Below are 219,438 nucleotides of genomic sequence, written 5' to 3' on the forward strand. Positions count from 1 at the left end.
GCAGAGGCGGAGTTAGACATTCCCACAAATAGGTATAAACAAGTACTGAAGGGATGCGGAGAGAAAACACAGTTCTTTCCTCACACCAGGTATTCAGTCTTGGAAACATTCTGGGACTAGTCCCGATATATCATGTAAAGTTTGTTGATTTCCAAATTACTCATGGTAGAAGGTATGGGAAAACAAAACAAAACAAAAAAACTGAGCAACAGCTGACAACCCAAAAGAAAAAAAAAACACATTTTCAAGTCAAACAAAATATGAAGAATCCAGACATTTTACAGTCACGTAGAGGGCCTATTATGGCTTTCCAATGTCATCCACGCTTGTGGTGACCCCACAAAATACTAAACATGTAATGGCTGCGTGGTGGTCTAATACTTTTTTCAGGACAATTCAGCAAAGCAGTGGTTAAGGCAGATAAAATCATAATCATCAAGCATATTAGGAGCCATTACCAAAACATTCATAGGTCAAATGGTTGGTATCTCATTCGTCATTTGATAAACAACATGTTCAATAATCAGCTAGAAAGGGCTTTATATCTTACCTCAATCCATTCTCCCCTGTTGTGTGTCTGACTTCACCTCCTCCTCCCTAGCCTCCACCTGTTTTCTGGCTTCCTCTAAGGGGGAGGGCAGCTATCCTGCCCCCCTGCCCATGGCTTCCCTGCAGCCAGACTCTCCACTATCAGCAAACTAAATTATGGACAGGGGTACTTCAAAGGGCTAGGTCAAAGGCCAAATCTATAATGAAAATATGTATAACGTAGTATTGTCTTGTCTAAGCATTAATAAATATTGTTCTTTCTATCGCATGTTTTCCTGAGTGAACTGTATCTATGGTCTACTCTAACATGAATACTGACAGGTATGCTGTCTGTCTGGGTTTTGAGAATAAAGCAACAATCCACCAGGGACTACATAAGGGACAACAACTTCACGTTTATCGTGAACCATTGGCACAAAGGCAGTCATATCAGCACAAATCCCAGGGTTCAGAAGCCACATATTATCAGCTGAACAGGCACAGGGCAACTGAAACCCTGAGCAGTAAAGCAGCTGTGAAGAACACCCTCTAGTTTCACTAGTAGACTTTGTGAAGGCAGTAATAGTATGACTGTGTCATGCTAGATGTGCCAACTTATAATAAAAAAGCTGATAATAGCGTGTAAGAAAAAACGGTGATCTAATTTCTGAGATGAATTACTTTGTGTCACAAAACCACTTACCGGTTTCAGGTGGAGCATTTTCAATTGGTCAAGAAAGCTTTAGAGTTTGCATTTTACAATATTCTCCATTAGCACAACACCACAGTCAATATTTTCTATTGGTTATTGGGCATTTCCTTCTTATTTTACAAAGATTGGCAAAACATTTGTATATGTCTGTGTTATATATGAATATAAAGAAGAAATTGATCTTTTTTTGTTGTTGGCACGCTGAGCTCACAACCAGAGCAGCCATTGCAGCTATTATAAGATGTATTACTTTAGTCTAAGTCAAGGTCTGCTAGACAAATTATTTCATTACCCAAGGTCAAATACTCCATCCCCACAGAGTCCAAATACCTGAACTTAAACTTATGGCACACATGCACAGTTTTAGACCAATTCTCAGACCTCTTAATAAAATTGAAAACAGTGGTATTTGCCAAAGATAGCAAAACACTAGGAGGCTAAGAGACGATTATGTTAGTTAAAGTCATGACACAAGCAAAGAATGCAACAGCAACAACGATGGACATTTTCTCTAGCCACTGCTCACCCTTTGAACACAACAGCACCAGTATCATTGTTACATTATATTAATAACAATTCCCAGACAAGAAAGACATACATCCCAAATATCGCACAGAACAAAAAACAATTCTGACCAGCAGCAACTGTTGCTAGTAAATACCAAATTGGGTATTGAAAACAGTTTGTTTGTTAAAAGTCCTAGTTCATAAATTACAATATCCTTTGCAGTTTATGTATGTGGTTTACTGGTTTAACGTCCCTTGACATTGGGAGGCCTGGCTGCCAGACTTGCATAGTAAGCACACTGAGAGGGGTCACACTGTCCAGTGGGCCCTGGAGGTCCAACTGGGCCGGGAGAGCCAGGGTTTCCTGGCTCTCCCTGGACCCCCGCTGTTCCAGGCATTCCATCCTTTCCATAGCCAGGGGTGCCTGGGATACCTATTGAGAGAAGGAAATGAAAGAGTCACGCTTCTCTCCTGGGGCAATTCAATCATAACTAGGAGCGAGCTGAATTGTGCCCTTCACTTGGACTCGTTTATAGTGACATGGATGGAGCACAAGTGTGTTTGCAAACTCGTCTGAGAACAATAAAAAAAGACAAAACTAATGAAAGTATTACACTGTAAACCGTGAGGACATACCCGCAGCCCCAGTGGGACCGATTTCTCCTCTTTGTCCAATTCCAGGTTCTCCCCTCTCACCCTTAGCTCCTCTTTCGCCTGCAAATGTAGAGAAATGTGTAAAAGCATGACATGCTAAATAAATGAGTTGTATTGAATGTCAAGTGTCCTTTCATTACTGTATTTTCTAATAAAGAATTTTCTGATGCACTTCCTATATCAACATAGAAAAAAAGATGCCTGATGTAATCTACCGTGAATATCCGGATCACATTGGAAAGCTTTGTGCATGTGCTACCCTACTGCAGTGGAATTGCATGTACAGTTACCCTGTAAATATAGAGTGAGGTATAGACTTACCCTTTGGACCCATTGGTCCTTGGGGACCCTCTCCCCCGTTCAGCCCCGGGCTTCCAGGCTCTCCTGGGGGACCTGGTCTTCCTGGACGCCCCTCTTTGCCTTCAGGCCCAGGAGGACCGGGCCGGCCCGGAGAAGATTTCACATGTTCTGGCTGCATCTGAGCCATGAGGTAGGCCACTTTAGCTGGAGAGCAAAAATAAATCCATTTCTGAGGTGAACCTCCATTTTAAACTTTATTTTTAGTCTTCTCCTTATACTTAAGCTTGTTTCATCCTATAGTTTCAGTAATCTTTATCAATCTGCTTCATAATTTGGCTAAGTGCTGACTACAGTGGGTCTCTGAAAAGTCTCTTTTTGCCCCCAGTGACAAGTGAAAATTGGATGGTATTCTTGTAAAGGGAATTGTGTTGTTCCTATGATATGGTGAACTAGGTGAGGACTAACTAGCGCCTTATATACAGTACATTACAAGCATTGTATATTTAACCTCTCCAGCAATGCTGCACCTCTGTCCTATTATGAACAGTTACTTACCATCCAGCTGCTTTGCAAGCTCCTCCTGAATAAGTCTGCGCAGTTCTTCCATCGCTACGGATTCCCCCTATAGTCAGCATACAGCACAACATAAAAAAATGTAAAGGTATACAACACAGGAAAGCTGTCAGGGTAGACCTATCTTACCATCTACTAAAATGATAATACTTTGTTACAATGCAGTAATAGCACTGTAACTACATAATGGAATGTACTACTGTCATAACAAATGTCATATGTCTAACTACATAGTTATTTTCAAATTACACATGTGTGCAATACAACAGTAACTACTATGTAACCACAATGTAAGTCATTGTGGTTACATAGTAAGTCATGTAAGTCATTGTACATTATTCATTGAAATTGCAATGTTCCTGAAGTTAGGTTTCTAGGACATACATATAGAGGTGCTGAAGTGGTATTCTTTTCAAGTCACAAAGTTCTTATCAAGCCTTAGGAACGGAGGGTTTATAAGTAACTTTGTTTTTCGTTGCTTCATTATATCTCATGAGTCAGACAGTGTCACATTCAAAAGCTTGAGACCCCCTCTGATAACAGGCAGTTTAATAAGCAATTTCTCCAAGAATTTACAATAATAATAATACAATAAAAATAGTAGAACAAATACTGTAGCCTGTAACAGTAATGCAAGGTCCCCAGAAGTGACTTGTTCCTGGTCTGCTGCTTTTTAAAAATGATTTCCTGTCACGTCCTTATCTGACCGTGGCTGTAGAACACTAGCTGCTCAAGAGAAGCTGCTTTACTCACCCGAGGCCCAGGGAAGCCAGGCTGACCAGGAGTACCTGGAAGCCCAGGGGGGCCATGTTCTCCAGCAGGCCCCGTCATTCCCATCATCCCTGTGTGTCCTTTGTGACCCTTCATTCCAGGAGCTCCGTCTAGCCCTTTATCTCCGTGCGGCCCTTTGTCTCCTTTCACACCAGAATCCCCCTGCACAATACAACAAAACCAGCAAGCTGTTAGACATCAGAATACTGACTAACATAGAAAAACAAGGGTATATTTAAACTGATGGGCAGAGGTGTACGGCCAGCAAAACATTGTGATTAATACTTCTGAAGCACTATTTAGATGAAGTAAAACTAAACAGTCTAGTTTAAGATGACTGCCTTTCTACCTGCACTCAGTTGAGCTCCTCAGCTTTGCATGAATTGTTGTTTTTTGTTGCAAAGCTCATTTGTAGGAGAGTGTCATAGTTTTACTGCTGTGAAAGCTCAGTGGCTGAAGCTGTTGATATACTCGCTAACCAAACGGTTATGTTTTATAATATTGAGCCTGTTAGCTGATGAATTAAGTCCATTATACATTGGGCATCCTTTTTTGAACTGCAGGTCTCAAGTCAGGAGGCTATCCTGACATCAATGGGCCTGGTTTCTTTGTTTTTTACTTCAACGTACCCTTTCTCCTTTGGATCCATGCTCTCCTTGTTTGCCTGGCAGCCCCTACAAAAGAATACAGTTGTACAGTAATTAGATGCAAGAGTAAGCATGAGCAAAATAAACTAGAAAGTTAGTAAGAAACGCCCCCTGTATGTTCAGTATCACGCACAACTGGACCCCCAAGAACTTCATCCAAAGTGTCTACTTTACTGTACATGTAAATATGCAAGTGTGACATACAGGTGGTCCAACTGGTTCCCCATACATTTCCAGATTCTGTTGAAAGGACTTAGAGTATGTTGTCTTAAAAGCTATTATATTTTCAATTTGTATGTTGATCCAACAAAAGGAATCAACTACGCTTCGTTCTTTCTTTTACATCTCTGGACCAATATGGGTAACATAGCAAATGTTTCATTCTATATACAGTATACGTAAAACATGTGACATTAGATTGACGTACACAAGGATGCACCCCATTACATTGATTTAAATAATGAAATACTCATGACTTACATCTTTTCCTTGAGGCCCAAACTCTCCAGGTGGTCCCTGGATAATTAATAGAAATAAACAGAATTATTATGATCTGTATAACTATACAGGTACCATATCGAAAAGTCCTGGAAGTGAGAATTGTATTTGTTAAATGAATGTCTACTGAATACATTGATCACAACTAAACCTGCACAACAGTTTGTCCTACTGACCATTGTAAGTTTATAGTACAAGTATAGAGAGAAAAGCAAGCTGTGGGGCTACTGGCATTCATGTTCCTTCATGAGTGTGCTCCATAGATTGCAAAAAAAGGATAATTGCATTGATTTTATTATTTTAAAACTCCATACAAATCTAAATATCTTCATATAAATAAAATATACTCACCGGGGGTCCTTTTGGTCCTGAAAAGCCTGGTAATCCTGGGATCCCCGAATCTCCTTTGTCTCCCTTAGGACCCTAAAAAAATAATAATAATAATAATAATAATAATAATAATAATTATAATAATAATAATAATAATAATAATAATAATAATAATAATAATAATAATAATAATAAATGCTCATATACAGTATTGGTAATAACAGTGGTTTTAGATAGCGGATAGAACTGCTGAATATAAGTAAAGTAGGAACAAGTGAAAGTCTTGCTTGGAGGAAAAGCAAGACAAACAGTAGTCTATCTCAATTGTTCTCTTTTGTCAAACCTTGTTAACAAAACAAAAACAAAAAAACAAAATACCTTCAAAACTTCAACAGGGGAGGGGCTTCAGCAACATATGATACTCTTCACTCAAATGGGGTTTGATTAACAATGCAAAAGGAAATGACTTTAAATCCAAATACACATTTTTTAAAATAGACCTGAATAAAGTAATGCAAAAAAGAAAATGCAGACATTTCCAGTCTGTTCCTTACCAGAGCACCTGCAATGCCTGCTTTTCCTTGAGCACCAGGAGGTCCAGCTCTACCCTGCAGAGACACATGGTCATTGTCAATGTGTGGAGTGACTAAGCTACTGCTTCACTGTATCACCATCTCCTGTGTGCTATAACATTAGCACACTGTAACATGACCTGGTGTGGCGTTATAGTGTGTGGAGTGACTTAGCTACTGCTTCACTGTATCACCACCTACTGTGTGTTATAACATTATCACACTGTAACATGACCTTGTTATAGTATGTGGTAGAACACTGACATGCTGAGCACTGCAGAATGTCACCTGCTGTGTGGTATGATATTGATGTGCAATATAAGGTAATACGCATCAGTGTGGTTTAATCTTTTGCTATTGTATGTGACAGCTTTGACTTGCTCTGTGATTTAACCAGCTCAGTTGTGCATTATATACATTTTTATTAGGCTCCTTGGTACTCAAACGATTTTCGTCCCAGAATACCGGAATTCTAATGAAAGTCAAAACAAGAAATAAAGCTGACCCAGCCTAAAGCAGGTTGAAATTCAGTGAACCTGAGGTCTCTCACCTGCTCCCCTCTTGGCCCTTGGAGACCATGTGGACCTGGTGGACCAGGGTCACCCTAAAAAACAGAATTTGCATAATTAAAAAAATATATAATAATCATATTCAGCATGCTATGAGTTGTCATATACCATAATTATGAGACTGACTGACTGAGTTGCTGTGGCAATGCGCCCCGCCCCTGTGTGCATTTATGAGTTATGTGTTGTATGTTGCGTGTGTTAAATGTTGGTGTATAGTCATTGGTACATGGGATATAAACGGGTCTGTGTTTCACGTGTATTTAAAAAGTGTAGATTTATATTTAGGCACGAGGAGGGCACAAATCACTTCACGTGCTGGTTAAATGTAATATGTGAGCACGGGGTTGCACAGAATTAATTCACGTGCTGGGATTCAAGTGAATAATTAATTAGTAATTGAATCCCAGCACAACAGTATATATAGACGCACATTTCATTCAGTCAGGGTTAGGTGTTCAGAGAGTGGAGAACGGGTGAGAGAGAAGGAGTAAAAGCGTAATTATAAATATAATAAGTGTATTCTCACCGTGTTTGTTCGTCTCCGTTTCACCTGTGTGTTAGTGTCTAGTCGTTTTGTTTGTCTTTTTATTTTGGCGTGTAGTGCCGTGTCCCGTGTTTTTGTCTGTTCAAACCTTTTATTTTCTGTTTAATTATTAAATGCTGAGCGCAATCACGCGCTCAGCTTTACCAAAACCCCAAATCTCTGTGTGTTACTTCCTGATTCTGGTCTGACGCCACCCACTCCGGCTGTCTTTGTGACACGTGGTGTCATCGTGGGATAATAGCGCCTCCAAGCGTCAGACCAGGAGAGGGGGTTTTGTGAAAAAAATAAAAAATAAAATAGTAAAGCGAGGATGGGAAGAAAGAGCTGCAGGAAGAAGCAGCAGCAGCAACAACAACAGCTGCAGCCCTCATCCTGCATGCCGAGCTGGGAGGAGGACAGCCACAACGGGGCAGTAGCCACCCCTCTACCCCCACTGCCACCGGGTTCCCCACCGTCCCGGGAAATATGGGACTGGCTGGTGCACCCCGAGGGGAACTTCGCCAGTGACCTCCCCTGGGTTATTCACGCGCTGCAGATGCGAGATGGGAAACGATGGGAGGACTGGGAGCAACAGCACAACCCGGCATCCGTTCGTGACCTCACCATGGTGGTGCTGGGTTACCTAGCTGCAGACATGGGAGGGATGCCTTCCAGTGAGCAAGAGGGAGAGGAGCAGTCGCTGCCCTCTCCAGTACCTGAGTGGGAGGAGCCTGAGCGTCCACAGCCTGAGTGGGAGGAGCCTGAGCGTCCACAGCCTGAGTGGGAGGAGCCTGAGCGTCCACAGCCTGAGTGGGAGGAGCCTGAGTGTCCACAGCCCGAGTGGGAGGAGCCTGAGCGTCTACAGCCCGAGTGGGAGGAGCCTGAGCGTCCACAGCCCGAGTGGGAGGAGCCTGAGCGTCCACAGCCCGAATGGGAGGAGCCCGAGCGTCCACAGCCCGAGTGGGAGGAGCCCGAGCGTCCACAGCCCGAGTGGGAGGAGCCCGAGCGTCCACAGCCCGAGTGGGAGGAGCCCGAGCGTCCACAGCCCGAGTGGGAGGAGCCCGAACGTCCTACGCCTGAGTGGGGGGAACCCGAGTGTCCACAGCCCAAAAGGGAGGAGTCGGGGCGTCCACAGCCCAAAAGGGAGGAGGTCGGGGATGATGGCTGGGAGGTTTTTTTAAAGAACCTCGCAGCAGAGTTATGCCCTGGCTGTGGGGCTTATGGGCACACGTTAGCCATATGCCCCACCCAGTATGAAGAGGAGGAACTAGCGCCCAGACGGGGGGACTGCGAGCGTCCAGCGCCCAGACGGGGGGACTGCGAGCGTCCAGCGCCCAGACGGGGCGACCGCGGGAATCCGAAGCCTGAGAGGCAGCTGTTCCCACCTTCACCAGCAGAGGAAGAATGCCTGCTGGTTTCCCCAGCACAACCAGCAGAGGAAGAATGCCTGCTGGTTTCCCCAGCACAACCAGCAGAGGAAGAATGCCTGTTGGTTTCCCCAGCACAACCAGCAGGGGAAGAATGCCTGTTGGTTTCCCCAGCACAACCAGCAGGGGAAGAATGCCTGCTGGTTTCCCCAGCACAACCAGCAGAGGAAGAATGCCTGTTGGTTTCCCCAGCACAACCAGCAGAGGAAGAATGCCTGCTGGTTTCCCCAGCACAACCAGCAGAGGAAGAATGCCTGCTGGTTTCCCCTTCAGAGGCAGAGCCGCACCAGTCCCCTGCAAGAGAGGCAGAGCCGCACCAGTCCGCTGCAAGAGAGGCAGAGCAGCACCAGTCCCCTGAAAAAGGGGGAGACTACACGCTGCTCCCACCTCAGTCGCCAGGAGACTACACGCTGCTCCCACCTCAGTCGCCAGGAGACTAGACGCTGCTCCCACCTTCACCGGCAGGAGCAGAGCAGCCGGAGCTGCCTCTGCCTCCGCCACCTACACCGAAAGGAGCAGAGCAGCAGGAGCTGCCTCTGCCTTCGCCACCACCACCGCCAGGAGCAGAGGAGCAGGAGCTGCCTCTGCCACTTCCAGGAGCAGAGGAGCAGGAGCTGCCTCCGCCACTGCCAGAAGCAGAACAGCAGGAGCTGTCTCTGCTTCCCGTACCTCCACCACGGGGAGTACGGTGGCCGGAGCCCCAGAAAGGGGAGCTGTCGGCCACGAAGAAGGGGGAGGAGGTCTGGAGACCACCAACCCCAGCAGCAGTTTCGCTGCCGGAGATCGTGGGGGAGGTCAGGAGACCTGCTCCCACTGCAGCAGTTTCGCTGCCGGAGATCGTGGGGGAGGTCTGGAGACCTGCTCCCACTGCAGCAGTTTCGCTGCCGGAGATCGTGGGGGAGGTCCGGAGACCTGCTCCCACTGCAGCTTCTTCGCTGCCGGCAGTACTGTGGTCGGAGCCCCACCAAAGGGAGCTACCGGCTACAAAGACAGGGGGAGAGGTCAGGAGACCACTTTCCCCAGCAGCAGTTTCGCTGCAGGAGTGGACCAACAGGCTGTCAGCCGTGCCACTACTGGCAGGGGTGATGACAGCATGGCCAGCCATGGGCCCACTGAAGCCTCCCTTCCCAGCCCGAGACTTTGTCCTGGACTGCTGGATTTTTAAGGGGGGAGGTGGCCGTTGAGGCCATGTGTGCTGCGCACAAGGGGGGGTATATGTGGCAATGCGCCCCACCCCTGTGTGCATTTATGAGTTATGTGTTGTATGTTGCGTGTGTTAAATGTTGGTGTATAGTCATTGGTACACGGGATATAAACGGGTCTGTGTTTCACGTGTATTTAAAAAGTGTAGATTTATATTTAGGCACGAGGAGGGCACAAATCACTTCACATGCTGGTTAAATGTAATATGTGAGCACGGGGTTGCACAGAATTAATTCACGTGCTGGGATTCAAGTGAATAATTAATTAGTAATTGAATCCCAGCACAACAGTATATATAGACGCACATTTCATTCAGTCAGGGTTAGGTGTTCAGAGAGTGGAGAATGGGTGAGAGAGAAGGAGTAAAAGCGTAATTATAAATATAATAAGTGTATTCTCACCGTGTTTGTTCGTCTCCGTTTCACCTGTGTGTTAGTGTCTAGTCGTTTTGTTTGTCTTTTTATTTTGGCGTGTAGTGCCGTGTCCCGTGTTTTTGTCTGTTCAAACCTTTTATTTTCTGTTTAATTATTAAATGCTGAGCGCATCAAGTTGCTAAATTATTGGAAAATAAATCCTTTCCTTGTTTACCAGTGCAATAGATAAGAGCTGTGTCCTGCATCAAGTTAAAAGGATTAACGTGCTTTGTGGTCAGGTTAGCATTCTGTGTGTTCTGTGTCATGTCTTTTGTTCCCTCTGAAGAGAAGCTGGTGTAAAATAGAGGACTTCCACTCACATCTTTCCCTGGAGGCCCTTCTCGTCCTACTGCTCCCATCATGCCTGCTTCCCCCTGATCGGAAACATGGGAGCAAAAGAAAATAGGCGTTGCTTCAAGTGCTGATCATGGAATTCCATTAGAGCTACAGGCAAAAAATACCTGTGAACATTTTTTTCTAGGCACTATAGAGAATTACAGAGCAAAGAAAGACAAAAGCATGTGTTTATGCTGCTGTTTTTTTTTTTTTTTTAACGGAACCTTGTGAATTTCTTTGTTTCAATTTACTGGCCGTTTTCCTTGAAGAAGACCAATCTTGATTACAGAACACAACCTTTCTTTGAAGTTTTAACTTATATCATATCTGTATATACGAGTACGGCCAGGACTTCAGTGTAACAATTATAGCCTTGGTAAATATTTGCTTCAAGGTTAGTCCTGTGCAGATTCCCAAACCCAGCTGTACTGCTGACATGTCTGTGAATGAAATAGAAATAACAAGGACTCACTCTGGAACCTGGGGGACCCGGCTCCCCTCTGTGTCCCTTAAAACCCTGCAGGAAAAGAACACAACACTTAGTACAATCAGCCGGTAAACACATGTTTCAAATCAATAACACCTAAGCATCAATTACAGTGGCTCTTAAAAGTATTCACCCCCCTTGGACTTTTCCACATTTTATTGTGTTACAACATGGAATCAAAATGGATTTAATTAGGAGTTTTTGCCACTGATCAACACAAAAAAAGTCCATAATGTCAAAGTGAAAAATATGCATGCAATCCAGTTCATTCTGAATGGTTTTCGATGTATTTTTAGACAGCGTTGCATTTGCAAGGTGTTCAGCGAACTGACTGTCTAATACAGAGAACTGATCAACTAAATCCAGAAATACTCCCCAATTCAATGAAGACCTCTAAGTGGTAAATCATGACTTCCACAAAACTTGATGCAATCAGTTATCCAAGACAAAACATGCCTGTTCTTAAACACAAGCTCATTATGCCTAAGAATTGAAATACGGTAACCTTCATCAACCTGAGTGGCTGTATTAACGCTTCCCATCATTTTTAGTTTAACACAATTCCCCATGTGTACAGCACAGCACTCGTGTTTCTTAGCCCTCTCTGACAGGTGTTTTAAATCTTTGATTCCGTTTTTAGTCCATGCTGCATCCTCTCCAAATAAAACGCATGGGAAACAGAACAAAGTTCATTTCTCTTCACTCACAGTAAGCCAGCCCTTCGTGTCCATGAAGTACAGAAGCTTTGGTTTTGTTTCAAGTCACTTTGCTTGATTTTAGTCTCCAACTTCTCTTCAATTGACATAGAAACAAAATATTTCTTGAGCAAATTGTCAATGTGATTCATTGTGGTCTTTCCATGTATGAAGTTTGAAATCTCTCTTTCCTTCGCTCTTTATTATGGCGGACTCTAGTGCATGTCAGCAATTTCCGTAACTAGTCAGATAAACTGGGGCTGCCGAAGATCAGCCCCACCTGAGAACCATCAAGCTTCGCAAACTGTATGAAATCTCCACGGCCCAAGTGCATACTGACAATAGGAATACATAGAAACCCGAACAAAGCCGAGGGGCTGCCGAAGATCAGCCCCACCTGAGAACCGTCAAGCTTTGCGAACTGTATGAAATCTCTGCGGCCCAAGTGCATACTGACAATCAGTGCTTAATTTGAGCTGGATCCTGCCGGAACAGGATCCGGCACCTCTCAGATGTGACTTTTTTCGTTCCAGCGCCTAATTTGCCCGGATCCGGTACCTCTTGCGACATGATTTATTATTTTTTCCACTGTTTGCACTGTAAACATTCTAATAAAAGCAATCAGTTAAAGTTGCCCCGCCCCCCGTAAAAGCGCATCCTATCCTGCCACACCGATTCCAGACCTGCTCTCTTATTTGTACATAAACAATGTCTCCTTCTTGCTGCAGACAAGTCTCCCACATCACCTTGCCTTTTATACAACCTACTGTCTGACTGCGGCAAATAAACGCCTGCTTTTCAGGTTTCTTAAAATAATCAAGCAAATATGAAGACCGCAATTACCGGCAGCCTTAATAAATTAGATGGAATATTTAATATTGCAATATCCACTCCCAATTTTAGCAGTTTCATTCAGAAACTCCAGAATTGCATATGCATATACAGAATTACATATGCATCAAGGGCTAAAGCGCATAGAGACATTGACCCGGCAAATCACATCTTAATTGCGTATTTATGCCATTGCGTGTGTTTTATAATTGCCATCCAAGAATTCAGAACCCTCAGCGCCCATTTTATGGTCATAAAACATGCGCAATCCTTTTATAAATCTGGGCCTCAGCGTGGATGTTAAACATAGGATTCAATAAACCAAGGTAAGGAACTGACAGTAAATTACGTGTTAGAAATATATAACAGGTGGAGCTGAGCCCTGTTAGCCCCTAATGACCTAATACCTTTTAAATAATGTTTCTTAAAGCAAACGACTTTCCCTTGGTTATTTAAGAATGTTCAATATTGTAATGTTTTTTTTTTAAAAAAGGACTGAGCAATACCAGACAAGTAGTAAAACGTTTACCCATTTTCTAAGCATTTACAGCATAAGCAAAATATTAGCTTTAGAAAAATGACCAGATTTTAATAATGCAAGTTTCAACTAGCAATGAAATGACAGTATGGTATAGTAGTACGCACGTTTATAATGCCTGAAAAAAATCAGACACTTTTCGTTGTTTAAGATAAGAGGCTCTCTTTGCCATTGCAGGATCACGTAGCCACTTCATCAACAGCAGCTCATTGGGTCCTGTATCAGACTGCTGCATAGGCACTTCATCAACAGCAGCTCATTGGGGTCTGTATTGGACTGCTGCATAGGCACTTCATCAACAGCAGCTCGTTGGGTTCTGTATCAGACTGCTGCGTAGCCACTTCATCAACAGCAGCTCGTTGTTGTCTGTATCAGACTGCTGCATAGCCACTTCATCAACAGCAGCTTGTTGGGGTCTGTATCAGACTGCTGTGTAGCCACTTCATCAACAGCAGCTCGTTGGGGTCTGTATCAGACTGCTGTGTAGCCACTTCATCAACAGCAGCTTGTTGGGGTCTGTATCAGTAACTGATGTCCAGGGTACACTGCATTGTTTCATTTTTTAGCCAATTTGCATCATCTTCATCAACTTCTGTGCAGCCAGGGATCTTGTGGAGATCAACAAATGAACATGCCTCTTCTTCAGCTGCCAATGCTGTTGTGGCAGCTGCAACTTTACTCTCCCAAGTCTAATAGATAATTTCTGGCCATGGATTTGTCCGTGATCTTCTCAGATGCTTTATCTGACATCAGTAGGCAATTAAGAAGATGTCATTTATAGTGTCATTTTAGACTCTCCAGCACTCCTTGGTCCATAGGCTGCACAAGGGACGTTACATTTGAGGCAGAAATAAACCAAAGATCATACCTTCTTGTGATGTAAGCGATCTGTCATCAGTAAGATAGCTTTTGCTGGGATGTTGTTTTAATTTAGATGACTCCTACATTCGGTATAAACGTATTAAAAAACATTTGGTTAAACGCACGTGGATTCTTTGCTTTGCCAATGACTGTTAAAGGGAGCTTGTGTGTGCCACTGGCACTGGCACATGCCAAGACAGTCAAACATTCTTTGCTGTGTTTGTAGCCATGTGCTGACCTCTCCATTCCCGCAACAAGTGACTTAGACGACAACATCTTCCAGTACAAACCTGTCTCATCACAATTATAAACTTGTTTCAGTGACAAGTTGTGCTCATCTATAATATGTTTTTTTAAATATTTTTTTTATAGGTCAGCAATAACCCCCAAATCGGCAGACAGCTTTTCCCCGGTGATTGTAAGCTGTCGAATGTTGTGATGTTTTTTAAAACGGTCTAGCAGTGCCCTCCCAAAGCTTGATTAGCCTTCTCACAGAGCAAAGGGCCGCTGATTGCTATACCTTCCCCTCTCGCCTGGGTGGTTCAGTTAATAGGGCGACCTGGATAATGGGGGTTCGGATAATGGGGGTTCAACTGTATATGTAATTATTAAAATAGTGAGTTTTTTTAGTTTATCAATTACTTTTCTTCTTCATTTTGTTAAGTAGCTATTTAAATCTGGCACTTACAGGAACTCCTCTGAATCCGTCTCTGCCTGGTAGCCCTGGCTCACCCTGTTTACCCTGGAAATAACAATAAAAAAAAAAAAAAAAAAAAAAAGATTACCTTCCAAGGAACGCAAACATGTCATCTGAATTTAAATATATGTGCTATCAACCACAGTTTTTGTTATATAGTAAACATAGTATTTTACACCAAGTGTCACATAAAGACTTACGCCCTAAAAACCTTGGTAACTGCATTACTGCCAAACCCCAACAAACTGTTAGTACAATGTAAAAACAAGACAGCCGAGATACACTGTATTTAATCAGGCAGATTCCTACCGATTCCCCAGTCTCCCCTGGTTTCCCATCCTTTCCATTCTTTCCTGTCATTCCCTTAAAAAAAAAAACAACATAAAACAAAACTTTTGGTTGCTTGTATATATTTATAGTTATTTACAATGAAAAATACAGCCTGAATGCAACGTCACTCCATTGTCAAAAAAAGCTACTGTGACTACTTCTAAATATCTGCTTTGCACAGTAGCTCCCCAACAATTGTATAATAACTAATGTGAATGGCATCTCTTAATAGTTCAGGTATGAAACTAACACATCAAGATAGACCACAATTAATCTGCTAATACATATTGGCTGTATACCGCATGGTGGGTGACTTAATTTACTGCAAGTGGTCCTTTCCATAAAAAGGAGCACCTCTGTTTCAATTAAACCGAAGTCTTACAAAGCATGGATTTTCTCTACCTACCATCAGCCCGGGTAGTCCTGGCGGACCCTGTGTTCCTCGTAAACCCTCTTTACCCTGTCAAACAGAACCATTAGTTATTCCATTGTTTGTTTTTTAATTGTTTAGCAAAGCATTAATGCAAACTACTCAACAGCTTCTTTGATCTTATTGACCTCTGAGTACGTAATGAACAACAACACCAATCTACATCAGCAGAGCAGAGATACTGCTGGACAAGACAACCACTAGGCTATCGTCTGACCCACTCAGGATTGTTTGTCATGGGGACAGATTGAGAAAACAGCTCCTTCACTTGTACCTTTTCAGAAGGTAGGCGACAGATGCATCCAAGCCATCTGAAACAATAGGTATAAAGATGATACCTGACATCTTCTAGACAAATGTACAGAAATCTATTCGCCCTACCTTCTCTCCTGGGGCTCCGGGTGGACCTACAGCCCCTGGGATTCCATCTAACCCCTAAAGGAAAAAAAGTGACAGTCACATTTCATTGTTTTATTTTAAAATACTCATCTTAAGACGGACACATCTTGAATTGACTCATTCGACAGGGGTCGTTGGAGATACAGAAAGACAATAAATCTCAGAATTCAATGGTTCTGAGTTTAGGTTAATTCAGACTATCAGGGTTATAAGAACATAAGAACATAAGAAAGTTTACAAATGAGAGGAGGCCATTCGGCCCATCTTGCTCGTTTGGTTGTTAGTAGCTTATTGATCCCAGGATCTCATCAAGCAGCTTCTTGAAGGATCCCAGGGTGTCAGCTTCAACAACATATGATACGTGAGTGTTAAAAGTACATTCATCTGTACTTGCTCCAGTACTTACTGCCATCACTGTATTAAACTGTGCTGTCAATCTATGCATGCAATGTATCTAATATCAACTACAAAGCTCCTTCAGCCTCACTTGAAATAAGATTTGATACTCGACTCTTATTGTATGTACTGTTAAGCAAGCACATAAGAAATGCTTGTAACAAGAAGAGGCAGCATGGCTCATTGAGTTTGTGTCACTTGCCAGCACGCTGTGAGCCTCAGGGCAGTACTTACTGTAATAACAAAAGCAGAATAACAAAATGGAACAGAACTGAAGTCTGCACTAAATGTCTAAAAAAACAGAAACAAAGCTTATGTACCTTGTTTCATGTATTCCTTTTCAATCTAGTGAACAAACGCCATATCAGCATCTTAACCATCTCACACTGCTTTATTTCTTGTCCTATTATTGCCGTGATCCACATGAACTGAACGTTCATTTACTCATTCAACACTTTAAGTGTGGAATGAATGAATTATATTTGTGATTCAATTGTTATTAATAAAGCTTCAGATTATTACCTGGTGGTTTAAAGATGTCAGGGCAATAGTTCAATCCACTTTTTCTCCAATGATGAGGTCTTAACCAATCAGGCCAGGACTCCCAACTACCGATTCATATATGGCTCCCAATTGCCCCATAATGCCATTACATTAACAGTAGTATTCTCGTTATAGGCGGAAAACAAATACCACTCTCTCTCTCTCTCTCTCACTCTCTATATACACTTATATAGTGGCAGACCAGAGCCCTGCCTGTAAATAAAGTATTGGTGTTATGTGTTTTGCTGGTGGTTGGCAGGGATGGGGTTAACACCTATCCCTGCAAAATACATGTGAGAATGTGGCTGTTCCCAAACTGGATAATTGGTGTTAATAGGGAACAGCCACAGGAAATAAAAGGAGATCTTGAAGCTCCATTAGGGGGAGACTAGCAGGGAGCAGGGAGCAGGGAGCAGGGAGCAGGGAGCAGGGAGCAGGGAGCAGGGAGCAGGGAGCAGAGAGCAGAGAACAGAGAACAGAGAACAGAGAACAGAGAACAGAGAACATGTTTTGGTGACGGGTAAACAGCTTAGCTGCCAGTGATAGTTAAAACTTGCAAAGTTTAGTTAGAGCTCCTGGAAGAGTTAGGTTTTCTTTGATTTACTTTGTGTAAATAAATAAATGCACAGGCACTGTTTTTCCTGTGTCAATACTTACAGGCTGCCCTGCTAAGCCGGCTGCTCCAGGATAGCCAGGTGCTCCTGGGATTCCCTAAAAAATAATTAAAATAAAACGTCAACAACAAAAATAAAGCATCTTAGATTTAGAAAAAAATCACAAGACTTTACCTTTTGAAACACAATTTTATTGGTAGATAAAAGTATAAAACTTCCAACTATTGTATTGATCTCAACAAATATTGTATATAAGTGTACAGTATATCACATAACTTTAGCTACTGAAACACATTTGCTTGGTAGATGAACATGTCCAACTCTAAACTACCAATCTTAACATGGATTGTACATATATAAATGTACAGTATTAGTGTAAAATGCTGTGTAAACAAGCATAGTGCCTTGTGGAATTAAACGATACACCTTGTGAAATGAAATGGCATACATTTGCATTTACATGGACACATCCAGAATAGCAAGGCTTATTCACTTTACTGTACATGATTGCAGTAACCTGTTTATATCCTGCAGTAGCAATTGGTGCTCTGGGAACAAATAAAGCAATGTGTACAAAAGCTGAGTGTTCAGCAGGAACCCAGTCCAGGCATGTGTGTGCATCTACCATTCCTCAACTTAATAATAATAATAATAATAATAATAATAATAATAATAATAATAATATATTTGTTATTATTGTGTTCTGTTTACCTTCTCGCCTTTTTCTCCAGTTTCACCTGCAGCCCCTCGGTCTCCTCTGCTTCCCTGTTGAGAAACACATTGTAAAATTCTTCCATCCTCTCGTGTGTGCTGCTTACATTGAACCAGCATGCAGACATTACAGTGTACAACTAGAATGGATACACAACCGTCATAACTGAATGAGCGGTGGAGTGAAGATGTGTTGATGTAGGACTGGGAACTCGTACATGCCGGAGGGGATGAATGAATTGGGTTCTGGAGGTCTTAGACCATTTCATACTGAAGTAAAACTGCCATTAAACTGGATTGAATACAACTGCAACTGTTTGTAAATTACAGTCCCTGCACCTATACTTTAACGTTCTGATGCATTTAGAAGTGATGTGATACACGTCAATGGAAAGTTATTATAAAATTAGAATTATCATTAGTATGATATACTGTATAGAGATCCTGGTTTCTTATTTCAATGCCTTATGTTGTTATTGTTTCCTGAGTTCTTGCTTTCTTCTGTCCTCTGGCACACAAAATGGTTCTCATTACCTCACTAACTGCCATAGTTAAAACAATATGCGATTGCAAAGTCACAACCCTCTCAGTATGTGTCATTAATAGGCTTGTATGAACCTATAAACGATCTACTGCAGAAGCGTGCATGACCTCTCTGACACTGCTCCCTGTTTAATTTGTATGTGAAGTTCATGATCACAACACCTAACTTTGTATCTATTGTATTGTAGATATAAAGACTTACCTTCATCCCGTCCATCCCAGGTGGGCCTATAGGACCAGGAGGCCCAGATGGCCCCTGCAATTAGAAGACAATAAATATGTTAAAGCATTGAGAAGAAAGCGTTTGTACACTAGCTTGTTGTGAGTACGGCACATGCTTTATAGAACTGTAAAGAGCACAGAATGTGTAGTAACATTCCATTTTTCTTTCCTGTGTATATTGAACAAGCTTGAAATAAAGCACAGATCAATAAGGGAAAAGCATGGAGGCTCTTGAATTGTACAGTATAACTTGTTTTAATGGATGGCAAATATATAGCCACCGACATGGTATAAAAGCCAACAGACCAAGCAGTACAGAAAAACTGAAAGATGCTAAGAATATGAAACACAGCTTAAACAACAATGTAATTATGATTAGAGGGGCCTGGTGTTGATACACAGTTACAGGCCTTGACATAAAACAAACAATAATACATAAAGGTAATGGCAGACAGTTGGAATACTGCAGCAATAGAGAGTTATTATACAAAATACAAAATATACTTTATTGCATGACATGAAACTCTCCACTAGCAGTGTAATCCTGATCAGTCATTGATTGTGTCGATTGAAAGTCGTTAGAGCAAACATGCATGTGTCATTCATACCTGGTTCCCATTATTCCCATCTTTTCCGGGTGGACCTGTCAATCCTTTATCACCTTTGAACCCTGGGAGACCTGGCATCCCGGAAGGACCAGGTGGGCAATCAGTGCACACATCCTGGAAGAGAGGAGCAACATCACTGCAGGAAGCAGAACACATGGCACTGCATCACACAGTGCATACTAGCTATACAGTGCATGTGTTTTTTGAGAATTCATTTGTTGATTATTATGCCAAATAATCACTGAAATAAAGAACATTTTGTGTTTTTCTAATTCACTACTCCTAACACCCAATACAAACAACCAAGCATTAAATAAACCCCTACAGAAAAAGCCATTTATTATTATTATTTATTTCTTAGCAGACGCCCTTATCCAGGGCGACTTACAATTGTTACAAGATATCACATTATTTTTACATACAATTACCCCTTTATACTGTGTTGGGTTTTTACTGGAGCAATCTAGGTAAAGTACCTTGCTAAAGGGTACAGCAGCAGTGTCCCCCACCTGGGATTGAACCCACAACCCTCCGGTCAAGAGCCCAGAGCCCTAACCACTACTCCACACTGCTGCCCTATCATTCTACTGATAGACTGTAGTGGTAAGCACTAATATAAAACACAGTCAAAATACTAAAAAACAAAATCAAAAGCATAATTGATACAAGAATACATTACTTATAATTGATCAACTGGCTCACAAACATAATTGAATTGGGCTACTCAAAAGGTAAACATACATTCAATGGTAAGAAAAAAAAACTGCAGCAACAAATATTAAATGTAATAAAAACTTCAACAAAAACAAACATGTTACAAAACAGCATTAGCTGCACTATAGTAATTATCTGTGTATATATATACTAACTTCATACTGTATGTTCCTTACCTTAAGAAGGCTTTTAAGTTCCTTTTGAGAGATCTGAGCTGTTGAACCCTGTGATAAAAGAACACTAGAAGTTATCACTGTGCTCCACTAGACACAGATTCAAGAACACTAGAAGTTATCACTGTGCTCCACTAGACACAGATTCAAGAACACTAGAAGTTATCACTCTGTTCCACTAGACACCACTAGGCACATATTTCCATAAGGTTTTGGGTTTATCAAAGTCCCACACTGAATATTGGGACATGGTGCTAAAATATATAATGAACTGATGTTAAATCATTCAAAGTGACACATACCGGCTCCCCAGGAACTCCTCTGTCACCTGGCCTTCCAGGTAAACCCTGTTACACAAAAGAGAAGTTCTTTAAACAGGGGTTTGCACCGACATACAGGACATACTGTGTCCTTGCCTTGCCCACTCCATCTTGTTGCAAGGTGAGGTATTGTTTCTGTATAGTGTTTCTATTTGTTATGTTGTATTTTCTAACTCAATGTAAAGGCAAGCTTGTGGAAAGTTACCGATAAGGTGCGTGTGTGCGTGTGCATGTGCATGCGTGCGCATGCATGCGTGTGTGTCAAATGCATGGATTGTGAGTATCTTTATCTTAGAATAGTAGAAGTGACCAAGAGAGAGAAGATACAAACAGAAGGAAATGTTGAAGAATGATGTAACCACAGGTTAGGTATAAAAAGGCTTATTTAGAGCTCTTTTGTTAGACCAGAGTATAAAGAGATGACTGCTGCACTTGTATTGCATGCTGTTCTGTAAGTCTAATAAAGTATCAGTATTAAACTGATTGTCGTATTGTGTGAATCAATCTGGGTTAATCCACACAATAAGACACACCAGCGAGCTTGTTAACAGCCTCAAGGCATTTGACTAGGATAAATAAAGGAATACTGCACTGAAATGCTCCCGTATATGTTAATTGCTTCATAGTTTGTACTTACATTATGCCCAGGCGGACCTTGGGGACCAGCTACGCCAGGTACACCTCTTGGGCCCTGAAAGGCACAATCACAGTATATCAGCACACACACCGAGGTGTGTTACATAATAGGAAGGGACTGTAAACAATAATAAAAAAGAATTGTGTGAAGAGAAGAGTCTGTACAGATAGTGTTAAAATCCTTGCACAGAGAAGAGTCTGAAACACATAAAAACGAATATATTAATACATAATCAAATATTTACTTTTTTTTTTTTTTTTAATTAAATTAAATAACCAACAACAGCAATTTACAAATAAATAATTAAAATCCCACCATCTGTCTCACATAGTGCACCAGCAATACACCAATTCGATGAAAACATTTCCAAATCATTTACCATTCTGTAATATTTAAAATCCAGTTTAATCCTACTGATAACCAGCATTCTAAAAACAATAACTGCATTGGTTTCACCAACACCAGCAATATGAGCTTTTCTAGTTTTTAAAATAGAGAGCTTGGCTTGTCCTAGCAGGAAATTTGCTAGCTGACACACATATTTTTCCTTTTTTGTGTAAGCTACATCAAAGATAAAAACACACTCAGAAAAATCCAAGCCCAGGTCAATAAACAGGCGCCTTATGAGAACAAACAAAGGGGCTAAACGGTTACAGAAAACAAAACCATGAAAAACAGTCTCTCTTTCTATACAAAAGGGACATTTATCTGTTATTCCTGGGTCTATGATGCACAGGTAAGCATTGACAGCGAGGATGGGGTGCAGGAGTCGCCACTGCAAGTCCCCTGATCTCTTGGGTAGAGGAGGTTTATACAGGCTCCTCCAGGCCGGTCTGGCCTGCTCTCCCACCTCCAACCGCTCCCTCCAATGTGTGTCTGGAAGTTCTTTTAACTGTCTTTCATGACACAATTTAACACACAATTCATATAATTTTTTTCCTTCTGTATTTGCCAGGGGGAGATCTGTCAACTTTTTCAGTTTTAGCAGGCGACCTTCATCTTCCCCACTCAAGAGCCCAATGGGGAAATCAATAAGGAGGGAAAAGGGGTCTCAAGTAAGGCCTGGTTCTTTGCTGAGAACCCATTTTTCATCCTGCTCTAGACAGGGCTGTTTGAATCTGACAAAGTAACCTGCCACCTACTCTCGCAGAGTGTAAACCCAGAGCTAAGGACAACTGTAATGGACTTTTCCATTTTGCTCTATTCACATCCACAACATGTCGAAGCTTTATAACCCCAGCTTTCATCATTGACTTTGTAAACGACTGAGACTCTGTTAATTTTATTCTAAACCCAGGATTAAAAATGACAGGTTCTTCTAGCAGCCAATAGAAGTCAAGAGTTCCCTCACCTCTTTGAATCCTCAGACTGCCAAGCCCTAAGCAAACTCTGGTAAAACGGTGGCAGATTGGGCGAGTTGAACAGGGCACTATCTAGGAGGAAAAGCTGTTTGTCCAGCCCCAGCCCTCCAGCTTGATGCAGTAAAAACTGAGCTACATCAGTCCAGGGAAGTTTCTCGCTGCTATACAGCAGTTTTTTTAAACTGTTTGCAGCCTGAAAGCTCTGAGTCTACTAGACAAGTCCATCAAACCTTGCCCTCCTTCTTCCAGAGGCAAAAACAACACACACTGCCTCAACCAATGTAACCCGTCCCAGAAGAAACTCAAAAACTCTCTCTGAATTTCTTTAAAAGATCTTTCGGAGGTTCCATACATATAAGCCTATGCCAGAGCATAGAAGCAGCTAAATTATTTACAATTAAGACCCTTCCCCGGTAAGAGATCTTTTGCAAAATCCAATGCCATTTCTGCAGGCGCCCTTTTACTTTCTCCAAACACCCCTCCCAGTTCTTCCTGACTGCCCTCTCATTCCCTAAGTATACTCCCAAATACTTTATCTCCTCTTGACTCCACTGCAAGCCACCTGGCAGAACTGGGATCCCACATCCCTTCCAATCCCCTATTAACAACCCTTCACTTTTTTGCCAGTTTATTTTGGCTGAAGAAATTGCTTCAAAACATTTCTGACTTTCATACAATTTGTCAACATCTGCTTGACTCTGAATAAAAACAGAAACATCATCTGCATAAGCGGAGACCTTAATTGGTTGAGCTGGGCTACCTGGGATAGTGAGTCCTGTTAAAACCTGTCTAAGTCTATAGATAAGCGGCTCAATAGAAAGAGAATACAGCATTCCTGAGAGAGGACAACCTTGTCTTATACCCCGGTGGACTGGGAAAGGTGCACTTAGCTCCCCATTGATCTTCAGCAAACTAAAAATGTCACAGTATAGGGACTGTATTTGAGATATAAATCTCGGGCCAAATCCGAAGGCTTCAAATACCTTCCATAAATAACTGTGGTCGACTCTGTCAAAGGCTTTTTCTTGATCAAGACAGCCCACCAGGGAAACTAAAGAGCTTAGAGGCAGCCAGTATGTCTCGAATTAAAAAAATGTTGTCAAAGATGCATCGGTTGGGCACCCAGTATGTTTGGTCAGGGTGTATAACAAGACCCAAAACAGTGCTTAGTCTTCTGGCCAGGGCTTTGGACATTATTTTGTAATCTGTGCATAAAAAGGACACAAGTTTCCAGTTCTTTATACTACACAAATCCCCTTTCTTGGGTAATAGTGTTATCACTGCCCTCCTGCAGCTCATAGGCAGCACTCCTTTCTCCGTGCATTCATTTAGAACTGTGTACAGGTCATCCTTCAATAATGTCCAAAAAGTTTTAAAAAATTCAACAGGCAGCCCATCCATTCCTGGAGTCTTTCCCCCTTTTAGCCCCTGGAGGGCATCAGAGAGCTCTTGCAACGTTAGGGGAAACTCAAGTGCTTTCTTTTCCTCTTCAGCGAGCCTTGGCAGAGCCTCCAGGAACCACTGTGTTGCTTCAGCCTGTTCCCCAACCTCCATTGTGAACAGTTCCGAATAGAATTTCACAGCGTGTCGCCGAATCTCCCCAGGCTCCCTCAGCTCTTCCCCTTTCAAAGTTTTTAAACAGTGAATGACTTTCCGGTCTGCTCTCTTTTTTTCCAATCCAAAAAAAAAACTGTGTGGGTGCATCGATCTCAGCTATATGCTGCATTCGGGACCTCACCAGCGCCCCCTGCATTTTGACATTCAACAGTTCAGCCATCTGCTGTTTTTTGTTCTTGAGGTCTTGAATCGACCTACTATTGGGATTGGACTGTAGAGCTCCCTGAAGCTCTAACATATCCCTCTCCAGCTCTTCCAGAGCCGCAGTCATCCTCTTTGTGACATTAATAGTGTACTGCTGAGAGAACAATCTGATCTGCACCTTCCCCACATCCCACCACTCAGCCAGGGAAGTAAAAGCAGTCTTCTGCTCTCTCCACCTTTCCCATAGAAAACTCATGCATTCTTTAAAATGGGTATCTTTTAAAAGCTGAGTGTTAAAATGCCAGTAAGACTTTCCTGGCTTTTGAAAGGGAACCATTACACTTAAAGTTAAAAGAGAATGATCGGATAACCCAGTTGGAGAAATAAAACACTTGGTGACCAGATTAAAATGCTGTTTAAAAATATAAAAGCGATCTAACCTGGCCAAGGAAACATTATTATTGCAGTATTTGACCCATGTATACTGTCTCATTGAATTGTTAAATTGTTTCCACACATCAGTCAAATCATGCTTTTTTAAAATCAAATTAAGTTCTGAAGCTGACTGAAGGTGTGGCTCAGGATGATTACGGTCCTCCATGTGGTTAACTGTGCAATTAAAATCACCAGCTAAAACAACCCTATCTCTGCCACTGCAGCCATTTAAAACTTGATCTAACGTCTTAAAAAGCCGGACCCGCTCTCGTCCATCATTCGGGGCATATATGTTTATAAAAACAAACATGTTTTCCCCTATCTTTATGTCAACTTTTAACAATCTCCCTTTCACCACTTCAGTAACAACAGGGGGAGACTGAATAAAACCTTTTGAAAACAGCACGGCCACCCCAGCGCTTACATTGGAGCCGTGACTAAGAAACACGTCCCCCTTCCAGTCACCAACCCAGTCGACTTGGTTATTAAAATCAGTGTGTGTTTCTTGTAAAAAAACAACATTACATTTTTTCTGATCAAGGTATTCAAATAAAGCAGCTCTCTTCAGCTCATCTCTGCACCCATTAATATTTAAAGACCCAATTGTGAACGAATTCATTTTAGTATGAAAAGGAAGGAAGGAAACTGGAAAAAGAAGAACCAGACACACTGACAAGAAGGTAAAGAAGAAAAAAAATCCAATTCATTTAATCACTAGGGTTTTTTTTTAACTGTTTACTGACTCTAGAGATCAGGTTTTTCAAACGCCAACGATCTTGCTCAGTGAGGTCGGAGCCTGACGCTTTCTGTGAGGTAAAACGTGCCGCTAATAAAAACAGAGAGATATTTGGGAAATGGTTCTCAATATTGATCCCTCTTCTACCCTTTGTGATTTCCAAAAAATCTTTTATGTTACTGACACTGTAGCCAGTTCCAGAGAGAACCGAGTCTGATGTTTGGGAACAGTCAGTCAGACTTGCCTCCTCTTCACTGTCTATCTCTGGGCTCTCTTCGGGAGTTTTGCTGGCAACTCTAACACTCCACGGCACTGTTGTTTTACTCTTCCCAGGCTCCGCTTCACTTTCCTCAATAACATTAGCTCTTTTCTTTGCAGTTTCATCATCTTCCCGTTTCCTCTGTCTTTTCTTTTTCGGAGTTTTGAACTTAAACTTTTCCCCTACCGTTTCTACATCCATTTTTTCTAATACTGAATTTATTTTACTTTCTTCACCTGCTGTTGGATTTAACTCTACTGCCTCAACCACACTCTCTGTTTGTTTGACCTCTACATTTAACAATATTCTCAGTTTGTTTGAGCTCTACAGACTCAGACGTATTCTGTATTTTTTTTACTGCAACCTGCTTCCACAGTGCTGTCTACATCAAGAGCTGACGGTTTTTCAACGCTATTTGTTGCTTCCACAGCGCTGCCTGCAGCAAGAGCTGACGGTTTTTCAGCGCTAGTTGTTGCCTTCTCTCTGCTCTGTTTTCCATTCACTGCCAGCTCTCCTACGTTCACCTCAGTACTAGCTTCTTGTTCCAGTCTCTCATCCCCCTGAGTTTCTGTCTGTCGGCTACTTTCATTACCTGCACCCGCAGAATTATTAGAGCCGTTCCCAATTTCTTTCCCCTTCTCTCTCCTCTGTTTCTTTATACTCACTCTTTTTCCCCCTGTCCTGTTCTGCCGTGCTAGCCTCATTTTCGGGACAGTTTTTAACAACATGCCCCTCTTTCCCACAACCAAAACACCTCATGACATCTGTAGTCGCAAAGATAATATAACTATTCTCCTCTATTTTAAATTTGAGGGCTACGTTTAACTCCTGACTCATGTCATTTAGAATCATGTTAACTTGCCTGCGGAAAGAAACGATGTGTTTCAGCTTCGGAGATTTACACCCCAGGGGGATTCTCTTCGGACTCGAAACAATTTTCCCGTGTCTAGAAAGTGCATTCTCTAACACGTCATTCTTTAGAAAAGGGGGAACATTTGAAAGGATTACTTTTCTGGATGGTAAAACCAGAGGTAACACGGTAATAAATGTCTCATTTACCACAATTCCCTTCTCAACAGCTTTGGTAACGAGATTGATTTCATTCAGAAAAGCAACAATTAAACCATTCATTCGAGATGCAGATTTTATATTCTCACCTTCACCTAACGCCAAAACACATTGCTCCAATGACACAAACCCCTCCGTTACGATTTTTACTCCATGACGACGGCTTAACTTTTCAAAAGAAAAGTTTGTGGGAGCTCCCCTCCCCCCGGAACTGGCCATACTGGCCTATTCAAGCTGACAAAGTCAGCTAAATTTTTGAAAACACCCAAATAAATGAACCTAAATAACACTTATATCCCCCCCCCCCCAAAAAAAGAAAGAAAAAACACATAGTACAAAAGGCAAGCACTCACCTACTCTTTCCACAACCCCTCCTGCAGCAGCACACACCCCTCACACTCCCAGCATGCACCAACAGACAGAAATAGTAGATAGATAGATAGATAGATATAGATAGATAGATAGATAGATAGATAGATAGATAGACTGTATATATAGGCTCAGAAAGAGTAATTGTATAAAACAAGTAAAAATTGTGAACTCCCAGAAGCAACTCAATTATTTCCAATGTCACCTACGTTTTCTGATGGCAAGTGCAGTGTTGAAAAGACTGCGCTGAAAAGATGGTCACCATTTTTTTTTATTTATTAAAAAAACATCTTTTTGAAAGAAAAATATGAGATCTACTAGACGATAGTAATGCATGTTAGGTGAGAGTTACTGGAATTGTTCTGTTTTCTGTACTATAATCTTATTATCTAAATATGAATGTTATTTCACACATTCTGATGAACAAAAGATTGATACCAGAATGTGATGCATTTTTATAATAGTCTTATAACAAGCAGGTGTTGGTTTGCATATTTATTAAGATATAATTCAGGTTGGAGCTGTGATTAATCGAGGCTGGGTATACAGTATATATTATTATTATTATTATTATTTATTTCTTAGCAGACACTCTTATCCAGGGCGACTTACAATCGTAAGCAAATACATTTCAAGTGTTACAATACAAGTAATACAATAAGAGCAAGAAATACAATAACTTTTGTTCAAGCAAAGTACAAGTGTGACAAACCACAATTCAATAATACAGCAGATAATAGTGATAGTTACATCAGGATGTGATTAAATAGCGATAGTTACATATTTATTCATATTTCATAAACTAACTTGACATCAGATTTCTTACCTGGGGTCCTTTTTCTCCTGCAGCTCCTGGTGTTCCCTAAAGCAGTAGAATGTTTATTTATTATTATTATTATTATTATTATTATTATTATTATTATTATTATTATTATTATTATTATTATTATTATTATTACATATTAAATGCAAATATTAAATATAAAAAAACATACTAGGTCATATAACCTAATCTATCTTGTTCTGGTTGAATTGAAAGAGAAATCAAAAGTGTTTGCTTCAGCGCTTATCAAAATAAAGAGGTGCCATCACTAATATACTTTAAAAAAACACTTGAACATCCAAATAAGAGGTCCCAACACTGTTCATGAGGAATTCTTGTTAAGTGTGAAGGCCATCAGAAATGATTATTTCCTTCACATGACTTCAATATAATTACAAAGTATCTCCAAAGTAATTACATTGCAATTAATGAAATGTGAAATAAAGTGCTACCAAATTTGTATATTTTACTACAATGTCAATTGCATGATCACATATTGCATTGCAGTTATACCTGAGGTTGAAGTTGAGGGTATACGTTTATGTTTTGTGCGTTTGGTTTCAATGTGCCGTTAAAACTTACGTATCTGTTTGCAATTTGACTGAAAGTTGTCAGTCTGTTAAAACTTGGTGACTTGGATAAAGGATGCATTGCTAACTGATTACATTTCATTGGTGTTGCCAGAGGCAACAGGAAATCAATACATTGTATAAACTACAGGAATCATCCCTGGTGTGGCAGAATTGTAGTGTGTCATGACATTTAGCTAAACATTGAAATCCAATCAAACTTGTGCTCTGTTTAAAATCTTCAAAACAATCATCTGTACAATTGTGACTTATTCTATCATAACATTATGTAAAGAGCAATGTTGTGTGATGCACTGCCCCCTGTCAGTGAAATAAGATGAGGGTAAAAGCTCTAAAACCATGAATGCCGAGCCTGGCTCTTTTGCATAGTGCTTAAGTTTGAGGTGTGCAGGGTTGCCAGTTCGCACCCAGCATCCGCCCTGTTACAAGTACAATACCTGGCTTCCCCTCTCCAGTACATTCACTGCAGGTGTTCTAGGTAATAGAACCCCACCTGACTCAAAATACTTTTCTGAATGAAACATAGAGCACAGACAGTTTTAATGCAAGAATATGTTTTTTGACAAATTCACACCTTCAAATTGACAAGCCACTGAAGTCTCAAGCAGATTATAATATTTGTTTATTTAGCAGACACCTTTATCCAAGGTGACTTACAGAGACTAGGGTGTGTGAACTATGCATCAGCTGCAGAGTCACTTACAACAACGTCTCACCCAAAAGATAATAGAGTTCTTACCTGTTGCCCAGGTAACCCAGTCCCAGGTGGACCTCTATCTCCAGGAAGTCCACGCATCCCATGGGATCCGGAATCCCCCTAAAGGACAGTTAGACTTAACTCTATTGAAATGGCAAGATTTGTATCCTGTGGTTGCCCTGGTGATACACACTCAAACATTCCAAACAGGTGTGTATGTTTTACACCACCTCATTTTCTAAAAGGTTCATTGTTTTAACCACTACATCTGAGTTGCTACGAAAAATTACCATAAAAAACACTTAATCTAGTATAAGTACAAAAGACCACTGTCAAAAGCTAAATATAGATGCCTTCCAGCCAGTAATAATTTAGGAGTATGTCTGCTTCTGCAGGTTTTAATGGTCTTACCTTCGGCCCCTGGGGTCCAGGCAATCCAGGTGTTCCAGGCTTTCCCTGTTATTCCAAAAAGTATACAATAATGAATACCGTTTCTGCAGACACAGCATACACCCTCCTAATAAAATGAGACTTTAAAGATTCTCTGCACCAAAAAAACAAATAACCTGTGCGTTACTGCAGTGGAAAATATTTCCGAGTGAAAATTGAATGCAGAAGTTTGGCAAGAAACTCAAACTGATGCCGTGTGCAGACACATGAAAGCCAGACATTGAACATGCAAGCCCCTTCACAGTACATTGTACCTGGTAAATATACAGTACAAGCATGTAGTCTTTGAGGGAAGTGCTATAGTGATGTCTTACTGGCTTTTCCTTCAATGGAAGCGAACATTATCAATTTGATCTGACCTGGCCCTCGGAATGCCACAGAAATCTTTACTGGTACTGCACAGTAGTTAAGGTTGTGTATTTTAAATGATTTGAAATGGAAATAAACAAAGAACAGAGAGCTCTCTTGGGCCCTTTAACATGGTATGCTTTGAGTGGATGGCATTTTGCTGCAGACAGAAGCAAACAGAGAACTCGTTTCAAGCTGAAAAGTTACTATGCCAAGGTTATTTTTCACAGCTAGATTACTATGGGTGTTTAACTTATTTTTCTATGTGCCCTTGTGCTTTTGGGGCATTCCTACGCAACATTCATTATAATACAGTAGCTCCAATACTGTACCCTGACATACTGTGCACTTAAGCTGAGGGATCACTAAGGCACTTTGTGGCTTGGAACTTGATTTCAGGAGACTAGGTTTCAGGCCACTGCAAGGCACACCAGGAGAGACTTGGGGTTTGATACAGCAAAGTTGACTCAAACTAGGTCTCTCGGTCTCCTGGAACCAGGTTTCAAGCCACTGTTCCTGAAAAAAGTGGCTTTGTGTTCCCTCAGCTTTATAATCCACAGGGTTGAATAAAGCAGCTTGTGCACCAGTAATAACTAAGTGATGACTCACCGGCTCCCCATCCTTCCCCTTGCCTGGTAAACCTGGGATTCCAGCAGGTCCGGGCTCCCCTGGAGCTCCTGCTGAGCCTTGCCTGCCTTCCTTACCAGCCTCTCCCTGCAGAAGCACACCACAGATTAACCCTATTATCAGAGTTTCATCTTACAGTAATACTTGAAATGTATTTGCTTACGATTGTAAGTCGCCCTGGATAAGGGTGTCTGCTAAGAAATAAATAATAATAATAATAATAATAATAATAATAATAATAAGGGCTGGAAGAAAAGCAACTTCATCAGAATTAGGAATAATGACGAATTATGATGATAATCACACTTACTGTCGCTTATTTTAAAGTATCACTAAGTTAAGGTTGTGATAAACCACAAACATATCTTTATTCTTGTAAGACTAACAGGAGGAAAGGTCTTTTTTTGCCTCAGCCTATGTATACAACAGGTTTGTAGGCTAAATGTCTGAACATTTGAGGCCTGTATGTAATTGCTGATTGTGTGTTTTCTTTTATGAAATGTATACATTGTATAGTGTGCTGCCTTTGTGTTTTATACAGGACACTTTTACAATGACAGGTTACTGTGCATCTCAATTGTATGTTCCTGATTAAATACCTTTAAATAAATATGTACATTCCATACATACACAGGTAAATACGTACATTCTTTAGAAGTGAGGAAAACACAGACCACCGAGTGAAACACATTTGAGTATTTCTTACCTTTTCCCCTTTTTGTCCATTTACTCCAGATTGACCATCTTTCCCTGGTACACCCTAAAGAACAGAACATATGGGAAACTATAACAGTAATTTATTGAATGGGCATTAGATCTTGTGACTTGGGGGCTGGCAGTATAAGCCCACCAGTAAAAAAGCTCATGGATTAAGAACATAGGAACATAAGAAAGTTTACAAACGGGAGGAGGCCATTAGGCCCTTCTTGCTCGTTTGGTTGTTAGTAGCTTATTGATCCCAGAATCTCATCAAACAGCTTCTTGAAGGATCCCAGGGTGCCGGCTTCAACAACATTACTGGGGAGCTGGTTCCAGACTGTAATCCACAATTCTCTATGTAAAAAAGTGCCTCCTATTTTCTGTTCTGAATGCCCCTTTATCTAATCTCCATTTGTGACCCCTTGGTCAACATTGTCAATACCTTTAATGATTTTGAATGCTTGAATCAGGTTGCCGGATAGTCTTTGTTGTTCAAGACTGAATAGATTCAATTTTTTTAGCCTGTCTGCATATGACATGCCTTTTAAACCAGGAATAATTCTGGTCGTTCTTCTTTGCACTCTTTCTAGAGCAGCATATCCTTTTTGTAGCGAGGTGACCAGAACTGAACACAATATTCTAGGTGAGGTCTTACTAATGCATTGTAAAGTTTTAACATTACTTCCCTTGATTTAAATTCAACACTTTTCACTATATATCCGAGCATCTTGTTGGCCTTTTTTATAGCTTCCCCACATGAAGATATGTCTGAGTCAACATAAACTCCTAGATCTTATTCATAGATTCCTTCTTTAATTTCAGTATCTCGCATATGGTATTTATAATGGACATTTTTATTGCCTTTGTCAGTACCTTACACTTTTCTCTATTAAATGTAATTTGCCATGTGTCTGCCCAGTTCTTAATGCTGTCTAGATCATTTTGAATGACCTTTGCTGCTGCAACGGTGTTTGCCACTTCTCCTATTTTTGTCTGCAAATTTAACACATTTGTATACTATACTAGAATAAGTCATTAATGTAGATTAGGAAGAGCAGAGGACCTAATACTGTTCCCTGTGGTACACCACATCGCTCCATTTTGAGAAGTCCTTTGATTGATTTTTGATGGTGTTTATGAATCAACTTGTTCATAAAGGGTACTGGAGAGGGTCTAATGATTTTAACTGTTTATTTTTTTTAAAGAAAAACTGTCATTGATCCTCTGACATCGATTATTTTTTACCTGGGCACATTTGTTAACAGACAGTACTCCATTTTACAAAGAATGGATCCACATTTTACCCTAACAACATTTATTTATCATTTCCAACTGGAGACAATAGTGATTTTTAGAAGTGTCATTCAAATTTCCCTTTTCATTTTTTTAAGGGATTTCCTTCTTAAACTCCCAGTTAAAACATTTATTTTACAACAACATAACAGCAAAGAGACATCTGACACCAGCCTTGTGTATTTATTTCATCACCTTACAAGCTGTAATATTATTAGACGTCCAACAGCATGCACACTATCAACAGAACATGTCAATGAGCTACAGTATGCACCTACCGCATTGCCTGGTAAACCACGTGGACCTTGTGGACCTGTTTGGCCAGGTGGTCCCTATTGTGGAAAAGACATCACAGAGCACATTAAAACATTAAATAATGCTGGAACAAAAACAAATTCAGTCCATCCATTTTCTATACAGACAATACTCTCAAATGCATAACTTTTTTTGTATCCATCCATACTGTAACTACTCAAAAAGAGCTTTTGGTTGACACCTTAGTGGTTAATGGAACCGCATTCAAATTGAAGATGAGAATGAGGATTCTATAGTTGAGTTTCCTGCTGTTTTAAAGCATGTCTGCTCCTGTGATTTTAACTTCAGTGTGGAGTAGTGGTTAGGGCACTGGACTCTTGACCGGAGGGTTGTGAGTTCAATCCCCAGTGGGGGACACTGCTGTTGTACCCTTGAGCAAGGTACTTTACCTAGATTGCTCCAGTAAAAACCCAACTGCATAAATGGGTAATTGTATGTAAAATAATGTGATATCTGTATAATGTGAAATAATGTATAATGTGATATCTTGTAACAATTGTAAGTCGCCCTGGATAAGGGCGTCTGCTAAGAAATAAATAATAATAATAATAATAATAACTTACTGCATCTCCGTTCACTCCACGCTCTCCTCTGAGTCCTGCATCCCCTTTTGGACCCTGTTTTGAGGAACAAAACACGAATCACTGAATGTGGGCCATGTGCCTATAATATGCATCATACCATACCAATTACATCTAGGGGTGATTAACAAATGATTTCTTACAGTGCTTGGTAAATAAAAAGATTGACTGAAAAGATATATTTTAGCCCAGTCTTGAATTGCAAAAGAACTGGATTTATACGATAAGTAGATTTGTGAAGTACTGTAAAAGGAGTATTTTCTATCAGCTGAAATCTGTATCGTAAAGCGTCTGGATGGACAGGATTAATTAACCCATGAGGTAACAAATGCATGAATTAAAATCCTGGTGTCATCTTGCAACAGCATTGCCTTTAATCTTAGAGAGTTGTGAGATTAAGCAAAAGTGGCCATGAAATGATAACAAGATATGCTGACAGTGGGGACAAGAAAAGACTGCACCGTGGGTGATTTATTGCTATACTATAGATGGTCAACTGGTAGGAATGCAGTGTCAGCTTGGAGCCAGTTTCCATGCAGTCTAAGGGGGGGGGGACTTTAAACACAGATTTATTTTTTAATAGACAGCAAATCACATCTTTCATAAGGCTTTATCAAAATGTGTGCATAATGTTATTACATTTTCAGTCCTTGCCTATGCACCTAATGTTGTGTGCAGTAACAAGCCATACACTGACAACTACAGTTGTATCCATTATATCCTGGTTATTTATCTAGCCCCCTGCCCCCCATCCGAAATGAGATGACCGCTAAGTAGATTAGAAGTCTTTACTTATCTTCACAGTACAACAGAAAGCGTGGCAGAGAACTTAAAAAATGTAGAGAAAGTACAGAAAGTACTGCATTAAACAACTGTGTTTCACACCCACACCCTGTCATCTAAAGACCCACACATTCTCCCAGCAGATGTGATGACAGGGTTTCCATACCATGCCCATCAAACTGCTGGACGCCTTCAACAAAGGGCTCAATTAATGACAAATGCGTCAGCAAATTTAGAATATGGATACCTGCCGACTATAAATTGGACTGAGACTTCAAGGAACTCTACTTTCATTCTCTACTGGTCATGTTAAGCTGTTTTTTCATCTTGTGTAGATGTTTTGCTCCGTTGTAAACTACAGGGAGAAGGCAAACAGCATGCAGCATGTCTAATAGTGTTGGAGTGGTATCACAGTTGTACAGTAGGTCATTTGTGCACTTGGACTTTTGAAATGTGAATTGTGCTTACCGGGTGTCCTGGTGGCCCCTTCAGTCCTTCTTCACCTGGGACTCCCCTCGGACCCTGTAAAATAGATAGAAAGCAAAAAAGCTCTGAATTCATGCTTACGCATAAACTTGGAGTTTCGAGTTAGGATTTTCTCTCTCTTGAGAAGAATATTCTTAATACCTAGCAGCCAGTCTACAGTATGAACTGCAAAACACACAAAAAAATCAGAGAGCAAAACCAACCCAGAAGTGCTGACTAGTAAAATTAGTTGCACCCACTTTTAACGATAGATTTTATTAATGAATAGCATTTCCGCAGCTTCATATGTTCTCTAATATAACTGAAACTGTATTGAGACATTTATGCTGTATGTCTGATAAGTTTTTTTAGTAAGATTGTGATTTTGGGATGAATACTTCTACAGCAGATAGTGTGTACTGTATCTGTTTTCACAAGAGAAGAAGCCAGTAACAGAGGAACGGTAATACATTTATTTCTTCTTCTGGATCGGTTAACTGGAGACCCATGTTTTTGGAAAAAGGGAACATTTTCTAATCTCAAAAACTGTTTTCCATGAATCTTAGATTTATTTATCTATACCATGCTGTAGTAAAGATCTTATGGAATATATTATTTTAATTTCATGTTTTATACTTTGTTCGCACTCATAAATCACTCACCACCCTGTTAACTAAATAAGAGACAAGTGTTTTACTTTACACTCGACACTTAAATAACAGCCAGTGCTCCAGTCATTCGCACTGTTGGAGACTATTAAAAAGGTGTTGTGGGAGTAATGCTATTATAGGTCATGTATTACACTGAAAAAGCTAAAGAAGAAGAGGCTGTTTTTTAGGAAATCCATCCCTGTCCAACAAATAGCTGTAAGTTTGTTGCTCAGTTTCCAAAACAAGTTTTGGGTTTTCTAAAAGCTTCCATTTACATGAGCATTGGGCATTTTCTTCACTGTGCTATAATGACACAGTAAGGAGTGACTTCGGTCACAGTAAGGAGTAAAATTTTGGTTTAAATTGCACTTTCTATAATTACATCTGTATGTTCTCACATGGCATATCTCTTAAATCTATCTATCTATATATATATATATATATATATATATATATATATATATATATATATATATATATATATATATATAAGGGCAAGAGGTAAAGATACTCAAAACACAAAGAGCTGCATAACAGTTGCATGAGTTTGCTTTGAATACCCATCATTCTATTTGAATAAAGAGGTTTAAGTTTTGTTACATAAAGGATGCCAGAGTTACACATAAGAGTGAGTATCCAATCAGAACAGCCCAGTAGTTGAGTGCAAATAATTGATCTTTGCTGCCACCTCTCGGGCATTTCCCTGAATTGCCTATTTTAAAGTAGGAAAACTATGTAGCGTACTAACTACTTAATGTAGTTTTATTTCATTATGCCTCAGTTCTTTTCCTAAAGACCAACATTACGTACTGGATCTCCTGGTGGTCCTTGATCTCCTTTATCTCCTTGCTGCCCAGGTTCTCCCTGAGATGAAGAAACAACAACAACATGGATATTGTGTAATGTAACTACGAGGTTACCCACAAAACAATCACCTGGAAATACACCAGCATCCTTAACATAATAAGTGTTTGTGATGGAGTGAAGACTGACTCTCTCGTTGGTAACAACAAGCTGTCTACTGTGCTAAGCCAGGCTCTGTCAGCAGAATGTACATATACGTCTCTATGCAGCTTCGGAAGAGAGGTACATTCTTCTAGCTGTTTAATCAATCTAATATTATAAAATGATGCGGGAAAGACATGACAAACATTCTGTACATGAGTAAGAATCAGAGATGCTTTAGTTCAATCCTAGCTGGGTATTTAACTCTGTGGAATCTTTCTCAACAGCAAAAGGGAAGATTATCTTTTGGCACCAAAATATATTCTTCAATCATTAAGAGTTTAATGAAATGACTTCTTACTGGATTTCCAGGCTGTGGAATCACTGTTGCAACCTAAAGAAAGACAGACAAAAATGTATATTTTTCAATCAGCATTACAACATAGCATTCAGGTAAATGCCTACATATAAATTTACTGGATTTGATTGAAGGCTCAAAGAGATGCATTGCTTAAGATGCCTACTCCAAGCAAGTGCATTGATTGCTATAAGCAGATTCTAGGATTTTAAACCCCTTTACTGTCTAAACGCACAGCAGCAAATAACGTGCTACCTTTGGTTAGCTCCATCAGTTTTTGAGATTTGGATCATTTTTCAGCTAACAGTTAAATGGCAGTTAACTGTCCTGTTCAGTTAAGTGTCTACTGTAGTTAGTAGGTTTCTGTTAATAGCTATTTATAAACAAATTGAACGGGCTAGCAGTGTGGTGTTATACACATAAACATTCGTTGACCGTGTAACCTTCTTTTCTTAGTTGTGCATTTTAACTGTATGTTTAAACTGACAAACCAACAGATACATACCATGGCATCCAGTCTGAATGTATAGCTGATAGCATCGAGAGTGTAGGACAGGACTGGGTATCAATTATTAATTGCAGCTAGCTCACTTCACAATCCAGTACTTGTTAAAACTAGATCTCCGAAGTCAATTTGCATGGATTTTTTTATTAACTATAATTAACAGGTATACTTTATTTCTAACTGAAAACTACATTTTCCACAGCTCTTTAGTGCAAAATGCTAAAAATATTGCCATGGTTACAAAAGTTCCTTTGGTTGTGCAATAATAAAGTACCTCAGTCTAAGGCCTATTTTCTAACCTCAACCATAAGTTGCTGCCCAATGTTTTTCACCAAATGTATGCAATACACTATTTTCAAAACAAACTCAGACCGTTGCAAAAAGGTGATAAGCAAGTCATGCTGCCAAATTGACCTTTATGGAGTTTTTATGTTGACTGTGGTAGCCTTGGTAACCCAGCTTCGCTCCTTAGCGACTCGTTATATACAACTCTTTTATGGTTCATTAATTGGTTGTTATTTAGATTTTGCTCAACCAGCTATTCCTTGTGAGCAATAAGAGCTATGTGATGCTAAGTCTTCGGTTATGTGTGTGTGTGAAGTAAAACTTGTTTTACTTACATTTCCTGGGGCCCCAGGAGGACCAGCCTCTCCGACGTCACCCTAAAGAAACCCAGGATGTTAACAGTCTCTACTTCATGGATACTTTATTAAATACAATGTGTTTTATATCATATTTATTTTCTATCTTGCTTAACATCAGTATGTGCGTTATCTGTCATCCTCTGTTGTTTCTGATTAGATCTAGCAGCCTGCTACTGTTTCAGTGTACTGTCGTGTTCCCCCTTACCTTGTCTCCTCTGTCACCTTTTGGACCCAGGGGTCCAACTCGTCCACGGTCACCCTGTTGAAACAGAGATGGGTTAGTTTTAATTTAACACTGCAAAAACTCACACATGCCTGAATCATTAGACTGTTTAGAATTCACCATAATCTGCCATTCACATCAATGGCTAGAATCATTTTTTCAACAGGGATATTTTTCAGTTGAACTGAATGCCTTCTACAGTATGCCATAGTGTACTGTAGGCCTTATGTACAGTGCTTATGTTAATGGTGGTGGGTACTTTCTTCTTTTTTGTTCTTCTTGCAAATAGACGAACGCTATACAGTAAATACAAGCTGGTGAATAGTAAAGCGTTTACTGGTTCTCCTTTCTCTCCTCTCAGCCCTGTTAATCCTGGAACACCTGGAGGACCAGCCTCTCCCTGAAAAGAAGACAGAACGGTCATCTCTAAGACAAGACTCCTACATGCATAAGTAATGTTGCAAGCCATTGGGAATGGCAGTGATGAAGTGTCACAAGTGAACCCACCTTCAATCCCAGGGGACCCTCGGGGCCACCAGAGCCTCTGTCACCCTGCACATGGAGAGACACAAGATCAGAGAAAGAGAAAGAGCTTGGAAAAGCTGCTTACAATTCCCCGACATATTCTTATCCCTGGCTTTGGATTTATTATGCTGAATTTATCAATTTACGAGGACAAGACATTGTTGTTGTTTTCTTTGCTTTTATTTAACAACAGAAAAACAAACAAACTCCTATATAAAGATTAAAAACAAAAATGGGTATTTGTATAGTTGCTGTTAGAACCAACCTGAGGACCAGGCTTTCCAGGCAAACCATCCAGCCCTCTTTCTCCTTGTGAACCCTGCAAAAAAAAACATGTATACAGTATAAAAACATGTTAATAAATACTATACCAATACATATACAATATGTAAGCTTATAACAATAGTCGTGTGCACATTTATTAGAACACCGCTAAATGTGTCATTTATATCCTCTATATACCTACCTGCAACCTCTGGGTGTGAGAATTTACATTTTAAGTAATCAGTGCTATAGAAACAACAGGAGCTCCTGTGTTAAAATGTTAGACCATACTGTGCTTTAATCAGACATTAATCAGACACTTAAACAACTTCTATTTTACCATTTGTGGCTCTATGTTCCTTTTCTTTTACTATTTTAAATAAATTGCATGTGTGGCCTGTTAAATTAGACAATCACTAATTTGCTTATTTTGATGAATTTTCCTGGATTTTCAGTTCCAGTGGTTTGATTTCATACGCACAACAAATCAAAACAACAGAAGCAATGGGGTGCTCTAATAAATGTGCACCCTAGTGTAATATTACGCATCTATTGATTCCAGCACTAACACTGCAAGCTGAAATTAAAAAAGAATGTTTCCTGATTTTGGTTGATTGTCCCCTTGTGCTTTACTAGGCTTTAGCCCTGCTTTCTCACACCTCTCAGTGATTCACTGTGCTTCAGCCCTGCTTTCTCACACCTCTCAGTGATTCACTGTGCTTCAGCCCTGCTTTCTCACACCTCTCAGTGATTAACCGTGCTTCAGCCCTGCTTTCTCACACCTCTCAGTGATTCACCATGCTTCAGCTCTGCTTTCTCACACCTCTCAGTGATTAACCGTGCTTCAGCCCTGCTTTCTCACACCTCTCAGTGATTCACTGTGCTTCAGCCCTGCTTTCTCACACCTCTCAGTGATTAACCGTGCTTCAGCCCTGCTTTCTCACACCTCTCAGTGATTCACCATGCTTCAGCCCTGCTTTCTCACACCTCTCAGTGATTCACTGTGCTTCAGCCCTGCTTTCTCACACCTCTCAGTGATTAACTGTGCTTCAGCCCTCTGCTTTCTCACACCTCTCAGTGATTCACTGTGCTTCAGCCCTGCTTTCTCACACCTCTCAGTGATTCACCATGCTTCAGCTCTGCTTTCTCACACCTCTCAGTGATTAACCGTGCTTCAGCCCTGCTTTCTCACACCTCTCAGTGATTCACCATGCTTCAGCTCTGCTTTCTCACACCTCTCAGTGATTAACCGTGCTTCAGCCCTGCTTTCTCACACCTCTCAGTGATTCACTGTGCTTCAGCCCTGCTTTCTCACACCTCTCAGTGATTAACCGTGCTTCAGCCCTGCTTTCTCACACCTCTCAGTGATTCACCATGCTTCAGCCCTGCTTTCTCACACCTCTCAGTGATTCACTGTGCTTCAGCCCTGCTTTCTCACACCTCTCAGTGATTAACTGTGCTTCAGCCCTCTGCTTTCTCACACCTCTCAGTGATTCACTGTGCTTCAGCCCTCTGCTTTCTCACACCTCTCAGTGATTCACTGTGCTTCAGCCCTGCTTTCTCACACCTCTCAGTGATTAACTGTGCTTCAGCCCTCTGCTTTCTCACACCTCTCAGTGATTCACTGTGCTTCAGCCCTCTGCTTTCTCACACCTCTCAGTGATTCACTGTGCTTCAGCCCTGCTTTCTCACACCTCTCAGTGATTCACTGTGCTTCAGCCCTCTGCTTTCTCACACCTCTCAGTGATTCACTGTGCTTCAGCCCTGCTTTCTCACACCTCTCAGTGATTCACTGTGCTTCAGCCCTGCTTTCTCACACCTCTCAGTGATTCACCATGCTTCAGCCCTGCTTTCTCACACCTCTCAGTGATTCACCATGCTTCAGCCCTGCTTTCTCACACCTCTCAGTGATTCACCATGCTTCAGCCCTGCTTTCTCACACCTCTCAGTGATTAACTGTGCTTCAGCCCTGCTTTCTCACACCTCTCAGTGATTCACCATGCTTCAGCCCTGCTTTCTCACACCTCTCAGTGATTCACTGTGCTTCAGCCCTGCTTTCTCACACCTCTCAGTGATTCACCATGCTTCAGCCCTGCTTTCTCACACCTCTCAGTGATTCACTGTGCTTCAGTCCTGCTTTCTCACACCTCTCAGTGATTAACCGTGCTTCAGCCCTGCTTTCTCACACCTCTCAGTGATTCACTGTGCTTCAGCCCTGCTTTCTCACACCTCTCAGTGATTAACTGTGCTTCAGCCCTGCTTTCTCACACCTCTCAGTGATTCACCATGCTTCTTCAGCCCTGCTTTCTCACACCTCTCAGTGATTCACCATGCTTCAGCCCTGCTTTCTCACACCTCTCAGTGATTCACTGTGCTTCGGTCCTGCTTTCTCACACCTCTCAGTGATTCACTGTGCTTCAGCCCTGCTTTCTCACACCTCTCAGTGATTAACCATGCTTCAGCCCTGCTTTCTCACACCTCTCAGTGATTCACCATGCTTCAGCCCTGCTTTCTCACACCTCTCAGTGATTCACCATGCTTCAGCCCTGCTTTCTCACAGCTCTCAGTGATTAACTGTGCTTCAGCCCTGCTTTCTCACACCTCTCAGTGATTCACCATGCTTCAGTCCTGCTTTCTCACACCTCTCAGTGATTCACCATGCTTCAGCCCTGCTTTCTCACACCTCTCAGTGATTAACTGTGCTTCAGTCCTGCTTTCTCACACCTCTCAGTGATTCACCATGCTTCAGCCCTGCTTTCTCACACCTCTCAGTGATTCACCATGCTTCAGCCCTGCTTTTTCACACCTCTCAGTGATTCACCATGCTTCAGCCCTGCTTTCTCACACCTCTCAGTGATTCACTGTGCTTCAGCCCTGCTTTCTCACACCTCTCAGTGATTAACTGTGCTTCAGCCCTGCTTTCTCACACCTCTCAGTGATTAACCGTGCTTCAGCCCTGCTTTCTCACACCTCTCAGTGATTAACCGTGCTTCAGCCCTGCTTTCTCACACCTCTCAGTGATTCACTGTGCTTCAGCCCTGCTTTCTCACACCTCTCAGTGATTCACTGTGCTTCAGCCCTGCTTTCTCACACCTCTCAGTGATTCACTGTGCTTCAGTCCTGCTTTCTCACACCTCTCAGTGATTCACCATGCTTCAGTCCTGCTTTCTCACACCTCTCAGTGATTCACTGTGCTTCAGCCCTGCTTTCTCACACCTCTCAGTGATTAACCGTGTTTCAGCCCTGCTTTCTCACACCTCTCAGTGATTAACTGTGCTTCAGCCCTCTGCTTTCTCACACCTCTCAGTGATTAACCGTGCTTCAGCCCTACTTTCTCACACCTCTCAGTGATTAACCGTGCTTCAGCCCTGCTTTCTCACACCTCTCAGTGATTAACCGTGCTTCAGCCCTGCTTTCTCACACCTCTCAGTGATTCACCATGCTTCAGCCCTGCTTTCTCACACCTCTCAGTGATTCACCATGCTTCAGCCCTGCTTTCTCACACCTCTCAGTGATTCACCATGCTTCAGCCCTGCTTTCTCACACCTCTCAGTGATTAACTGTGCTTCAGCCCTGCTTTCTCACACCTCTCAGTGATTCACTGTGCTTCAGCCCTGCTTTCTCACACCTCTCAGTGATTAACTGTGCTTCAGCCCTCTGCTTTCTCACACCTCTCAGTGATTCACCATGCTTCAGCCCTGCTTTCTCACACCTCTCAGTGATTCACTGTGCTTCAGCCCTGCTTTCTCACACCTCTCAGTGATTCACCATGCTTCAGCCCTGCTTTCTCACACCTCTCAGTGATTCACTGTGCTTCAGCCCTGCTTTCTCACACCTCTCAGTGATTCACTGTGCTTCAGCCCTGCTTTCTCACACCTCTCAGTGATTCACCATGCTTCAGCCCTGCTTTCTCACACCTCTCAGTGATTCACCATGCTTCAGCCCTGCTTTCTCACACCTCTCAGTGATTCACTGTGCTTCAGCCCTGCTTTCTCACACCTCTCAGTGATTAACTGTGCTTCAGCCCTGCTTTCCACACCTCTCAGTGATTCACCATGCTTCAGCCCTGCTTTCTCACACCTCTCAGTGATTAACCGTGCTTCAGCCCTGCTTTCTCACACCTCTCAGTGATTCACCGTGCTTCAGCCCTGCTTTCTTACACCTCTCAGTGATTAACTGTGCTTCAGCCCTGCTTTCTCACACCTCTCAGTGATTCACTGTGCTTCAGCCCTGTTTTCTCACACCTCTCAGTGATTCACTGTGCTTCAGCCCTGCTTTCTCACACCTCTCAGTGATTAACCGTGCTTCAGCTCTGCTTTCTCACACCTCTCAGTGATTAACTGTGCTTCAGCCCTGCTTTCTCACACCTCTCAGTGATTCACCATGCTTCAGCCCTGCTTTCTCACACCTCTCAGTGATTAACTGTGCTTCAGCCCTGCTTTCTCACACCTCTCAGTGATTCACCATGCTTCAGCCCTGCTTTCTCACACCTCTCAGTGATTAACTGTGCTTCAGCCCTCTGCTTTCTCACACCTCTCAGTGATTAACTGTGCTTCAGCCCTGCTTTCTCACACCTCTCAGTGATTCACTGTGCTTCAGCCCTGCTTTCTCACACCTCTCAGTGATTCACCATGCTTCAGCCCTGCTTTCTCACACCTCTCAGTGATTCACCATGCTTCAGCCCTGCTTTCTCACACCTCTCAGTGATTAACTGTGCTTCAGTCCTGCTTTCTCACACCTCTCAGTGATTAACCATGCTTCAGCCCTGCTTTCTCACACCTCTCAGTGATTAACTGTGCTTCAGCCCTGCTTTCTCACACCTCTCAGTGATTCACTGTGCTTCAGTCCTGCTTTTTCACACCTCTCAGTGATTAACTGTGCTTCAGCCCTGCTTTCTCACACCTCTCAGTGATTAACCGTGCTTCAGCCCTGCTTTCTCACAGCTCTCAGTGATTCACTGTGCTTCAGCCCTACTTTCTCACACCTCTCAGTGATTAACCGTGCTTCAGCCCTGCTTTCTCACAGCTCTCAGTGATTCACTGTGCTTCAGCCCTACTTTCTCAGACCTCTCAGTGATTCACCATGCTTCAGCCCTGCTTTCTCACACCTCTCAGTGATTCACTGTGCTTCAGCCCTGTTTTCTCACACCTCTCAGTGATTAACTGTGCTTCAGCCCTGCTTTCTCACACCTCTCAGTGATTCACCATGCTTCAGCCCTGCTTTCTCACACCTCTCAGTGATTCACTGTGCTTCAGCCCTGCTTTCTCACACCTCTCAGTGATTCACCATGCTTCAGCCCTGCTTTCTCACACCTCTCAGTGATTAACTGTGCTTCAGCCCTCTGCTTTCTCACACCTCTCAGTGATTCACCATGCTTCAGCCCTGCTTTCTCACACCTCTCAGTGATTAACTGTGCTTCAGCCCTGCTTTCTCACACCTCTCAGTGATTCACCATGCTTCAGCCCTGCTTTCTCACACCTCTCAGTGATTCACTGTGCTTCAGCCCTGCTTTCTCACACCTCTCAGTGATTCACCATGCTTCAGCCCTGCTTTCTCACACCTCTCAGTGATTCACTGTGCTTCAGTCCTGCTTTCTCACACCTCTCAGTGATTAACCGTGCTTCAGCCCTGCTTTCTCACACCTCTCAGTGATTCACTGTGCTTCAGCCCTGCTTTCTCACACCTCTCAGTGATTAACTGTGCTTCAGCCCTGCTTTCTCACACCTCTCAGTGATTCACCATGCTTCTTCAGCCCTGCTTTCTCACACCTCTCAGTGATTCACCATGCTTCAGCCCTGCTTTCTCACACCTCTCAGTGATTCACTGTGCTTCAGTCCTGCTTTCTCACACCTCTCAGTGATTCACTGTGCTTCAGCCCTGCTTTCTCACACCTCTCAGTGATTAACCATGCTTCAGCCCTGCTTTCTCACACCTCTCAGTGATTCACCATGCTTCAGCCCTGCTTTCTCACACCTCTCAGTGATTCACCATGCTTCAGCCCTGCTTTCTCACAGCTCTCAGTGATTAACTGTGCTTCAGCCCTGCTTTCTCACACCTCTCAGTGATTCACCATGCTTCAGTCCTGCTTTCTCACACCTCTCAGTGATTCACCATGCTTCAGCCCTGCTTTCTCACACCTCTCAGTGATTAACTGTGCTTCAGTCCTGCTTTCTCACACCTCTCAGTGATTCACCATGCTTCAGCCCTGCTTTCTCACACCTCTCAGTGATTCACCATGCTTCAGCCCTGCTTTTTCACACCTCTCAGTGATTCACCATGCTTCAGCCCTGCTTTCTCACACCTCTCAGTGATTCACTGTGCTTCAGCCCTGCTTTCTCACACCTCTCAGTGATTAACTGTGCTTCAGCCCTGCTTTCTCACACCTCTCAGTGATTAACCGTGCTTCAGCCCTGCTTTCTCACACCTCTCAGTGATTAACCGTGCTTCAGCCCTGCTTTCTCACACCTCTCAGTGATTCACTGTGCTTCAGCCCTGCTTTCTCACACCTCTCAGTGATTCACTGTGCTTCAGCCCTGCTTTCTCACACCTCTCAGTGATTCACTGTGCTTCAGTCCTGCTTTCTCACACCTCTCAGTGATTCACCATGCTTCAGTCCTGCTTTCTCACACCTCTCAGTGATTCACTGTGCTTCAGCCCTGCTTTCTCACACCTCTCAGTGATTAACCGTGTTTCAGCCCTGCTTTCTCACACCTCTCAGTGATTAACTGTGCTTCAGCCCTCTGCTTTCTCACACCTCTCAGTGATTAACCGTGCTTCAGCCCTACTTTCTCACACCTCTCAGTGATTAACCGTGCTTCAGCCCTGCTTTCTCACACCTCTCAGTGATTAACCGTGCTTCAGCCCTGCTTTCTCACACCTCTCAGTGATTCACCATGCTTCAGCCCTGCTTTCTCACACCTCTCAGTGATTCACCATGCTTCAGCCCTGCTTTCTCACACCTCTCAGTGATTCACCATGCTTCAGCCCTGCTTTCTCACACCTCTCAGTGATTCACTGTGCTTCAGCCCTGCTTTCTCACACCTCTCAGTGATTCACTGTGCTTCAGCCCTGCTTTCTCACACCTCTCAGTGATTAACTGTGCTTCAGCCCTCTGCTTTCTCACACCTCTCAGTGATTCACCATGCTTCAGCCCTGCTTTCTCACACCTCTCAGTGATTCACCGTGCTTCAGCCCTGCTTTCTTACACCTCTCAGTGATTAACTGTGCTTCAGCCCTGCTTTCTCACACCTCTCAGTGATTCACTGTGCTTCAGCCCTGTTTTCTCACACCTCTCAGTGATTCACTGTGCTTCAGCCCTGCTTTCTCACACCTCTCAGTGATTAACCGTGCTTCAGCTCTGCTTTCTCACACCTCTCAGTGATTAACTGTGCTTCAGCCCTGCTTTCTCACACCTCTCAGTGATTCACCATGCTTCAGCCCTGCTTTCTCACACCTCTCAGTGATTAACTGTGCTTCAGCCCTGCTTTCTCACACCTCTCAGTGATTCACCATGCTTCAGCCCTGCTTTCTCACACCTCTCAGTGATTAACTGTGCTTCAGCCCTCTGCTTTCTCACACCTCTCAGTGATTAACTGTGCTTCAGCCCTGCTTTCTCACACCTCTCAGTGATTCACTGTGCTTCAGCCCTGCTTTCTCACACCTCTCAGTGATTCACCATGCTTCAGCCCTGCTTTCTCACACCTCTCAGTGATTCACTGTGCTTCAGCCCTGCTTTCTCACACCTCTCAGTGATTAACTGTGCTTCATTCCTGCTTTCTCACACCTCTCAGTGATTAACCATGCTTCAGCCCTGCTTTCTCACACCTCTCAGTGATTAACTGTGCTTCAGCCCTGCTTTCTCACACCTCTCAGTGATTCACTGTGCTTCAGTCCTGCTTTTTCACACCTCTCAGTGATTAACTGTGCTTCAGCCCTGCTTTCTCACACCTCTCAGTGATTAACCGTGCTTCAGCCCTGCTTTCTCACAGCTCTCAGTGATTCACTGTGCTTCAGCCCTACTTTCTCACACCTCTCAGTGATTAACCGTGCTTCAGCCCTGCTTTCTCACAGCTCTCAGTGATTCACTGTGCTTCAGCCCTACTTTCTCACACCTCTCAGTGATTCACCATGCTTCAGCCCTGCTTTCTCACACCTCTCAGTGATTCACTGTGCTTCAGCCCTGTTTTCTCACACCTCTCAGTGATTAACTGTGCTTCAGCCCTGCTTTCTCACACCTCTCAGTGATTCACCATGCTTCAGCCCTGCTTTCTCACACCTCTCAGTGATTCACTGTGCTTCAGCCCTGCTTTCTCACACCTCTCAGTGATTCACCATGCTTCAGCCCTGCTTTCTCACACCTCTCAGTGATTAACTGTGCTTCAGCCCTGCTTTCTCACACCTCTCAGTGATTAACCATGCTTCAGCCCTGCTTTTTCACACCTCTCAGTGACTAACCATGCTTCTTCAACCCATCTTTTCCACATCGCTCATTGACCGTGCTTGTCTATTCTTTACATTAGGTTTGCTCTTAGAGAGGTGTTGATTCATGTCCTCATGCAGAACTTGTTATAATGTGCGGCTTACTCTTAACTTTACTTCTGACTTTGTGACATAATTATATACTTTCTTCTGCTAGTCTGTGTTTGCTGGGAAAAACAATTCCAGACTACAAATCATGCTGACAGCAAAGAGACTAAACTTACCTTTTCTCCATCCTTTCCTGGAAGGCCATCCAACCCATCTTTTCCAGGTATACCCTTAAATGAAGAAATACAAAAATATATATTTCTTTGTTTGTCAAGAAAATAGGGAGAATAACCATCTTCTCACACCAACTAATCAGTAACTACATTATATGCAATTTAACACTGATAATCTGTAGGGAGATTTACTATGACATGCTAATCCCTTTTGTTTCTTGTATCATACAGTTTATACCACAAGTGTGGGTATATCTAGCATGGGATACATTTTTGTTATTCCATTTCAGTGGGTTAACATGTGTGGATAACATGAGTGGAATGACATGAGTGGATAACATGAGTGGAATAACATGAGTGGATCACATGAGTGGGATAACATGACTACCTTACATTCCTGTCCAGTGCTGTGCTGCTGAAATTTAGGATGGGGCTGTGCTTCGGCAGTTCAAACTGTATCGCCACTGATATACGTGTTTTATAACAACTTTAAAATTAACACTGGGAAAGGTAGGAGACAACAGAAACCAGCCTCAAGGTTCTATCTAAACGTTGGCGAAGAGGCCATAAACAGGGATTCGAAATGAATCCACGTCGAAGCATAGTCCGTTGAAAATGTAAGTAAAGATCCCACCTGTCAGGACTCGTGATTTACTGGGACATGCTCCTGTATACCACAAACGATCATTCCACATCCTCTATGTATCACACTCTCCACTTATTGTTATATAAACCAAAGCCAGATATGACTTACATGTTTGCCTGGCTCTCCTGGTTTCCCAGAAAATCCGATTTCACCTGGTAACCCCTAAAGTGAAAAAAAAGCATCAGTGTGAAAGAGATCCGAGGGACATTTACAAAAGGCTGGTGTACAATTATTTCAGGTCAAAAGAATGTCCCACACTATGGTAACAGTCATGATAACATATTTAATGGAACTGTCAGCATATTTAACTGCACAACAGGACAAGACGCTTAGCAAAGTCTGACAGTTGAATTGTACAAGTACAAATAATCACTATAATATGTTTTAAGAGCTGCTGCTTTCTCTTCCTATTGGGAGACAGAAGACAGGGAGACATAGAAATAAGAAGGAATAGACAGACAGACCATCCCATAGCTTCCATATCTACTGTGCAACTAGTTAGCTTTGTTTTTTTTATCTTACTGGAGGTCCAGTTTTTCCAGGTGGCCCAGGGTTTCCAGAAGGTCCTTGGGGACCCTAAAAGAGAAAATAAAAAGCATAAATGTTATTATCATTTGCTGTCAATGGTAAAAGAAAATCCTAATGTCCACCAGAGGGAGCCTGTCTGCAATACAGCAGCCATGAAACAAGTTACGTAATACCGTGGTGTCTGCTCCTGGTCTTTGCTCCAACCCTGCTCTAAATGGTTTAATTGAACCAATTAAACCTCCATCCAGACCCTGAAATACAGTAGTTTATTATTTCATTTTACCTGTTAAACCTGGAGTAGAATAGCCCTCCAGGACTGGGATCGGACACCCCTGGCGTATTAAAAAGTGCTACTGTATAAAGGTGAGTTGGCATTTAAAGGATTTAATAGACACTATATAGTAGTTCTCTTCAAATGTTGATGTGTTACGTTCAGTAAAGTGTTCTTTTTTAATGTTTTATTAATAATCCACTTGTATGGTATAAGAGAGTTCTAGCTTCAAATTGGAATCAGTTTAATAAGAAGAGCATGACCTGGGATGGCAGCCAAAGAAGAGTGGGATGTATAGGCAAACTGTCTCTCCTGGAGTTCACTGCATACCTTCCAAGGGTGTTCTGCTTATATCATAGAACTGTTTCATTTCCCTTACAGGGCTGCATACCACATTTCATTCTGGACAGATTACAATTGGGGTCTGACAATACATCCATATAACAGATGCTAAACTTATAACATTATTTCATTATATGTAATTTTTTTAGAACTGTAATTGATGTGTTTTCCCTTTCAGTATTAAATCATGCTAGTAACAATTTGAATTATTGTCTAGGCACCCGGGTATATTGTGGTTTGCGGAATGTAAGTCAGGAATTAAAAACAAAAAAAATTATAACAAAATTGTACCCCTTCAGTCCTAAATTATTTTTAACCCTAACCCTAACATCTGTCATTGTACCCTTTCTTAGAGCAGGAAGACACTATAAAATCCTCAGCAAGAGAAATATATTATTCTTACAGGGGGTCCAGGCAATCCATCGACTCCAGGCAGGCCATCTTCTCCTTTCTTGCCCTAAAAAAGAAAATCAAAGATACTCAGATATCCAGATACTGTGTTTGTTTGTAAAACAAGAAATATTTCAGTGACAGTCAGTGTAAACAACTTAGGAACAGCTAGTTCCTGAGGAAGAAAAACAAGCCCATCCCATCACACAACCTTCACCATGTTAAACAATGGGCATGATTAACTTTTCTTTAAATTCTTCTCCTCTCTTCCGCCAAACATATTGCTGCTTTCTTTGTGAAAAAAGTTATATTTTGGATTCATCTGACCATCCAATTTGGTTGAAGAAATTGCTTTCTTTGATAATGTTCTTAACCAACGTTTCCATATCGGACATTCGTCTTGTTAAGGTATCGTTGAATTGTTAGCTCATGAATTTCTTGACCATCTTCTCTCAATTCTGGAGTCAAATCTTTTGCAGTAATCCGAGGATTTTGCTGGGCTGCTCGAATGATTCTTCTTCCAGATTTTGCAGAAATCTTTCTTGGTTTTCCACACCTGGAGCTAGTTGCAGTAGTTCCTGTTTGCCTGTGTTTGTCAATAATAGCCCATACAGTTTCTGCTATTTTTCTGGTAGATTCTCCTTTTTCGTTTAGTTGTATCACTGCCATTTTGAGATCTTTGCTGTAGTCTTTAGTTTTAACCATTTTGTTGCTTTTTTGAATCACAAATTTCCAATTTATTTTTCAGCACTTGATGATTATGTGTTTATTTATTCTATAATTATCATCAGGTGTTGGTTTTCATGATAGTTGTCAATAATGCGCAACAAATGGGTTTCATACGAAATATGTTGATTGCCCAAATACTTTTCTCAAAGTATGAAATTAGTTTTTGCATGTTATTTTTCATTTTATGTTGTTTTATAATGAAGCTGAATTTCTACTTTAATTTATATCTTTCAATAGAACAATTGGAAATGATAGAAATCACATATTTTAATGCAGCTTGAAGTAAAAATATTGGTCTTCTATAGCTCATTATATAATCATCATCATCGTCATCATCTTTAGCCTTTTTCAGTCCACTGCTCTTCTTGTTATTCCCAGCATGCATCTTTCCATACTCCGTTGAGTCATTTGTAAATTTTGAGTTTTGCATTGAGGGTCCAGGTTTCGCATCCATAAGTTAGCACTGGCAGCACGTATTGGTTGATGACTTTCCTCTTGCGGCTTAAGGGTAGTTTCCCTTTCAGGACCATGCTTAATCTTCCAAAGGCACTCCAGACCATTTTTGCTCTTCTGTTGATTTCGCATATTTGTTTCTCCATTGCAGAAACTAACTGTCCTAAGTATGCGTAGTTATTGACTTCTACAAGCTTGATCCCATTGACTTCAATTTGCCTGTGGAGTGTTGAATTTAAATCAAGGGAAGTAATGTTAAAACTTTACAATACATTATTAAGACATGATCTAGAATATTGTGTTCAGTTCTGGTCACCTCATTACAAAATGATATTGCTGCTCTAGAAAGAGTGCAAAGAAGAGCAACCAGAATTATCCCGGGTTTAAAAGGCATGTCGTATGCAGACAGGCTAAAATAATTGAATCTATTCAGTCTTGAACAAAGAAGACTACGCGGTGATCTGATTGAAACATTCAAAATTCTAAAAGGTATAGACAATGTCGACCCAAGGGACTTTTTCAACCTGAAAAAAGAAACAAGGACCAGGGGTCACAAATGGAGATTAGATAAAGGGGCATTCAGAACGTTGTTGAAGCTGACACCCTGGGATCCGTCAAGAAGCTGCTTGATGAGATTCTGGGATCAATAACCTACTAACAACCAAACGAGCAAGATGGGCTGAATGGCCTCCTCTTGTTTGTAAACTTTCTTATGTTCTTATGTTCTTATATTTATTGAACATGACTTGAGTCAAGTTCATTTTTATGCTAGCCTCGTGTAATTCTTGTATTCTTGTTTGTAATTCTTCTGGGCACATTGTAAATATGAAGATGTCGTCAGCAAATCAAAGGTGATTCAAGTTGGCTCCATTGATCTTCAGCCCCTTATTTTCCCAATCCAGTGTTTTGAAAATGTATTCTAGAGAGGCCATGAAGAACTTTGGGGAAATTGTATCTTCTTGACTAATCTTGATTTTGTTGCTGTTTTTATGGAGTTTTACTGTGGATGTTGCATTCTAGTATATGGTGCTGAACAAGTCTCTGTATGTTTTCTCAATTCCTTGTTTTTTCAGAGAGCTTAATACAGATTTTGTGTACACAGAGTTAAGGATTTTTCATAGTCAATGAATCCCAAGCAAAGTGGTAGTTTGTACTCGTTGCTGGTTTGAATGACTTGGTGTACAACTTGAAGATGAGCCATTGTGCTAAATCCACTCCTGAATCCTGCTTGCTCATTTGAGTCAAATTTATCTTGAAGTCTGTTGGTGAGTATCTTGGTAAAAATGTTGTAGATTATAGAAAGTAAGATAATAGGTCTGTAGTTCTTCTTTATCTCCAGTCGTTTGGTAATTTATTTTGCTTAATACAATCTGTAAAAGTACCTGACAGTATTTTGGTCAGTTCTTCACCTCCTTCTTTCATGATGTTAATCGTTATGCCATCTTCTCCGGGTGCCTTTCCTGTCTTCATGTGTTTGATAGCATGTTTCACTTCCTCCGGTACAATGTCTGGAACGTCTTCCTCGGGTTGTGTTTTTACCATCTCGTCTTCGTCATCTGCTACATTGCTCTTTTCATCTTGATATCATTTTCTGTAAAAGTCTTCAGCTCTCTTGAAAATAAATTTGCGGTTCTTGATGACAATCCTGTCCTCTTGTTTGACTTCTAAAATCTGTTTTTTCTAATTTGATTAGTCTTTGTTTTGCTTTCTTCATTCTTCAGTTGTTTTCAATAGTTTTCTCTACCAACCTACAGTTGAACGACCGTATATCCTCAGTAATGTGCTTTCTTACTGTCTTGCAGAGCTCAATGTATCCAATCTTTGACTTCAGAGCTGCTGTTTGTTTCATTTCCCTTATTTTCTTCATGAGGTCTTTTGTCTCTTGCATTGCTTGTTCCAACGATGTTTTTTGCTGTTTCTGCAATTACTTGAGTCACTTCCTCATAGATTTTGTTTACCTCGATTGCTTCATCATTTTGCAGATCTTGAAGAGCACTGAATCTATTCTTCAGTTACAGCTGAAACACCAGGCTTTGCTTCTGGAGCATTTCTACGTTGATTGTGTTGGATTTCGTCATCACGAGTTTCGCTCTCTCCTGTGCTGTGTTTAGGTGTATTTTGCATCTTACAAGTCTGTGGTCACTTCCTGTGTTCAAATTGTTTAGTACTGAGACATCTTGTACAGTGAGCTTCTTGTTGGTGAGTATGTAGTCAATCTCATTCTTCACTCCGTTGGGCCCTCTCCATGTCCATTTCCTGATGGGTTTCTCCTGGAAGAAGGTGTTCATGATGAATAAGTTCTTGTTCTTTGCCTATTCGACTAGTCTGTCACCCCTCTCATTCCTGTCGCTATGTCCAAATTTGCTGGGCTCCTATCTTGGCGTTGAAGTCACCGATGATGACTCTTCACATTTTCATATAGTTCTTGTACTTCTTCATAAAAATCTTCTACTTCTTCATCCGAATAGCTTGTTGTTGGTGCATATACTTGGATGACCTGAAGTTCATACTTTCTTGATACTTTCACTATCAGTCTTGCAGACCTCTCTTTCAATCTCTACTATGTTATTCTTGATTCTCTTGTGGACAATTAATCCAACGCCTCCTGTTTGTACAACTGTAGTGCCTCGGTAGAAGAGAAGATGTCCACTCTTGAGTTCTAGTAGTCCTTCATCTTTTCGCCGTACTTCGCTTAGTCCTATGAAGTCCCACTTGATTCTTTCAAGTTTTTCTTCCGACTCTTGAAGTTTGCAGTTGTACGTGGCCAGGGTCAGTGTTCTGTGGCAGCCTAAAATCGTAACGCTGTGATTCTTAGCACCCTCTGCCTTCATGCCTAACCAACCATATTGGAACTACGGCACTAAAGTAAAGGACCTCTGAGACACAGTTCAAACAGGTGCGCCAGGCATCACTTTTTACAATTGTATGTAAAGTTGTGTGGATACATGAATTTGGATACTTTAAGTTATTTAGTAATACTTGACCATATACAATTAACTGCACAAGAAGGCAAACATTATATGAATTACTTCATATATTACTTGATTGTGTGTTAATTTGGCATTTAAAATACGACTTGTGGCAATGTTTGGGAGGTTTATGTACACTAGTACAGTATGTAGAGGAGAGTGGCGTTTGATTCAAGTATTTGTCTCGAGCAACAATAGATCTCAAAAATCCCACCCCTACTATCAAAGACTGCAAACTTTTAAATCTCTGAGGCAAACTTTTTAATATCAGTCACAGTGCTCTTTACAATTCCAAAATATTGTGCTCTTTTATCCCTGGTAATTACATTTTCCAGAATTGAAAGTATTTCCAACTTTTTTTCAATTGTAAGCCCAACTCGCTTTTGTACTGTACAGTGGGTGATGTTCGTCTCTTTTTTAATTTTTTAAATTTTTTTTTTTAATCATATAATTTTGGGCAAAGTTACTTATAACAAAAAAACCCTACAAAACAATGTAATATGTTCCTGTTTTTTTGTTGTTAAATAAACCTTTAACAAAAACACTATTCTAAAAACATTATACTATCGGAAAATGTTTTCAATATGTATATACTATAGTATATAGTATATAGTTACTATCTTCACTAGCAACTAATTACAACCATAAATATAAACATTTCAATATATTATTATTATTAGTTTATTTAGCAGATGCCTTTATCCAAGGCGACTTACAGAGACTAGGGTGTGTGAACTATGCATCAATCACACAATGAGTCAGTGGCTGAGGTGGGATTTGAACTGGAGATCTCCTGGTTACAAACCCTTTTCTTTAACCACTGGACCATACTGCCTCCCATATATAATAGCTACAGTATGTGGTGGGATTTGGGAGAAGCAATATTTCCTGTTAATAAATAAGGACAGAGGTCTTTGTCCACAGGATCCAGCAGAGATTTGCTGTCTATGTGAATCACTGAACTATTGTTTTATACAGCATGTCACCCAAACACCAGCTGTAGATGTACTCTGCTCTAGACTTAGTAAAAGTGTTTTTAAGTGAACATTTGAGTTGGGGCTATGCTAGTTTCAAACTCCTCCCATGACTATGTCTAGCTACAAGTATATACTCTCCAGCTAATACATTGAAAATATCAGGTCGAATGTCCAGCGAGTTTCTGAGGATACACAACTCATACATAAAAAGGACTGTTTATTGTGTTTGGATTTTATTGCTACAAATTTAACAGCTTAGCACTGAAACTACAGAATGTGAAAAATAATTCTTAGTGGTGAGTATTCAACTCCAGACAGGATACAGTAGCCATGGCAGACCAGACTGCTTGGCCTGCTTGTCTGGTGGCATGCATCCAGTAACAAAATATACCCAGTGGACCAAGGGCCATAATCCTGACTCAAAAGTATTTCCACTCACTCTGCTTCCTCACACAGAAACTGTCCCCCTGGAACAGCATGGAAATCTCACAAGTCCAAGTCTTCTGCATTATAGATCATCTCACAAAGACTGTGTAGAGGTTTGTTCAGTAAACTAAAGTCATTAGCGCAGAAGAGTTCATTCATTGTGAAACTCAAGATTACAAGTGCAGAGATTAAAGACTAAAGCATAGGGAAAGAGGGATTTATTACAAGCAACTAATAGTGAGATTCTTAGTTGCATCCAACCATGTATTATGTATGTCTTTATAAGTATACTAACTGAGGCAAGAGTGACAAGGATGGTTAGTGTGTGTTCTTGATAACAGTGATTAGCTTAAGAAATAATAAATCTCACAAAATTACAGAGTTTTTAACTATAAACTAACTGTAGTTTGTTTTCAGCAATCTTCCTCTGGTGAGCTGGAAGCTAAGCTCTGAAACCTGGTGAAGTCTTAAGGTACTGTATGCACCTTGATTAACCTAGAGAAGCTGCTTTCCACTCTCACCCACATTACAAGCACTGCTGTTTCACTTACCCTCTGACCTTGTAACCCAGGCTCTCCTACTGCTCCATCAGCACCTGGAGGACCCTAAAGACAAACAATGACAACTTAAAGAAATGAAGGAGACTGTTGTAGACTTTTAGAGTAATAGCAATAAGTATGCAGCAAGTCGCATCTAGTGTACAGAGAGACAACGGCCATACAAGTGCAGTTAACTGGATGAGGTTTTCAATATCTACAGAATAATAGATAGATAGATAGATAGATAGATAGATAGATAGATAGATAGATAGAGAAAGATTGATTTTTTATTTTTTGAAAAACTTTATTTAACAATGAAATATAATACACAAAATCAGTATTTAAAAATCAGATATTGTCATAAAATCATAGTTCAGATCCACCCCAAGTGAACAAAAAATACATAAAATGCTGTCGACACTGCAGTACATAAAAGTCACATTACAGGTACTCCTCCAGTTCACCATCCTTAACAGCACACAATACACTGTTTCTTCAAACATTTCTATATTATGCATTGCTTTATAGAAATTAAAATCCATTCTAACCCGTGTTAACACAAGCATTCTAAAAATGACGAAAGTATCAGAATTTAAAACATCATTCGTTTTGTTTTTTCTGCTCTATAAAATTGCTAGTTTGGCCTGTCCAATAATAAAATTCACCAGCTGGATTGAGTACTTTTTTTGCAATACTTAAAACCAAAAATAAAAAAACACCTCAGAGAACACAAAACCCAATCCAACAACAAGCAATTCCTTCAGAGCAGCAAACAAAGGTTTTAATGTTGTGCAGAACACAAAACAATGGTAAACAGTCTCCCTCTGTGAGCAAAAGAGACAGGAGTCTTTCACCTCAGGGTTTATGATGCTCAGAAAGGCAATGGTGGTGTGTAAGATCCTCCACTGCAGATCCCCCGATCTTTTTGGCAGTGGTGGCTTATACAGGGTTCTCCAAGCTGGCAGTATCTGTTCCGCCGCCCCCAGCTTCTCTCTCCAGTGTGTGTCTGGTAGTGGCTGTGTGGTCCAGTGGTTAAAGAAAAGGGCTTGTAACCAGGAGGTCCCCGGTTCAAATCCCACCTCAGCCACTGACTCATTGTGTGACCCTGAGCAAGTCACTTAACCTCCTTGTGCTCCGTCTTTCGGTTGGGACGTAGTTGTAAGTGACTCTGCAGCTGATGCATAATTCACACACCCTAGTCTCTTTAAGTCGCCTTGGATAAAGGCGTCTGCTAAATAAACAAATAATAATAGTGCTCTGAGTTGCTGCTGGTAATTGGCCCTTTACACACACCCTATACATCTGTTTCCCCTCTACTGTGCACAGAGGGAGGTCTCTCAGACCCTCTACAGTCAGTAAGTGACCCTGCTCATCAGAATCCTTACTGACCGCTAGGGACACTAAGAGTGATAAAAAAGGGGGAATAAGTGTGCAGAACTCTCTGTTCCCTGAACAGCTGTCTCAAGAACTCCAGCCCCTCGCTGGGCAGCGCAGCACGCACCTGGGTAAGGAAACGCTCAGCAGTGCGGACAGACCGCATCCCCAGAGCAGACGTTAACCACTGAGGAGTCACCCACCTGTAAGTGTTGAAATCTAAAACGGCTTTAAGCTTTACAATACCTGCATGAACTAAAAGACGTGTAAAGGCAGCAGAACAATAGAAGCCAATCAAGGCTAATGTTTGCAATGTCCCTCTCCTCAATATGCACCCACTGCCATCAGCAGGCTCTTATAGTAGTCTGGCAGTCGGGCCATCTCCAGTTTACCCATTTCCAGCAAAAAAAGACCCCTGTCCAGACCCAGCCGCCCTACCTGCTGCAGGAAGGCACAGGCAAGCTGCCTCCACCTGCTAGAAAGGTCTATGAGTCCCTGGCCCCCCTCAGCCAGCAGCAGGTACAGCAAACTCTGTCTGATCCAATGCACTCCATCACTAATGATGCATCACAGCCTGAACCTGTTTCACTAATGATGCATTACAGCCTGAACCTGTTCACTAATGACGCATCACAGCCTGAACCTGTTTCACTAATGACACATCACAGCCTGAACCTGTTTCACTAATGACGCATCACAGCCTGAACCTGTTTCACTAATGGCTGTGGGGACTCCAGGCAGATGAATCTGTGACAAAAGCTAGATGCCACCAAGTTATTAACAATGAGTACCCTACCTCTATAGGAGATCTGCGGGAGCAGCCATTTCCACCGCTGCAACCTGCCTTTCACTTTTTCCACCACCCCCTCCCAATTCCTCTGCACTGTGCTGTCATCCCCGAGATAGACACACAGATAAAGGAGCCCAGCCATGCTCCACTGCAGTCCAGCAGGTAAAACTGAAGGATGACAACCCTTCCAGTCACCCAGGAGCACTGCTTTTAGCCCAGTTTACTTTAGCAGATGACAGCTTCTCAAACAGTCTGTGACAGGTGCCTACACTGTCACTATCAGTTTGGTTAGTAATAAATACAGCAATGTCATCTGCATAGGCTGTTATCTTCACTGGTTTACCAGGACACTGAGGAATGGACAGTCCAGTCAAGACCCTCCTCAGCTCATTTATAAGAGGCTCTATGGCTATAGCATAGAGCATACCAGACATGGAACACCCCTGACTAATACCTCTCTGAACGGGGAAAGGGGCGCTTGATTTTCAATAAAACATAAATGTCACCATAGAGTAGCTGAACCTTCTCTAAGAATGCGGTCCCAAACCCAAAAGCTTTTAGTGACCGCCACAGGTAGAAGTGATCTACCCGGTCGAAAGCCTTTTTCTTGATCTAACGACACTACACCTACACCTGCATTGAAACCAAAAAGCCTGGAAGCTGCCAGTATGTCTCGAACTAAAACGATATTATCAAAAATGGATCTGTCTGGAACATAATACATTTGGTCTCCTTGCACCACCTGCCCTATCACAGTCCTGAGGCGGTTTGCGAGGGCTCTGGAAAGGATTTTATAGTCGGCACAGAGCAACGACACAGGTCTCCAGTTGTTCATATTACACAAATCTCACTTTTTAGGGAGGAGAGTGATAACAGCTCTTCTGCAACTCTCTCAAAACTTTCTCCTGCACACTCTCCCTCAAAACCCCAATAAGTCCTCTCCCAGCAGAGACCAGAACTTTTTATAAAACTCCACTGGGAGGCCATCAAGTCCAGGTGTCTTTTTGTTGTTCAGCCCCTGGAGAGTGTCAGAGAGTTCAGTCAGTGTCAGAGGGCTTTCCAGCCCCTTGGCTTCCTCTTCAGGCAGCTGAGGGAGGCCCTGCAGGAAACGCTGTGATTCTACTGTCTCCTCCACCACTTCTGCTGTAAACAGGTCCTTATAAAAACCCACTGCCAGCTTCCGGATATCTGCATGCTCCCTCAGCTCCTGCCCAGCCGCTGTCCTCAGGCAATGAATAACTTTGCTCTGTGCACTCTTTCTCTCCAGCCCAAAGAAATACTGAGTGGGTGCATCCATTTCCACTAAGCTCTGGAAACGCGATCTCACCAGAGCCCCCTGCACCTTTATGTCCAGCAGATCCGCTAACCCCCTTTTTTTTACATTTTAGGCCCTCAATCAGCCTTTCGTTTGGACTGGACTCCGGAGCTCTCTAGAGCTGTAGGATGTCCACCTCCAGCTCTCTCATGGTTTTATTTAAGCTCTTTGTGATGTTTATATTGCTCATGCCTTCCCTACATCCCAACATTGCCACAATGAGGAGGTCTCTTTTTTTCATCTCCATCTCTCCCAAAAAAAAATTAAAAACTTTCCTGCTTGTCATTAATTAAAGCAGTATTAAAATGCCAGTATGCACTTTGTAGTCTCAGAGAGGGGAGCAACACACTAACAGAAACTAAACTGTGATCTGACAGGCTTGTGAGGGTGATAAAACAAGATTTAAAAATATTTAAATAATCTTTAACAGTATAAGAACGATCCAGTCTGGCCATCGAAACATCAGTGCCATGTGTTTTGACCCATGTATATTGCCTATCCTTTGCATTAAGGTTTCTTCACACATCAACTAGTTCAATATATTTTTCAATCCTAACCAGTTCCTTGGCAGACTGGGGATGTGGCTCAATGTGATTCCAATCTAATCTGCTAATAGCTGTGCAATTAAAATCCCCATCTAAAACTAACACCTCTTCCATTTTACATTCTGCCAAAATGTCTTCAAGCCTCTGGAGGAAGCTTACTGTCTCCCTGCCGTCAGTGGGTGCATAGACATTAATAAAAACAAACACTCTGCCTTCAATAACCACCTGGACTCTGAGTAGGCGTCCTTGTATGATGTCACAGACAATTACAGAACTCGGTTTAAACCCCTCAAAAAACAAAATGCCAACCCCATCACTCACATTGGTTCCATTACTGAAAAAAAAACATCTCCTTTCCAATCCTTTTCCCAATCAACCCGATTTCCTCCATCTATGTGAGTCTCCTGCAAAAACGTAACATGCATATTTTTCTGCGAGATATATTCGAACAATGTGGCTCTTTTAATAGCATTTCTACAGCCATTAATAGTAAGGCACCCAATTTTAAAGTTAGTCGTTGAAGAGTTTGAAAAGGAAACACACAGATATTCAGAAAAGAAAAACAAGCAGACAGTAAAGTGAAAGAGAATTAGGAGTGTACTGGCCATCAGGACTGACTGTGTTTAACACTGCCACAGTTTGCTCGATATGTATTTCAGGCGCAATAGTTCCTGAGTATTAAACGTTTCCTGAGCAGAAACGTTTTGTTTTAAACCTTGCACTGAGCTCAGAAACAAATCAATATTGGGACAAAAAAATCCTCCACATCAATTCCCCTTCGCCGTTCTGTCTGCTCCAGGAAATCTTTAATGCTGTGAACACTATACCCTCCCCGGGGTTTATACACACCAGCGATTGTGATGCTTGAGAGGAATCAGTAAGACTGCCTTCATCGTCACTGTCTACAGCGGGATTGTCTGTCACTGTTCTGACAGCCTGCGCGCTGCACAGCTCCGCAGAGCTCTCAGGCTTCCTATTGACACTGCTGCCATCTGAAGAACCGCTGTGTATTTTAGTGACAGCACTGTCCTCTGTTTTATTAGCCATTTTTTTCCCCGGCAATCTAAAAAACTCACTGTCCTCTGCAAACTTTAACCCTTCTACCTGTATCTGCACATCGCCCCATACACTAGCCACCGTCTCTGTTTCTATTTGCTCCCTCTCTCCCTCCGTTCCTTGACTGTCTGCGCTCTCATTGTCAGTAGTTTTATTGTTTATACCATTCTTTGCTTCCCCTACACCACTCCCAGAATTAATTTGCTTTTGCTGTACCTTTGCTGTTTTGGTTTGGCTTTCCGCCCCCCAACACAGAGTCACTGCCTGTCTCCTGGAGCTCAGCTGCCCCACCGTCACAAGCCTGCTCTCCCTCCCTGCTGCCCGCAGGTACTGACCGCCAGTGAGCCCAGCACCGGCCGGTCCTGGCTTCTACTTATCAGCAGTCTCGTCTCCCTTACTCCCATCACGCTCCCTACTCTCTTTCTCGGGACAGTTTTTCACAATGTGACCTTCAGTCCCACATCTATAACACTTCATCGAGTCAAAGGTTGCATAAATGACATAATCACTGCCATCCACCTTAAACTTAAGCACAATGTTAAGATCTTCATCTATGTTTTTTAAAATCATAAACAACTGCCTTCTGAATGAAATGCATGTTTCAGATGTGGTGACTTGCAGCCTAAAGGGATTCTCTTCAGCCCGGACATGAGCTGCCCATATCTAGCCAGCTCCCTCTCTAGCACCTCATTTTTCTGGAAAGGGGGAACATTAGAGAGGGTGATTTTCCTAGCGCGACAGCTAAAGGAATTACTGGGATTGTTGTTATTCACAACAATCCCCTTTTCTACAACCATAGATACGAGTTCGACTGTACCTAAAAAAAACTACAATCGACCCGCTCATGCGAGAAGCTGATTTTATGTTGTCACAGCCGACTACCTCCCCAATAGTGAGCACACATTCCTCCAAAGGGATAAAACCCTCGGTGGAAACTTTAACTCCGTGTCGGGAGGTTAACCTTTCAAAAGAAAAGTTTGGAGGCTCAACACAGTAGAACTGTTTAACAGTACATTTTAAAACAATAAATGCAAAACAGTATAAAGACAAAAAAAGAGCAAAAGACCTGCCAGCAGCGCTTACACACACACATCACCACTCCACACACACTCACTCCGCCAGGCAAAACAAGTCAATAGATAGATAGATAGATAGATAGATAGATAGATAGAGGATATGCCATAGCCCAAGTGGAAATATCAAATGTTTATGAGTTAGCCTTGGAGGAGTGAAGCAGAGCCACGACTGATGTCAAAGAGGTCAGGCTAATGAGTATCTATCTATCTATCTATCTATCTATCTATCTATCTATCTATCTATCTATCTATCTATCTATCTATCTATCTACTTTTTCTGTCTGTTGGTGCATGCTGGGTGTGTGAGGGGTGTGTGATGCTGTTTTTTTTGTTGTATGTGGTTTTCTTTTTTTAATTATTTTTATTTGGGATATAAGTGTTATTTAGTGTTTGTTTTATTTGGGTGTTTTCAAAGATGTTACCTGACTTTGTCAGTATGGCCAGTTCTGGGGGAGGGGAGCTCCCTCAAACTTTTCTTTTGAAAAGTTAAGCCGTCGTCATGGGGTGAAAATCATGTTGGAGGGTTTTGTTTCTTTGGAACAATGTGTTTTAGAGTTAGGTGAAGATGTGGGGTGCGAAAATGTTAAATTTGCATCTCGAGTGAGTGGGTCAGTTGTTTCTAAACAAAATTAATCTCATTGCTAAAGCTGTTGCAAAGGGAATTGTGATAAATGAGACATTTATTACTGTTTTACCATCCAGAAAGGTTATCCTCTCAAATGTTCCTCCATTTTTAAAGAATGATGTGATAGAGAATGCACTTTCCCGACACAGACAAATTGTTTCAAGCCCGACGAGAATCCCACTGGGATGTAAATCTTCTAAACTGAAACATATAATTTCTTTCTGTAGGCAAGAAAATATGATTCTGAATGACATGAAGAAAGAGTTAAATGTAACCCTCAAATTTAAAGAGGAAAATAAATTATATTATATGGATGTCATGAAATGTTTTGGTTGTGGGAAAGAGGGGCATGTTGTTAAAAACTGTCCTGAAAAAGAGGTTAGTGAGGGGCAACAGGAGAAGGGAAAAAAGAGTGTGTGTAAAGAAATGGAGAGACGAGAGACTGGGCAGGAAGCCAGGACCGGCTTCAATGACCCTGCAAATGGCAATAACCAACAGATAGAGACTCAGGGGGCTGAGAGACTGGATCAAGAGATCAGTACTGAGGCGAGCATGAGTGAGCTGACAGTGACTGAAAAATGGGGCAGTGAGGAGACAGTAAATAGCACTGAAGAACTGTCAGCTTTTGCTATGGGCAGCACTGTGGAAGCAGTGACTGATGGTGAGAAATCGAGTTGCAGCAAATAAACAGAGAGTGTGTTTGGGTCTGTAGGGCTCAATCAAACAGTCAGAAGAGAAAGTAATGTAAATCCAGCAATGGAGAAAATGGAAGAGGAGACAGCAGTGGAGGAGTTTGAGTTTAAAACTGAAAAAGAAAAGGCAGAGGAAAAGGGCAGACGATAGTACTGCAAAGAAAAAAGCCAATGTTACAGATGAAAGTGTAGCGGAGCCTGAGCAGAGTGGAGCATTAGGGTCACCATCAAAGCTCCTGAAGAGAGCTCAGAGATAGACAGCGAAGAAGAGGCGAGTCTAACTGACTGCTCTCAAGCATCAGACTCGGCTACCTCTGGAGCTGGCTACAGTGACAGCAACATAAAGGATTTTTTTAGAACTCATGAAAGGTAGAAGAGGGGTCAGTGTTGAGGATCACTTTCCAAACATTGCTTTGTTTTTATTAGCGGCACGATTCACGTCACAGAAAGCGTTGGAAAAATCTGATCAGTAAAGTCAGTAAACAGGTTAAAAAATTAATGATTTTAAATGGATTGGAAAATGGTGTTTTTTCTTTTTTACGTCAGTGTGTTTTTTTTTGGATTTTAGATTAAATTTTAGACCTGACCTGACTCATGTATGGAAAAATGTTAACATTTCAAATAGACAGTAGACATAGGTCAAATACAGCAATAATAATGTGTCCACTTGGCCAGGTTAGATCGCTTTTATGTTTTTAAACAGCATTTTAATTTGGTCACCAAGTGTTTTAATTCTCCAACTGGGTTTTTTGATCATTCAAAATGGTACCCTCCCTAAAGCTAGGAAAATCCTACTGGCATTTTAATATTCAGCTTTTAAAAGATACCCATTTTAAAAAATGCATGAGTTTTTTTCTGGGAAAGGTGGATAGAGCAGAAGACTGCTTTTACTTCCCTGGCTGAGTGGTGGGATGTGGGGAAGGTGCAGATCAGATTGTTCTCTCAGCAGTGCACTACTAATGTCACAAAGAGGATGACTGAGGCTCTGGGACAGCTGGAGAGGGACATGTTAGAGCTTCAGGGAGCTCTACAGTCCAATCCCAAAAGCAGGTCGATTCAAGACCTCAAGAACAAAAAAACAGCAGCTGGCTGAGCTGCTGAATGTCAAAGTGCTTTCGTGACACTATTAAAGGATGACCTGTACGCAGTCCACAATGAAAGCGTGGAGAAAGGAGCGCTGCCTCTGACCTGCAGGAGGGCACTATTATCAAAGAAAGGGGATCTGTGTAATAGCGACAAAGTCAAGCAGAGGTTGACAATTTATATGAAAGTCAAAAATATTTTGAAACAATTTCATCGGCCAAAATAAACTGGCAAAAAAGTTAAGGTTTTTTGGTAGGGGATTGGAAGGGATATGTCACCCCAGTTCTGCCGGGTGGCTTGCAGTGGAGCCAGGAGGAGATAAGTATCTGGGAGTGTACTTGGGGAATGAGAGGGCAGTTAGGAAAAACTGGGAGGGGTTGTGATAGAAAGTAAAAGGGCACCTGCAGAAATGGCATTGGATTTTACCAAAGATCTCTTACCAGGGAAGAGTTTTAATTATAAATAATCTGGCAGCCTCTATTCTTTTTGACTTAGGTGTGTGGAGCCTCAAAAAGACCTTTTAAAAGAAATTCAGACAGTTTTTGAGTTTTTTTTTTTCTGGGACAAATTACTTTGGCTAAGGCAGTGTGTGTTGCTTTTGCCTCTTGAAGAAGGGGGACAAGGTTTGATGGACCTGTCCAATAGACACAGAGCATTCAGTCTGCAAACAGTGAAGAAACTGCTGTATAGCAGTGAGAAACTTCACTTGACATATGTGGCTCTGCTTTTACTGCGTCAGGTTGGAGGGCTGGAGTTGGATAAACAGCTTTTCCTCCTAGATAGTGCCCAGGTCAACTCTCCCAACCTGCCACCGTTTTACCAAAGTGTGCTCAGGGAGTGGCAGAGTCTGAGGGTTCAAAGAGGCGAGGGAACTCTTGATTTTTATTGGCTGCTAGAGGAACCTGTCATTTGAATTAACGGTATCTCACTTTCACAAAGTCAGTGGTAAAAGCTGGGATGACAAAGCTACAACATGTTGTGGATGTGGAAAACTCAAAATGGAAAAGTCCACAACAGTTGTCATCATCTCTGGGGTTACGCTCCATGAGAATAGCTGGAAGGCTACTGTATCAGCTTCAAACAGCCTTGTCCAGAGAGCAGCAGGAAATTCTGAAAAAAGGTTTCTCAGAAATGAACCAGGCCTTAATTGGGACCCCTTTCCCCTCTTTATTGATTTCCCCATCTGCCCATCTGAAAATCTGACAGATCTCCCCCTGGCAGATATAGAGGGCAAAAAAGTATATGCAATGTGAATTAAAATACATCATAAAAGACAATTACAAGAACTTCCAGACACACACACATTGGAGGGAGCAACTGGAGGTGAGAGAGCAGGCCGCACCGGCCTGGAGGAGTCTCTATAAACCTCCTTACCCAAGAGATCAGGGGACCTGCATTGGAGACTCCTGCACACCATCGTCACTGTAAACTCATAAGAGATCAGGGGACCTGCAGTGGAGACTCCTGCATACCATCGTCGCTGTCAACTCATAAGAGATCAGGGAACCTGCAGTGGAGACTCCTGCATACCATCATCGCTGTCAACTCATAAGAGATCAGGGGATCTGCAGTGGAGACTCCTGCATACCATCGTCACTGTTAACTCATAAGAGATCAGGGGACCTGCAGTGGAGACTCCTGCATACCATCATCGCTGTCAACTCATAAGAGATCAGGGGATCTGCAGTGGAGACTCCTGCACACCATCATCGCTGTCAACTCATAAGAGATCAGGGGATCTGCAGTGGAGACTCCTGCACACCATCATTGCTGTCAACTCATAAGAGATCAGGGGATCTGCAGTGGAGACTCCTGCATACCATCATCGCTGTTAACTCATAAGAGATCAGGGGATCTGCAGTGGAGACTCCTGCACACCATCATCGCTGTTAACTCATAAGAGATCAGGGGACCTGCAGTGGAGACTCCTGCACACCATCATCGCTGTCAACTCATAAGAGATCAGGGGATCTGCAGTGGAGACTCCTGCATCATCGCTGTCAACTCATAAGAGATCAGGGGATCTGCAGTGGAGACTCCTGCATACCATCATCGCTGTCAACTCTTAAGAGATCAGGGGACCTGCAGTGGAGACTCCTGCATACCATCATTGCTGTCAACTCATAAGAGATCAGGGGATCTGCAGTGGAGACTCCTGCATCATCGCTGTCAACTCATAAGAGATCAGGGGACCTGCAGTGGAGACTCCTGCACACCATCATCGCTGTTAACTCATAAGAGATCAGGGGATCTGCAGTGGAGACTCCTGCATCATCGCTGTCAACTCATAAGAGATCAGGGGACCTGCAGTGGAGACTCCTGCACACCATCATCTCTGTCAACTCATAAGAGATCAGGGGACCTGCAGTGGAGACTCCTGCACACCATCATCGCTGTCAACTCATAAGAGATCAGGGGATCTGCAGTGGAGACTCCTGCATCATCACTGTCAACTCATAAGAGATCAGGGGACCTGCGGTGGAGACTCCTGCACACCATCATCGCTGTTAACTCATAAGAGATCAGGGGATCTGCAGTGGAGACTCCTGCATACCATCATCGCTGTCAACTCATAAGAGATCAGGGGATCTGCAGTGGAGACTCCTGCACACCATCATCGCTGTCAACTCATAAGAGATCAGGGGATCTGCAGTGGAGACTCCTGCATACCATCATCGCTGTCAACTCATAAGAGATCAGGGGATCTGCAGTGGAGACTCCTGCATACCATCGTCACTGTTAACTCTTAAGAGATCAGGGGACCTGCAGTGGAGACTCCTGCACACCATCGTCGCTTTCAACTCATAAGAGATCAGGGGACCTGCAGTGGAGACTCCTGCACACCATCGTCGCTTTCAACTCATAAGAATAACAGACAAATGCCCCTCTTTTGCACAGAAAGAGAGACTGTTTTTCATGGTTTTGTTTTCTGTTTCCCTTTGTGTTTTTATAAAGCACCTGTTTGTTAACTTTGCTTTGGATTTTTCTGAGTGTGCTTTTAACTTTGGTGTACCTTACACAAAAAGGAAAAAATATTTGTGTCAGTTGACAAATTTCCTTTTAGGAAAAGCCAAGCTCTCCATTTTAAAAAGCAGGAAGGCTCACATTGCTGGTGTTGGTGAAACCAACAAAGTTACTGTTTTTAGAATACTGGTTATCAACAGGATTAAACTAGATTTTAAATATTACAGTATGGTAAATGATCTGGAAACATTTCTTTGAATTGGTGTATTGCTGGTGCACTTTGTGAGACTGATGGAGGGATTTTAAATATTTATTTGTAATTTTCTGTTTTTGCTATTCATTTAAATATTGAAATACTTGATTATGTAATACTGTAATTTGTGTTGTGTTATCTTGTAATTTCAAAGATTTGTTTCTTTAAAGTGGAAAATACTGTTTTTTTAAAAAGGTAAAAAAAGTATCTATCTATCTATCTATCTATCTATCTATCTATCTATCTATCTATCTCTATTACTTACTGGTGGCCCAGCAGGTCCAGATAGCCCTGGAGGTCCCCGGGGCCCAGGGGGTCCCTGAAAAAACATTAAATATATATATCATTTAAATATGTTCCACTTTTAGGTTTACATGCAGTCTTGGCAACATTCCATTCCCATTTTTTTTACAACATTGCTCCAAGCTCATTCTATCTGTTTTTTTTTTCAGTATACCACTGGAAATGCCAATCATAGAAACTCCATTTGCAACAATTTCTGCTACATTTGTATCACAAACTTGGCCTGATTCCTGGTCATTAAACATACAAATGAGAATGGTCCGATTCTTAACTATACAAGTTATTACTAGCAACCAAGTAAATGAAAACATGTACTAAAGGCCCATAGTATCGTAATGATATTACTAGCATATTTCAAAAGAATCAACAGAATAAATAACTGGGCAAATAACAATACAAAAAATCAATAATGGTAAGTACTCTACTTACTGCTTCTCCCTTCACGCCTTCAATCTAGAAAGAAAAGTATATACATATATCAGAAACATAAATATAAATTAAACATGTGTTTACAGCAATTGCTTTAATATCAATACTGAATCTGGTGTTGGCAATAGACCGATAACATTTAGGCTAGGTTAGGTTATATTTAAATTATTTCCTTAATTTTTATTGTTGAATATATATTTTTTATTTTTTTTAATACAGTCACTGATTCTAAAGCCACTTTCACACTGGCATGCTCTACACGGGTCGAAACCTACCCAGGTCGGGACCTGGTGTCATGCAGGTTGGCCACGCGATTTCACATTGCTTTTGAGAAAGCTGTGTTAACCTGGGTGACAGACGCAAGTAAAGAATGCGCGTATCAATGCCCCGGAAGCAGCTTGTTAGACGCTTCCATCAAAGCTTCTCTGGATTGAACCGTCAGCCCAAACGTTGATTAGAGCAAATGTTTCTTCTTCCCTGCTGCAATCTGGCTCATGGTGTGTCTCAAGCAACAGAAATATGGCTAAACAGAATAAACAAAAACGTTCCTTCCGGAAGTGAAACCTTCAGGTAGGTGTGGCTGTTTGTTATTTTGTCAGCTTAAGAACAGCCATCATGCATTTTGTCTCGGTCAACCCAGGTCAAAGCGTGTCAACCCACATCCTGAGGTGGATCGCTGTGACTCGGGTAAACAGGATTGTGACCCGGCTAGCCAGAACTCAGGTCGGCAACCACTACCACCACAAGCCAGCATCTTAAACACAATGCGAAAGAGGCAGGCACATTTCGCTTTGACAGGTAATAAGGGCCATAATGGTTTATGCTGACACTGAGTTAAAGGAAGGGCACTATTGCTTACAACTAGTATCACTTTTGTTTAACAGTAAGTTTACTTGATAGAAAAGCTAATAATACATTAATAAACTAAAAAGGGTTGTTAACAGAGAGCTCTATAGTTTGAAATGGACTCCCACTGAGAGCAAACAGATAAGCCATATGGGTAGATATAAGAGCTAAAGCTTACAGATTTTGTGTCAATTTAGTCCTGTTGCGAAGATAATCAGCCAGTTTGGTAACAAGCCTAATGCATTGCAGTTCTGTGAATCCAGACTTGAGGCAACAGGTGTTGCAATGTTTGATTCAATTTAAAAAAAAAAAAATCCTTACCGCATCTCCTGAAATTCCAGGAGGGCCCATTCCACCCTGCCAAGAGAATACAAAAAAAAACACCAGAGTGGGAATGAAAAAGTGGGACTACTGCATATTTCATTGTTCTCCATAAGAACGACAAAGTTCAATGGAAAAGTAAAACATCCTCTGCAAACTCACGCCAATACTGATGCAAAGAGTAAGCTGTATACAGATTTCAAGGGGTAATGCATGTGATATACGATTGGCCAAGGAAAGAAAATAATCATGAGTGTGTGATCTAAATGTGGTCAAAATAGTATAGTAATATGTATATTATACACCTATAAAGTGTTAATAAAGTGTGTGTGTGTGTGTGTGTGTGTGTTTCAGGGGTTCTGAGTTCTGTCTGTATTTTGTATTTTTTTTAATTTTTTTTTACAAAACATATCATTAAATATAACTTGCAATTCAGTGCCACATACCATAACATAATTAAAATCCATAATAACACTAGTGCTACTACGACTGTTCTTTGTAACATAAACACACATTAATTAAAGGCGGATGTATTTCCAATCAGAGCCAGATAATCACATGCATGTTGAAATGTCCTGCATCAAAACAGGGTTCAGTGTCACATACTATAAAGCAATCAATAATAACACTATTCTTCAAAAACATTCCAAGTACATTTTAACATGAACACAGTGCAAATCAGACGTGGATATCAATTCAAAGAGGAATCAGGTTAGCATGTGCATTCACATGGCTGTCAGTGGGATGCATCGCATCCACAGAGATGCTATTAATAAGCTTTCCATCTATTTCAGTTTGGATTTTGGAAATATTAAGAGTTCAACATGTAATCTTAAAGGGCACTCCTCATTCCCCTTTAGAGCAGAGATATTTCGGCAGCTTTCACCTTAACAACTGCATTTCATGCATGCATTCGTAGTGTCTTATTCGTGTTTGTTTTTGCATGAGCTACTAAACTGTGAGGTTGTTATTTACTCTCAGTTTCTCAATGTAAAATCTCTATATTCTGAAGTACAATATGAATTTATAAACCGCTCCCTTTCTGCCACTAGACGGAGACATTGTGTCCTCTGGCGAAATGGCGAGTACATGTAATATTCTCCTCCGCCAGGTATTTTTAAAATACCAGTTGAAAGCTTGATGCAAGAAATTATGTCAAACATCTCTGCTTTGAAACAATCCATACCTTTTCACCTTTGGGTCCAATAACACCAGGTAATCCATTGCTTCCTTTTAATCCCTGTTTGAAAAACAAAAACTAAATATACAGTATATTGCACGAGACAAACAATAATGAAAAGTATAATAATAATTAGCAGTGCATGATACCTTTCTCAATAATATCATGTGAGAGAGGCTAAACTGAGTCAAGCACCAATCTAAATGACCCATTCCAGTTGTGTATTAAACTAGCCTTTAAACAATTTAAAATATATTTAAGTAAACTTACATCTTTTCCTGCGGGACCCATTTTCCCAGGAAATCCATCTAGGCCATTTTCTCCCTTGTATAAAAAAAATATATATTTCTGTCATTCAGGTTAATCTTATTTTATATGCATGTAGCAGAGGACTATGGACAAAAGTTTTGCATCACTATAAAATTAACTAATTTTGCTTCATGAAGTCGAATGAAACCTGCAAAATAATGTTACGTTAACATATTGAATTAACATATTGTAGTTTTCCATATACTTAACGAAAAACTGACAACGATTGAAAAATGTGACATTTCGAAATCTAACATGAAATAGTGTACTGCTATTCTGGCTTGCGGTTGACGTTTGAGATATCATTTTGTAGTTTATTTGATTATATAACGTTAAATAAAATATCTAAATTATGTTGATCAAGTTTTTTTTTTTTTTAATTATTATTATGTCTCAATCCTAAAATTCTAGGTGATGCAAAACTTTTGGCCATACAGTAGCTGTACAGTCTCTGATTTTTGTTTTGTTTTCCATCTATAATTAACAGTGTTTTACTGAAAGCCATGTCGGGATTAAAGCAACTTTAGCAAATCTAGATTTTTTTCCCCCTACATTGCTACAAATAACATTCCAAGATTTCCCTATACATCTCCAATTGAACCCTGCATTTGCAGTTCAGCTCTCCCAAGCGGATACAGTGCATCCTCTTCACTGTGCATTGATGTTAAACATTTGAACAGACATGCACTGTAGGTAGAGCAGGAAACAGACAGAGAAGCTAGACAGATTTACTGTTGATGTACGTGATTGCTTTAACAGCCCAGCAACAGAAACCAAGAGGATAAGATGTCAGAATGCTTTTTTTCTTGGTGAATTTGATTCAAATACACTGGCCAAAGTGCTCCCAAATGTGCACCCTGTTAAGCTTTTTGGGCAGGAACTGATTTTTTGCTTTTGCCCAGCGGAGCAAAAATATGTAAAAGCCATCCCTAACTAAAATGGATATAGCTGTGAATGTAGGTGACTTAGTGAAACATGGGCTACAGTACCAGAAGTAATGAAGTTGATATCATATTAATGAATTCCCATTTCCCATTTCCCATCATTTTATTTCCTTTCCATACTGTAGGGTTCCTCACATGCCACTGGCTTGTAATAACAACAGCTGGGCAGGAGATGTACCTGAGGCGGATGGGTTACTGATTATGAATGCCTAGTCTTGGATCAATGCGGCACGCTGGCTTAACTAGTCTAGTCTACCTTACAACAAAAATGGCATCCTGGAGATTGAAAACTGAAGAATTCTCACAGCTCCATTCTCAATAATGATTCGAGACATGAACCTTGCTTTTAAACTTGATGTCAAAGTTACACTGCTTAATGAGAACCTTGCATAGTCATGTGCTGTAATTGCTGTGGACAAAATGTCATAACAGTGGTTATCCAACCTTGTTCTTGAGTGGCACTCAGTGTACATCTGCTTTATTTGACAGCAAGTGCTTAAGCATTCCCATGGCACAACCAGGCGACCAAGGGTTAATGGTCACGGTGCAGATTCTTGAGAACATCTCTGTATGTGCAGGAGTTGGGGCTGACCATTATGTTAAACTCAAGCCTCCGTCAATGAGATGCTCTTGATGTGATTTCAATAGGCAGAACATCATGTCTCTTTACATTATATGTTTTAATTAAAGCAACCCTACAATCATCTTCATTAAGAGGTAAGTAGATACCAGTTTAGAAAATGTTCTGTTGTACAACGATACACAAGCTATGTGTTAAACACCCCCCCCCCCCCCCCTGATTGAGTTGCTTGGTGTTTGAGATATTTAGGAAGAAGAATGAACAGTGACAGCCATATGTACACAGACTGTATAAACAGGTGTAGAATGAACAGTGACAGTCATACGTACACAGACTGTATAAACAGGGGTGAAAAATGAACAGTGACAGTCATACGTACACAGACTGTATAAACAGGGGTGAAGAATGAACAGTGACAGTCATGCGTACACAGACTGTATAAACAGGTGTAGAATGAACAGTGACAGTCATGCGTACACAGACTGTATAAACAGGGGTGGCCAAAGCTGGCCCTTCCGCTCCTACTCTTTGTTCCAACCCTGTTCTAAATTGTTTAATTGAACTAATTAACCCTAACCAGTCCAGACCCTGCAGTAGATAATTATACATGTATAATTGTACCTGTTCAGCCTGGAGTGAAATGGCACTCCAGGCCCATGATTGGGCACCCCTGGTATAAACACACGCAGTTAGGGTGTCCTCCTTTTTTTCTCATTTTATGAGATTGTCAGCAGAGGGTGCTAACAGCATGCTTTTACAATCTTACCAACCTTAAGAAATGATGAGGTATTCTAAAGCCAGGCAACAGCAGTCTTGAATATGCCAGTGAAAATATAACACAAAAAAAAATGCTATTCACAAATGAACAAAAAAAATGAAAATGTAGAAGTATGTATTTTCTTTTTTTTTCAGACAGTACAGTAAATGCAAGGCTTGGGGTGTGAGTAGAGATTTGGGCAGATCATATAATCTGCATACGAATCTAGGGTGCCTATCCTGGCTATTCTTCGCAGTGTTCCTTCAAAAACATTTGACACATTGAAATCGGATTTGTTAAAATGCACTTAAGGGTATAGAGCTTACCTTCTCTCCCCTAATCCCTCTTTCACCTTTAACTCCTCTTTCACCCTGCATAGAAAGAAAGAAAACAAGCACGGGTTAATCTCATAACAAAGATATCTATCTAAAAAGAAAGATAACTGGTGACATTTATCCTTTACTTAACTAAAGCTGAGGGAACACAAAGCCACTTTTTCAGGAACAGCAGGCTAAAACCTGGTTCCAGGGGAGCGGACGACCAAGTTTGGGGCAACTTTGCTATATCAAACCCCAAGTCTCCCCTGGTGTGTCATGCAGTGGCCTGAAACCTGAAACTAGGAGCCAAATTCAAGACAGAGGATCTAAATTACATGCAACCAGTTTGAACTTGGTTTCAGCCCCCCACCAGTCTGTAAGATGTGAAAGTATTGTCTCGCCACATCTGGGTATAATGTAGTTCATTTGAAGTTGTAACTGGACTAGTTGTACACTTATGATTTAAAATATGGAGCTGTGCTTTCCTGACATTTCCTAAATATATGTACTAATTACCCTGACAGAGACTAAAATACTGACATGCCTATTCTGACCAGGAGCGGTCAAATTGACTGATACACGTAAAACATATTATTATTTGTATTTATCAGCAGGGACTTGCGGCCATGTATTGAAATTTGATTATATCAGTCTGCATTCCTCAGGAGAGCGGTCTTCTGACATTTCTATTGTTTCAATCAGCCTTGACAGCTCACATCGCCAGGCTGTCTGTCTGCACTGGTTACTATAAGTCACTTGTTTATTCTAAGAAATTCATTGTTACCCCAATACACATTGCAAATGGATCGCTAAGACGCAGGACAGCAGAGCAGTGTTTGGAATTACTGCACATTTTACCAAATGGCAGCAAAGACGGACAATGACAATCTGGCTCTGAAGCAGACGGGACACCAACATGATCCGTGGTCAATGCCCTTGGAGGAATTAGAAGCTTTCATTGCATTACTATATGCCCGTGGAACATTTGGTGCCAGAAGCCTGGGTTACTGTTGATAGCTGTGCCAAATGCCCAAACACTCAGACTTTGTAAACAATTGTAAATGAAGCCCATTCTGTTCAAATATTTATTTATTCATATCATTTCTATTATAGTATGTCTGTGTATAAACACATAGCTTTGGTTGAGTACAGTATATGCGCTTTATGTAGGCAATATAAACGCATTTATTAAAAAAAAGATACTTATTTACATCGTTTCAGTTGTACAGTTTCGTATGTATATGAGATACCTGTATATACACACATTCATTTTCAAATATTTGTTCATTTCATTTTTTACAGTTTTTTGAGGTTGCGTGTTATGTAATATGTCTGTATATAAACACATTTCTGTTCAAATGTCTGTTTATTTATGATGTTTCGGTTGTGTAGATGCTTTATATGATGCTCCTGAATAAAACTACGACTAATACTCAATTGTTTGTCCTTTCATTATAATATGTATGTTGTTTTTAATATGTCAAATTGACAGGTCATGGTTGTTCTAGGTATGCCTATAAATGCGGTCGTTCTAGTGTAAAGTAAATTGTTACAAGTTAAGTTTCACTTACAGGCACTCCTCTGAGCCCAGGTATCCCGGAGGATCCAGCTTGTCCTTCTGATCCCTGTGTGGATTCACAGAAAATAAGAACACGTTAGAAATCTGCATGGGAATATGTCCCTGTGTAATTGTATTGGAATATGTCCTTGTGTAATTGTATTGGAATATATCTCTGTGTAATTGTATTGGAATATATCTCTGTATAATTGTATTGGAATATGTCTCTGTGTAATTGTATTGGAATATGTCTCTGTGTAATTGTATTGGAATATGTCTCTGTGTAATTGTATTGGAATATATCTCTGTATAATTGTATTGGAATATGTCCTTGTGTAATTGTATTGGAATATATCTCTGTGTAATTGTATTGGAATATGTCCCTGTGTAATTGTATTGGAATATGTCTCTGTGTAATTGTATTGGAATATGTCTCTGTGTAATTGTATTGGAATATATCCCTGTGTAATTGTATTGGAATATATCTCTGTATAATTGTATTGGAATATGTCTCTGTGTAATTGTATTGGAATATGTCTCTGTGTAATTGTATTGGAATATGTCTCTGTGTAATTGTATTGGAATATGTCTCTGTGTAATTGTATTGGAATATATCTCTGTGTAATTGTATTGGAATATATCTCTGTATAATTGTATTGGAATATATCTCTGTATAATTGTATTGGAATATGTCCTTGTGTAATTGTATTGGAATATATCTCTGTGTAATTGTATTGGAATATGTCCTTGTGTAATTGTATTGGAATATGTCTCTGTGTAATTGTATTGGAATATGTCTCTGTGTAATTGTATTGGAATATGTCTCTGTATAATTGTATTGGAATATGTCCTTGTGTAATTGTATTGGAATATGTCTCTGTGTAATTGTATTGGAATATGTCTCTGTGTAATTGTATTGGAATATATCTCTGTATAATTGTATTGGAATATGTCCTTGTGTAATTGTATTGGAATATGTCTCTGTGTAATTGTATTGGAATATATCCCTGTGTAATTGTATTGGAATATGTCTCTGTGTAATTGTATTGGAATATGTCTCTGTGTAATTGTATTGGAATATATCTCTGTATAATTGTATTGGAATATGTCCTTGTGTAATTGTATTGGAATATGTCTCTGTGTAATTGTATTGGAATATGTCTCTGTGTAATTGTATTGGAATATGTCCCTGTGTAATTGTATTGGAATATGTCCTTGTGTAATTGTATTGGAATATGTCTCTGTGTAATTGTATTGGAATATATCTCTGTATAATTGTATTGGAATATGTCCTTGTGTAATTGTATTGGAATATGTCTCTGTGTAATTGTATTGGAATATGTCCTTGTGTAATTGTATTGGAATATGTCTCTGTGTAATTGTATTGGAATATGTCTCTGTGTAATTGTATTGGAATATATATCTGTATAATTGTATTGGAATATGTCCCTGTGTAATTGTATTGGAATATGTCCCTGTGTAATTGTATTGGAATATATCTCTGTGTAATTGTATTGGAATATGTCCCTGTGTAATTGTATTGGAATATGTCCCTGTGTAATTGTATTGGAATATGTCTCTGTGTAATTGTATTGGAATATGTCTCTGTGTAATTGTATTGGAATATATCTCTGTATAATTGTATTGGAATATATCTCTGTGTAATTCACAAGAGTGTATTTGCTTGAATAGGTTGGCATCATAATTAATGTCCTATTCTCTCTTCAGATTTGAGATGTATCTTGTAGTCTTAACCTTGCACTCACTTCAGGCCTGCACTGTGCAGACTGCCAGGTGGAAGTGGAACTGCAAGACCTGCAGTACTTGGGATCCCTACTGAGTAAATCCTGGGATCTGTAAGGTCTGCTGCTCTTCAAGGTGCAAATGTAGGCATTGACTAAACAGCAATTCCCATTACAAACACTCTGCAAACCTTATCCAATAAAGCAGTGTGGAGTAGTGGTTAGGGCTCTGGACTCTGAACCGGAGGGTTGTGGGTTCAATCCCCGGTGGGGGGACACTGCTGCTGTACCCTTGAGCAAGGTACTTTACCTAGATTGCTCCAGTAAAAACCCAACTGTATAAATGGGTAATTGTATGTAAAAATAATGTGATATCTTGTAACAATTGTAAGTCGCCCTGGATAAGGGCGTCTGCTAAGAAATAAATAATAAAAGTGTATCAGGATTGCATTTCCATGCATAAATACTAACCTAGCCAAGTTTTTAGAATATTATTGGCCATGCCAATTTTGAAGCCAGTATTTATTTGTTCTTGTTAAATTCCAGTGTTGTTGCAGTTTTCTGTGGCATACTGTGAGGTTTTGTGTCTTGGCAGCATAGCTGGGGTTCCCCAGCCAACTGGCTGCCTGACCCCACATACAGGACTTAAACCGAATCCTTGGCTGCCAGCTGACCAGCTGATTACTACATACTTGTCACTGCATACATGTCAGTGGTAATGTAATGTGGTGTTCCCCATCAGCGAACGCTCCAGAGATACTCCGAACCACATTGCTCAGGTATAGGATTTTTATTGCCCTTAACTTTTACAATGTATTGGCCCACTCTAGCAGCATACCGGAAAGCTTTTAAACTAGCTCGGCTCAGCCAGGGCTAACCCAGAGCACCCCTATATAATCATTCCCTTATCCCGCCCACTCTGGAGTTAACCTCCTATTATAACCCCAAATTAAACCATTGAAAAGCACCAATAGGACTCCCACTTGTCAATCACGACCCCCGTAATGTGCTATAGGCATTTCCCAACCCAATCACTGCCCCAGACACACACATTGGTGTGTGTCAATGTAGAACCACCCTGGGAACAGACAGGTCCCTAATCCTATTTACCCTTTTACCCCAATGGGGGTGACAGCATGTTACAGTAACATTAACGACATCATAGTGTTACCATTAACCTTTCCCTCTGCAACACTCAACAATTAACATGTCCCCATATCCTTAGTACTATCTGGTGTAGCTGAATTAAACATGATTCTAAAAGCTCATTTTTTAAAAGGCACCGGGACTTGCTGACTGAAAAAGAGAAAACGATACGAAATAAATCTAAATAAAAAGAACAAATACAATTGTTGTATTATATTCTATATTCTATACCCTTACTAAGTCACATTTTATAAATGTGATGCAATACAATACATTCAATGTAGTTCTAGGGTAATAATACCAGGTATTTCATCCAAACTGCTTGGTTCTTAAAGTAATTGAAGCTTACATACACTTTCTCCACCTTGCACAGCCATTCATTAAATAGCTCTCAAAAATACAACTTTGAAAGAAACGTGTGCATTTTCATTTTAAAATGATATCTGGTATTATACTAGGTTAAATAAATCTGTGTTTGCAAACTCTGCTTTTAGGCTGTCTTGCACTTCCTGGGTCATTTCACCTAGAGAGTGAAATTGTCCCAACCCCTTCAATGGCTTCTTTCCTATCAATAACCAAACAGCTGCTTCCCCAACTGACTGACATTCTTTCACTGCTGAGGTAAAATGACCAAGGAAGTAAAGCAGTAACAGACTGAGAGCTTTTTTAATTTAGTGTATTACCAGGTGTCTGTTTTAAAATCAAATACATGGTTGCTATAACTATGTTTCTTTAAAAACTGCACATTACACAGCTACTTTAAGTGTTCCCATATAATCTTTAATTGAGTGTTTTTGAGGTTATGAGTGGATAATGCCAGACACCTTCACTATATTAATTTCAGAAGCTCAAGTGATCCATCTCGGTATAGAAAATAGTATAAATACACAAGTACTGGTGATTAAAGCTTGAGCCTCCTCCTCCATCCCAAAGTATGGTAAGCTCAGGGCTTCTATATTACACTCTGCAAAGTAAGTCAAGGCAGGGAAGTCATTTGTCTGAAACTAAACTTCAATTGCCTTCAGCTGCTTATGTTGGCAGCCCAATAGATTGTAAAAAAATGTAGCAGGAATGCCACCAAAAAAGTCTCTGTTTACATCCAGATTTACAGAATAGAGATGCCATCCCACAACTGTGGCCCAAAGTGGATCAGAGGCCTAGCCCCCAGCCTCCACCTCTCTGCCCCAGTGCCAAGTTCATTGAGTGGACTTGTTGTCAATGTGTTTCATTTCTTCAAACTAATACACTGCAAATGTTCACGCTATTAAAATGTCAAATTCAGAAACGTACTGTAGGCTGGAACATTAAAAGGGACTGAGCTATAAAGCCAAAATGTCTGCAGTGCTGCTCCTGAAAACATGACTTTCTTTCTATCGCGGTACAAATTAATCAGCAAAGGTATTTGAGCCACACAGTACTTCAGGGGTGCACAATTCCGGTCTGGAGCCCTCTGATATTTGTTCCAGCTGTACCCCACCTAATTGGCCCAAATTAACCTCCTCCCAGATCTTAATCATCACATTATTTAATGATACCTGGAGAACTGGAGGACTCTGACCTGGGGGAACGGATTTTTGCTTTCCTGCTGGGCATGTGTGATTATGTTTCTCTTGTGTGGGTGTTCACACAGTTTGCTTTTTCTCTGGGATTATGATAAATGATACTGGGACAAGCTTAATTCAAATCATGATCTTTTCAGCCCACACTCACTCAGATGTCTAAAGCAGACAAACACTATATTGGATCATGGACAATCTAAGAAGGCCATGCAGAATATTGTGCAATTGTTATTCTTACTTTTGGGCCCAAAGGTCCAGGCAGTCCAATATCACCAGGTTCTCCTGGAGTCCCCTGTAATTGAAGAGAATGTAATTATTGACATGAGTTCTGTTACAAAGACAGACCCATTGGCATAGTCCCTACACTTTTAAGAGACAGGAATATGCTATGATGGCACCATCTGTTTATTTCAGATATGTGACACAATATTTTATTGAAGGACTTATCAAAATGTAAACCCATAACAACTCTATTTTACACGAGTCCAGATAATGAATCCATATACAATATCTTCCAATGGACAGAAATAAGTTTTCTAAATGTTTATTATACTTACCATTTCACCTTGATCTCCCTTTCTACCAGCAGGGCCAGGTGGACCAAATTCACCCTGGTTTTAAGAAAAGAAAAGAAAACATTTTGGTCAGGTAGCTAGACTATAATTGTGTTTAATCCTAGACTAGTGTAGTAAACCTAGCCATGCCCAGGAATCACACTGCTCATGGAATGAACACTGACTGTAAATACATCAGTATCAGTTAATACACTGGGCAGGCATAGTCTTTGCTTGTCCCCTAGATTGTTCAGTGCTTAACCATAAAATAAAACCCAGTAATCACACTGCTCATGGGATGAATGCGGGCTGTAAATGCATCAGTTAATACACTTGCTTGTCCCCTAGATTGTCCAGTGCTTAACCATACAATGAAATACATCCTGGTTCTAATAGGCACCTACCTTCTCCCCCTTTTCTCCTCTTGATCCAACTTCACCTTTTTCACCACCCTTACCCTGAGGAAAAACATTGAAATGGTTATCTTTTCTACCCTGAGGAAAAACACTGAAATGGTTATCTTTTCTACCCTGAGGAAAAACATTGAAATGGTTATCTTTTCTACCCTGAGGAAAAACATTGAAATGGTTATCTTTTTTTCCCCCCAAGCAGTGCACAAATGTTGATAGCCTGTACTCCCAAATGTACACCCATGAATATACTTTGGATGTCCAATAGGCCCATATTGTCTACTATCATAAGCAATAAAGGGTACAATAAAACAGTGTATATGTTTGTAAAAAGCAGCGAGTAACTGTGTGTCCAAAGCTAGTAGATTTGCAGATTGTACCACTTCCACTGGGGTTGAGTTCAAACTTATTCTTTTATTCATTTATGTAAACAATGTGCTACTGTACTGCAGATGTAGCAAAAATCATTGCCTTAAAACAAAAAATGCTGTGTCATACTGTTTCAGTATTGTTGAAAGAAAAAAGGGTGGTTTTGTAATATTCTTCTATTGTCTGTGTATTGTCTTAAACTCAGTGTAAAGACAAGCTTGTGGAAAGTTACTGCCAAAGACACATTCCTTATTTGGGTATGATATGTGGAGGTTGACAGTGTCTTGTACTCTTCCTGTGTCTTGTAATGTCATGTAGTAATATATCTTATTAACAAGGTGTGTGTGTCAGATGCATGAGTTGTGAGTGTATTCATTAGACGGACCAAGATGATACCAAAGCTGTAATTGAGAAAAGTTTCAACAAAAACAGTTGTTGAAGAATGATGTAACCACAGGTTAGGTAGGAAAAGGCTTGTTTAGAGATATTTTGTTAGTCCAGAGGAAAGAATGAAGACTACTCACTCTGTCGTCCCTGCAATTAGTAATTATGTGCTTAAAATGCCTTTTTCGTACTGCACGTTGAATTTGTAATAACGTATTAGAATTAAACTGACTAATTGTTGTATTGAGCAAATCTTTCTAAGTTAATTCACAAAAGAAGATTCTCACCAGGTAACAGTATCCCTTCAGGGAACAACAGTGCTTACATTCCATTTCATTTCAAAGAGGGGATGTATCTCTAAAGCGGTACAGCTGTTACGTCTGCTTGTCTGACATTGTTTAGCATTCAGCTCCTGTTTCAAGCCTGACTTGAAGATGATATGAATAGGACATGTCATGGAAAAAGTAGGGTCTGGAAAGTGTTTTAAGAAGATATTATTTTGATTCCCAACAGGAAAGACTGAGCCTCTTACAGCACTTATGGAAATCTAGGCATATGACGGTATCCAGCGGTTTGATGACATCTTCCCATGTGTTGCAGGAACCACCCCACTTACCCAAGAATGCTGCAGTAAACCCCACTGCTAGGAGAGCTCGTCCCGCCCAGACCTCGGTTAAGATCTTTTGAACAGGGAGTTGAAGAGCAGCATATGTCCGTGAAGGGACATTTTAATAACTTGGGACATGAGGGGGGTGGTGCTAGATGGGAAATTACCCGTGATTATAGTACATACACATAGCCTGATTCGAAAGATAAGATAGCGTTTTCAAGACCTAGTGGTTTGTTCCAATATAAAGTTATGCCATTTGGATTATATGGAGCTCCGGCATCAGAGGTTAATAGATATAGTGTTGTGACCACATGCCGAGTATGCTTCTGTATACATCAATGACATAGTAATTTTTGCAGATGATTGGACAAATTATCTAAAAATGGTTGAAGCTGTCTTACATAGTTTAAGGGAGGCGTCTTTAATAGCGAACCCAGAAAAGTGTTTTGTGGGACTAAGGGAGGCCAAATATTTGGGATATGTGGTTGGGGGTGGAGTAGTGAAACCCCAGATAAGTAAAATTGTTGTGATAAAGAAATGGCCAGTACCTAGAAATAAGAAACAGATTAGGGCTTTCTTAGGGTTAACCGGACATCATAGGAGCTTTGTTCTGGAGTTTTCATCCACTGCAGCTCTGTTAACGGATTTAATAAAGAAAAAGGTCCGAACCCAGTAAAGTGGAGTGTGGAGGCAGGGAAAGTGATTGGAAAGATTAAGGGAGTATTGTGTAGTGATCCAATCCTAAGGGTGCTGGATTCTTCTAAGCCTTTTACAGTTCAGACAGACGCATCAGATGTGGGAGTAGGAGCAGTGTTGTCACAGGTGGTTAACAATGAGGTACACCCTGTAATGTACCTGAGTAGGAAGCGGCTACCAAGAGAGGTACGACATGCAGTGGCTGAAAAGGAGTGTCTGGCGGTCCGGTCGGTCATGGAAACTCTAAAATATGACCTGTTAGGGAGGGAATTCACTGTAGTTACCGATCATTCACCGTTAAAGTGGATGAAAAAAAATAAAGAGAAACGCAAAGGTAACTAGGTGGTTCTTGGCACTTCAACCATATAAGTTTAAAACAGAACACCGTAGTGGGCTGAAAAACTCGAAGTCTGATGGTCTGTCAAGAGTAAGGCCACTCTAACCTATAGGTTCGAGCTGGGAAAGAGGATATATTGGACAGATAAGGTAGGTTTTCAGGAATAAATACATTAAAATAGCGGGGTTTTAATGATTTAGTCCTGTTACGCTTAAAAAGGAATAATTGTCACAGTTGTATTACAATGTCTGTATGTTATTATTATTATTATTTGTTTATTTAGCAGACGCCTTTATCCAAGGCGACTTACAGAGACTAGGGTGTGTGAACTATGCATCAGCTGCAGAGTCACTTACAAATACGTCTCACCCGAAAGACGGAGCACAAGGAAGTTAAGTGACTTGCTCAGGGTCACACAATGAGTCAGTGGCTGAGGTAGGATTTGAACCGGGGACCTCCTGTTTATAAGCCCTTTTCTTTAACCACTCGACCACATAGCCTCCTATAATGTATGGGATTGGGTGAGATTTTGTAGGCTAATAGAAAAAACTACAAAACCCAGAACTCCCAGTGTCACCTGACAGGAACGGCGGCAATTCTGGAATATTGTGACAGAAATATAATGAGTTCTGGTTGTAAATCTCCCTCCCGACCTGTGAGGGCGGTAAGCAGCGTCAGGGAAAGGCTTTGGACTGGTTGGCCCGACAGTTCATTTCCTGGGTCGGGAAGTCGGTCAGCCTGGAAAAAGACGAGACTCAGTTGCAGGAACGTATTGACCCGGAAGGTAAACGAGGTAGCAGCTGCAGGCAATAGAGTCAGCTGCAATCGTTTACCAAGGGGTCATGCATGATCGCATAAAGGGGCTGGAGAATTGTAAATCTTTTCCTTCGCTTGGGTTTAAGAGATCCGAGAAACTGGAAGGACCGGGAGATTTCCCGAAGTAAAAAGAAAAGAGTTTGTGAGTGTTTTGTTTGTTTTGTCTGTTTAGTAACTGTCTGTGTTTTTGTTATATAGCACTAGATGGCTAAACACGAATCTGGAGCTGTCGCCAAGGGCCAGCACAAAACCGGATCAACAGTGCACTACAGTCACGATTAACATTGTTATCAGCACTTGTTTTACCACTATAGCACGTATTATATTGTACTTCACCACAAGCACTGAGAGCACTCACTTTGGAGCTGTCATCATGTATGTCTAATTGTCTGTGAAAATACACATTGTTGGCTGGTCATCAGACCATTGGATTAACAATCATTAAACCAACCATTTCACCCATACTTTGTTGTCTGTTTGTTCTTGGGATTACTGCATCCGCACCGCACCTGCTATACACCTGCTACTAATTACCACTTTGCCACAAATATATATACCAGGAAGTGATACTGCACCAGAGAGCGGTGCAGCCCTGGGGGCTGGTAATAAGAAAAACGGTCCTTGTGACTGGTACCTGAGAACAAGAAGTAAAGTGTTGTTTAGCCTGACATCTGGAAAAGAGAAGAGTAAACAAGTGAGTAAAAGAAGAGTCCGGTTTCACTGTGGATGTTTCTTCCAACAAGTACTTTTCCCAGGGAGCAAAAGGACTTGTGGGGGATCGCTAGAAGATGGCAAGGAGGTGAACTGGGAGTGCAAACCTCAGGAAGACCCGGTATCGAATACAGTGTTCGAAGAGAACTACAGGTGATCCAAAGGAGTCACAGAAGGAGTTTGTTTACAACGAGCAGAACCAAAATGCTCAGGTCTACGAAACGGGACTGTGAGTACACACAAATTGTATTTATTCCATGTGGGGATTTTTTTTACATATTTTTAATGTCTTACCAAAAGTACGGGGATGGTTGAGGAAGAGTTGTAAAGGGTGTGGTCCTGTTTTAAGAAGAGACATGTGATAGCAGTTTTGGACAAGACTGTAAATAAACCAACCAGAAGAGTACAGTATAGGAGAGAGTGACTATATTGATTATTGGGTAAAGAATATTTAACCGACAAAGGATAGTGTAATAAAGAAACAAACTACAACATTGTAGGGTAGTTTGGGATGATTTTTATTTAACACTGCAATCCAAGAAGTGCCATTCCAGGTTTTGCAAGTAGAGGTCCTCAGAGGGTGTCGCCAAAGGGACAGAAAAAGGACCTGTGGGAAACCAAAGAAGAAACTATTTCAACAACAAGGCTAATCAAGAAAGAGCAATAAATAGGACAAGAAATGGACTTTTAAACCAAAACTTACCTTGGAGAGTGATCCGGAAAATAATACAAACCCGAGTGACAAAGTGAAGAGTCCAACATGGTGTTGTTTTGACTTTTGTTTTATTGTTTGGAGCAGCCAAACAAGAAGTATAGGGAGGGTTCAAGAAGTGAGCTAGTGATATGTATATTATATAGTTAAATAGAGACGGTATACTTACATTCTAGAACAGTGATCCATATTCATTCTAGAATAATGAGTCATATTAATTCTAGAAAAGCAATCCATATTCATTCTAGAATAATGATTCATATTCATTCTAGAACAGTGATCCATCTTCATTCTAGATTCATTATCTGACATATCCAAACACTCTTTTGTGACCACACATGGGTGTTTGTGGTTAAATTTATATTTTTAAAAAGTATGTAGTCTTTATTAAGTGTTAAGTGTTGTAATGTTTGATATATAAGATGCACAAGGTATATGATGCATGCCTTGAGTGTAATGCATATTACTGAGCAGTCTTGTATCATACGCACCCTTTGTATAACATGCAATGTGTATATAACATGCAGGCATTCCCCCAATATTTGTGAAAGGGTGCAAGTTATATTTATACCACATCCTAACCACATGTATAAACATCTTATATTGTTCAGAAATGGCTTGTAATGTATAAAGACGTGTCATTATTATTATTATTATTTGTTTATTTAGCAGACGCCTTTATCCAAGGCGACTTACAGAGACTCAGGTGTGTGAACTGTGCATCAGCTGCAGAGTCACTTACAATTACGTCTCACCCGAAAGACGGAGCACAAGGAGGTTAAGTGACTTACTCAGGGTCACACAATGAGTCAGTGGCTGAGCCGGGATTTGAACCGGGGACCTTCTGGTTACAAGCCCTTTTCTTTAACCACTGGACCACACAGCCTCGTGTCATGCAAATCTACCAACTAGACAGTGTGTTTGCTATCTTCTCTCCCACACAGCATGGTAATACTCAGCATTTTAACATTTGTCATCATTTTATAGACACAGACCGGACCGTTGGACATGCAACCAAATATTTAAGTAGCGTTTGTGTCAAGCTGTGTCTTGCCAGTACAGTCTAAACATGGCTGCAACATTTATAGTTCTATCCTTGTGCCGGAGATCATTTCCTGTACTGGAGTAAAAGTGCAATCAAAAACAACCAGGCCAGAAATCTGACCATTTGATAGTGCCTGCTTTGGGAAGTGGCATACAACTGCATTGTTTTTAAGAGTTATGGGACAGATAATCAAAGATCTGTGCAACTCTGCTGGAATTGTGAATATTGCAAGTCTGTGAAATTCAATGCTGTTGCAGGGAAATCGCTATAGCAAAAGGCTGCGGAAATGAATACATTTAAATGAAGCTAAACATGAAATGAATCACAATTCAGACTTTACCCAACTAATATAGATGAGATAATGAGTCAGACTAAAACAAAAGCAATGAAAGGGCCAGCTGTGCTGAAGAGGAGATTATAATAACAGCTGACAATGAAAATTAAGACAAATTGTTTGGAAAGGGGGAAAAAAAAATCCTAGAGTGGCACTAAGACATTGTGAAATGTATTAAAAACAATACCATGTGATCACTCTGTCACAAATATTATCATTATCATTATAGGAGTTTTCATATTTTTTAATACCTTAAAATGTTTCCAGATCAATAAAAAAACTGCCAGGAACAGGATATTAAACAATGCTATACCATATGATTACTCAGTCACTATAGTCTATACAGTATATTAAAAATAATTATATTTTCATATTTTTTTTAACCAATCAAAATGCTCCCAGACCAAGACAAGCCTGCCCAGATAAGGCACTAAATCAATGAGGACTGTCTAATTATAATACACAATTCATCATATGACTTTGCTCATAAATGTCTGCTGTGAGCTGTCAAAGAGCCTTAATACTGCATGTTAATCACACTATCTCATTCATAACCTCATTTCTGCAAGGAGTAGCAGAAGCTTACCTCTTTGGCTGACTCAGTGATCTGCTGGCAGTAATATACTATGGTTTCAAAAGGGCGAGAACGCTTGTGTCCCTGTAGCCAAAACTTCTTTGAGAAAATACAAATGAAACGCTGTGCACAGAAGCAAGTGTCAAATCTTTTAGTTTAGAATTGAACGCGATGGTGGGTTGTGGTGTTTTTGTTTCCAACATTGTTTTCAATTTAAGCTTGTGGATGAAGGACCCTTGTATATATACACATGTGTCTGTGAATCCGACCCCTGTGTAATGTGTAAGTGTTGGGAAAACAGTGAACAAGTGAAAATGCAATTTCAAAGACCTGGGGTTTTTCATGAATGAATGAATGAATGTGCAGCTAAACGGAATGCCATCTGTAGCACCCGGCCTGGGAGTACACTGAGTGAAGGAGGGACATGTTTGTGAACCAAGCTGGCACTTTCCCTGCAGCAGAATCATTTCAGTTTTAAGGATTCAGAGGGTGGAGCTGTGTGGGCAGAGACTCTGTTATTACAGATTGTTTTGTGGGCATGGAAGCTGCAATTTCAATAGTGTTATCCAAGCAGTTTGTTACTCCTTATTAATGATATTTTATTTATTTTTTGTCTCTTAGCTTTAGTGCTACCTACTAGCCGTGATGGTAAGCGTTATTTGTTACTGTTACTTTAAGTTGCTGGCAAAGTAAGGGTTTACACATGAAGATCCTTACAATGTGTTATACAATTGATCTCCAGAAACAGTATGTATGTTATGCAGTTCTGGGTTACAAATACACTGTAGATTTGCTCTGCTTATACAGAGATGCTATGCGACCTGGCCTATCTCCTACCAGACCATTGTTACACAGACCATTTGCAGATTATTGTCATCTGACAATTTTCTTGTGCGTACTAGACTGCAGACATGGAGTAATTGGCGAGATAATTCTGAAACATTGCCGCAGTCCACTAAAAGGCAGGGCTGATATGTGGAATCTGTTTAAACCTGCCTTTTATAACAACTCAGTACAGTAAATCAGTGTGAACTCTTTAATGGGGGTCAGGCTCACTATATGTCAAATCCATTAGTAAACTGTACCAGGCCCAACCAGCACTAATTCCAAAACATAAAAAAATGCTTCCAACATCAACATGGTATACATGGTAAACACCATATACTGTATATGCTTAAGCATCGGGCTAGAAATCATGTCCTTAAAGCTTTAATGGCATATCTGTCAGCTTTGTTTTTTTTTTTTTTGTTTGTTTTTAACTGTCCCATAAGAAAATGATGAACCTGTTTATTTTGCCTGTGTTATTAGCAGGTATGTTATTTTGCCTGTGTTATTAGCAGGTATGTTATTTTGCCTGTGTTATTAGTAGGTATGTTATTTTGCCTGTGTTATTAGCAGGTATGTTATTTTGCCTGTGTTATTAGCAGGTATGTTATTTTGCCTGTGTTATTAGCAGGTATGTTATTTTGCCTGTGTTATTAGCAGGCATGTTATTTTGCCTGTGTTATTAGCAGGTATGTTATTTTGCCTGTGTTATTAGCAGGTATGTTCAAATCATTTGCTTACCTTTTCCCCTTTTACTCCACTGACTGATGTTGTTCTGCCCTGTAACCATAAAGCAAATCATAAAACAGTGTTTACTGGCAAGGATGTATTTACAAAACAAATCATAAAACAGTGTTTACTGGTAAGGATGTATTTACAAAACAAATCATAAAACAGTGTTTACTGGCAAGGGTGTATTTACAAAACAAATCATAAAACAGTGTTTACCGGTAAGGGTGTATTTACAAAACAAATCATAAAACAGTGTTTACTGGCAAGGGTGTATTTACAAAACAAATCATAAAACAGTGTTTACTGGCAAGGGTGTATTTACAAAACAAATCATAAAACAGTGTTTACTGGTAAGGGTGTATTTACAAAACAAATCATAAAACAGTGTTTACTGGCAAGGGTGTATTTACAAAACAAATCATAAAACAGTGTTTACCGGTAAGGGTGTATTTACAAAACAAATCATAAAACAGTGTTTACTGGCAAGGGTGTATTTACAAAACAAATCATAAAACAGTGTTTACTGGTAAGGGTGTATTTACAAAAAAAAATGAACAGTTTATACTCTTAGAGCAGAGGTGCACAACTCTAATCCTCAAGCCACGTCAAATTTCAGAGGTTATCAAATAATTAATGGATTATCTTACCTGAAGAGGTTCAGTTGGTTCAATTAAATAATAAAGGGTATGGTTGTATAAATAAAGTCCCAGAGGCTTTGATTTTACAATATAATCCTTAATACAGGTATCACAGGAAGCACAGAAGGTCTTGATTTGACATGAATTGCAATTATTATTTATTTCTTAGCAGATGCCCTTATCCAGGGCGACTTACAATTGTTACAAGATATCACATTATTTTTACATACAATTACCCATTAATACATTTGGGTTTTTACTGCAGCAATCTAGGTAAAGTACCTTGCTCAAGGGTACAGCAGCTGTGTCCCCCACCTGGGATTGAACCCACAACCCTCTGATCAAGAGTCCAAAGCCTTAACCACTACTCCACACTGCTGCCCCCCACCCTGCAAATCTAACATGAAACACATCAGTACGACAGGACGTAGTAGTAACCCAATACAATTGTGATTCTGTATACTGAAATGGCCTGGAAAGGACCTTTAGGGTTAGATTGGGCACCGCTGATCTACGTAATGTAGCAAATCCCCAACAAGGATAATAAAAGTACACTATAAACACTGAATTGTTGATCTAATTACTCTCTTTCATAGTTATTTAACTCTGTGTTTTATCAAGCTGAAAAACAAACAACAGTATGCATACTATGCACTGTGTGTGTGCTTGCAAAGTGTTTGTTTTAATGTTAGGAATTCCTTACCGGATCTCCTTTTTCTCCTTTGAACCCTGCAGGCCCAATTGCACCACTGCTGCCACTTTCACCCTGCAGAACAAAAGACACCCCAATCACGCATTCAAAATACATGAATAAATACACAACACAAATAAATATATACATTAGCAATACAGCATATATACATGCTGTGCAAAAATCTTAGACATGTTGCATTTTTCTACTCTGATGCATTATGAGCATCAACAATTTACTCAAAGCCTACACTAGTGTTTTCTACTATTATAACAACCTTGACTTGCTTAAAGAAGGAAAAACATTGAGTGAAATAGCTCACATCACTTGATTTAAGGTGTGGTATCTGAAGCATAAACAATAAGTACAGAGAAACATCATCTGTAATTGACAAACCTAGGACTGCAAGACCCAAAAAGCTGTCTAAGATGGATGAGCAATACTTGAAGATAATATCCTTAAGGAATAGAAAGAAGGCAAGCATTAAATTGACAACAGAACTGGCAGAAGGCACAGGTGGCGTTGTCCATCCATCAACGTCCAAACCATTGTTCCAAAGTCCTGTGTTCTTTCTGTGTTCTTGTGCATATTTTAGCCTTTTAGTCTTGTTCCCCTTTCTTAACAGAGGTATTCTTACTGCAACACATCCTTTAAGTCCTGATTTCAAGAGGGACCTTCGTATTGTTGATGGATGGACAACGACACCTGTACCGTCTGCCAGTTCTGTTGTTAATTCAACACTTGTCTTCTTTCTATTCCTTAAGGATATTATCTTCAAGTATTGCTCATCCTTGTTAGATAGCTTTTTGGGTCTTCCAGTCCTGGGTTTGTCAATTACAGATGTAATGTGTACTTCTTGATTATGCTTCGGATAATACACCTTGAAATTCGAGTGATGCGAGCTATTTCACTCAATGTTGTTCCTTCTTTATGCAAGTCAAGGTTGTTATAATAGTAGAAAACATTAGTGGAGTTTTTGAGTAAATAGTTGATGCTCATAATGCATCAGAGTAGAAAAATGCAACATGTCTAAGACTTTTGCACAGCAGTGTACATTCCAACACCTGAAGTTCATACAGTCAGTCTAGCCATGCAGGTAACTTTGATGTCATGCCTCATTTGAAAGGAAGCATTTCTAAAAGCACAGCACGCAGGCACTGCTTGTAACATGAATGAACAACTAACAGAATCTGTTAAGCTGCGATCTACTCACCTCAGCTGTAGTATTGATTTCCTTTAATTGAAGGTGCTAGTTCATCTACCTGTGTTTGTTTTTTGACAGTGAACGAAACAATGATAGAAAAAAGCAAATGGAAATGACTCTGACCTTTTCACCTTTTGTGCCAGCTAGACCAGGTGGGCCAACCTCCCCCTGCAGCAAACACACAAACAAAATATTTTTTTCTGTCAGCAAATATTCTAAACATTTCAAATCTGGATGGAAGGGTTTCAAATAAAGTTGTATCCTTCGTGTTAATTTGTACGTCATCTGCATTCAAGCGAATGAACAGATTCCCACCAGGGACACAAGCTTTAATTGATTGCAGTGTTTTGTGTAGGAAACTGGGAGCTAAGCATTATGCAGGTAAGAAATGCAAAACCCTTCCTCTGAAAATGTTTTTCATCAAGCAACCACAATAAAAATATCATCAATCTGAAAACCTCCTGCATAAATGAAGGGTACTCCTTGAATGCGCAAAGAACCAACAAGCCCCAGAAAGGAGAAAGTGGATTGTTTACGGCCATTGTCATGAGTGAAATAACCACAGCACTCCATAGAATATTCTGTTTATGTAGCATGTACAATGTATAGAAAAGGAAAGTATGAAATTAAACAGCTGAATTCACCAGTCATTCTGGTGCTGGTTTTGAATGAATGCAAGATACATGTAGATCCAATCAGTCATTCAGCTGCCGTTGGTTTGCTATGAATTGACTCTTTTTGACATCTGTTTATCCAAAGTGCATCATGCCATCTTTTTTGGAATCCCAATGAAAGTCAATGGCACAAGATTCTACTTGAATATAAATACAGGTCCTTACTGTACCTTCTCTCCAGTGGGATGATTCTACTTGAATATATACACAGGTAGATCACTTCCCTTTACTGTACCTTCTCTCCAGTGGGATGATTCTACTTGAATATATACACAGGTAGATCACTTCCCTTTACTGTACCTTCTCTCCAGTGGGATGATTCTACTTGAATATATATACAGGTAGATCACTACCCTTTACTGTACCTTCTCTCCAGCGGGACAGGTGCAGTTGAGTGTCTTGTTTCCACGTTGCTGCTCTCCATTTACTGTTGGAGTGATTTCGATGACAGGAGCCTCTGTCACAAACTTGACTTGGCACTGGAAAAAAAAAAATCTGATACTTAAATTCTTTAGAGCGTAAGTGAAAATTGAATCAAAGAAGATAACCAGTACTACCAATAAAGTAAATATATACAGAAAAGACCACCAAGCATGTTATTATAGGAAAAGCATTTGGAAAATATTCTTTATCTATAAAGACTTTTTGTCAAAATGAATTGTACTGGTTTCTATTAGTATCACATGTCATGTTTTTCTGTTTACACCCTGAAGTTGAGATGTTATTGCAGAAGACAATAGTAACTCTGGACTCATCTGTTATACTTACTGGACCAGAGGGGATGTCACAGCAGGTCTCAAGCTCTGCATGCCTGGAGTCACAGTAAATCACCATCCTTTGCAGGTCAAACTGAAACACATGTGAGCAAATGGATGACTTGACATTCCACTGGATATCGACAGGAGCCTTGCATCATCTCTGCCTGGCCACATTGCAGCGCACTGAAGTGCATGTCTAGTGCACCCAATGATGGACACACAAGTCTATCATGCTGTCTTCTATGTTGGTTATTTATCGAATGTTAAATCATCAGAACTTTCTGCCGGGCTAAGATGGATTTACACTTGGATGTGACATGTGGAGTTTATTTTATGTCCTGTGGGATAGGCTGGAATTTGTGTTACTGACACTCTGTTAGGTGGCTTTCACACTCAGTGGCCTTTATCCCGAGAGGAGAGTTAACTAATTTATTTAAAAAACACACTTACAATTAGGGGTGTAATATCTTACGGTAGGAAAGTGAGGGATAGATTAAGACTAGGTGAAACTGCTTTACCCATGTGGATGACCTGGGGGAGACTTCAAGGCTAGACTACATAAGAACATGATAACTTAAGAAAAGTTTGGGAATGAAACAAGCCAATCTATAGGACACTCACAAAAGCATAGAAATCACATAGCAGATAACAGTGCAATTGCAGTGATCGTATGATTTATGATTGATAATATATACTGCAGTGGCAGCAGATTACATGGGTCTGAATCAAGCAAGCTATTCTTTACAGCATCTACAATACCAGAAGTACTGTGTTAGGAAGTGGAACATCACAATGCCAGTGATTCTTTCACTCACATCAACAGGAACGCTGTCATAGAGTCTCTTTCCAATGACCGTCTTTCCCTGGATGTCAATGTTCTCCCTCTCCTCGATAGGCAGCGTCTCTACAAGTTTGCAGTCGAGGTAGAGGGACACTGCCTTAGCCTCCACACTCAGAGCGATCTTGTGCCAGTTGCGATCAAACAGGTCACTAACAGCAGGACTCTTGAAGACGGTTCTCACAGCATCCTTTGTCACTCCGACAGCATTGTATTCCACTGCCTTGTTCGGGCCGTCCAACCGGATGGACACCTGCAGAGAAACCAGCATTGCTTCGGTCAATGTGTCCTCTTCGTTGTGCTATATGAAAGCAAACTTTATAGACTAATTAGCTGAGGGTGCGATTGTCTCAACATGATTTACTGCTGGCAGTGGTCCAGAAAACTGACAGAAGTTCAGCAGTTAACTGATGAGTTACAGATTATGTAGGACAGGATCTTATGAAAAATAAAACCCTTTACATCATTGACCTGTTCATAAAGCTTATTCATGGAATGTGCTGAGTGTTAATGTCATTGAGACACCAGGAACCAGTGAACATCAGAATTATGTAACAACTTACTTGAAAGCCCCTTGGTTTCTGATATTTATACTCAAACTCGGTCAAACACAGTAATCAGTGTGCAAGCAGATTATTTTTTATTGCACAGCTAGTTCTGGACTAGATCCCTATTGTGACGACAACAAGGAGTGACGCCATGACAGCGGGTGGAGAAGTACTTGCACAAAGTGTGTGAAAGCACTAGATACGAACGCAGTAGGAATTCCATCTACATTGCATGTGTATCCAGGATAAACAGTTAACACACTTGAACATTTGGATCAGAAGATTAAAGATATCTTTCTTAGTATGCATGCAGCACACCAGCACTGGCAGACTGGGTTTGTAGACATTCACATCATGAATATTTTAAACCAATGCAAATGGCTAACAAACCTGTGGTATCCCATACTTGTCAAAGATCTGCCAGATATACCAGTCTTCTTTTCTTGAGGTTTTTCTGAACTTAAATGTGGTGACAAAAGCATATTCATCGGGCAGACCTTGAGGGAACACGTCTCTGTTAAATAAGAAAAGAAAACAGACAAACATGGCATGTTTTATAGTGTAAAGGACACACTCTTGAAAATAAAGACACAGGTGGCATGTTTTATCCTGTTTTCTACAGTATCCAGGGATTAATATGGATTAATCTATGGAAATGTAAATGTTAAATTGATTTCTGAGGTAGTTCAGCAGCTAATGCATGGCTGCTGTTGGAAGAAGTCACATTGTTTTCTCATCTTCTCTTCCCTCTCTTTTGTGTTCTTACAATGTACTTCATGTCCTGTGTCCCTTTTTCTGCTTGTGCTTATTTTTCCCCACAAACCTCACACATCTGTTGCCTGTTCTTTGTGGAATACTGCTCTCAGCATTTCCATTCAATATAGCTTATGTGTTTCAATGTACAACCAAGCAATGAGTAAGGAATGAATGACAGTCCATTTACCAAGCAAGCCACAGACCATGCACTTCCTGGACGTCAATCCCAAACTCTGCCTCGACCCCGTGTGCATTCTGTGCCATTAAGGGCTTTTTTGTTTTGTTTTTGTTCAGACATGCCATTCGATTTTTACCCACGTGACAGATAATTGTAAATCAGCATTGTCTATTTGAAGTTATCTAAATAAATTTACATTCTGCATGACAAAAAGCACAATTTTAAATTAAGTTTATAAAATAGATATTCCCATTATTTTTTATTTCCATTTGGCTGCTGCTCGCTGGTGAGTGAGCCGTCTCCCTGTATGCTAGTAGTTTCCATAACAGCGAATTCTGCTTCCATTCATTCTTCTTGATCTCGTTAACATGCATTTTGATTAACGAGTTCCCCTTATTTAGTCTTTGAGACAGGAAGTGATGTACGTGACCTGCAACATTTAAGCTTTTTAACAAGAAATGCGTTCATTAACGACCTCATCGACTCAATTTGAAAACATTAACGGATTGATTTAATTAACACATTTAGTTTGAAAATCACTTGCTACCAAAGTTCTCGATACTATACCATGAGTTCGATACAATACTGTTTTTTGAAAATCCTGCTTGTGGTGACTTGTTACATACAGATGTAATGAGGTTTGTAATAGTTTTTTACTCTGACACCATCATTGGAGTATAATAAAATGCCTTTATTTTTCTAGCATTGCATAATGAAGGTACATGTCAAAATAACATTTAGAATTCCAAGGTGTTGACAGGACATTGACTCTCAACATGGACCTCATTGTCTAATTGGCCCCAAGGGACTGGAAACAGAGACACTATTCAGTTTGATGTTCCTCTGAGATCATAAGCCGTTTATTCTACATTCATCTGTGCAATCTGGAAGGATAACACTTATAGGCCGATAAATATGATAGCATGAATAATGAGACACAGGTTGGGTACCCGTGCTGACCTCTAGTATTTACTACCTACATGGTATGGCTCCCGATCACCGCTCGCATCCAGTTCAAGACTCTTGTACCCGCCTACCAATGCCTTGACCAGACTGCACCCAGCTACCTCCAGACCCTCATCTCTCCCTACACCCCCACCCGACCTCTCCGCTCCACCTGCTGTACCTCCGCTATGCTCCCCTGCCTCTAGTGTCCGCTCCTTCTCCACCTTCGCCCTGCAGTGGTGGAACGACCTTTCTACGGATGTCAGGACTGCCCAGTCTCTGACCACCTTCCGGCGCCTCCTTAAGACACACCTCTTCAGACAACACCTGTAAAACTCAACTCTTCCCTTCTGGACAATATAGCACTCTGCCTTTAATGCACTTTAACTTGCACTTATCTGCTCCCTATTTTACTGTATTTAACCCTGCACTTAGCCCAATCTGTAGTATCTTGTATTTCACTTGCACTCGTATTTAACCCTGATGTAACTATCAACACTTATCCGCTCTTGAACTGCCCCAATATCAAATCATACGGTGTTTTGTATTTGTTCTTATTAGGACTAAATTAATTGTATTTTGTATCTTGCTCTTAATTGTACTGTAATTCTTGATATGTATTTTTTGTATACAACTAAGTCGCCCCGGGAAAGGGTGTCTGCTAGGAAATAATAATAATAATAATAATAATAATAATAATAATAATAATAATAATATGGCAAATTGGCAATGGCTTTTGGCACCCAGAGTGGAATGTTCTTTTTCTAGATTTTTGATGTAATCATATGGTAGGCCAGTGCCAATTTGGTTCAATTGACATCATTCCATGTGTCAAAATGTGTCAAATTCTAGGGAATTATCATCTTTCTGAGACATGAATACACTTCCTTATCTCCTGTAATCCCATTGCAAAAGTGCCAATAAAACTTGGTAACTGTTTCCTTGTGATTGTTAAAAGCATATTCTCAAGAGTTTCACAATAGGCTTGCCTGAGTAATCTCAAAACAACTTAATCTATTTATATATTTATTTATAAATAAAAATAAAATAAATCTGAAATCTCAGCTGTAAGCCAGACTCTCGTTGGACCTCAATCAATGAAACCTTTGCTTGCAGTTTCTGAGATTGTAACCGATAGAAAGTATTTTAATACAAAGTACTTCTCTTATAATAATTAGATTAGTTATAGCCTGAATTGATTTGGTGTTGATAATCGTACATGTTTCACCAGACCCATTTTGTTACATGCAGTTCACGCATTGCTGAGCAAGGAGGGGTAACCATAATAGAAAACACATCAATAGTATGTAGTTAAAATACAAATAAAACATCAATGGAATTAGTAGTCGCAGTAGCCTATTGGCACAACTTTAGCACAGCACATCACGTTTGTGCTATGAGGTAATCTTAAGGGAGACATTTAACACACAATTACAGTACATTTAATCAACCTCAAAGATAAAAAAAGAAGAAAAAAGCAAGGATGAGACGTAGAATACTCCAGTTACATCTGCTGTAAACATGATGGCAACGATTAGCTAAGTATAATTGGAATGTTCCTCTAATATCATTCGAAAATCTTACAAACTTGTTGTAAACAGCTATTATATGACAATGCGTGTTTGATTCAATGTACAGTTCTTATGATGCGTGACATCTGAAATGTTAGAATAACCCCTCATTACTTACCATAAAATGACACCCACTTAGAAGTTTGTTGTAAATCCATGTTAAAATAAAAAAGGACAGGGTCAAGTGTTTGATTTTCAGGAATAATAGCGCTACTATCATAGTGTGCTACCTGTAAACATAGCCATAGTAAGAATGTGCACAAAACCACACCTATATGTAAACATAACAAACTATGAATTTGAACCAATCCCAAAATAAACCCAGTATCTCACTTACTCAGTCCGCTCAACGATGGGCATAGTCCCAAGTCGTACATAAGAACTCTGCTCATCATCCTCCTTCATACCAAAATGATCTTTCACGTTGAAAAAATCCATTAGGTCAAAACCTGCCAGAAGAAAGACATACTCTTAAAAAATACTTAAGTGGAAAACAATTACGTATTTAAGTTGTTACCACCACCTGTCATATAAAATACATGCTTTTAGTGTTACATATTGAGTGTATTAACATCATGGTTTTCACTAATGAAAAGTATATAATTAATATATATATATATATATATATATATATATATATATATATATATATATATATATATATATATATATACATATATGACATTGTCCAAATTCCAAATGTGGCAACCTAGGTTAAAATGTGAAGGTGATATACATATTGAAATGAAAAATATTGGAATAAAATAAAGAAATCTGACAAGAAAACACTGTGCTGAAGAACCGAGGCGAGCGCATGGGGCAAGGAGTGGAAAGCGTTTGTAAACTGCTCTGCAAATTATTATAATTTTTCTTACAAGCAACCCAGTTTTTACAAAACTGTACCGCGACTTTCCGACTAACTGACCTTCAGTATACAGACCTGGCTTACTTAAAGTATGTCCAAGAGTAGAGGGAAATGTAATCCGACAGAATCAACCCCCGAGTTTGACAGGGCCCTATCAGCTACTGACAACATGGCGACCGCGGATGATGAGTCGGATCCGGCTTTGATCAGAGAGCCATTCGAGCCAAGGTGTCAGCGCTCTGGAATGAGTTCCTCGCAGAGCTTGGGTCTTCAGTATCTGCAGTACAAACCAGTTTCAACTCAGGGGCAAAACCTTAAGAATATGGCGCCCTTGTTAATGGATGTTGACGATCGGCTCACATCTGTTGAGTCACTGTGCTCTTCCCTGTCTGCTGAAAATACAAAAATGAAGCTGAAACTGGATGTGGAAAGTTGGTCATGCAGGCAGAACGTCACAGGGGGCTGAGGTGTCTATCTTTATAGCGTCTTTCTTCACAGAGGTAGTTGGTGAGGGAAGCTTTTATAAGCCACCAGTGATTGATCGAGCACACTGCTCCTTGGCCCCAAAGCTGCGGCACGGTGATCCCCCATGATCATACGATTGCATCCTTATCAAACCAAAGAGCAGATCCTCCGTCTCTCAAGTGGGCAGCTTTATTTTCAGGAGTCCCAGGTTTTTGTGTTCCCTGATCTTAGTGCTGAGCTGGCACAGCGTTGGGAAAACTTCATTGAAGTCAAATCACAGTTATGTGCTGCTGGAATCAAAGTATGGATTATAGCATCCTGCCCGTCTTTGCAGTACATTCAATGGAGCTAGCCAAGTGTTTGAATCGTCACAAGACGCTCCTACTTTCTACAAGGACCAGATTCTTCGCTCCTTGCTGTCAGTACCAACCACTGAACGAGTCACCATCGACTCCACTGAGGGCTCCTCATTTTTTATTTGTTTAGTTAGCAGATGCCTTTATGCAAGGTGACTTACAGAGACTAGGGTGTGTGAACTATGCATCAGCTGCATATAGTGTCCACTGTAATTTTGGGTTTCTAGTTTATTAATTCGCATATGTTTTTGTAGTGGACAAGTACACCTCAGGTTTATAACATGACAGGTGCATACAGAATAGAAACTGCAGGTGAAATGTCACTCCGTTTGGTGAGTCACATGAAATGGTATAGTCAGTGGTGGAGGATGATGTTTCACATCTGTTTTGGCATGGTCTGGGCAGTGCTCATTGGTTGTGTATTGTCTCTACATTCCTTCTATTATGATAGCACACTCAGCTGGGATGTGCAGGGTGTGGTCAGGGGGGCAGGAGCAGAAGATTTCTCTCTATGCAGATGATATTCTTTTGTACATTGCTGACCCTGCATCCTCTCTGCCCCACGTTCTTTCTATATTAGGTCAATTTGGCAAATTCTCTGGATATAAACTGAATCTCCATAAGAGTGAATTGTTCCCCATCAACTCGGCTGCCATAAATTATCCTCTCTCCACCTTTCCTTTAAATTCACATATTTTTGTATCACAATAATGTTAGGTTATTATCATAACCCTGGTTCCCTGAAATAGAAATGCAACCATTACCTAATGGGTATTTATCCTTTAATACCATCTCACCCGAATAGATATATAAAAGCTGCACATAGTGCCTGCGACGTAGTCGTGCCCGCCCCCAAGAACATAAACGACCACTGACACAAGTATCGTCATTTTTCCTTCAAGACTGCTGCAATCATGGATGCAGTGACCTTGAAGGTTAATGGTTACATTTCTATTTCAGGGAACCAGGGTTATGATAAAAACCTAACATTCCCTATCAAGTACGAAATGTAACCATTACCCCATGGGTAGAACTACCAAAGCTGTCGCAAGGCAATATTGCAGACCAACTGGAATGCTACAAGGCTCGGCCAAGGCCACCTTGTGCGTTACCATGAGGAACCCCAGTACAATAGATAGGGCTAAAAAATTGGTCGAGCTCGAGGCCGCCCTTAGCACTTGTTCCAAAACCAGGATTTTGTGGATCCATGACATTCAGCTGATAGAACCGCATAAAAGTATGGGGAGTAGCCCACACCTCTGCATCGCAAATGTCTCTGACAGATGAACCCTGAAATAAAGCCCACGAAGTTGCCATGCCCCTGGTCGAATGGGCAGTGAGCTTCTCTGGAGGGGGCAAGTTGGCTCGCTCATATGCAGTCTTAACTGTGTCTGTAATCCATCTTGGTAACCTTTGTTTAGACAGAGCTTTCCCATGGGACTTAGCCCCATAACAAATTGCTCAGACTGCCTCCAACTTTGAGTAGCTGGACACACCCCAAACAGACTAGCAAGTAAAATTACCCCAAACTATTACCACTTAATAGTCATTAAAAACACTCAGAACGTTCATCCACACATCAGAAAGCTCCATTGCAGGGTAGTAACACACATGGATGCCATGGAACATTAGGGTAGAATGCAAGACATTGAAAAGGTAAGAACTTCTGTAAAGCAGAGATTGAACATGTTTACAATAACAGAAGAGGCACCATTTACCAGTTTGTGCTCAGAACTAAATCCGGATTATCAGGCATTAACTTGGTAGTTGACCTTGTTTGTATTGCCTCTTACCTTCCCAACACAGTCAAACACCAGACCGTAATACCTTCTCAGTTCTATTTCTTACATATGTTATAAAAAAAAAAAAAAACAAACATCATGAATGATGCTGTAGGGTGTGAATCTGGCCCATGAAATGTTGAAAATATATTTCAAAGAAGAACACACAAACGCAATTGACTTGTTTTTCCCATTGTGCTTTTTCTGGAGCCAAGCTATAATGGTAATGTACATCAATTGGGATACTTGAAACTCATGCAGTGTAACAGTGAGAGTTTGGTGATTCTACGCATGGTGTGGTAGTGTCTTTTGCACTTAAAAGCTGATTGGCTGAATCTGTGAGGCTTATAATTAAGGTTGATTGAAGTGTAAATCAGTAAATATTTTGTAGGATTACGGAAATCAAATTTAGAAAAGTAAGATCATTGGTGTCGTTTACATGCACAAGTCATGACAGTTTTCTTCAGGACGTGTTTACCATACTTTTCAGGAAATACGTTGATATGCAGTTCTGATTTAGGAAAAAAATTGTCCGTACCAATGCAGATTGCTCAATTCATAGTCATTTAGGGGAGGGGGTATTTAAATGTATGTGTCTTCTTACTAAGTAGAAAAAGAACGACTCTGAATATCGTGAGGAGAGTTTCATGGGTTGCCATGAAGATAAAAACATTCAACAAGAGAAATGAATTCACGCGTTGTCCCACACATTCTGAATTACGCTGCACATTAGCTACTTGTTTGTCTGGTTACCTTTCCAACACACCTTTCTAACACTAGAACCGCCTTTTACAATACATGTTTTTATTTTGAATATAACCTACAATATTCTTTGTGCATATATATATATATATATATATATATATATATATATATATATATATATATATATTAGCCTGTCAGTTCCTTCGTTTTGTATAAGAATGCGCCAGGGAAAATATCAGTAGGAGAGATTTCATCTTGAAGCTAGCCACAGCACTTCAGCAAAAACATTTCGATCATTTCAATCAGAAAACTGCAAAGCTGCAATCTGCAGCAGCTCAACCTGGATTCTGTGCTGCGAGTGACACACACACAAGAGAAATCATATGGTACTTTTGTTTTAGATTAAAAACTACTTTTGTTTTTACAGTTTTGTATGTACATAAACCTGTTTACACACTAGTTTGTTTTGAAATGTTTATTTTATTATAGTGCCTTATATGTGGTAAGTTAGGAAATAAATCCTTTCATGTTTAATTGTTCATTTAAATATGGCATTTCAGCTGTGCAGATGTTTGATATGATGTGCTTGAATAAAACTATTGAGTTCTATCTGATAGTTTGTCTTTTATTGGTGATGTTTAAAATGTACCGTGATAATGACTGCCGTCGAAGGTTGTAGGTAAGAGTATAACCACGGCGGTTCTTTAAAGTAGTCCATAAATGTACAGTGTGTGTGTGTGTGTGTGTGTGTGTGTGTGTGTGTGTGTGTTTTATACGGCCTTTCTGCTGGAGATTACATGATACTAAGTCAGAAGAACTGGATCTTGACTGCTGAAACCTTGTGAGTCACAAGCACGATTCCTGCTCCGGTTTACATGGGTTTTACAGATATTTTTATCATGAGAAAGTGATTGACCCTGCTGTTAAAGTCATGCTGACAAAAGGACGTCCTTTTGCTGTTTCACGATGTATTCGCGTGACGTCACACAGTCATGACTGTAGAGTTGATTTTCATGTGCACGTAAACCAAGCCATTGTGTATCCTGTCCTGTGTGGCTACCATTCACAGGGGATTAGTCTGCTGTTTGCCTTTTCACTTTTACCCAGAGATTAACAAGCAGAAGCCACTGATATTGTGAGTACTTCCTTTCTAAGGGGAAGAACATACAAAATAACACTATACTTGTATACTATACTTTCTAAATAGATAAACATTTTACTATAAAGAGTATGAATCCCATTGACAAAGCAGTATGCTAAACTGTCATTTGCGCTTAATATTTAATTCAGGTGCTTCTTGTTCATGGCTTACAGGTTTTGTCCATGTAATGAAAGATCAGCATTCAATTTGCAATAACATTCATAGAGTTTATACTACAATTTAAGTTACAGTAATGCAAAACAACATTCACAGTACCGTTCTGTACTGTGCTGTATTTAAATGGTGTTTCAAACAGTGAACAACACATTAAAAAAAACAGCAAACCTACAGCTTGCAACACTGAAACCTACAGTAATGAAAAAAAAGAAAAAGACTGCATCATAAATACAATATAAATACAATATACAAGATAAATGCAACATAAAGGGTGAGTGCACTTGTGATATGAGCAGAACTATCGGCTAGCATATTTAAGGGTTAAAAGCACTTGAAGGTCTTTTTTTCCTTTAAAATAAGTTTGGCAGCAGCATGTGCTTGATGGAGCTTTTCCAAACAAATCCCTTTTCACTTTCCAGAAGAGCAATCCAGATGTCATTTTAAGTTCGATTTCCTTTAACAGATGTGTTACAGAGAGTGTTAACAGCTCTCCATTTCTATCAGAAAGCCAAAATAGTATACGCATGCATTTCCAGGGATATTCTTTAAATATAATATTGTAAGAAGATAAAAACATAAAAAGGTCAATTGGTTTTAGTCTGTAAAAATGAAATGAAATGAAATTTCCTGCATATTTTGAGTTACTATACTGGAAAACAAACACATTGCATGTGCTTGAATTACAAAATAATGTATTCTTTAGTTCTAATTTTGTAAAATTAGCAGGTGTTTTTTCTCTTTTGAAAAAAAAAAAAGGTGTACATTACAAACTGGATTAAGCACTATGGTGCAAAATCCTGACTCAACCGTCTCTTTCAATGAACAGATCTTTTTGACCAGTGGTGTACCACAGGGATCAGTATTATTATTATTTTATTATTATTATTATTTATTTCTTAGCAGACGCCCTTATCCAGGGCGACTTACAATTGTTACAAGATAGCACATTCTTTTTACATACAATTACATTATATACTTTTTACACAATTTTTTTACATAAATCTGCTATTCCTAATCTACATGATTTAGATTTTGGTATAGTAAGCAAACTTGTTAAATTTGCAGACGACATAAAAACAGGAGGAGTGACAAACACTGTTGCAGCAGCAAAGGTCATTCAAAATGATCTAGACAGCATTCAGAACTGGGCAGACATATGGCAAATGACATTTAATAGAGAAAAGTGTAAGGTACTGCATGCAGCCAATAAAAATGTGTATTATAAATATCATATGGGAGATGCTGAAATTGAAGAAGGAATCTATGAAAAAGACCTAGTATATGTTGACTCAGAAATGCCTTCATCTAGACAATGTGGGGAAGCTATAAAAAAGGCCTTCAAGATGCTCGGACTGTGTGTCTTCCAGTTAAGAGAAACTAAGTCTACACTGTAATGCTTAAACTGAAGTGATTCTCAGCATGTAATTTGGATTGGCATCAAGCAGCATGTACTCAACACAGAACACTATTTTGAACTGGTATAGAAACCCCTAGCTCGAATGGGTGAAGTCTGCAGAAAGAAAGCTAAAAGAATTGCCCTGGAACTGAAACCAAAGAGCCAGTGAACTCCTTTGATCCTGTAAGCTTGTAACAGCTGTACACGCTGCTCACTTGAGTAATCTCTGATTATACCTCTTCACAGAATCATTAGGCTGATGCAGTAATCCATTGTCTCTTCTAAGCAGAAGGGCTCTTCATAGGGTTGACTTTATTCCAGTCAGTGTACTGCTGTGTATTACTGAAGCCAGCCTTTATGTGCTTCTGTTTCATAAAGGGATTGCAGAGTTTTAAAACAGCTGTTGGGATTAAATTGTGAGGTACTTTGACATAAAAATCACATAGTATACCTTTACTAACTTTGCAATATTTGCGCCATTTTAAAAAAGAAAAATGTTAATGTTGCATGACGACCTATATGAATCGATCATGAAAGGCAATGCAGTGGTGGGTACTGAGTGTCTTTGGTTACACTAAGTATGGTCAACATACTGACTTTAGTAAAATATTAGGGATAACTTTCAGTATCAAGTAAAGGGATATGGCTGTTAATGCCTGTACTGTTTGTTACAGAAACACCCAAACAGGAAAGCAGACCAGTGGCATATAATCCCAGACCAGAAATTCATTCAGTGCATACCAGTGGTTAATGTGTGGTTAATGTCCCAGTGCTATATTTGACCCTTCTGTTTAAAAAGGCACTTCTGGTTATTTAAAACAATAAACTACAGGGCCAGATTAGGACTATATTATGAACTAGTGCTGGTGCCGTAGTAGTGCGTGGCAGGTATACCATACCATCATACCATGATATCCGATATACTAAAATAATATCATGGTAATGTTCAAATATAAACAGTAATATACTTTTGAGCTCTGCATAGTGAAAGTAATAAACCTACTTATTTAACTTATTTAAAGAAAGCTTTTTCATTTTCTAAAACGGTTTCAAGAACATAAAACATTACTGTATTTATAAAAACTGACTTTAAATGACCCATGAGTTAACACTTTGCAGTTACAGCCTTTATTTGCCTGAATAAAGGTCTCCACATTTAAATTGGCTACTGAAAATCTGTTTGTGATTTAAATGTGTATTTTCTCTGTTTATCTGTTTATTTAGGTTTATTTTTGTCTGTTTGATGACTCCGTTATTCATTTTTTAATATATATTTTTGCATAGGAATTATAGATCATAACAACATTGATTATGATTTAGTTTTGGTCTAGTGGGCATAAGTTATCTTTTATTGTTTCAAGCACCCAATAAAGTTTCTTAAATTCTTTATTTCATTAAAATACCACAACTTGTAGGACCGCATGAAGGATGTCTGTGGTCACCATTGTATGGAAGAAATAGTTCACCAAACTCCTACATGTCATGTTTAGTCATTCAGACTAACTGATTTCATTCTTCATTGTGGCAGGCTGGCTGGTGGATGACGTCACATACCCAGTAAGAACACACAGACAGGCAGTACTGGGGTTGAAACTGAGACGCAATGGCTGTGCTCAGTGTTTCATTAAACAAATAAATAAAAGATTTAAACAAAACACACGGCACTTTGGACCAAAATAAATAGATAAACAAAACAGTGGATGAACAAACAAACACACATCATGCTGGCTCTCCAGCACAACGTAGCAATTGTTAGGTTTTAGTTTTGGTTTTAGTTTTAGTTTTAGTTTTAGTTTTGGTTTTAGTTTTCGTTTTTCGTTGTTTACCTCCTGACTCTCCACTACAGTTCTCCACGCTGAACACTTCTCTGTGCAGCCATTCTGCAGGTCTTTTATATTCTGACCGAGGGGTTAACTAGCTAGTAATTATCTTATTACCCCTCGGCCAGAGTCTGCACGAGTTTAATAATGATGTGCAACTGTCAGCTAGTTAAATACTCAGTAGCTGATCAGTCATGCATCCTCACAAGGTTCTAAAAACAAACAAAACAATAACACATAATAAAATATATAGCAAATCATAATAATAACAGAAAGCGGCGGGACACTTCATCTGTACTGTATGGCAGGTCCCTCAAGTAAAAATAACATTTTAGTCTTTAAGAAATGTCCACCAGCTTTCTTAACTAGCTTCCTGTGAGCAACAATGTTGTTGGCTGCTTCTTCACTTTGTACCAGTTTTCATTAGCCGCCAGATCCCATCTAAGAGCCACCAAGTCAGTCAATTTCAAGGCTATCCACCATATTTCCAAGAACAGCCTGTGGGGTAAGCATTGCAAGCTTTTCTTTGGCTACTTGGTTTCAGCACAGTATTGTTAATTGGCTTCTTCTTTTGATACTTTTTACTACCATCAAGATGTAGGTATGTGTCATTCGAGCTGATTGCGAAATCCGCAAAGCACTAACAAATATACCATCTTTTATTTTGATCCAAAATCACTGAAATCTTTTGTTATTTACAGGTTTAGAGACTTTTTTTTTTTAATGACTGACCATAACTTTATGGACGGTTGGCAATCTTGCTTCACAGGCAAATTACTTTTAAAAGAATGTGCAATAAGCAATGCAGTGGCTAAAATGTTCTTAGGCTATCTTTTGTAGATATCATTACAGATATCAGTTTTGTGCTAAACAATAAAATAAAATTTATTGGGAATGGATCTTTGTCAAGTCAAAGTTTTCTGTTGGTCACCATAAACAAGGGCAATATTGTGATTGGTTGTATGAAATCTGTTTAGTTTGTATAGCACAACTGAACTTATGTGAGGGGTGTAATTAAACTAAACATGCATATTAGCAGTAGGTCTAAAATTGGGCAGTATTCATAAATCAAATACAAACCTGCATATAACAATTTGATTACGCTTTCCTCTATTCCAAATTGATTAATTCAGAATAATCAAGTACTGTTTTTTTGTTTGGAAGTTTTCTTAGTTCCAGGTTAGAATAATATTTTTTTCAAAGTAATAGATGCAAAACACATAGCTTTGTTGTATTTAATTAAAAGGTGCATACTATATATGATGAGCATCATGTAACGAGCAAAGGAAACACAACACATAAATAATGCACTGCTGTAGTAATAAACCAACATGCTTTCTTTACCTGGGATTTCATCTGCATTTCCTCCACTGGTAGTTTTAAACCGGTCACCTTCCACTCTAACATTGGGGCACAGCGCATCTGAGAAAAGTAAATAAAAAGTCTAAAACATTATACCAGAAATAACCACTAAAAGCACATAACAATGGAATTTCCAAACAACATTACATTTACAATAACATGCATACAGCTTGTGACACTGAAGGAGGCTGTGTGGTCCAGTGGTTAAAGAAAAGGGCTTGTAACCAGGATGTCCCCGGTTCAAATCCCACCTCAGCCACTGACTCGCTGTGTGACCCTGAGCAAGTCACTTAACCTCCTTGTGCTCCGTCTTTCGGGTGAGACGTAGTTATAAGTGACTCTGCAGCTGGTGCATAGTTCACACACCCTAGTCTCTGTAAGTCGCCTTGGATAAAGGTGTCTGCTAAATAAACAAATAACTGAAACCTACAGTAATGACAGAAACCATAAAATAGATTATACAGAGGATGAGGGCACTTATGATATCAGCAGTACTGTCAGCTAACACTGGTTTTTACTTCATCAAATACAGTATCAGCAAAGATCAACACAAATATTTTGAATGGCTTTTCAACTCATATAGTAAAGTCGCAAACAAAAATATCAGAAGGCTACTTATGTTCTCCTCATCATGTACCTGTGATAATGATGACTGAATATCAGGTGCTTGTTTTAGTGGAAACAGTATCCTCTCCATACCATCTGCTTTTATTTACAGTAGACATTTGAAGCGTTGCTATCCTGGACAGGTTTTTTTGGGCACTCTTCCTCATGGTCCCCGACTGTCATTTCCAGACGTGTCTCCAAATGTGTGAGAGCTGGAAGAGTTGGTTTACACCGATGACAGTCACAGATTTGTGCCCCTGTATTTTAACTAGCTTTGCTTTTACAGTGGATACCGTTCAGACATGCCCGGCAGTGACGGGCAGGCACCCTACACCTGTGGTATTAGTCGATATTGGCAGCCTGGGACAGCTTTCTGCATGTGGTCTCTGCATCCAATGGGCTCTCTTAGCTGTACTGATGTGATGAAAAGAGGAGAGCATTCCACCGAGGCATCCCAAAGATTCCTGTCTGAGCTGGAGGAGACACCCTCCAATTACAAAGTATGAGCCAAAGTCTGGACCTTGTTAGCAACATGGCGTTTTTAAATAGTTTTATTTCCTTTTTTTCAATAATGTTTTATAACAGTTGCAGATTTCCTTGTAAAATACTTCTTTTAAAATAATAATAAAATGCAAAGCACTTTATTGCAGTTGAAATGTCTGATAGTTTCCTAAGATTTACATGGGGATGGACTCTTCATGTTATCTTTTGAACTGCTTGTTTGCAGTTTTTAACACTGTGAATGATTTTGTTTCATATTGTGATAAATCAGTTGTCATGATAACAGCTGTATGCATTTGATACAGGGCACAGTAAAAAGATATTCTGACTTCCTGGTAAATGCCGCTGGGGTGCCAGTTTGGCTGTACATCTGTCACTGTTGGCTGGTCCATATATGTGATGCTATCTGTGGAGATCAGCTGTAAACAGAAAGCAGCTGTAAACAGAAGGGTTTGGCAATAGCCCCAGGATAAGGCTTTTAACACTTGCCATTTGTAATGACTTACAGTATTAGGATAAATAGAAAATGTTTCTGGTAATGCAGATGCAATGCCACTGACATTTATATTGTACTGCAAAGGCAGGAAGGTCTATCGGTTTTGTACAAACATAGGGCCCTATTCATAAAAGCAGTTGCCGACTGCCGTCATAAAAGGAATTTAGTTTAAAATGAACAAAAGTCGTCCATATTGTTATTCATAAACTGATCTGAGAAAACGGGCGACTGTCGCAAAGCACTTTATGAATGGGTATACAGTCGTTCAAGAACTAAAATCCGCCTCTTTTTGATGACATCATCAGCATTATTAATGTTCTTTGGGTGGCGTCAGTAGCTAATGCAAAAAGAAAAACGGAATCCACCGACAGTAGCCTCCTACCGAAACCCGAGTCTGCAGCTGCCAGTCACAGGCAGCTTGCAAAACCTGATTCTGATGCCCGTATCACGTCTGTCAAAAAAACAGGACATGTCATCATTTAGAATAAAAAGTGTTTTTAAATTAAATACTTTGTATCTTCGTTTTGTTCGGCAACGCTGTATTTCCATACATATGATTTCCATTCTTAACTGCAAAAAAACCAAAAAAACTAAACAAAAAGCACTGTAGGAGGATATTTGAATAATACTGTAATTCTAGTAATAATAATAATAATAATAATAATAATAATAATAATAATAATAATAATAATTTTGAAAACTTTAAATGTTAATCTTACAAATTATCAGGCACAGGTTGAAGGGAGCCCCCCAAAGATACAATGCAACGGTGGGGTTAATATACATCTCTTATGACATCACTGCTTTTACCTTTTTATCACCTTAAAGGTATGTAACATCAAACCTGTTTGATGTTTTACTCAGTAACCATAAAAGGAAGGAAGGAAAGAGATTGTTTTTATCCCCAGAATCTTATTTCTGAGAAAACACAGGGTCCCCTTTAAATTGCCATATGTTGCACTTCAAAGGGAGGGTTAGGTCAGCCAGGGGGTCCTCGGCTCACCGCGCAGCAGCGACCCCTCCCGAGTCAGCGCAAGGGTGGTAGTGGTGAGCTGAGCCTAAAAAATAATTGGGCATTTCAAATTGGGGAGAAAATAATAAAAACTAATTGGCAACGACTAAATTTTGAAAGAAAAAAGAAAAAAGATAAATAAATAATGTGCATGTCTTGTGCATTTTTTTTATTGTGTGTAGGGGTGGGTGTGTCAGTTTAGTTTGACAGTTAGTTTATTAATGTTAGTTTGTCTGTTACTTTATTATTATAGTTTATTTACATAAACATGCTTATTCAGTTAATTTCATATTTTGAAGCATGTGCATCATGACAAGTAATACATATTTCTTTATTGATTCATATTGTGTCTGGTGGTTCTCTTATTAGCCGGAGGCTACTGAAATACAGTTGCAAGCAGTAGTAATGCAGAAAAACGCCAATGAAAAATACGTTCTTAGAATTCTGAATGGGAGATGAAGTACCGGTGGCTTGTTTATCGAGATGGCAAGATGTACTGTATTGTGTGTGAAAAAGCTGCTGGGCAAAAAAATGCATATACACGCAGATGTACAGATTTTCAAGAATCTTTGCTTAAAAAACGCAGACACGGCGACGCTGTTGATGTTATTGGAATGCAGAAAAAGACAAGTAGATGAAGGCAGCAAAAAAATCCTGTTTTGTTGTCATGGGAACGGTCTACTGTTTGTATATTGTAACAATCTCGAGAGATGGCGGGCCCCTTTAAGATTCTCTGAGGACCTCCGTGATGGACAGGTGGCGAGAGTGATGATTGGATGGGAGGCAGAGGCTACCGAGAGGTCTCCTCCAAACAGATTCTCAGAAGCAAGAGGGGGCGGAGCAGTATAAAAGGGCTGCAGGCTGGATATGAGGGGAAGAAGGAATTGACAGCTGAACGGACAAGCAGTAATAGTGACATAGAGAAAGGACATACAGTTGGCCGCGACACAGGCCTCTTATCCGCCGTGGTGCAAATTCCCCCTGGGACCTTGCTGAGGGAAGAGAGAGAGAGAGAGAGAGAGAGAGAGAGGGGGGAGAGACGGAAGGCTATTTGGCTGAGGGAGTAACTGAGAGAGAGAAGGGAAACCAGACAGAAGTCCGAGGGACAGGCCCTGAGGAGCTGCGGCTGCAATTCAGTGTGTGTGTGTCTCGATCCCTCCCCCCATCTTTCTACCTACCCTGTGCTCTCACCCCTCCCTATTTTTATTCTAATTAATCACAGGCTGTCACCCCAGCTTTCTACCACAACACCATTACTTATGCCTGATTCCATAAGGGCACTACCCGAAAATGCTACAATATACTAGCATAAAGAAAAGTGTGTCTGTATTCATATGTATATTGTGGAGGACGACCGGTGGTGCAGTGTGAATAACTAGATTGGAGACTTGGTTTTATAGTTAAACACCGCAGTGTATGTTTATTTCTTTAACCCACAGAGGGTATACAACAAAAGTCAAAACGAAATCAAAAGTAAATGTACAAAATAAGTCTCTTTTTATTCTCCGGCTGACATACTTATTTTCAATCACTTCCCCACAATATCTGTACACAGCCAGAGATTGTTTAAACTATGATATAGCATAAAGTTTAAAAGTTCATAAAAATGTACCAAAATGAACATCCCTGGAGTTTATTAGCCTTTGTGTTAACAATTGATTGTTTAGTATCTGATGGATGGGACGCAACATTTTGGGCATGTGTGTTTCAGGAACTCATGAACAGAAAAGCTAGCGTGACCTCTGACTTAAGTAGTCATGCAGTAGAGTTTGGGTGACCTGTAGAGTGGTATTGTGAAAAGCCAGATTTCATGGATGCAATATTCAAACTGAAACGGGTGAGGGTCCAATAGATATCCTTAGTCAAATAGATGAGGAAGCGAGCAATATATGTAACTGGAAAAAAAAAAAAAGTTGATTTAGCTTCCAAAAAAAAAAAAGTTCCAGGAAAACTTCCAGTACTGTTCTACAGGGAGCGGCCACTCACGAGGCATTAGGGGCACACTTCACTGTTTAGCATACCATTAAAGAATAAGGTCAGCTGATGTAATTGGCAAGCTTCCTGTCTGTCGAGTGCTGACTCCTGATGTGATCAGCCAATTATGCTGGCTTGAATTACTCTTTGATTGGTGCCAGTGTAGACGGACACCATTTGCAATTTAAGAATGTCACGAGACACACAAAGCAGACTGTCTCGTATTCTTTTGTGTTCTTGAACTGAGGAAATTATTCTTCGAAGTGATCAAAGGAACAAAGAAACAAAACTCAGGTCTGCACCATCTCATCATCACTTAGGAGATATACAGTATGTATTCATAAGCTTTGTTTGTGGTGTGCCTCTGCAACACTTGCTGCCTTTGTATCAGAGGTACTTTGCTGCTTGTCTGGCTTTTTTTAAACAAACAAAGAATCTTCTCATTAAACTGTCTCCATAGTGTACACCTAAGTGTAAGTAAGTACATGTTGGCATTCTGCAAGCTTCTTGGCATTGCCCCACCCATGCCATGTACAGCTTTGACCAAAAGATTTGCATCAGCCTATAGAATTAGCTAGTTTTGCTTCATAAAGTCGAATAATGTTGCATTAACATATTGAATTACACACTGCTTTGTAGTTTTCCATATATACTTAACGAATATACATAACGAAAAACTGACAACAATTGAAAAATGTGACATTTTGAAATCCAACATGAAATACTGTACTACTATTACAGCTTCCGGTAGACTTTTGTGATATCATTTTGTAGTTTCTTTGATTACCTAATTCTTTGATTACCTTTTTTTAATTATGTCTCAATTGTAAAATTCTAGGTGATGCAAAACTTTTGGGCATAGGTGTAGCGTACGTCACGTCACGTCTACAGCACTGGGACCTCCCTTCAGCACGAGAGGGCAGGTCGCTCTCTGTGCTTTTTGGAAAATGATGGTGCTGCAAACTACAAAAATGAGTTGCTGGCAGGCACCCAGACCTCACTTCTCTCAGCTTTTATGTACAAACAGGGTCTGTAATTTTCCTTAATCACAGCTATAATAAGGGAGTTTGTGTGCTTCTGTTGGGAGGGGAAGGTTCCCTGCCCTTTTCTTTATTTATTCACTCTTATTTACATTACAGAATGTTTTGGCCTTAAGCTTATAGACTGGGGTATGTAAGTGAATGGGTTTAAGATGCTAAGGTGAGAGCCATCACAGAACTCGGATTAGACAGGAATATGCTCATGCATGTCTATAGTAAAAGCAATTGACTGTTGTGCAATAAGGGTTTGTAACCAATGTAATAAGTGATGAACTAACACGCACATTTATAGATTTTAATACTAAGGAGGCAGTGCAGCTCTAGTGGGGGCTGGAGTCGGATTAGAGGTGAGTGAGGATAAAATTGAACTTGGCTGTTTTCTGTTTTGCAGTGTTGGAGCCCAGTAGCTCAGCAATCTGCTTTCAGATCAATGTCCGGTTACAGACATTATTTCCCTTGATGCCAGCCCGGTTTCTGAAAGTGGGTGCACCGCTGTATTTCTCAAGCAGTGGTTTGCATAGCGTTGTGAGAGACTGGCTTTGTTGCTTAGTTTAGGCATCATTTCGCAGTGGAAATGTATTCCCATCGGTTCACGGGAGTACCAGTAGGTCTAGTGTTCAGGATTTGCTCTGAGTGGGTGCAGGTAAAAGGCTGTTACATCGTGAGGGCATTTTGACAAATATTTTTTAAACCTCTGCACTGGACAACTGGGGGAGACTGAATACAGGTCGCTAATTGAACTTCTTGCACTAGCATAAAATTCCCTCAGAATGTTGTTGGGGTTTAAAGTTAATATCTATATTTTTTTTCTTTAAGTCTTTAAATAAAGTAACAGCCCATGTACGACATTTTTACATATCCGCCCTTATGCTGCCGCGACAGACTACTGTGTGTGTATATATGTATATATATATATATATATATATATATATATATATATATATATATATACACACACACACCTGTCAACTCTCCCTTATTTGTTGGGACTCTCCTGTTTATTAGACATCTACGGTCATCTACGGTCTGCGGTTACTGCAATCCCTGTCTATAACCAGCAGGGTTTAGGACCCAGGGGAGTCGGGTGGCAGGGATGCATTCGGTGCAGGAGCAAGCTCACATACTTGACCATCTATGATGGCTTTGTGTGCAATAAGCCCTCTTGGTAAAATATATATATATATTGATGCAAATTTCGATTTTATTAGACCACATATTCTCACATAATCCTAAACAACGTTAATGGTGGTAAGCACGAGAGATCACAAAAACACCAAAAAGCCAGTGATGCTCAGAAAACCAGCGCTTCAGTAATATCTTTCATTGCCAAAGGAAAAAACGGAGATCAAGAAATGACATATGCAGAGACCTTTACATGTTTTGACTAGTTCAACAAATCTGTAGTGGACAGGAAAGTCTAAAAAGTCACACTAAAGCAGTCAAAGGTGTTTACGTCGTATTTATTTACATCACTGAGTTGGATTTGTTTGAATTTTAGGAAGTTAGAAACCACTGTAGGTTTTTATGACAATTGTAGTGTTTGCAGCATCTTTGCTTTGTAGTATATTTTGTAATTCATTTTCTGGTGTCTGTCATTTTGCTTTGTTGTGTGAAGAGATGAAGGAGGCTCAGGATGATGATGTTATTTGAGGGAGTTTGTAAAAAAAAAAAAAAAAAACATTGACCGTAAACAGTGTCACGGTTGGATCTATTTTTGGCTGTGTTATGAGGTTTTAACCAAGCACATGCCTGAATTTCTAAGAACTGATATAAATTCATTTTTTGATTTTGTTGCTTGTAGGCAATAAATATTGGCAGGTTTATATATTTTAATTGTATGTGTGTGAGTTTAGAAAATATTCTTGCTGTAACATTTGACAATTCTCATCCAATTAATTCTTCATTTTCATTCCAGCAAAAAATAAAAAGTACATTAAACTCAATTTCTGGTACAAACCCAGCAGCATTAAAACATTGTTTAAAGTGAGATAATTTGTTTGACCTGCAGGGAACCACCAAAATACTGAACTACTGGGCATTTCTCTTTTTATTCATTTTTACTGTACTGTTCTTGACTACAGTAGTTACCTATTGTGAAGGCAACGAGGACTGATTGCACATTAACTAAATGAAAGTGAATAGTGAATTACAGTTGTGGGAGTAAAAAATATTGAAATATACAGAAGGCTTTCTTTTTGTACAATAATGATAGATTTCCCTTCCTAATCATTTAAGAGGTAATTTTCCATTAAAGGCACTCAGTCGTCTGTCCCATCTGCCACACCAGCAACCACTGTGGGGGGACCACTCTTCAGAATAGATATGAGACAAATGTGTGAACAAGGAATAATAACAAGGGTGTATTCCTGACCCAAACATATTTCTAAGAAACTTTCCCTTCAAAGTCAGGGCAGGGCCCTTTTCCTGCCTAGATTACAGCTAAAAGGATGACCCTACATTAATTTAATTTTTTTTTAAATGGCACTATGGTTTGCTTTGTTTTGTTTTTTTCCTAGTCCCTTCTGAACAGTGTAGTCCCTGTCATTGTGGCTGAGGAGTATCATTTTCCAAACGTTTAAATATAAATTGCATTGGAAGACTGTACTGGAGAAGAAGTATAAATGTCCCACTCAGGTTCAAGCATATTTGAAATGTGACTCTGTAATATCAAACCATCTACAGATTGCTGGGTATTTGACAGACGTCTCTGTTGCAGAATACAGCTGCAATAGTCTGTTACTATGACAATTCGCAAATCAATTGTTTTGTTACATTTGCAGTAAGGGCAAGATGTTTCTAACTACATGTTACCTTGTGATAGCAGCTTGAGATAGTACCTGGCAAGAACTCTGCATGACAAGCACTGCACCTAGAATGTATTACACTGTAGGTTTAGTTAACGCCCAGAAAAAATGGTTATGGGTCAGTACCAATGTGTGTTTATAACCAGCATGTGCTCTTATGAAAGGAGCTTATGAATGTGATTGATATGTGATCTAGAGAAGTGTGTAAACAGGACAATGAGAAATGTCCATTTCATTACTAATCAGAAAGAGATTAGCAAACCAGTAATTCAGCAGCAAAAAATAAACACCTCAGAATGTGTAAACTCCAATACAGTTATGAACGTATTTCTGATAGATTACTGTCGATACCACATTCATTATGAGAAAGGGTGTGGATTGTATTAAAAATATACTGAAGCATCCAATTTACCTATTATTTATTTGAGCTTATATTATCTAATATTTGATATTGTAACAACCATCCTTTGAATTGGACAACTAAAATTGAATTGAAATCTGGCCATAGGGTGCATGTGTAATGGGATTATAGTGTTGTATGATATAGATTTTTTCCTGCCCCCTGTTGGTGAGATGAGATGATGTTATAAGCTCTAAAACCACTGATGCAAACGAGCCAGGCTCTTTTGTATCATGGTTAAAATGCTCACTTGCAGTGTGCAGGGCTGCCAGTCCTACCTATAAATACTGGTAGCCCTAGCCCTCTGCTCCTGTTACGCATGAATTAAAATTATAAATCTTAGTTTATTATCTTGGTACATATACAATATTTCTTGGTACATACCTTATAGAAAGTATTCACAATAATTATGCTGAAATTACTCTCAAATGATTTTAATAATTCAGATATATGTTCTAACAAGTACAGTACAACAAGGACTGAATAGTAAATTACACGCCACTGAGTGGTCAAGGGACGCTACTAGTAGATTGTATTTGCATCACTTACTAGGAACTCCAAGTGAGAGGAGATATTTTGTCAACTTCCATAAGGAGCTGGTTTAACCAGCGGAGTCTTAACCACTGTGCAAAAGAGCTGGGCTCGTGTACACTGTCGCTTCTAGAGTTATAACCTCATTTCATCTCTCATCTCACCGAAATGGTACAGAATGCGTAACGGCAGTGCATCACAGTGCATCACAAAGCATCACAGTGCATCACACAACACTACCCGTTACACCGGGTTATTTAAAAACACTTTCCTTGGTTATATATATACATATGCATATATATGTTATATATATAATTAAATCTATTTTTGCTCCTATGATGAGATTTTAACCAATCACAGACCACAATTTCCAACCACTGATTCATATATATATATATATATATATATATATATATATATATATATATATATATATATATATATATTCAACTCAATATTTGAGCAAAAGCATTGCAAAGATCAACTAGAGAGCTCAGTGTCAGATTGTTGTGTGATAAAGCTTACCTCTCTAATGCTGTGTACAGATAAGGCAATGGTTTGTGGGAATGATTTGTGGTTTTCAGCTACTTTCAAAGATGTATTTTTAAAACAAGTCATTACTATGAGAAGAAGACTATATGTGAAAGCTGAAGGGTATAGTACTGGAAACCTTAGAACTATAATTTTCAGGATCAAAAATAACCCAGCCTTTTTAACCAAGCTTTTTTTTTTTCTGCTGCTGAAATTCTTAGCTGTATAGTGCAAAGTACAAAAAAAGATGCAATGTGTGCCTACATGTGGATCAGGAGACATACTATCTGACAATGCTGTGTATTCAGATCTTCAGAGCTTTTTTTTGGTCAAATGATACAAAATAGTTTGGAAGACTTTTCTGTTGCCACCAGTACATTCTATACTAATTTTAAAACAGGTATCTTTGAACGTCCTGGTGTACTACTTTCCCCCTGACTGTAAATCAGGCAGAAACCCTATTTTTAAAGTTGTAATAGAAGCCTCTGGAGCCAGCCCCAAGAGATATTTCATAAGCACTGTATTTACTATTTCTACCGGGGGTTCAGGCATCCTCAGCTACATCTAACTATAGCCAAGAATGTAAACTGGATCATTTGGTCTACTCAACTGTCATCAGTTGTTGATCCATCGGCAGTAAAGGAATACTGTACAACGTTTAAAGTTCAATTTGCCTCTTTTACCTTGGCTGTTATTATTTAGGGAGAAATCAAGTTATTTAACTCTCTCCTCCCACAAACCTTAAATAAACGTACTGCAAAAACTGTTTTACCATACAAAATCAGGGATATAATGAGGCTGGTGAACAACAGAAAACAAAGCACCAAACACCAAACTCCTCAGGATGACTTGTCAGTATGAACCTAATGTTAAACGATCTCCCTCAAAGCCTAACATGTGTTCCGGTGCCATGTAGGGTATTGATTTTATCCACGAAGGTTAATAGGGATCGTGTTACACCTTCCTTCTCTTCTGAAGGGGATGGAACAAAGATCTAGAATGGGATCAGGGTAATAGTTTCCCAGCACACATTGAACATTTATGATGGCTGAAATTTACATACAAGAACACAATATAATTTTAAGAAAGTGGACCCAGAAAAAAAGCAGTGCATACTCACTCTCACACAGCCTTCTCCTCAGCTTCCCTCTTATCTTGTCAATGGCATTGAAGTCTGACACGTAGAAAACATGAGCAGACTTGGGCTCGGATGCAATCTCCTCCAGTTCCTCCTTGAGTGCTTCTCCGATGCCAACTGCAAACAGCCTTATCCCAGCCTGATGGGCTGCCTTAGATGGCTCCAGAACAAAATCCTGACTCCTGCCATCTGTCATCAAGATGGCAACTTTCTTGATGCCCAGTTCACTGGACCTGGCGCCCGCAGCCTCTGTGAAGCTTCGAGTGGTTAAATAACTGATTGCATCTCCTGTGAAGGTGTTTCCTCCTACGTATCTAATGTTGCTGGCTGCTCTTTTGATGTCCCCTACAGTCTTGTACCTGCCAAGGTCAAACTCAGTGGTGGGCCTGTCACTGTAGCGAACCACACCAACTCTGGTCTTTTCCGGCCCAATGTCAAAGGTTTCCACAAGGTTGGCCACCCATTGACGCACCTTTTCGAAGTTCTCTTTGCCCACGCTGGACGAGGTGTCCAGGATGAAGACCAAGTCATAATGGACATTTTTACAACCTGGACAAAAATTGGGATAATATGTGTCACAACTACAGCATCATTTACAGATCAAACCATTGTATCCATTCTATATAATAACCAGAAGGAGGTGTTTAGAAAATGTAATGTAAAAATATAAGCTCACAAGTTTGTGCATTTGGAATGGCTGAACATACATACATGATATCAATACTGTATATAATAGTGCACAAAATGCTTTACTGTATCTAATACATGATGCTATGAGAAATACAATATTGAATTAATTAAAAAAAAAATCATATCTACCTCTTAAAGCCACCTTAGACCATATAGTTCATTGGCTCATTGAGAACACTGAAACAATATATAATGAGTTATGTTGAGATTACAAGATCATTTATCCTGTGATCTCGACGCAGCAAATATACATGTCGAGATCCTGAGTATCTTGTTATCTCAACACAACACATTTTAATTTAATTTTCTCCCCTGGTCTGCAGAGTAACCGTACCAAAGTGTCCCATTCTTAGTGTTATTCTGGCAGTCTTTTCAGAAGTGAACATTTTAGATGCTGTCTTAAAGATTTTATGATGCCATCGAGTCTACCAGATTTTGTTGCGATTTAACACAATATGTGCTCTTTCACTTTCTTTTGTGTTTGAAAAGACATGCATGGTACATTTAAATACAATTCAGCGCTCCCCTCATCTGCATTTTGGTTGCCACTACCCTGCTGAATGCTTATTGCCTGCATGTATTACAGGGTCTCACCCTGACCCTGTTCTTTTCACACACTTTGACAGGGCTTGCATGAGGAGACTCTTGCCTTGACCTCCTTAGAAACTGCCTTGACCTGAGATGTCAGTTATTGGGCTTTAGAATTCACAAGCCCATTGGAGCAACACAGGTTTTAATTTACTTAGAGTTTTCTTCGTTCAATATTGCGAGTTTTTATTAGTGCACGAGAATGTGTGTTACTCTAGGGTAGGGGTGCCCAATTTAAAGTCACTGGAAATTCAATCATTTTTTTTCACTATTAACTGGAATATATATTCCTGTGTTGATGTGAGCTAAGCCTGCTTATAGCCCTCTGAAGTGTTATTTTGTAATTTTATTATATTGTAATTTTCTCCAGTGCATGTTTTCTGTGCTTTTACAAACTTGATAAACATCAGATCTGTTGCCTCTCCATCTATTATTACCCACCATGCCTCTCCCTAATTAAAAGACAGAGTGGGGTAGCAATTGGCTATAAATTGACTGCGCATTTGTTGAGTTGCACATGCCCTTTAGTAGTGAATAGTTGCTACACCTGTTCTACAGAAAGGCTCTGTTTTCTTCTGTAGGCAGGCAAATTTGATTCAGGGGATGGCTTAAGGTTTCCCAAGGTCAAAACCACAATCAAATGCCACTGGATTTGTGTTGTCCACCAACCAGGTGGAATTGTGTGTTTAGGCCTGGATGAGTGGAAGCTCAGAATAGTACTGGCTGTCACATCATACTGTTCTGACAAGTAGGGTATACATCCAGGCTTTACCATGTGACCTTCAAGGTGAAAGGTGAATGTGCTAATGACTGAGCCATTGACAGCCTTTTAGATGAAAGAGAAACAGCTGAAGAAGAGAGCAGAGGCATTTCAGTTCTGTGGAATTTGATCTAAAAGTTCTCATGTGATGCTATCAGTAAACTTTGCTTCCATACTAGTAGCAATAATTTAAAATGCCCAATTCAAGCAATCACTGGGAATAAATAGCAATGGGTGGCCATTGTCCTTAAGCCACTGTCCTCTTTTTTTCACTGCTGAACATAAGCAAGAGATGTTGCCCAGCTACTAATGCCTGAAAGAAAAGCATCCAGATTCTGAAATCCCCTCTGGTGTTGTCAGGCACTTGACCAGTAGTGATCGCTGAAGCACAATAAGGCAAACTAGGTCATCTGATTGTTCACCCTAACCCGCATTACTGCAAAGACCAATGCAATGGGTCCTGAGCCAGGATTGTTAACTGAATGTTTTTTTGGCTCAGCTGAGTGCTATGACACAGTTATGCTCATCACGAATTCCACCGCTAGAAAAACAATCAGTTACCTGCTCTTTGTGCATGTGTCATCTCTCCGGAAAGTCCAAAAGCAAGGAGTATTAGGATGGGAGAAATCCCAAATCCCATTCCCAATCCCATATCCGTCTCTTTCACTTCAGGAAGAGTTTATGGTGACCATCAATCTTCTTTTCTAGGACAAAATCAACATACAAAATGAAGTAAAGGAATGATTAACTTACAAAGCAGTTTCCCAGACAACCAAACCTATAGGGCAGCAGTGTGGAGTACTGGTTAGGGCTCTGGACTCTTGACCGGAGGGTCATGGGTTCAATCCCCGGTCAGGGACACTGCTGTTGTACCCTTGAGCAAGGCACTTTACCTAGATTGCTCCAGTAAAAAACCCAACTGTATAAATGGGTAATTGTATGTAAAAATAATGTGTTATCTTGTAACAATTGTAAGTCGCCCTGGATAAGGGCGTCTGCTAAGAAATAAATAATAATAATAATAATAATACAGTAACAACCAAAAAGAAACATGACTTTTGCCAAGCAAAATTCTGCAAATGCTATTGGCAAACATTGTTAACACCAGCTGCCTAGGCTGAAATGAATGGTTGTTAAACGTTGCAGTCCAGAGACTAACTAAAAAAGAATAATAATAATGACATTCTTAATTAAAGTTTGTTGGTTCTTATGCCTATTTTATGTGAGAACTAGGTTTTGAAGTTTTGAAGTAGTTATTTAAATACAAGCCAAATTGCCATTTTCCTGGCAGAGAAAAATGGTTGCCTTCTAGGCTTCTTTTTAATATACAGTCAGGATTTTCCCAGAGCAGCTAACGAGTCTGTAGTCATAATGCCTTTGCAGGCTTCGTCACTGAGTGTGTACATTATTGTCGCAAATTAAACACAAATTCAAATCAGGACTCTACTATTCTCTTTATTAAGAATTTAGGCACTTAATCTATTCAGTCAAAGAACAAAGTGCAGTATTGTCTCCAGCAAGTCTAGAGCATTCATGTAAATTACAGCTTTGTGTAAAAAATGATGCACCCATAGGCCATAGCACGGTATGCTAAACCCGAACTTGAGTAGAAGGAGATGCGTGTATATTTGCAGGACAGGGGGTTCTATGAATTCTAGAATTCCTACGTATTCCCTTGTATATGTTTACTGTATAAGTTGTCAAAAAGTGATCATGTTGTCATCTGACGATTATAAAAGATAAGTCTAAGGATAATTACATGAACCTCACTCCTTTATAATGAGAACATCCTTGTTAGTCTTTAGATTGTAAAAATGCTAATTATATTGTATTTAATAATTGTCAGGTCATTGTCTCTGTGCATGGTGGGATTTGTATAATGAGGCCAGTATAAAAATGACCTCGCTGTCTCTCTGAAACAGTGAGATTTTCACTGTAAATGTTTAACAAACTCAATGTTTCACAGGGTCATTATTATAATAGCCTCATTCCACAAATACCACCTCTCTCAGGCTTGATGGGGGACAGCTGAAACTATAATAAACGATGACACACATATTGGGATAACAAACACTTTATATTGTGCAAATTCAGAGGACATCAAATGTTCCTTTTTGAGTAAATACAGATAGAAGTAAGATAGGGAACAGGTTCTTATGCTGGACTTGTAAAATATGCTACACACTTCTAAGTAGGTAGCTATTCCTCCCACCTCGCTATTAGTTTCTACAGATTATTTGTTTTCAGAGAAATACATCAACACAGGTTCATTAGAAACTCAATGAACTCCTGACTCTGCATCTCTTTGAAAATCAAGTCCATTGTGTTCTATTATTTAAATGCTGTTCCCTCCCACTCATCAGTCTACTGAGTACTATACTGACATAATTCAGGCTTCAAGAACAAGTAATGTTAGCTACTGAGATATCTGTGGATTTGGTGCAGGGGTGGGTGGTGATGTGGCATGTGCCACACCCAGCCCCCATAGACCTCCTTGGTTTTACAGCTGGGTTGTCCAGGGAATGTGCATCCTGTCCATGCCAAAGGCAGGTTTTGAACCCACAAGGACCGTTTTTACTTCAGTTCTGTGCTCTATTAAGCTAGGCACACTTCACTGTAAAACTGAACACATTTGCATATATGTGGAATCTACAGAACCACTGTTTTATTATTTTTATACCCGTGTTCAACCTCAGCCTCTTGGTGTTTTACAAAACAATGTCTGAGTGGACCACATATAACTACGGATCTGCAGCCTGTTCCTGGAGATTACCTATGACTAATGGCTGTGTGGTTCAGTGGTTAAAGAAAAGGGCTTGTAACCAGGAGCTTGTAACCGGTTCAAATCCCACCTCAGCTACTGACTCACTGTGTGACCTTGATTAAGTCACTTAACCTCCTTGTGCTCTGTCTTTCGGGTGAGATGTAGTTGTAAGTGACTCTGCAGCTGATGCATAGTTCGCACACCCTAGTCTCTGTAAGTCGCCTTGGATAAAGGTGTCTGCTAAATAAACAAACAATAATCATAATAAAGAACCATCATTACCATAAGACTCAATACCATGACACTGTCTGCTTTCTTGATGTTATAGATTCAACCTCTGCTGGGGAATAAGAATATCAATGATATAAATATTATGTTATGTCACAGCATCTACTGTACTGTACCTCTATACTGAGCCGTGCCTGCAGTAAGTGTCAGTTTGTTCCCACACCAGTGGCCATAGATTGTATTACAAGTGCAGATCTACTCTCCATATATTACACAATCTCTTTTCAACCAAGTAGTATCTATCTGCAGTCCAGGCACTGGTCCAGCCCAGTGGTTTTCAAACGTTTTATCTCAAGTACCAGTGTTTCCAGCAGGGACCACCAGGTGTACCAGTAACTATGTTTAACTATCTTAAACTGCTGTTGTAAAGCCGAGACCTGCCCCATTACAGCCAGGTTTGTTGTGTCTGTACTCACTTGTTTGTTGCCTCATTCTGCTGAATGGTTAATCTATGCAGCTGATGACTGCAATGAACTTAGCATGTGTATATTTTAAATATTATGCAAGTGTTGTGTATTGAATTGGTGACCGCAACTTTAATTGTGTACAGTTATAATATAGGGAATAGCCTGCTGCAGCTGGCATGGTCAGTGTTGGTGAAGTCCTGATCTGACAGCATGTAACACAGACAGCTCTTATGATTTACATACCGTTTATTTTTCAGTAAAAACAAGTTTCAATTGCAGTGAGTTTGTTCTGCTATATCTACATATTAAATACACCACAGCAAGCGCATTGTCATACATTTTAATTAGCACAGTCTGAGAGCTAAATTCAGTAAACGGCGTTTTTTTGTTTTGTTTTGTTTACTGCAATCAAATAAGCTGCAGTACATAGTACACTTCCTAATTACAGTATTTCTGTGTTCTGCTTTCACATTTTTTAAATGGTCAGTTTGAGAAATAAACTTTTGTTTTCTCTGCAACAGCTGACCCAGCTTTAGTACAAAACTCACATTACGTACTGTTTTACACAATGGTAACAGTGCTCTTAGATTACTGTGCCTGCTTCTTTGGCTGAAGAGATACTATCAGCTCATCATCTAACTATGGAATCGTGTGCAATTAAATCATACTTAAACTCCTAACGGTAAACAATGTAACAAAATCTACTGGGATGCAAGAGACGAAAAAAATCTATTCGTGTTGACTCAAAACTTTATTTAGGCACTCTACGATTAGATAACATTGTTTTTTTGGAGTTCACAAAGACAGCTTTTTTCAGCTTGGCACGGTAACCTTTTCACTTCCTTTCTTGTTTAATTCTTGCTCTTTTTGCTGCATTACAGCCCTTCATTAATTATTTTCTTTATTTTAAGTTTCTAGAGCATTTTGTTAATGGCACGTGTGCAATACACACACCTTAAGTGTATTTGTATTTGTTGCTGTTCTTGTTCTATGTTTCTTAAATGCAACTGTTCATTTGAAGCTACTTTTTTACACAACACATGTTTGGTCACCATCACAACTCTTTGCAAGAAACCGGGGTTCCCATATTCTGCTGGTGTTAATACAGCACCTCTCTGCACTGACAAGCATTTTTATTTTATTTTTATTTATCAAATTGTTACCGTCCTTCTCGCACTTCAGTTTATTAAAATATGATATGCGTTTTTTGTTTTTATACAGACTGACATCATGTCACATTCCTAAATATTGGCACTTGCTTTTAAGGGGAGATGCAGCATTTTTGTTCCTAACCCCTAAAAAACAGCTGTCAAAATGTTTTTTTTTGTTTTTGCATTTGTAACCATTTTAGTCCCAGTCTGGAGCCCCGCATCATAATTTATCATTTCTCTGTGATTCAGTGGTACAAACAGACTGATACATTACAATGGTATGACTGAGGGAGCATTGTTTTTTGAGGAATCGTATCATTATAAAGAACTATCGGTGTGTACCAGTGGCTAGCCTGTCGTGTACCAGTAAAGGTACACATACCACAGGTTGAAAACCATTGACTTAGCCAATATGCCAGCATGAAACATTCTTTCCCCTAGTTGGGATGAAGTCCACAATCTGTATAGTTAAAACAGTTGTCTAAGATGTTTAGTTTGGCCACAATTTTGTAAATAATTTGGTTTTCAACAACAATACACAGTTGCTTGCTTAGTAATAAGTGTAAAATTAGCAATAATGAAATGAGTGGAACCAAAAAGCATAAGAGGTTACCAAAAAGGACCGGTCTCAAGGTTCCCAGTCTATACGTTATTTCCTGCTATAATGAATACCACCCTGGTCATCCATGACTGAGTTAGTAGAGAAACCTCTCACTAAATGTAAATTGATGTAATGTTTAGTGTTGGAGAATAGCGACGCAAAAAATATAGATGAATATAACCTTCCATGTCAAGTCTCACAAGTCTCTATACCTAGACTTGAGTTTGACAGCCACCCCTGCCCAACTGGGACTTTCAGCAGTTTTTTAAAAATTTCTTATTGTGTATTACTTGTAAGCAAAATTGTAGAGGATACTCTTATGATCCAGGTGCTTGGCACACCCACAGTACTTGTATTTATCACATTATTATAGGGATTTTTAGTTTTTTTACGGAGAGTGTATGTTGCAGGTGAAATTTCTGGTTTCGCTATACTAAAAAATGTATCCGTTATTCTATTTAAAAATAAATTCATTACAGCATAGCAAATTCAAGAAAACTGATGTTTAGCTTACTAGTTACATACACCATGTTTATATCACCAAAACCAAAATAAATTATTATCAATATCAAACAATATGGATATCATTTCAAAATATTGATATTGGTGCACATCTCTAATTTATACATTTAAAATAAATTAAGCACTATGAAGTTGTGTGTATTTGCAATTTTCTTAAATGTTTTTAAACCAGACACCTCCTTATTTCGGACAGCCTGTCTGTCCCCTGACATGTCCGGTTCAGCGAGGGACTACCGTGCACACATTGCGATGAAAAGCGATTCCTGTTTTACCCATTCCCGCCCCCAGCTCACCATGTGTCCCGGTTGAGCCTCACAGAAATTTGGTAGCCTTAAAAAAAAAGAGTGCCTTCCCTCTGAAGGCCTTTGCCAGGATCTGGTTGTGACCCCTCACAGCTGCTCTGTTCATAGCTATTAATAATGGCTTGACACAAAAACACTTCAAAACCAACGATTACAGGAAATGATGCTCCTTCTCCACAACACACACCAACAGCATGCATTTAGGATGGATTTAAGCTCCCTTTGCTTTTTATTTTGCTTTTTTCCACACTGCATTCCTTGTGGCTTTCATACCAATGGACATGAATTAGACAGACAGAAGCCGAGGAATTGTTATGGATCAGTAAGCATGAGTGGCAGTTGGCTAAAAGCCAAACAAAACTGCCAGTGGCCTGGCTACAATTCAGCATCTGGTGTAGCAAATATTCCTAAACTGATTAGAAAACCTACTTTATAGAACAACTTGTGCTGTGGTCCCTAGGTTTACACATGGGATAAGCTGTTTGTTCATCTGTTTGCCTTCTAGCTCCTGTCGTGAAAGCTACAGTACAAACTCCAAACAGAGCATCTGCTATTCCCACTGGAACCTGGACGTATGAATTGAAGTAAGCAGTATAGGATTCTGTAAGTCTCTTCAATGCTCAGAGGACATAAAGTACCTCTGCTAATCACATTAACCAACTTTCTAGAAACTTCCAGTAAAAACAGCCACAACAACTGTTTCACAGAAGACGAAAGAAATATAATGAGTAATATAACACACTGCTTTTTTATTAAGTAAAAGTAAGATTAGATTACCTTTTTCAGAAGAAATGAATAACAAGTACTACATTACTTTTTTTCAGTGACGTGCCCAACTCTGCTAATTTGGTATATATATATATATATATATATATATATATATATATATATATATATATATATATATATATATATATGCATGGAATCAATCGAAACAGGGAAACTGTTTTCAGCTATGGCCAAACATTTTGCATCACCCTATAGAATTAACACATTTTCCAAAATAAAGAGTCAAACAAAACCAAACAAAACAATACAATATTAGGTAGGCTGAGCATTCACCTTCACTACAGCTATCAACACACATGAAAACACACCAAGCTCCCTCCACAACAAAGGACTTATCCTTCCTTATATATATATATATATATATATATATATATATATATATATATATGGCCACTCCCCAATTAGCACCAATAACCTAATGGCCACACCTGTGATTGCTGAGGGATTGATTAAATTCCCACACACACTACTGTGGCAAAGTGCCACATGAAAGACTAATCCTCAAACTGCAGTCTGTGGGAATACAAGGAAGTACATGCAAGTGGATAGGAAACTGGTTTAAACACAGGTGAGTACTAGTAAGAGGAGAAACCTGTAACTGGGGCCATGTACTCCATGGTTGGACCCCTGTGTTTCTTTTCTACATCAGTGACTTAGATTGGTGGAAATGAGCAAACCTGTCAAATATGCAGATGACACAAAGCTCAGGGGAGTGGCAGACACGCTTACAGCCACACAGGAAATCCAAGAAGATTCAGACCGCATACAGAACTGGGCAGAAACATGGCAAGTGAAATTCAATATCAACACGCCAGTCACAAAAATGTAAGATTCAAATACCAACTGGGGGTGATAGAAATAGAACAGACTCACCAAGAGAAATATGGTATGGTAATAGACTTGTCGATGTCAGTAACCACACAGTGTTGGGAAGCAATGAAAAAGGCAAACAAAATGCCTGGTATACAGTATAGCCAAAAGTGTAGAGTAGAAATTCAAGGAGGTTATGATGAAGTTCTACCTGTACAATGGATTGGTGAGACTGCACTTAGAGTACTGTGCCCAGTTCTGCTCACTAAAGAGCAAACAGACTAATTCTAAGGCTTAAAGGAATGCTATATGAAGATAGGCTGAAAGAACTCAATCTATTTAGCCTAGGAAAACAAAGAATTAGTGGGGACATGAATGAAGTCTTTAAAATCTTTAGAGTTGACATAGTTAACCCTAACCAAAACTTGAATCAAAGTACAGAAACTACAGCAGCACTAGAGGACAGTTGGAAATTAAGTGGAGATAGACTTAGGGGACCAAGGGAAAGAGACACTTCTTCACACATAGAGGTGAGGATATGGAATGGCCTACCTAGTCATGTTGTTGAGGCAGAATCACTATCATCCTAAGATCCAACTTGACAAAGTTTTAAGATCAATCAGCTACTAGAAACTGGACATGCTTAGATGGGCCGAACAGCCTCCTCTCGTTTGTACATTTCCGTATGTTCTTATGTTATTAAATTAATAAACTTGTGCAATTCCCCTGAGTCCCCACTAGCAGGTGTTAAGCACCATCTTAACCTGTATTGACTCCTACTGGGAGAGGCTGAGTGTTGAGAAATTTGCAGCTGTCACTGTTATAACCAAGAGAGACAACTCCAGTCTGATGGCAGTGCTGGGATTAGAAATCACTGTGGCAGAAACGTGCACATTACCAGATCAACAGCAAAAACAATTCTTGATGCATTACAGTACACAAAACAAAATTATTACTGTAGGAATATTATATGTTTTATATATATATATATATATATATATATATATATATATATATATATATATATATATATATATGAGTGTGTTTATGTATATACTGTATATATATACGTGTGTGTGTGTATATATATATATATATATATATATATATATACAGTATATATATATATATATATATATATATATATATATATATATATATATACGTGTGTGTGTATATATATATATATATATATATATATATATATATATATATATATATATATACACACATATACAAGTTTTCTTTCTGCACTCTTGGCTTATGAGGTACAATTATATTTACATTTGTTTAAAAGGAAATAAAGTATAAAGAAAATACTCTTTAAATATAAATCACCAGTACACTTTTTAAACCACTGTGGCCAGCTTGGACATTTGCAATTTTTTTTAGCAAAAAGAAACAAAAAAAACACATTTCTACCTTTTCCCCCAAAACAATCAAATACATTAGCAGTCATATGATCCAAATGCCAGCTTCATCTTACCTGATAAACAGTTACAAACCCCTCTGAGGACCATCCACGATACTGGTGAAGGGTGATCTGTCTGGCTGTCCTCCTCAGTCACTAGTCACAGGGACACTTGTTCTCAGCTCAGAAGTGTGGAGGAATGCAGCATCTTATAAGTAAGAAAACCTAGACAAGCCTTTTTTCCAAGAATTAAAAAAAAAAAACTAAGAAATTAAAGCAATAAATCCAGAGTGCCAATCCAGTGTAAAGTTGTGTTAAAAGTGAGGTAAAGTTCCCCAATAAGCTTTTGATCAGCAAATCGAGTGGGAGGAACTGCAGAGTAAAGTATTGAGTTTCAGAGGGTGGCTCATGGAAGTAAAAAAAGGCTGACAGCTCCATCCAATTATAGCCGAACTTTCAGGGTATTTTTGTCCTTTTGCTGCACCCATCTGAAATGACTCCTACACTGAAGGGCTCTTAGCTCTCTGTTTAAAAACAGTGAAGTCCAAAAGCCCTGTGCTGAAACAGGCATTGTTTCTTAAGCTAGGCAAGTAATTATTTTAGACAATAAGAAAAAAAATGAATGGAAGGGGTAATACAATGAATTTCCAATGGTAGCAGAACATAGCTTGGAATTAAGTAAGAAATATATTGTTTAAAAGCCATATTCCTATGAAATGTAGTGGATTTGTTTTGCTGTTGTTGTTGTTAGTTTGTTCCAGGGCATTGCCAGTTTATGGGGGCGTTTATTAATTAATTCGTCCATTCTACAAATGTTCACTATAACACAAGAATGCCCTTAACATCCTATTTCTTAGATGTGGACTGAACTTCAACACAAGAGAAAACCCCTGTCAGTGAGCCAGGCGGTTGAAAGGCTCTGAAATGTACAGCATACCGGTGGAGGACTTCCTTGCGAGGAACTTCAGAAAGAAGGTTTGAATGCCATGACCCTGTCTCACACAAAGGGTTTTCTGGTGTCTTATACAGAGGGACTGGCCCAGACACCACTGACGCATGACTTTTAAATGCCTGTTGTTTTGTTTGTAACATTCAGAAAATGCACTGCTTGTCCTTTTCAGGGCTGCCTGGCTCAGGAATATCATTTATTCATCCCTGATACCAGTTACAAAAGGGGTATTTGTGCACGGCAATTTTAGAGTTTTCACATGCTTTCCCCCTTGGTATACTATACATTTAGTGGTTTACCATTTTTAAAGAAATATGCTTTATCACACTGCTTTTACCATGGGGCAGCAGTGTGGAGTTGTGGTTAAGGCTCTGGGCTCTTGACCGGAGGGTTGTGGGTTTGATCCCAGGTGGAGGACACTGCTGTTGTACCCTTTAGCAAGGTACTTTACCTAGATTGCTCCAGTAAAAACCCCACTGTATAAATGGGTAATTGTATGTAAAAATCATGTGATATCTTGTAACAATTGTAAGTCGCCCTGGATAAGGGCTTCTGCTAAGAAATAAATAATAATAAGCGACAGTAATGTTGGTTTCTGGTTTAGCTTCAGTACAGCATCATGTTGTCAGTCAAGTCACTTTTTTTTATAGAATTCTTTAAAATTGATTGTTAGCTTCTTTTTGTGAAAACAGTTCTGTAGAAACGTTTGTAATACTTTAACATGATGAATTTGCTCTGGAATATTGACATATCTCAAGGTTGTTTTACAGGCTTATAGAGTTATATTTAACAATTGAAGCAGTTGCATTTTAAATACAGAAGCTCTTTAACTTCAGGGTTTAATACAGACTGCCAGGGTTTAATATAGAGTCAAGTTTATGAAAAATCAGATTTATACATTATAGGACTCTGTACTTATTTGTAATTCTAATTTTGTATGACAGTGTCTTTAGTTGTAAATGCTGGTTTAGCATCTAATAACAGAGCTGACAATATTGCATAAAATAAAAGTGGTTTGCAGCAGCTTGAAACAAGCCATTTTTGACGAAAGCCTCAAATTGTGCCACCTGGTGCATGCAGAGGTATATGACAGCATGTCAGCACCCATTGAAAGATAAAGTACATTATCAAGAAATTGTTCTGCATGACAGTACAGGAAATCAGTGACAATGTATGAGAAATGTACAGTCTACTAAATCCTGTAGGCAGTCTGACTCTAAAATGATTTCCTTACAAAAAGTAAAGGCTCTTTAATTAACTTCCCAGCACTGCCTGCTGAAACCTGCATGGTCTCAGTTGGGGGCTGTCTGCTTAGTTATTTTAAAAGCTAAAGTTCTAAACCAAGTGCTGTGTGTATATGTACAGCACATATTTATATATTTGTAGTTGAAAAATTATAGATAAAAGCCTCATGCAAAGACATTTGATGGGGCTTGGGACTAAATCCGCTCTGTAATTTCAAGCAGAAATAATTGACGATAAGCCACTGGGTGGGCAGATACTGAACTGTGTCATACCTTTTCTTAGCTATGCAAGTGTTATATACAGATGGATTGATGAACGGACAGACAGACATCCCACTATATCTCCAGAACCTGCTGTCCTCAATAATGTTAATACATTCGGAGCCGCCTAATTGGGATACTGATAATCGGGATGTCTGCTTAAATGGGGTACAACTCTGGGAGATGATTCTTCCCAGTGCTATTTATGTCACTTAATTGGGACATCACTTTGTTTAATTGGGATACAGTATTTTCAAATGATGAACGGAGATCGCTTTTTAGAGCAAGACAGTTCTGCATAGCGCAGTGCAGTGAGTATGTGAGTACATGATTACCCTGAACTCCTGAAGGATCTGGGGTCTCCTGTGGTTTCTCAGGCTGCTGTTGCAAAGAAAGTTGGTGTGACACAACATGGTGCCTAGCCTTGTGATAAGATGTGATTTCATTATTTTTCATTTCATGTAGAAATAAAAACAGTGATTCATTTTGTTTAGGAATAAACATGTGATGTGATTTTATTGTTTTTCTTTTCATGCGACTGTTGTCTCAAATGCCTCTCGATTAATTGGGATGGCCGCTTATTCTGGATATTTTTACTTCTCCTGAGGTGTACTAATAAAGCACCGCAGACTGTACCAAGTTTCATGACAACAGGATAAGCAGCTCTGCAAATATTTGGGGCATGTGTGCGTGTAAAAAAAAACAAAAAAAAAACAAAACAATGAGGATTAAAATTATTTAGAAGACAAGCCATTTCCTCCCTGTCAAATACAGGTGAACCTACTACATCAGCAACAAACTGAAATCCTTCGCCAGTAAAGCCAAAGATAACCTAATACCTTTTGAAGTTCATTGTCATGAAGGCAGTGAAACTGCTGAGGGTGTCACCATGATATTAATCAAGCAAGCAATACCCTGACATGATCTGCAGAGGCACTTCTCTGTTGTATGCTAGTGTTTTCAGAAAGGCACTAAAGACTAAAGGCCATTGCACACTGGATCCAATAACGCATCCGAATTTAACGTGCGTCTAAACAGAAAAAAAGAAGATCATGCACATTCCCTGTTGCACCTTGCACACTGAGTCTTTGATGTGCATTAAAAAATACATTGACCAATGAAAAATGACTGGGAATACACGTGGATTCTTGCAGTTCCCTGAACAGGGCAAGAGCGTCAGTCAGAAAAGTGGGGCTGTACATGAAAGTGATGGAATTTCTGGCTCCATACAGAGTAGTAGAAGGTCATTGTTGTAAAGTATTTTCGGTAGCTCATTGCTAGCTTCCTAACTTTTAGAAATATTTATTACAGGAGCGAATGTTTGAAAAATTAAATATTGGTCATATGGTTTCTGATGCTATGACAACTGTGTTGTGTAATATCATATGGTTTTAAATTATGTATTGTGTAACAACATTATTGTAGATCTAATAGAAACGTAATAATTCGCAAACATTTTAACTTCCATCATTTAACTACATTTAACATTTTATCCTACATTTAACATTTTTTTTGTGTTCAAAGTTATGTACAACAGAATTGTATTTATTTTGTATTAAAATTCTGAATCTAGGTATATTTACTACAAAGCCTCCACTGCACACCAGCACTCTGAAGTACGATATTAACGCATCTAGTGTGCAATGGATTGACGGACGACTTTTTCAGATGACGTATGCTAAATGACGGAACAGATCCAGTGTGCAATGGCCTTAAGTACTGTACTTCGATCACATAATGACTTAAAAAAAGACCAAAACACTAAAAATCGACTCCCTGGCCACATTCCAGCCTCCAGCACGATGAAAGGCCAATGGTGTGTGCTTTACTACACTATCCTGTGTTTTTACCATGGTATGCTGCAGTCAACTTGTATAAGGGTACTCAGTAAGGATAACTGCATGCCTAAATAAATTAGCTTGGTTGCATTCTGAGTTAAGAAAAAACACTTTCGTTATTTACATTTCTAATGATCTGGCTCTCTCTTTACATTATACTATTTATACATATGTTTCCCATATGTTTTGCCATCTGTAAAATTAAAATAAAAATCGTTGAACCGATACACCTGCATAAATGTGTTTTTTACCAGCTGTCATTAATGAAAGGGAGATGGTGGACATAAACCAACTGGTGTTAATGGAGGTTGATGGTATTACCTCCTTCTGAAGAGTGATAGGTGTTAACAAGAGTTCAAATATAATAATGCTGGGAATGCCATATTTTTGAATTAGAGTCACCCATCTCAGTAACTAGTCACAGATATGTCTATGACTAACTTGCTTTCAATGTTTCTGCCTCCATTAACTAAGAGTGAAAGTACAGGGATTGGAACAGTTCATTTTTTGTCACTAAATGCAAGAAACAAAAGCCATAAAATAAATATATATATATATATATAATTACCTTGTGTGTGTGTGTGTGTGTGTGTGTGTGTGTGTGTGTGTGTGTGTGTGTGTGTGTGTCAATAAAGAAATAATTGGGATAATAATACAATTATGAAATAACAACTCTACAAAAATGTAAGTTTTTAATAAGCCAGTAAAAAGCCAGTGTTTCTGCAAGTGATATACATTATAGCTCTCCAAGGCAAAGGCAAATCATTGAGCTTTTGCAAGTTTATTAATGCTCTTAATTTCACTAACACTGCTGGCAAGATTGTTACTTTAAAGTATGGAAAACATGTGTATATTTAAATGCAACAAAGCTATTTTCGAATCTGCAACTTGGTTATTTACTTAATATCTGTTCAGAAGAATGGGTCCCGTAACTGTGAAAGCAACCACAATATTTTTTTTGTTTCACTGTTCATTCTAAGTGTTGTCTTGTTTGTCCTCATCATCTTGGAGTCTATCCTAAGGGCCGTCCTCCTGGTGGCTTGCTTGCCTGAATCCCTTCCTGTTTCTGCCCCACTTCCTGTCAAGTCAGTTATCCTTGAATTCTTTCTCTCTGCATTGTATAATGAAAGGCTTGCATCCTTCAGTGTTTTTTCTGTCCGCTGACACCTGTAGAATGAGGTCCCCTGAATGGTTTGCCGTTATCCACAGATAATCTGTCTGGATTTGGCGACTTACCATGATCCTCCTCAAGGCCTTTTCCCTGCCTTGACCTTAGACGGCGTCTGCCTGAAGTGTGTAACAGGTTAGGATTTTCACAGTGCCTGCTGCTATCCCTGGAACGTTGTCCTTGAGCCTCACTCTTTGCGATGGCAAGCTTTGGAACCAAGGGTTTGCAGGGGAGTATGCTGTTTCTTTCATCTTGGATGATGGGTGCAGGGGCCGCCCTGATTGACCCTGCTGTGTTCAGGGGTGTTTGGGCTAATGGAGTTTCCTTTAAATGACTGCTTTTAAACATCCCAGCCGAGGTGTCAAAGTCCTCTTTTGTTCGATTTTTTCCCTTTCTGGGGTAAGGTTCATTAATGGTGGTGGCCAATTTCTGGGCTGCCATACTGGCTTCCAGCTGAATCCCCTTGATTTTCTGTAGCTGAGCTTCTTTCACCTCACTGGAGAGCTCCAAAGGGGCAAGCTTCAAAGGTCTCCTTGGGCAGATGTCGTCAGATTCTTTCGGTGGTGGTGCTGATCTAATTGGCATTGCCTCTGTCAGTGCTGGACCTTCAAACAGGGGTCTTGCTGTAACCTGACCTGGTCTCTCATCTCCATGGCTATTTGACAGATGGAAACCATGTGCTTTGAGAGCCTTGCCATTCTTAACCAGAGGCTTGACTTCACTGACTGTATTTTTAAACTGGGAGGTCACCAGCTCCTCGTTTTGGGTCCCCTGCAAAAACAATACATTTAATTAAGATCTTGAAAGCACAATGTGCAATAAAGACACACAATGGTTCTGAGTGGACAATATATAAACAGTATATACAGCATTGTATATATATATATATATATATATATATATATATATATATATATATATATATATATATATATACAGTCACCTCCAAAATGATTGGCACCCTTGATAAAGATGAGCAAAAAAGGCTGTATAAAATAAACAACACAGGTAATGAACTATATTTTATGCTCAAATATATGGGAAAACCATATTATTTTATTCTAAAACAATTGCTCAGAGAAAAAGTTTTTTTTTATTACCAAGTAATAAAATGTTTTCTCAAAAAGATAGGTGTCAGAATTATTGGCACCCCTAAAGATTCTTATAAATAAAATCAAACAAAATTAAAGCTGCATTAACATTCTACTTCTTTAAGTTCATCTCAGTCTTAAGGAACTGTATTGTAGCCTTCCATGGCTTCCTGTTTCACTGGGGTATAAAATGAGGTAACACGCATATGAAATCCATTTGTCATCCATCACCATGGGGAAAGGCAAAGAACTCACAAATGAAAAGAGACAAATGGTTGTTGACCTTCATAAATCAGGTAATGGGTACAAAAAATAGCTAAAAAACTGAATATACCACTTACCACTATTAGGGCAATAATTAAGAAGTTCAAAACCACTGGAACAGTGGTAAACTTGCCTGGTAGAGGACGCAAGTGTATCTTGCCCCCACGCACAGTGAGGCAGATGGTTTGGGGGGCAAAGGGAAATCCAAGGGCCATAGTTGGAGAATTACAGAACTTGGTTGCATCTTGGGGTCACCAAGTCTCCAAATCTACAATTAGACGCCACCTCCATGCCAATAGGCTATTTGGAAGGGTTGCCAGATAAAAGCCTTTATTGAGAGCAACCAACAAACGTAAGTGCCTGGAGTTTGCTAAACAGCATTGGCACTTCGATTGGAACCAGGAGCTATGGTCAGATGAGACAAAAATAGAGCTCTTTGGCCACGCACACAAGCGGTCGGTTTGGTGTCGAAAGAAGGATGCATGTGCAGAAAACCTCATACCTACTGTAAAATATGGTGGTGGATCTTTGATGTTATGGGGCTGTTTTGCTTCCAGTGGTCCAAAAACCTGGTTGCCTCGGCCCGAGGCTGAAATTTGGCCGCAAGTGGATCTTCCAGCAAGATAATGACCCCAAGCACACATCAAAATTGTCCACAAAATCAACATTTTGCAATGGCCATCTCAGTCTTTGGACTTGAACCCCATTGAAAACCTGTGGTTTCAATTGAAGAGGGCAGTCCATAAGCGCAGACTGAAGGATATCAAGGATCTGGAAAGATTCTGTATGGAGGAATGGTCTAAGATCCCTCCCAATGTGTTCTCCAATCTCATTAAACATTATAGAAAAAGACTCAGTGCCGTTATCCTTGCAAGGGGAGGGTGGACAAAGTACTGAAAACAAGGATGCCAATAATTGTGACACTTCATTTTTTTGGAAATAAATTTATAATTTGAGAAATGTGTAATAAAGTCAAATATATTCCATATGTTGGAAAATTACAATATAGCTCAGTTCTGGTATTATTTATTTTATAGTCTTTTTTGCTCATCTTTATCAAGGGTGCCAATAACTTTGGAGGTTACTGTGTGTGTGTGTATATATATATATATATATATATATATATTGTGATGCACTTCACCCACTCGGGTTCGTTGCCCCTTTAAAAATGGACCCAGACACAGAAATTGGGGGTTCAGCACTTCTGCGCACTTTTAATAATACAAACAGAAATACAAAAACAAAAACAAACACCTAGCTCCTTCGGAGCGCTAACTAAAACTCAGGAACACCCTGACTAAAATGGGACGGCTAAGCCGTTTCCCCACAACACAAAACACACAGGATTTCTACCCTTGCCGACTGCTTGGAAGCAAAGCACACCTTCCTGCCTCCTTCTATACAGCAGCCCTGAGCAGACTAACTGCACCCCTTATATACCCTGCACCTGGTCCTAATTTACAATCACTACCAGGTGCAGGGGATCATTAACAATAAAACACTTAACCAGTTAAATAAAACAATTAACCAAACTAAGGTTTTTTCCTCTGGGAGATGTAGCCCCATTCCCCCAGGACTACACTATCTCACAATATATACAGTGCCAGACCTAAACCCCATTGAGATGTTGTGGCAGGACCTGAAACAAGCAGTTCATGCTTGAAAATCCACAAATGTCACTGAGTTGAAGCAGTTCTGCATGGAGGAGTGGGCCAAAATTCCTCCACGGCGCTGTGAGAGACTAATCAATAACTACAGGAAGCGTTTGGTTGCAGTTATTGCTGCTAAAGGTGGCGCAACCAGTTATTGAGCCTAAGGGGGCGATTACTTTTTCACACGGGGACATTGGGTGTTGCATAACTTTCTTTAATAAATAAATTAAATATGTATCAAATTTTTGTGTTATTTGTTCACTCTAATATTAGGTTTTGGTTGAAGATCTGATAACATTCAGTGTCAAGAATATGCAAAAATGCAGAAAATCAGACAGGGGGCAAATACTTTTTCACGGCACTGTATATATACAGCGCCTATAGAAAGTCTACACCCCCTTGAACATTTTTCACATTTTGTCGTGTCAGTGCCTCAGAGTTTCATGCATTTAAATGAGGATTTTTTTCCACTTATCTACACACCATACTCCACACTGTTAAGGGGAAAAAAGTTTTTATTGAGAAAAAATATATATATTAAAAATACAAAACTAAAAGATCATAATTGGATAAGTATCCACCCGCCTGAGTTAATACTTGGTGGAAGCACCCTTGGCAGCAATTACAGCTGTGATTCTGTTGGGATAGGCCTCTACCAACTTTGCACACCTAGATTTGGCAATATTTGACCATTCTTTACAAAACTGTTCAAGCTCTGTCAAGTTCCTTGGGGAGCGTTGATGGACAGCAATCTTCAAGTCATGCCACAAATTTTCGATTGGATTTAGGTCGGGGCTCTGACTGGGCCACTCAAGGACATTTACCTTTTTGTTCCTTAGCCACTACAGTGTAGTTTTGGCTGTGTGCTTTGGGTCGTTGTCATGCTGAAAGGTGAACTTCTGTCCCAGTTTCAGCTTTCTTGCAGAGGGCAGCAGGTTTTCCTCAGGGACCTCTCTGTACTTTGCTCCATTCATTTTCCTTTCTATCCTGACAAGTGCCCCAGTCCCTGCCGATGAGAAACATCCCCATAACATGCTGCTGCCACCACCATGCTTCACAGTAGGGATGATGTTCTTTGGGTGATGCGCTGTGTTGGGTTTGCGCGAAACATAACGCTTTGCATTTAGGCCAAAAAGTTCCATTTTAGTTTCGTCAGACCACAAAACTTTTTGCCACATGGCTACAGAATCTCCTGAGTGTTTTTCTTGCATACTTCAAACGGGATTCAAGGTGGGCTTTCTTGAGTAATGGCTTCCTTCTTGCCACCCTACCATACAGGCCAGATTTGTGGAGTGCTTGGGATATTGTTGTCACATGTACACTTTGACCAGTCTTGGCCATAAAAGCCTGTAGCTTATGCAAAGTTGCCACTGGCCTCTTGGTAGCCTCTCTGATCAGTCTCCTTCTTGCTCGGTCATCCAGTGTGGAGGGACGGCCTGATCTAGGAGGGTCTTGATGGTGCCATACACCTTCCACTTCTTAATAATCATCTTGACCATGCTCAAAGGGATATTCAAGGCCTTTGATATTTTTTTATACCCATCCCCAGATCTGTGCCTTTCAACAACTTTGTCCCGGAGTTCTTTTGAAAGCGCCTTAGTGCTCTTGGTTGAGTCTTTGCTTTGAAATGCACTACCCAGCTGAGAGAAACTACAGGAACTGCTGAATTTATCCTAAAATCATGTGAATCACTACAATTTAACACAGATGAAGACCACTTAACTTGGTGTGTGATTTTGAAGGCGATTGATTATACCTGAGCTAATTTAGGATTGCTATTACAAGGGGGTGGACACTTATCCAACCAAGCTATTTCAGTTTTTATTTTTAATTAATTTTCTACAAATTTCTAGAATATTTTTTTCACTTGGAAGTTGTGGGGTAGGATGTGTAGATAAATGAAACAAAAAACTATTTTAATGCATTTTAACTCCAGGCTATATGGCAACAAAAGGTGAAAATTTGGAAAGGGGGTGTAGACTTTCTATAGACACTGTATTTATATATATATATATATATATATATATATATGTATATATATATATATATATATATATATATATATATATATATATATATATATATATATATATATATATATATACAGAGCCCCAACCCTGGCTGCTTCTCCTGCGCTACTTCCCTTCATCTCCTCCCTTCTCAACACCTCTCTCCTTTCTGGTCTCTTTCCCTCTGCCTTCAAAAAAGCCTTTATCACTCCCCTCCTCAAAAAACCTACCTTCAACCCCACCTCCCTCCAGAGCTACCGTCCTGTCTCCCTCCTACCTTTCCTCTCCAAAACCTTCAAGCGGACTCTACACCGCCAGCTCTCTGCTTTCCTGTCCAACCACTCTCTGCTCGACCCTCTCCAATCTGGCTTCCACGCTGCTCACTCCACTGAAACCACCCTCCTGTCTGTCACCATCTCACTAAACTCTGCCCGAGCTGCCTCTCTCCCCTCTGTCCTAATTCTCCTCGACCTCTCTGCTGCCTTTGACACTGTCGATCACTCTATTCTACTATCCTCTCTCGCTGACATGGAAATCTCTGGCACTATTCTGGCCTGGTTTGCATCCCCTCAAACTCAACCTCTCTAAATCTGACCTCCTTTTCTTTCCCTCCTCCTCCTCCCCCTCCTCTGATCTCTCTATCTCTGTTCCTCGGGAATATACCACACTCTCTCCCTCTTCCTCCGCTAAGAACCTCGGAGTCACCCTGGACCCCTGCCTCTCTTATTCCCAGCACATCTCCACTCTGGCACGCACTTGCCGATTCTTCCTGAGCAACATCCGAAGAATCCGACCCTTCCTCACCAACTACGCCACAAAGCTCCTGGTCCAGGCCTTGGTACTCTCCCGCCTAGACTACTGCAACTCCCTCCTGGCTGGCCTCCCTGCGTCCGCCACCTGCAACTCCACTACTCCGCTCACTCCACCGGCTCCGATCACCGCTCACATCCAGTTCAAGACTCTTGTACTAGCCTACAGATGCCTTGACCAGACTGCACCCAATAAGAAATAAATAATAATAATATATACTATATATATATATATATATATATATATATATATATATATATATATATATATATATATATATATATATACAGTACCTTGCAAAAGTATTCAGACCCCTGACCAATTCTCTCATATTACTGAATTACAAATGGAACATTGAAATTTCATTCTGTTTGATATTTTATTTTAAAACACTGAAACTCAAAATCAATTATTGTAAGGTGACTTTGGTTTTATGTTGGGAAATATTTTTAAGAAAAATAATAAAATGAAATATCTTGCTTGCATAAGTATTCAACCCCCACACATTAATATTTGGTAGAGCCACCTTTCACTGCAATAACAGCTTTAAGTCTTTTGGGGTAAGTATGTACCAGCTTTGCACACAGTGTCGGAGTGATTTTGGCCCATTCTTCTTGGCAGATTTGCTCCAGGTTGTTCAGGTTGGTTGGACGACGCTTGTGGATCGCAATTTTCAAATAGTGCCACTGATTCTCAATGGGATTGAGATCAGGACTTTGACTGGGCCACTGTAGGACATTCATCTTTTTGTTCTTAAGCCACTCCAATGTTGCTTTGGCCTTGTGCTAGGGATCATTGTCCTGCTGAAAGGTGAATTTCCTCCCAAGCTTCAGTTTTTTAGCGGATTGAAGCAGGTTCTCTTGCAGTATTTCCCTGTATTTTGCTCCATCCGTTCTTCCTTCAGTTTTAACAAGATGCCCAGTCCATGCTGATGAGAAGCATCCTCACAGCATGATGCTGCCACCACCATACTTCACTGTAGGGATGGTGTGTCTTGAGGCATGGGCAGTGTTAGGTTTGCGCCACACATAGCGCTTTGAGTTTTGGCCAAAAAGCTCTATCTTGGACTCATCTGACCACAAAACCTTTTCCCATATTGCAGCTGGATCACTCTCATGCTTTCTGGCAAACTCCAGACGTGCTTTCAGATGGTACTTTTTGAGTAATGGCTTCTTTCTTGCCACCCTCCCATACAGGCCAGTGTTATGCAGAGCTCTTGATATGGTTGACTGGTGCACCATTACTCCAGTCCCAGCCACTGAACTCTGTAGCTCCTTCAAAGTGATTGTTGGCCTCTCTGTGGCTTCTCTCACAAGTCTCCTTCTTGTTTGAGCGCTGAGTTTTGAGGGACGGCCTTTTCTTGGCAGTGCCTGGGTGGTGTGATGCAGCTTCCACTTCCTGATTATTGATCCAACTGTGCTCACTGGGATATCCAAACACTTGGATATTATTTTGTACCCTTTCCCTAATCTATGCATTTGTATTACTTTATCTCTAACTTCTGTAGAATGCTCTTTGGTCTTAATTTTCCTTCAGATTCACAGTCTGACCAATGATCCTTCAACAGTGGGGTTTTTAACCAGAACATGTGACAGCAACTTTAATGGTTCACAGGTGGAGGCCAATGGTATGGTAATTGTGTCCTCGTTAGGGCAATTTCTTTCATCGGTGTAAACTGGGAGCTTCCACAACACAGGGGTTGAATACTTATGCAAGCAAGATATTTCAGTTTTTTATTTTTCTTAAAAATATTTTTAAGAAAAAGGGGGGGGGGGGTATGCGTGTGGATGTCTGACTGGAGGGATAAAGAATCCGCTGAGAGAGTGCTTGTCTGTCAAACACTGTGTGAACCCCCAGTGAGTCTGCGGTGTAATATAGAGACACGGATAGATAGAGTCTATTATTTTGGCGTGAACCCCGGCCCAAACAGGGATTCATTGTGTTTATTAAAAGAAAAAGAAAAGTACGTGGAACCTCATCTGGTCTCCCCCGAGTCTGTCTCATCCCCATTGCACAGAACTCTACAATACTGTTAGGATATTTTATAGAATACCACATTGTCTTAACGTAAAACAAGTTTTTTTAAAAAAATAATAATAAAACATCTGTATACTGTATTAACAATGCACAAATGAATTAGTGATCAGAACCCAGTTTAGCCGGGACAGTCCCGGTTTTCCATCAAAGGTACCGGTGTCCTGACATTTTGCTCAAAATCCTTAAAAAGTCCCGGTTTTCAGCCACTTCATGTGCAGCTCAACACACTCTAAATACCTTTTGTCAAAATAACGTAAAAAACACTGGCACATGCAGTGAAAACCAAATAAAATAAAAAAAAAACAAGGTACTAGGGTAATCAAGAACATTATTTTTATAAAGTGGTTAACACCGGCATACGTGCTTATTGTGCGCCCTGATTTTTTTAATTTAGTTTATGTTCAATTTAAATCTATAATTGTGTGTAACACGGTCATTTTGTATCTGTTCAGTTCTGGCGGGATTTAGCCGAGGCAGAGCAGTGAGAGTGTTGCAAGCATCCGAATCCACCAGGTTAAACCACATCAACAACGTCAATAAATAGAGCCTGAGGCAGTGAGTACAGAAAGAAAGAAAGAAAAATGCCAAAAGGTAAATGTATTTTTAATGATTTAAATTATTATCATTATTATTAGTAGTCGTAGTAGTAGTATTATTAATATCAATATAAAAGTATGCAATACGTATAACACAATATGGCTACTTAAACTAATTAGCTACAAACTGTACACCCAGGAGTGCACTGAAATTAGCTAGCTGCCTAAGATAATACTAAGAGTGAGAGGATGGCTATTTTAATAACCATTAAAATATAACCCTATGTCACTAAGGTCAGCTAGCACTGGCTTTTTGTGCCGCCCAAAGGTACATCTGGAAAGGAATGAATGCATTTAGTTACAATTCCCCCAGATTGTGGAACTCATTACATTTTCTATTAGACATGCTGTGTCGGTCAATATTTTTAAATCAAGATTAAAGACTTACTTTTATAGTTCAGCTTTTTAAACCTGACTTAAAAACATAATTGCTTCTATCTATTTTATTTTATTTTTTGTTTTGTTTTATCTTTCATTTCTTGCTGTCATCAATAGTTTTATTTTGATTATAATTATTATTGTTATTTTGTCATTTTTACTACTTAATACTGCACACTTCAGTTTCAACCGACATGTAAAGGCTTTGAGATACTGTGGTGTCAAATGCACTATATAAATAAATACATTGAATTAAATTCAAATTGAAATTATATAAGATGAACGCAAGTAGATCAGAAGACATCAGTCCTAAAACTTGCATGAGGAGATCACAAGTTTAAAAAGACAGATCTGCTTAAGTAAATCAATTGAATATAACCTTTTCAGTTTGTTATGATTTATTAAAATGTCTAACTTACGAGCCTTCCTAACGCCCCTGGTCTCATTCTTCGTTTAATCATTTCCTGCTGCGTATGTGTTTCTGTATTCCGCTTTGCTACCTTGATGCTGAAACAGCTATGCTTTAGAAACTGATAGCTAGGGACAGAAGCTTAGCAATATCACTGTAAGATCAAAAAAAGATTAAGGTCAGTATATAAGCAAGCACGTCAGTGAGCTGGCATACTGCATGGGGAGTGGAACAGAGAAGATCTGGAAACTACATACAGTATTCAGTTGCTTTAATGCTATAATTGTATTTACTCCAAAAGCTATACAATGTAATGTTTAGAACAAATCATTACTGTGTTGTACACACCTGCAATATCTTTTTCAGCATAATGTTAATTCTGTTGGTATTTAGCATTCACACCCCCTGGTAATTCAGCAGTGAAATTAAACCAAACAGATACCCCTTGATAATGTCATAGAATCAGCGTGGGTACTGTCTGCATTTACTGCTCTTTACCCAAATGAGAAACCCTTTACTGCACATCATTTGGATGAATTGTGCCTGTCTGAAAAGGTTCTTAAAGTTCATTTTTCAGTAAATTAATATGCAATTGAAAAGCTACCACACGCTCCACAATAATTAGAAATAGGCCTGTAATTACAGAGAACTTCACAATGTAAATTTGTTTTTTTAGCGAGGGTTTGACAGCAGCTAGTTTAAACTCCGAAGGCACAGCATTACTGCGCTTTGCTACATTTTTGTCATGGTAACCCTCAGTACATGTACATGAACAGGAGTCCAGGTTTTACAGCCTGCTTTTTTTGCCATTGTCATTTTTCTCGTCATTGGCATATCTTCTTTTTTTTGTGGCGTATTATAATTATTGAGTGTGGCAAAGCGGTAATTAGTGTGCAAGTGTAGAGCAGGTGAAGTGCAGGTGAGTGAATCCAGTGAAACAAACAGACAGAAAGTATGGGTGAAGTGGTTTGTTTATTTATAATCCACCGGTCTGATGACCAACCAGTAAATAATAAGGAGCTTGCAATGCACAGCAATGTGTTTTGCACAGTAATAATAAAGCATTGTATTCCTGTAAATAATAAGCACAGTACTAAACACAATTAGACACAAAACATGGTCACAAGTCCAGAATGAGTGCTGTAGTGCTTGTGGTGAGGTACAATTTATTACGTGCAACAATGGTGAATACGTAGTGCTGTGTTGTCCGGTTTTAGTGCTGGCCCTGGGCGATAGCTCCGCATCGTGTTAGCCGTCTAGTCTGGTGAACAATGAACAATCACGGAGTTTTTAGACAGACAGGAAAACACTCACGTTTCTCTATCACAACAATACAGGTCCTTCCGGTTTCAGCGTAACCATAACAAGGAACAGATTACCTCACTATGTCCCCTTTATATACCGTCAACCATGACCCCTTGGTTAACCTTCTGGGTCAATGATTTAGTGTACCGTAGCTCAGTCTCCTTTCTAGATGGCTGACTTCCGCCTAACCCTGGGAATGAACTGTCAGGCCATCCAGTCCAGGGTACTCTGATCCCTTTACTCAGTGCCCTCACAGGTCGGGAAGGAGATCTAACAGCAAGAATCATTCGATCTCTGTCACACTGAGATTTGAAGTTCTGTGAGGTTACTTTAAAAAGTGCATTCAAATATCACTCGAGTTGACCACCCATAAACTGCAAATCACAGATCAGCAAATCAGGGCTGATGGGGAAAAAGAAAAAAGCTACTTGGCAGCAGAATTTGTAACAACTGAAATAGTAAAAAGTATAAAGCTGTATGTTATGCATAGTTCTAAAATACACTTTTCAGAAAGGAGACATCCACAAGGTTTGAAATGAAAGATGCTTTATTGGATTTGACAGATGGCCATGTCCATAATGAAGTGTAATATAATTTGGCCTATGGCCTTGTCTATTGGAGCTCGATGGCCGCCCCATAGTTCGCCGGCCGAACTATGATGGAATGTATATTGATTGATAACTAATGCCAGCCGGTAGGACAAGTGGCACTCTGGGCCACCTTCCCACAAAAGGACAAGGCCATCTCTCATGCTGGCCAAACTACTTAATAAAGAAAAAACTGCAAATAAAAATGAAAACATATCTTGCAGCGGGCAGGACGGGTGGTGCTCAGGGCCACCCTCCCCCAAAATACAGAGGCGCTTAGAATGAAAACCTTTATTTGATCCTGTCCACTGGCGCGCGACAGCCGTTCGACAAGCAGGCATAGACAATTAAGTTATTTATGGGAACAGTTTGATTATGTATGTGATTAGTGGGTGGATTCCCCTTTCAGAAAAACAACATAGTTTCCAATAGGAAGTAACACAGCCCCACCTACTGTGTCAATGCAAATGCTGTACCTGACACTTTCACTGTGTTTTTTCAGATCACCTGTCACATTAAATAAAACAGCACCAGTGCTGAATTTATAACTGATCGATTACCTGTCCTGTTCTATAAATGTATAAGTTAATCCTTTTAATAGAAATGTTAGTGTTAATGTTAGTCCAAATAGGGTAAGAATACTTATCATTATACATAAGATGCTAATAATAGCAAAAACAATAATAAAGTCTATATATATATATATAAATATATATATAAATATATATATATATATATATATAACGTCTGTTTTACACCCTGGGTGCGTTGTGAGGTATAAATAATTACACAAACTAGCTTTTTTAAGGAAAAAAGAAAAATTGTATTATGTATCCTTCCGCTGAGAAAAAATAGTCCCTGAGGACTGTTTCAAATATTTGTTACTTTTTTATTTGTCATAAACATTAAATTGAACATTGCCATTTATAGTAACATTTTCGAGATAAAATGGCATTTGGGAATTTAAAGCAGACTGATTTCCCACATCTGAGGGAGGATTCACGAAACAGCCAAACACTGCACTGGTACTTGGTGCTGACATCGAGGGAGGGGCTTCTGAGTGTGATTCCGTGAATGGAGGAGACCGACTTCTGTGTCAGGTTGTGCAGTCCTTCCCGTCCACGGCGAGCAAATAAGAATTGTATGTGAACCAGACCTTGTTTAAAAGTCCAACGGCTGTGTCAGCACAGAGCAAAGATTTGAGTTTTGTTTCAATCTGTTTCTGAAATCGGAGGGTGGTGGTGGTGAGATGTATCTGCCAGCTTTTCTGTAATTCTTAGCGACAGAGATGAAAACATTGTTGTGTGATTTGCACTCAGTTTCAGTTACTGTGTTGACATTTCTACCTTCAGAAACACTGTTAGATAGCGATTTATGCCAGCTCTAATACCCAGAGAACTTGAGATGCTGTATTCATGTCCTTCAGCATTTCTAACTGTTGCATAAAATTGGCTTAGGACTTTGTTCAATTGAACATTTGAACACAGTTTTACAGTCCAAGCTGATGTTTTTATTTTGTTTGTTTCAACCAGTTATTAAAAACATGAATTGTTTTTCTAGTGTTCTTTTCAGTTTTGTTCTCCTGAATTTCATCTAGTTGTCTGTTAGAAATATTAAGCTACCTATAGACTCAGTTTTTTGTTTTTTCTGAGGAGGTTGTGAAGCATTTGGTTCTGCTTCACTCTCATTAAGAAATTGTTCAAATGACAATCCTCCTAAAAGGTCAAAATTAACATGTGGAACGCCACTAATTTCTAATTATTATTATTAAGGCATAGTAATATTAATGGATCAGGTAAGTGAGTTAGTCTGTGATGTCATAGCCGTGCGGTAAGACAATTATTACTGCGCGGTCATGTGATCTTGTTCAGCCAATCACAGCACTTAATTTATCCAAGCCATTTTTTAACAGACATTAATGTATATTTGTTTAGAATATATTAAAATCATGCAAAAAGTGGGCAATGAATAGTTAAATATAATTCAGAAATTTGTATACAGAATTGATTTAGTGTCCTATAAATATATACTGTATATACATAGAGAAAGAGTTTATAATTGTTCCCTTGAACACTAGATGGAGACAATGGCCACTATACGTAATTCCACTGGTAGTCGCTGAGTCAACTGTCAATGCATTACCTCTGGCACCAATAGCTCAAGTTCTTCTGTTCTTCACAAAGTCTTCTGTGCATCACATCTTGAATATGGAGCATTAGCTAATTAAACTATGTCACCGAGTATATATCACCAGTTCCCTATTTCTGTTATGTCATCTGTGCTGTTGTTTTTCTTCTTTCTAGGCAAGCCTTTATGCTTTTCACCATGTCTCATTGCACAGTAACATACAATATTCTCAAGGGAACAAGTCATAGTACTGCAATACAAAGGCATCTATCAGAAGCAGTTTAGGGGAGAAAAGATCAAGTTAAAAACTAATTTCATTTTGCATTTATTAAAAATCCGCAAAATGAATGTGCTGTGAAATATATTATTCATACACGTGCCGAACATTAAAAGAAAAACAAGCGCACACATTTACTGCAGCAAAAATGGACCTTGAAGGCCACTTGCGAAATTAAGTTGCCGCAAAAAAATCCTGTTTTACAGTAGTTTCAGAAGGCAATGTTTTTTTTTAAAATTCTATTTTAAGTCTTCTCTGCTCTTCTTCTAAAACTTGGCCTAAGGCAAAATACACCATACTCATTGCAGGACCAAGAACAATCTATAATTAAACCATTTGTGTATAACGTGTTCACCCTTAAAAACTTTGGATATCCCACTTTCTTTTCTTTTTTTGTTTGTTTGTTAAAAAAAGCCTTATAAAAACATCTAGTCTATATGTTATAAGCTCTTTGGTTCTTTCAGTTAGTGACTATAACTTTTAAGAATGTGTTTATCATTTCAATAACGTTTTGTAGTGTTTGTATGTAGGGGGGACGACACGGGGGAAGACAGATGTGTATTCTGAGAAGCTGCATTTTCTCTTACGCAGCATGAAATCTAACAATTGCTTTATTACTGAAGCATCTCATCCAGCTGTGTATTTAGAATCATATGGAAGTATACAAACCTTTTTTGTTGCTGTGAGTAGGATATATAAGAACATAAGAACATAAGAAAGTTTACAAACGAGAGGAGGCCATTCAGCTCATCTTGCTCGTTTGGTTGTTTGTAGCTTATTGATCCCAGAATCTCATCAAGCAGCTTCTTGAAGGATCCCAGGGTGTCAGCTTCAACAGCATTACTGGGGAGCTGGTTCCATACTCTAACAATTCTCTGTGTAAAAAAGTGCCTCCTATTTTCTGTTCTGAATGCCCCTTTATCTAATCTCCATTTGTGACCCTTGGTCCTTGTTTCTTTTTTCAGGTCAAAAAAGTCCCCTGGGTCAACATTGTCTATACCTTTTAGGATTTTGATTGCTTGAATCAGATCATCGCGTTGTCTTCTTTGTTCAAGACTGAATAGATTCAATTCTTTTAGCCTGTCTGCATACGACTTTTAAAACCGGGATAATTCTGGTTGCTCTTCTTACACTCTTTCTAGAGCAAGGTTACCATAACTGAACACAATATTCTAGGTGAGGTCTTACTAATGCATTGTAAAGTTTTAACATTACCTTGAAATAAATTCAACACTTCTCACAATATATCCGAGCATCTTGCTGGCCTTTTTTATAGCTTCCCCACATTGTCTAGATGAAGACATTTCTGAGTCAACATAAACTCCTAGGTCTTTTTCATAGAGTCCTTCTTCAATTTCAGTATCTCCCATATAATATCTATAATGCACATTTTTATTGCCTGCGTGCAATACTTTACACTTTTCTCTATTAAATGTAATTTGCCATGTGTCTGCCCAGTTCTGAATGCTGTCTAGATCATTTTGAATGACCTTTGCTGCTGCAACAGTGTTTGCCACTCCTCCTATTTTTGTGTCGTCTGCAAAATTAACAAGTTTGCTTACTATACCAGAATCTAAATCATTAATGTAGATTAGGAATAGCAGAGGACCTAATACTGATCTCTGTGGTACACCACTGGTTACCTCACTCCATTTTGAGGTTTCTCCTCTAATCAGTACTTTCTGTTTTCTACATGTTAATCACTCCCTAATCCATATGCATGCATTTCCTTGAATCCCTACTGCATTCAGTTTGAGAATTAATCTTTTATGCGGGACTTTGTCAAAAGCTTTCTGGAAATCTAAATAAACCATGTCATATGCTTTGCAATTATCCATTGTCGATGTTGCTCCTCAAAAAAAACAAGCAGGTTAGTTAGACACGATCTCCCTTTCCTGCAGGTAACCAGTGTCTGAGGCAGATAGGTAAGTGATTCTGCTTCAAGTAACTTTAAATAAACTACATTAAGTAACATTGTAAGGTGGTGTTTGAATTAGGTGAGGTAGTGTGTGATTAGTACCAGGTGAGTGTGGTTAAATTGAATAGAGGATGATTTACTATTTGATTGGTTTCCACACAGTTTAGTTTTTTTCCACCCACTTGTTATATTTGTCAGGCAGGCTATTTTGTGCGCCAGCCAACTGAAGAGCCTCACAACAAAAGAGTCTACTTTTGGGATGTAATTGTTTTGCGCCTCTAGTACTACATTTGTGAAAAACAGCCATCCTTTTTCTGTGGATGTTTTCTCTATTTTACTCCAATCTACTTCTGTTAGTTTCTGTTTCATTCCTTCATAGTTTGCCTTTTTAAAATTGTAAACTTTAGCTTTAGTCATTACTTTGGGGTTTTTAAAAAGCACTTCAGATGAGACTATGTTGTGATCTGAGTTTGCCAATGGTTCTCTGACCTGTTTTAATTATTTGATAGTCTATAGCATGCCCCTATTAATTTGCCCTTTGAATTTTTGTCCATTATTCTGACCCATATTGATTATCTGTTATTTATTTCTTCCAGATTTAACACCTGGCCTTCAAGACTATTTCTAATGTATAGCACTACCCCTCCGTCTCTTTCGTCCTGCCTCTTTCCTATGCAGTGTATACCCACCAATATTATATTCGTCTCCATCACTCTCGGATAACCAAGTTTCTGTAACACCTATCCCACCATTACCACCCCTGCGCTGACTCGGGAGGGGCGAAGACAAACACACGCTGTCCTCCGAAGTTTGTGCCGACAGCCGACCACTTTTTTTACACACTGCAGACTCACCATGCAGCCACCCAGAGCTACAGCGTCAGAGGACAACACAGCCCTGAGCAGCTTACAGGCAAGCCCGCAGGCGCCCGGCCAGACCACAGGGGTCGCTGGTGCGCCGACCTAACCCTCCCTCCCAGAGGGCGGCGCTCAGTTGGCCGAGCGCCGCCCCCTGGGAGCTCCTGTCCTCGGTTGGCAAAAGGAATGGCCTGGACTTGAACTCACGACATCCAGACTATAGGGTGCATCCTGCACTCCATGTGGAAGCGCCTTTACTGGATGCGCCACTTGGGAGCCCCCTCCCCCTTTCGTTCTCTTGATGTTGGTTTTGATCATCTAAATTTTGAAGTGGGCCAAATTTGTTTGACATTTTGAATTCTGGTGATTTTGTTTGACTAAGTTTCTTTTTTTCCCTGCCTCTGAACCACCTTACCTGAACCAAGCTTTTGACCTTCTTCTATCTCCCTGGTGGCTTTCTGTCTGTTAGCGGTGCAAACTTCCAAGAATTTCAGGTGTGCCAGCTCCTCAGACCTTTCTAGCACACTTACTAGTTTAAGCAAGTCCTGGATCTTGCAGCACTTTACACACACTTGGTTTAGCTCTGTTGGGTTTTCTCGGCTTTCCCACATCATGCAGGTGTCAGATTACTGGCTTGAAGGCCATGTTCCTTTTTTTTTGTAAGTTTAAATTGAGTTTCTGCAGCTGCCAACCTGCTTTCAAACTGCTTCTAAACTGCTGTGTACTTTTCCACGACTGTACTTCTCCCACGCTGTCGCTGTATGATATAGTATGGTGGCCCTGAGGTGCAAAACACAAGCAAATAAAATGTTAGTGACATACACACAAAATTTTAGAGATCTGCAAACAAAAAGATAGCAACATGCAAACAAAAAGATAGCAACATGCAAACAAAAATTCCAAAAGGGAAATGGAACCGTTAAATGGGCGGGTGCTCAATTACTGTGATGTTGGGCAGTGAAGTGCATTGTCTTTGTGAGGTCCTTGGTATGTGTTAAATATATATAAAGAATGTGTAGCATCTTAACAAGTGTTAATAAAAGAATAGTCTATAGTAAAACATGCCTAAGCCAGCATGGCTTGGGACCAGAAGATTGTGCTGTATCCGTGTGCTGGTTTGTAGAGGTCCTGTACAATCTAATACTGTACCTAGAAAGAATAAATACTTGACAGACCAATTGAACACTTTGAAAAACTCTATTACAGAACATACAGTAAAAATACTGTCCAGGTATACCCTGGAATTCGAAGATCATATTCATTTCAGTGTCACTCTCCATTTATCCCACTTTAGCTAAGGAGGTGCACAGAACTTCAATTTAATCTTCCCCGTGGTCAGATAAGCAATATAAAATGGAGATTTATTGTAAACTTTTGTAGGCTCAGCATCCCTGTTTGTGCCAGTCCCAGAGCACAGGCCTCCTGTAATTGTGCAAGTGTGTGCCAAGAGGTGGAGTAATCTGATGTGACAAGAAGAATATGTCGACTTTGAAAAGACGTTTTAGATTTCTCTTTATATTTCATTCCATCTCGAGAGGTACTGTATTTAACTGTTGTTGTTGTTGTTGTTGCTGGTTGTATACTGTTTAGAGTATTTTAATCCCATCTATGTAAATGTGCCTTCATGCTTACAGGCCCTCTTTCTGTGTGGAGCCACAGGGCATGGTTAGGAGTGTGTGGTTAAACAGAAATGGTTCACAGTGAATACTTTATATAGTTTAAACTATTCTATGGTGCCAATATATATATATATATATATATATATATATATATATATATATATATATACAGCTCATTGAAATAATGCTTCATTCCTCCTGAAAAGTGATGAAATTAAAAGCTATTTTATCATGTATACTTGCATGCCTTTGGTATGTCATAGAATAAAGCAAAGAAGCTGTGAAAAGAGATACATTATTGCTTATTCTACAAAGATATTCTAAAATGGCCTGGACACATTTGTTGGTACCCCTTAGAAAAGATAATAAATAATTGGATTATAGTGATATTTCAAACTAATTAGTTTATTTAATTAGTATCACACATGTCTCCAATCTTGTAATCAGTCATTCAGCCTATTTAAATGGAGAAAAGTAGTCACTGTGCTGTTTGGTATCATTGTGTGCACCACACTGAACATGGACCAGAGAAAGCAAATGAGAGAGTTGTCTGAGGAGATCAGAAAGAAAATAATAGACAAGCATGGTAAAGGTAAAGGCTACAAGACCATCTCCAAGCAGCTTGATGTTCCTGTGACAACAGTTGCAAATATTATTAAGAAGTTTAAGGTCCATGGAACTGTAGCCAACCTCCCTGGGCGCGGCCGCAAGAGGAAAATCGACCCCAGAGTGAACAGAAGGTTAGTGCGAATGGTAGAAAAAGAACCAAGGATAACTGCCAAAGAGATACAAGCTGAACTCCAAGGTGAAGGTACGTCAGTTTCTGATCGCACCATCCGTCGCTTTTTGAGCGAAAGTGGGCTCCATGGAAGAAGACCCAGGAGGACTCCACTTTTGAAAGAAAAACATAAAAAAGCCAGACTGGAATTTGCTAAAATGCATATTGACAAGCCACAATCCTTCTGGGAGAATGTCCTTTGGACAGATGAGTCAAAACTGGAGCTTTTTGGCAAGTCACATCAGCTCTATGTTCACAGACGAAAAAATGAAGCTTTCAAAGAAAAGAACACCATACCTACAGTGAAACATGGAGGAGGCTCGGTTATGTTTTGGGGCTGCTTTGCTGCTCCTGGCACAGGGTGCCTTGAATCTGTGCAGGGCACAATTAAATCTCAAGACTATCAAGGCATTCTGGAGCGAAACGTACTGCCCATTGTCAGAAAGCTCTGTCTCAGTCGCAGGTCATGGGTCCTCCAACAGGATAATGACCCAAAACACACAGCTAAAATCACCCAAGAATGGATAAGAACAAAACATTGGACTATTCTGAAGTGGCCTTCTATGAGTCCTGATCTGAATCCTATCGAACATCTATGGAAAGAGCTGAAACTTGTAGTCTGGAGAAGGCACCCATCAAACCTGAGACAGCTGGAGAAGTTTGCTTAGCGGTCCCATCATTTTTGTCCATGCCATTTTCATTTGTTTTCTTATTTACAATATTATGTTGAATAAAAAATCAAAAGCCAAGTCTGATTTTTATTAAATATGGAATAAACAATGGTGGATGCCAATTACTTTTGTCAGTTTCAAGTTATTTCAGAGAACATTGTGCATTCTTCGTTTTTTGTGGAGGGGTACCGACAAATTTGAGCACGTCTGTGTATATATATATATATATATATATATATATATATATATATATATATATATATATAAATTAATTAAGCCAGGATTATAGGAATGATAATTGTTCAAAATTAAATAATCAGCACCAAAAAAAGGTAAGCTAAACTTTGATTGGTGAAAAGAATGGTATTTGCAACTGATGTAACTTAAAAAAAAGGATGGTGAGTAAGTAGATTCAAGAAAATGCAGAGAGTCCTTTTCTTCGATCAGTTGTTAGGTTTATTGAAATATGCAGGGAGTCTGGTCCCAGGTACAGGACAAACAGAATACTCGTTCTTACAATTGTTGCATGACATTAAATACCCTTCTGCATAGGTGTCTCTCTCCTCCTCTTCCTATAACACTCAACCAATGGCAAAGGCACAATGCATTATTCTGGTCACTATGTACCATGTGCACTCCAATCAGGAAAAAACAAGTTTCTCTTGATTAGTTTATACAAATCTACAAATCTCTTATCAACCCCTTTGAAGTGTCTGGCTCCTTCCAGATCCCCCTGAAGACTAGCTTTATGACCCCCTCATAAACCAGCTGTATATTCTAAGCAAAAACCTGTTTAATTAGTTTTATACCCCACAGTGGACTCCCTGAAGAGCAAACGTCTTTCATGTCAGGGCTGGAGGTCAAAGGGCTTGTTTGTACAACCTTGTGCTGCTGGCCAGTCATTTGCTTTGACACAAAACAATCCTTTTCAGTTGTCATAACTTCAGGTAACTTCTCTACCATACTGCCTTCAATTTACTTCTAATGTGCGGTTGTTTAAATATAGTTAAATATACGTTAACTTGGTGTTTTTCTCAGCTCTCTGCTACCATCCATTGCTCAATGAACCTGCTATTATTTCTTGCTTGCTCGGAGTCAATGCAGTGCAAGTATCTATATACCCAGAGTATATAGCCAGCCTTCATCTATTACAGCAGTGCTTGCATTTTTGGAACTAACAGTTTTTTCTATCCAATGTTAAATCACTTTTCAGAAAAATAACATGAATACAGCCGTCATTCCTCATGCGTAGCAAACTGCTATTCAATACTTGTTCCATGTTTTCCAACAGCAACCAACAGTTCTTTATTATAAAGAGCCTCCGAGGTAGAATGATCAGGGTTGGGAGATCAGGAACTTTAATTCAGTAGGCAAGAACAAACATGCACCAAGGCATGTCTGTCTTGTAACGTCCTCCTGTTTGAACGGAGGAGGGGAGCTATATAGGCCAAAAGTGCTTAGTCAAGTGGCCTGATGAGGGAAACCTGATTTAATCAACCAATTAATAAACATTTCTCAGCTGGAAAATTGTATCCTATAACAGGACATTGCAATCCATTAATTACATTATTAGAGACAAATAATGATGAACTTAATGGCAATTGTTACAATATACATAACATTTATCACATGTGAAGAGTTCAGCTCTGTCATATACTGTAAAACTGCACATTCACAATGGTTTGGCTGTCATGGCTGAAAAAAGTAAATCCATCAAAACTAGCATTCTCATCAGACATGTGACAGGTGGCCCTTAAGGAATACCATAATTGAAATGAGACTAAGGTCAATGATTTTCAGGTGATTTTTCCTCCTACTGTATACCGTATGTGACAGAATTATATATTTTCTTCTGTTCAGAGGTAATGAGTTGTAGATTATTATTCAAATCACTACGATTCCAGGAAAGTCTAGACAGCAGTTAGATTCAGTGCCTGGTTATAGAAAGGAGGCAACTGAGGAAGCAGTGGAGGACGGCTGAAGAAAGTCAGAAGGAGGCCCTCAGTCTTAAGCAAAGTGATCTAAAACATACCTCCTCTTGATTCTGTTTTTAGGCAGAGCCCCGGAGTTGCAGCTTCGCTTAGCAGAGTGACAGCACCTTGTTTAGCATTCGATGTGGAGCACAAAATGTTTTGTTTTGCTCTTCTGAGTAGCCGCTTTCATGAGATCATTTGTGTATCTTGCCTTTTTAACTCACAATTCTTTGAGATTTGTCCTTTGTCTGCTTCCTTTCGTGCAGCAGCTTGTTGTTGCATTTTGGACTTGTTGACATCTATATTTTATGTCTTCCTTGCACCAGACCGCTTGTGTTTGCAGTTTTACAGTCTCTTCACTGTCCTTTCAGTCTCTTCACTGTCCTTTCAGCCTCACCCAGTCCAGACGCCCCCCTCTTAGCCCTGGTCATCTTCAGTTCAGTGTTCCTGCCAGGAACCAAGGGGCCATTTTTCTTAAGACACAGGAGTTTGCTTTTTTCCTAAGACACAGCAATTTCATTAATTAGTCCAGTTATATCATTAATACACGATCAGGCATTAATATCATATTCAGGAAATATGTCCCACATTGTAAATTACATTTTTATTGCCTGCGTGCAGTACCTTACACTTTTCTTTATTAAATGTAATTTGCCATTTGTCTGCCCAGATTTATACAAATAAAAACCTAGAGTAAATAATGAAATCTTGGTATAGAAAATGGCATAGTAGATATTACAATATCATTTCCTTACAGACAGCAGATAATTGACATGGATTTTGCAAATAAAATGTTCTTATAATACTGTAAGTGTTCAGTGGCTACTTCTAATCATGAGTTTATTTATCATGGAGGCAAGCAAAGAGTACCAGAGGAAATGCATATAACATGATTAGAGGAATTCACCCAACAATTCTAAACAAATTGTGTATTGTGTTAGAGCAGTGTTCTTCGATTGGCCTTCTGTCTGCTCCGCCGGGTGTCAGCTGCAGTGCTGCATTACATTTTGCTGGAGAAAATGATGCAAGGCGAGTTGTGTATTTTTGGGCGGTTTTAGCAAAACGCTACCTTTTTCTTAACATGAAATCTCTGTCACGATTGATACAACATGATTAACATAACAAATCGAGGGCTCCCCAGTGGCGCATCCATTAAAGGCGCTCCGCGCGGAGTGCAGGATGTGCCCTATAGCCTGGAGATCGCAGGTTTGAATCCAGGCTATGTCACAGCTGACCGTGACCGGGAGTTCCTAGGGGGCGGCGCACAATTGGCTGAGCGCTGCCCGGGTAGGGAGGGCTTAGGTCGGCAGGGGAATCCACGGCTCACCGCGCATCAGCGACCCCTGTGGCCGATAGGGCGCCTGTGGCTCTGCAGCGGAGCCACCAGATCTGTGTTGTCCTCCGGCACTATAGGTCTGGTGGCATTGCTGTGGATCTGCAGTGCGGAAAATGACGGCTTGGCAGGAGCACGTTTCGGAGCACGCGTATTCCAGCCTCCGATTCCCGAGTCGGCGGGGGGGTTGCGAGCGGTGAGCCGGGGATACAGATAATAATTGGGCATGCTAAATTGGGGTGAAAATCGGGGTAAAATAATTGGCGACGACTAAATTTATAAAAAAAAAAAAAAAAAACATAACAAATCGAATCAAAATCCAAGTAAGAACACACACACACACATGCACGCACACACACACACACACACACGCACACATGCACACACACACGCAAACACACACACAGTTTATCTGCATTTTGTATAGGCAAACCTAACTAGCAATATGTTATTTATTACAGTAACGTAAAAGTGCATTTAAACAAAGTTAACAATACATGTAAGCAGATATATTATGATTAAAAGCACTTTTATAAGACGTTACTAGTGATACTAGACCATCATGTAAAATGTGTATTGTAATGATAATAGTAAGCAATAAGACACGACAGGGTGTTGGTTGTGCTAGAATACCAGCAAGCCCAGGGGCGTAGTAAGGCAGAAGGCCGTAGGCCCTGGAAGTGTGGCTGATTACACTGTTGGACAGCTTGTGGAGTTGGTGGCACTGTTTGGTGAGCAGGGGAGTTTGTTTCTGCCTTTTGTTTACAAGCTGACGACGGTACTCCAGACAGGATGTAACTCCAGGACTTCCTGTCTTTCTCAGCTGGTGCCCAATAGCTGCTTAAATTACCTTATAAAATGAGTTGGGAGATATCTGCGTCCTGAGTACCAATGACTTAAGTTTGTTTAAGTCTGTTTAGGATACAGCGGGGTAATGTTGTGACTTGTCGTTTTGTTGTCACGTGTCATTTTCCAGGACAGAAATGAAGACGCTGTTTGCTGTTTAGAGTGGGTATCTGAAATTAGGTTTATAGATCGTCCCACTGTGGGAGAATTTTAAAAATGATTCAGGCCAGCTCGCAAGCTTGTGTAGCTGCTAACTGAATACTCTGTGCCAGCTGATGTCCTCACTTCAGCAAAGAAACATATTAAAACTGTGTTTATTTCAGTCTTAGATGTAGTTTTCCAGTCCATATTATTTTTTGTTTGTGCTGACCAATCATTAAAAACTGACACAGCCCAAGCAGTTACTTTTTTTAGTACTTTTTTCTGCTCTTCTTTATTGGCTTCAATTGTATTAATTTAAGCATTACTGAGAGAGAGGTGTCTTGTAGTATTCACTGTTTCACTGACCTTTTTTAAAAATGATTACTGTCGGTTCCATTACCGACTGTTGCGGTCTAAATCCTCCAGGAATGTGTGGACATTGGAGTCACCAAACAAGTTAAAATTTAAGTCTGACATTTTGTTTTTATTGGGGAAAAAATGGTGGCCAATTCAAAATAATTTTTTAAATGTTCTTTAACACTTGGCGCAATAATATCTGTTTGTAAAAAGTGTTAGTTGCTGGGACTTGTTTTTACCTGTTGGTTGTACTGTAATAATTAAATGGCTTGGAACGCCTATCAGCCCAATCAGGACGCAGATATCTACCAACCCATTTTATAAAATCACTTTAATTTATGTGCAACAACTAAATGGGCTTTTAAATCGTCCAAGTCTTTACTTTCTCATTAAACGCTGAATGAATAACGCTAAGACAAGAGCGTAACATTTTAATAAGTGACTAGTCTGTCGTAATGTTAATATAATTATGAATAGTGATTATAGTAATAAATAATAATAATAATAGTGGTAAATTATGCAACGCGATATCCAGAGGCAGTTCCATTGAGGTCCAGTAGTGCCGCTGCAATAGCCACCGCTGCAATAGCCACGGACTCCACTTCACCATTGTACACGAATAGACCTGTATATCACCACTTTCACTAAGAGCACTCACTCTGGACTTGTGACCGTGTTGTGTTTGTGTGGGTCTTGTTTAGTGTATTATTATTTCGGGACTGAACCCTGTGGTTTGCCTGAGTGATACACGTTGTTGTGTAGAGCCAGGTATTATTATTTGTCAGCAAATAAAGAGCTGCTTTTTCACCGTGAACTGTCTTGTATCATTCCTGAGCACCGCATCACCACTGCACCTGTGCACTACAAACCACTTTGCCATATAACCCTTCTACTTTCTTGTTTATGACTCGATACAATAACACGTTATTTCCCACTGAGATCTCGAGAACTTTAAAACATGAGTTAACATGCCCTAGCTAGGGGACTTCATGTAAATGAGTTTGTCTTCCTTCCCATTGGATATGGCATACATGAAAACATCATTTATAAGCACAGTGCATTTAAAACTTGAAGAATGTTGCTCCAAGTTATTTAAATTATATTAGATGACTGTTCTCATTTTGAGGTCTAATGAGCTAAACGGTGATGGAACTAAATACAGCTTTTACCTCTACATTAATCATACTGATGTTATTCCTTAAAGATAAAGTATTGTTATTAATAATAACTAAATGCAATAGTTAATACACTGGCGGGTTTATGCATTTTACAGCATCTTATAAATGGAGCAATGTGCCTACATTTTGCATATCTGTCTGTCAAAGTACATGTATTTTGTATTATTATTATTTATTTCTTAGCAGACGCCCTTATATATGGTTGTCTCTATAATTGAGTTTGCTTTAGTCATTTCTTGTGCTTCCCAAAAATCAAGTTACTATGTGACATTTCAGATCGGTAGGCCCTTCCTAATTTAGCTACAATGACTGGCCAAATAAATGTAGAAATTTAAGTGTGTGTTGCCACATGAAGTGTCATGTTATCCTCTGAGAATTCTCAATGGGCATTATCGTTGGTGCCAGTGCAACTGGCTTTACCCTCAACGCAATGGCAACATGCCCATTGAGACAGTCTACCAGTGTTCCTGGAAAGGCAACAGTTGTAAAAAAAAATAACAAAGATGCAAAAAACACATTTGGTCACTAACAGGTCATGGTGGATGGAGCCCATAGATGTGTGTCACTTATCTGGACAAGCAGCAGATGTACTGCAGTGTCCAAATCACAGAAACCTTGCAGAAGAAAGACATACTTGTTTGCAATCAAAAATGCACCAGAAAAATGCACTGGAGCTAAGTGGTGCTGCCCAGAATTAAGGTTATTTTGTAATATTTAGTTTGTAGGCCTATTGAGACTCAATAGCACTTAGATAGACAACATGGTTGCCATGCTGGCGGAGGGAGGTTGGATGAACAAAAGGTAAAATTCGATCTAGGGATAGACTGGAACTGTCTCTTTGGCAAATCTCTGCTTGCTCCTTTTGCATTTTAGCAGTGGGGAAATCATGCTACCCTTTCTTTTCACTTTCTTAATCACCTTGACCTTATCCCTGTTGGGAAACTACAACGCTTGTCCTTACTAGTCTAGACAGATTGTATTTTGATCATGCGCAAATTAGAAGGTCAAATGAAACAAGTTCTGAGGTCTCCGGTGGCTGAATACTGACAAATGGGATTTTGTCAGTGTGATCTGCATGGGGATCTCCATCTAAAGGGCGCTGCACAGAATGACTCAAAGCAGCACGTGAATTGTAATTCAAGTGAAATCATCACATTTATTCAAACAATGGGCTCACCAATATAACCACGAAGCAGGAGTGCATTCTGATGAAACTCATTATGAGCCTTTACAGACAATATAAGGAGACATGCTGCTGCACCTTGATAGTATTGTGATCACAAACATACACTGAGACAGCCTGTGCTAAGAAATGTAAGCCCAGTCATTTTTTAATTTGGAGGAAACATTTTTCTATCAACACGTAGCCGTTCACCCCTACAAAACCTGAAATTAAGGACATTTTTAAAGTAGTACCACTGTGATACTGTGTTATATAGAAATGGTCTATCTGAGTACATGAAACAAATATACATTTTGGTAGCTGTTCACACGCTTTCTCCTCAGTGGTTGTAGCTACAGTACTTGCTATCTTCCATAGTCATATGATCGCCTGTTCATATCTTGTGTACTTTAATGGTGCTCCATTTATATGTATACAATTGTATACAATTGAGAGAGGAGAAAAATAAATAAAAATATAAACAAATAATACGGGTGCTGGAAGCAGCAGCACTGTACTTGCTTATTTGGTGTCAGTTTTGTGTTCGTGATTTGTTTTGGGTTCAACCTGTTATTTTGCTCTGTGAGCATTGTTTTTTGTCAAACCTTTTAAATTATTTTTCTCCTCGCTCTCTCCTGTTCTCCACTCACGAACACCCAACCCCAAGCGAGTGAAACGTGCACCTATGTATACAGTTGTGCCGAGATTCAATTAATTATTCACTTGAATCCCAGCACGTGAACTAATTTGTGAATTCCCCGTGCTCACATACTAATAAACATTTTACATGCACGTGAAGTGATTGTGCAATCCTCGTGCCTAAATACAACAATATAATTTAAAACACTTGTGCTACATAAACCCACATTATATCCTGTGCACTCATACATACACCAACAATAACACACTCCATACAACAAATAAATATAAAATACACACAGGGGCGGGGCACACTGCCACTGGTGGGTTAATGGCATATGCTGTAATAATTATTATTATTTATTTCTTAGCAGACGCCCTTATCCAGGGCGACTTACAATTGTTACAAGATATCACATTATTTTTACATACAATTACCCATTTATACAGTTGGGTTTTTACTGGAGCAATCTAGGTAAAGTACCTTGCTCAAGGGTACAGTAGCAGTGTCCCCCAGCTGGGATTGAACCCACAACCCTCCGGTCAAGAGTCCAGAGCCCTAACCACTTCTCCCCAATTTGAAATGCCTAATTCGTAAGCCTGGCTCACCACTGCAAACCCCGCGCTGACTCGGGAGAGACGAAGATTAACACTCGCGTCCTCCGAAACGTCTGCCATCAGCCATCCACTTCTTTTCACTCTGCTGCCCCGCCATGCAGCTACCTCAGAGCTACAGCGTCAGAGCACCACGCAGCTCTGGGCCACTTGCAGGCAGGCCCGCAGGCGCCTGGCCAGTCTACAGGAGTCACTGGAGTGCGGTGAGCCGAGGACACCCTGGCCGACCTAAACCCTCCCCACCCAGGCGGCGTTTGGCCAATTGTGTGGCGCCCCCTGGGAACTCCATGGACGGCAGTGGAATAGCCTGGACTCGAACCGATGCATCCTGCACTCCACGCGGAGCGCCTTTACCAGATGAGTCACTCGGGAGCCCCCAGGTCCCCTTTTTTAAAAGGAGTTTCCGACTGACTGCTGAAATAACACACTCTGGCAAAGTATATAAAAGGTTGATGACTTGAAATGTCAGTTCTATACTGTAGTTAGTTAAATAAATATAATTCACATGCTTGCATTGATGGCTTCTAGAGTTGTATTTTGCAACACATTCCACATACACACACACACCTGCATACAGCTGTTCATGGTTGTTTAACTGTAAAAACCCAAACCAAGTTAAGTCAAGTTGTGTTTTAAAACATATTGTGTGATGGGTTTATGCTCCTAAGAGATGTTGGTTGCAGAATTAGTTTATGCTATGTCTGTGTTTATCCACAGAACTGGTAGAGCACAGGCAGCAATGGTGTATTTACTTACAAAGCTACCTCTCTCTTTCCAATGCTGTAATACGGGATGGTGTACAATACATTTTGTGGATATGACCCACAGTGTTCAGTGAGAGACATTTTATCAAAATATGCACCCAATAAAGTTAGACAACCAGAAAAAAAAGAACTTAGGGTTAGGTTTACTAAAGTTAGGAGAAGATGTACTAAAGTGTTGCACCTGTCGCAATAGTCGCAAACCAGTTACAAATGAGTCGAAAGTCTTGGGTGAAATGTACTAGACAGGTGCAATGCTATTTGTGAATGTTTTGCAGCTGCAGTTTCTGTTTGCGTTTCAAGCATTGAGAAATATGCAATTATGGGCGTTCCTGCATAAATTCTCAAATAGGGGGTGGAGTTGGTGCAAATGAGGGTTCTCATATATTATAATGAGATGTACGAAAGCTGCAGACAATTACGACACTTGCATCGATTTTTTAAGAACTTTTGAAAGCATGTTTTAAACAGTCGCAATTGTTGCTGGCCTTTCCCAGTCTGCTTTTTCTCGTGCGTTGCCAGTTGTGCTCAATGCATTTTTAAGGCGAACAGCCAAATACCTATTTTCCCCTAAAAGCAGGGTGTACTTACAAGCCTTGAAAACACATTTTTGGTTTTCCCAACGTGTTGGAAGCAATATACCCCTAACCCCTCCAGCTCATTCTGAGCATATTTTAGCACTGCACCACTGACTAAATAAAAGTGGACAGCATACATTTGTCTTATAGGCTACTCATGATAATACAAATTAGTGGCATTGTGCAACATTTGTTGCTGGTCCCTTGAAATTCGTATTAACAGGAATTGACTGTCCTGTAAATATCGTACCTTGTCAATGCGGCACCATGATCTATTTGTATTAATTGTCTAGACTGCCAAGTTAATAATAATAATAAAAACATAATAATAATAATAATAATAATAATAATAATAATAATAATAATAATAATAATAATAATAATAACAAAAAAACACTAAAATCATTGTTTCAATTTAAAATAATCTTTTATTCGCATTGTACACCAATGTTTACAATGCAGCAGCATGATTTATTTTGTGTTACCATACCAGTAGCTTACAGTCAAAAGTTAAAATACAGTGTGCTAGGTGTTGTTCTTTTGATTTTACTACTGTACTATAGGCATACTGTACAGAGTTATATATTTTCATAATGTAATGTGTAGCTTCCCCAAAACACATTATGACTGCATGACTCTCGTAATGTATAATGCTAGTGTCTTTGTACATACAACAAAATGTTTATTTTGTTAATTGTCACAACACAAATGCAAATTGAGGTATGTTTGTGCTGCGACTGGCCCATCTTAGTAAATCTGCCCCTCAGACATTTAATTTTGGGTCTTGAAATTAGTCTTAAGTTGTTTCTTATTTATTACAGAATTGTAATTTGTGTCTTGTCCATTCAACAATATAAAAAAGGCTTCCAGAATGTGCTTCTTGTCATATATTATTATTCATAATATAATATATAATTTTATTATTAAAACTTGCCATAATAGAATTTCCTCTTGTTTGTGTTTCTGTTTGTGGCTATTTTAACTGAACAGGAGTCGCCTATTAGTTGCATAACTCTCTAGTTCTCTCATCCAGTCATTTTGTTCTGCAATAGTTCTCCCTCCGGCCATAGAGGCATTTAAATGGCAATTAATTTATAAAACCATTTGAAAGTAGAAATTATTCTAATAAATGATTGAGCATACCGGGACATAAATAAACCCTATTCAGAGGAAACCTCTGGGAGACATAGGGCTCAATTTACAACTGTGTACCGTGATGAGCTGAAGCTACTAGATCCAGAGTAATGTGGAAAGTTCTGAAGCTTGCAATGGTAAAATGTACTCATTGTAATTAAAATGTATATGAAGAAAGCTAAATGGCATTGCTTCACCTACAGTAAGGCTGAAGCCACCAGAGTTCAAATGACTCATGTGTGAGACTCGTGACAGTGGTAGAATGTAATTGATTAAAATACAAATGGAATTTCCCCAACTGTCAGTATTCCTACTATAAACCTATTATAAATAACAATTTTATAAAAGCATGAATTCTACTATAAATTGTTTTTTACATCACACATAGGAACCGATTCCTAAAATGTAAAACCGGTTTTAAGGAATGTTTTGTTTTGTTTTTTCTTTAAAGCCCATTTCATTTTGATAAAATAAATTCAGTTTACAGCTCTGTGGCAAAGTGGTTAACAGTGTGCAGGTCCAGCTGATCAATAAACAGACAGACAATTATAATCCAGGTGCAATGTTGTATAATGGTTGTATTTTGTAATTCAAATGCCTGATGACGAACAACAGGAAATAATAACAGTGGTGTGTTGCTTATCTAATCCGTGGGTTGGCCCCGAAATAATAACAGTCCTGTTTTATTTCGCCCACACGTAACACAAACACAAACACAAACACCTGTCCACAGTGCGTGCGCTAGTGCTCGTGGTGAAAATACAATACTTTAGTGAAAACAAAGTGCAGTGTTGTCCAGGTTTGTGCTGGCCTTTAGCGACAGCTCTTGGATCGTGTTTAGCTGTGTAACCACACTTTTATTAAGGGTTCGTTTCTCAACACAAAAAGTTCTTCAGAGTCAATAATGGTTACTGTTTTATTTTTAAATAATCATATTGCATACAAAATCGACAGCCGGGTCTCCTTTCTATGTATGCTAAATGAATTCCAGAATGGGGTAATTGGCTCCTGCGTATTATAGTAATCCCAGAAGAATGGTATTTAATGACAACACGTCCTACCTAGGCTCAGTGGAATGGTGTTAGTCCCGAATCAGCGACAGCTCGCAAGCTTATAGTAGATGGGCAGTGTTAGCAATCTGCTCTCTGTTGTGTCTCAGTCCAAAGAGAGCGACTTCCTCCTCGCAGGCAGCTATATGCTTTTAGAATTTCTCCCCCAGGGCGGGGCTTGCTAGCGAGCCCTCGCAAAGACTGGTCAATAGGGTGTGCCTATTACTGACGTGATCTACCCCCAATAACAGGAAATAATAAACTGCGTTACAACTCCCCTCCGCAAAGGTGGCTGTGCACAGTTACTCTAAGAATACAGTTACATCAAGTGACCTTGGCTGTTCACAAAACATTGCATAACATTCTGAACGCTAAATATTAATAACATAAAATCTAAATATGTGACACACAAATAACTGAACAGTTTGTAGTGTCCCTTCTAGACAGGTTATGCAATGTTTTGTGAACAGCCAAGGTCACTTGATGTAACTGTATTCTTAGAGTAACTGTGCACAGCCACCTTAGCGGAGGGGAGTTGTAACGCAGTTTATTATTTCCTGTTATTGGGGGTAGATCACGTCAGTAATAGGCACACCCTATTGACCAGTCTTTGCGAGGGCTCGCTAGCAAGCCCCGCCCTGGGGGAGAAATTCTAAAAGCATATAGCTGCCTGCGAGGAGGAAGTCGCTCTCTTTGGACTGAGACACAACAGAGAGCAGATTGCTAACACTGCCCATCTACTATAAGCTTGCGAGCTGTCGCTGATTCGGGACTAACACCATTCCACTGAGCCTAGGTAGGACGTGTTGTCATTAAATACCATTCTTCTGGGATTACTATAATACGCAGGAGCCAATTACCCCATTCTGGAATTCATTTAGCATACATAGAAAGGAGACCCGGCTGTCGATTTTGTATGCAATATGATTATTTAAAAATAAAACAGTAACCATTATTGACTCTGAAGAACTTTTTGTGTTGAGAAACGAACCCTTAATAAAAGTGTGGTTACAGCTGTCTAAATAATCACAAACAGTATTATTCCGACATGAAAATAAACAAACAAAACACTCACGATTTTCTCCACACAAAACACAGGTCCTTCCAGGTTGTTCTGTAACCAAAATGAAGGAACAGTTTACGTCGCTTCGTCCCTTATTTATACCGTCACACATGACCCCTTGGTAAATGATTGCAGCCGCTCCTCCAATCCGCGGCTGACACATCACTTCCCTTCCGGGTTGATGAGTTAATGCACCAAAGCTCCGCCCCCTTTCTAAATGACCGACTTCCTTTTAAATCTAGGAATGAAGTTTCAGGCCAAACAGTCCAGGGTACTCTGTTCCTGTTACTTAGCACCCTCACAGGTCGGGAGGGAGATTTACCACCAAGAATCATTGTCTTTCTGTCACAAGCTCATTCAACCTTTTTGTAACTGTTTTAAAGAGGGTTGTACATTTATTCTCAATTATCAAAGCTCTGTTTAAAAACACTTCAAAAAACAGATCTTAAAACAGTTGTTAATTGTGTTGTTAATTGTGCCTACTATCTCATAAAGTAATTAATATTTAATAAACTAAATGAATATGAAAGTTGTGCTGTATTTGATGTAAAAAAAGCTGTTTAACTAATCTGCATTTACTTCTTATTTACTTTATCATTTCAACTTGGATGTTCAGTTTGAACATTTGAATGTTCATCAATGGTTGAGAAAAGCACTTGACAAAACTATCACGTGAATGGTGGAGAAACTACATGCTCTGGATTTATGTATTTATGTATTAGAATTTTTTTTTTAATTTAGTGTGTCCAATTATTATTTTCCCCTGGATTTTCTCCCAATTTGCCCAATTGCTTTTCCCCTCACAGCAGCACTGGCTCAAGACCTAAATGTTCAGTGGGCGTCCGCCAATCCCACGACCAAACCAGCTTCCTCTTTCACACCCAGGAACCTGGACTGGAGTGGATGTCAGCGAGCTACCGACCTCTGGAGGACAAATGACAGCCCTGCAGGTGTCCGCTCTGAGCTCACAGAGCGTCTGGCCAGCAGGGTTCGCTGTAGCACGAAGAGGACAAGCAGTCCCTGCCGGTTCTGCCTCCTTAACCAACGGGAGCGGCAGAGCCTGCAGGGGTAGGCAACCCTGGTCCTGGAGTGCCACAGACACTTTTGTTTAACCCAAGCCCTAAATGATTAAATGATTGGCTTAATTGGTCGGAATTACCATGTGTTCCAGGTATTTAGCAGTTGATAATTAAGAGATACCTATAAAACCTGCAGGATTATGGCACTCCAGGACTAGGGTTGCCTAACCCTGGCCTACTTCGCATAGCCAGGACATGAACATGCACTGTATGACACACCAGGTGAGCCACTCGGGGACCGATGCTCTGGATTTTATGAGGATATCTCTGCAATGGATCCAATTGAGACAAACGGTGTCCATATTAGGCAAATGAAGTGCAGTGCGTTTATAAACATACCTGCACAGTCCATTCAGTGTAGCCTCTTCAAAGCTAGATAAATGTCACACCTAAAGCATTCGAATCCCTTGATTTTGTAGGAGTCTGTTTTTGAGTCCCTTGATTTTGGAGGAGTCTGTTTTTGAGTCCCTTGATTTTGGAGGAGCCTGTTGCATTAACACCTGTTCATTAAATAGTTTTTAGAAATTGCAACCAAAAAATAATCCTTGTCACACGAAAGGTCATTTCTGAGGCAATTGCTTCTGTAAACATGATCATTTGAGATGCAAACAATTACAGGCTTGTAATACCGAGAATAGTCACAGTTCCTCTAGCACTGCTTTTAGCGTGTCTTTTCTTAAGGCCCTTGACATCTGAGGCTGACAGTTTAATTATTAGCGTGCTTGGAGGGATAAAGAAGCTTGCTCTGCACCACCTCCCACCTATTAACAGTAACTTGAAAAATACAGCTGCAAAAAAAGAGTCGTCTTTACATAAGTGTCTGCCGCTCCTTTCCTGTCAGTGTCCTCATTGTCGTTGGTTTTATGATAAGGGGAGGCAGTGCTTTCTTCCATTCAACACTGCTGTTTGTCATAAAAACTGGTTGCTTTAATTCATGTTTATGTATTTAGTATTGGTATATGCTATAGTACTATATATCTGAAATGTCTTTGATAAATATGTAAAACTACAAGGAAATTAGACTTTCCTTGGAGTTTTATTTCTTACAGGGAAAACTAATTGTCTATCAATAACTCTAATTACCATGTAATTATCATCCATAACTACAAACACTACAAATAAAATCTCCAGTAAAATTCATTAACAAACTAAGGTTTTAATTGTATCAACCAATACCCTGCTAGCAAAAAAAAAAACACACAGCTGGATTTATTTCAGAAAATTTGACAGCACTGGGATATCATTTTGGATGCGTCAGCAACCCACAAAAGACTCACCAGTGCTGTGAAATGCTCTAATTATAAGCTGTGGTTTATCCCTGTGCTGGGGGAACAAAACTGTCTTCATTTGTGCGCAGAGTTCCTATTTACCTAATCTTTGTGTTATACTTCCTTTAATTAGCACACTGGTTTATTGTATTTCTAATTAACCCAGCACCTTGTCTTCATCCCACAGCTGGCCTTATCTGGCAGCCTGGCTGCTGAGCCTCCAGTTCTGCCTCCTGCCATTCATTCGTTATTCAGCCATCATCAGCTGGTGCTCCAAAGCACAAGGCCATGGGACAAAAATGCAGTTATTTAAAATGACAGCATCTAATAAATTGTGCTTTTATCGTTCAGTCACTCATGGTGCAACCTTTCTGAACTGAACATCAGTGTCCATGGAACTGTTTAAAATTGAATGACTGAAAGCCATCTACTATAAAACTGTGATGACCGGATTGTCAAATCAAATGACATTCCAGTAAACACTGTAGTCTTTTAGGAAGCGTGTTTTGTTTCATCAGATGGCTTTATTAGAGCAGGTTTAATATAGGCAATTGCTAGGCCGGTGTAACAGTACAATAATAAAATAATGGCAGTGAAAGACTATCTGGCTCATCAACAGGGCCGGTACTGGGCAACTTTCGACCAGAGGCAAATCCTAGCAGGGCACCCTTATATCAGTCAGGTAATTATTATATCATTGATTTTTAAAATCAGCTAGCTTTTGATTCAGCTTGTGCTCGTTTATCACCTGCTTTTTGTTTTGAGTGTACGGACCAGGTACAGATTTTAAACTGGGTTTCCCACAGTACGTGGGATTTTGAAATTACTGTTTCATAACTTCAATAACATCATCATTTTAAACTGTAATATGAAATTAAATGTACTGGTTGAAAATTAATGTTTTGGCAAAAGCATTAACATTCCTTTGATGTTGCAAATTAGCTTTTTCTTGCTTAACAGCTGTTCTACAGAAAAGATAACACTATAAGGAAAAATAGGTTGTGGGGAACATACTAATGTTAGAATAAGCAGACCGAAACGATTTTATGGATCTCAATTTAACATTCATCTGTGCCGTTGTAACGCATAATTATGAAGATATAATATTTAACATTAATACCTCATATCCTAGGAAACATATTAGTTAATATTAATTTCTTAATATACAGGACAACGTCTGCATTATGTGAGTAATATTTAAATATAAGACTAGGGTTTTAGTCTTTCACAAATTTCATATTTCTCAAATATATCAAAATTGAAAAGAAATATGAGATATATACAGTAAATATGCTTTCCATATTCCAGATCAAGAGGGGTTAACCAGTCAAATAACTAAGTCAATATACCAACATTAAAAGTTCATATTATATATATATATATATTGTATACGTGTACGCATGCTTCTGTATGGTTACATACATGTGCACGCAGGATTCTGTATGGTTACATACACGTGCACGCAGGATTCCATATGGTTACGTACACGTGCATGCAGGATTCCGTATGGTTACATACATGTGCACGCAGGATTCTGTATGGTTATGTATACATGCATGCAGGATTTGTAGCACATGGCGTACAGTGAAGGTGTTAAGAATGAAGACTGCGTTATATTTCAACAAGTTCAGTTTAGAAGCAGCTTCAATTGCTTTTAGTATTGAGTTGTAATATTAGTTACTTCAAACTTGTAGACAAACTCAATCAATGTTTGAATGGTTCCGACGTTCATAGTTGTTGTTTTCAAATATACATAATATCATCAGTTTAGTTAATATGATCTTGTTTCAATTGTTTAGATATATCTCAAAATGCATTTTAAGATATCTTAAATTGAATTGCAGATATCTCAGACTAACTTGATTTCAAGATATCTCAAACTCATTTCAAGATATCTCAAATTCAATTTCTCTAATTGACTTCCTGTCCTGTTTGAGATATCTCAAATTGAATTTGAGATATCTCAAAATGACTTCCTGTCTAGTTTGAAATATCGTGAAATGGGCTGGGAGTCCATTCAAAACACTTTCACAGGAAGTCAATGGATACTGCTACCACATAACACCTGGATTGGAGGGATTGCTACCACATATTACCTGCATTGGAGATACTGCTACCACATATTACCTGCATTGGAGATACTGCTACCACATATTACCTGCATTGGAGATACTGCTACCACGCATCAATGTGGAGTAGTGGTTAGGGCTTTGGACTCTTGACCGGAGGGTTGTGGGTTCAGTCCCAGGTGGAGGACACTGCTGCTATACCCTTGAGCAAGGTACTTTACCTAGATTGCTCCAGTAAAAACCCAAGTGTAAAAATGGGTAATTGTATGTAAAAATAATGTGATATCTTGTAACAATTGTAAGTCGCCCTGGATAAGGGCATCTGCTAAGACATAAATAAGAATAATAATCACTTGGACTGGAGATACTGCTACCACGCATCACCTGGATTAGAGATACTGCTACCACGCATCACCTGGATTGGAGATACTGCTACCACGCATCACCTGGATTGTAGATACTGCTACCACGCATCACCTGGATTTGAGATACTGCTACCACGCATCACCTGGGTTGGAGATACTGCTACCACGCATCACCTGGATTGGAGATACTGCTACCACGCATCACCTGGATTGGAGATACTGCTACCATGCATCACCTGGACTGGAGATACTGCTACCACACATCACCTGGATTGGAGATACTGCTACCACGCATCACCTGGATTAGAGATACTGCTACCACGCATCACCTGGATTGGAGATACTGCTACCACGCATCACCTGGATTGGAGATACTGCTACCACGCATCACCTGGATTAGAGATACTGCTACCACGCATCACCTGGACTGGAGATACTGCTACCACGCATCACCTGGATTGGAGATAACTACATTTTTAATTGTGGATCAGGTGACCATAACTAAATTGTTAATTGTGGATCAGGTGTCGGTAACTACATTTTTAATTCTGGATCAGGTGCCGGTAACTACGGTGTGGATATACTGGATCAAATGGCATGGCTGTATTCTGTCAAAGGTGGTACTCGCAGGTGGTCTGTGGCTGTTTTGGACTTGGCACCATCAACGCTTTGGTTTTGTACAAGGAGTGCACCAGCAACACAATCACTCGGAGGGACTTCATTTTGCAGCTAGCCCTGGAGCTAGGGCAGAAACATTTTGATAATAGACATTTTGAAAGCCAGCTGGCAAATGCCCCTCAACCTTCAGCCCTATAGCCTGAAGATTGCAGGTTCAAATCCAGGCTATGTCATTGCCGACAGTGACCAGGGGTTCCTAGGGGCGGCACACAATTGCTAAGCGCAGCCCGGGTAGGGAGGGATCAGGTCAGCAGGGCAATCCACGGTTCACTGTACACCAGCGACCCCTATGGCTGATAGGGCACCTGTAGGTCTGCAGTGGAGCCATTCAGATCTGTGTTGTCCTCCAGCACTATAGGTCTTAACTGGGTTTTAATTGAGTTAAAACCATTGCTGACAACTAAATTTAACACTAGAACCGTCGAGATTTCTGACTACATACAACTGTTGCACCCACAAAATGTGCGGCTCCATTTTAAAATGGCTTAGATATGAAAATGAAAAATGAACAATCGGATATAACTTAATATTTTTATTTATGAACATCATACATAACATTTTCAGAGCAGAAACACTGTATTTATATTGAAAATTTAAATTTTTTCTAATTTTTTTCAAAAAGAGCACATATACATAAACATGAAAAACAGGTGTAGAAAGCTGTATGCACATATACAGTTAGAAAAGAACATTCTTTCCCGATTGTTATTGCAATAAAATGGGACCAAGAAACCATCAGAAGCTGAGTACAGAAAGATGAAAAAGCAACGCAAAGAAAAGAACTCAAACTATGAAGTCAGCGTAAGAATTGGCTCGAAACTTGCAGAGTTAGAGGAAGCTACAACGTCTCAACAAGCAGCACAGGGTGAGAACAATAACAAATATTTGTGGAGCACATTAAGTAAGTGTGCTAGTTATGTCTTTCTCATACTAATCATGTAGATTAGCAGTGTGGGGCAGCAGTGTGGAGTAGTGGTTATTAATTGTGGATCTGGTGGTGGTAACTACATTGTTAATTGTGGATCATGTGGTAGTTGCAGGGTACAGTTCCTTGCTTGAGCATTCAACTAATATTCTCAGATCCATTTTCATTATAACACAATCAAATCTGCAGGGCACATGCACTTAGAGAAAAGTAATGAAAACTTTATGAATTCTAAAAACTCTTTGTTGCGAGCCATCCTGTCAACCATATGTGACAGTCTGGCTCGCAGTGGTGATGTGTGATGACGTCACGGACCAGGAAGTACAGAAACCAAAACAATGGATGGGCGGGTGAAGCTGAATGCTACTGCATTCAGCGTATTTAATAACAAACAAAACAAAAGATTTAAACAAAACAACAAAACACAAAACAAAAAGGCACAAGGGCCAACCGAATAAACAAACAAACAAGTAAGTGTCGTGCTGGCTAATCCAGCACGTTTTAGCAATTGTTAATTCTATATTATTCTCCTTGCGCTCTCTCTCCGCTGTCCTGTACTCTCCTCTCTACACTCCACCCCTGCAGAACGGACAGCTGCAGCTTCTTATACTCTGGCCGAGGGGATAACTAGTTGTTAATTATCTTATTACCCCTCGGCCAGAGTCTGCACACGTTTTGGTAAGGATGCGTGACTGTCAGCTACTTAAATAATCAGTAGCTGATCAGTCATGCATCCTCACAGGGTTTTTAAATATAAATAATAAAAGACGCAGCGCTTTTACCCGCGCCGCAAACAAAAATACAAATAATAATACATAGGGGCGGGACACTCTGCCACACTCTTCCATATCCATGGTAAAAATGTTCCAGGTTTATTATTGAATTTTAGATTTGTTGAATTATGGTCCTTTCTCTGTGGCCCTATGCTTATACATTTACCACAGTTAACCATTGTGTGCTTTGATTTTTGTATACCTATCTACGCTTTGCTATGCTTTACCATGAAGGAATGATAACAACAAAAAAGTGCCCAAAACATGAGTAATAAATATGTCAATTGCTTGTGTAACAGGTCTGAGGCCAGGGGAGAACTGGCGACCATGCGCACAGCAAGCAAACTTCTTAACCACAATGCAAGAGCCCAGGTTGTACTGTCGACAAGGGTCAATACAATTGCCTTGCCAAACACATGTGTGTGTGTTTTGTATTTCCAAGTTAGATTTTATAATACAGATGCAATTAAACAGAACCAATGTGTACACCCAGTACAAGATGCACTGTTTCAGAGCAGAATGTTTGATTGAGTTTATAACGCAATTTTGGTTGGTCTAAAGAGAAAACCCTCTCTAAAATAGCAAGCAAATTTAAAATATGGGAAAAAAATGTTTAGCGTGCTTATATTTTGTGAGCTAAAATGAAATACTTACATTTCCCCAAACTTGTTTGCTTTTTGGCCGGAAACCAAGTTAGTGATTCAGAAAATGAATAGCACAGCATCCTATAAATTAAAGTAATTTTCTGGTATTTGGAAACTCATCAGAAAATCATATCAATGGCATATTGGCTTCTGCCGGAGTTCCCAGAAAATGACATAAACCGGTCAATAGATTGCAATAGATTACAGCCTGAACGGAGAGCCATTAAGAAAACAAACATACTTTACAGTGCACATCGCTCGCAATGCTCAAATGCTTCCCGAGTTGCTTATTTTCTGCCATAAAATATAGATAAGGTGAAGCTTTAATAACAATTGCCCCCAGGCTATCCTGCTGTTTCTATTACCAGGCCTGTGTGTAATTCACAAGAACTATGGTAATATTTCATCAGCTTGTCCCAGAAACAAAATACAATTTTATGATCTGTCACTAAAGTTAATTTACAGTTCCGAATTCTGCAGGTATTCAATTTGAAAGAAAGGTATTCAATTTAAAACACATCCCCCTCATATTAAAGGGAAAATATAAATCCACATGTTCTTCCCATTATTATTTTTATTCTGTCACTTATAATGCCACCAATCATTTTTTTTTATCACATCATTATTTAAATACAGGGAAGCATTTTCTTGGCAATATAAAAACATGCATGGTACTGTCAGCTTGTTATTCATGGCTGATACGCATGATTAAATTACAGACTAGGAGGTTATAGATGTCCTATCTCCCTGTGATGGGGTACGCCCCACCCCTGTGCATATTATGTTTTGTATTTTGTATTTGTTGTATTATTATTTAAAAATGTATTGTTTAATTCGTATAAACATTTGTGTTTTGTTATTTTTGTTTTGCAGCATAGACAGGGTTAAACTTCCCCATCCATGCTAACCCGTGCAGAATGTGACCATCTCCAGATTGATTGACTGATTAATTTATTACTAATTTGGAGACCGTCACAAGTATATAAACCCACAGCTTTGGCTGCATGTGAAGAGTGCTCAGAGTGCATAATGGGAGAGACGTGAGTGAAACAGAAACTAAAAACATAACAATTGCTGCTCGTGCTGGATTTGGACCCGCACGATACTTGTTTTTTCAGCGTTTGTTTGCTGTATTGTCTGTTTGTTTTGGCCATTATGTCTTTTTATTTTGGAAAGTGTTTTGTTTTGTTCAGTCGTTTTATTTATTAATAAAATGTGCAAGCAGCGCATTCATACCTCGCAGTCCTGACTGTCTGTGTGTCAATTCTCTTCCTGGTCTAACGTCACCACAAAGCCGTCTGGGTCACATATGGTGTCAGAAACTGGGAAACAGTGCTCCACACACTCAGGCCAGGAACAGTACTGAGGGTACACAGTTTTTTGTGAAGAGGATTTATTTATTTTATTTTTTAAGAGGATGGAGGCGGGTCTGTGGTGCCTGCACTGTGCAAAGGTGGGGCAATACACTGGTGACGGAAAGGATGTACCAGCTCCAGCACCAAAAATGGAGAAGTATGGGAACTGACTGAGGGGGTCCCAGCTGATGCGGGCGGAGTACTACACCGCTGAGCGGGATGATGAGGAGTGATGCGCATATTGCCTGCATGAAGAGGAAAGCTGCCCAGAGGCTGACACAGACACGGACCTGGAGTGGGAGGAGCCTGAGCGTCCAGTGCTCAGAAGGGGGAGGCCAGGCGTCCAGCACCTCCGTGAACACGCAACACTACGAGCAGGAGGGGTTCCAGCACCGAGGACACGTATCGCTACGAGCAGGAGGGGTTCCAGTGCAGAGAATACGCAACGCTATGAGCAGGAGGGGTTCCAGCACTGAGAACACATATTGATACGAGCAGGATGGGTTCTAGCACCAAAAACACGTATCAATATGAGCGGGAGGGATTCCAGCGCCAAGAACACGCAACGCTACGAGTGGGAGGGGTTCCAGCACTGAGAATACGCAACGCTAAGAGCGGGAGGGGTTCCAGCACTGAGAACACGCAACGCTACGAGTGGGAGGGGTTCCAGCACTGAGAACACGATATGCTACGAGCAGGAGGGGTAACAGCACCAAGAACACACAACGTTAAGAATGGGAGGTGTTCCAGCACTGAGGAACACACAACGCTACGAGTGGGAGGGGTTCCAGCACTGAGAACACACAACGCTACGAGTGGGAGGGGTTCCAGCACTGAGAACACGATATGCTACGAGCAGGAGGGGTAACAGCACCAAGAACACACAACGTTAAGAATGGGAGGTGTTCCAGCACTGAGAACACACAACGCTACGAGTGGGAGGGGTTCCAGCACTAAGAATACGCAACGCTACGAGCAGGAGGGGTTCCAGCACTGAGAACACGCAACGCTACGAGTGGGAGGGGTTCCAGCACTGAGAACACGCAACGCTACGAGCGGGAGGGATTCCAGCACCGAGAACACACAACGCTACGAGTGGGAGGGGTTCCAGCACTGAGAACACACAACGCTATGAGTGGGAGGGGTTCCAGCACTGAGAACACGCAACGCTACGAGTGGGAGGGGTTCCAGCACCGAGGACACGTATCGCTACGAGCAGCAGGGGTTCCAGTGCAGAGAATACGCAACGCTATGAGCAGGAGGGGTTCCAGCACTGAGAAAACATATTGATACGAGCAGGATGGGTTCTAGCACCAAAAACACGTATCAATATGAGCGGGAGGGATTCCAGCACCAAGAACACACAACGCTACGAGTGGGAGGGGTTCCAGCACCGAGAACACACAACGCTACGAGTGGGAGGGGTTCCAGCACTGAGAATACGCAACGCTACGAGTGGGAGGGATTCCAGCACCGAGAACACACAACGCTACGAGTGGGAGGGGTTCCAGCACTGAGAACACACAACGCTACGAGCGGGAGGGGTTCCAGCACTAAGAACACACAACGCTACGAGTGGGAGGGATTCCAGCACCGAGAACACACAATGCTACGAGTGGGAGGGATTCCAGCACCGAGAACACACAACGCTACGAGCGGGAGGGGTTCCAGCACTAAGAACACACAACGCTACGAGTGGGAGGGATTCCAGCACCGAGAACACACAACACTACGAGCGGGAGGGGTTCCAGCACTGAGAACACGCAACGCTACGAGTGGGAGGGGTTCCAGCACTAAGAACACACAACGCTACGAGTGGGAGGGGTTCCAGCACTGAGAACACACAACGCTACGAGTGGGAGGGGTTCCAGCATTGAGAACACACAACGCTACGAGTGGGAGGGGTTCCAGCACTAAGAATACGCAACGCTACGAGTGGGAGGGATTCCAGCACCGAGAACACACAACGCTACGAGTGGGAGGGGTTCCAGCACTAAGAATACGCAACGCTACGAGTGGGAGGGGTTCCAGCATTGAGAACACACAACGCTACGAGTGGGAGGGGTTCCAGCATTGAGAACACGCAACGCTACGAGTGGGAGGGGTTCCAGCACTGAGAACACGCAACGCTACGAGTGGGAGGGGTTCCAGCACTGAGAACACGCAACGCTACGAGTGGGAGGGGTTCCAGCACTGAGAACACGCAACGCTACGAGTGGGAGGGGTTCCAGCACTAAGAACACACAACGCTACGAGTGGGAGGGGTTCCAGCACTGAGAACACGCAACGCTACGAGTGGGAGGGATTCCAGCACCGAGAACACACAACGCTACGAGTGGGAGGGGTTCCAGCACTGAGAACACGCAACGCTACGAGTGGGAGGGGTTCCAGCACTGAGAACACGCAACGCTACGAGTGGGAGGGGTTCCAGCACTAAGAACACACAATGCTACGAGTGGGAGGGGTTCCAGCACTGAGAACACACAACGCTACGAGCAGGAGGGGTTCCAGCTCTGAGAACACACAATGCTACGAGTGGGAGGGGTTCCAGCACTGAGAACACACAACGCTACGAGCAGGAGGGGTTCCAGCACTGAGAACACACAACGCTACGAGTGGGAGGGGTTCCAGCACTGAGAACACACAACGCTACGAGCAGGAGGGGTTCCAGCACTGAGAACACGCAACGCTACGAGCGGGAGGGGTTCCAGCACTGAGAACACGCAACGCTACGAGCGGGAGGGGTTCCAGCACTGAGAACACGCAACGCTACGAGTGGGAGGGGTTCCAGCACTGAGAACACACAACGCTACGAGCAGGAGGGGTTCCAGCACTGAGAACACACAACGCTACGAGTGGGAGGGGTTCCAGCACTGAGAACACGATATGCTACGAGCAGGAGGGGTAACAGCACCAAGAACACACAACGTTAAGAATGGGAGGTGTTCCAGCACTGAGGAACACACAACGCTACGAGTGGGAGGGGTTCCAGCACTGAGAACACACAACGCTACGAGTGGGAGGGGTTCCAGCACTGAGAACACGATATGCTACGAGCAGGAGGGGTAACAGCACCAAGAACACACAACGTTAAGAATGGGAGGTGTTCCAGCACTGAGAACACACAACGCTACGAGTGGGAGGGGTTCCAGCACTAAGAATACGCAACGCTACGAGCAGGAGGGGTTCCAGCACTGAGAACACACAACGCTACGAGTGGGAGGGATTCCAGCACCGAGAACACACAACACTACGAGCGGGAGGGGTTCCAGCACTGAGAACACGCAACGCTACGAGTGGGAGGGGTTCCAGCACTAAGAACACACAACGCTACGAGTGGGAGGGGTTCCAGCACTGAGAACACACAACGCTACGAGTGGGAGGGGTTCCAGCATTGAGAACACACAACGCTACGAGTGGGAGGGGTTCCAGCACTAAGAATACGCAACGCTACGAGTGGGAGGGATTCCAGCACCGAGAACACACAACGCTACGAGTGGGAGGGGTTCCAGCACTAAGAATACGCAACGCTACGAGTGGGAGGGGTTCCAGCATTGAGAACACACAACGCTACGAGTGGGAGGGGTTCCAGCATTGAGAACACGCAACGCTACGAGTGGGAGGGGTTCCAGCACTGAGAACACGCAACGCTACGAGTGGGAGGGGTTCCAGCACTGAGAACACGCAACGCTACGAGTGGGAGGGGTTCCAGCACTGAGAACACGCAACGCTACGAGTGGGAGGGGTTCCAGCACTAAGAACACACAACGCTACGAGTGGGAGGGGTTCCAGCACTGAGAACACGCAACGCTACGAGTGGGAGGGATTCCAGCACCGAGAACACACAACGCTACGAGTGGGAGGGGTTCCAGCACTGAGAACACGCAACGCTACGAGTGGGAGGGGTTCCAGCACTGAGAACACGCAACGCTACGAGTGGGAGGGGTTCCAGCACTAAGAACACACAATGCTACGAGTGGGAGGGGTTCCAGCACTGAGAACACACAACGCTACGAGCAGGAGGGGTTCCAGCTCTGAGAACACACAATGCTACGAGTGGGAGGGGTTCCAGCACTGAGAACACACAACGCTACGAGCAGGAGGGGTTCCAGCACTGAGAACACACAACGCTACGAGTGGGAGGGGTTCCAGCACTGAGAACACACAACGCTACGAGCAGGAGGGGTTCCAGCACTGAGAACACGCAACGCTACGAGCGGGAGGGGTTCCAGCACTGAGAACACGCAACGCTACGAGCGGGAGGGGTTCCAGCACTGAGAACACGCAACGCTACGAGTGGGAGGGGTTCCAGCACTGAGAACACACAACGCTACGAGCAGGAGGGGTTCCAGCACTGAGAACACACAACGCTACGAGTGGGAGGGGTTCCAGCACTGAGAACACGATATGCTACGAGCAGGAGGGGTAACAGCACCAAGAACACACAACGTTAAGAATGGGAGGTGTTCCAGCACTGAGGAACACACAACGCTACGAGTGGGAGGGGTTCCAGCACTGAGAACACACAACGCTACGAGTGGGAGGGGTTCCAGCACTGAGAACACGATATGCTACGAGCAGGAGGGGTAACAGCACCAAGAACACACAACGTTAAGAATGGGAGGTGTTCCAGCACTGAGAACACACAACGCTACGAGTGGGAGGGGTTCCAGCACTAAGAATACGCAACGCTACGAGCAGGAGGGGTTCCAGCACTGAGAACACGCAACGCTACGAGTGGGAGGGGTTCCAGCACTGAGAACACGCAACGCTACGAGCGGGAGGGATTCCAGCACCGAGAACACACAACGCTACGAGTGGGAGGGGTTCCAGCACTGAGAACACACAACGCTATGAGTGGGAGGGGTTCCAGCACTGAGAACACGCAACGCTACGAGTGGGAGGGGTTCCAGCACCGAGGACACGTATCGCTACGAGCAGCAGGGGTTCCAGTGCAGAGAATACGCAACGCTATGAGCAGGAGGGGTTCCAGCACTGAGAAAACATATTGATACGAGCAGGATGGGTTCTAGCACCAAAAACACGTATCAATATGAGCGGGAGGGATTCCAGCACCAAGAACACACAACGCTACGAGTGGGAGGGGTTCCAGCACCGAGAACACACAACGCTACGAGTGGGAGGGGTTCCAGCACTGAGAATACGCAACGCTACGAGTGGGAGGGATTCCAGCACCGAGAACACACAACGCTACGAGTGGGAGGGGTTCCAGCACTGAGAACACACAACGCTACGAGCGGGAGGGGTTCCAGCACTAAGAACACACAACGCTACGAGTGGGAGGGATTCCAGCACCGAGAACACACAATGCTACGAGTGGGAGGGATTCCAGCACCGAGAACACACAACGCTACGAGCGGGAGGGGTTCCAGCACTAAGAACACACAACGCTACGAGTGGGAGGGATTCCAGCACCGAGAACACACAACACTACGAGCGGGAGGGGTTCCAGCACTGAGAACACGCAACGCTACGAGTGGGAGGGGTTCCAGCACTAAGAACACACAACGCTACGAGTGGGAGGGGTTCCAGCACTGAGAACACACAACGCTACGAGTGGGAGGGGTTCCAGCATTGAGAACACACAACGCTACGAGTGGGAGGGGTTCCAGCACTAAGAATACGCAACGCTACGAGTGGGAGGGATTCCAGCACCGAGAACACACAACGCTACGAGTGGGAGGGGTTCCAGCACTAAGAATACGCAACGCTACGAGTGGGAGGGGTTCCAGCATTGAGAACACACAACGCTACGAGTGGGAGGGGTTCCAGCATTGAGAACACGCAACGCTACGAGTGGGAGGGGTTCCAGCACTGAGAACACGCAACGCTACGAGTGGGAGGGGTTCCAGCACTGAGAACACGCAACGCTACGAGTGGGAGGGGTTCCAGCACTGAGAACACGCAACGCTACGAGTGGGAGGGGTTCCAGCACTAAGAACACACAACGCTACGAGTGGGAGGGGTTCCAGCACTGAGAACACGCAACGCTACGAGTGGGAGGGATTCCAGCACCGAGAACACACAACGCTACGAGTGGGAGGGGTTCCAGCACTGAGAACACGCAACGCTACGAGTGGGAGGGGTTCCAGCACTGAGAACACGCAACGCTACGAGTGGGAGGGGTTCCAGCACTAAGAACACACAATGCTACGAGTGGGAGGGGTTCCAGCACTGAGAACACACAACGCTACGAGCAGGAGGGGTTCCAGCTCTGAGAACACACAATGCTACGAGTGGGAGGGGTTCCAGCACTGAGAACACACAACGCTACGAGCAGGAGGGGTTCCAGCACTGAGAACACACAACGCTACGAGTGGGAGGGGTTCCAGCACTGAGAACACACAACGCTACGAGCAGGAGGGGTTCCAGCACTGAGAACACGCAACGCTACGAGCGGGAGGGGTTCCAGCACTGAGAACACGCAACGCTACGAGCGGGAGGGGTTCCAGCACTGAGAACACGCAACGCTACGAGTGGGAGGGGTTCCAGCACTGAGAACACACAACGCTACGAGCAGGAGGGGTTCCAGCACTGAGAACACACAACGCTACGAGTGGGAGGGGTTCCAGCACTGAGAACACGCAACGCTACGAGCGGGAGGGGTTCCAGCACTAAGAATACGTATCCCTACAAGTAGGAGGGGTTCCAGCACCGAGAACACATATCGATATGAGCCGAAGGAGTTCCAGCATCGAGAACACACAACGCTAAGAGCAGGAGGGGTTCCAGCACCAAGAACACACAACGCTACGAGCAGGAGTGGTTCCAGCATCGAGAACACACATTGCTACGAGCGGGAGGGGTTCCAGCACTGAGAACACACAACGCTAAGAGCAGGAGGGGTTCCAGCACCAAGAACACACAACGCTACGAGCAGGAGTGGTTCCAGCATCGAGAACACACATTGCTACGAGCGGGAGGGGTTCCAGCACTGAGAACACACAACGCTACGAGCAGGAGGGGTTCCAGCACTGAGAATACGTATCACTATGAGCCAAAGGGCTTCCAGCACCGAGAACACACAACACTACGAGCGGGAGGGGTTCCAGCATTGAGAACACACAACACTACGAGCAGGAGGGGTTCCAGCGCTGAGAACACATATTGCTACGAGCAGGAGGGTTTCCAGTGCCGAGAACACATATCTCTACGTGCAGGAGGGGTTTCAGCACTGAGAACATGCAGCACTACGAGCAGGAGGGGTTCTAGCACTGAGAACATGTATCACTATGAGCCAAAGGGCTTCCAGCACCGAGAACACACAACACTACGAGCAGGAGGGGTTCCAGCACTGAGAACATGTATCACTATGAGCCAAAGGGGTTCCAGCACCGAGAACACACAACGCTACAAGCGGGAGGGGTTCCAGCACCGAGAACACGTATTGATACGAGTGGGAGGGGTTCCAGCACCAAGGAGAAGAGCGCCAATTGAATGCAAACATTTATTTGACTGAGCAATCCAGAAAAATGAGTGCTTAGAATAAAACACAATGTCCGTTTATGTTTCTAATTAAGAGTGACAACTGTTTGAAGCTGTTTAAAGTAGTCTTAATAAAATGAGAGTCTAATAATTACAATTACATGATAATTAGGTGCAGTTGTAGCCACAAATATTTCTTAAAAAAATTAGTGTATGATCGCCATGGCAATCAATTCTACTGATTAATTAATCTCTTGGGATTGTTAAGAGCATTTCAATGAATTATGGCTAAAACAGACACATCATTCTTGATTCTGAAAGAGATGACAGAGCAAAAGATGGTAATTGAAGCACAAGCTGTTTATGTGAAGTGACATTTTAACACACTTTAGTCAACTGCGTTGGCTTAACCATAAATTGTTCTGAGTTTCAGAGAGCCTGTTGAATCTATTTTGAAATGATGTTGACTAAAAAAGAAAACCATGTCATGCTACGTGCTCTGAGGCACTGATTGGTTGTAAGGCGCATGATTGTTGTTTACATCAATGCAATTTATTTGATGTGCTTTGCTGTATACATGAGATAAGGGAAATAAATTGTATGAATGAGATACTAAGGTTTATTTTAATGATCCAAGCTGTGGAGCATCTTAATACTTTTAAATCATACACCTAATGCTGTTTTTTTTCCATTAAGAGTAATGTATTAACATTACTAAATACAATACAGCTGTGGAAAGAGGTTTGTGGGGTTGGCAGATCCCCACATTTAAGAAATCATAACATTATTAATTATTAATTCGTTATTTAGCAGATGCTTTTTTCCAAAGCGACTTACAATAGGACCTCAGTTTTATTTCTTATCCAAAGAGGTTTAAATATTAAAACAAAAAAAAGACCACACTCATTTATTTAATGTAGAAATAAGGTATAGTTGTAGTGGCAAAACAAACAGAAAATGCTAAACACATAATTGAAAATATAAGAATGATATAGGTGGAAAATTGTTGCCAGGAATTTACATACAGTAGTTAACAAAAAGGGGTTAGAATACCCTTTAAAAAATGCAAATATTATATTAATAATAAATCGCTGATAATTAACTTACATGAATGTGCAAAATAACTGAACTCATGGTAGAAAACATGCCAGTTACTGTAGCTGTGTTTAAGACAGTACTATTAATCTGTGGAGAAGCTTCCCAAAGCAGATTTCAATGGAATTGAATTAAGCAGTCAATACAATTAGGAACAGCCTTGTTGCCACATTTAATAAACCCATCAAGAGAAACTGCTAATTCCACTTAGAAACTCAGTGACGTGAAATATATATCAGAGATGTCAAACAGCCAGCCCACAACACAGGAGACTGTCTATTCCAGTTTTACAGTTAACCTGGATCTAATATTTAAATGTTTAACTCTGATAGAGGAAAGGTACTTAAACAGACTACCAAGCCAACAGCTAGTTTAGCTCCCCAAATATAGAACTACTGACATTGCATCAATGTAATTTCCCAGAATAGTCCTGGGATGATTACACAACTGGCTTTCTCCATGGCAGCAAACTTTATATATGGAAATGTATAGCTTTTTACTCATAATTGAATATGCAAGATGAAATACCGAGACGGGAAAAATTGCATACTCTACAAAGGGAGACAAAATCAACTAACAAACCAAGATAACGAGACTTCCACTGAAAATTAAAGGTAATAATTTTCAGTACAGTACAAACCTTATGTAAATGATGTAAATCATTTATGATGAATTTGCTTCTGTTAGTAGTTTGTATCCAGTTCTGTATAGGTCTGTTCTCTTACCGTTATGCCTGCATTTTCCTTTTGTTGTACTTTAAGGAGTCTTTCTGAGGAGAAACTGTTCTTTAGAACACCTTGGGAATAGAGGTTGTCTGAATTGCATTGTACTTTACATTTTCGGATGTATTTGGTCTAAATTGAAGAATATAAATAAAAATATATTTAAAAGTACACTTCCCTGTATTTTATAATATATGTTAGAAAATATTACAATATAAATTAAAACTATTGTAAAAATATATACTTTTATATATTTCAAAGTATAGGGAAAAATACTTTGAAATATGTTTCCTTATATTTAATTTTATAGACATTTTATATATTCAAATATATGTTTGACATATATTCCTAACATATTTCAAAGTATATGGAAGCATACTTTGAAATATGTTCCCTTATATTTCATACTATATGTTGGGATATATTTTAAAATATCTGTCAATATATGTCTAAATGATTTCCATTACATGAGAGTAGGTGTTAAAACTTCATGCTGATATTGGACTCAGCTCTCACCAAGATAAGCACCAACTAAGACATAGCTTCTTTTACTGTAAACTAATGTGATCCATCTGCGTTTCCTTCCATCTGATGATGTAGATATCCTTCTGCCTGGTGTTGATGGCTGAAGTGTAATGCTGGCTCCAGGGATCAGCTTATTTTGCCACACTGGCGCATCAGCACACACAACAGCTGCAATGCAGGCTCCATGGATCAACCACAGAGCAGCCTCCCTAGCGCATCAGCATGACAACCATCTGGACTGAGCAGAGTAGGGTACTCCTCTGGGGTCTTCAAGTGGGCACCTTCCATCCTTGGTGTTTCGTCGACTAGCCCACGACATCTTAAGAGGGCTCGACAGTGATTCTGGTGTCCCAGCATCACCCCCATCTGTCCCCCATCAGCTAAGCCCAGCTTACTTACCTTCCTTTACATCAACGCTTTTTTTTAACTGTGCTTGAGGTCCCCAAACAGAATCTTTTAAGAACATAAGAAAGTTTACAATGAGAGGAGGCCATTCAGCCCATCTTGCTCGTTTGCTTGTTAGTAGCTTATTGATCCCAGAATCTCATCAAACAGCTTCTTGAAGGATCCCAGGGTGTCAGCTTCAACAACATTACTGGGGAGTTGGTTCCAGACCCTAACAATTCCCTGTGCAAAAAAGTGCCTCCTATTTTCTGTTCTGAATGCCCCTTTATCTAATCTCCATTTGTGACCCCTGGTCCTTGTTTCTTTTTTCAGGTCAAAAAAGTCAGCTGGGTCAACATTGTCTATACCTTTTAGGATTTTGAATGTTTGAATCAGATCACCGCGTAGTCTTCTTTGTTCAAGACTGAATAGATTCATTTCTTTTAGCCTGTCTGCATACGACATGCCTTTTAAACCCGGGATAATTCTGGTCGCTCTTCTTTGCACTCTTTCTAGAGCAGCAATATCCTTTTTGTTGTGAGGCAACCAGAACTGAACACAATATTCTAGGTGAGGTCTTACTAATGCATTGTAAAGTTTTAACATTACTTCCCTTGATTTAAATTCAACACTTCTCACAATATATCCGAGCATCTTGTTGGCCTTTTTTATAGCTTCCCCACATTGTCTAGATGAATACATTTCTGAGTCAACATAAACTCCTAGGTCTTTTTCATAGTTCCCTTCTTCAATTTCAGTATCTCCCATATGATATTTATAATACACATTTGTATTGCCAGTGTGCAGTACCTTACACTTTTCTCTATTAAATGTCATTTGCCATGTGTCTGCCCAGTTCTGAATGCTGTCTAGATTATTTTGAATGACCTTTGCTGCTGCAACAGTGTTTGCCACTCCTCCTATTTTTGTGTCGTCTGCAAATTTAACAAGTTTGCTTACTATACCAGAATATAAATCGTTTTCTTCTCAACCAGAACCAGTTGCTGCCTCTCTGCTGCTTCAGATAACTTCTTCACTATGCATCGCAACTCTTGACCACTGAATCTGATGTCTCTGAGAAACCGGGTTGTGGAGTATGCCACAAATCCTCAACAACCCACCTCCACTGGGTAAACCCGGACTCTCCATCCTTGCTGTTCCACTTCAGTGGCTAGTTGAGCATACCGCAGTTTCTTCCTTTCATACGCCTCATCCACAGCATCCTTACATGGCACTGTTAACTCTACCAGATGAAGAAGGCGTGCTGACCCAGACCACAAGACAATAACAGGTCGAGGGTTAGTGGTGGCAATCTCAGGTAGGAAAATAAGCTATTGTCTAACATCTGCCAGCATTTTCTAGTCTCTAGCAGCTTCCAGTTGTCCTAGATGAGTTTTGGTTTTAATACCTTGTCTTGGTGGTTCCTCCCTGGGATGGAGGAATGTTTATTCATGTGTCATATATTGCTGGAATTGGTGGTAAACTGTTGGTCATGCTGCGCTTGTCTTCCAATGCTAAGGCCAAACATTGCAGCACCTGGTCATGACACCAAGTAAACCGTCCTTGGCTAGGACCCACCTTACATCCTGTCACAATGTGTCTTAATGTAGCTGGCGATGACGCCACGGATCCTCTCCTACCCATAGATTAAGGTTCTCTTAAATATATACAATCATATATTTTACAATGTATTTCAATATATTTTTGCGGCCATTTTTTATATTTCAATACTGTAAAGCCAGAAATATTTGCAAGCCTTTTATTATGCGTTTTTCACGTATGAAAATAAAAACACAAACATTTTTTGCACGAATATCAAATCCCACTAACAATACATACTTTGTATATTGCAACAGGTAGCCAACATTTCTGGATCAAAATAGGTTTTATGGGTGTGATTCGCCAAATATGTTGGTTGCAAATATTTATGGCTTTACAGTATGTTTTAAAATATATATTTGAAATATATTTATTGTATATTTTCCGTATGGCATAAGTCTTAAATGTCTGTAATAAATGTGTACACCTGCTACCTACAGCTTTAATCTGGTGAATAATATACGGATACAGCACAGTAATGCAGGACTCATATTATTATGCTTCTAAAAGGCTTTTAAATCATACTATACATGGGAAAATGCTAAATTGAACTTACTATTAAGATTGTAACTGCAGCAAAAACACAGGGTCAGCATAGTCTTTTTTTTTTTTTTTTTTTATTAAAATGTTCCTAGTGAAAAGACTTGCTTTGAAATCTGGCTCCCTTCTGTCTGGATACATTTGTTGGTACAGTAATCTATATTGAGTGAATAATTCAAACGAGCCAACCCCACACATACATTTTAAAATGCTGCAGTGCAAAATAGGTGTGTAGGTGTTTTTGTCTTTATTTTATACTCAAGCATTCAACTTGAAAAGAGCCTGATTGCAAATTGGACACTAAAAAGTGCAGCTTTAGTATACATTTATAACTGACCTAGGGGAATGTGTAGAGGGATCTGAGTTTAGTATACATTTATAACTGACCTAGGGGAATGTGTAGAGGGATCTGAGTTTAGTATACATTTATAACTGACCTAGGGGAATGTGTAGAGGGATCTGAGTTTAGTATACATTTATAACTAACCTAGGGGAATGTGTAGAGGGATCTGAGTTTAGTATACATTTATAACTGACCTAGGGGAATGTGTAGAGGGATCTGAGTTTAGTATACATTTATAACTGACCTAGGGGAATGTGTAGAGGGATCTCAGTTTAGTATACATTTATAACTGACCTAGGGGAATGTGTAGAGGGATCTCAGTTTAGTATACATTTATAACTAACCTAGGGGAATGTGTAGAGGGATCTCAGTTTAGTATACATTTATAACTAACCTAGGGGAATGTGTAGAGGGATCTCAGTTTAGTATACATTTATAACTGACCTAGGGGAATGTGTAGAGGGATCTCAGTTTAGTATACATTTATAACTAACCTAGGGGAATGTGTAGAGGGATCTCAGTTTAGTATACATTTATAACTAACCTAGGGGAATGTGTAGAGGGATCTCAGTTTAGTATACATTTATAACTGACCTAGGGGAATGTGTAGAGGGATCTCAGTTTAGTATACATTTATAACTAACCTAGGGGAATGTGTAGAGGGATCTCAGTTTAGTATACATTTATAACTAACCTAGGGGAATGTGTAGAGGGATCTCAGTTTAGTATACATCTATAACTGACCTAGGGGAATGTGTAGAGGGATCTTACTTTCTCTCCAATATGGCTACATAGCAACTTATTAAACTGATATTAAAGATATATTATATGTTACAAGTTACCAGTACACAAGGCAGCAATGTAATAGTTATTAAGAGCAATATTGTGTTGTGTTTGTTTGTTGTGAGGAGGTGTATTCTTTTCTTCAAGTCGTTTCACATTATTGCTTGACCTAATGTTCTGTAGACGGCTAATCATTATTTATGAGAGAGGCTTCAATTTAAAATTCAAATGTAACTAACAAATCATTAGGTGGATTTGTCAGGGCTCTGAATGTGAAAGAGCCTTAAAGAGACAATAAATAAAATAATCAAATAAAAACACAGCAGCCGCAGATGCAAACAGAAGGAAAGTACAACGCAAATCAAAATGTCCTGCAGTACACATGTTCTTGTCTATTCAGATTAGTCATTACTAATTGTCAGAGGTATACAAATGAGCCGTGTCCCGTACTTAAGACGTCAATGGCTTACACTGTCTGTTTGCACCGTCACGTTATGGCTACGGAACACGTCTGGAGACAGGCAGGTTGTCTGAAATAATAATAATTGCACACGCAGGTGCTGGACGCAAGTGAGAGGTTAGGGTAGGTGCAGTACAAGCTTTTTGATAAAAACAAATATATATCATTTTTTTATATAGCTTATATGCACATGCCTTCTTGAAAAAGCACTGTAACCACCAGCTTAAAGCAGTGACACCCCCAATACTCTACATTCCTCCCCCTTTAAGTATCTGGGTTTTTTTTTTTATAAGAACGTAGAACAAGAACACAAACAATCCCTGATCCAACTATGAGGACAGGGGTGGACTACCCTGTTCCTCCAGACAATTATGAGGGATTATTCTGCCCTCTCTTCCTTAACTGCCTGTAACTATATGGTTTTAGCTTTTACCAGTCCATCAATACCCGAGGCTTCGGGATACGAGTAGAGCGGCGCAAAAGGACTGTGTTTTCTGTTTGGTCCCCCACTGTAATGTCCTGAAGCTCGGAAGTGTCGTCTATAATCTCCTGTTCTTCTTCAGTGTTTGCAAGCTGATCCTGTGTGTTTGTCCTTGAGTCTCCCTGGGCTTTCTGTACCACACTGGGCTGGTCAGACACGGTGTCCTCTACTTCTAGTTGGGAACTGTCAGGCTGTGACATGGACCTACGGATATGGTCCACATGTCTCCAGTAGGCTCTGCCATCTTGCAATTGTACAGCGTATGACCCTGGACCTGTCTGTTTCGTTATAGTGCCTGGCAACCACTGCGGCCCTGTGCCAAAGTTGTGAGCAAACACTCTGTCCCCCACCTTAAAGGACCATTGTCTGGTGTGTATATATCATGATTTGCTTTCTGTTGCACCTGTTTCTGCTCGACCCTGGCTCTCTCATCTGGGTATAGCAAATCCAGGTGGGTGCGAAGTTTCCGTCCCATCAAGAGCTCCGCTGGTGATTTATCTGTGGTGGCTTGGGGCGTCACCCTGTATTTGAAAAGGAATCTGATCAGTTTCGACTCCATATTCCCCTTTTCCATTTTCTTTAAGCCTTCCTTGATTGTTTGAACTGCCCTCTCTGCTAAACCGTTAGAGGAGGGGTGGTAAGGGGATGTTTTAATGTGCCTCAATCCACTTGGAATACGCATCCACTATCACCAGGAGCATTCTTCCATTAAGAGGACCAGCATAATCCACATGAATTCTTTCCCATGGTCTTTGTGGCCATTTCCAGGGATGTAGCGGTGCCTCTGGAGGGGCGTGCCGATTTGCTTGGCATCTGGTGCATTCCTCGACCTTTTTTTCTAATTCCTGGTCCATTTTCGGCCACCACACATAGCTCCATGCCAAACATTTCATGCGCACTATCCCTGGGTGTGCCTCATGCAGTAATTTTAGGACTTGCGGTCTCATTGTAGGTGGAATAATGACACGTGCTCCCCACATGAGACAACCTTCCATGATGCTTATTTCTTGTTTCCTGCTAAAATAAGGCTTGGTTTCACTATTTGGCAACCCTACCCAACCATTTGTAACCAGTCTGCATATCCTCGATAACACTGGGTCTCTTTCGGTAGCCTTGCTGACCTGTTTTTGCATCTAACGGGGACGTTGAGAGCCATTCCAATAAAAGAACTGTTTCGGTTGGCATTGGCACTTTTTGTGGGCCTTCAGGTAAAGGAAGTTTGCTCAGTGCAGCTGCGTTGCCAAGGTCCTCCCCCGGTTTATATCGGAAACTGTAGTCGTATGCAGCCAACGTTAGGGCCCAGCACTGAATTCTAGCCGATGCCGTTGGGGGTATTGGTTTATTTTCGTTAAACAAGCTTTGGAGGGGCTTGTGATCTGAATTTATTGCAAAATGTCTGCCCAGCAGATAGCAGTGGAACCTTTTTACGCCAAAAATAACAGCCAGCCCTTCTTTCTCCAGTTGGGAATACTTTTTCTCTGCAGGTGCCGAAGATCGTGATGCATAGCTGATGGGCCGCTCTGAGCCATCCGACATCCTGTGTGCAAGCACAGCTCCCAATCCATAAGGCGAAGCGTCGCATGATAACACCAGGGCTTTCTTACAATCATAGTGCACCAGTACGTCTGAAGACTGCAGCAGAGCCTTTGCCTGCGTAAACGCCTTTGTCTGCTCCAGACCCCAATGCCACCGAACCTGTTTCTGCAACAGTTTATGCAATGGTGCTAAAACTGTGGACAGGTTTGGCAAGAAACGTCCATAATAATTGAGCAGTCCAAGAAATGATTTTAGCTCCGTAACAGACTTTGGAGCTGGAACTTCTGATATGGCTCTCACTTTCTCTTCCACGGGATGTAGACCGGCTGCGTCTATCTTATGACCCAAATAGGTTACTTCAGGAGCCTGGAAAATGCACTTGTCTTTTTTTTAGACGCATTCCTGACTGTGAGAGCCTGTGTAACACTTCATCTAAATTTGCAAGATGTTCCTGTTCAGTTCTGCCTGTAATGAGAATGTCATCAAGGTACACACACTCACCCTGTATGCCCTGTAAGAGCAAATCCATTATTCTTTGAAAAATGCCAGGTACTGCTGACACTCCAAAAGGAAAGCTGTTATAGCAAAACAGTCCCCGATGTGTGTTAATGGTCACATAAGGTTTGGATCCTTTGTCCAGTAGGATTAGTAGGGTAAGCATTGCTCAAATCAATTTTTGTAAATTTCTGGCCTCCGGCGAGCGTAGCATAAAGATCTTCAATCCTGGGAATGGGGTATGTATCTATCCTTGCCGCCTGGTTAACTGTGACCTTGTAGTCCCCACATATACGTAAACTGCCATCTGGTTTTAGGATTGGTACTATTGGGGCTGCCCACTTAGAAAACTGTACTGGTTCAATAACTCTTTCTGCTATCAATTGGTCCAGTTCTTGATCCACTTTGTCTTTCATGGCGTATGGGACTGGTCTCGGTTTGAAAAACCGTGGCCTGGCTTCTGGATCCACCTGAATTTTTCCACTCGTTCCCCTAAGTGTGCCTAAACCACTTTGAAAGAGTTCACTATGCTTCTTCAACAGTGTTTGGTACCCTGCAGCTTGTGTCCAAAATAGCTCTGTCCAGTTTAGTTTCAACTGTTTTAACCAGTCCCGACCCAGTAGACTGGGGCCTTCTCCCTTAACTACAGTGAATCGTAAACATATCTCTTATCCTTGGTATTTAACCAAAACGCTGATGGACCCCAGTATTGGAACTTGTTCCCCTGTATAGGTGCGTAGAACCACATCAGATGTGTTAAGTTCAGGTGTATTATCCAAAGGCCAGTTTCTGTTGTAAGTTGATTCACTAATTATTGATACTGAAGCTCCAGTATCAATCTCCATGGTGGTTACTTGGTCATTTATAATAACCTCTACAGTGATGGGCTTTTCCCTCTGCTGCTTGCTTCTTACATTGAACATTGTATACACTTCACTTTCCTCCTCCACTACGTGCATCGATTCCTCTTTCCTGGGCTGTTTCTGTGTATCTTTCTTTTTACTCCGACAGACTCTGGCAACATCGCCACATTTTCTTACAGGAGTAACATTCAGCATCTTTAAAATTACAGACATCAGGTGAGTGCTTAGCCCCGTATCTATAACATGGAAACTTGCGCTGGTTCTCTGACTAACTAGTGTGTCTTCCTGATTTATCATAAGAAATTGCATTTACAGTACCTGTGCTCTCCTATAGAATGCCGCCCCACTGTAATGTCCTGAAGCTCGGAAGTGTCGTCTATAATCTCCTGTTCTTCTTCAGTGTTTGCAAGCTGATCCTGTGTGTTTGTCCTTGAGTCTCCCTGGGCTTTCTGTACCACACTGGGCTGGTCAGACACGGTGTCCTCTACTTCTAGTTGGGAACTGTCAGGCTGTGACATGGACCTACGGATATGGTCCACATGTCTCTGGTAGGCTCTGCCATCTTGCAATTGTACAACGTATGACCCTGGACCTGTCTGTTTCATTATAGTGCCTGGCAACCACTGCGGCCCTGTGCCAAAGTTGTGAGCAAACACACTGTCCCCCACCTTAAAGGACCATTGTCTGGCGTGTATATAATGATTTGCTTTCCCCGTGTCATGCGGGTCAGCTATGCGATTTCACACTGTTTTTGATAAAGCAGGGTTGACCTGGGTGACAAATGCAAGTAAACACTACACGTATCAATGCCCTGCAAGCAGCTTGTTATGGATACTTTCATCCAAGATTCTCTGGATTGAACCTTCAGCCCAAATGTTGATTAGAGCAAATGTTTCTTCATCCCTGCTGCAGTCTGGCTCATGGTGTGTCTCAATCAACAAAAATATTGCTAAACAGAAAAAACAGAAATGTTGTTCCTTGCGGAAGTGAAACCTTCACGCAGCCATGGCTGTTTGTTATTGCGTCGGCTCACGAATGGCCGTCAAGCATTTTGTCTCGCTCAACCCGGATCAAAGTGTGTCAACCCGCATCCTGAGGTGGGTCGCCCAGATACATGGTTTCACACTATGCATGACTGTGACCCGGTGTGAACAGGCTGGCTGTAGGGGTGACGTCAGGCCAGAAAGAAACACACACGCAGACAGGCAGTACTGTGGCTGAAACTGAGACGCTGCGGTGCTCAGTATGTTTAATGAAACAAATAAAAGGTTTAAACAGAAAACAGCACACGGAACTTGCGGCCAAAATAAACAGACAAACAAAACAAACAAACACTAACAAACAGGGCACGAACACTAAACACAAAACAAGTACGGTGCTGGTGCTTCCAGCACTCCTAGCAGTTATTTATTTTTACTATTATTATTGATTTTACCTCCTAACTCTCTCCCGTTCTTTCGTCCTGAACACACAACCCAGAGTGAATGAAACGTGCATCTATATATACAATTGTGCTGGGATTCAATTACCAATTAATTATTCACTTGAATCCCAGCACGTGAACTAAATCTGTGCAACCCCGTGCTCACATATTATTAAATACTTTAAATGCACGTGAAGTGAAGTGCAATCCCTGTGCCTAAATACAATTATACATTTTAAATAACTTGTGCTGCACACACCCATTTATATCCCATGCAGCAATATGTATACACCAACATTAACACACCACACGCAACATATAACACAGAAATGCACACAGGGGCGGGGCACATTGCCACACCCGGGCAGCCGGGTAGGAGTGCCAGTGTGGAAGGGACTTTAGTTCATTCTATAAGGTGTTGCAAAACTTTTGGCCAGAGCTGTATAAATAGTAAACACACATATGTGTTGGGGGGCGTAATAACATCTAATTTACTTTAAAATGACTTGAGCTGCCTCTGTCAGTAGATGGAACGCTATGAAAAATATGTAAAGCTAAGTAGCCTACTAGCTGGCTGCGCACGGCAGTGTTGAATATACTGTAGGAACAAAAAACAGTGTGTTTTTGTTGTTTTTTTATTTTTACCTGTAAAACTCACTAACGTCAGAATCCTAATCATGCACTGAGTTATACGCATTAATACGGAGATCACCTTGTTTCTAGAAGTGCGACTCTTTAGTACATGTTAGTTCTCCAAAAAGGTGAATAATTGTGCTCCTGTTAAATCGGAGGATCGTGTTCCAAGATATCTCCCTGCTCTTGATCTACAGTCCACACAAGCACACCGAAGCCTAGCATTTTCTTAGAGCAACGAATAGGCTACAAACGTGATTTATGTTTTCTGACCTATCCTGTGTTCAGGCGAGTTAACAATGCACTTTAATGTATGCGTTACAAATAACAAAATACTTAAATTACGTAATTATTGGATAATTAAACATATACTTTTTTATTATTACTATTGGCTTACATACGTGTTCCTAAATGCAGAAATGATGCTAGGAAATTATACCGTTAAGACACATCTCATTCTCCACCTGGTCTGAGGCACGTGTTAATTATGATGCCGGTGAGGGTCAATTAACGGCACAATACAGATTTATGAATCAGACGAATAATATGCTAATGAGAAAATTGGTCTCTAAGGGCACGCTATTCCAACGTCGCGATGAGCGATGTTTTCTGACGGTAAATGGCGTTTATGGATCACCCGATGAAATACTGTCATGTTAAACACTATTATTGGCACGATGAAGGAGATGGTAAGTTTTATGAATATGGGCCAATTTATTTATATCTATTATACAAATATTATCCTTCATTTAAAAAAGTATGGCTATAATCAGTTATTATTTAGAGCCCTCTGTCTAAAATATAGGACTGATATCAGTTGATATATGTGCTTGTAGGTGTGTTGGTCTATAACTCTCTTTTTTCACCATGTATTATCCAAATGAGAGTAACATGTCTGCTTCCCAAGAGTGACACCGTGTTTGCAATACTAACAGCCTGCATGCCATGCAGAGCAAACAATTGTGTGTTATTCGTTAGCACATGCAGAGCAAACGATTGTGTGTTATTCGTTAGCACATGCAGAGCAAACGATTGTGTGTTATTCGTTAGCACATGCAGAGCAAACGATTGTGTGTTATTCGTTAGCACATGCAAACATCATGTACATATTTACAGATTTTAGGAATGTATAAAATACACTAAATCAGATACAAAACATGCATATTCTAAACAGCCCTCGGATATGCTCGGGCAGCAGTGTGGAGTAGTGGTTAGGACTCTGGACTCTTGACCGGAGGGTTGTGGGTTCAATCCCTGGTGGGGTGACACTGCTGCTGTACCCTTGAGCAAGGTACTTTACCTAGATTGCTCCAGTAAAAACCCAACTGTATAAATGGGTAATTTTATGTAAAAATAATGTGTAAAAAAAGAATGTAATTGTATGTAAAAATAATGTGATATCTTGTAACAATTGTAAGTCGCCCTGGATAAGGGCGTCTGCTAAGAAATAAATAATAATAATAATAATAATAATAATAATAATAATAATAATATGCACCAAATTCTCCATTCACAACCAAACCTGTCTGAATACCATTAAATCTGACCTGCTTCAATTTAGTCCTGTTGAGTTATCTATAAATAGGTTCTTACATGAGAATTGTTTGGTTTCAATCAGATCTACAGTACAAATGGTAAATATGTGTTGAATCAAAAGCTCTGCGTGCACAGACAGTGTGTTTCTGGATCTATAGTAGTCCTGTTGCTTTGGGAACATCAATCTCTGTTATACTTTTCCATATCCTATTTTAATGTAATTTTAAATTCAGTCAATACAATCCAATGAGATCTAGGTTGAGAGGCAACTTTGGACAAATTTGGCAATAGAGAAAGTCTACTACTGGCATGTACTTTGTTGTACAATGTTAATATGGATGAAGCTGAAGCTTTTAGTCTTTGTACAACAAATAAAGTGCAAATCGACTATGGGGGAAAATGACCCAACACTAATTTAAGTTTGAGATGATGATTCAAATATGCACACACTTTTAAGGCTCTTCTCCACTATGAACAGGAGCTGCGCTAGCCTCAGTGCTGACGAATCGCTTGAACATGCTGTCTCTCCTTCGTTTGAAAGAGATCTGTGCAATTCTCTGGACTAGAGGGGAGGCATGCCTTGATTTAGTCTTTTCAAATAAAGAAGACAGAATAAATAAAACAGAGGTCAGAGAGCCATTGGCAAACTCAGACCATAACATGGTCTCATTTGAAGTGATTTTTAAAACCCCAGAAGTAATGACTAAAGCTAAGGTTTACAATTTTAGAAAAGCAAATTATGAAAGTATGAAACAGAGACTAACAGAAGTAGATTGGAGTAAAATAGAGAAAACATCCACATAAAAAGCATGGCTGTTTTTTTTTTTTTATTAATGTAGTACTAGAGGCGCAAAACAATTACATCCCAAAAGTAGACTGTGATGGGGTGCAGCCTATTTTGTGGTGGTTTTGGGTTTTTTGTATTGTTTAGAGTGGATATGAGTGAGTTTGGGGTGTGGTTCAGTGAATTTGTGTGAGGAATGTGTGGAATGTGCCTGGGCTAATGAGGTGCGAATTGCCCAATTAGCCCAGGCACCTGTATAAAAGGGAGTGGTTGGGTATGTTAGTGGGAGAGTGTTTGTAACTGTGAGACGACGTGTGTGAGAGAGAGTATGAGTGGTTCTTTTTGGTTTGTTTAAAGCCTGTCTTTGTGTTTGTCTTTTTGGTTGGCCATCGTGCCTTTTTATTTGTGTTTTGTTAATTAAAATATTTTGGTTTCACTGCACTTTCTGTCTCTGAGTCTTCCCTCTGCTGCTATCCTGCCACAGGTTGGTGTTAGGAGTGGGATAGCTCCCCCTGGAGACTCAGAGCGGAAGTGCAGTTTTTTTGTTTTGTTTAAAAAAAAAAGGGAAAGAGAGGATGAGGTGGAGGAAAATGGAGCTGGCCCAGGAGGAGGCAGATGACAGCTGGGAGCTATTTTCAAAAGGGCTCGCGGCAGAGTTGTGCCCCGGCTGTGGGGCACATAGACACACAGTGGCCATCTGCCCCACCCAGTATGAGGAGGAGGAGCTGCCGCTGCAACAGCCCGAGTGGGAGGCGCCCGAACGTCCACAGCCCAAGTGGGAAGAGCCCGAACGTCCACAGCCCGAGTGGGAGGAGCCCGAACGTCCACAGCCCGAGAGGGAGGAGTCGGTGCATCCACGGCCCGAGAGGGAGGAGTCGGTGCGTCCACGGCCCGAGAGGGAGGAGTCGGTGCGTCCACGGCCCGAGAGGGAGGAGTCGGTGCGTCCACGGCCCGGAGGAGAGGAGCCAGTGCGTCCTAGGTCAGAAGGGGAGAAGCTGAAGGCCCAAACCCCTATTTTTTTTTGGGAGGGACGAGGGCGTGAAGCTCAGGCTCCACAGCAGCCGCTGTTTTTGCTGCTGAAAGGAGCCCAGCGGAGACGCCCGCCACCAGCCCTACCCCTGCTGTCGGAGGAGCCGGCAGTGCCAACAGCCCTACCCCCGCTGTCGGAGGAGCCGGCAGCGCCACCAGCCCTACCCCCGCTGTCGGAGGAGCCGGCAGCGCCACCAGCCCTACCCCCGCTGTCGGAGGAGCCGGCAGCGCCACCAGCCCTACCCCCGCTGTCGTAGGAGCCGGCAGCGCCACCAGCCCTACCCCCGCTGTCGGAGGAGCCGGCAGCGCCACCAGCCCTACGCCCGCTGTCGGAGGAGCCGGCAGCGCCACCAGCCCTACCCCCGCTGTCGGAGGAGCCGGCAGCGCCACCAGCCCTACCCCCGCTGTCGGAGGAGCCGGCAGCGCCACCAGCCCTACCCCCGCTGTCGGAGGAGCCGGCAGCGCCACCAGCCCTACCCCCGCTGTCGGAGGAGCCGGCAGCGCCAACAGCCCTACCCCCGCTGTCGGAGGAGCCGGCAGCGCCAACAGCCCTAACCCCGCTGTCGGAGGAGCCGGCAGCTCCACCGGAGGGAGACGAGCTGCTGTTCCCGCCTCCGCCACCAGAGGGAGAGGAGCAGGAGCTGCCTCTGCCTCCACCACCACCACCCGAGGGAGAGGGGCAGGAGCTGCCTCTGCCTCCACCACCTCCCGAGGGTCCGCTGCTGCTGCCGTCGCCTCCCGAGGGTCCGCTGCTGCTGCCGTCGCCTGGGGTCGCCAGGGATCCTGCTTCGCCTGGGGTCGCCAGGGATCCTGCTTCACCTGGGGTCGCTACACTGTGGCCGGAGCCCCATGGAGGGGAGCTGCCGGCCATGAAGAAAGGGGGGGAGATCAGGAGACCAGTTCCCCTCGCAGCAGTTTCACTGCCGGAGATCATGTGCTCGGAGCCCCACGGAGGGGAAATGCCGGCCATGAAGAAGGGGGGGGAGGTCAGGAGACCAGCTGTGGTTCAGTGAATTTGTGTGAGGAATGTGCCTGGGCTAATGAGGTGCGAATTGCCCAATTAGCCCAGGCACCTGTATAAAAGGGAGTGGTTGGGTATGTTAGTGGGAGAGTGTTTGTAACTGTGAGACGACGTGTGTGAGTGTGAGTGGTTCTTTTTGGTTTGTTTAAAGCCTGTTTTTGTGTTTGTCTTTTTGGTTGGCCATCGTGCCTTTTTATTTGTGTTTTGTTAATTAAAATATTTTGGTTTCACTGCACTTTCTGTCTCTGAGTCTTCCCTCTGCTGCTATCCTGCCACATAGACACATCTAAATCTAAAACAAAATGACCAAAATGGTTTAATAGATCAATTAAAAAAAAATATTCAGTGAAAAAAGGCACTTTACAGAGCGTTTAAAAGGGACCAAAAACAAAGTACACAGAAAGGGTACTTGGAACTGCAAACACAAGTCAAAAAGGAAGTTAGAAAGGCCAGGAGAGAGATAGAAATCAATATTGCTAAGGGGGCTAAAACCAATTCCAGAATGTTTTTCCGATATTATAACAGAAAGAGAACATTCAGAGGAGGTTAAAAGTCTAAGAGACACAAATGGAAAAATCATAGATGAAGAAAAAAAATAGCAAATATATTAAATGATTACTTTTCACAGGTTTTTACAAAGGAGGACACGGACAACATGCCCCATATGTCGACCTGTTCCTATCCAATTTTAAATAACTTTAGCATAAGAGAGGCAGAAGTGTTAAAGGGACTAGGAGCTCTTAAAATAAACAAATCCCCTGGGCTGGATGAGATCCTCGAAATAGTACTCAAAGAAATGAAGTTATTTACAAACCTCTAATCAAGATCATGCAACAGTCTCTTGACACAGGGGTTGTACCGACAGACTGGAAAATTGCAAACGTAATACCGATCCACAAAAAGGGAGACAAAACCGAATCGGGTAACTACAGACCAATAAGCCTGACTTCTATTATATGTAAACTTATGGAAACTATAATAAGATCCAAAATGGAAAATTACCTATATGGTAACAATATCCTGGGAGACAATCAGCATGGTTTTAGGAAAGGGAGATCATGTCTAACTAACCTGCTTGATTTTTTTTTGAGGATGCAACATCGACAATGGATAATTGCAAAGCATACAACATGGTTTATTTAGATTTCCAGAAAGCTTTTGACAAAGTCCCGCATAAACGATTAATTCTCAAACTGAACGCAGTAGGGATTCAAGGAAATGCATGCACATGGATTAGGGAGTGGTTAACATGTAGAAAACAGAAAGTACTGATTAGAGGAGAAACCTCAAAATGGAGCGAGGTAACGAATGGAGTACCTCAGGGATCAGTATTAGGTCCTCTGCTATTCCTCATCTACATTAATGATTTAGATTCTGGTATAGTAAGCAAACTTGTTAAATTTGCAGACAACACAAAAATAGGAGGAGTGGCAAACACTGTTGCAGCAGCAAAAGTAATTCAAAATGATCTAGACAGTATTCAGAACTGGGCAGACACATGGCAAATGACATTTAATAGAGAAAAGTGTAAAGTACTGCATGCAGGCAATAAAAATGTGCATTATAAATATCACATGGGAGATACTGAAATTGAAGAAGGAATGTATGAAAAAGACCTAGGAGTTTATGTTGACTTAGAAATGTCTTCATCTAGACAATGTGGGGAAGCTCTAAAAAAGGCCAACAAGATCCTCGGATATATTGTGTAAATCAATGGAAGTAATGTTAAAACTTTACAATGCATTAATAAGACCTCACCTAGAATATTGTGTTCATTTCTGGTCACCTCGTTACAAAAAGAATATTGCTGCTCTAGAAAGAGTGCAAAGAAGAGCAACAGAATTATCCCGGGTTTAAAAGGCATGTTGTATGCAGACAGGCTAAAAGAATTGAATCTATTCAGTCTTAAACAAAGAAGATTACGCGGTGATCTGATTCAAGCATTCAAAATCCTTTTTTGACCTTAAAAAAGAAACAAGGACCTTGTCTGCTAAGAAATAAATAAATAATAAATGGGTCACAAATGGAGATTAGATAAAGGGGCATTCAGAACAGAAAATAGGAGGCACTTTTTTACACAGAGAATTGTGAGTGTCTGGAACCAACTCCCCAGTAATGTTATTGAAGCTGACACCCTGGGATCCTTCAAGAAGCTGCTTGATGAGATTCTGGGATCAATAAGCTACTAACAACCAAACGAGCAAGATGGGCTGAATGGCCTCCTCTCATTTGTAAACTTTCTTATATTCTTATGTTCTTAATTGCAATATTCATCTGCAAGCCTCGACACCTTACCCCGTTACTAACTAGGAAATGGTAAGTAATTTACTAACTTTCGTTTTATTTAATAAATGCTTGATATAATATGACTGTGTTCTCACTGGTTTGGTGACGCTGCCCGTTCACTGTGGATATATATATATATATATATATAATATATATATATATATATATATGTGTGTGTACGTGTATTTTTTGTCTACTTCAAACATTTTAAATGGATTTATAGGAGAAATATTTGAAGTATTCAGAGGTTTAATGGATTTAAATAATTCTTGCAAACTACTTCCTGTGATGTCAGACCTTTGGTCATTGCCCGTCAACCCTGTTGGGTCCGACCCACATTTCCAAGCCTAGCTACACCACTGAAATCAAAGAAAGAAAAAAAGAAAAATAAAGGCAGACAAATAACATTTAAAAAAAATACTCCAAAGCTGTTGACTTTCTTGTTTACCAATCGCATGACAACAATGTTTTAATCAGCTTATCAGTGCATCTGTACTGTCTTTTCTGTGATCTGTACTGTATAGTAGGAGGTGAGACAAAGTCAGTGCTGCATTGTTATTTTGACTTCTGTTGCTAAAATTTAGTTTTCAGCATTGTTGATAAAATACTAAAAAGCAAAAAAAGCAAAGTATATTTCGGCTGAGGATCATGTCAAGAAATGTCCCAAAGAAACTTTACAAGCCTGGTTTAAGTATTCTCTCAGGGGTTACTTGCTGTTCTGACTTGCGCTGGTTTTTCTTGCGCTATACCACCTGCTCGACGTGATCGCCACTTCTACATTGGAAATCAGAGCCTTGCGGTGACACAAGCACATTCTGTCTCTTAAAGGGATTGTGGCCCTGATTGGATAGCAGATTCCCTAACCTTTTCAGTATTGATTGGCTGGGCACTGTCAGTGCGCCACTAAACGCGCTTGCGCTGGGTTTTTAATTTCATCAGAATCACACTTTTGGAGATGCCACTCCCTGCGGTGCAGACATGATTTACTTTAACCACTGCGCTTGTGATTGCACTCATTTAATTAGAATAGAGCCCAATGTATCAATGTGCTTGCTGTTCACACTTATCTGTGTTTGTTTGGATGCAAGCTAAAGTTCTTTTTTTTTTGGTCCATTTCCATTTTTTTCAGGACTGAGTTAGTTTATGTTCACAATGCACTTTGCACGTGCACTCGGTTCATTTATATGGTGTGTGAACCGGATGCTTACAATATTCTGCAAGGCATATTGAAAGATGGCAGCTATTGATGTATTGTTCCAGTTTTTACTACTTCACTATTTTAACGAATCCATTTCTTGAATGCCTACAGTAGGAGAATGAAGTTTACGCAATTCTGCATGGTTCTACTACTGTCGGAATTAAACAGAGTAATTTGAGAAAATACTGAATATGTTTTACTATTTTTGTGATTTTTGTCCAGTTCGATTTGGATTTTGGTGTCTGACCAAATTTCTATCAGTTTCTTGCACTGTACATGTAGTGTGAGACAGCAGGGAGGGGGTTAAAACCTCCCTGCAGAAAAAACATGTGTGGAAGGCACACTTTTGTTTTGTTAATGGTTTAATTGCTTTTGTTTAATTGTTTTATTGATTAATCAGTACCTGCACCTGGCTATTATTGAAAATTAGAGCTAGGTGCAGGGTTTAAAAGGAAAGCAGTCAGTCTGCTCAAGGCGGCTGCTGAAGAGGGCAGAAGCCCGGCTGTGCTGGTGTGGGTACAGCTGTAATTAAAAGAAAAAGGTAGTGTGAAGCCTTTTTTGTGTGTTTTGTTTTGTACAGGTAAACAGCTTAGCTGTCCTGTTTTAGTTTAGGTTCCTGTTCTGTTTAGTTATTGCTCAAAGAGAGCTAGGTGTTTGTTTTGTTTATTATTGTTTTTGTGTTCATTAAAAATAGCGCAACCGCGCTTTCAAAAATGCATTTCTGTGTTGGGTCGTGTTTTTAAAGGGGCAACGAACCGCGAAGAGGTGCGATTCTTTCACAGTAGTTTAGGATTATCAGATTTCCAGAGGGAAAAACTGCGATGTGTTTTTTTTTTTCTTCAAGTCACTGCCGCCGTACCAACTCTGAAGCCATTTAATGAACAGTATTTAATATTATAGTATATAATAACACATTACTAGTTTAAAAATGAAACATCGGGGGAATGTATTGTAGATTATAACAACACATTATTTTCTTTATATTGTCATCTAAACAAAACATGTTAAATTAGAAAAAAAAGATCAGATACCGTTTAAACATGAAAGGGGACAACCTTTCCGCCAGGGTCACCAAAGATTTCCTCCTAAAAAGAAAGGTTTTCCCACTATGCAGAGGGTCTTCACATAGTCACTAGGGTACAGTTTACTAACCCCTTTGTCACGTTAAGTGTTTTCTTTTGTGATAAATGTTTTTTCTCTTTTCTTCTTTTCTATATGCATTGGCAGTTCCTCTTTTTCTTCTTATAAGTGTCTTCAGCGGGGAGCCAGGGGTCCATTCTTTGGGGGGTTAGTGGTTCCACTTTCTCCAACCCTTTGTTAAGCTATGCTTCATTTACCTCTTAGAGGATGGTTCTCCGTGAGTCAGAGGGGACCCCAAACCCTTCCTTTAGCATGCATGACCTCTTGTCGTCTTCTCTTTCAGGTTCTGATGCCTCTATTTATGTGAGGGCCCCTAAGCAATGGGACTCCTATTGTTTGCCTGGTCTCCTCAGAGACGATGACCTCTCTCCTGTTTGCTGGGTCTCATCAGTGCCGAACCCCACTTTCTCTATGCTGGGCTTTTGAAGAGGCGGAACACCTTGCTCTATTTATTCTAACATCTACTAACTGTTTTCTTTCCGGTTCTTGAGCCTCTTCGTATTTCATGTTATGTCAACGATGGTGCCCCTCTTCATATGTTGGGTTACCTCAGCGGCAGTATCCCCCCTCATATTTGTTTGGTCTCCTCACGACGGAACCCCCCTTCTATATGTTGGGCCTTGAAGAGGCGGAGCCCCTTTCTATACACGTTTTATATGTTACTAACTACATGTCTTTAAACACTACATCAGGGGCCTTTCTCCACCCCGTGAAGTCTTGAACAAAGAAGACTACGCGGCGATCTGATTCAAGCATTCAAAATTCTAAAAGGTATTGACAATGTCGACTCAAGGGACTTTTTCAACCTGAAAAAAGAAACAAGGACCAGGGGTCACAAATGGAGATTAGATAAACGGGCATTCAGAAAATAGGAGGCACTTTTTTACACAGAGAACCGTGGGAGTCCGGAACCAACTCCCCAGTAATGTTGTTGAAGCTGACACCCTGGGATCCTTCAAGAAGCTGCTTGATGAGATTCTGGGATCAATAAGCTACCAACAACCAAACGAGCAAGATAGGCTGTATGGCCTCCTCTAGTTTGTAAACTTTCTTATGTTCTTTTGGCTGTTCAAAGTATTCACATTCAGTAGATTGGAGTCTATCTTTTGCAGCTCTTTCTTGGAAAGAGGGCAGAGTTATTTTAAGTTCTGTTTAACACAGTAGTGCTGTGCCTATTAGTTACATTTATAGATTAGTGATGCAGACTGCTTGTCCCTCAAGGATTCAGCGTGTTGCTGAGTCTGTTCTAGTCACAATATTTAAGGCAACATCATCATCATCTGTTGGAGAGAAAGTAAATGAAGAGGCAGAACAATAAATTAGCCTTTTCTCATTATCCTTAAATCTGATTAAATATAACCAATAGACAGAATAAATCTGCTTGGTCTTTTTTAATGAGCAAATCTGGAATATGAATAACAACTTTGAATCATGCATTGGGTTCAAGAAAGAAACCCTCACCAATACATCAGACCATCTGCAGAGTTAGGCAGATGTTACCACAAGCTCAGTACAACCTGATACTAGGAATGTTTGTGTTATGTGTCAGTTTAAAAAATGATTTGTCATACAGATAATTTAAAAAATGTAATAAATACAGTTACTACTCTACTGTAATATATATATATATATATATATATATATATATATATATATATATATATATATATATATATATACACTGTATATATATATATATATATATAGAGAGAGAGAGAGAGAGAGAGAGAGAGAATAATAGATGGGCTTCAGTGAGTTACATGAAAATAATTTCATCTGGGGTTTATGTGACGTCACAAACTATGAGACTGTTAGGTCGAGTAGTTTATACATTTGTAGGTGTCACTACATTTAAAAAATGAACCTTCATCATTGATAATGCAAGCAATTGTCTGAATCATTAATGCACAGAGCAACTACTTCTAGGCAGTTTTTCTATTCCAGTCGAGATATTTCCCCTCAGCTGTTATTTGCGCATGGTTATTAAGAAGCGGAAGTTAATGGTGGAAATTCAGTTAAAAGTTCACGCATTCTAAATACAGTTGAGCTAGAGGGATATAATCCCTGATATATGCCCTTAGAATCTTTGTAACCACATCACAAAAACAAATCAAACAAGGTCACTCCATCAGCTATTAACAAAATGTTGCTTCAAGTAAATTTCAACCTTTTTAATAAGATGTCAGTTGAGGAACGGCTAAATCAAAACATCTCGGAAAATACAAGCACCTCTGAGATGTCTACAGTCTCTGCAAGTAGTACAGAGAGAAGTACTGTCGGACAAACTGAAAAACCCTTCATCAGTACTACTAGTAGTGCTAGACATGGGAGTGTTACCCAACAGCGACTTCATTTGATTCAGATAGAAAGAACTGAAAAAAATAACAGAAAACAAACAGCTTGGGCAATTCATGTTTTTTGAGACAAACAGAATAAAAACACACATTTTGAGGAAAACACTTGCCAGAGTTTAAATGAATATCTCAGAGAATTTTATGCAACCGTCAAAAATATATCTAGTTATATTTCTTTGAGAGCTGAAATATTCAAATCAATTACCAGGGAAAAGACTAATTATTATTATTATTATTATTATTATTATTATTATTATTATTATTATTATTATTACAATTGCACATTTCTTCTTCAGAACTTTGTCCTCAGTTTATTTTCACAGAAGCATTTTTGCACACTAATAATAATAATAATAATAATAATAATAATAATAATAATAATAATAAATGTGTTTCACAATCTTTTGTTCTCTGTTTATTCAAATAAAAGTATTCAGTTTTTAAAATGCTTTTTTGTACACTCATTTTTATAAATAAAAAATGCTGCAACATTGCAGTTATCAAGTCTGGGCTGCAGCAGGTAGGAGATAACAAGAATAAATACAAATGTTTCTTTGTGATTCCACAGCATCTATCAAAGATAAGTCAGGGAACTGACTCCTTTAGATGCCAGTAAGTCTAAGGATCAATTTATTAAACATGTCATTAAACAATGAACAGTGCATTGCAACATCATTTTAAGTACACATTACTAATTCTTTGTTTCATATGGAGTAAATACCACACTGTAGTTCTATAGCATGTTGCTGTAATATGGCTTATAGATGAAAAGATTAAAAAGCAACACTATATTAAGAGTATCTAACTACATTATAATTACAATGTAATTATATGTGTTGTTACATTGCATTGTAAATACACCACCATGTGTGCAAATGTTTGTGTAATTAGCATGTTACTACTGTGCAAATTCAGTATCAAAGATTAGTTGATTAATTACATGTTAGCTCAGTTAACACAGTCTGAAATGTTATAACAATGGAACAAAAACATGTTTAATGATTCATAAAAATGTTGACTGCATTTTTGAAGCAGCATCAATTATGCAAATATCTAGACAAATCCATAACTCAAATGTACTTATTTCTAAAAGTTACCATGATGAAATTGTTACTGTTATAATGTATTCATGTGCATGACACTAGATACAGTTTTTTTTTTTAATCTTTTGTATTTTCCTTCCATATAGAGTATATGTATTCATAAAGACAAATGTGCTGTTGATACAAATTAGAACACTTTTATTAATCAGGAGATTACTATTCATGTATACAAAAAAGAAAATCATAAATAGGCAATACAATGAGGTGCATAATTCTCATCACAAAAAAGTTGCATTTATAATAATACATGCTTCATGAAACATGTATGAAAGATACTCTGGGAGATTTGAGATCTGTTACTCATGCAAAAACAATGATAGTAACAGAATGTTCAACACAGTTAAACCAGAGCTGTTTAAATAGTAATACATTCAATTGGGTTGCAAACAAACGTGAATTCATCTGATACAATGTTGGAGCTGACATTCTGATTACAGCAGTATTCTGGTGTTCTTATGGTAACCCAACACCTGTATTGGATTATTGTTTGAAACTGCTGTCGTATATACAAACTCCTGCATCTTTAACAAGGAGATCAATTGCATTTGGTAATGGTACGGAACATTGGTTGCTTTACAAGAAACCGCTGACTGCTGAACTGTGATAATCTGTTAAACTGATAAGAAATTGGCCCAAACCTGGTATTTTACTACAGAACACTCTAAAGAGACTCACACACACTGGTATGTCAGACTTCATAAAAGTGCAATACCTTCTTTTAATTATTTAAAACGATAGCTGTATTTAGAGCCTTCATTATTTAGATTGTTTGATTAACCCCCAATGTAGGTGTTCTAAAACGTATTGAATAAGTTCAGCAAAGTCTTTATTCAGTTGTTTCAACAGAGTAGTTTTATTCCAAAAAGTTGAAGTCTTCACAGCATTACAGTGTAATGATCCCAAATCACTGGGCAACACTCCAACGACAAAAAAAAAGGTTTGTGCTTTACAGTTTGGTTTTATACAGGCAATAAAACAAGCATTTATTAACATATAACCTATTATATAGTGCTAACATCCCACTTACCCAATAGTAGCTAACTAATTACCATACTACTGTCAAAACAGAAAACATTCTACATTGAGGAGGCTGTGTGGTCTGGTGGTTAAGGAAAAGGGTTTGTAACCAGGATGTCCCTGACTCAATCACTGACTCACTATGTGATCTTGCGCAAGTCACTTAACCTCCTTGTGCTCTGTCTTTCGGGTGAGACATTGTTGTAAGTGACTCACATGTTTATTATTATTATTATTTAGCAGACGCCTTTATCCAAGGCGACTTAGAGGGACTAGGGTGTGTGAACTATGCATCAGCTGCAGAGTCACTTACAATTACGTCTCACCCAAAAGACGGAGCACAAGGAAGTTAAGTGACTTGCTCAGGGCCACAGAATGAGTCAGTGGCTGAGGTGGGATTTGAACCGGGTACCTCCTGGTTACAAGGCTGTTTCTTTAACCACTGGACCACACTGCCTCCTTTATATGTTTTGTAGTTATTCTAGCGTTTTGCACTGCACACTGTAGCTTTAAAGTTTAATGTTTGTTTCATGAAAATATTTGAAATGACAAACAGTGGACATATTGCAGCAACTTTGCAAAATCTCTACTTATCTTTCAACAGAACAATTAAAAATTCTAGAAATTGTGTATATATATATATATTGTGGTGGTGTCAAGAAGGATGCAAGACAAGGTTTCAAGGCTAAACTTTTTATTTAATTTTAGCCTTAATAATTGCTTTAACAAAGCTGCTGTCAGCCACAGCTCACGCTTCTACAAGTCGGCTTTCTCTTCTCTTTTGTTATTTCTTTTCTCTCTAGCTGCTTCTCTCTTTAGCTGCTTCTCTCTTTAGCTCTTGCTCTTGCTCTTGCTCTTGCTCTTGCTCTCTTCTCTCTTCTCTCTTCTCTCTTCTCTCTTCTCTCTTCTCTCTTCTCTCTTCTCTCTATTCTCCTTTTCTCAGTCCGACCCCAGGATCCAGCTCTCAGCTCCTTTTATAGGAGCTGGAGGGAGGCAGTGCCTGTTCCAACCAATCCAGAAAGGACACCTCACCCTGCTGGAAGGTTCCAGAATGACAGCTGTATGGAAATCCCCCAGCCCAGGTGCCTGTCTGGGGATCGGAACACTCTAGATGAAAGGGGGCGGGGCCCCAGTCTGACCACTGGTAATCTTGCTGGAAGGAAAAGTACAGGCTCAGTTCTCCCGTTCACTCCAGCGACTAAGAGCAGTTAAAACTTATAGTAAGTGGTTGGAAATTCTGGCCTGTGATTGGTTAAACCCTCATCATATGTGCACAGCATGTGAAGAAGCTAATTAAGGGGTTTGTTCTGCACGTGTAGGCGGTGTGCAAACTAGGGGTATAAATGCAAAGGTGTGTATGCGCGCCAAGGCTTCTAAAAAGGTTTCTGTTGAGTCCTGTGTGCTAGATGATGGAATAAAGAACGTATTGTTTTATACAGTTTATCCTGTCTCAGTCTCCTTTATTCTCGCAAATATACCACACACCATTAATTTCCTGTTCTTAAAACCCATGCGCAAATAACGACTCAGGGTGAATATTGCGGCTCATGAATGGTGAATAGAGAAAAACTGCCTAGAAGTAGTTGCTCTGTGCATTAATGATTCAGAGAATTGCTTGCATTATCAATGATGAAGGTTCAGATGACGAAGAGTTTGGCGGTTTCAGATCAGATGATACAGATTGATTAATCTTTCCTGTTACGCTACAGCCTGTATTTTGGATAAATATATATAGAGAGAGAGCTTGTAACTCAGGCATTTGTAGTGAACATTTTAATGCTATAGTGCTACTTTGGGTGTTCATTTATTATTTTGTGTTGTGTTTTCACACTGAACACTGCAATTTCTTACAGAGATTATGTAAAGCCCTTTATTTTAGTGGACCAAAAATTTCACATGTTTATATATTTTAAAATGTAGCTGCTTTTATTCTAGTGTTTTTCACTTACAAATGTGGTTTTTCGTGATGTGCTTTTGCACTGCACACTATAGCTTTAATGTTTATTTCACCAGTCAATAAATATGTTAAGTGCGCTCCTTGATTCTTTAGCGTGCCTGTGTGCTGAGCTCTGCCTTTCAGTTTAAAGCATGCCTAATTGTAAACGCAGTCTATGTTAATAATGATGCCTGTAAGATCGCCCCTGCCTGAGTGATAGCAAACATCAGCAAAGTAATTATTTCAGCTTGATTTTAAAGTGTTAGAAATGAATATTGGTTTAAACCTGACAATGTCCAGTTTTTATCAAAAAGAAATGATTATAGTTCTACAAACTGGTAATAAATGCCACTATTTCAATACGTTTTCCAATAATGGTGTATGTTTCAGTCAATCTTCTATATATTGGCTAAGGTACTTCATGATACCTACTTTAAAAAACACATTTTCTAACATTCTTAATTTAGGAGCTTGGATTGCTCTATAAATCTAGGTATAAAAATAGCCTCCTTCAGGCAATTTAGCCCTGAGTAATAACAGCAGTCAGGGTGTCCAGAGCTGTGATGGATGCTGGAGCGGACTCTTATCAGGGCAGCCCAGTAATGGAAATGCAGGGGGACAATCATCAAGTAATTCTTTTTACTGCCCAGCAGAGAAAAAGGAAGGTATCTGCGTTTTGAGACATTTAAAGAGGCAGTCTTTTATTAGATTTTTTTTACACAGTGAGAGAGGCTGACTACTTCGGGAGGCATTGTGGCAAAGGCTGTGTTATTGATGTTCATCTAATGAAGCAACAGGAGAACTTTACATTAACCAATGATTGCTAGTATGTATATTGCTACTGAATTGCCCATAACTGAAAACTGAACAAGACTGCTGCCAATTTTGTCATGACAGTCAGATATTTATGGATTTTTTTTTCCAGCTATGATGTAATCCTCTATTCCCAATTATGAGTTCTCCTTTCTGTTAAGAACTGGTATACATCAGGCAAATATTATTGCCAGCAATAGTTTCTTCTGTTCTACCTTTGGCAATGTTCCCAGCATTTATATGAAAAGTGCACCATGGTACAGTCCGAGAGATTCTCTCTAATATAATTACAGACAGGAAAACCTGTACTAATAATTATAGGATTACCTTCTATAGTAATAAATAAATATCTGTTGTGTGCCTTTACCTTAAATATCTGCCATCTTGGAATGATGAAGATTCCTGAGGGCGCCGGATCTTCACATCAAAATGTCACTGACACATAAACAGCTTATAGGAAAACAAAAACACGTCTCTGTGGCCTCTGTCAGACAAATGAACTCATATCCATACTGTAATAGCTTTATCTGAACCAAAGTTAAGTAAACATTACAGCACTAATGTAATTCTAAAATAGTAACATCTTTATGAGAAGTCAGCTGCATGCTGGAAAGCTTTTGTTAAAGTGATTGCAGCAAGAAGAAACAATCCGTTAATCTCACCTGTGTGCTTCCATTCATTATCTAGATCTCAAATATCCTGGTTTCTTGTTTTAATCATTTTACAAAAAGGGTTTAGTTAGTACTGCTCAGAACAGCCTAGTCTCACCAGCAAAATGTGACTCGAACAAACAATGTCTTCCAAATGTCTTGAAACAAATCTGCAGGGACGTTTTGTGGACTGTGGGTGTTTTGCTAACTTACATTGAGTAACTCTCTGTTAATAAAGTTCTGAGAATACACTTTTGAAGATGTTGCTGGAGTAACTGTTTGTAGCGAAACCATGCTGCACAACATAGAGACTAGGAGGAATTGGAATTGCAATCTATTTATAGTTGTTCAGTGACATCTCCATAGCAACAACTAAAAGTTGGGTACAGCGAGATAACAAAAAGAATAGATGAATTCTGTTCATGTGCATTTTGATGCTACAAGAGTTGAAATGTCAGATAAGATCGTAAATATCTCCTACTGTAACTCACAATAATATACACTCACATGGCACCCCCAGTGCACTGAGTAGACATGTAGACATCTCAGCAGGTGTGAAAAGTTTCTGTACATATTTACAATTTCTTTTAAGTTGTGGATGCCTATTTATCAATTGTAGGGTTAGATAATGTTAGGCTGTATTGCAAAAAGCGTGGAATACAAGTCTAGAGAGGCTATGCTAAGATTATACTATGGCCTGGTTAGACCCCTCCTAGAATACAGTGTACAGGTTTGATCTGCTTAATACACAAAAGCCATCATTGCACTCGAGAAGGTACATAGAAGGGTAACTAGGTTGATCAAAAGATATAAAGACATGAGCTATGAGGACAGGTTAAAATAATGACCATCTGTTTAGATGAGAAGAGGGGACTTAATTGAAGTCTTGAAAAACATAAATGGTATTTAGCACAGAGAGAAGAACAAGAGGGAATGGGTGGAAGCTGAGTAAAATAAAGTTTAGAACAGAAGGTTGGAAGCCCTTTTTTACACAGAGAGCTATGCGTGCATGGAATAGCCCAACAGGTGAAATTGTAAGATCTAAAACATTGGGGACATTAAAAAAGTCAAGATGCTGTGCTTTTAAATGAGTTCCCGCAGTAGGGGAGAAGGGTGTGCGAACAAGGGCCACCAAATAGCCTTTTCTTATGTTCTTCTTCTATTATTTTTGGATTGTTTATATTTTATCTGAAAATAAATTCAAAGCAGAAGCCTGTACGTGGTGCAAGCTTACAGGTAGTTTGAGAACATTTTCTGTCATTTTGTTAAATAAATGTGCTATAAAAAGAACAATAAACATTTGAAAACGTGCCACAGTCTTTTTAATGTAAAAATTAGAAAAAGTGCATTATTTTACAACACTACAGTAATTTATATATATATATATATATATATATATATATATATATATATATATATATATATATATATATATACACACACACATATTGTAAAGACAATGTAAAATATATACATAGTAGTTTTAGTGCATTCATTACAAAAGATGCAATCCCATTGTATAATTACATTTTGTACATGGGTTTGATGTCTACTTGTAGTTGTAAACATTTTTTTCTCTACAGTAGTTATCATAGCTTGCTAAAGCTACAGTATCCCCCTTCAGTTTTCAAATGATTGAGTAAGTGAATAAATATAAAACACAAAGTAATTGAGCAGAGTTGATGAAACATGCTGGATCTGGATCATGTTGGAAAATGGTAGAACTGGTCTGCTTCCATTGACGTTTGTCAATGTTGTATCTTTGTGTATAGTAAGTAAGTTCACAACCCATTCTACCATTTTAAACAGACTATTTAGACACATATACTTCTCAATAGCTAGATCTTAATCAGAGACTTCTATCTCCATACTGTTTGGCACTTTTAGTCTTGAAAATCAAAACAAAGCTTGGCAAATACAGCTTCTGAAATAGAAAAAAATAATACATGGTGTATCTATCTAATATCTTTAATAATAATATCTTTATTTTTATATAGCGCCTTTCATAGTGGACCACCATCACAAAGCGCTTTACAGAGGTAGGCTGTGAACTACGCATTATATGCAGAGTCACTTTCAATAGGACATTGATTTAACATCTCATCCGCAGGATGGAGCACAAGGAGGTTAAGTGACTTGCTCAGGGTCACACAGTGAGTCAGTCAGTGGCAGAGGTGGGATTTGAACCAGTGACCTTCTGGTTACAAGCCCTGGACTTTAACCACTGGACCACACTGCCTCCTACATATAATAATACCATGTATTATTGGATTGGTTAAGAGTATTCACATTGTATTCAAGGGTTCTCTGGTCATTGTCATACAGCATGGCTCAGGTGATAATGGACAGGCAGGACATGTGCATTGCTAGGTTTGCTTGCTGGCTTCTTCGTTGTTTTTAGCAGTCAGTCATTGCAGGTACCTTGCTGATATTTATGATGATGCTTGCTGGATCTTTCTGAGGAGTTTTGACTTAATGGTATGTCAATACACAAAGCAGATCTCATAGACATCCCACCCCATTGCACCATTATTCAATTGTTTCACCACAGGGAACTGAACCTCAACCCGCAGTGATACGATCTCAGGTGTCCATTCTGGCGTGTCACATCTTTATCAATTCAAACTGCATTGGAATCTACTGCTCAATTAATCTAAACATTGATTCAACATGATCCTCTTTTAACCCGCAACGCTCCCAGTTATGTTTCAGACAGGAGCTACTGTAAGTGTGCTTTTTTATCTGAAATGTTAACTATCCTCTGGATGTTCTATTCAGAGGCTCCCAAAAGTCACTCTGTGGGCCTGATGACATGTCGCTTCATCTTTTTGAGTGTCAGTCAAGCCCAGCTTTAATTCATCATATGATTCCATCAGTGTATAAACCACTGATAGCTAGCCATAAGCACTACTTTGGATCACAAAAGACAAATAGTTAACCATCAGATCTTTTCAGGAAGGATACTCAGTGACACTGTATTTTCCTTCCCTGTGAGTCAGAACTAATATGAATTCAGAAGGATAATTTCCCCATGATAGGCATAGCATGTACACAGGGAGGATGTGCTGTGACATAAAATGTTGACAATGTTTTGCTTTGTGGGATATTTATAGTGAAGCATTACATTCAATCTTCAGTTGATATAATAAATATGTAAATGGTAGCCTGTATAAATACATGCAGCCTGTTCCAGGTTTGGGGACTGAACACGAGTGAAAAAAATTGGGTCCACTCATATCTTATGCCATCAAAAGCACCAGGTTCATAGCTACTGAACTCCCGATATAGATCTTGGAATCCAAGTCATGGATGCTTGTGTTTTACACAATACAAGTCAGATATTTCGTTTTTATTATTTTATATGCTTGTTTAAAAATTGGAAATTCATTGTTAAAACAGGGCATGCTGTCTCCCTATAAGCTTATTTTTGAGCTGGATTGATTGACTAATGTCCTTTTTTATTTTATATATGTTTTATTGTAAAGTGCCCTGGGATGCTCTGCATGAACAGAAAAAAAAACAAGGCACTGCAACATTTTCTAATTTTTACTGCAGTTTGGAGCTGAGACTCTGAAGCAGTAAGATTCCTATTCTTGACAGATACAGTATAGAGATCTGGAGCAGCAAATTGAGTTGAATTACTTCCAAATTTGAAAGCACGTCTTCAATTAATTTACTTTAATAGGCAAGAAATCTGCAAACATACAAGTTGGGAAAAACAGGTGGGGAAGTTTAATTATGTGCTCGGCAGAGATTACCACAACTGAGGAAAAACTCTAAACGCATGCATAGGAAGACCTTAATCAATTGAAGACATATGCAGTATTTTTTTAATATATCAGGCATATGTTGTAAATAAATGTTTTAAAAATTATATATATAGATTAATATTGCTAATACTAATACTACTAATACTATATATATATATATATATATATAAAATCTCAATACAGGAAATGTGTTCCTGTCTCAACAATGAGAGCACACCCCTGACACAATGTCAGCGCACCTTATATAACAGGCTTCACGGGCAGGAACATTGATGCAGCACTTCACAAACACAGAGCACACAATTGCTGTGGATGTAAGTAACTTTTGTTACCATTCAGTGATCGAGAGGAAATGGGAGTTATGGGAAATGGTATATAGATAGATAGATAGATAGATAGATGGATAGGCTGTCTTTGTTAATAGGAAAATACAATGTATATTATTTTGGAAAGCAGTAACCCATGTCAACACATAGGAGGTATCATATTTTATAGCTGGGTAACACAGAGACACTAAAGGGAAATGGCTGTTTCCCACAACTCATAGGCTCAAACAGTGACTGAGTTATGCATTTATTCATACAGTTGACCTTATGCTGTATAATTGACTACACGTGATCTTACTAATGATCTTGGTCTAGGTCTTGGGTGAAGTCTTATACCATAATTACTGGACATTATAAAATATTCTGTATTTATAGAGAATATTGTAAGTGCTGGAAAATTTAGAGAGAAAAACTGACAATGGGATGAGATTAGCTGAGATTTGGAAGCAAGAAAGAATTTAAAAAAATGTGTACAGCATGTATAAACTAAACAAAAACATGAATCCACGGGCCGTATTGTAAATATGAATTAAAACAAAAGGTAGTGCAGTTTGAGCATGTTCAGGTTCGTGAGACATTCAGTGAACAAGGCAATCAAGAAGGCCCTTTGACAGCTTTTAAACCACATTGGGCTAATACAGCCATCAGACAGCAGGCCAGGTATGGGGATACTGTTTCTTTAGCACTTGCTTAGAACAGCAAAACCAAGCTTCAATACCACTCTTTAAGTTAAAAAAAAGAGAGCGAAATAAATTACATTGCCATTTTATATCCATCTTTAGCCAAGCATTCCAAAAATACATTTCCAGGTCATGCAGGTAGCTGCTGCACAGAGACAGAAATAAAGAACGGAACAAATAGTAAATAAATAATACAAAAAAATATTGGAAATAACATTATTACAATTCTTTTTTTTTTATGTGAAAGGGTCATTCTACAGCAAAGCCCCACTAAGTTGGGTGGTACATATTGGATCATCCCGGACCAAGCATAACATGTTTTGATTATGTCAAATGCTTAAGCTGACAGTAGATATTATTTAATAAAATAAATAAATAAAATAAATACAAATCGAGGAAAAATATATTGTTAAGGAGCAATGTGCAGGCTCTATTTAGTGATCCTTAACTGTAAAAATATGCTTCTCTGAATGTATTGACTTCAAGGGGCTAACACCACCAGTTCATTCTGTTTGTCACTGTGTATTATGCATTACTTTGGAAAGATATATCCAGACATACCTGTGAATGAAAAAACAGGCTTTTAGAGAGCGATCCTAGAGACTTTGGTCAAGTTAACCCTACGGTATGCAGATGTACATTGAATTTAGACCCAGCACTAGGACAGGCCATGTTTGCATTGCAGTCACACCTGAATGTTACCGTAGCTACAGTATTAATCCAGACAGATCAAAGTGGTGAATTTAGGAGCATACTGAAAACGTCCTTGACCTGCCCAATGGAACCATGTGGGAGGGTCTCAGTACAGGGAAACCCAAAACTGTATGAATACATTGTGTGTCTGTTAGAGTTTGCACTTTATTGATTAACAGACTACATGAAATAAGGCAATGTGCATTAGTAGACAATACATGTACTGCATATATACAGAACTTCTTGTCTATATACTGTATATACAGTGTGTGTATATACAGTATATACAGTGTGTGTGTGTGTGTATATATATATATATATAATATCTGTGTGCTTGAAAGGAGGTATAACTGCAATGTACACAAATGAAAAAAATGAAAAGGATTTGAACCCTTTTGGGAAATTCCGACCTAAGGCTTCTTTCCTAAGACGTATCTGTTTTGAACACAGGATTGCTCGTTTTGCCTCACAGGTTAAGTCTTAATATAGTCTTAAATCGTCTAATTAAATTTGAGAACATGTTTGAATGCTGCATGATAATGAAAAGCCTGTGCAATTGATCCACCCTGTACAACCAGGATGCTACTGTAAACAAGATGATGCATCTCAAGGAGCCTTTCCTGGGATAATATTTTCAAATAAAATAGAAATTAATATTTATATGGATCTTCAAACGGTTAGTTCAATGCCTCAGGGTTCTACCCCATACCGATTGCACAGGGGGGGGGGGGGGGGGGGGTTCTTGTGAAACGTTACGTTACGCTAACCATTTCAAACCTGAGAGCAAATGGTGGCATAAACCTCCTGAGGAGTCTTTCATCTGCTGTCCTTACTATAAACACATCTGCAAACAAAGCTACACAAACTTAACAAATAAATACATTCCCCTTCAAGTAAATTGTTGCAATTACCTCATGGGAAAATATTTTTTCCCTATTACTCAAAACTAATTTCAAGATTATTTGCTTTTTAATATTTAATTCCATTGCTACATTATTATTATTTTTTTTTTGTTACTCAATAATGCATACC

At 40.3% G+C, this 219,438-nt stretch overlaps 2 protein-coding genes across 3 annotated transcripts; both read right to left on the bottom strand.

The window, feature by feature from the left end:
- Nucleotides 1-1,319: 1,319 nt before the first annotated feature.
- Nucleotides 1,320-130,290, bottom strand: LOC117435680 (collagen alpha-1(XXII) chain-like). 2 transcript variants are annotated; one of them, XM_059010208.1, is made up of 65 exons: nt 129,988-130,290; nt 121,429-121,566; nt 118,812-119,378; nt 107,779-107,856; nt 98,066-98,177; nt 94,669-94,792; nt 93,708-93,983; nt 92,903-92,983; nt 92,500-92,613; nt 91,584-91,628; nt 90,269-90,331; nt 88,937-88,975; nt 80,777-80,830; nt 80,376-80,429; nt 80,057-80,110; nt 75,385-75,438; nt 73,823-73,867; nt 71,177-71,230; nt 70,913-70,966; nt 69,727-69,762; nt 68,560-68,583; nt 68,093-68,146; nt 56,067-56,120; nt 49,975-50,028; nt 48,953-49,006; nt 48,539-48,592; nt 47,788-47,841; nt 39,087-39,140; nt 38,804-38,848; nt 38,634-38,696; nt 38,279-38,332; nt 38,050-38,091; nt 36,928-36,960; nt 36,432-36,485; nt 34,975-35,028; nt 33,706-33,759; nt 33,106-33,159; nt 31,542-31,595; nt 30,818-30,922; nt 29,822-29,866; nt 29,453-29,530; nt 28,127-28,162; nt 21,312-21,365; nt 20,657-20,701; nt 20,358-20,405; nt 19,468-19,581; nt 18,840-18,893; nt 18,095-18,148; nt 17,427-17,480; nt 15,813-15,866; nt 15,408-15,461; nt 14,981-15,034; nt 14,663-14,716; nt 11,035-11,079; nt 10,547-10,600; nt 6,642-6,695; nt 6,074-6,127; nt 5,541-5,612; nt 5,172-5,207; nt 4,674-4,718; nt 4,027-4,206; nt 3,256-3,322; nt 2,722-2,904; nt 2,383-2,460; nt 1,320-2,179 (listed from the first exon to the last, which is right to left on the bottom strand). In XM_059010208.1, exons 2-65 carry the CDS (start codon nt 121,517-121,519, stop codon nt 1,992-1,994), a joined length of 4,863 nt encoding a protein of 1,620 aa, XP_058866191.1. In that variant the 5' UTR covers nt 121,520-121,566; nt 129,988-130,290; the 3' UTR covers nt 1,320-1,991. The 2 variants fall into 2 exon arrangements, with proteins under 2 accessions (XP_058866191.1, XP_033914925.3); XM_034059034.3 differs by having other exon boundaries at nt 121,429-121,571.
- Nucleotides 130,291-134,879: 4,589 nt separating this feature from the next.
- Nucleotides 134,880-144,735, bottom strand: LOC131708100 (uncharacterized). Its single transcript, XM_059010220.1, has 2 exons — nt 144,629-144,735; nt 134,880-136,143 (listed from the first exon to the last, which is right to left on the bottom strand). Exons 1-2 carry the CDS (start codon nt 144,668-144,670, stop codon nt 135,346-135,348), a joined length of 840 nt encoding a protein of 279 aa, XP_058866203.1. The 5' UTR covers nt 144,671-144,735; the 3' UTR covers nt 134,880-135,345.
- Nucleotides 144,736-219,438: the final 74,703 nt, after the last annotated feature.

The sequence above is a fragment of the Acipenser ruthenus genome, chromosome 3 (assembly GCF_902713425.1).
Source record: "Acipenser ruthenus chromosome 3, fAciRut3.2 maternal haplotype, whole genome shotgun sequence".
NCBI classification, from domain to species: Eukaryota; Metazoa; Chordata; class Actinopteri; order Acipenseriformes; family Acipenseridae; genus Acipenser; species Acipenser ruthenus.

Coding starts and splice junctions, on each gene's coding strand:
- LOC117435680 (XM_059010208.1), bottom strand. CDS start 121,519: ATGGGATTGGGAATGGGATTTGGGATTTCTCCCATCCTAATACTCCTT. Junction 94,793..98,065: donor CCCATCGTTGAGCGGACTGA/GTAAGTGAGATA, acceptor CTTATTTAACAG/AGACGTGTTCCCTCAAGGTC. Junction 19,582..20,357: donor AACTTAAAAGCCTTCTTAAG/GTAAGGAACATA, acceptor CCTCTCTTCCAG/GATGTGTGCACTGATTGCCC.
- LOC131708100 (XM_059010220.1), bottom strand. CDS start 144,670: ATGATTAAACGAAGAATGAGACCAGGGGCGTTAGGAAGGCTC. Junction 136,144..144,628: donor CAGGGGCGTTAGGAAGGCTC/GTAAGTTAGACA, acceptor TTGTTTTTGCAG/GGGACCCAAAACGAGGAGCT.